Source organism: Heptranchias perlo, chromosome 21 (assembly GCF_035084215.1).
Source record: "Heptranchias perlo isolate sHepPer1 chromosome 21, sHepPer1.hap1, whole genome shotgun sequence".
NCBI classification, from domain to species: domain Eukaryota; kingdom Metazoa; phylum Chordata; class Chondrichthyes; order Hexanchiformes; family Hexanchidae; genus Heptranchias; species Heptranchias perlo.
In genome coordinates, this window is record NC_090345.1 from 8,662,501 (window position 1) to 8,950,858 (window position 288,358).

Below are 288,358 nucleotides of genomic sequence, written 5' to 3' on the forward strand. Positions count from 1 at the left end.
GTGACTACCCTTCAAAAAAGTATTTCATTGGCTGTAAAGCATTTGAGGCGTCCTGAGGTCTTGAAAGGCACTATATAAATGCAAGTTCTTTCTTGCTCTATGTGACATGTGTGTTGTATGAAGACCCACTTACAGATAACGGGGTCTTCAACTTCTTCTGAAGAAACTCCAGACACAATTGTATATGGAACAAAGTGTGTTTAATAATAAATAGTATGTTGTACAAGTCAGAACAAAACAGCACTTGCTCTTTCTCTCTTATCTCCCATTAGGTCTTTCTAGGCCTTGCCTTATATAAGATGAAGATGCTACCTAGAAGGAAGTCTCCATTTACCAGTTCTATTCTATTCATTGCAACACTCCATCAGAACCAATACCATGTCAATTTTGATTATGGGGGAGAAATTGGTCCACACGCGTCTGTTTTTTGGGCACGAAATGCACTTGGGGGAAACTAATTTCTGGGCGTGATCTCCCATGCCCAATCCCCCCGAAAGTGCTTCCAAGCCCCTGGAGCACCCACCTAAAACAGGCCTTAGGCGCCTTGACTATGCTGATCAGGGGTCTAATGCCTATTTCAGAACCCCAATGCCAAATGCTCCACTCAGTGTTTCCAGGTATATGGCAGCCTAACCAGCGGTCCTTAAAGGGATCGCTGGAGGCTGCTGAAGATAAGGTAAATTTTTGTTTTTTTCCACTTACCTTTATGTTTAGCCAGGAGGTGCTCCTCCTAGCTCCACAGCAATATTGCGGGCCTTTGTTGGTCCGCACTTACCCCCCATATCGTTCGCCTCCCCCCACCCCCTCCCAGGACTTACCTGTGGGCCGGCTTGGAAGGTCCTGACCGCCGAGCTACATTAGGCTCTCTGGTATTATGGAGACGAGGCCCGATGTCCAATTTGGAGCAAACCTCAAGCATCCATCTTCAGGTACACACTCCAGACGCACCATCCACTTTGCAGCTGTTCCTGGTGCAAAACCAATTTCTTCCTACTATATGTTCAAATCCCACAGTGGAGTATTGAATGCACAACCTTCTGAAATCAGAAGCAAGAGTCCTACTAATGGAGCCAAGCTGACAATGCAGACAAAATTACAGCTAATGCAGTGGGAGCAGTCTGAAAAAATGCATTAAAACAGTAGCAGTGGAAAATTTCTATTACTCATTCCAGCAGGAGTGGGGGAAGTAATAATTAAAGTACAGGAGCTGGAGGAATTTGTTTTTATAGTGCAGTAATGTTTAGAAATAACACTTAAACTTTGGGAGCGGTAGGCTTTTTTTAATAGCCCAGAACCAGTAGGAAAACCATTTTATATAAAAGGATTACATAAAGAAATCAAAACAGACGGAGCAGGAGTTTTACCATTACATCAGCAGAACAAGAGAGATCTTGCAGAGCTATGGACCTTGGGCAGGCAAGGGAAAGGCACAGGGAAAAGCTGGAATCATTAAAGATTTCTGAAGACGGTTAAAGAGGAAGAATTGGGGTGGGGGGGGGACATTAAAATGGGAGAACAGAGATCCTGAAATGTTATTCTTCAAACTGCAACCTTATTGTTTTGTCACATTACTATTTTCCTTCTTCATTTAACTTTTTAAAAACAATAACATGTATCCTTTTTGTTCCTCTTAATATTCCCTCTCGCTCCCCTGAAGGCACTAACTCCAGACAGGGTAAAGTTCCATGGGTACCTCTTGCTGTGTGGAACCTGTTACCTTGCAATGGCGTCTGGTGACCTTCTTGACAGGTGAGGCTCGCGCTATACAGGCCACCTCGTTGCCGTGGCAACGGGGCCTTGGCCCATGTGCAGCGCGTTGTCTTGTCGATAGCAATCTTTCATTCTAAGAAGAATGCGAGGGTCAAAGGAAAGTGGGGTGGGTGGGAAACCGACGAAACAAGATGGGAGGAGAGGGAGCCAATAATGACCTTGGCAACGCCGGCTCCTTTCTCTCGAACTCGCGCTTCCCGCTACGGCCCGAAAGAAAGGCCCAGGCCCGGGCCCGGCCGCCACAAACGCACCCAAAAGAGGAGCGTATCAATAACGTAACGCAACGGCGGATCTTCTGATGCCAACGCTCACTGGAATTCACCAGGTAAACGGAAAATAACTATTCCAACAAGCTTACCTTGGTCAAATCGGTAATAAACACGGACACAATCTCCACTCATAATTCTAAGGTGAGGCACTTGTCTCACCTGGTACCTCGTCCAAGGAGCCATTCCTCCTTTGTCTGGACAGTTAGAGGGGTGATGGACATACAGGGCAGGTCTGATTGTCTACTCACTCCACATACACACACACACACAAAGTAAGAGTTAATAGAGAGTGACCAGCAGTGAAAACCCAGACTAACCTTTTCACCTGACTGATTCACAAGAGTCACTGAAGCCACATTGCAGTGCTCCTTCTGTAACCTTGCCTGGAGATCAGCGAACTCAGCGTCGACCCAGATCGAACCTGGGACCTTCCTGATTTGCTATGCCTCAGTTTCACACTGGGCAGTTGAACCGAGCTGTTATTTACACATATATTACAGGGAATAAGTAACTCATGGGAAGTGATCGAGGGAAGAAAAGTTATTTTATTTTGTTTAGTTCGGAAAAGACAGATACTGCTTTTTATTTATGAACACTTGTTGATACTAAAATATCAAACTGTGTCAAACCAGCAGATGTCTTTACATGGAAAACAAAGGAGAAAACTAGATTGAGAGAAAGGGAATTTTGTTTATGTGTAGATCACCTTCAAAGCTTGAAAAAAACGTTTTTTCCTTGGGGATTCAGGACACTATATACTCTGCAGTATATCAATTTCCTGTTGCTACCCCCTACCCTCCCTCCCCCTTCTCCTGACTCTGTACTTACTCAAAAACTTTAACTCTTTTAACATCTTCCAGTTCTGACGAAAGGTCTTCGACCTGAAACGTTAACTCTGTTTCTTTCTCCACAGACGCTGCCTGACTTGCTGAGCTTCTCCAGCATTTTCTGTTTTTAATTCCTGCTGCTACAACTTCCACAGTCCCACAGGCATACAGCCACTGTAGGGCAGCACTGTGAAATTCAACTTAGGAAGCTGCAGGAGCATTACAATATCCAGCAAGTGGCGCTGCTCAAAACATTTTGACAAGGTTTGAGAAACAGAACAGACGCAAACAAAATAGGACAGACCCAAATAATACAGAACAGATCTCAATAACATGGAGCAGACCCCAATAACACAGGACAGACCCCAATAACATGGGGCAGACCTCAATAACACAGAACAGTCCACAATAACACAATTGTAAACAATTTTACAACACCAAGTTATAGTCCAACAAATGTTGGACTATAACTTGGTGTTGTAAAATTGTTTACAATTGTCAACCCCAGTCCATCACCGGCATCTCCACATCATGGCTCCCAATAACACAAGACAGACCTCAATAACATGGAGCAGATTCCAATAACACAGGGCAGACCCCAATAACACAGGGCAGACCTAAATAACACAGAACAGATCCAAATAACACAGAACAGATCCAATTAACACAGAACAGATCCAAATAACACAGGACAGAGCCAATTAACGGAGGCAGACTTTAATAGCACAGGACAGACCCAAATAACACAGAACAGACCCAAATAATACAGCAGACCCAAATGACACAGAACAGATCCAAATAACACAGAACAGACCCAAATAACACAGGGCAGACCCTATTAACACAGGACAGACCCAAATAACACAGGACAGACCTGAATAACACAGAACAGACCCAAATAATACAGGGCAAACCCTATTAACACAGGACAGACCCAAATAACACAGGAGACCTCCAATAACAAAGTACAGACTCAAATAATATATCTGCTAGGAAATTATTTTTCATTAATTTAAAAACTCGTCCTCTAGACCAGCTTTACTGGTTTAGTTTGAAATAATATTCAGGATTACCATATCTAAACCATTCATTTTTTAATACTTTGGTGAGGTTCCTTATTAACCTCCTTCATTCTAGTCAGGCTAACTTAAGCTTCTCCAATCCTTCCAGGTAGCTCATCCTCTTTACACTCAGAGTCAGTATTGTTGCTCTTCTCTGCACCCTTTTCATTGCTTGTACTTTTTTGGGGCTGTGACCAGTTTTGAACATGATAGTCCAAATGAAATCAAACCAATACACTTTTACTCGATTGTTCTGGTTATATATTCCCACATTCTGTTTGCTATTTAATTCCCTCACCACATTGTCAACTATCAGCCCCCAGGTCTCTTTCTATTTCCCTCTGACATTTCTGTCCCATTTATTGTGTACTTATAAAGCACATTCGTATGCCCAATATGCAATATTTTACATGTAAAATATACAATACTTTAGAAAACTGACCCAAGAATACAAGGCAGATTCACATAATCTAGAAAAGATCCATTAACACAGGACAGATCCACTAATACAGAATAGACCTAAATAACAGAAGGGAGTCCCAATAATCCATGATAAACAAAAAAAAACCACGTAGGCCATAGCCAAATAACAAACGGCAGAACAAAAGCACAGGACATACCCAAATAACAAGAGACACGCCCAAAACACGACAGATCCAAAAACACAGAGCAGACCCAAAGCGTTCAGTCATATCACTAGGCGCTACATAACAAGGTTCGTGAAACAAGGCTGAACTATTAATCTCTGGTTAAATAATGAGCATCAATTTAAAACCAACACAAGGCAAAATTATTTCATAGACAATTGCATCCTCTCAGTAATGCGGAAGTTTCACTTTGTTTTTGAAATAAACAAAGGGAAAATCTCAGTTATGAAAACTACGCGTTTTCTCTGTTCTCGCGCAGAACCTAAAGAGGTTTGAAGGTATCCAATCGGAATATGATAGGAGCTGCCCAGAAATTAAATAGCAACGCCCGAAAAGGAAAAGGAAATATAAAAAAACAACAAATCTCATTTAGACTATATTCATCATTTATTAACAATTTCTAACGACAAAATGCCCGGTTGTATCAGCGCTGCCTCGTTTCATAAAGTACCACCGTATTGATGCATTAACTTTGCTTTGGGTTGACGTTGCTTAAATTCGCTTGGTAAAATCGATCTATCACCGAAGTAAAAGGAGAATGCTGGAAGCGGGTCTGCCAGAAAGACAGGTTCAGGTTCGGAGTGGGACCATTCATCAGAAAAAAAGTGAACCTAGTTCTTTGATCGACCTGCTGTGCATCTGCCACATTTTCAGTTTCTGCCTTTGCTCTCCTCTAGAGGAGTCTGACTGTACAAGTAACGCACAAGGTGACTGTTAGACGGAGGGCGCGGGAAGAGGGGAAGAAATGTTGCTGATTTTTAAACGCAGTCTGGCTTTGCCGACAAGAATCGGACTGTGTCTCGGGGCTTTAATCAGCGTTACGGTCTGGTAGAGGCTTATCTTAAAGTGGGGGGGGGGGGTGGGGGGCGTGTGGGAACCGAAGCTGCTGGAGGAGGCTGGCGGAGAGGGGGCGTGGATCAGCAAACCACGCCATCAAAACATTGTAAACCACATACACACGGGCAAGATCAAGAAATAATTCACTCTCGCCACCGGGCTTGAAAGTTCCCATCTGCCGAGCATTGGGAGATTTTGATTCGATTTGATTTGGATTTTCTCTCTCTCTCTAAACGATGATGCCCCGCGCCTTAACTCTCAGCTTCCACTGCAGCCTCCCTGGGATCTTGCCGGCGTTGTATTTCTTCGCATCTCTCCCCATGCTCGCTCACCCCTCGGCCGGGGCTCACGTCGGAGAACGAAAATCGGCGGCCGGAGTTCTCAATCAAGCCAGGAGTCACCCGAGAGAAATGAAGACTCTCATCCTTCTGGACGTGAACATCAGGAGCTCGGTTCGGACCGTCAGCGAAAACTTTCTGTCAATCCAGCTGGACCCCGCCGTAATGCACAATGGCTGGATCGATTTCTTAAGGTAAAATCTTATTATTCTGGAAACCAGAAACGACAAAATATTTTTGCGTTAAAATATTTTTTTTTCCTGGGGTTAACATGAAATTCGCACGCTTTTTTTTCATTCGGTTTAATTTTTTTTGTTTACTTTTCAAAAGCGCGCGGCATCGAATAGCCTGAAACTTACTCGAAATAGACAAACACATTTAAGATCCCCTTTTAATCATTTCGCTTCTGTGCATTCGACGTGGCATATTTCCTATCTAATCCAGGCTGATCAAAGGGCCATTTTAGAGTTCGAATTATTCTGAGAACTCCAACTTCCAAGATGTTGCTCAGTTTGGACAACTAAAAAAAAAATCCGAATATTTTAACTTGTAAAGCGAGTTATAAATGCAACTTAATTCAAGAAACAAAAATGCCGTTGAATTCGATAAAGCGAAACCAGATTTTTGTTTTAAAATCAGGAAATCGTTTATAAAGCGGCGATTAGAACTCACTACAGTTACACCGAGATACATTTAGGGTAAAATTAACCGATTTGTGTAATATACACGGAATGTTCCAACATCGAAAAATAATTTAAACAGAGCGAAACGACGCTCTATTTTTAAATCGAGACTTTAAATTATTAAAATAAAACATAGCTCAAAGTTTGACAGAAAAACACTGCGGTAGAATGGTCAGCACCAATATTTCCCAAGTCTGTCGAACTGCTTCTCCCGTGTCCCTTCACAGATTTTCGTTTTTAAAAAAAAGATACTATAAAAAAAATCGATTTCACGGAATAATAGCGACCCATCTAAACTATCCAGTGGAACCTTTTCTGTTAATACTGATCGAGACTAGGCAAGATTTGAAAACATCGGTGATCAAACCTAGTTATAATATACAGTTAAACTAGGCTATTTGCGGAATTTCATTTGGTTCAGAATGTTGAGTGTGAAATAATTTAAAAAGGAGCCGAAATGTTTATTTCTTGATGTGAGACTCTTGTGTATCAGATTTTAAATTCCGTTTAACTTTGGATTTCTACTCCCAACTCGTCACCCTCAGTGTTGTAACCAATATTCCGTCTATAGTTACTGTGTGTGTATACGAGTCCAGTGTAACACTTCCAGCTGCTTAAACATCCCAAATAAAAAGCAGAGACTCCTTCCCTTCCTCATACATGATTTTCACTAAACTATATTTTCCACTCTGTAGCGAGTGGGGCGATTAAAATTATAGCGCCCCTTGAAAACAAAACTCTTTTAAACTTAAAAGTAATAAACCCGACAACTATCAATTTGCTGGAGTCTGACGACTGAGCATGACTTCCAATCTCAGTGGCCTCGGTATAAAGATTCGCATTTATCCAGCGCCGTACCATAAACTATCCGAAACGTCCCAAAGCGCTTTACATAGAATGGGTGCTCAAATTAACATTCTAAAAATAGTGCACCGATACATTTGAGAGAAAGCTGTTTACTTATAGACGCAAAACTGTTTAATGACTCCCCCACCCCGCCTTATTTTTAATATCCAGCTCGCGTAAACAACGTTTTGTGTGAGACTGTATTTTGCACACAAGCAGTGAAAGTTGAGGTTAAAAGATCTTTTAAAAAGGTCCCTAAAATGACGTGTGTGTTTTCCACAGTTCCAAAAGGCTGGTGACGCTGGCCCGGGGGGTGTCTCCTGCCTTTCTGTGGTTCGGTGGGAAGAGGACGGATTTTCTACAATTCCAAAATCATCGAAATCTGGCGAAACACAGGGGAGAACTGGGGCCAGATTACTACCTGAAAAACTACGAAGACGGTATCTGCATCTTTTTAACGCCTCTGCTCTATCAGCACTCCTCCCAGTGTAGCTGACGTCCTCTCTACCTGACACCCGCCACTTGCTAAAGCTAAATTCTGTTAAACACCGCTTGATGCAGAAAGTATATAGTCACGTTTTACAATTGCAACAATTACATATTAGACAAATAATGCATAAAATGTACGGAAGGATGTTTAACATTAATTATATTTGAAGCACTATATTTTTATGGTATTTTGTATCTATATATAACATATACACCTATATAATATGCATACATAATGAAACACATGCAAATTATATATATGTACTCCATACATAAATCTTTCTGTATGTGTTCTCTGTGTGCACGTTCTACCACGACATGCCACATTTTAAACTGTCTATGCTATGTATATATATCCGTTACATGTCAAGTTGTTTATAACATAATAAACATATGCAATACAGGAATTACATATATAACTCGCCACGGGTCACACTGTGACTATTATAGTTACATGTATGACCTGTTAGGTGTCACACTTTATGCATATATCGCAGTTCTATTATATTTTATTAAACAAAGTGTGTCATTTGAAAGGTGTCAGCTAGCTGTTTTGCACCGTGCCGGTTGGAGATGGTGTCAGAATAGACGGTAAAATATCCCGGATTGTTCACTTGATGGGATTTCCTTTGTAAACGAACTTTTAATTTGAAGATTAAAATTTCTCCAGTTAATTCTCTTTGTTGCGTGAACAGAGATTCGGGTTTTTTTTTTGGCTGGTGGGGGAAGGAAGGGGTGATAATCACCAGAGCATTAATGTTGGATTGATCGATCACAGGGAAGCACACGTTTCAGTATTTTGTTTCAAATTTCAGACATTGTCCGGAGTGACATCGCCCTGGATAAGCAGAAGGGCTGTAAAATCGCGCAGCACCCAGACATCATGCTGGAGTTACAGAGAGAGAAAGCATCGCAGATGCAGGTTGTCCTGACGAAGGAGCAATTCTCTAATACCTACAACAACATCACAGTAACAGGTAGGAAGAGCAGGCCAGGCCGTGCTGGGAGGGGGGAGTGGGCGTGGGGTCGAGGTGTTTTGACTGAATAAAGTACAGAGGTGTGTGTGTGGGGGGGGTGGGGGGGGGGTGAGGGTCTTCGGTTGAACGAGGCGGTTGAGCGAGGGAGAGACGGGCTTGAGGCATAGATTTTGGATAGTTCTCTCCGGAGCTTAGTAACTGCAGGATTCATTTTTTTTGGTTGTAATTTTGCGTCGAAGTCTTGATTTCCGTGCTGAATGTCATTTCCTAACCCAGGTGTTTTTGCATCATGCAAAAAACTTCTCATCGTGGGCTTCAGTTTGCAAAGGAACGGGTTGTAAAAGCGATTTTTTTAATTGAAAAAATTAACACATATGTTACAAATGAAATTAAGTTTAATGCTGTGGTTTGCCAATTTATGATTTGTTTTCGATATTTCATATATTACTTTTGAATAAATTCTGTGTAAAATGCAACGGATTAAACACGGAGTAACAAGAAGGAATGTTTTAAATTTAACAAAACAGCAAAATGTATGTGGTGCATCAGTTGTATGGACTGTATCTAGTGCGTATAGTATACCTGTTGCATGGGTTGTACCTCGTGCATGTAGTGTACCTATTGCATGCGTTACATCTAGTGCATGTCGTGTTCCAGTTGCATATATTGTACTAGTTGCATGTGGTGTACTGGTTGAATGTATTGTACCAGTTGCACGTGGTGTACCAGTTACATGTATTGTACTAATTGCATGTGGTGTACTATAGTTGCATTTGGTGTACTATAGTTGTATGTATTCTACTAGTTGCATGTGGTGTATCAGTTGGGTTCACTGAGCAGGAGAAACCAACAATGATTTTGTTCTGAACTGACCCATCAGCTGTTTTTCTTCTAATGATTTCACTTGTTGGCTGATTGCAGTTTGTCAAAGTGACTGGGAAGTCTGCTAAACATTTGTATTAAATGCACGCAAGTACTGGGATTTCAAATTTTCAGAATGCATGAAACACATTTAAATAATTATATGTAAGACCGTGAAAGAGAGTTGGTGTTATTGAATGCAGTTCCGTTCTGAAGCAAAGGCATTTGATGACACTGTAAGATGTTACTCTCATGTGTTGGTAAATATTCTTATAAAGTTGATCCACTATCATAGATCTGATCGTAATTAGTCTAGAAATGTTGCTTCAAATACATAATTATTCTTCAGCTACTGGTCTCAGACTAGTATTTATGAGCAATTTGTAATTGGCAAATTTGAGTTATACTGCTGACTGCGGTATGCACTGTGGTGGGTGATGATGGAGCAGTGCACAAGAATGCTTGGGGATATGCGCAGAGCTTTGCTATCCAGATGGCTAATTTGTAACATTTGAGAGAAAGCGGATGGGACGACAGCCCTATGCTGAGATTAAAAACTTTGAGCAGTAAGTTCATAAAGTTCCCAGGAGGCTTAGTGGAACTATTTGGGCAGTCTTAAAATGCGGCTTAGTGCTGGACTGGAACTATACTGCACCTGGTGTGAACTCAAACCAACGTGAATTGGAGGTCTCACACCATTTGGATTTGCATACTCGAGAACCAGATTGGCACTGAGTTTTTTTCCATTTGTCCACAAATGCACATTCTAAACCATTTGGCATCAGCATGAAAGCAGTAGTATAACAGTACTGTAATAGATAGATTGAAGTTTTATCATCTAGCTGTTATACAGATCTCTGTGGAAATCCTGGTCCTATATTGTGAAGCAGGTGCCAGACTTTTTTTTAAAAAACTGTATTTAAACCATTGGTGAGCAAATATTCTCACCTGTACTATAACATTTTGTTAGGCAAGGGTATTAAGGGTTACGGAACCAAGGCAGGTAAATGGAGTTAAGATACAGCTCAGCCAAGATCTAAATGAATGGCGGAACAGGCTCGAGAGGCTGAATGGCCTTACTCCTGTTCCTATGTTCCTAACATGTGCATAACTACTTCATTTATGAAGATCTGTGCCACAGACTTTTGTAATTAGGCCATTCATTGCATTTGAAAACCAATGCCTCCATATGTCCTTAAAGAGACCATGCACTAGATTACCCTCACATGATAACAGCATCTGAGCATTCGGACGTGATTCTGGGAATGGGAGCCTTGAGCAAATGTTTCATTTATACGGCAGGTACTGTTTTTTGAGAGTTATCAGTGTTTAGAATGGCGGCATGATGTTATACTGCTGGGTCCTCACCAATCTCAAACTGGGTGAAAGTAAAACAGTGTGTATGAAAGCTTAAACATACATACACAGCTTTGCTTGCTGGTGTCTGAAATTGGGAAAATTTCTGTTGTTGGATATTGGCTGATTATCCTGGACCAATTTTTTCCACTTTAATTTTAAACATTAGCTTCACTCCGTATATTGGAGCCAACGTGAACATCAAGTGGTTTGCGGCTACCTCTTTAAAGTGGTCTCAGAAGCTGAAGTCAAAGCTCAACTACAGTTAATACTGCACGTTCCACCTCAGGGAAACAGGAGCTGCTTCTCAGTGCATGAAACGTTCAGTATACTTGCGATGCTAAAATGCTGAGCTCTCACCTCACTTCAATCAGTCTTGACTCTGTATCCACATTATTGTATAACTTGTACAACTTGTTGCTCCTTAATTTTTTTCCCTTAGTTTTCTCCCCTCTTCTTTTGACCTTAACTCATGCTTGGGAATGGGTACCAACTGCCCCTCAAGTACCCATTGTTCATATGTGAGATCAGGTAGTGAGGCAGTCAACCAGAGTATTATTAATTTCAAGCAGTTAAAAGTAATTTCAACTAGGGAATATGTCGATGCAGTGGGTTTAGTGCATTGTTAGTTAAAAATGAGCAAAGTAGGTTTAAATTGAGCCCAGGTTGATGGGATGAAAATATACTCTGTCTGCCGGCTGTAAGGATCTCACTTATAATAAACTTGGGTGGTGACACTCCAGTTCCTAGTAGGCATGGTCCCACGGCACAAAACTGTGCTATTAGGCCCTTCATCTTAGCAAGCCCTAGCAATTTTACATTTGGCTTCTGGGAACCAACTGCACAAGCACGAGTCCCACACTGAGTCAAAACAGCTAATGTGATTTAGCTGATCTGGAACTGCTTGATGCTGAAATTCGGTGCTTGAAAGAGAAGTTAATTAATTCCCAACATTAACAATCTTAACCTTGATGAGCACAAAAAAAACTTAAGGAAAAGTAAATCAGGAAGTTAGGAGAAAGAATGGATAGTTAGATGGAACTTTTTTTTGCATGTGAATTTGTTACCAGGCAAAGTCATTTAAATATAAATAAGTTCAACAGACAATTAGATGCGTTTCCAGAGAGAGGGAGGACTGAGAGATGGGGTGCGGAGGTGGGTTTGAGATCTAACATAAAGGGACTGGCTTGTTGGGCCCAGCGGATTTTTTATGCTCCCAATAGTTCTTTATGTTCTTAATTAATAGCATATGATTATTACATTAAAATACAAGGAAAAAACATTTCATTCTTATTTGTCACTTGAAACCCCAAACTGCAATGGATGTCACTTATGAACATAAACAAGTCAAACAAAAAGAACGCACAACATCAAAGGATGGTTTGGATTGTAAAGCCAGCTCGTAATTAAGACAAGGTGTACGATGCTTCTTGTGGAGCACGCAAATGTCATCGAGTCTTTCAACATCAGAAACAGCATGGGACCCATGGAATAAAGTATTTGTTGCTCATTTCTTTACATTTGAATATAAGTTCTTTTTTAAAAAAAAGCACCAATGTCACAGATTTTGTTTATAGTGACTGATGAGTGACGGCAAACAGTTCCTCCCCCCAATAATTTTAAGTTGCATGCTGCCAATTTGTGTTTATTTGTGTTTCATGTGAGTATAAAAACATGTACCTGCATGTACACCTTGATGGCATAGGTCATACAGCTTTCAATTCACCTCTAGATAGTCAAAAACTTCAGTCCTGCCGGTTACTTCAATCTGCCTGCCAGAGTCTGTCTCTCCTCAGCGTAACAGATAGGTGGAGTGCTTCACTGGAGGAGGACAGAGAGACTTTAGCACCATTGCACATTAATACTATGATACCTTGGCAATGACCAGAAGGACAGCAAATTGCTCCCTGGCTCAGGTATAAAAAGCCGGCATGTCTGACTCCTTTATAGGTGGACTTAATATGATTGTACAAAGAAAAGCAGGGTAAAATCTAAGAAAATTTAATTGCTTTCTTAATCTTTTTTAATTAGAAAAATTAAGATTATTCAACAGATAGATTGTGTGTTGACTGATTAAATCTCCAATTCCAGAAGATGTCTGTTGAATGTTACAAATTGGATAGCCAGGTGGTGAAAGTTAGAATACTAGAGTCTGGTCTTCAGTTGCTTCCAAGTCTTTATTCACAGAGCTCCACATTACCCACACCACACCCTAGATGAGCTCTCTTATAAATGGATGCAAGAGAGTTCCCAATTGATACGCACCACCTGAATACAATTAACACTAATTGATATAAATCACATGGATACAATTAACATTGAAAAGGCTCACTACATCTTCAAATAATCTTAGTGTGTATGAAAGCTAGGCACTATTAATTAAAGCTGTCATATCAATGATATCCTGACCTGTGTCAGGTACTAGAGCTGTTTGCAGTGTGGAGATCTTCCATCTGTCTCCCCACAACTCAATGCTGTGCCCAGGTCTCTCTCTCTCACACAGCCTATACCATGTTTCCTTTACTGGGTTGCCTCCTTGGCACGTAATCTAAACATTGCAGTGGCAGTGCCGTTGCAATTGCCAAAACTCCTCCTTAGAGTGGGTTTCGCTGCCTGCCTCTAGAGGCACAGTACCAGTCGCTGGTAAGATCAAATAGCTACCGTTGGTGGTACTGGGCATCAGGTCTTCTGTGGGAGGGAAAACCATTGTCCTTCTCTTAGACTTGGGCCTCCTGCCAGCTGGTGACACCATGGCATCGCTGCTGGGGTCCACGCAGAAACTTCTCGTCCATCTGTTTCACCATGTCGTCCTGACTGACAGAGGAGGCCAGGCAGTCAGCAGCAGCACTGGGGGCATCTAAACAGGGAGAGAGGGTGGGGTGGGGGTGGAAATTGAAATATGATATAAATATGCCACTGCTTGAATTCACAGTCGACCCTTGTCACAGGTCCAGTGGAAAAGACATTAAAACTTTCAAACTCTTACTGCTTTTTATTTCATGACAGTACATTATATCCGGGCTTGAAGTTACTGTATTTCATACACATGGGGAGATTACCAGGAACAGCTGTCCAACCCAGTATGAACTAAATATACTACATTGCCAAAGAAAAGAAGTTTGGCACCTTTACAACTCAATCTGCATTGAGACAATCTGTAAAGGAACGGATGGCTTGAAATATGCACTTCATTGACATTGCTCTGGGAAGTTCTGTTGTACTGCCCCAAGAAACCTGCTATCTTAGCTCAGTCGGTTGCACACTTGCCTCTTAGTCAGAAGGTTGTGAGTTGAGGCCCCACTCCAGGTCTTAAGCACACAACTGAAGGCTGACACCTCACCTCAATAATGAAGGAGAGTTGAATTGCTGTTGCCTTTTGGATGAGATGTTAAACAAAGGCCCCCTCAGCCTGTTCTGGCAGTTCAACGGTTGTAAAAGATCCCATGGCGCTATTTAAGGAAGAGCAGGGAGTTCTTCCAGTGTCCTGGCCAACATTCCTCCCTCAACCAACACCACCAATAACAGATTAACTGGCTATTAATTTTTTTTTATTATTCGTTCATGGGATGTGGGGGTCGCTGGCAATTGCCCATCCCTAATTGCCCTTGAGAAGGTGGTGCTGAGCCGCCTTCTCATTAATGTCATATACTGTTTGTGGGACCTTGCTGTGGTAAGGTGAAATGTGCTCTTATATTGTTCTTTTAATTTAGACCCTGGAAGGCTGGGTACCTATGAACCAGCTCCTGGTGCTTATGCTGTTATGAGGGTCTATGCCACCTGCTTGCAGGAAATGGATTCAGCAGAACAATCATAGGAGGCAGCCTCGCTGTTAGGGTCTTGTCTCTAAGTCAGAAGGTTCTGGCCTTCAGCTCCACCTGAGGACTTGAGAACATTAAAAAAAACACTAAGCTGATACTTCACTATTAAGGAAGTGCTGCGTCATTGGAGGTGGTGTTGTTTGGTTGATGTGGCCTGTCTTGCTGACCAGCCCATTCGGGTTAAAAATCCCAGCGCACTATTTGAAGAGTTGGGGTACTCTTCTTCAAATAGTGTATTGGGCCCTTCAACCTCAACCACCTGAACAGATAGGCGGGGCCTCAGTCTAAAAGCTGACAGGGTACTTTGCCTCCAGAGGCAGGGAGTGAAACTCATAACCATTTGCTGTGACAATAGTGGCTGCACTTCAAAGTAGCTAATTGTATTTGAGGTGCTTTGACGCTTTGAGATGTTTCTGAGAGACGCTTTATAAATACAAGGCTTTAAAAATATTCCTTCTCATTGTCCCATAAGATCAATAGTATGACACATAGCCTACATTTAATGGACGAGAACACTGTTGAACAGTCAAAGTCATTACAGTAACCTAGAGAGTAATGTTGGGCAGCATTTATGAATAACTAGGTGCAGTTGGGATTTATCCCGCTCTATCTTTTAACTCCAGTCCTTTTGGGATTGGACCATCCATTTTTGCTGGACCAGCAAATTCAAAGTTGTAAACCAGATATCAAAAGTCTAATTTTTAAAATACAAGTCCAGTTTTTCCACATCTTATGATGTGAAGTCATTTGTCATTAAAGTTTTCAATTAAGTTTCATCAGGAGCATATAAAAAACTCAGAGCTCGCATAATGATCCCATCACGTACCTTGCCTCTATCCTGCTCTCTGATCAGCTTTGTTAAAAGGTAGGAACCCTGAGAGCAGTTCCAAATTCACACTGAAATACAAGTTAACGCAAACATCGTGACTGAACCAAGCCAAACCTAAACCTTTGCTAATTTAACTTGGAGTTGAATTTGCTTCCCGAGTTCCTGGCAGATCTGGAAATGTCTGTTTCTGGAGTGGAAAGTCCAGTTCCTTGAAGAGCTCTCTGTCTGATCTGGTAATCCTACTGGGATGCTTGGTCTTGATGCCTGATGTGGTAATGATGGCAGGATGCTGACCAGGATGGCGGGTTTGGTAATCGTGTCAGGATGCTGGGCAGGGTGCCTGGTTGGTAATCGTGTCAGGATGCTGACTGGGCTGCCTGGCCTGGTAATTGTGTCAGCATGCTGGGCAGGGTGCCTGGTCTGGTAATCGTGTCAGAATGCTGACTGGGCTTCCTGTCTAGTCTAGCGATCGTGTCTGGATGTTGACGCAGCTACTTGGTCTGGTAATCGTGTCAGGATGTTGACTGGGCTGCCTGGTCGATAATTGTGTCAGGATACTGACTGGGCTGCCTGGTCGATAATTGTGTCAGGATACTGACTGGGCTGCCTGGTCGATAATTGTGTCAGGATACTGACTGGGCTGCCTGGTGTAGTAATTGTGCATTGATGCTGGGCAGGGTGCGTGGTTTGGTATTTGTGCCAGGATGCCGGCAGGGTGCCTGGTCTGGTATTTGTGCCAGTGCTGGGCAGGGTGCCTGGTCTGGTATTTGTGCCAGGATGCTGGGCAGGGTGCGTGGTCTGGTATTTGTGCCAGGTGCTTGGCCAGCTGCCTGGTCTGGTAATCGTGCCGTCATCCTGGTTGATGATGTGGCAGCTGCGGGAATACGATTCTGATTTCCACAGCTGCAAGATCATACGAGCGGTATAAAAAAGGAATTTTGTTTTCCACGGTTTCTGGGTCCACATGGGTGTTATAAATTGTAACGATCACTCTTTGAACCCACATCCACAATCAATTTAGGGAATTTCTTCGTCTTCCAAAGGCAGTTATTTAAAAGGAAGTTTTTTTTATAAAGTAAAGAATTGACGTGGGCAAAGGGTTAAGAGAATCAAAAACATATGTCCGAAAGCATGAAGCTTTTATGCGCCATCATTTTCTTTCAACCATGTAATGAACTGGCATGTTGAAATCAAACAATAGAATTGTGATCCCGCAAAAGGGAAAGATTACATTTACCAACAAATCACTTCCTAAGCGTGCACAAGATCAATCGAGGCCTATCATGATCAAATGATAAGACATAAAGCTCCACTGGCGAGGCCAATCCAGTAATTCACAAATGACAGTGATGAGTGATGATGTAGCCATCCTCACCAGCAGACATTACCTGTCATTACACGTCAATTTTTTTTTTTGCGACTGCTTTTGCTCATCTAGGCGAGGGATGTTACTGCTGTGAATGGAACACTGTCCGTTTCTATGACCTGTTAGCATCAAGAATTTTCAGGTCAGGTGTAACACCTCCCTGTGCTCAGCCCCATCAACGTGCCTCAGCTCCAACCTCAGATGAGTAACTGCCTACTTCACCAGTGTGGCATTTTCCTGCTTGCTGCACCAGCTGCCATCTTGTGACCTCTTTGAGTAAGATCGCCAATTGGTACCAAATTAGGGTTACTTTTGTACTGTGGGAGCATGACTAGTAGGAACTGGTCATTTTATGTAGGATCCTTATAGCAAGCAGACAGGGGAAACTTTTCATCCCATCAGTGTGGGCTGGATTTGATCCTGAGTCCTAACAGTGAAAGGCCATTGTCCAGCTCAGCTCATAGAACTACCCAGTGCCCCTAAGTACCCAGTTTCCCTGTAATATGCAGTAACATAAAGATAAATTAAAAAATCTGCAAATGCTGTAAATCCAAAATAAAACAGGAAATGCAGGGCAGGTCAGTCACCTTCTGAAAGAGAAAGTTAGGATAGTGTTTCAGGTGCGGACCCTTCCTCAAGAGTTCTGATGAACTTCTTATAGACTCACGCATGATGAAAGTCCACTTGAGTGAGGTGTGAGAGGCCGGCTGGTGTTCATGAAACTATAGCCCAGCCTAAGTCACCGCTATTAATGGAAAAGGGAGAAAAATGAAAAAGAAAATGGTTTAATCCTTGATACAAGTTCTTCCTAACTGGTGTTCTTGAAAATTAAAATTTAAATTAAAGTCTTTATAAATTTATACCTTTTACATAACAAATAGGGGGATGAAACAGAAAATTAAATGTTATTAAAAAACAAAACAAAGCTACACCTCAAACTCTCCAGTGTATAAAACTATCACTACCTGTGACTCATTCTGCTAAACTGGGTGTAACACACTTATCAAAGAAGAGCAAGGGAGTTCTGCGGGTGTCCCGGCCAATATTTACTCTCAGCCAACATCACTAAAGAACAGATTCTCAGTTCATTAATCACATTGCTGTTTGTGGGACCTTGCTGGGCACAAATTGGCTGCCACGTTTCTCTACCTTACAACAGTGACTACACTTCAAAAGGTACTTCATTGGCTGTGAAGTGCTTTAGGATGTCCTGAGGTTATGAAAGCAGTATATAAATGTAAGGTCATTCTCTCTTATAGTTTCCCATCCCTGGTATTATCCTGGTGAAACTAAGCTGTATACTTTTTAGGGCTTGAATGTGCTTTCTTTTAATGGGGCACCCAAAACTTCACACAATGTTCCAACTGTGGTCTAACCATTGCCTTGTACATTTATCATTACCTACGAACTCTTGTGCTCTATGCCCCTATTTATAAAACCCATGTGACTGATTATATTACATAATTTCCTGATTTTTGCAGTTTAATATTTTATTTTAAATGAAATTGAACCCAGCTCCCAGCCATGGAAAGGCCAGTGTACCAAGCCATGGAACCAGCATTCCCAATTTTATTTTATATTCTTATTGTACAGACTAATATCCGTAACGCATACTGACCATATTATTTATAACATATACGCAGAGCTAATTGTATTTTGAACAAAAAGAAATAAAAGATACTTGTACTAATATAGTGCCTTATCATTTCAAAATGTCTAAACATTATTCACGATAAATTATTTGTGAACTGCGATGACTTGTGTCATGTAGGCAGATGCCAGAACCACCCTGTATCGACAACTTCCCTCAAACAGCAACGAGCTGAATGATCGGTTAATCTGTTTTATTTTTGGTGTTGTTGCTTGAGGAAGGAAATTCGACTGGGACACTGGGAGAACTCCCTGCTGTACTTTGAATAGTGCCATGGGATCTTTAACATCCACCTGAACGACAGGCAGAGGGGATCTCGGTTTGACTGTTATTTATAATGCCTGCTCTTACTTTCCAGTAATAAACTGTTAATTGTTATTACTCGATATAAATTGAAGGGATTATGTTAAATCTACCGAACCACTTTCACAAAGATTGAGTTAATGAGGTGAATGGCCTATTAACAGATTTTAAAATACTGGGGTGCCCAAACTACAGCCTGTGGACCACATGCAGTCCCCGAGCCCTAGCTATCTGGCCCTCAAAACCCAGGCAGCTCAGTCTTATTTGCTCTTATATCTTTTATTTGCTGGTTTTCCCTGTTTGAATTTGGTAGACCCAAAGGTTTGGAAAGGCTATGTTTTTTATATCCCTGTTGCCTCAAAATCTATTCGTATCGGCGACTTGAGATGTACGGGAATTAGGATTTAAACTTCATGGGCCGGATTCACGGGCCTCCTGTCTGGTGGAAACAGGGAGGCAGAGCCTGGAAAATGGTGGGCCTTGAACTACAGCCTTGTTCTCCCGGGCCTACCACTGGGTGGCTGGAGCAGCCCCTAAGTCAGGTTGTTAGGCCCATTTAAAATACTAATCGGGGTCCTGTGACGTACATAGGACCCCCCTCCCCCCCGATTGCCGTTTGTGGACTGAACTGGGCGAAGTGGCGCTGTGTAGGCTCGGGCCAGTATTAGCTGGTGCCTTGGCCATAGAGGATATCAAAGGTAAGTTCCTCTTTATCCTTGTGGGGCTAGGAGGAGCAGGAGTTTTCCTTCAGGAATCACTAGAGCAGCCTGGGCTGCCGCCACTTTGGCTCTCCCTCCCCATCCAGGTATAAGAACGTAAGAAATAGGAGCAGGAGTAGGCCATATGGCCCCTCGAGCTTGCTCTGCCATTTAATAAGATCATGGCTGATCTTCGACCTCAACTCCACTTTCTCGCCTGATCCCCATGTCCCTTGATTCCCTTAGTGTCCAAAAACCTATCTATCTCAGCGTTGAATATACTCAACGACTGAACATCTACAGTCCTCTGGGATAGAGAATTCCAAAGATTCATAACCCTCTGAGCAAAGAAATTTTTCCTCATCTCGGTCCTAAATGGCTGACGCCTTATCTTGAGACTATTACCCCTAGTTTTAGACTCCCCAACCAGGGGAAACAGTCTCTCAGCATCTACCCTGTCAAGCCTTCTAAGAATTTTATACGTTTCAATGAGAAAACCTCTCATTCTTCTAAACTTCAGAGAATATAGGCCCATTCTACTTAATCTCTCCTGATAGGACAACCCTTTCATCCCAGAAATCAATCTAAGTGAACCTTCGTTGCACCCTCTCTAAGGCAAGTATATCCTCCTTAGGTAAGGATACCAAAACTGTACACAGTACTGAAGATGTGGTCTCACCAGAGCCCTATATAATTGCAGCAAGACCTCCTTACTCTTAAACTCCAACCTCCTTGCAATAAAGGCTAGCATACCATTTGCCTTCCTAATTGCTTGCTGTGCCTGCATGTTAACTTTCTGTGATTCATGTACAGGGACACCAAATCCCTCTGAATACCAATATTTCTTAGTCTCTCACCTTTTAAAAAATATTCTGCTTTTCTATTCTTCTCCTCATCTAAGTCATTGATATAGATTGTAAATAGCTGAGGCCCAAGAACTGATCCTTGCGGCACCCCACTAGTCACAACCTGCCAATCCGAAAATGACCCGTTTATTCCTACTCTCTGTTTTCTGTCTGTTTAGCAATCCTCAATCCATGTTAATATATTACCCTAATCCCATGAGCCCTAATCTTGTGTAACAACCTCTTGTGTGGCATCTTATCGAATACCTTTTGAAAATCCAGATATACTACATCCACTGGTTCCCCCTTATCTACCCTGCTAGTTACACCCTCAAAAAACTCTAATAGATTTGTCAAACACAATTTCCCTTTCATAAAACCGTGTTCACTCTGCCTAATCATATTATAATTTTCTAAGTGCCCTGTTTCTACATCCTTAATAATAGATTCTAGCATTTTCCCTACTACTGATGTCAGGCTAACTGGCTTATCGTCCCCTGTTTCCTCTCTAGCCCCTTTCTTGAATAGCGGGGTAACATTTGCTACCTTCCAATCCACAGGGACCTTTCCAGAATCTAGGGAATTCTGGAAGATCAAAACCAATGCATCCACTATTCCGCAACCCCCCCACGGACCTACCCTTGCATCCTAGTGGTAGATCTACCCCAGAGCGCTCGAACTGCGGCCACAGCTAGCCGCCCTATTGCTACTGGCCCTCAAAATGGACCAGGCCTCACAACGAGCCTACCGGGCGATCTTCCTTGGAGGGAAAATCCAACTTGTGGTCCCTGAGGCTCGACGCAATGGCACATATGGACCTGGTGACATAAACCCCTATTACACACTGTGCAGAGATCATCTGTGTATAGGCGTTTGAAAAATAAAGGCACTGGCAAGACTGAAGAGTGAGTCAGACATAATGTATATGTGGGAGTGATTATGACACAGCAATTTTGCCTCGGGATTTTGATGAATACTGTAAGACTATAAACCTGTCAAGAGTTGCTCTCATTGTTTATGTCATCTTGCAATGCAGAAGTTCCTGTTTACAAAATGCCCATGAGCTTTTTGCTCTTAAGGAAATGCCCAGCTGGAGTTAATATTAGAGATAACAGCAGACACATTGAACCTGTAATGATTTTTATATGAGCCGGGTCTGAACAGTTTTAAAAGAAAGGTCATGTACAGATATTTTATGAAGATCCTGTTTTGATGATGCCAAAACTGTGCCTGATTTAATGGGCCCTTTACATTGCACAGCTGCTTCAGGCAGAAGTGGTTCTGCAAGCTGCTGGGAGACCTAAGAATCTACCCTGCTCTTAACGTGGGCACTGGTGCCAGTGGAGGAGCAAACTGTGCGTGTCTGTTGTTTAGGAGGATATGATTATGTTACAGGACTCCTCATCCAGAGCACGTGAGTTCAAATTCCACCACGAAATTTTGAATTCAGTTTAAAAATAAAATCTGGAATTAAAAAGCTGGTAAGTGACCATGAAGTTGTCGGATTGTTGTAAAGACTCAACTGGTTCATTAATGACTTTTAGGGAAGGAAACTTACCCAGTCTGGCTTATATGTGACGCTAGTCCCACACCAATGTGGTTGACTCTTAACTGCCCTCTGACATGTAACTGCCTAGTTAGCCATTCGATTGTATCAAACTGCACATAAACTGCACCGGTTCAAGGCCCATCACCACCTTCTCAGGGCAACTAGGGATGGGCAAAAAATGCCGGCTTTACCAACGAGGCCCACATCCCAAGAATTAATAATAAAAAATATATATTTGACAGTTGGTGATGTTGCTGCCTTCAGAGAGGCAAGCAAATGCAAAACTTTTGAGATTGATTTCCTTTCTTCCAAAGACAGTTCTCTGCCTCATTTTACATTACAGTGCAGTCAGGTTAAGATTTTAATAAAGCATTTTTGTCCATAGTGTATTATTCTATTGCTTTTCTTGGGTGCATGCAGGGTTAAAATTAAGGTTCCCTTAAAGAAAATAGCATAAGCTTTTTCATACACACTGGGGTAGATTTTCACCTTCACGGCATTGGCAGTAATCTGGCAGAGCAGATCTCCCACTCGTTATGGAATCTACCCGATTTTCATTCCATTGTAATCAAGTGGAATGAAAATGTGCGGGTTCTATAAAGGGCAGGTGATCTGCTCTGCCAGATTACTCCCCAGACGGTGAAGATGATGATCTACCCACTGTATCCGGAGTCAGACAGTTGTCTGATGTAAATGTCAGAGTCAACAATATGTAAATTGTAACTCTACATCTACATACCTGGTCCATTGTGTTCAAAATGTCATTACTTATAGGCATTAATTGGATTCTTCCAACAGCATTTTGGTGAGACAGGATAATTTCTTCCCCAGGTACTGGAGTTAAGTCATTCAATTCAAATACAAACATCTTTTGTATGTTTTAAGGTATATGTTTGATTGTCAGCTCTGGCTGAATTTAAGAGAAACATTTTTTAAATTCCTCTGTTGCAGTATACCCTCAAAGGATTTGAATGATTTATCTGAGGCTGACCTTCATCCGGTCATCAGTCATTCTGAAGCCATGATAGACAGAGATAGGCCAGAGCCTTTATGAGTTGGTCAGTATCATGTAAGTTTAGTTAAAGACTGTGCCTCTGGAATAGATTATAGGCAAAGCACTATGTTGTTTTTGGTATCCTGGGAAGGAATAGTAAATTCTGAATTTACTCTAAATGTACTGCTTGCATTTGACACAGTTCATTCATCTGTTTACCATTCAGTAAACCTATATAGTAGCTTATACTCTAAGCCATGCTCTGACACAGTGGTTATTCTTCTGCCTTCTGTAGTCAAGGAAATCATATGAGGATACATGGTACACCTAGTAAGCCAAAATACAGTGACAGTGTGTTTGATCCTTGGGTTCACTACAATAGCCTAGCAATTGAGAAAGTAAAGACACACTCCAGGTCATCGGGAGCAAGGGCTTGCTTACAGGAGTGGTCTGAGATGGGGAACTCAATATGTAGGGTAAAAACCCATAAACATAATAGCAGGCTATGGAGAAGAAATTGTGCATATGCAAAATCACAGCTGCTTAAAAGTCCTATGTGCAAGGTAACTTTCTTTGTTATATATTTGTTGTTGTGGTACATTTTTACTCATCAATGTGTATCATGTCAGTGCTTGGGGAATGGAACATTTTCCTGCTATTGGCTCCATGAATCAGGAAAAGCAACGGATGGATGCATAGTAAAGCTCTCTATGTGGCCTCGCTGAGTGAGATTGCCAGCTTAATGCCAATTATTGCCAAATTATAGACAGCTTTATGCTGTGAAAGTGCATCTACTGAAAACTGGGTTTGAGAGTGCCAGCTGAAAGAGTGCAATGTAATATTTCTGTAGGGCTAAGAGGGGAGACACAGAGTTATCCACATAATTATCTTTGATGTAAACTTCCACCGCTTGACAGAGGGCTTGACAGGGTAGATGCGGAGAGGCTGTTTCCCCTGGCTGGAGAGTCTAGAACTAGGGGGTATGGTCTCAGGATAAGGGGTGGGCGATATATGACAGAGATGAGGAGGAATTTCTTCATTCAGAAGATGGTGAATCTTTGGAATTCTCTACCCTAAAGGGCTGTGGATGCTTAATTGTTGAGTATATTCAAGACTAAGATCGATAGATTTTTGGACTCTAAGGGAATGAAGGGATATGGAGATTGGGTGGGAAAGTGGAGTTGAGGTAGAAGATCAGCCATAATCTTATTGAAGGGTGGAGCAGGCTCGAGGTATGGCCTACTCCTGCTCCCATTTCTTATGTTCTTATGCTTGTTGACATTCATTGAAGCCAAAGGTTTCCACCTGACACTCTGGCTGGAATTTTCCACATTGGTGGAATCCAGGCTCATCTCCAGCGGAGTGGGAGCTCCCCTCGCCCCAATGGCCTGCTCTCAACCATGACCAATTTTCCAGGGTCTGGGTCATATCCATATTTTTGGTGGCCTATCGATGGAATAGGGAAAGGGAAACAAATTGTTCATGGCAGGTCTCTGGCATCTGCTTCTGGGCTGGCTGGAGGCCTCCCTGGGGTAACTCAAATTTCTTTTAAAAACTTGTGTTACCACCCGGCCTTAGCCTGTGCAATCGGTCTCCCTGCGATAAATTGTACGGGCAAAGGCAGCCGTTTAATCCCCTTGCTGCTATAGCAACACCGGATATCAGGAAGGCACAAGCATTCCCAGCCCTTCACACAGCCAGAGTGCAATTGGCAGGAAATACCTCAGCCAGCATATGTCCTTTCACCTGCCTGTGTTTGAGTGGAGTTGTTCTGTCCGTTCGTCCTTCTGTTGTGTTCTGCCCCAGAGCAGGTCCTAACTCAAGTCTTGTGGATGAAATTCTGAAGCCATTTACTAGGGAAGAGTAGCTGACGTGGTTTCCCATTGCCTTACTCATGGATTTTATCTTCAGAGTACCTTCTCTTAAGTGGGTTGCAACCAAGCATACCCTTTATGATGGGGGCACCACCAGCATCCATTGGGCGCAAGTAACCCTGCTGGACGTCAATTCCAGTATTCAGAGCTGGCGCTTTGATCTCCACTCGCCGGGACTGTCTGGAGTGAGGCTCCAACCCAACCATTCTGACTCAGAGGTGGGAATACCACCATCGAGAAAGACCAGAGGTCACTCTGTCACATATTCTGTATCCCCTGTCAATTCTGGTGCAATGTCCCGCAAGCAGCAGGGGGGGGCTCCAGGGATCCAGCAGGACATCTCCCAGAGCAATTTCACGACCACATGTGGGGCTCAGACCAATAACCTAATGTCTTACCTAAATTTGTTAAGACATGTAATTTCACATCCACAAAGGAGTTTGGGATGGGGGGGGAGGGGCAGGGTTACCATTTTGACTGTATGCTACTTCATTCTGCTTAGGGAAGGTGAAACTATTGTATTACACCAGTGTTAAGATGTGCCTGTGGTACAACATTGAGAAATAGCTTAATTTCAGATATATCAGTTTTAGTTAAGAAGACCCACCATTTTGTCTTGCACACTTCCTTTTCCAAAGGACCAATCCAGATGACTACACTTCAAAAGTACTTAATTGATTGTGATGCTCTTTGGAACATCTGACGTTGTGAAAGGCACAGGTTCTTTCTTTCTCAATTCAGAGTGCGATTTACACCTGCCTAACGCCCTGTTTCTCATTGTGAATGTGGTGCTAAGCAGACGAAAATGAAAATATATTTTTACCGCTCACTCGCCACCCAAGGTTGCCTCAAAATAGGCGGCCAGCGTTCCAGCCCAAAACTGGCAGAAGCCTCATTAAAATATTTAAATTGGGGTCCTCCGCCCTATTTAAGACTCTGATGCAATTTTAGTCCACAGTACATGCTCCGCCCAGCGGAATTGACCATTCAGCGGCTGATACCAGTGGTCCTTAAAGGGCCGCTTACAAAATGTTGCTAAATACCTTTCTCCGATATATTTTGTGGGGTACCCATTTCCGGCATAGCTCCGCCGGATCCTCCCCCCTCCCCTGCCCCTGATTGTCAAGCTGACTATCAGCGCACGTTCAGACTGACATCAGAAAATTTGCCGGCGAGCTTCATCGGCCCGATAAATGGCGCAAATGAAAATTGGCTCGTCGTTGCTTGATATTTTTAGTGCTTGGGAACTCCAAAAGTATTCACAATTAAATGACACAGAGGGGCAGATTTCATCATGTAGAGCGTCCAGCACTGAGCTTCTCATGATGGGAGAGCTAATTGGAATATCGGGTGAGAAGGTTAGTGTGCCGGTTTCAACAGCCGCCCAATTTGGAGTGTTGTTCCAGCTGCACTGATCCAGGCGGGTGTTGAGTATTCCATCATGCTCCTGACCTGAGCCTTGTAGATAGCGGAGAGGCATTGAGGGGTCAGAAGACAAGTAGTTAATGGGCAGTAAATTTGCCAGACTGTGAAATGGGGCGTGCTCACCCTCCATGTGCGACATCCCGATTAATGCTCTTGGCATTGGATGCACTACATCGTAAAATCTGCTCCACAGAGACGATAGCACGCTTCACAAATCTAATTTCAGCCAATGTGGCAGCTGGAGTATCACAATTGAGTGCAGCGCCCCGAGGCTAGGAATGGGGGAAAAGAGTCCTGTGTCTGATCACCATCCACTGACCCCGGCTGGAAAGTGTAAAGCCGCTGCCTCTGTTCAGTGTTTTCTGATGAGATTAAATCGCTAGAATAAATGATTAAATGGACTGTGGTACAAAGGGAAGCAATTTTCCTGTGTTTGTCTGGAGCTCTGAGCAGCCTTGATCCAAGATCTTGATCGATACTTGACAAACTAGTTAAACGTTTATGAGGATTAAGCTGCAGTGATGTTTTGTCAGGCAAACTGAGATTAGATTTAAAAGATTTCACTGTATTACAGTCTACACAAGGATATGATCCTGGTTTGTGATACTTTTTTTAAACAAATTAATCTTTGGGAGAAGTAGCTCCCTTGATGCCTCGGTCGGTAAATGCACTGCCCAGTGTGAAACTGACTCACACAGACCAGGAGGAGCCCTGCTTCAGTTTCTGGTCTGTACTGAGTGAGCTCATCTTAGCCAGCACAGCATTAAGGACATTTTTATATTGGCACTCGTTTAGTTTAGACCGTGGGTGAATGGCATCCATATATTGGCTCCCTGCAGTTGAAAAGAAACAAGGAAAGAAGGAAAGTAATAAAGAAAAAAGGAGCATAGAAACAAAGAAGGAAGGAAAGAAGGAAGGAAAGGAACGAACAAACTTGCATTTATATAGCGCCTTTCACAATCTCAGGATGCCCTAAATTGCTTTACAACCAACAGAGCACTTTTGAAATGGAGTCACTGTTGTAATGGAGACAAATGCAGCAGCCAATTTGCATACAGCAAGGTCCCACAAACAGCAATGAGATAAATGACCAAATAATGGAGGATAAATTGGTCCCCATCGTGCCCATTTTTTTGGGTGACAAATTAGCATGGGGCGGGGGGTGGGGGGTGTGTGGCGACTAATTTTTGGGAGTGATCTCGTGCCCAAGCTTCCCCGGAAGTGCGCTGACTGCCAAATTGGAATCCAGTGATTTCGAAGTGACCAGGGCGCCCACTTGAAACCTAACCCCTTGAAAATGCTAATCAGGGTCCCAATGCCTACTTTAGGACCCTTCTCCCAAATTCAGCATAAACTGGGTGGAGCTATGCACCGCACATGCTCTGCCCAGTTTTTCTGGGTCTACAGCGGCCTAACTAGTGGTCTTTAAATTAACCGCTGTAGGCTGCTGACGGGAAAGTAAGTTAACAATTTTATTTTACTTACCTTAATGTGGAGCCAGAAGGCGCCACATCAGTACTGTGGGCTGCCACTGTTCCGGGCTCCCCTCTCTCCAGTTTGCAGAAACAGCGGCAGATTTAGGGGCAATATGGATATATCCCCCTCATTAACCTGTTAATTTCGCAGTCCTGACTGAATGAAATTTCTGATGCTAACCCAATTTGATTCCTCCTCAAGCCTTGACCCAATTTCCAGTGCAAATCTGGTGCAACTCTGAGCAAACCCCATTTATCTTCTGCTGACAGATCCAATATGACCCCTGCTGACCCAACCGAATGCCACTAGGAGTAGGATCAGGATGGCTCTGGCGCCAGCAAGAAGATCAAAGTAGCAACTGGGGCTGCCATCAGGAGTCGATTAATAAAAATGCATCCTCCCTAAATCCACCACAGACCATTGGGGGCTGTCCCCGGCAATCGGGAAAGATTGCAGGTTGAAGGGGAGGTCAGACCGGCAATCAAGAAGGACGGAGGGATCATGGGGCAAAAGGGGGCCGGGGGTCGGCAGATCACAATTCAGAAGGGGGCTGGGGGTCGGCAGATCGCATTTCAGAAGGGGGAGGGGTCGGCAGATCGTAGCCAGAAGTGGGGCGTCGGCAGATCGTGGGGCAGAAGGAGGGGTCGGCAGATCGTGGGCAGAAGGGAGGCTGGCAGATTGCAGTTCAGAAGGGGGGGTTGGCAGATCGTGGGGCAGAAGTGGGGGTTGGCAGATCGTGGGGCAGAAGGGGGATCGGCAGATCGTGGGGCAGAAGGGGAGGTCGGCAGATCGCGGGGCAGAAGGGGCGGTCGGCAGATTGTGGGGCAGAAGGGTGGGGTCGGCAGATCGTGGAGCAGAAGGCTTGTGATCGCAGGGTTGGAGGGGGGTGTGGTCGGCCTATCGCGGTAGCGAGGAGAGGTCGTGATTGGCAGAAGATTTGCTTGGGGGGCCAGAGGATGGAGCACTCATGCTCCTTCTGTCTCACAAGTAGTGCTTGATCCGGCTGCTCCCGTTTCCATTTCAACTGCCGGGTTTCCCAAGTTCTGGGAAACCCGGCCTGCCAGCGTTAAATTTAAATCAGGCTCCCAACTGCACTGTGAGAGCCTGATTTAAATATTATAATGAAGTGTCCCACCTCTCGAGAGCGAGACACAGACACGCCTAATGACCCGCCGACATAAAAACGGCAACATGTGATAGGTTGGGGTCGCATTTGCGATTTTTAATTTATAATCCCCCCCACCGTGCCTCTCCCACCCTTCATGGGGGGGGGGGTTAATATCAACCCCCAATAGTGAAATTACGCACAGCAGATTCCCAACAGCTCCTATGAGGCGCCTGCTGCCATTAGAAGAATGAGAGGTGACCTCATTGAAACATAAAAAATTCTTACACTGCTTGACAGACTAGTCACAAGGAGGATATTTCCCCTGGCTGGGGAGTCTAGAACCAAGGGTCACAGTCTCAGAATAAAGGGTAGGCCATTTAGGAGTGAGATGAGGAGAAATTTCTTCACTCAGAGGGTGGTGAATCTTTGGAATTCTCTACCCCAGAGGGCTGTGGAGGCTCAGTCATCGAGTACATTCAAAACAGAGATTGATATATTTCTAGATATTAAAGGCATCAAGGGATATGGTGATGGTGCAGGAAAATGGCATTGAAGTAGAAGATCAGCCATGATCTTGTTGAGTGGTGGAGCAGGCTCGAGGGGCTGGATGGCCTACTCCTGCTCCTATTTCTTATGTTCTTATATTGTGCTTATGATAGTTGATTGAGAATGTTGCCAGCAGTTCTGTGATGACATAATTAATGATTTAATATGCGCCTTATGTGCTGTTTAAGAGGCCTGTCGAATGAACACTCCACAAATCTCTAGTAGAACAAATGTAGAAGTCCCACAGTGAGGGCAGCTGGTGATTTTTGGCAAAGACAGTCCTGCATTAGATATAGTTTCTCTTATAACTCTCCCTCACAGCAGGTAAATATGCCTTGCTATTTCTGCCTATGCGATGAACTTTTGCTGAACTTTTTACTCAAGTTTAAAGAAAAATAGAATCCGAGCATGCTGTACAACAACAACTTGCATTTATATAGCGCCTACAAAGGAGTAAAACCTCCCAAGGCACTTTGCAGGAGCATTATCATAACAAACATTGACACCGAGCCAAAGAAGGAGACATTAGGACAGGGTCAAAGAGGTAGGTTTTAAGGAGCGTCTTAAAAGAGGAGAGAGAGGTGGAGAGGTTTAGGGGCTCACAGGGGGAGTTAAAAATTCCCCTCATCTCCTGGTGCATTATGAACTTTAGATACATATCTCACTTAAGGATTTTTTTTTCACGTTTAATTTTCTCTCTACCTTCTGAGCTGGCCTCCGAGTGAATAGTTCACACTTGCTTTGGATGTCGTTGGAAGCTGGCCGTTGTAATGGATTCTTATGTGGCATGGACTCTGGCTAAAGGATTACCTGGGAAGTGTTTAAAAAATACCAGATGGAGATACATCTGTCTGCAATCACTTGAAGTCAGGCAATATCTGTAGAGAAACAGGCCAAGCTGTCATGGCGGCTTTTGCAAAATGGTGCCGTGCTTGTCATGGAGATCAAACTGCCACTTCTAAGCCAATTGTCGCGTTAACTGTCATTGCTGCATGAGTCACACCCTGGGTGTGTGTAACAAAAAAAAACAGTTGTGTCATGCCCAGCAACACTCCTCCAGCAATGTGCCCATTTGACTGCCCTCAGTATTAGTTGCTAACAGCAGGTTGCAGCCATGTTCAATAATTTGATATTTTTCACCCTTTGTGAGAAATTAGAAGTTGTTTAAGCATAGACTGTAGATCAAAATCAAAGTAGACGTTCAGTGACACTAAGAATATAGCACAAAGCTGCTATCACATTTTATACTGTCTACCTGTTACCAGAATTACAGCTTTTTAAATAGGGCTAAAGATCTGTATACACAGCTTCAGTGCTGGAGTGATAATCGAGACCAGACAAAAGCAGCAGCAGGAATGGGAATACAAGAAAGCATGGAATGATGAACTGCTATTTGTCTCATCACACTTGCCCCTTCTGCATAAAATGTACGATCTGCTCTGTAATGGACCCTACCCGACCCATTTACTCTCCTGAAGAGATAATGGAGACGGAGCAAATTAAGACATTAAGGCAAGAAGTCCAATGGTGTACCGGGGACAGGGTGCTGACCGAGGCAGCAGATAAACAAATGGCAAGACGAGTCCAATAATGGAATGGGACTGAGAGCAGATTAAAGAATGAGGGGGTAAATCTAATAGTGGAATGAGACTGAGAGCAGACAAAAGAATGAGGGGGTAAATGTATTCTATTTGTTGGAAAATCTGTTGGATTTTAGTTGTCTAATAAAGTATCTATAACAGTGAACATACCTACTGTCCCCACCAATCCCACCAATATTGTTCCAAGTTAAGTTACTATGAGGCACAGTGACAGTGAGGATAATCTGCCCCATCTGATCCCCACAGCCCTACAAAATGCCTCTGCTCAGTGAGCATCAGGTGGCTTGGCTAAGTTTGCTACCTTGATACATGCCGGGAGACTGCCAGGTGAGACTGGGATAAAAACTCAGGTCTGTGTGCAGTGAATGTAACAGACATCCACCAAAAATGGGAACTTAATGTAGATCTATGTATTTTGCATGTAATTACCTCTACAGGTGTCCTGTAAAGCCAGATTTTAAACAAGACTGGCTGTTATCCTGTTTCATGGGCTCCAAGCATATGCTGCAGCAGGGTTTTCCTCATCACTTTCCCTGTGTTATGTATCATGTATCTAAGATATAAATTGTGCTTTTCAGTTCAGAGACAGGAGAAACATTCAGAGGTGGTGCAACGGAAAAGTCTTGAGACGGATTGCTAGCATCAGAGGACTGAACCAGGAGGAGTGATTGGAGAAACTTGGGCTATATAGCCTTGAAATGGTACTGAAATGGCACCTTATGGGGGTATGCAAGATAGTAAATAGTTGAGCAAAGGTAAATCTGGAACACTACTTCAAGATAAGTCAAGCCATTAGATCAAGAGGACACAGGCTAAAACTAGTGAAGAGTTTCTTCACACAAAGTGTAACCAATACTAAACAATGCTTTCCTACATTTTCATGCTAAATTATAACAGTAAACTATTAGGTACCACACAGCTAGCTATTAAGCACCAGCAACCTTTTGCAAATAAGACTATAAGAACATAAGAAATAGGTGCAGGAGTAGGCCATACGTCCCCTCAAGCCTGCTCCGCCATTCAATAAGATCATGGCTGGTTTTCTACCTCAACTCCCCTTTCCCGTCCTAACCCCATATCTCTTGATTCCCTTAGTGTCCAAAAATCTATCGATCCCAGTCTTGAATATACTCAACGACTGAGCATCCACAGCCCTCTTGGGTAGAGAATTCCAAAGATTCACAACCTTCTGAGTGAATAAATTTTTCCTCATCTCGGTCCTCATCTTTTGTGAAGGACTGTAATGTTTTCTGGAAGGGAAAGGGTTAAGATTCCAAACGTATCTCTGAACCTCACCTACTATCTTCTTTCAACTTGTAGTTATTCTTTGATCTCCTTTACTTTCTAATCAACAGACTACAATATAAACACAATATTAATTTCACCTTTGACAGTATGGTCCAATGCCAAGTTGGGATAAATCCTGTCAATGGATGGAGAAACACCCAAGAGGAAAGAAAAAGAACATCTACCCATTGTGGATTTAAAGCTGATCTCCTAAATCTTATCATTAGGCCCAGTGGTTAACGTACATTCAGACTGAGGCAGGTTGATTGTTTTTAGTGAATATACTGCAGCTTATCCACCATTGTCCCAGGATATTAGCTACAAGCACCTCATCGCCAATGGGCAATGATGTGTCAGACACGTTTCCCCTTTCTCACTTGCACATAGGTTGAGACAGTGACTGGCAGTGTGTTTTTGGTTATCAGAAAATGTCTGCTGAGGGAAGGAGGTTGAAAGGAAGAAACTATAAGGAGCTTTAGGAACTCACGCTGGGTTTTTGCTTGAGTTTACTAGATGTTAGAGGTAATGGGGGTAATTTTCAACTTCACTGCCTGGGTAGTAACCTGGCAGATCAGATTGCCCTCCCGTTATAAAACCCACCTGATTTACTGTCAGGTTACCGCCCAGGCATTGACGTTGAAAATTTTCCCCCAGTGAGTCATTATTAGTTTCACATTTCTACTGAAGAGAGCGGAGATGTTTAGCCTCAATTTAAAAATTTTCATCCTTGTTTTCAAATCTCTCCATGGCCTTGCCCCTCCCTATCTCTGTTACCTCCTCCAGCCCTACAGCCTTCCGAGATCTCTGTGCTTCTCCAATTCTGGCCTCTTGCCCATCCCCGTTTTCATCACTCCACTGTTGGCGGCCGTGCCTTCAGCTGCCTAGGCCCTAAGCTCCCTAAATTCCCTCCCTAAATCTCTCCACCGCTCTACCTCACTGTCCTCCTTTAAGATGTTCTAAAAAAACTTACCTTTTTGACCAATATCTCCTTATGTGGCTCGGTATCAAATTTTGTCTGATAACGCTCCAGTGAAGTGCCATGGGACGTTTTGCTACATTATAGGTGCTGTATAAATGCAAGTTGTTATTATTGTTGATACATGTTTCAAAAAGAAATGTTGATACTATAGACTCTTTAAATTTGAAAAACCCAGATGAAGGGCGAAGGACAATAGTGAAAGATACCACTAAGGTTGCAAAGAGTAGGAGAGAGGACATGATTAGTTAAGAAGTTACGATTAGGTGACACCAAGCTTGGATCCTAAAAGCTTGTAGCTTATGGCAGGAAAGGGAAGGCTGAGGGAGGTAAGAGTTTTGAGGTCCTCGGAAAGAATGAGTTAGAGTAGGAGATGTTGCAATGGGGAAAGCTGCAGAGAGGAGGGAGAATGACCATATATATTTTTTACCAATAGAAGCATCAGCACCTCTACTTCTAGGAACAAAGGAAACACTCAAGTAGTTGGTAATAACAGTTTGTAATAATAAGGTTCTACGTAAAAGAGAGCAGATTGCACGGTAATGTGCTTGCTTGCATCCTCTTTTTTGCCTCCCATTTGATCTCCTGTGCCATGTCTCGCCTGGCAGCTCATGTCTCCTGGGCACTGCTTGCCCTCAGTGGCCACCACATCTTATTCTGTCTGTGTTGTTACAGACCAAAAAGTTATTTATCAAAAACCTGGTGAGATGTCAATGATTGTAACATCTGAGAATGAAGTGGCATTAGAGACGGAGTTGGACCATCTTTGATTTCTTAATTTTCTAAATTGCATGTTGCAACAGTGATCACATGGTCAATGAGCTCATACTGTTGGGTATACAATGGCAGGCAGCAGGAACAATTCAATTACCCCAATTAAAAATCATATTTTATTTAGGATGTATTTATACTGTGACTTTAGCGTTGCTGGGTAGCAGTTTCCACTTTGTAATGAAACTAAAGTTGCAGTGTAATTCTGGAGTTGGAGTCCTGACCTCACTCTGGAGTGGGGAGTGAGGAGTGGAGTGAGATGCTCTGGAGGAGACAGTCTCACATGACTTGGGGCTTGATGCTCCATGGAGTATAGCTCCATTGCGGTGTCAAATCTGTTTTTAAAAATGCTCATGAACCTCCTGGACACCTTCGAAACCTACCTGGAGCTAATTTAAATGCATGGAGAGTGCAGATGCTTCGTCCATGATTTTCAAAACATCTAGGGGTCAAAATTCTTCGGCTGTTCTGGTGGACTCCCACTGTGGCTTCAGGAGGCACCTGATGCTTCTCCCCCCCACCACCCCCCCCACCTCCCACTCCCCCGGACTTGGCAGTGAGGCCAGATTTACCAGTAGCTTCGCGTAGGTACTGGGAAACGCATCCAAAACTGAGTCAAAATTAAGTGCCCTCCCTCTGACTCCACACACTCTGAGGGCACCGGTGTAAGTGCTGAGATTGTAGCCCATGGAAATTCAGACCCTTAACGTTTGTCAGCCGTGGTTCAGTTGGTAGCACTCTTGCCTCTGAGTCAGAAGGTTGTTGGTTCAAGTCCCACTCCAGAGACTGGAACACAATATCTAGGCTGTCACTCTAGTGCAGTATTGAGTGGGTGCTGCACTGTCGGAGGTGTCATCTTTTGGATGAGACGTTAAACCGGGGCCCCGTCTTCCCTCTCAGGTGGATGTAAACGATCCCATGGCACTATCTCGAAGATGAACAGGGGAGTTCTCCCTGGTGTCCTGGCCAATATTTATCCCTCAACCACCACCACTAAAAACAGATTATCTGGTCATTATCACATTGCTGTTTGTGGGACCTTGCAGTGTGCAAATTGGTTGCTGTGTATTCTACATTGCAACAGTGGCTATGCTTTAAAAGTACTTAATCGGCTGTAAATCGCTTTGGGACGTCCTGAGGTTGTGAAAGGTGCTGTATAAATACAAGTCTTTCTTTAGCTGCCAGGAGGGGAGCTCTTTAACCACAATTGCACATGACTATCTCCAGGGGGAAGGATTCAAATTGGAGCCAGGCAGTATGAATGAGGATGGTCTGGCTGGAACCAATACTGTGTAAATACATTCTCAGTCTACAAATTCCCCAGATCTTGATGACTAATTGCAAAACTTTTCAGGGATTATCTGCTATCTTGGAATCCATATTGGCAGGGAGCTTGCATTGAACGGACTTTATTTAAATAGAAGTGAGTTTCTTGCCAGAAAACGTGGTAAGTTACGGACTACACTTTCCCAGTCACGACACACAGAAGTGCACACTCTGTACAGCTCTGGTCTCCATACTACAAAAAGGATATTGAAACACTGGAAAAAGTGCAGAAAAGATTTACAAGGATGTTACCAGAATTCAGAGGAAGCAAATATCAGGAAAGATTGAGCAGGCTGGCACTCTTTTCTCTGGCAAACAGAAGATTAAGAGGAGATCTGATAGAGGTCTTAAAAATTATGAAGGGGTTTGATAGGGTGGATGTGGAGAAACTGTATCCACCCACTTGTGTGTGAGTCCAGAATATGGCGGCATAAATATAAGATAGCCACTAACAGATCAAATAAAGAATTTTTAGGAGGAATGTCTTTACACAGAGAGTGGTGAGAGTGTGGAACTCGCTGCCACATGGAGTAGTTGAAGAAGAGAGCATTGATGCATTTACGGGAAGCGTTGATACATGCATGAGGGATGCGAGGACAGGGTGCGAAGAGGTAATTAGAGTGGGAGGAGGCTTGTGTTGAGTATAAACATTGGCATGGACCAGTTGGGTCGAATGGCCTGCTTCTGTGCTGTAGATTCTATATAATTCTGTGTAACACTAGAAAGTAATAAAATTTACCCTGCTGTGATCATTATTTGCTACATGGAGAAATTCATATATTAGGTCATACTTCAAACCTCCTGACAACACAATTTATACCACACTATAGTCTGAGAACTGAAGATACATTGTTCAAAAGACTATTCATAAAATATATTGGAATTGTATTTAGATAGTATTAAACTATATCAGTTTATTTAAATGGCAATGTTTCAGTAACATGATAGTGTTTAGATCTTGGATGTAATGCTTGTGGATTGAATTCCAAATGTTAGGAGCTTACTGATTTATGGTATAGTGGTGATGATGGGGCCTGTTATAACCCAGTGTATTTGCTGTTCATTGGGAAGCAGCTGTTTCCCAGTCTTATTATTGCAGCCACATAAGTCAGGTCTGAGTGTAAATTACATCCTCTCTGGGAGTGCACAGAAACCCATGAGGATAACACAGCCCCGAACTCTTCACACAGCTCCTTGAAAACCACTTACAGATCCCTCACTGAACTATTAACAGAACTTTTCGCAAATTGATCACAGATCCCTTCCAAAGCCAATCGTAGATCTTTTCCTAATAGCTGATAGCTGAGCTCATCCAAAACTGATCACAGCTCATTTCTTTTTGTTTTTTTCTATGCTCATTAAGTGGAGTGATGTTTGTGCTGGGGAAATGGAACAGACCTATTTTCAGGCACTCAGTGCCAGCAACGAGCGCTCCCAGGTGAGGTTGCAGTTCATTTCGAAAAGCATTCACAGAGCGTTGCAGAACCACCACTGGTTCCTTTCAAAAACTGATCTCATAACCCTCTGTAACAGGGTTGTACCCTGTCTGAATGGGACTGGACAGTCTAGTTTTTAAGTGAAATACAAACAGAAAATGCTGGTCGGGCAGCACCAGCATCTGTGGAGAGAGAAACAGAGTCCACGTTTCAGGTCGATGACCATTCATCAGAAATTATTCATCGTTCCCAACTTGGACTTCATAAAAACTGCAAGATCAGCTCCATCTGCCTTTGAAGAAAAATGGACTTGTGCACTTCTAGGTAGACTACTACTATGTCCCAGTGCACCTGTTTTTGGTGGTGTTGGCTGAGGGAGGAATGTTGGCCAGGGCGCTAGGTGAACTTGATTTTCTTCCAATGTTGCCGTGGGATCCATAACATCCACCTGAACAGGCAGATAGAGCATTAGTTTACCACCTCATCCAAAAGACAATACCTCCAGTAATGTAGCACTCCCTCAACACTGCACAGGAGTGGAGCTTAAACCCTCAACTATCTGACACAGGAGCAAGAGTGCTACCAGCTGAGCCAAGCTGACCGTGTAATGCAAGTTACACTTTCTTGGGCAGCACAGATGTAAATCTAACTGTACAAATGAGGTATCCATTACTTAAAGGTCTAATGGTGACGTGGTGAATTGTCGTGGAAGATTTTACACAGAGAATGATGAAATGATATGATTGGTAGGATATGCGCATTACCTTGATGTTGCTGATCGTATCTGACGTTAACAATGATTTTTTTTTGCGCAGTAACTTTAAAAATGAAGAAACATTATTGGATAAGATGTTGGGTGTCACAATGGAGTTCAAGAACAGTGGGAGTTATTTTAACTTTTATCGTCGGGCGAAAATCGGGTGATAGCGAATCAACTCGATATTACACCTCGTCCGATTTTCTTTTCAACTGACCTCAATGGAAAGGAAAATCAGGCGAAGTATAAAACAGGCAGCTGATTCGCCAGCACCCGATTTTTCACCCGAAGATAAAAGTTATAATTACCCCAAGTGTCTCTGTTTCTTTCAAGACCAGTGCCTGTCCAATGCAACCTTTCCTGGGAACTTCTTTTCTGCTTTAATTTTTTAATGCAGAGGGATTGAATGGTGCAATTGGTTGGACACCAGCCTTTCACATCTAGGACTAGGCTTCAAATCAACCCAGACTGATGGGATGAAGGACCCCTCTGTCTCCCTAATGTGAAGAACCTACATGAAATGAGTCTGAGCCACTTGGAACCTGGCTCCCAGTTTCTATGAGCCCAAAACTGTCCCTAATTTGACACTAATTGGGAATCTGAGAGAGGTCACAGGATGGTTGATGTGGAAAATGCAAAGAAAATTACATACTGATGCTCTTCTGAGGGTAGAAGTTCCACTGTTCCCATTGACGGAAGGGTCAAGAACCAGAGGACATTGGTTTAAGGTGTTTGGCGAAAGAAACAAAGGTGACATGAGGAAAAACTTTTCTACACAGCGTGTGGTTATGATCTGGAATGCACTGCCCGAGGGGGTGGTGGAGGCAGATTCAATCATGGCTTTCAAAAGGGAACTGGATAAGTACTCGAAGGGAAAAAATTTGCAGGGCTACGGGGATAGGACAGGGGAGTGGGTCTAGCTGGATTGCTCTTGCAGAGAGCCGGCACGGACTCGATGGGTTGAATGGCCTTCTTCTGTGCTGTAACCATTCCATGATTCTAGGAGTGAGGCCCACTGTTAGAGCAGCTTGGAGGGAGCTTTAGTCTGCCACATACTGTGCCATAAAGAAAGACTTGCATTTATACCGTGCCTTTCACGATCTCAAGACTCCCAAAGCGCTTTACAGCCAATGAAGTACTTTTGAAGTGTAGTCACTGATGTTTTGTAGGAAACATCACCTGACAACTGACATGAGACTGCTTGACACTGACACTGAACATAAGAACACAAGAAAGAAGAAACAGGAGTAGGCCAAACGGCCCCTCGAGCCTGCTCCGCCATTCAGTAAGATCATGGCTGATCTTTGACCTCAAATCCACTTTCCCGCCCGATCCCCATATCCCTTCATTCCCCTAGAGTCCAAAAATCTTATCTATCTCAGCCTTGAATATACTCAACGACTCAGCATCCACAGTCCGCTGGGGTAGAGTATTCCAAAGATTCACAACCCTCTGAGTGAAGAAATTCCTCCTCATCTCAGTCTTAAATGGCCGACTCCTTATCCTGAGACTATGCCCCCTAGTTCTAGACTCTCCAGCCAGGGGAAACAATCACTCAGCATCTACCCTGTCAAGCCCCCTCAGAATCTTATATGTTTCAATGAGATCACCTCTTATTCTTCTAAACTCCAGAGAGTATAGGCCCTGGATATAGACATTGGATGTCCAATATAACTTGTGTTCTATTTCCCTGCACTAACATCTCTCACAAAATTCATCCTGAGAAAAGTTTTTTAAAAATCTTGTATTACTAGTTTAATTCAAAGAGATGACTGATTATAATAAAGACAAAAATGAATAGAACACTTTCCTAAACCAGGAAATGAAGTAAGTCAACTTCCTGGATACAGTTGAGGAAAAAAAAGCCAAAATGATGCCTTCATTAACTTTGTCAACATAAAGTTGACAATACTAGTTTTATAAATGGTTTATTAATGACTCAAATTATTAATCTAGCCATTTACTGGTAATTCATGCTCTAGTGAGCAGTTTTGAGTCAATGATGGGCTTGTTGACAAGTGTTGGAAGAATAATAACCAATTTGGAAATTTCTCAATATCTGGCGTGCATGCGAAGCCAACTCAGCCAGTAATGTCTGTTTCAAAACAAATTTGATGATTGATGATTAAATTCCAGGATTCTTAACACCATGTAAAAAACAGGCAGCCATTTTTCAGTGACAATTCTAATGACTAGATTTTCAGAATTTGTCACAAATATCAGTAATCTGCCAGATCTCAATGACTGAAAACTGTAAAGCTGCGACTGAAATTCTATCATGCCAAATAATCCAGTAATCCAGTCCTTAAACCATCAAACCCAACTCCTGGGTGGCTCAGTTTATAAATGCATTGCTTGGTGTGACCCTGAGCCCAACAGGCTAGGAAAAGTCCCAGTTTCCCCTTCCATGCTGAGCTCGCTGATTCAGCCATGGCGTCAGTAGGTTGGGGTTGGGCTTCAGTTGACCACAGCGCTCAGAGGGAAACCAGCCTCCCTCCTGATCGTTACCACATGCCGGAAAGTGTGCATGAGTGGATTTTGGATGACCAGGGGGTCAGGCTTGGCCTGCTGATACTCACTGTCTTGAGTCACAAGTCAGGAAGAGACACTTCAGTGAGGTACCCGAGCCCTGTCAGCATCCATGGAACTGTACCCTAGCATTTGTCACTACCCTCAGGAGAGGGTCGGAGAAATTTAATGAAATTTATATCAGAAAAAACAACAACATTCATCAGAAGCTGATCTCTGAGCCTGTCCCACAGTTATGTGCAGGGCCCTTTAAGAAACTAAAGTTCATCAACATGAAAGAATATTTTAAATTCTTACAGAGAAGTGGATAGAATTGCTGAACAGTTGGATTCCTGTAAGGAACTCAAAACGTTCTTTATTCTCTTAAGTGATCGCACCTTTCTTTCACCTCATAAATCTGTGGCCTGGCTTTCTTCTGAAAATATTTTTAGCCTCAGCATATAGTGCACAGATTGCTTCCAAATCTCAAGATAAGAGTCAAGAAACATGTGCTCTTTGAATTAATTGGTGAATTTAGGATTTTTTCAATCTATTTCCCTTCACCTTAAAGTTAAAAGTTGATGACAGGAAATTCTGCGCTGACATCCTGTACGGGATTTTCCATTGCAATGTCTTACATGTGGGGGTAAAGTGCTTTCACCTGTGAGGTAGTGTGTGGGAAGAATCACGTGAGAACTGTGTATAACTGTTGCAGATATAATTCCGGAATCTCCTCAGTTTTCCCATCCTCCCGACTAATCTTGTGCACACGTGGCACTGAAATCGAATTGGAAAGCTTCATTCAGGAAAAGAAAACAAATACATTTCTCCACAATCTTTGTATTAAAAAGAAAAGAAGGAACTCGCATTTATACAATGCTTTATCACATCTCTCAGAATCACCCCAAAATGCGGAATGAAAGACAGATAGAGGGAAAAAGGGAAAGAAAAAAGAAGGAAAGAAATAATGAAAGTAATAAAGGAGGAAAGAAATAAAGAAGGAAACAAAGAAGGATAGATGGAAAGAAGTAAGGAAAGAAAGAACGAACAAACTTGCATTTATATAGAGCCTTTCACGACCTCAGGACATTCCAAAGTGCTTCACAGCCAGTGAAGCACTTTTGAAATGTAGTCACTGTTGTAATGTAGGGAAACTTTCAAGTGCAATGGCTGTTATGATGCAAATGCAACAACAATTTTGCGCACACGTCTCACAAACAGCAATGAAATAAATGACCAACTAATCCAATTCTGATGGTGTTGGTTGAGGGAATTGTTCGCCAGGACACTGGGAGAACTCCCAGCTCTTCTTCAAATAGTGCCGTGGAATTTTAATGCCCACCTGAACAGGCAAATGGGAGTTTGATTTAATGTCCCACGTAAAAGACAGAACCTCTGGTAATGTAACACTTGCTCAGTACTGCACTAGAGTGTCAACTTACATTAGGTGCTCTATCCTGGAGCGGGGCTTGAACCCACAGCTTTCTGACTCCGCGACGAGCAAAGCTGATTTATATATTGGTTCCCATTACAGGATAATGAATAATAAGAAAGGCAGTACTGTGACAGCAGTGGAGTACATTTCTGGCCACTCTCTGTTACCTCACCCAAGTGTCTAGTCTTCATGTGTGAGCCTAGACAGCGAGTGTTGGCAGTCTATTCAACCACGAGGCAGGGTGGGAGGGTCTATCACAGCCAAACTCAACCCTATCCTCATTCAAAATCCATACACAAGTACTTTCCAGCAGGAGACATTTAATAGGATTGAGGAGCAGGCACCGTCACTCATTCCAATCTCGCTTGGCCAGAAATGCTGAGTCCAATTGTACTACCTCTACTGATATACTGACTGAAAGCATCTAATTCAGCACAAGTCAGATATCAAATCTGGGACCTTGTTGGTCTGTAGCATAATGCCACACTGGCTAGTGCACTTATCAATTGAGCCATCGGGGGAGCTTTTTAAAATTAAAATTGGATGGGATGAAATAGATGATGTCAATGCTTAGGAAGAAAAGATTACTTTCTCTATTTCTGAATCCAGTGTCAGTTATAACGTGGGTTAGAAACTTTCTTTGCTTTGCCCCAACAGCAGCAGATCAAGCACAGTATATCAGACTGGTTTCCCTCTTTCCTACACCAGCTGCCCTTGTCATCTCTTCATGTGAGACTGTGATCTATTTTTTAAAAAATGTGTTCCTGGGATGTGGGTGACACTGTCAAGGCAGTATATAATGCCTATCTGTAGTTTCCCTGAGGGTGTTAAGAGTCAACCACAGAGAGGGGGATTGGAATCATGTGAAGAACATTAGTGAACCAGTTGGGTTTCTACAACAATCCAACGGCTTTCCTGGTTATTTTCTGTCACCAGCCCACAAATTATTAGACTTATTGAATTCAATTTCACAACTTGTCATGGTATTTGCACTAACAACCTCTGGATTACTAGTCCAGTACCTTAACGACTGGGCTACTGTATGTCTGCCCGATGCAGGTTAAGGGCAGGTTTATGCCATAGACTTGTAACCACCAGAAATTTAGTTGATATGACCCAAAACCACTTAATTAAGATCCTTCCAGCTATAGGAACAAAGAGAATTTCAACAAAAACTTGGATTTATAATGCAGTTCTCACACAAAGAAAAATCTCTCAAAGTGTATAGCAAATTTTCTTTTGTTCATTCTCGGGATGTGGCTGGCAAGGCTGTCATTTATTGACATCCCTAGTTGCCCTGCGATGGTGGTGATACAACTTAATGGCTTGCTAGACCACTTCAGGACATAGGAACACGACTACACCATTCAGTCCCTCGAGCCTGTTCCGCCATCCTGTTAGATCATGGCTGATCAGTACCTCAACGCAATTTACCCTTTTTTGTTCCATATCCCTTGATTCCCTTACCTAACAAAAATCTATCGATCTCAGTTTTGAGATTTTCAATTGACCCCCAACCCTAACAGCTGTTGCTCTCATTCTTGAAAGCTCCAATTGACCCAGCATCCATAGCCTTTTGGGGCGAGAGAGTTCCAGATTTCTCCTACCCTTTGTGTGAAAAAATTCTTTCTGATTTCAGTCCCAAATGGACTAGCTCTAAATTTAAGATTATGTCCCCTTGTACTAGATTCCCCCACCAGAGGAAATAGTTTCTCTGTATCTATCTTATCGAATCCCTTTATCATTTCAAACGCCTCGATCAGATCACCCCTCGACCATCTAAACTTAAGGGAATACAAGCCCAGTTTATTCAACATGTTCTCATAATTTTAGCCTTTAAGCCCTTGCACATTCTGGTGAATCTGTGCTGTACCCCTTCCAGGGCCAGTATATCTTCCCGCGGTGCAGTGCCCAATTAATGGAACCAGGAATGGGCGGGGGGGGGATTATTTTACAATTTACCACTTGTGATGCAGAGTTCTTGTGGGAAGGGAGCAGGTATCGGGATTTCGGGAGGGGAGGTCAGGGCAGCAATTCACAGCTTGCGTGTCTTTTAATTTTAATGGGTGGAAATACTTGCAGGCAGCAATTCGGGTGACTGAACTGATGTTGGCAAAGCTCTGTGCTGAGACTGCCAAATTATAGAGTTTACTTACTCTGCGGAGAAAGAAAAACAGAAAGCCATTCCAAAATTAAATTATTTAGAAACCTGCTGTTTTATTTTTGCCACAACAATCATGAGGACAGTTTTAATGTACACAAAGGGAGCTAAGAAGTGTAACACTGGTACTATGCTACTTAAAGGAGTGAGCACTTGGGTAAATGCACTGCTTGTGGTGGTACCAAGCAGCACAGACCAGGAAACAGTCCAAGGTGCTGATTGCGGCCGTAGCAGCAAGAGGGATTGTGACAAGAATGGATACGGTAGCGTAAGAGTTATGTTACTCGATTAGTAACCCAGAGACCAGGATCTAGTAATTCGTGAAGTTCAAATCTAACCATAGCAGTTTGAGAATTTGAATTCAGTTTAAAAACAAAATCTAGCTGATGCCAGTAAAAGTGATCATGATGTTGTCGTAAGAACCTCATCTGGTTCACCAGTGTCCCTAAGAAAGGAAACCTGCTGTCCTTACCTAGTCTGGCTTATATGCGACTCCAGTCCCACACCAATGTGGTTGACTCTTAACTGCCCTCTGGTGGGTAATTGAATGCTGACCTCCCACATCCCGAGAATGATTTTTTAAAAAATTGCTTTCAGCTCCCCGGGGTGGGATAAGGAGGGGGAACATCAGTTAGGGTTCCACCCCTATTTGCTATGCAGTTACCCTGGAAACAGGCCCAGACCAAGATCTACCCCATTGACTTTGCAGGTGGGGATGGACAACAACTGAGCATCCAGTGCACTATGACCACATCCTGCGGCAGTGCCACAGTGGCGTATTTCCCAACGCGATCAATGCTTTCACAATGAAGCTAACGTTACCGTTCCATAGATGTCATTCCAAGGTTGTGCGTTTACAAATAGGGCTCCAAAATTCCAAACAGCTTTAAAAAGGGTCCAGGTGGTGAGGCTTTGAAAGGGGTCCTGATGGCGAAACCCCTCTCCTTATGTTGCATAAGTAACAGAGCAGGCTCCATTGAAATGAATGAGAAAAGGGAGAGATTGACTTTTAAATAGTATTGACATTAAGCAGACGTATATTTAAATGGAATGGACTGCATTACCTGACTTAGGAACAAGAACATCAGGTCTGCATTGTTCAATTTCAGACTGCAAGGAACTCAATAAGCTGGCTGCTCACCAGATCAGCTTGATTGTGACTCAGGAAGGCAAGAACTCAGGCTGTTTTAAATTTTCTCAGTGCATCTGACATCATTTCACTTTCATCATTGCAACTGCAGTTGAGGCAGGTAGATTGCAACTGGCACGTGTCCCAGGGACAGGTGTACAGTTGTATAAAGCCCTGGTTAGACCGCATCTGGAGTACTGCGTTCAGTTCTGGGCACTGCACCTCAGGAAGCATATATTGGCCTTTGAGGGGGTGCAGCGCAGATTTACCAGAATGATACTTGGGCTAAAAGGGTTAAATTATAAGAACAGGTTGCATAGACTAGGCTTGTGTTCCCTTGTGTACATAAGATTAAGGGGTGATCTAATTGAGGTGTTTAGTATGATTAAAGGATTTTGATAGGGTAGATAGAGAGAAACTATTTCCTCTGGTGGATGAGTCTAGAACAAGGGGGCATAACCTTAAAATTTGAGCTAGGCCATTCAGGGGTGATGTCAGGAAGCACTTCTTCACACAAAGGGTAGTGGAAATCTGGAACTCTCTTCCCCCAAAAAGCTGTTGAGGCTGGGGGTCATTTGAAAATTTCAAAACTGAGATTGATAGATTTTTGTTAGGCAAAGGTATTAAGAGCTACGGAACTAAGGTGGGCAAAAAGAGTTAAGATACAGATCAGCCATGATCTAATCATAGAATCATAGAAAGTTATGGCACAGAAGGAGGCCATTCGGCCCATCATGTCCGTGCCGGCCGAAAAAGAGCTGTCCAGCTTAATCAAATGGCGGAACTGGCTCGAGGAGCTGAATGGCCTTCTCCTGTTCCTATGTAAATTATTATCCTCCTTCTTCACTGAAATTGATGGACTACAAACATTAAGAAAATTGTTCCTGGGGATGTGGGCGACGCTGTCAAGGCTGGCATTTATCGCCCCATCCCAAGATGCCCTGAGAAAGTGGTGGTGGGCCTTCTCCTTGAGCTGCTGCAGTCCTTGTGGTGAAGGTGCTCCCGCGATGGTGTCGGATAGGGGACTCCAGGATTTTGACCCACTGCCAATTTTGACTGCATGCTGCACCTCCCATTGAAAGGATCCCACCTTCCAAAAATCCACTGAGGGAAGAGGAGGCAAAAGGTTTCCAGTAAAAACATTCTGCTGGGGAAGAAGGCAGCTGTGAAGAGATTCTGCAAAAAAAGGGGGGCATTTCTGGTAAAGCATGTTGTACAAGATTATTCTTTAGTTGCCACTTTTCTTTGACGTCTCTGATTCACAGTTTGATGAGCCCTGCCAAGCCAACAAAGTGGACCTTCTTCACGTATGAGCCCAAAACAGTAAGTGCTGGTCGACTGTTCAATCATGGGGGGCAGCACGACATCATCTCAGATTTTAATTGCTGAAAATTATCCTGGAGGGCCAAAATTGTCAAACTTCATCCAGTCTTCACTTGACATCCAAGGCAGATGTGTTTTCCGGCATGGGTCACTGGATAGCAATCAGGGGCAGGAACTGTGGCTGGTTAATAAATCTGTTAACTAGCGGCCCTGCAGCTGTCCCAAGCTGAGATCAACTAACGTAGGGGTCTGCACTATTAATTAATTCTTGAGTTGCACTCAGGTATCGGGAGCCTAACAACGTGTTGCTTTAGCAACGTGTTAAGTTCAGTCACAGCACAAGCCAAGGCTGAGGGACGTCAGTGTTGGGAACGCTTTTGGTCGGTGCCCAGTTCAAGTTTGGCACACATGGGTCAGATGCAGGGTAAACATTCCTCTACTTAGTTCCCAATGTGCCTTAACCTCCAAGGAGCACCTCGGACATTTCTCTTTCATACAGCAGCCACCTTAGTGGGCACTGAAATGATTTCCCCACCATGCTGCCTGTTACTGTGGAGATATGAGGTGTTAGAATTCCTGCCTCATATGGCTTGAGGGACACAGTTAATAAGGAGTTGCTTGGAGTGTTGCACAATAATCTGACTAATGGAGTAGAATCCCCAAAGTTGCTGGTTGCTTAACAAACTATTTATTTGTGTGGATGAAACATCGAAGTGAGATGTCTGAGGCTGAACCAGACCATTTGCAACCTTGGCATCCTATTTGACCCTGAGATGAGCTTCCGACCACATATCCGCTGCGTCACCAAGACCGCCTACTTTCACCTCCTTAACATCGCCCGTCTCCACCCCTGCCTCAGCTCATCTGCTGCGGAAACCTTTCATCTATGCCTTTGTTACCTCTAGACTGGACTATTCCAATGCTCTCCTGGCTGGCCTCCCCATCTTCCACCCTGCAAAAACTTGAGCTCATCCAAAACTCTGCTGCCTGTATCCTAACAAGCACCAAGTCCCGTTCACTGATCACCCCTGTGCTCACTGACCTACATTATGTCCCGGTCTGGGAACGCCTCGATTTTAAAATTCTCATCCTCGTTTTCAAATCCTTCCATTGCCTCGGCCCTCCCTATCTCTGTGACCTCCTCCAGCCCTACAACCCTCTGAGATCTCTGCACTCCTCCAATTCTGGTCTCTTGCGCACCCCCGATTTTCATCGCTCCACCGTTGGCAGCTGTGCCTTCAACTGTCTAGGCCCTAAGCTTTGGAATTCCCTCCCTAAACCTCTCCGCCTCTCTATCACTCTCTTTCTCCTTTAAAACCTACCGTGTTGACCAAGCTTTTGGTCACCTGTCTAACATCTCCTTATGTGGCTCGGTGTCAAATTTTGTTTGATAACGGTCCTATGAAGCGCTTTGGGACAGTTTGCTACGTTAAAGGCTCTATATAAATGCAAGTTGTTGTTGTTGTTGAGATGCTGGAAGAGAATGATGTTTATTACAATAGATTTTAATGACTTTGGCCCTGTTTTTATGCCACTGATCTTATTCCAACTCGAGGGATTTTGTCCAAACATCATAACATTTCTGGCAGTCTGGCATATAAATAACTTATAGCAATTAAAATCTGAGAAAATGTAATGATAAATTCCTTGCTGATAAATCCCAATGCAGCAAACCAGCTTGCAGAAGATGTTAACAAGTTTGCAATGGAGCAACCATCTATTATCACCTTGGAGAATTCAAAGAATCTATGCCAAAAAGCCATGAAGGAAGCTCAACATCTTTACTGATCGTTAGTCTGCCAAACATTATATGGCCGACTCCCAGTGGGAGCCTTACCCACTTGGCCACACATGCTATGTAATCACAAGCACGCTATCCACGAGTTTCCATCCATTTAACTCCATGCATATAGAGCCCTTTGAGTATTGGTTTACATTGCCTTTGGGTGGTTGTGTAGAGGACACATGTCGGGGACCAATGTTTTGAACGATAGAAACCACTGGTTGGCATTAGCCACACAAATCTTTATCATTAAATAGGCAAATAAGTATAGACTTAAGAGTTTGCTTTGGGTAAACCTGACATGGTTTCTGTTTATGCAAGATTTAGAGTGGGATTCATTTCTCATTCCATTCTTATTCATTTCTTATATATGAGCATTAAAAAAAATGTCACTTTGTTTCCGTTGTTCTGGACGAAACATAACTAACGTGCGTGAATTTAGAGGCTGTGACGTAATGCACAGAGTGATGTCTCATTGTGCGGTGTTAAGCATTTCGACCATTTTGCATGTTGCCAGTTGGAGGCTGGGTTGAGGTTGTACTGAAAGTTTCGAGAGACTTGGCCAGCAGTGGTATTTTCTTTCCTGTTTTTTGTGGACAGTCAGGTATTTAAAACAAATGTCAATCAAATAACAGAATAGATGATAATTGATATTGATCAAAATAAAGAATCAGCACTGGTGGCATGTTTTAATTAATTTGCAAGTGTGAAGTCACAATGCTTTGGAAAAAGTGGTTGGACAATAAATTGATGGAGGCCACTATTTACCCATCGTCCTGTCATCACTATTCATGGATTCTTACCTAAACAGATCTTCCTATTGCACCACTGGCCAGTGCTTACCCAAAGATTTCTCCGTACTATCACCAATAAGGTGCTTACACAGAGTTCCCTGTATCATCATTGATACTTGTTTACCCTAATAGTTCCCCATACCATCAATAATAGGTGATTATTCAAAAAGCTCCCCCTGTGCCATCACTGATGGATGCTTAGCCAAAGAGTTCCCCCCGTATTGTTGCTGATGGGTGCTTAGCCAAAGGGTACCCCTGTACCATCTCTGATGGGTGCTTAGCCGAAGAGTTCTCCCTGTATCATCACTGATGGATGCTTAGTCAAAGAGTTCCCCCCGTATTATCACAGATGGGTGCCCAGCCAAAGAGAACACCATACCATCACTGATGGATGCTTAGTCAAAGAGTTCCCCTGCACCATCACTGATGGGTGCTTAGCCGAAGAGTTCCCCCTGTACCATCACTGATGGATGCTTAGTCAAAGAGTTCCCCTGCACCATCACTGATGGGTGCTTAGCCGAAGAGTTCCCCCTGTACCATCACTGATGGATGCTTAGTCAAAGAGTTCCGCTGCACCATCACTGATGGGTGCTTAGCCGAAGAGTTCGCCCTGCACCATCACTGATGGATGCTTAGTCAAAGAGTTCCCCTGCACCATCACTGATGGGTGCTTAGCCGAAGAGTTCCCCCTGCACCATCACTGATGGGTGCTTAGTCGAAGAGTTCCCCCTGCACCATCACTGATGGATGCTTAGTCAAAGAGTTCCCCTGCACCATCACTGATGGGTGCTTAGTCGAAGTGTTCCCCCTGTACCATCACTGATGGATGCTTAGTCAAAGAGTTCCCCCCGTATTATCACCGATGGGTGCCTAGCTAAAGAGTACCCCTGTACCATCAGTGATGGATGCTTAGTCAAAGAGTTCCCCTGTTCCATCACTGATGGGTGCTTAGCCAAAAGGTTCCCCCTATATTATCACTGATGGGCGTTTAGCCAAAGAGTTCCCACATACCATCACAGACCAGTGCCTACCCAAAGAGTCCCTCTCTAACCTCAAATCATTTTTACTCTGTTGTTTTAGTCTAGTATTCACTGCAGGGCTGCTTTCTGACCTCCGGGATAATGAGTTTTAAGAGGCTGTGTGAAGTGGATGGCCTACACTGATTTCTAAAATTAGATGATCCTCTCCATTGCGTCCATTCTGTAGAACATAACATTTGTTACATAACAAAAGCACTTCAAAAAAATAATTCAGTCCATGAAGCGCTTTGAGACAATTGATGTCATAATGAGGCGCTATATAAATCCGAAGTTTTAACAGTGCCCCCTGTGCCCTCTCTGTGGAAAAGGTATCCCCTCAGTCCCATTCCCCTGCCCTTTCCCCATTTGGCCCATCGCCCCATGCCCTCTCTCTGAAAGAGCTCTCCCTCGGTCCCGTTCGTCTGCCCTTTCCCCATTCACCACTCGCCCCTGTGCCCTCTCTCTGAAAGTGCTCTCCCCTCAGTCCCTTGCCCTTTCCGGTGTCAGCCATGGCTCAGTGGGTAGCACTCTCACCTCTGAGTCAGAAGATTGCGTGTTCAAGTCCCACTCCAGAGACTTGAGCACAAAATTTAGGCTGACACTCCAGTGCAGTACTGAGGGAGTGCTGCACTGTCCGAGGTGCCGTGTTTCGGATGAGACGTAAAGAGACATCAAGTAGATGTAAAAGATTCCATGGCACTATTTCGAAGAAGAGCAGGGAAGTTGTCCTGGCCAATATTTATTCCCCAGCCAACATCAAAAACATGATCTGGTCATTATCACATTGCTGTTTGCTGTGCACAAATTGGCTGCGACGTTTCCTACATTACAACAGTGATTACACTTCAAAGGTACTTCATTGACTGTGAAGTGCTTTGGGATGTCCTGAGGTCTTGAAAGGCGCTAAATAAATGCAAGTCTTTCTTTCTTTCTATCTGCCCGGCCTGGCAAATTATTAACTATACTCTATAGATAAGTGCACACCTGGTGTGTGCCTTAAAGTTACTTTCTCCTTTCCCTTATTCACAAAACGCCCACATCTCAGCTAAGAATGCTGGCTATTCCAGTCTTTCAAAACTTTTTCACATTGCATCTCCAGAGGCTGCCGTTTTACATTAAAAAAAGGAACAAAATTAAAAAATACTTGGCCCTACGCCTGGTCGAGATGAAAGCAGTCAGGATAATTCGCTCCATCGGAACACACTCGGCAGATCTTCATTTTATGTTTATTACAAATGGCATGGAACAAAAAAAAGGAGGGTGCAGTGGACTTGAAGTTTTCCATTGGGAGTCTTGTAAACCAACCGCTCTCTCTCAGCCTCATATTGAAATTTGAAGTGGTGCATTTCTTTCTCTGCTTCCAGGGTGCAGCAAATTAAGTTATAACAATAATAGAACTCACATGGAGATGTTATCAGGAGACTTGTACTGAAGTGATTTTCCTTCTAACGGCTGGTGTTTACCATTAAAAAAACATGAGGTATTACTTCACTGCATGAAAACACGGGATTAGCAACTGGCAGCAACTCAGTCCCAGAGGCTGCCACGTTGGTCAATGGGAAGGCAGAAAACAGAGCTAGAATCATGGCTCATGCCTGGCTACCTGCTACTCGTAAGCCATTTAGTTGGATTTTACCGTGTCATGCTTCTCTTTAATACTCAAATGTAAATATGGATCAGCTTACACAGTCACTTCGAAATGATTGACTCACGGGCGGTACACACCACACAGTGTGGAAGGAAGGCTAGGAGTAGAGGTAGGAAACTGTTTTTTTTTAAGATTTGACTTCAATGGTCCGTCCTCACACAAAAGAACTGATCTCGATCCCTGGGAGCTAAGATGCATCCCTTCTCTCCCCCATCCCCAACGATTCCACCTTCAAACCTTAGCTAAGGTCAGACCACCACAGGGTAAACAGACACATTAGACTGAAAGTTACCAATGGCAACATGGCAGAGGAATGCTTAACATTAGTACGGCATTCCCCTGTCTGTTATTTTTCAGACTTTAGCCTATTTATTTTAAAAGGATTAATGCCTCTGTTAAAATATCAAACAGAGGTCTGTTGTATGCTCCTAAATTATCACGAATGATCATTTATAACCTAAAGAATGAACCTGCGTTAATGCAGTGCCTTATCATGTCTTCATGATGTCTCAATGTGCTTTAGATCCAGTGAATTACTTTGAAGTGCAGTCACTGTCGTTATGCAGGCAAACATCGCAGCCAATTGTACACAGCAAGATCCCACAAACAGCAAATCAGAAAAATTACCAGTTAGCCTTTTTATTGTTGGCTTTGGTGAGTGAGGTTGGTGCTTAACTCCTGGAGTGGGGCTTGAACCCATTAGCCTTCTGAATCAGAGGTAAGAGTGTTAACATCCAAGCCAAACTAACATTATAGACACTAATGGACAGGCAGGGATAAGAACATAAGAACATAAGAACATAAGAAATAGGAGCAGGAGTAGGCCAATCGGCCCCTCGAGCCTGCTCCGCCATTCAATAAGATCATGGCTGATCTGATCCCAACCACAAATCTAAAGAACACCAGAAAAAATGGAGTGTTTTGAGCACTAGATCGCCAAGGATCAGCCTATCCTGAGGGTTGCAGACGCACAGGTGGAAGATTTTCTCACTTCTCTGTAATGAAATTGTTAACATGCGTATAAATACATATCACTTTCAAATGGTGCAGGTAGTACCCACCACACATTGTGAAAGAAAGGATGGAAGTAGGGGCAGAAATTTGCTTTTATGATTTTATGACAAATATCAAAGGAAATCTCCCACCGGAGTGAACTAGTAGGTTCGCAGGGACAGATGCATAATTTCGATAGATGGGCAGGGACGAGTGCCTATTATCCATAGATTGGCAGGGATGGTGCAGATTATCAATAGATTGGCTGGGACTGTACATATTATCAATAGATTGGCAGGGACTGGTGCATATTATCAATAGATTGGCTGGGACTGTACATATTATCAATAGATTGGCAGGGACTGGTGTATATTACCTATGGATTAGCAGGGATGGTGCATATTATCAATAGATTGGCTGGGAGGTGCATATTATCAATAGATTGGCTGGGAGGGTGAATATTATTAATAGATTGGCTGGGAGGGTGCATATTATTAATAGATTGGCAAGGACGGTGCAGATTATCAATAGATTGGCAGGGACGGTGCAGATTATCAATAGATTGGCAGGGACTGTGCATATTATCAATAGATTGGCTGGGATGGGTGCATATTACCTGTTGATTGGCAGAGACGGTGCATATTATCAATAGATTGGCAGAGACGGTGCATATTATCAATAGATTGGCAGGGATGGTGCAGATTATCAATAGATTGGCTGGGATGGGTGCATATTGCTTATTGATTGGCAGAGACGGTGCATATTACCTATAGATTGGCAGGGACGATGCATATTATCAATAGATTGGCAGGGATGGTGCAGATTATCAATAGATTGGCTGGGATCTTCATATCCCATCCTCCCCTTCCCACCCCACCAGCAAACAAAGACGCATGTTATCAGAAGACTAGCAGAAGTCAGACTCTTTTCCCCCACCCCCACCCCCTCTAAACTACCAAGGAAAACAGGCGCATTGTCCCTACAAGATTGGAAGAATTGACGCGCACACATACACACACACTTTAAAACAGTAGAACAGCAGGGATGAAGTCCTGAGTCCTTCACGAGACCACCAGGGAAACTGGGTACTTAATCACTAATATATAGCCATGGGTAAGATATTAGATCCCTATGAATCAAACCCCTTTCCCCACCACAACTTGACAGTTAGGCAGTGTTTCAAAGGGCAGCTTTCTTTGGCTGCAGTTACACTCCATTATTGGCCTGCCTGATACTGGTAGCTGGAGACTGCAAAGCATAACTGACAACAGCTGAGTTATATTGTGGGCCTCACCTTCTGTGAATCGCACTGTGCTGGCTCAGTGTTTGTGAGCTTATACACACTGGCTCAGCTCAACTCCCCCAGCAGCTTTTATTTTGATGTTAGGAGAGTGCGGGCAGGAGAATCCACTGTCTCTTTAACATATATAAGTGAATACAGGCCAAGTCGACCCATTCTCTCCTCATATGACAGTCCTGCCATCCCAGGAATCAGTCTGGTGAACCTTCGCTGCACTCCCTCTATGGCAAGTATATCCTTTCTTAGGTAAGGAGACCAAAACTGCACACAATACTCCAGGTGTGGTTTCATCAAGGCCCTGTATAACTGCAGTAAGACATCCTTGCTCCTGTACTCAAATCCTCTTGCAATGAAGGCCAACATACCATTTGCCTTCCTAACTGCTTGCTGCACCTGCATGTTTGCTTTCAGTGACTGGTGTACAAGGACACCCAGATCCCTTTGTACATCAACATTTCCCAATCTATCACCATTTAAATAATACTCTGCTTTTCTGTTTTTCCTTCCGAAGTGGATAACTTCACATTTATCCACATTATATTGCATCTACCATGTATTTGCCCACTCACTCAACTTGTCTAAATCGCCTTGAAGCCGCTTTGCATCCTCCTCACAACTCACAATCCCACCTAGTTTTGTGTCGTCAGCAAAGTTGGAAATATTACATTTGGTTCCCTCATCCAAATCATTGATATATATTGTGAATAGCTGGGGCCCAAGCACTGATCCCTGCGGTACCCCACTAGTCACTGCCTGCCACCCTGAAAAAGACCCATTGATTCCTACTCTGTTTTCTGTCTGTTAACCAATTCTCAATCCATGCCAGTATATTACCCCCAATCCCATGTGCTTTAATTTTGCACACTATCCTCTTATGTGGGACTTTATCAAAGGCCTTCTGAAAATCCAAATAAACCACATCCACTGGTTCTCCCTTATCTATTCTACCAGTTACATCCTCAAAAAACTCCAGTAGGTTGTCAAACATGATTTCCTCCTTCAATCCCCTTTGTTGCCATCCATTTACCCCTTCCCAAATTGTCCTTTTATCTGATTCTAGCCATTAATGGACTTGACCAGGCCCCTTTACCAATCAGTGCTGTTCCTAAATGAATGCTTAAAATAGATAACAACGGGGTTAAAAAAAGTGCTTGCAGTAATTTAGTACGAGCTTGTTAAGAGTTCATGGGGGAACAGCACTGAAAATATACGCTAATATTTCTAGAAGAGATTGACAACCCTTCTGTATTAACTTTGAAAGAGAACTTCAAAAAAAAATCAGGATGAAATGTATATTTATTCCAGTAATTAATTCACTGTGGTGACAATCAGTCTCTGTCTTGTTTAGCTCTTCTATCAGTAAAAAAAGAATGTAAACTAACCCGCAGTTAAATCCTGGACACTTCCAGTAAAGTTCAAGATGTCATGGGATGAAGTCCCATTTTTGAAAACAAAGGCCATTTTGATATAGACTGTATAAAACTGTTCAGACTTCAACACTCATTTACAAGAATTCTTGACTGAACTGGGGCAGGGCAAAGAGTGGGGGGAAGTAAGAGTTGAAGCAGGGAGAGAGTACAAGAGAAGTACCAGCTTTAATTAGATTGGAGGGGTAAAAGGACTGCCAGGTTGAATTGATGAGGGAGAGTTAAAAATTGGCTAAATGTTGATAAAGAGGAGGTACTAGTCAGGCTGGCTGTACTTAAAGTGGATAGGTTACCCAGTCCAGACGGGATGCATCCTAGGTTGCTGAGGGAAGTAAGGGTGGAAATCGCAGAGGTACTGGCCATAATCTTCCATCCTCCTTAGATATGGGGGTGGTGCCAGAGGACAGGAGAATTGCAAATATTACACCCTTGTTCAAAAAAGGGTGTAAGGATAAACCCGGCAACTACAGGCCGGTCAGTTTAACTTCAGAGGTGGGGAAGCTTTTAGAAACGATAATCCAGAACAAAATTAATAGTCACTTGGACAAGAGTGGATTAATAAAGGAAAGCCAACACGGATTTGTTAAAGGCAAATCGTGTTTAACTTGATTGAGTTTTTTGATGAGGTAACAGAGAGGTTTGATGAGGGCAATGCGGTTGACGTTGTGTATATGAATTTTCAAAAGGCGTTTGTTAAAGTGCCTTATAATAGGCTTGTCAGCAAAATTGAAGACCGTGGAATAAAAGGGGCAGTGGCAGCATGGATACGAAATTGGCTAAGTGACAGGAAACAGAGAGTAGTGGTGAACGGTTGAGTTTCGGACTGGAGGAAGGTATACAGTGCTGTTCCCCAGGGGTCGGTATTGGACCACTGCTTTTTTTGATATATACTAATGACTTGGACTTGAGTGTGCAGAGCACAATTTCAAAATTTGCAGATGACACAAAACTTGGAAGTGTAGTAATCAGTGAGGAGGTTAGTAATAGACTTCAAGAGGACATAAACAGGTTGGTGGAGTGGGCGGACACATGGCAGATTAAATTTAACGCAGAGAAGTGCAAGGTGATACATTTTGGCAGGAAGAACGAGGAGAGTCAATATAAACTAAATGGTACAATTCTAAAAGGGGGTGTAGGAACAGAGAGACCTGGGGGTATATGTGCACATATCTTTGAAGGTGGCAGAACAGGTTGAGAAAGCGGTTAAATAAGTATACAGAATCTCACCATTTTAAAAATATTTGCTCAAAAGATGTTCTCCTTAGAGCATAGACGGTTAAGAGGATATTTGATGGAAGTGTTCAAAATCATGAAAGGTTTAGATAAAATAAATAAAGAGAAACTGTTCCCATTGGCGGAAAGGTCGAGAATAGAGGACAGAGATTTAAGGCAATTGGCAAAAGAACAAAAGGCAACATGAGGAACAACTTTTTTACGCAGCGAGTGGTTATGATCTGGAATGCCCTTCCTGAATTGTTCCCCCAGCACGAATCACTGCCTATAGGAAAGAAAGCTGGGATAAAAGTATTCTGACATAGAAATTACAGCAGAGAATCAGGCCATTCGGCCCAACTGGTCTGTGCCAGTGCTTATGCTCCACACGAGCCTCCTCCCACCTTACTTCATCTAACCCTATCAGCATAACTAGATGTAGGTGTTGGGAGTGGGATGTGAAAGGTTGGTGGAAGCAAATTTAATTGTGGCTTTCAAAAAGGAATTGGATAAATACTTGAAGGGCTATGGGGAATGAGCAGGGGAATGGGACTAACTGAATTGCTCTTACAAAGAGCCGCACGGGCTCGATGGGCCCAATGGCCTCCTTCTGTGCTGTAACCATTCTATGATTCTAAGATTCTATGATTCTGTAAGTTCCCCTCCAAGTCACAAACACCGTCCTTAACTATAATCATAACATGAGTTATTTTATGTTTTAAAACTTCTTGATCCCAATAGCAGGAGATAATTCATTATTCGGAGAAAAAAGTTGCTGGGCGTGCATCAGTAATTGCATGGGCTCACTGGGGATGTGTCAATATTTGCAGCAGGTCCCCATTTGAAAACCACCACCGTACATCTCTCACCTTTTGTGAGGACTGGATTGAGCATAGCAGTGATGCCCCCAGCAACTGACAAACCTATTAACACTAAACTGTGTGAGCTTACAGTGAGCTCAACTGTGTGGTCACGTGGTAACCTCTGGAATTGTTCCCCCAGCACGAATCACTGCCTATAGGAAAGAAAGCTGGGACAAAAATGCTCCGAGATAGAAATTACAGCAGAGAATCAGGCCGTTCGGCCCAACTGGTCTGTGCCAGTACTTATGCTCCACACGAGCCTCATCCCACCCTACTTCATCTGACCCTAACAGCATATCTAGATGTAGGTGTTGGGGGTACGATCTGCAAATTTGCAGATGATGCCAAGAACTGTCAGGACTGTAGACAGTGCTCAGCTGCTTCAGGCGGATCTTGATGTGTTGAGGGACTGGGCTCGTGACTGGCAAATTATATTTAATTTTGGAAAGTACAATGTTATGCATGTGGTCAGGACAAATGCTCAACATACATACACCCTTCAGGGAAAAGCATTAAAGCAGTTGGAGAAATTGTAAACAATTTTACAACACCAAGTTATAGTCCAGCAATTTTATTTTAAATTCACAAGCTTTCGGAGATTTTCTCCTTCCTCAGGCAAATGTTTCAAGATGTTTCAAGTTGGAGAAAGAAAGAGATCTGTGCGTTCTAGTGCATAGGTCTCTAAAGGTTCATGAGTAATGCCATGAAGTGATAGCTAGAGCAAATAGGGTGTTGGGGTGCATTCATAGGACTATTGACTATAAGACAAAGCATATTATTTTGTCCTTGTACAATACCTTGATCAGGCCTCCTTTGGAATACTGTGTCCAGTTTTGGTCTCCTAACATGGTGGGTGATATTGAGACTTTGGAAAGGGTACAGAGGAGGGCCACTAGATTAATTCCCAGCTTAAAGCATCTTAGCTATGAAGATAGGCTGTGACTCTATACTTTAGAGAAACGTAGACTTAGGGGTGATCTGATCGAAGTTTCTAAGACGATGAAAGGAATAGATTGTGTTCCAGTTGACAGATTGTTCCAATTAAATTCGTTAGGGAGGATCTGGGGTCACAATTTTAAGCTGTACATGATCAGATCTAGGTTAGATGATAGGAATTGGTTCTTTTCCCAGAGAATAGTGGACCTCCGGAACAGGCTGCTGGCTCATGCAGTGGACGCCGATTCGCTTCTCCTGGGAGATCACATGGCGTGGGGTGGGGAGTGTATATATTGTGATACACAAGATATCACGATTGTGTGGGACAGGCTGGATGGACCAGAGGGTCTTTTCCTGTCTGTCGTTGTTCGTATGTTCCTACCCTTCTATTCCTTTCTCCCTCATGTACTTATCTAGTTTCCCGTTAAATGCATCTATGCCATTCGCCTCAACTACTCCATGTGGTAGCAAGTTCCACATTCAAACCACTCTCTGGGTAAAGAAGTATCTCCTGAATTCCTTATTGGAGTTATTAGTGACTATCTTATATTTAAGACCCCTAGTTTTGAACTCCCCACAAGTGGAAACATCTCCTCTACATCGACTCTATCAAACCTCTTCAGAATTTTAAAGACCTCTATTAGGTCACCCCTCAGCCTTCTCTTTTTAGAGAAAAGAGCCCCAGCCTGTTCAGTCTTTCCTGATAGTTATAACCTCTCAGTTCTGTTATCATGCTTGTAAATCTTTATTGCACCTTCCCCAGTGCCTATATATCCTTTTTAATAGCTTAAAAAAAAACGTGTAGTACTAAATATATAACGCAGTGCAGGATCAAGATTGCAACAAGGTGGGGGAGAGGACAGATTGTTACCTCCTCCAGCTTTATATATGGCACAGCAACAAGGCCTAGACTTGAAGGGTTATGGGAATTGGCTAGATGTTGTATTTATGATTAGATTTTCCCCTCATTATAACGAGCTGCACAGCTGTAATTGTTTTGGCACTCACTCGGATGTGTGAATTGTCGGCACTATTTATACGATGTTGCTCCAACACATACACTGCATGACTTGGGAGGTGGGGGGGGCATGACACCAAGCCACTTAAGGAGATATTAGGACAGGTGACCAAAAGCTTGGTCAAAGAAGTAGGTTTAAAGGAGTGTCTTAAAGGAGGAGTGAGAAATAGAGAGGTGGAGAGATTTACAGAGGAAATTCCAGAGCTTAGGGCCTAGGCAGCTGAAGGCACGACCACCAATAGTGGAGCAATTAAAATTGGGGATGTGCAAGAGGCCAGAATTGGAGGAACACAGTGATCTAGGTGGGTTGCATGGCTGGAGGAGGTTACAGAGATAGGGAGGGGCGAGGCCATGGAGGGATTTGAAAACAAGGATGAGAATTTTAAAATCAAAACCGGGAGTCAATGTAGGTCAGCGAACAGAGGGATGATGGGTGAACGGGACTTGGTGCAAGTTAGGATACAGGCAGCAGCTATAAAAATAGCAGGGATCGCTGATTTCTTCAGCAGTGTGTCACATATTAAAGAAGATGCAGAAGGTTTATGTTAATGGTGCGTAACATACATCATGAGCACAATGTTTTTGGCATGCAGTGACCTTGAATGAGTTAATGCCATGATGGCAAGGTATAATTTCCTGCCAGCAACAGTGCTTTTGCCAGTGGGAACTGGGTGAACGAGAACTGGAGCATCATGAGTGAGAGAGTTTGGTGGCTTCTCATTTGCTTTGAGTTGCATGCATGATTCTCAGCCCAGTTGTTCACTGATGATGCAGTCTCACACAGCCCCACCTCTATTCGGTATCCAAAATTTATTCAGATCAGGGCATAATAAGGTAGTCCACAATTGACTTGTGTTCCCAACCAGTACCTAAACTTGCTCATTTAGAATGAGCGTTAAAGACCAGTAAAGTTATCATCAGTCAGTCAATTGCTTTCCCTATTGTAAGATTTCATGTAAGAGGACAAGGAAGAACAAAGTAGAAATGACAAGGAGATCAGGTGCCACCAGAGCTGGACTATCCATACCCGCCAAGCAGCATCTTTATTTACAGGCTCCCACACACTGGTACTTGGCAGTGACGGAGGAGAACTGCCTCCACAAGCTAAGGTTCAGCAGGAAGGCAGCTGCATTTGCATTTTAATGGCTTTTGCCACCTTCAAAGATCCATAGGGCTAATTTTAACTTTCAGTGATGGCAGAAAAAGGACAGGAGCGAATCAGCCTTCTGATTTTCCTTTCCATTGACACCAGCCTACTCATTAAATTCATTAATCACGACTTGCCCTTTAAAAATTCACGCCTACTGTCCCTTATTAACCCATACTGAGATAGCAATCAAAATTGCAAACTTTCATTGAGGGAGGTTGATTTGAGAGGTAGAGTCTGCCAATAGGGACAATTTGAATGAATCAGGCAAAAGTGACAGAAGATTGAGCTCAAATGGTTGACTGACCTCTTCCTAATTCCAACTCCAATGGAGTTATAAACACTAGATGCTCAAGTGAGACCAGCCCTCTCATTAAAGCCAACAGAGAGAGGAAATTTTCATCCATCAGTTTTGTCTGGATTCAAACCCAAGTCCTAATACCAAGAGGACATCATTGTAATCCACTGGACCACACAATCCTTCAGCTTGTGAGGTTTATGATCTGACCGTTTGGAGGGATGGTTCTCCCTTGTGCTGCCTTAATGTTTCCAAATAACAGTTTTTGGTATGCTTGCGTTTCTTGGGCTTCCTCCTGTTGCAATATAATATAAAAGGAGCCATCATAACTTCAACAGTCTCATGAAAAAACAATAAATGATTAATAACAAAAAGCTTCAAAAATACTCAACCCCATTTATAGGCTTTAATGTCAGATTTCATTGGCTTCTATTGAGAGTCTAATTTTACAATAGCTAGACACACACCAGACTGAACATGTGTTTCGGAACCTTTACTTTGCAAGAGGAGAACATAGCCTCATACTGTGAGGTAAGAAGGGTACCAGGAGTATTACACAAATACGTCTGGAATACATTTTGACTGGCTGGAGTGGAGCCAAACCAATATGGACAGAACTATTTTGTAGTAAACCTACTCTGTAATTATTACATTATATTCTCAAATTAGGTACCCATTTCTGCTCTTTGTGCAAACCATATTTCACATATTTAACAGGCTCTTTCTGTCTTATATGGGATTTTGCAAGATAGTTCTTCCTGTTACAGGTGAAAGAAGCAGGATGTGTATTCGTTGTGGTGTACCAGGCTGGATTTAAACTCTATTATAAATCAAAGCTAGTCACTATCCCTTCCTTCCTCTTCTCCACCTCCCTCGTCTTCATTTTCCATTTACTTTTCTCTCTCATGCTCCTTTAGACCTCACACCACAAACCATTGTGCGTGAGCCAGTGAGGGTATTGTCTTTGTTGGACAGGGTTATATATTGGTGATGGATGTATGCCCTGGACTTATGCACAATCGATTCAAGCCTCGAGAAAGGCTGGAGATTTAGAAGTAAAACATTTTCCTCACATGATAGTGGACATATGACGGGAGTTGATTTGGGCTCAATTGATACCTTTAAAATTCGTGGAGAAGAGGACCAAGGATTATAGAGATAGTAATAGCGCACTGCTTGATATTATTTAGGAGAGGTAGCAGCAGGACCTCAGTGACCTAGAAATTGGTTTGCGCCAACCTGCTGGCACAAACTGGGCGCGGGGAACGATCCCTGCGCCGGAACGAATAAGCCCGAAGCACACCCGATATTGCGCTTCATTTAGATAAGACTGGTGAGCTGCAGATGTCCTCAGGCAGCTCACTGATGAATTGACATTGGATTTCGGGCTGCTGCGTCGCCGCCAGCGGCCCTCAGATAGGTCCTGGGAGGGGATGGGAGGCAATCGGGAGTGGGGGAAGCGATCGGAATGGAGGGAGGTGATCGAGAGAGGGAAGGAGGGGTGCGATTGGAAGAGGGGGAACTGATCGGGAGGAGGGCGGAGGGGATCAGGAGGGTGGCGGCGATCGGAAGAGGGGGGAGGCGATCAGGAGGTAAGGCGGCGATCGAGAGAGAGGAGGAGCGATCAGGAGGAGGGGGGAAGCGATCAGGAGGTAAGGCGGCGATCGAGAGAGAGGAGGAGCGATCAGGAGGAGGGGGGAAGCGATCAGGAGGGAGGCGGCGATCGGAAGAGGGGGAAGCAATCTGGAGGGAGGGGAAGCGATCAAACGGGAAGGAGGCGATCGGGAGGGGGGAGGGAAGCGATCAGAAGGGATACGTTGAGGGGGAGCCAGCGATTGCAACTCCTGTTCCTCCAGCTTCACATTCAGGAGCCAGAAGTATTTTTTAGCAAACTTACGTTATTGGTGGTGGCCTCTAGCAGATGCTTTACGAGTGGCTGGTTAGGCCGCATGTAGACCACATTTTCCCGAATGCAGCCTGCCCAGCCACGCTGTGTTCATGGCAGCTCAAGTTTGCAGAAGGGGCCTCAAAGAGGCATTAGGCACCCTATTTGCAAATGCAAAGGGCCTAACGCCTGTTTCAGACGTGGGCCTTGGACGCCTCTCTTTTTTTGCCTTTGCCAATATGGTGGGCTCTGAATGCGCGCATGCATGATGTGCCATAATGAATGCTTTGGATCACGTTTTACAACCCATTTCTAGGCCAAAGTCGTGAGTTTTTCCTGAAATTGGCAATAGTTTTTTTCTCTATTTAATCGCCTCCTCAGTATTACTAGCGGTTAGGGAGGACGGTGAATGAATTGCAGTGTCTAATGGATAGGGTGAGTGTTGGTGATTCTGATGGTCTTTTCTCACCTTTTAAATGGAGATCAACAGGTGATGGTGGTGGGAGGGAACCTGTGCTAAAATAACCATGCATGGATCCTGGGAATGGAGTGGAAATGATGGGCTGAGTGGTCTTTCCTTGTTTTAGTCTCTTTTATGGTCTTGTTAGCAAGCTGTTCTTTTGTTTTTACCTTGGGAGACGTAGTGTAATTATGTGGAACTTGCTCTCAGGAGATTAAATCGATTAGGTAGATTAAGGATTGGGTGGCTTGTACATGGTCTGTGGAAGGAGTGGGCTTGATACATGATTAAGAAGTTTGCAGATGATACAAAAATTGACCGTGTGGTTGATAGTGAGGAAGAAAGCTGTAGGCTGCAGGAAGATATCAATGGATTGGTCAGGTGGGCAGAAAAGTGGCAAATGGAATCCAATCCGGAGAAGTGTGAGGTAATGCTTTTGGGGAGGGCAAACAAGGCAAGGGAATACACAATAAATGGGAGGATACTGAGAGGTGTAGAGGAACAGAGGGACCTTGGAGTGCATGTCCACAGATCCCTGAAGGTAGCAGGACAGGTAGATAAGGTGCTTAAGGCGGTATACGGGATACTTTCCTTTATTAGTCGAAGCATAAAACATAAGAGTGGGGAGGTTATGCTAGAACTGAATAAAACACTAGTTAGGCCATAGCTTGAGTACTGCACACAGTTCTGGTCACCACATTACAGGAAAGGTGTGATTGCACTAGAGAGGGTACAGAGGAGATTTCTGAGGATGTTGCCAGGACTGGAGAATTTTAGCTATGAGGAAAGATTAGATAAACTGGGTTTTTTTCCTTTGGAACAGAGGAGGCTGAGGGCAGATTTAATTGAGGTTTATAAAATTATGAGGGGCCTAGATAGAGTGGATAGGAAGGACCTATTTCTCTTAGCAGAAAGGTCAATAACCAGGGGGTTTAGATTTAAAGTAATTGGTAGAAGGATTAGAGGGGAGCGGAAAACGTTTCTCTCTTGTAATAAATGGATAACCAGGTGGTGAAGGATGGAATACTAGAGCCTGGTCGTCAGTTGCTTCCAAGCCTTTATTCACAGAGATCCACATTACCCCCTTCACACCCTAGTTAAGCTCTCATGTAAATGGACACAAGAGAGTCCCCATTTGATACGCACCACCTGAATACAATTAACACTAATTGATAGAAATCATATGGATACAATTAACATCTCTATCTACTCTATCAATTCCATTCAAAATCCTAAAAACAATTAGATCACCCCTTAACCTTCAATATTCCAGGGTGTACAAGCCTAGTTTATGTAATTGCTCCTCATAATTTAACCCTTGGAGCTCTGGTAACATTCTGGTGAATCTGCGCTGCACTCCTTCCAAGGCCAATAATACCTTTCCAAGGTGCAGTGCCCAGAACTGTACACAGTACTCTAGATGTGGTCCAACCAGGGCTTTGTATAGCTGTAGCAAAACTTCCTCCCCTTTATATGTGCCTTTTTGATTATTTTTTGTACCTGACCACTACATTTTAGTGATCTATTTAAATGGACCCCTAAATCTCTTTAGACCTTCACTGTTCCTAGACTTTCACCATTTAAAAAGCACTCAGATCTATCCATTTTTGGTCCAAAATGGATGACCTGACACTGACCTGCGTTGAAATCCATCTGCCACAGTTTTGCCCACTCACTTTATCAATGTCTCTTTGTAATTTTATGCTCATGTCTACACTACTTACTATGCTACCAATCTTTGTGTCGATGAGGGGAGGGGGGGGGAGAGGGAGGGGGTGGTGGCGAGTCACCCACACCCACCGGACGCGAGTATCCTACTGAATGCCAACCCAGAATTCAGAGTCGTTTGAATGCTGCGCCTTGTGACTCAGAGATGGGAATGATACCACTGGTCCAAAGGCTTGCACTGTATGAGAAGTGAGTCCCAAGTTTAACACAAGGGTCAGGCTTGTCTCCCATTGCATAGTCTTGCGTTGACTTCTGCTCCAGTCACACAGCTCCATCCATTGGTGTACTCTGTACAACAACAACTTGCATTTATGTAGCGTCTTTAAAGTAGTAAAACATCCCAAGCTGCTTCACAAGTGTGGTATCAGACAAAATTTGACACCGATCCACATAAGGAGATATTAGAACAGGTGACCATAAGCTTGGTCACATAGGTAGGTTTTAAGGAGCGTCTTAAAGGAGGAGAGAGAGGTAGAGAGGCAGAGAGGTTTAGGGAGGGAATTTGAGAGTTTAGGGCCTAGGCAGCTGAAGGCACGGCCACCAATGGCAGGGCGAAGGAAGTGGGGGACACTTAAGAGGCCAGAATTGGAGGAACAAAGAGATCTCAGATGGTTGTAGGACTGGAGGAGGTTATAGAGATAGGGAGAGGCGGGGCCACGGAGGAATTTGAACACAAGCATCATCTTCGATCCCCAGTATCTTAAGAGTTGAGTGTACCTAGTTTCGAGCTCCAACACCAAGCTACTTTGTCGTGTTAGAATAATAATAATAATAATAAATTCATCCAAGCCAGCACAGTTGCATAGCTCGGAAACTGAACGTGTGAAATTCGCTGATCAGCTTCACATAGCACTCCCTTCACCCTTTCAGTCCAGTGAAGTTGGTTTTGGTAGGTGTCAAATGTGGGGCTTGAAACTCCTGGGCTTGGGGCTGCACACTGGTAGTGTAATTGGGATGGGTGGGCTGGATTTTGGGGCGGGATCTGATTTTGCTGCAACCATCTTTTTTACATGCTGCCAAATTTCACCGGAACTGGGGGCAGCTGCTTCTTGCATCCATTTTGCCTCTATGTGATATCACCAGAAGAGGCAGGACTGGCGAGACGACATCATCCATTGGAAATCCCACCAGTTGCGCCCAGTTGCCCCCTGATGTAGGCGTACTAGCGGGCTAGGACCAGATCGTGGCAGAAGTAGGGCTCATAACTGTTTCCAGTGCTGATTTCCCAACAGCAATCAATTGTAGACTAACAATTTTGAATCTCTCAGTCCTGTGACTTCAACCACTGAGAAGGACAAGGGAAGAAAAGTTATGGGAACAACTTCCAAGTCACACATCATCCGAATTTAGACATACATTGCTGTTTCTTCACTGTCACTGGTTCAAAATCTTGGAATTTCTTACTTAGTGCTACTGTGGGAGCAACATCACCACAAGGACTGCAGCGGTTGGAGGAGAAGGCCCACCACCACCTTCTCAGCTGTGGCCCAATGGTAGCACTGTAGCCTCTGAGTCAGAAGGTTGTGGGTTCAAGCCCCACTCCAGAGGCTTGAGCTCAAAATCTAGGCTGATGTTCCAGTGCAGTGCTGAAGGCGTGCTGCACTGTCGGAGATGCCGTCTTTCGGATAAACTGAAGCCCTATCTGCCCTCTCGGGTGGAAGTGAGAGATCCCATGGCACTATTTCGAAGAAAAACAGGGGAATTCTACCCGGTATCCTGGCCAGCACCTATCCCTCAACCAACATCATTTAAAAGCAGATAATCTGGTCATTATCACATTGCTGATTCTGGGAGCTTTCTGTGCACAAATTGGTTGCCACGTTTCCTCCATAACAACAGTGACTACAATTCAAAAGTAATTCATTGGCTGTAAAGAGCTTTGGGATGTCATGAGTGTAATAAATTGGATAGCCAGGTGGTGAAGGATAGAATACTAGAGCCTGGTCTTCAGTTGCTTCCAAGCCTTTATTCACAGAGATCAACGTTACCCACTCCACACCCGCGATAAGCTCTCATATAAAAGGATACAAGACAGTCCCCAGTTGATATGCACCACCTGAATACAATTAACACTAATTGATATAAATCATATGGATACAATTAAAACTGAGGTCATGAAAGGCACTATGTAAATGCATGTTCTTTCTTTCTCAGGGCAACTAAAGTTATGCAATACGTTGCCTACATCTTGTGCATAATTTAAAAAAAAAGTTGTTTAGTTGATCTCAGCTGAGGTGACAATAGGGCCAGCGCAATTGGTCCTTGGTTACACAGAAGGGGCAAAAACAAAACTGATGAGGTTCCTGCACCTGAGTGGTGTCCAATGACTTGTGTTGGAAAGTGTGCATGTGTGGATCTTGGGATCAGCTGTGTTGCTTCCCTCCTCCTCATGGTACAATAGTCTGCTGACACCAGGCATTAAGAATGGCCGCTTGGGTAAGATACATGGGGCTGCAGGGTTTGTAGGTACTTTATCACTTTTAAATTCATGGATTATGCATTTGACATCAGACATTTATTGTGACATCCGACATTCACCACACGGACTGCAGCGGTTTAAGAATAAGGCCCAAAACCTTCTCAAGGGCAACAAGGAATAGACATTAAATGCCGGCCTTGTCAGCGAAGCCCACATCCCAAGAATGAAATTTTTAAATTTGCTTGATAGTCTTTGGGGACCAGGGAGGTTTTATACAGAACTTTATCTCAGGAGAATAAGTGATCCATGATAGGATAGATTGTGTATGGTCCCTAAGGAGCGGGCATAATGAGCCAAATGGCCTTTTCTCATTCTATGTTTCCTCATATATATGACATCAAGACTTTCCACTCCAATGCCTCATGAGGCAATGTGAGCAGCACATGTGAAGCAGAACTTCATACCATCCTAAACAAAATGTCAGCTCTAGACTACTTCTAACCAGCATTTAATACAATAATGAGGAGGTGACTGAAAGACACCAATACATCTTTTGTATTATGAAGGGATTATGGGACAATTTGGTAGATTACGGTACAAGTCACCTTTAAGAACAGGTACCATGGGAATGAAACACTCCTAGTTTACAGTGTACTATGCGTGTGACTCCCCAGGGTAGAGGGTGTCTTCTAAGAGCTAGAAAGAAGATTCATTGGAAAAAAAGACCAGCGAGCATCCATATCCTGAAAAACCACAAGTGATATTGGACTATACCATAAAGGGACTGTACGCTTGCCGGACTTACAGCAACCAGAAAACAATCTGCTCAAAGCAATTCCTTCATTGCATGGATGTAGTCCCTCCCTGTATTCAACATTGGGAGGAGCATGGGAGCTGGCAACGGTGTGACTGGGCTGCTGTATAGGAAACCTCTTCTTCCGTCTGTGTTTACACTGACTCTCAATGTTGATCAAAATGGATTTACTGCAACCGTTTCAAAGGCATTCTTTCTCAGGCAATCTGAGGAAAATCATGAGGATGTGGCCTTTGAAGTTGGAAGCAGTAAATTTCTGCCCTGTAAGTACTGGGGTTCAGTTTGAACAGTTCGTAATGTGTGATCCTTAAAACTGTGCACTAGTTAGATCAACGAGGCTAACAGCAGGAAGTGTAAGTCAAACCAATTTAGCCTGGAAATGACTGGTTGCAATATTAGTGGGCAAACATTTAACCAGTATGTATGACATTCCTCTGTCTAATTTATAATGTAAGTGTTAACCCGTTTATTTTAAATGGAGTAACACCTCCACTAAAATATTGGACACTGGAATGCATACAAAGGCATTAAGCAATTGTCATAAACACTTGTTTCTATGCTCTCATTTCCTGTTAGAATTATTATTAATTTTATTGCATTAATTTCTTTACATAAGAACATAGGAACAGGAGTAGGCCATTCAGCCCCTGAGCCTGTTCCACCATTCAGTTAGACCATAGCTCATCTGTACCTCAACTCCATTTACCTGCCTTTTCTCTAAATCCCTTGATATCCTTACCTAACAAAAATCTATTGATCTCAGCCTGGAACATTTCAATTGACCCAGCATCCACAGCCTTTTGGGGAAGGGGTGGGGGGGTGTTCCAGATTTCCACTTTTTTTTTTGCAAAAAAAACTGCTTCCTGATTTCACTCCAAAATGGCCTAGCTCTAATTTTAAGATTAGGTCCTTTGTTCTGGATGCCCCCACCAGAGAAAATAGTTTCTCTGTCTCTATCCTATTAAATCCATTTATCATTTTAAACACCTCAATTAGATCACCCCCAGACCTTCTAAATTCAAGGGAATACAAACCAAATTTATACAACCTGTCCTCAAAATTTAATTCTTTAAATCCCAGTATCATTTCTGTTGAAAAGTTTTTGCCATGTGTTGTACTTGACAACCAAAGATCCTTTACTGACCCTTCTGACTGGCATTTCTTGGTTTCCAAACTCACTTTCCTTTCATCTTACTTCTCCTGTACGCACAGATATTCTGATTCCTCCAGTACCTCACCAAAATGGCCATTCTTCATGTGTGAGGGAGTGAGTGTCTAGACAGTGAGTGTTAATGGGATACTCAACCATTGCAGCCACTCGACGTTCATACACACTAACCATCAGGGTTCACTGGCAAGTGATCAGGAGCAGCAACCCTGGCTGATTTTTCCCCTTCCCAGCCCAAGGGCACTGATACATATTGCAGTGTCCCTATTGTTGCCTCATCTTAGACCAAGTTATAGTCCAGCAATTTTATTTTAAATTCACAAGCTTTCGGAGGCTTCCCCCTTCGTCATCATTCACCTGACGAAGGGGGAAGCCTCCAAAAGCTTGTGAATTTAAAATAAAATTGCTGGATTATAACTTGGTGTTGTAAAATTGTTTACAATTGTCAACCCCAGTCCATCACCGGCATCTCCACATCATCTTAGACTAGCTAACTTAGCAGAGACCCAGCATCAAATCTGGGACCTTCTAGTCTATGCGGCTCAGCACCACACTGCGCATCTTTACCAACTAAGCTACCAGGGGAGCTGTGACTGAAATTTAATTGAGAAGTGATTGAAAAAGGAACAGGCAAAGGGGACCAAATACAAATAAGAGCTAACTATGCCTGAGTACAGGTCTGTAGTCTAATGAAGGCAGTTCAGGTAAACCAATAGGGTGGAACTGTGCTTACGACAGTAATGTACAAATGCTCAATGGGCATATTTTAAATGTTAAAACAGCAGACAAATGCTTTAGGTGTTCATATGCTAATATTAGTGTGATTTTACCCTGTTCATTTATCACAAGTTGGTCATGAAGAAGGTCATTCAGCCCACCTTAGGCTGCATTCAGACTCGAATGTTAGTGTCAGTGTGGAGCCCTTTGGGTTCACACCAACACTCCAGTTATAGTGTAAATGCAGCCTGAGTCCAGAGTCAGGATCTGACTTGATACCGGATCGAAGCTGAGTGAGGTTACCTGGAGGAGGCAGTCACGCTGCACTTTGAATTCTCTCCCTAAAGCTCACGGCCTCTCTATGCTCCTTTAAGACGCTCCTTAAAACCTACCTTCTTTGACCAAACTTGGTCACCTGTCCTAATGTCTCCTTCATTGGCTCGGTATCAATTTTTGTCTGATTAGGCTCTTCTGAAGTGCCTTGGGACATTTTACTACGCTAAAGCCGCAATATAAATACAAGTTGTTGTTACTTAGAGTCAGTTTGAGGCCCTTGTCACCTGATTTACGCTCCAAGTTTAATGTAGGTGCAAAGTAGTTTCCGCTTTACAAAGATGCTAAAATTGTGGAGTATGAATGAATGTGCTCTAAGATCATCCATTCCCCCAACACAGCATCCAACTCTTTCTTAAATGAATCAAGAACGTTACCTCCACTACTCTACCCACAAATCCATTCCACAATGTTTGCTCTTTAACACAATCCAAGCAACCTCCCCGTGCCTCCAACTTTAATAAAAGGCATTAATCTGTTTATTTTAACTGGACAGTTATCTCTGCTAATAGAGCAGACAAAGGAATTTTATACAGATGCATCCGTGCACTGATATCACACAGCGTGACCACCCCACAACAGAACTTGGCTAAAGTGATTTATAATTGTTGTCAGAAAAGAATCTGAAAATAGGCTATTTAGAAAATCTTTGAACAATATAAAAATATACATTATTTCCCTCAATATTAAATTTGCTTTTACAATTGTAGTCCAGCCAGGGCTTCTTTCAAGTTAGTTGAATTGTATTAAACTGTCCTGTTTGCAGTGCTGAATACTGCCAGTGAACTCTTCTAAACATACATCCAGGGTAAGTGCTGAATAATTGGGACACAAGGTCGATGCACTCAATAGAAGCGCACAAGGATCCGTGTTTGGCAAGTTACAAAACTATAATTTAATCAAATCAGGGGGAATAAACGCCCGGGAACTGGCATCACAGCAAGCTTTCATTTTTGATTGAGGAAATGCAAAAAATTGTTTTTTCCGCACTTGTGAAGAACTGTTGTGAGATTATCATCATCTCACTTGGTGTGCAGCAAAAAAGAGGAAAGCAAAAAAAATTTCATCCAACTTTCGTAAGTGTTTCACTCAGGGAACCTCAAGAAGTCAGAAGACCCAATGTGCAGCAAAGGAGAAGCTGTTTTCATACCATACCTGCCCTAATTATGTGGTATTAAGTTGTCAGCCAACTAAACTCCTTTGGGCTGCTGCCATCTCCTTTGTTTTTGTCCTGTGTAGCTGCCCACAGCTCGCTCCAAGCTATCGCTGTGAGGCAGTCTTTATAATCACTGAGGCAGAGGCTCAGAAAGCCTGTAATCTCCACAATTACCAGGTATGTAAGGCCAATTTATTTTATGCGTGTCGTGTTTGGGGAGGGGGAGGGATGTGTGTTGGAGAAAGATTTCCTCAGCCTATGCTAGGTTTTACAGAAGTTGAAAGCAAGACCAGTTAAGTGCCGATAAAACAATTAACCCAAAAACCTGATTTCAGTCTTAATTTTATATTCTCAAAATATCATTTCCAAAGGAAAAAAAATGATTTTATGGATTCTTCATAGCCATAAATTTTCTTTCCCCCTAGCTTATATCTAAAGTTTTTACATTTTGTATCACATCTAATGCACAAACACCTGGTTAAAGCCTCAGGCCTTGAGAAAAATTGTTCAAAGTCTATAATTAAGGCAGAAGCAATAATGGAAAAAGTCAAACTTGCATTATTCTGAGGGGCCGAGGAGTGGATCAGTGTAAGTGCCAAGTGCTTTGACATATGAATTAGTACTTTTTGAATCCGAATTAGTAAAAAATGTTAGACGATAATGAGCTTGCATAGTTCCTTCCTGGCATTCTCCTTTGAGCACTCAGGTAGGTCAGACTTAAAGGGCCAATGTCACTTTTATAAAGTACTTTGCGAGTGACTTTACAAGGTTTACTGACAAAGGAATGTGCAATGATGTCTTTACTGCATGGCATTGTCTTTGGAAATTGTTTCATTTTACTGAAAGATTAAATTAAAAATAGTTAATTAAAAATGAAGAAAACAACGCATTCAAGATTCACATTATAGGAGATGTGCCATTATTACAACACAAACTTTCCCCAACGACCAACTTTTTTTTCACGTACTGAGGATTTAGATGATAATCCATTGTCCAGCATACCACCCAAGGATGAAAATATTACATTACATAGAATTACTAACACAGAAACAGGCCATTTGGCCCAACTGATCTATGCTGGTGTTTATGCTCCACACGAGCCTCCTTCCACCCTACTTCAACTAACCCTATCTGCATAATCCCTCTATTCCTTTCTCCCTCATTTACTTTCTAGCTCCCCCTTAAAGGCATCTATTCACCCTAATCAGTCCACATGATAGCGAGTTCCACATTCTAACCATTCTCTGTGTAAAGAAGTTTCTCCTGAATTCCTTATCGGATTTATTAGTCACTATCTTATATATTTGTGTCCTCTAGTTTTGGACTCCCCCACAAGTGGAAACATCTTGTCTACGTCTCTATGTCTACCCTATCAAACCACTTCATAATTTTAAAGACCTTTACATATAGGAGAGAAGATGAGTTAACTCAAGAAGTGGTGGTCTGGTGACAATGACTATGGCAACCGTTGAATGGAGTTTTGTTTTGCTGGTCCTGAGCCCACTTCTTCCACCGCTTCCCGTTGATCGTGCATTTTCTATTCACTTACTTGTTCACTCTTAAAAGTAGCTTGCGCCAGGATGGCAAAATATGTTGATGCCCCATCCCTCTGTGCCCACAGAGGGGCAGGAGTCGAATTTGGGGCTACTCTGCCCTCTTGCACTTCCTAGTAGCTTGCTCCAAAATAACACTACTGGATACTTGGGAACAGCTCACATCCTTGTAGAAGCAGGAAAGGCCATTTCACCCAATGAGCCAATCACTCATTGATTGATCAAGATCCCATCCACCCACCTTCTCACGTTATCCCTCAAACTTTTCTGTCTCCAGAAACACATCTTGTTGCCTTTTGAATCCATTTATATATCTGATTTCATTGGCTCTCCCTGATAACTTATTCCCCGACTCCTTTATTCTTTGTCTAAAACTTTACAGCTGTCTTTTTACTTCTAACCTATTCACATTTAACTTGCATCTTCAATATTTGAACCCCTTATCCTAGTGAACAATTTGTCAAGATCAACTTTTTAATCTATTCATAATCATAATTTTGAAAACTTCAATGAGGACTCCTTAAAGAAACTTTCTTTAACTTTTCCTCACAAGTCAGATTCCTGATACTTGGAATCGTCTTGCTCGCTCACCTCTGTGTTACGTCAATAACATCTTTAGTGCCTCTTGTGAAGGATTGGTGCATGGTGCACATTTACACAACAGAATGGGGTGAAATCTTACAAAGCTGGGAAGTCAAAAAAATGGTTGAAATTCGCCTCCCTCCACGAAGTAATATTCTATTTTCCAGACTCAATTATCAAGGACTATCGCACTTTTCCAGATAACTATTGTTCCATACCATATTGCTATTTTCTCAACCTCATATTCAGAATTTGTTTTCTAGAAATTGTTCATTTTCCTCCAAAATTATACAGTCAAGCTTTGTTTGAACTAAGATGATGTTGGACAGGGCTACATTTGATCCCCTTATTGGCATTGGACAAGACTACACATGAGCAGATTATTAACACTAGCCAGTCTATGCTTGTTCCCATCATTGATCTTGGATAAGGCTACACATGATCCCCTCATGTATTGGGCAGGGCTACACATGATCCCCTCATGTATTGGGCAGGGCCATACATGATGCCTTCATGGTTTGGGCAGGGCTATATGTGATCCCCTCATGTATTGGACAGAGCTATACGTAATCCCCTCATCTATTGGGCAGGGCTACACATGATCCCCATGTATTGGGCAGGGCTACATGTGATCCTCTCATGTATTGGGCAGGGCTACTTGTGATCCCCTCATGTATTGGGCAGGGCTACACGTGATCCCTTCATGTATTGGGCAGGGCTACATGTGATCCCCTCATGTATTGGGCAGGGCTACACATGATCCCTTCGAATTGGGCAGAGCTACACGTGATCCCCTCATGTATTGGGCAAACCTACGTGTGATCCCTTCATGTATTGGGCAGGGCTACACATGATCCCCTCATGTATTGGGCAGGGCTACACATGATCCCCTCATCTATTGAGCAAGGCTTACATTAGGGATCACTCTCACGGGTAGTGATCATCTGTCATGTCTGACAATGATTGCCAAGTGGAGATATCATTACTTCGTTAATTTTATTGATTCTGTTTTCAACTATCATCTAGAGAGTGGACATCGTTTCAGACATGAATTATTTAAGATGGGGAGGACGTTACACTGAACAATCTACCGCACTCATTCAACCCTCCATCAACTCTGGGGCTTGGTAACACCAGGACAACTAGAAACAAGTTGGGTTGGAGTTCGTAACTGGAACCCCTTCTGTGCCCTTATCCCACCCTACGCACTCCACAAAATGTCAACACCATCTTTTATGCCATTGGATAAATCTAGCCATCTCCTACGCAACATCTGCAGATGCTTTTTCTATACATGCCACATTGGGCATCTTCTTGGAATTGTGCCCATGCTGTCAATTCCCCACAGCCAATTTTTTTCTTTTATTCGTTCATAGGATGTTGGCGTTGCTGGCAAGGCCAGCATTTATTGCCCATCCCTAATTGCCTTTGAGAAGGTGTTGGTAAGCCGCCTTCTTGAACCACTGCAGTCCGTGTGGTGAAGGTTCTCCCACAGTGCTGTTAGGAAGGGAGTTCCAGGATTTTGACCAAGCAACGATGAAGGAACGGCGATATATTTCCAAGTCGGGATGGTGTGTGACTTGGAGGGGAATTTGCAGGTGGTGTTGTTCCCATGTGCCTGCTGCTCTTGTCCTTCTACGTGGTAGAGGTTGCGGGTTTGGGAGGTGCTGTCGAAGAAGCCTTGGCGAGTTGTTGCAGTGCATCCTGTGGATGGTACACACTGCAGCCACAGTGCGCCAGTGGTGAAGAGAGTTAATGTTTAGGATGGTGGATGGGGTGCCAATCAAGCGGGCTGCTTTGTCCTGGATGGTGTCGAGCTTCTTGAGTGTTATTGGAGCTGCATTCATCCAGGCAAGTGGAGAGTATTCCATCACACTCCTGACTTGTGCCTTGTAGATGGTGGAAAGGCTTTGGGGAGTCAGGAGGTGAGTCACTCGCCGCAGAATACCCAGCCTCTTGTAGCCATAGTATTTATATGGCTGGTCCAGTTAAGTTTCTGGTCAATGGTGACCCCCAGGATGTTGATGGTGGGGGATTCAACGATGGTAATGCCATTGAATGTCAAGGGGAGGTGGTTAGATTCTCTCTTATTGGAGATGGTCACTGCCTGGCACTTATCTGGCGCGAATGTTACTTGCCACTTATCAGCCCAAGCCTGGATGTTGTCCAGGTTTTACTGCATGTGGGCATGGACTGCTTCATTATCTGAGGGGTTGCGAATGGAACTGAACACTGTGCAGTCATCAGCGAACATCCCCATTTCTGACCTTATGTTGGAGGGAAGGTCATTGATGAAGCAGCTGAAGATGGTTGGGCCTAGGACACTGCCCTGAAGAACTCCTGCAGCAATGTCCTGGGGCTGAGATGATTGGCCTCCAACAACCACTACCATCTTCATTTGTGCTAGGTATGATTCCAGCCACTGGAGAGTTTTCCCCCTAATTCCCATTGACTTCAATTTTACTAAGGCTCCTTAGTGGCACACTCGGTCAAATGCTGCCAGATTGTCAAGGGCAGTCACTCTCACCTCACCTCTGGAATTCAGCTCTTTTGTCCATGTTTGGACCAAGGCTGTAATGAGGTTTGGAGCCGAATGGTCCTGGCGGAACCTAAACTGAGCATCGGTGAGCAGGTTATTGGTGAGTAAGTGCCGCTTGATAGCACTGTCGACGACACCTTGCATCACTTTGCTGATGATTGAGAGTAGACTGATGGGGCGGTAATTGGCTGGATTGGATTTGTCCTGCTTTTTGTGGACAGGACATACCTGGGCAATTTTCCACATTGTCGGGTAGATGCCAGTATTAGCTGTACTGGAACAGTTTGGCTAGAGGCGCAGCTAGTTCTGGAGCATAAGTCTTCAGCACTACAGCCAGGATGTTGTCGGGGCCCATAGCCTTAGTTGTATCCAGTGCACTCAGCCGTTTCTCGATATCACGTGGAGTGAATCGAATTGGCTGAAGACTGGCTTCTGTGATGGTGAGGATGTCGGGAGGAGGCCGAGATGGATCATCCACTCGGCACTTCTGGTTGAAGATGGTTGCAAACGCTTCAGCCTTGTCTTTTGCACTCACGTGCTGGACTCCGCCATCATTGAGGATGAGGATGTTTACAGAGCCTCTTCCTCCCTTGGCTGTTGATGGAGGCCCAGAGGCACATAGGGTAGCATGTCTGCTGAGGACTATAGGTGGGCCGCAAATGAACCTCAGCCCATACTAACGTTCGAAAATGCTGGCAAGAAAAGACCAGCTGGTCCACCAAGCCTGTCCCACGCTGATGGTGGCTGGAGCATCATGATGAGACACTTCATCCCCTCCCATCCCGCAGCCGTGTAATCTCACAAGAGAGTCAAAACGCCAGAGGAAAACCCAGGGCTAACGAGGGAAAAATAACATTGTAAAATTCCTCTCTGACCCCTCAGGTGATCGAAACCAGTCCAGGAGATCGTATGGATCATGTATTCGTAATTGGTTACCCACTTGCCTTCTATATGATGCACTCTCTGCCCCAGCTCCCTTTTGAAGTCATGCAGAGAGTCAGCACACAATGCACCAGTCGGCAACGCATTCCATAGGCTCACTATTCTCTGGTAAAAGATGAACCATCTATCATCTAGCCTATTCCTACTTTTGCATAGTTTAAACGCAGGTCCTCTGGTCATTCCCAATCTGTCAAACTGGATTAATCTATCAATAGGTACGCAGTCTAGCCCTTTCATTATTTTGTAAACCTTTATTAGGTCGCCCCTAAGTCTACGCTGCTCTGGAGTAAATAGTCCCAGCTCTTTAAGTCTATCTGAGTAACTAAGGTTCTTTGAGCTTGGAATTATTCTCACTCCTCTGAACCTTTTCCAAGGCCATTATATCACCCACCATGTGAGGGGACCAGAACTGGGCACAGTACTCCAGATGTGATTGTGAATGCCGTTGGTTTAAAATTTTCAGTGTTTGATCTCTATTTAGATGAAGACTATTATATCAATTGCTCATTTATACTTAACAGAGCAGCAGGCCACACTGCTGCAAATTACTTACGGAGCGGTAATTGTTTCAGTGCTTGCAGGAAGCAACTAATAGAGTTGAGTCATTTAGCCAAGGGTCAGATATCCATTTGGATTCAAATTGGCCCAAACACATCAAACCTGAAGCAAGAAGTAGGCCCAATACTATCCTTTTATTACTTATAAGGGCTGGAAATGTGATTGTGTTGTGTTCATCATTTCCAATTGAGCTACCCATTTAGTCTCAGATTACACATTTCTGTAGCCAGATCACAAGTTAGCTCATTGAGTCCTATTTAAACCCCAACATACAATATGGTAATACCAAGCAGCATTTTGGCATGTTTTCACCAAACAGAGCATTAGGTGTGACAGGATGACAGCGGCCTGTTGCCTATACAGATAAGGAAATGGAAATGGTTTCAGGCTCTGTTAGACCCTCCCATTTCCCAAATGGTTGCCTCACATGGCCAGAATCTAAATGAAAGTTTTCTATGTATGTTATATGTGATGGTAAATGTGTTGATTAGGTAATTAGGACATTTTTAAGAACATAAGAATGTTTATAAATAGGTAAAGGCCATTAGGTCCAGCAAGTCTGTTACTTTTTGATGGAAAACACTACCTGCCTTCTCACCATGTTCTTCAATACCCTCTCCCATCCAGAAACACGACAAACTATGAGGCTGTAAATGATCGACTGCACGCAGCACAGAGGAAGATCAGGTGGGAGGGAGATTACGTGCCTCTTTTAGAGCTCACTCGATTTTCTGTCCATTAATTTGAATGGATGGAGAATGGGGCGGGGTCCATTACAGCAGCAGTCCTCTTCACCTGACATTCCACTCTGTGCTCTGCTCCAGTGATTATTTGCAACCAAGAACAAAAGAGTAAAATGTTTCTTTACTGTTGAATGAATTATCTTCACTGTAACTTCACTACGTTCAATATTTCTTGGCGTCTTTTCGCGAAAACCTGTATACACAAATAAAGTCACATACTTATAGTGCAGAGAAAACTGCATACAACAAGGAAAAACCTAATCATGGCCTGGGGTAACTGGAGTAAACCATCTATATAAAAGTAAATCCCCTTATAAAATTTGAAATGTGGCAGTCTGAGTACAGTGCTGTTGTAAATGTGAATCCCTAACTGTAGATAACTATAACCCTCAACTATGTAATTGAGAAACTTAATGAAGCATATTAATAGCCCAAACCTGCAGACACTAACACCAATTTCAAACAAGGAAAACAGGCTCATCTTCAGCCAAAAATCATCCTGGTCCTGACATCACTCATCAGTTTTGTACTCTGATCAACAGTCTTCATTGAATCCCAACTACTTCCTCTAGTGGACAAAACCAACTAATGTCCTTTAAGTAAAGGGGAACCTGCCACCCTAACTAGTCTGGCCTACATGTTACTCTAGCCTAACACTGTAACACTATACGGTTGACTTTTAATGCTCTTCTAGCACTGACTCCTAGCTCCACGGGGCTGGGCACCCTCTATTAGGGCACCCTCTATTATCTTGTCCCAGGAGCCATTATTCACAAGTACCCTGACAGTGAGTGCCGGCAGGCTATTTATCCAAGGGAGAAATCATAGCCAATCCCGATCCTGTTCTCACCCTATTTCCACACAGGCACACTTGCTGCCTTCCCTCCTGAGGATTGCAAGCTCGTGTCGGCCCTATTCCCGTTAATCCTGGCTTCGTGGTTCTGGTTTGCTTTCTGTTACTGAGGATCAAAAGAAACAGTATGGAGCTGGCATCACCATAAATAGATCATCTGGTCATTCATTTCATTTGTTGTTTTGGGGCAAAATGATTGCTGTATTTACTCACATAACTACAGTCATTGCCCTTCAAATTATGTCACTGGATGTAAAGCAATTTGGGATGCCCTGAGAGAAGTGCTAAGGTGCTATATAAATGCTATATAAATAGTTCTTTTCTTGTTGATGCAATCCCAGTGCTTAGTGGTGGTGAAGGTATGTACTAAAACTGTTGTTTTAATATAGAAAACAGGAGAAAAAAAAGTAAAGGATAATAGAGAAGGAGATGGAAATCTATTGTCATGTCTATAGTGGAGGCAGTAGTGGTTGTAATTTCACAGCAAAGCAAGTGGGAGCCATGTTTTCTCTGCTTGCATTGCTGTGAAATTGGGAGAGGGAGGGCTCCATGCATGGTGCTCATACTCAAGGAATGATGCTCACACAGAACGCTGCTCACAAGGAGCACCACTCACAAGGAGCTCTGATCACAAGGAACCCTGCTCACAAGGAGCCCTGCTTACAAGAAGCACCACTCACCAGGAGCCCCGCTCACAAGGAGCCCTGCTCACTGGACGGTTGCTCACAAGGAGCCCTGCTCACAAGGAGCGCCACTCACAAGGAGCCCTGCTCACCAGGAGCCCTGCTTACAGGGCGGATGCTCACAAGGAGTGCCGCTCACAAGGAGTGCCGCTCACAAGGAACCCTGTTCACAAGGTGTGCCGCTCACAAGGAACCTTGCTCAATAAGAGCACTCCTCACACGAGTCCTGCTTATATGAAGCGTAGCACTGCTCACAAGGGCACTGCTCACAAGGAGCGCTGCTCACTTACCTCTCTCCATGATTGTGATTTGAGAAACAACGGAGAAGAAAGCCAGTTCTTTCCAATCAATTAAATAGTAGTAGTGCTGGTACAGCAGGGCTGTGCATTTTGTTTTAACATCAAAAGCTTGTTTGCTGGGGATTTTATAGCACAGTCAATGCCAGTCCTTCCTGATGTATGATCACTTCCCCCAGGTAACTTCCAGCTGACAAATGCAGCTTGCCACTTTTACCATGCTTATACTTTTGGTGTGAGGCGATACTTTGGGTACACGGCTGATTCGTAACCGAAAATCTCAGACCCACGATCTGCCGACATTGATTGATTTGGCTAATTGTAGGCCATGAGTTCTGACAGTCCAAGTGAAAAACCTAGGACTTTCTCTGTAACTTGTATTTTATTATTGAGAAATCTGGGTAAAGGGCTAAAGACAATAGTGCAGGCCATATCTGAAAAGGGTTTAGGGTTTAAAATGTAAGAGGAAGAGAAGACTGAGGGAAGTAAGGAGTTTATTAGTTTTGAGGTCCTAAGAAAGAATGGGGTAATTTTAACTTTGGGCGATAATGTAAAACGGGCGATATCAATTCACCCGCCCATTATACATCTTTCCAGATTTTCATTTCCATTGACTTCAAATCAGGAGAGATGTATAACGCATGGCTGAATCGTTTGTCGCCCATTTCACACTATCATCCAAAGTCAAAATTACCCCCAAATGAGTTAAAGTAGGACAGAGTGCAATGAATCTTAATTTGAATATAGTGAGGACAAGGAAGAGGAAAGGCATGTAGTACGTCTTTGGAACTTAGTGAGAGGAATGTTCCGAGGACATCAGATGCATCAATTAGTACACATCTTCAATAGTCTTCAATAGTCCTAGCCCTGGAAAGAGTATATTTGAGTTTATGTTGTGTGCTGCTGTGGCTTCATGTTCGAAACTCCTTTTCTGTAGACAGAGTAAATTACATTTTTAATCTTTCAAGACAATAGTAAGTAATTGTGGGTCTGTTGCTGAAACCCTAGATGTCAGTGTTTCACAGTTTAAGGGTAACAAAGGAAATAATTAGATTTACCAACTTAACCACATCTGAAAGGGTTAACAGATGTGAGGGCCAAGTTCAAAAGCTGGCTATAGATCTTCATATGGGAAAACTTAAGCAAAGGTGGAATTTCATACCTTAACTCTTAAGATGTGTTTAGGATCCTGTTACTTACCTGAAATCACTTTCGGCCCTCACAGACGGCCGAGCATAATCTCATGTGAGGAGTAGAGGATGTGCTCAATGGGAACCAATACTAATGTTTTTTCTCCTGCAATTTTCTCCCATTCTTTCCTGAAACCTCAGTATGTCACTGTGGGCCCTATGGCACCTCACCCAGGTGCACATTCTTCAAGTATAAGCCTTGATATTGAGTCATTCGATTGTATCAAACCTCACCTGACATGCACCTTCCAGCAGGAGTCACTGGATAGGGATCAGTAAGAAGAACTCTGGATAATTTTGATCTTCTCTCCTCTCATAGACGCCCTGGCAAGTTGCAGCGCCCTCACTGAGATTTGTCGACTGTGAATGTACTTAAAATCAATAAAATGTAAAGCTCTCGATATTGGGAGAATACTTGGAATACGAACTGAGGTCAAAAAGAGTGAGACAGATTGCAAATTCATTTAAAAATGAGGCATATTGGAATAAGATAAAACAAAGCAAAGAACTTGCATTTATATAGCCCCTTATCACATCTCTCAGAATATCCCAAAGCTTTTCGGATCCAATGAATTACTTTGGAGTGTAGTGACTGTTGTTATATAGGCCATTTTACAAACTCCAGTATCCACAAACAGCGATGAGGTGATTGACCAGTTAATCTGTTTTTGGTGGTGCCATTTGAGGGCAGAATTTTGGCCAGGACACCAGGAGAATTCCCTGCTCTTCTTAGAGTAGTGCCATGCGATCTTTAATATCCACCTGAACTACCAGAATAGGCATAAGGGGCCTTGGTTGAAGATTTTGTCCAAAGGGCAGCACTCCAACAATTCAGCAACTCCCTCAGTACTGCACTGCCTAGGTTATTTGCTCAAGTCCTGCAGCATGGCTTGAAACCAAACCCCTCCAGAGCAGGATCAATGTTCCATGGCACCACTCATTGACTGTAAGGAATACAAATACATCGGTGGACAGTTTGTAACGAGTCCTGTTGGCAAGCTGGTGATGCCACCAGGATCTCTAATGATGTTGCAAATGGATAATTTCATGAACGGAGTCATAGGTGTGAGGGAGGAAACCTGAGTAAGTCAGCCATAAAACCTAATGTAGATTAATTTAACCAGATTGAATTGAACTGAAATTGGAAATTTGCTCTCATTTAATCTAACATGTCACTGGGATGGGTGAAATAATGTAAGTTCAGTACCAGGCCCTGACATAAACAGAGAAATTTTATGTGATGATTTCAGTGAGTAAAATGTGAAAACTTTTAATATGCATTGAGGTATTAGTGAATTTTGTTTTTCAAAAAGAATCCTGATACGTGGGTGGATGATTTACCATTATACCAATAAACACCGATATCTACAGGATGTGCCCCTGACAAAAGGTGGTCTCCACAGCTCAGTACTGCACCAGGCAGTGACATTGCAGGGGATTTATGTCAAATCACACTTTAACCTGAAATGCTGATTTTTTAAATTATACATTCAGCTTTTAATTATTTATACAATTCTTTCTAATTTTATTTCCCCCCTCCTCTTTTTGAAGTCATCCCCACACTATGGTTGCACCTTTCCACAGACACACAGGGTAGACAGGTATCCAACCTGCTCTAAGTCCTCTGTCATTGCCAGCATATAATCAAGCACTGAGGGATTGGCCCTGTCTGTTTTTCCTCCCTCACCAATGGATAGCACTTGGCCTCCACTTAGAAGTATCATCTCTCCACCACCACCCCGGCCCCCCCCCCCCGACCTTTGACAGTTGGAGCTGGGATTGGGAACTCACCATGGTATTGAGTGCGCAAGAGTTGAGGGGGAAATTCATAGCAATGTGTCACACCATTGAAACACAGGAACAGGAGTAGGCCATTCAGCCCCTTGAGCCTGTTGCACCATTCAGTTAGATCTGCATCTCAACCCCATTTACCCCTCTTGGTTCCATAACCCTTGATACGTTTACCTAACAAAAACCTATCAATCTCAGTTTTGAAATTTTCAATTGACACCCAGCCTCAACAGCTTTTTGGGGGAAAGAGTTCCAGATTTCCCCTACCCTTTGTGTGAAGAAGTGCTTCCTGGCATCACCCCTGAATGGCCTAGCTCTAATTTTAAGGTTATGCCCCCTTGTTCTGGACTCCCCCACCAGAGGAAATAGTTTCTATCTTTTCACAATCCTTTTCTTTAACAGAACAGAGGAAATAAGTAGAATCAAGGACATCTCTTCTAGCAATGTAGCAGGACTGCAAAAATACGTAGGCCTTCTCCACCAGTCTCCCTAACGATTGTGTATTCAGGGAGGGATGGAACCCTGGTTTGCCTGGGATGATAGCAGCCAGCTGGCAATTAAACAGGCTGGATGAGTGCCACCTTGTAGTGAGGCACGAGGGTGTTGCGCAAGCTTTTTGTACTGTGGGCTGAGACTTCACCTGCACTTCAGTAGTCTGAGATGAAAAGTTCTTCTTATTTCCACCCCTCACCCGCCACGTCCCAATGCCAAAAGTCAATTCAATATTTGATACTACAGCCTGTCTCATCCTGAGAGTCCGACTCTGCATATGGATTAATTCGAAGTTCAGAATTTGAATGTATAAAATTTTGGATGGTGAGACTATCTGTTCAATCTCCCACGAGGCATGATTCCCACTGCCAAACAGAAGGATAACATTGGAACAGTGGGGCAAGTACTGCACAATCCCTGCAAGGTCCTGTTTTATCCTTACATCATCTAGACAAGAACAGCTTGCGTTTATACTGAGCCTTTAACATAGTAAAACGTCCAAAGGTGCTTCAGAGGAACGTTACCAAACAAAATTTGGCACTGAGCCACATAGGCTATATTAGGACAGGTGACCAAAAACTTTGTCAAAGGGGTAGGTTCTAAGGAGCGTCTTAAAGGAGGAGAGAGAGGCAAAGAGGATTAGGGAGAGAATTCCAGAGCTGAAGGGCTAAACAACTGAAGGTACAGCCGCCAATGGAGGAGCGATGAAAATTGGGGATGTGCAAAAGGCCAGAATTGGAGGAGCGTAGAGATCTCGGAGGGCTGTAAGGCTGGAGGAGGTTACAGAGAAAGGGAGGGGCGAGACCATGGAGGGATTTGAAAACAAGGGATTTTAAAATCGAGGTGTTGATGGACCGGGAGCCAATGTAGGTCAGCGAGCAAAGGGGTGATAGATTGGGTCGACTCCGCCTGTATACACTCGAGTTTAGAAGAATGAGAGGGGATCTTATTGAAATGTATAAAATTCTGACAGGGCTAGACAGACTGGATGCAGGGAGGATGTTTCCCCTGGCTGGGGGGGTCCAGAACAAGGGGTCACAGTCTCAGGATACGAGGCAGGACATTTAGGACTGAGATGAGGAAAAATTTCTTCACTCAGAGGGTGGTGAACCTGTGAAATTCTCTACCACAGAAGGCTGTGGCGGCCAAGTCACTGAATATATTTAAAAAGGAGCTAGATAGATTTCTAGGCACAAAAGGCATCAAGGGGTATGGAGAGAGAGTGGGAATATAGTATTGAAATGGAGGATCAGCCATGATCATATTGAATACATTTCAATAAGATCCCCTCTCATTCTTCTAAACTCGAGTGTATACAGGCCGAGTCGACCCAATCTTTCCTCATACCACAGTCCTGCCATCCCAGGAATCAGTCTGGTGAACCTACGCTGCACTCCCTCTATGGCAAGTATATCCTTTCTTAGGTAAGGAGACCAAAACTGCTTACAATACTCCAGGTGTGGTCTCACCAAGGCCCTGTATAACTGCAGTAAGACATCCTTGCTCCTGTACTCAAATCCTCTTGCAATGAAGGCCAACATACCATTTGCCTTCCTAACTGCTTGCTGCACCTGCATGTTTGCTTTCAGTGACTGGTGTACAAGGACACCCAGGTCCCTTTGTACATCAACATTTCCCAATTTATCACCATTTTAATAATACTCTGCCTTTCTGTTTTTCCTTCTGAAGTGGAAAACTTCACATTTATCCACATTGTACTGCTTCTGCCATGTATTTGTCCACTCACTCAACTTGTCTAAATTGCCTTGAAGCCTCTTTGCATCCTCCTCACAATTCACAATCCCACCTAATTTTGTGTTGTCAGCAAACTTGGAAATATTACATTTGGTTCCCTCATCCAAATCATTGATATATATTGTGAATAGCTGGGGCCCAAGAACTGATCTCTGCGGTACACCACTTCCAGGTTCCACTCTAAGTCACACACCTTCCAGAGTTGGACATATATCACTGTTCCTTCATCGTTGCTGGGTCAAAATCCTGGAACTCCCTACCTAACAGCACTGTGGGAGAACCTTCACCACAAAGACTGCAGCGGTTCAAGAAGAAGGCTCACCACCACCTTCTCAAAGCAACTAGAGTTGGGCAATAAATGCCGGCCCTGCTAGCGATGCCCATATCCCACGAATGAATTTTAAAATAGTAAACCAAAAGATTGGGTACAACCTCCGCTCACTAGATTGGCAACGATAAGATGGATTTTATTTGTCAAACAGCCTGCCAGAAAAACAGGGCATTCTCCCCTGTCCTACCCCTCCCCCTGTTATACGAACAGGGATTGGTTGTATGCCCACCATTAGCCTGGCAGGGATTGGATGTTTTCTCAGTAGACTGCCAGGCATTGGGCAGATATTAGGTCACTAGGCAGAACAAATGCAAAAAACACAAACCTTCACAAATAAATGGACAAAAAAGAGTGGCACCAATGAAAAAAAGAAAGACGTTAGCTACCTTTCGGGATTTCACTGATACCTGTTACACTCGAACAGGACCATTGGTGGAGCAACAAAACTAGATTTTTTTGAAGAGGCAATCATATTTGGTCTGTAATTGTGCATAATTTTTTTCCTGAATATTCAGATTTGGTTAGAGATTATAGGTATGTTGCTGATCCCTAGTCACTTGTGCTGATTTAGCCTGTAATCTTTGCAGGAGGCCTGTGAAAGACAAAACAAATCTATGCCCTTCAATAAATATTCTTTTGATGTTGAATAAGTTTAAATGTTTGTGTTCATTAAGGTAAAAGATGTCAGTCCTGGAACATTTGCTGCTTTTTCCCTTCCGGTATCAGCATGAAACACTCCTCAAGCATCTGGGATCAGATTAGGAGCAAGTGTCTCTACACTTAGATGCAGAGTAAAGCTCTCCCTACAGTGCCTCACCAAACACTCCCAGATCAGTACAGCCAGTAGATCCAGAGCAAAGCTTCCTTTAACACTAATCCCAGAGAATGACTTGCAGTGGGTAGCAGCAATGTTTAACACAGACCTGTGCCCTATCATGAAGAAAGTGCATGCCAGTCCAGCCATTATGATCAGATTTTTCCTGTGATAAACCCTACTCCTGCATGAAATTTTCTCCACTTTTTCTTACAGAGTGCTGGTAAAAATAAATACAAAAATGATGTATTTAGAGAATTTATTCCGTTATAGCTATGTTTGGATGGAAAATCCTGTAAAATATAGGGCAATCATTATAGGTGGGAACACTGCATTCTTTACTTTCATGGCTATTGTGTTAGATTACATTAGACTCTTTAATTGGTTTCTCTCTGCCGATATATGATATTCTGTCTTTAAAGATAGAATCTATAAAGTACCAGATACCCATTATCAGACAGCACTCTGGCTTTATTGGAGATCAGTTCTGTAGACTAAGCTCTCCATCAAATTAGTTCAAGGGTCATCTTCAGCCATGGGGAGTGCTTTCCAATGGGCAAGATCAACAGTGTTTGTTCTTTTCTACAGCTTTGCTCTTCTCCTCCCCCTCGTTTCTCCTTTTCTCCCTCTTCACCACCCACTAGTCTAGCTTGTGCCGAATTGACTGTTGGATTAAACACACAGGGGTGTGAGGTGAGCACCCGATTGGCTCTGCCACTGACCTACTGGCCAGGGTCCAGGAATTAGTTTTGCTCAAACGTGAGAGCAGAATTCTCACTTGAACCTCTCCATGTGCAAATATGCTCACAATGATTTTGCATTTTTCACCATCCCAGCGGTTGGTGCTATCATTTTACAATCGGGGGCTTTGTTTTATATTTGCCTTGACTCTCCTATCTATTACATAAAAACAGAGGCTGTACATATTTCCAGTCATATGAGAATCACACTTTCTGTGTCACTCTTTCTGTGACACACTTTGCATAGGCTAATTACATGCAAATTATTTTCAGTCAATCGCTTGGCACTTGGTTGAGGGAATATTGGTCAGGGCACTAGTAGAGCTCCCCTGCTCTTCTTCAAATAGTGCCACAGGATCTTTTACCTGAAAAGTTGGATAGGGCAGTACTGACGAAGTGCTGCATTGTTGGAAGTTTTGTCCTTTGGAAGAGACATTCAACCAAGACCTTATTTCCTGTTCTGGTGGTTCAGGTGGATATTAAAGATCCTATGACATCTCTGACAATTCAGCACTGCCTCAGTGCTGCACTGAAGCATCGGCCTAGATTATGTGCTCAACGCTGTAGTGGGATTTGAACCCACAACCTTCTGCCGCAGGACATTCACAGGAGAGACAGACACAAGGTACATTGTACCAGATTAGAATTAATTACTCTCTTTTATCCACCTGTATACATTCACAGAGGCAGGCACTGAGACAAACACAAACTAAACTGTACCATTTTTAGGTTAAGCTGGTGTCAGCTTTCGCTCAGTGGTAGCACTCGAGGTTCAGAGGTTTTGCGCTAGGAAGGTTGTGGGTTCAAGGCCCACTCCAGAGACTTCAGCAAATAATCTACACTGATACTCCAGTGCAGTACTGAGGGAGTGCTGCACTGTCAGAGGAGTCGTCTTCCGGATGAGATGTTAAACCAAGATGTCTGCCCCCTCAGATGGATGTAGGGAGGAAATTGCGGGTCCCCTAGCAGAGATATTTGAATCATCGACAGCTACAGGTGAGGTGCCTGAAGATTGGAGGGTAGCAAATGTTGTGCCTTTGTTTAAGAAGGGTGGCAGGGAAAAGCCTGGGAACTACAGACCGGTGAGCCTGACATCTGTAGTGGGTAAGTTGTTAGACGGTATTCTGAGAAACAGGATCTACGGGCATTTGGAGAGGCAGGGACTGATTAGGAACCGTCAGCATAGTTTTGTGAGAGGAAAATCATGTCTCACAAATTTGATTGAGTTTTTTGAAGGGGTAACCAAGAAGATAGATGAGGGCTGTGCAGTAGACGTGGTCTACATGGACTTTAGCAAAGCCTTTGACAAGGTACCGCATGGTAGGTTGTTACATAAGGTTAGATCTCACGGAATCCAAGGTGAGGTAGCCAATTGGATACAAAATTGGATTGACGGCAGAAGACAGAGGGTGGTTGTAGAGGGTTGTTTTTCAAACTGGAGGCCTGTGACCAGCGGTGTGCCTCAGGGATCGGTGCTGGGTCCGCTCATTTGGATGAGAATTTAGGAGGCATGGTTAGTAAGTTTGCAGATGACACCAAGATTGGTGGCATTGTGGACAGTGAAGAAGGTTATCTAGGATTGCAACGGGATCTTGATAAATTGGGCCAGTGGGCCGATGAATGGCAGATGGAGTTTAATTTAGATAAATGTGAGGTGATGCATTTTGGTAGATCGAATCGGGCCAGGACCTACTCCGTTAATGGTAGGGCGTTGGGGAGAGTTATAGAACAAAGAGATCTAGGAGTACAGGTTCATAGCTCCTTGAAAGTGGAGTCACAGGTGGATAGGGTGGTGAAGAAGGCATTCAGCATGCTTGGTTTCATTGGTCAGAACATTGAATGCAGGAGTTGGGATATCTTGTTGAAGTTGTACAAGACATTAGTTAGGCCACACTTGGAATACTGTGTACCCTATTATAGAAAGGATATTATTAAACTAGAAAGAGTGCAGAAAAGATTTACTAGGATGCTACCGGGACTTGATGGTTTGACTTATAGGGAGAGGTTGGATAGACTGAGATTTTTTTCCCTGGAGAGTAGGAGGTTTAGGGGTGATCTTATAGAAGTCTATAAAATAATGAGGGGCATAGATAAGGTAGATAGTCAAAATCCTTTCCCAAAGGTAGGGGAGTCTATAACGAGGGGGCATAGATTTAAGGTGAGAGGGGAGAGATACAAAAGGGTCCAGAGGGGCAATTTTTTCACTCAAAGGGTGGTGAGTGTCTGGAACGAGCTGCCAGAGGCAGTAGTAGAGACAGGTACAATTTTGTCTTTTAAAAAGCATTTGGACAGTTACATGGGTAAGATGGGTATAGAGGGATATGGGCCAAGTGCAGGCAACTGGGACTAGCGTAGTGGTATAAACTGGGCGACATGGACATGTTGGGCCGAAGGGCCTGTTTCCATGTTGTAAACTTCTATGATTCTATGATTCTAAAAGATCCCGTGGCACTTTTTGAAGAAGGGCAGGGGAGTTTTCCACGTGTCCTAGCCAATATTTCTCCCTCAACCAACATTACTAAAACAGATTATCTGTTCATTTATTTTATTGCTGTTTGTGGGACCTTGCTGTGTGTAAAGACCATAAGACCGTAAGAGATAGGAGCAGGACTAGGCCATTCGGCCCCTCGAGACTGCTCCGCCATTCAATGAGATCATGGCTGATCTGATTTTTACCTCAACTCCACTTTCCCATTTCCTTTGACTCCCTTGCTGATCAAAAATGTGTCTAACTCAGCCTTGAATGTATTCAATGACTCAGCCTCCACAGCTTTTTGGGGTGAAGAATTCCAAAGATTCACGAACCTCTGGGAGAAGAAATTCCTCCTAATTTCCGTCTTAAACGGGCGACCCCTTATTCTGAGACTATGCCCCCTAGTTTTAGATTCCCCCATGAGGGGTAACATCCTCTCAGCATCTACCCTATCGAGTCCCCTCAGAACCTTGTATGTTTCAATAAGATCTCCTCTCATTCTTCTAAACTCCAATGAGTATAGACCCAACCTGTTCAATCTTTTCTCATAAGACAACCCTTCCATACCCAGAATCAACCTAGTGAACCTTCTCTGAACTGCCTCCAATGCAAGTATGTCCTTCCTTAAATAAGGGCACCAGAATTGTACGCAGTACTCCAGGTGTGGTTTCACCTGCACCCTGTACAGTTGTAGCATGACTTCCCTGCTTTTATACTCCATCCCCCTAGAAATAAAGGCCAATATTCCATTTGCCTTCCGGATTACCTGCTGCACCTGTATGTTGACTTTTTGTGTTTCATGTATGAGGACACCCAGATCACTCTGTACTGCAGCATTTTGTCGTATTTCTCCATTCACGTAATATTTTGCTTTTTTATTTTTCCTCCCAAAGTGGATGACTTCACATTTTCCCACATTATATTCCATCTGCCAAATTTTTGCCCATTCGCTTAACCTGTCAATATCCCTTTGCAGACACTTTGTGTCCTCATCGCAACTTGCTTTTCCACCTATCTTTGTATCATCAGCAAATTTGGCCACAAGACATTCTGTTCCTTCATCCAAATCATTGATATATATTGTAAATAGTTGAGGCCCCAGCACTGAGCCCTGCGGCACCCCTATAGTTACAGATTGCCATTTTGAAAATGACCCTTTTATCCCAACTCTTTGTTTTCTGTTAGTTAGCCAATCCTCTATCCATGCCAGTATATTACCCCCAACACCACAAGCTCTTATCTTGTGCAGTAATCTTTTATGTGGCATCTTATCGAATGCCTTTTGGAAATTCAAATATACTGCATCCATTGGTTCCCCTTTATCCACCCTGCCCGTTACTTCCTCAAAGAACTCTTAATAAATTTGTCAGACACGATTTCCCCTTCATAAAACCATGTTGACTCTCCTTGATTGTATAATGAGTCTTCAAATGTCCTGCTACTACTTCCTTAATAATGGATTCTAGCATTTTCCCAATGACAGATGTTAGGCTAAAATTGCTGCTGCGTTTCCCTACGTTACAGCAGTGACTTCAAAAATATGTCATTGGCTGTAAAGCACTTTGGTCAGGAGATCAGGAAGGGCACAATAGAAACGCGAGTTCATTCTTGCTTTGTGCTGTACAGGACTCTGCACTGAGAGTGACACATGTACTGCACCAGTTGGGAATGGAGCTGTTACCTTTTGCCCAGTGCATGTGTCTGCACCAGTTCTGAAAGCTCTTGTGCAATAGTTACCTCGATAATCCTAAAATCGTCTACAATTAAATTCTGTAATTTGACTAATCACGCAGTAGCAGCTGTGCTCAGGTCCTCTGCAGCACCCGGTGAGCATAGCCCGCAGCTTTGATCTGTACAGCTGCACTTGGGTTTAACTCCTTCAGCATAAAATGCCTTTCACAGACCATCCTGACTTAGAAATATATCGCCGTTCCTTCATTGTCGCTGGGTCAAAATCCTGGATCTCTCTACCTAACAGCACTGTCGGAGTACCTTCACCATATGGATTGCAGCGGTTCAAGAAGGTGGCTCACCACCACCTTCTCAAGGGCAATTAGGAATGGGCAATAAATGCTGGCCTTGCAAGCGACACCCACATATGAATGAATTTTTAAAAATATTTCCACAATGTGCCTAGCTTCTACTTTACTTCCAGTAAAGTCCATTTCTATGAGTCTCAAACAGTGGATCCTTAACGATTAAAATGTAGAGCTGAATGAGGACTAGGAGGTGTGAAGTGGGTTAAGCATATTATCCTTTTACATGTGGGACCAGAGATCAAAACTAGCCTACACTGATGGGATGACGATATTATTTTCTGCTGGTCTGTTACGTGAAATGTCGGTTTGGCTCAATTAGTAGCACTCTAGTGTCTGAGTTGGAAGGCTGTGCGTTCAAGTGCAGGACTGCACACTATAGTCCACCATGTAAACCACATTGATTTCATTTTTACAATAGTGGGCATCTTGTTTGTGAGATACGCACAGTGGCAGCTTCTTGTAACAAATGTTACAGTAGAAACTGCTTGCTGTGGTCACTAATTAGTGGAATCATTGGTCATTGTACTCATTGATTAGTGAACCATTAGTCAATATGGTCACTGGTTAGTTGAACCATTAGTCAATATGGTCACTGGTTAGTGGAGTCATTGTTCAGTGTGGTCATTGATTAGTAGAATCAACTGGTCAGTGTGATCACTGATTAGTAGAATCATTAGTTAGTGTAGTCACTGGCTACTGGAATCGTTGATCAGTATGGTCACTAGCTAATGAAATCATCAATCAGTGTAAACTGTTTAGTGAGACTATCTGATAGTGTGGCCGTTAGTTAGTAGAATCATCATTCAGTGTGGTCACTGGTTAGTGGAATCAACTATCAATGGGACTTTTTTAAAGGAACAACTCTTTCCTTATATAAAGCCTATGTTTCTAGTGATCGCATCTTTCCTCATTAGTCTAGGGCAGGATGATGAACAACCACCAGAAAATACGTGTATTTTAGTGTAAAATTTCGCTAGATTTTCATGTGGCTGGTAGATTTGCTGCTGATTTCACAATGGTTTTACCTCATGCCCACATTATCAGGGATGCTTTGCCTCTTGTGTGGGTACAAGAGAGGGATTTGGTGCAATTAACATCCTGTGGCAGATTTTTGACATTTTAAGGAATGAGCCTCAGCAAGCAACCACTGTGTTTTTGAAATGCCAACTCCTTGTGGAAGCGGCTGGAGTTTTGTCCTCCGCAGGCCAGGATTCCAGCTGTATGTTTACACTATTGTGGTTTTAGTAATTGACGATGACATTTACATGGTATTTTTTTCATCTGTATTGCTGGGACCGGGGCCTTCTCACAAACAAGGGGATTAACCCCAAGGAGCTGCCCAGATAAATATTCTTAAGTAAATAAGCATGTTTCATATCACACAGAACCTTGGCTCATAAACCAAAATCATTCATCTGTGTCGGTAACAATCCAGTCTTTTCCTGATATGACTACACGATAGCACAGGAGCAGCACCAAACCAACGGCATTGCCAGTTCAGAGCCAAACCAGCTGCAAAACCAAGAACAAGGCCAAGCCAGCCACATTGCCAGAGCAGCGCCAAACCAGCTGTAGCACCAGAGCAGGGCCAAGTCAGCCACAGTGACATCATGGCAGTGCCAGACCAACCTCAAGCCAAACATAGAAGTTTATAGCGTGGAAGGGAGCCATTTAGCCAGTCATATCTGAACCAGCTCTTTGCTACAACACTCTAAAACAAATTGAACTTCCCTGCTCTCCCCATAGCCATGTATCTTCCTCTGTTCCATAGACTCATAGTGACATCATCACAGTGCCAGAGCATTGCCAAGCCAACTACAGTGAAATCACAGGGCCTCAACAGTATCTAGCCAACCAGAGTGACATCATGATAGTGTCATGTCATCCACAGTGACATCATGGCAGTGTCATGTCACCACAGTGACATCATGGCAGTATCATGTCATCCATACTGACATCATGGAAGTGTTATGTCATCCACAATGACATCATGACAGTGCAATGACATCCACAGTGACATCATGGCAGTGTCATGTCATCCACAGTGACGTCATATCAGTGTCATGTCATCCACAGTGACATCATGGCAGTGTCATGTCATCCACAGTGACATCATGGCAGTGTCATGTCATCCACAGTGACATCATGGCAGTGTCATGTCATCCACAGTGACATCATGGCAGTGTCATGTCATCCACAGTGACATCATGGCAGTGTCATGTCATCCACAGTGACATCATGGCAGTGTCATGTCATCCACAGTGACGTCATATCAGTGTCATGTCATCCACAGTGACATCATGGCAGTGTCATGTCATCCACGGTGACATCATGGCAGTGCCATGTCATGCACAGTGACATCATGGCAGTGCCATGTCATCCATGGTCATCCACGGTGACCTCATGGTAGAGCCATGTCATCCATGGTGACATCATGGCAGTGCCATGTCATCCATGGTCATCCACGGTGACCTCATGGTAGAGCCATGTCATCCATGGTCATCCACGGTGACCTCATGGTAGAGCCATGTCATCCATGGTGACATCATGGCAGTGCCATGTCATCCATGGTCATCCACGGTGACCTCATGGTAGAGCCATGTCATCCATGGTCATCCACGGTGACCTCATGGTAGAGCCATGTCATCCATGGTCATCCACGGTGACCTCATGGTAGAGCCACGTCATCCATGGTGACATCATGGCAGTGCCATGTCATCCATGGCATCCACGGTGACATCATGGCAGTGCCAGAGCAGTGTCAAATCAGCCATAGTGATATCATTGTTCCAAGGGATGGGGGAGTGATGGTGTTCTGCCCCCATCTCACATCCCAGTGATGATAAAATGATAAAATCAGCTGCACCTCTCCACTCAACGGGCACTTTATCCCACAAACAAGCCACTGATATTCATCAATTTTTGGAAACAGGGTAAGAGCAGGATCTCCATGCTAAAAATACTGAAAAAAAATTGACCCGTTCCATGTTCCACTTTCTACTTGCTCTTGGGCTCTTTCAGCCCTGGTCTTTTTTACTGCCCGATGATGCATGAGAACATACAGGTGCACAGAATAAGAGCTGTGTAAGCTCCACGATCACAGCCGAACACCAGGGAAAGTGCTGCGAGCTCAGGTCTGGAACCATTCAGCCTGGCCATATCTGGCTTTTTTGTTAGCAGTTAACAGCTATTGTCACCGAAGAGCTGCGCAGTGAACTCTCCACAAACTGGTTCTCATCAATTCGTCGTTTGATGTTTCCCATGCTGACATTGTTGGAGCCAAAATTTAAAAACGGAATGGGGACAGATTCCATCTGAAGAGAATTAGAGCCGTCCTGGGTCAGCATGTCACAATCCCACAGCTAATGAGAGTGGCCAGCGTCTCTCTGATCGTTGCACTCCACTGTTTTCCAGGACGGGCTTTGAAACCCAGCAAACTGGAAGATAAACAAGACGGCATTTTAAATAAAACTTCCAGCAAATCCCAAACCCCCTCACCTCACGCCCCCCCCCCCTCCATTTGTTGGGATTAACAAGTTCCCAGACAGCTGTGTTGGGATTCGACAATCCTAAACACAACGGAATTGAAATGTTCTCTATCCCTAAACTAAATATCACATATTGGGGCAGTTGTGAACTTTCTGAAGATGATTCTTTCTCCATATGAAAGCAGCGTGTGCAATTTCATTGCCCTCACAGTGCTAGCTGTAAATTTCAGAGCAGCAGCAGCCAGTCGCACTTCTTGAAAGAAACAAGAGGGCGTTATATTGCCGAATTGCTTCTATAATGTGCTGGGGGCAGACACCACATCGCTGGAAGCAAGACTCCAAAGCAGGACTGTGCATACGCAAGCAGTTTATCCGAAAGCCGCAGACCATGACCTTTACTTCTGGGTGCTAGAGAGCTCATCTTCTGAATTCCCCACTCCCAAACGGAGGGGAACATACTCGTAATTTCATTGCATGCGCTCCAGGCAGGCAATGAAATTACCAGGAGCACACGTTTGGAAAATCATCCCCTTAGCCCTTCTGTAATGGCTGGAGAAGTTGCACACAGGCCTTCCAATGAGAAAACCCCATATTGCTGACCTATATGGGTCTGCATCAAACCAGAAAGTCCATTTTCGACATTTAAAAAATTCCACGATTAAAGGCAGGGAGAATGTCTTCGCAAGAAAAGTGCTCTGTATAGATATGGCCCTGTGCGTATTTTCTGCATAAGTTTAAATTTATTCACCGAATGGGTCTGCACAGATACTACAGAGTGTGTATCCTCCGAGCACAGGCATGGCCTCAATGACAGCAACTGCTTCCCTCAGTGTTAATATCGGGAGTGCAACAGACCACTAATCTGAGGCGTAGAGTTACTGGACCAGTAATAAAGAGGCCCGGTCCGATGATCCAGAGTGCATGAGTTTAAATCCCACCATGGTCGTTTAAGAATTTGAATAGAATTTTTAAAAATCTAGCAATAAAAAGTTGGTATCGGTAAAAGTGACCATGAAGCTGTCCGATTGTCGGAAAAAATCCAGCTGGTGCGTTAGGGAAGGAAACCTGTTGTCCTTACCCGGTCTGGCCTATATGTGACTCCAGACCCACAGCAATGTGGTTGACTCTTAACTGCCCTCTGAAATGGCCTAGCAAGCCACTCAGTTCAGGGCAACTAAGGATGGGCAATAAATGCCGGCCATGCCCACATTTAAAAAAAAATTCATTCACAGGATGTGGGCGTCGCTGGTGAGGCCAGCATTTATTGCCCATCCCTAATTGCCCTTGAAAAGGTGGTGGTGAGCCACCTTCTTGAACCGCTGCAGTGACGGTTCTCCCACAGTGCTGTTAGGAAGGCCAATGCCGGGTGGTCCGTCCGGTTTTATTCTTATTATGACTTTTCGTAGCGAGATTTTACAACTGAGTGGCTTGCTAGGCCATTTCAGAGGGCAATTAAGAATCAACCACATTGCTGTGGGTCTGGAGTCACATATAGGCCAGACCAGGTAAGGACAGCAGGTTTCCTTCCCTAAAGGACATTAGTGAACCAGATGGGTTTTTACAACAATCTGGTAGTTTCATGGCCATCATTACTGATACTAGTATTTTAATTCCAGATTTTTATTTAATTAATTGAATTGAATTTAAATTTGCCAGCTGCCATGGCAGGATTTGAACTCATGACTCTGGATTTTAGTCCAGGCCTCTGGATTACTAGCCCAGTAACATAACCACTATGCTACCATACCTGAGAATGAGTGTTAAAAAAAAGTGTTAGTGGGGGCCTGCTGGTAGAAGCAGCATCGCAGGAGCAGGTTTGTTGGTGGAATTGATTATCAGTGGTAGTGTGCAAACATTAGAATCAGCAGATTCAAATTTCCCAAAATCTGGGGCGTTGTCCCATCAGCCACCATGCTTCCCTGAAGCATGGGACATTGAATCTGCTGATTTTAATGCACACACAAGACGCTGCCGTTCAAAACCAAAGGGGGTGGGGGGGCGGGGTGAATTTTCTCTGGGTTTCTCCTGCTTCGCTGCTGTAACCTCATTGGAAGTTCAGCAGAAACCCCATTTTCACGCGTAAATGCCCTGAGGAAATGAAGGAGTCCTGTTGAACGGGATTCAACAGTCTTTGCAGGTGACGAAATTTCAATGAAAGATTGGCTGGGACTTGCTCACCAGGGACTCATGGAACTGACAATGACTGAGAGCCAGACCCAGCGCTCTGTGTGTACAGACCCATAGCTCAAAGCAACTGGAACTCTTTGGGATGTTTAATAATCCCTTAAAATACACAATAAGACTTACCTTTTACCTAGACCTCTTGAGGGGATCTTGTGCTGAATGAATGTGTGTATGGACTGTTAGCCATTTGGTGCATGATACCAGGAACGAAAGGACTTGCATTTATATAGTACATTATCACATCCTCAGGATGTCCCAAAGCATCTCACACCCGTGAATTACTTTTGAAGTGTTATGTAGGCAATTTGCACACAGCAAAGTCCCACAAACAGCAATGAGATAATTGATCAATTAATCTGTTTGAATATGTGACAGATTCTGAAATATGATATTGTTCTGGCAAAAGAAAAATGATTAAAGGCGGTTTTTAAAGGGAAAGGATCATCAAGGTAAAAGAACTTTTCTCTTTACCAGACCACACATTTTGCTCCAGTCATTAATGTGGGTGTAAAAGGAGGAAACAGGCCAAAGGAGTAATGCACAAAAATAATTCTGACAGCATGATGAAGTTGCCAATTATGTTTGAGCTAAAAGTATAGAATGATTTATTAAAAACTGGTTTTAACACAAACAAGTGCTGGCAACAGCTCACACTGCAGCAGATATCGCTGAGCTTACTTAGCAGGCTGAACAAAGATTGGCATGTGCCTCTTTAGAGGGGAGTTTTTCAGGTATTGAAAGTCAGATATAAATGTGGTTTAAGGAGCAGGAGACAGTCAATGGGACCAACAAGCCTTATCATTTTCAGTGGATCTTATCTCCACCTACCCACCTTTTCACCACTTCTCTCCCAGAAAGGCAGTTTGAGCTGTGACCGTACACCTATGAAGAACTGGATTGAGGTTTCCCCAAACCCATTGTATGTGGGACCCTTGCAAAGTGAGACTTCCACCCTGTCGGCCGGGGCTGGATTTAACCCCAGGTCCCAGAAGTGTAAGGACATTTTCTGATATGAACAAAAAAAAACAGTGCTGGATTGGAGCAGTGAATGTAACGCTGGCTGATGTACAATGGGGCCGATCTAAGGGGATTTTTCATGATCGGCTGTAATCAAGCTGCTGGCCCACTTAGGGCTTGCACCAGGAACTCACCAAAATGGGTGTGATGGGGCAGGGTGGAAAATTGTGCAAGTCAGCAGCCCTCAAAAAGCTGCTAGAAAAAAAATGAAAGGACTGAAGCCACTTAAAGGTGCATAAGGAGTCAAAAAATTCTTTCAGCCTTTCCTAGGGCTGTGGGAGGAAAAAGAAATGATCGGCAAAAGCCACGAGAAGGCAAGATCAATGTGGAGTCAGGAAATGGAGCCTGTGGGCAAGGGATGCAACGGAACAAAACCCTGCACCCTCCCTAGAGGGCAGCAGTGCAGCATGCCTGAAAGGAGGTGATGGCCAGAGTCAGCGCTGTATACTCTAGTCATAGTACCTGGGAACAGATGCAGAAGACGATGACATACTTTAAGGAAGCTGCCAACGTAAGACTACTCTGCTGTACCGTTTACTAGGTAGATGGTCCAGGTATGAGTACCACAGAGTGTTGCCTGCCAACTTGCTCCACATTTACTGCCGGCCCATGCCAAGCCCTCACCCAACACTACAGCTGCTCCATTGCCTGTCGTATATACCCATACTCCAGCAGAGCACACGTTCAAACTACACCTTGAAACTGGAAGGATTGGCACAATCAAAGGCTTCCCACGTATAAAATCATTTTATCATGGCTAGCTGAATGATATGTTGTGTTCAGTTAGTGACACCCAGGATGGGCTGCAGTGTCCTCGCAGCAGATGGGCATGGATCTACAGCTGGCTCTGTGCTGACCCAAAACCTGTGGAGCCAGTTTCTCATGGTCATAGCCAGATGGGTGTACCAGAGCCTGCAGATATGGTTGATGGAGTAAGAGTGGTTGCGGGTAGTCCAGCTCTGTGCCTGCTGATCTCTCTGCCATCACCTCTTTTATCTTGTACCACTTCAACCATGAAATACTATGTTTGTGGTACTTCAAAACCAATGACCCATCATTAATTTCAACTTGACTTGCTGACTGCCAAAGGACTCTTCACTTAGTTGCCTTATCTAATCCCTAAGCTTCTGGGAAAGTTCGTACTGTAAAAAGTCCCTTTATCTAAGGACCCCTTTTCCTGTTCTGCTCAGGTCTAGTTATTACTTCCATTACAGTCGTCCTTCTGGTGAACTAGTAGCCAATATATCAGCTGTGGCGGAAGTTATGGGTTCAAGTCCCATTTTTAGAGATTTGAGCAAAGAAGTCTAGGCTGACACTTCAGTGCAATACTGAGGAAACACTGCACTATTGGAGGTGTCGTCTATTCAGATGAGACATTAAACTGAGGCCCTGTCTGCCCTCTCAGGTGGATGTAAAAGATCCCATGGCACTTCTTGAAGAAGAGCAGGGGAGTTCTCCCTGGTGTCCCGGCCAATATTGATCCCTCAACCAACATCACTAAAACAGATTATCTGGTCATTATTACAGTGCTGTTTGTGGGACCTTGCTGTGCGCAAATTGAGTGCCTCGTTTCCTACATTACAACAGTGACTATGCTTCAAAATACTTAATTGGCTGTAAAGGGCTTTGCTTTGGTTTGGTTTGGTTTATGTGTTAAGAGACAGGAAAATGAAAAAAATCATTAAAAAGTTAACAAAAACTAATGACAAATCCCAGTGCTAAAAATGTAGTCAAAACTGGATATTTTTTTAAAAAGGGATAAAAGGACTCAGAGCCTTTAATAGCTCCACCTTTCATGGGGCTTCCCTTGGGCCCATCGAGATGGCCAACGGGAGCACTCAGTCCAATCCTAGCCTAAGTACATGGAAAATTATGCTTGGCTTCCTTTAAATGTATTCAAATGAAGCTGTGACTCTTTGTCGTCATGACCACTTTAGGCCGGTCCAAAACGCTGGAAAATCAGGCTCGGCTCTGAGTATCGCAGATGTGATCATATATAGAAGGCATTTGATAAGGTCCCACATAAGAGACTGTTAGCTAAGATAGAAGCCCATGGAATCGAGGGAAAAGTACGGACTTAGTTAGGAAGTTGGCTGAGCAAAAGGCGACAGAGTGTAGGGATAATGGGTAGGTACTCACATTGGCAGGATATGACTAGTGGAGTCCCGCAGGGATCTGTCTTGGGGCCTCAATTATTCACAATATTTATTAACGACTTAGATGAAGGCATAGAAAGTCTCAAATCTAAGTTTGCCGATGACACAAAAATTGGTGGCATTGTAAGCAGTGTAGATGAAAACATAAAATTACAAAGCGATATTGATAGATTAGGTGAATGGTCAAAACTATGGCAAATGGAATTCAATGTAGACAAATGTGAGTTCATCCACTTTGGACCAAAAAAGGATAGAACAGGGTACTTTCTAAATGGTAAAAAGTTAAAAACTGTGGATGTCCAAAGGGACCTAGGGGTTCAGGTACATAGATCATTTAAGTGTCATGAAAAGGTGCAGAAAATAATCAATAAGGCTAATGGAATGCTGGCCTTTATATCTAGAGGACTAGAGTACAAGGGGGCAGAAGTTTTGCTGCAGCTATACAAAACCCTGGTTAGACCACACCTGGAGTACTGTGAGCAGTTCTGGGCACTGCACCTTCGGAAGGACATATTGGCCTTGGAGGGAGTGCAGCGTAGGTTTACTAGAATGATACCCAGACTTCAAGGGTTAAGTTACGAGGAGATTTTACACAAATCGGGGTTGTATTCTCTGGAGTTTTGAAGGTTAAGGGGTGATCTGATCGAAGTTTATAAGATATTAAGGGGATTGGATAGGGTGGATAGAGAGAAACTATTTCCGCTGGTTGGGGATTCTAGGAGTAGGGGGCACAGTCTAAAAATTAGAGCCAGACCTTTCAGGAGCGAGATTAGAAAACATTTCTACACACAAAGGGTTGTAGAAGTTTGGAACTCTCTTCTGCAAACGGCAATTGATACGAGCTCAATTGCTAAATTTAAATGTGAGATAGATAGCTTTTTGGCAACAAAGGTATTAAGGGATATGGGCCAAAGGCGGGTATATGGAGTTAGATCACAGATCAGCCATGATCTTATCAAATGGCGGAGCAGGCACGAGGGGCTGAATGGTCTACTCCTGTTCCTATGTTCCTATCTGAACCTTGGCTAGATTTCCAGTCTCCGAGTACATTTTGCAGTCTTGCACTACTGACCTAATAGGCCAGAGAATTTACCCTGGTGTACTAAACCAATGCATCCCTTTTTGAATTTTACTCCTCTAAATTAAATTAAAATGTTGGTGGGATTGGTATTCCATGCACTATTTTCATCACTGTTAGCTGTTATTTAACCAGTAGAGTCCAGTCTACATAAGTGCTAGAGGAGCTTTATTTTTGCAGAGCGAGTATTGACACCACTGTGTCAGCCAATGAGTTGTAGGCGTGGCAGGTAAACTTAGTCTATTTAAACAAGAGTCTCTACACCCTACAGCAAACAGAACTCATGACTGAAACTACAGCAGAGTCCCAATAAAAGCAAGATTATTTCTCCAGCAAAATGCAGTGAATGGAGGATAGTTACATAATACAAATTATGTGCATAAAATCAAACCCAGTCACATGCGGTCTCCAGGCACGATTGACCCGGAAATTACCCAATCATCTCCATTCTGTCCGGGACTTGCGGTGTCACTATATGCAGCCTTTTTTGTGTGGGGCCGGGGGGGGCGGAGCTATTGTATTATTGTGAACACATTTTTCCAAATGAACTAGTTTTGTCCTACTGTGTACTTTATATGTAGGGGTTGAATTTCCACAGTGCTCTCCCAATCATCCATCGTAACTTTTGGCAGAGGATCCGTGGAAACCCCTGAAGAAAAGGTGTAAATGCCGTTCAGGCTATTTCTTCAGGGTTCCTGCGGGATCTTCCGCTGGAGTCACGGTGGAACGATTGGTACAATCCCCCACCTCCTGGAAATTTGCACTGCCAGTCGGGTATTATCTCTGAGAATTATGGCCAGATTTCAACTGTAGCTCGTTTTTACCCAGCCAGGTCTCTAGACAAACTCTACAACTTTGCCGAGTGCTCCGGCTTGCACCTGATTTTTGGCCTGAACGCCCTGCTGCGGAATCCTGACAACTCCTGGAATGGTTCCAGCGGCCTGAGTCTCCTCAAGTACTGTGCCGGCAAGAAGTATAATATATCCTGGGAGCTTGGAAATGGTAAGTGACCTTCACCATCCAGACAACGAGATCTTTTTTATCCCCCCCTCGCTTTCCATGAACCTGCTTGAGTTATGTCAGTAGAGACTAGTGTCACTAGCAGCATATGATGCTAAATGTGACGGTTAGCCACGTATTATAAAAAAGGATATGGAGGCACTGGAGAAGGTGTAAAAAAGATTTACAGGGATGATACCAGAACTGAGAGGGTACAACTATCAGGAAAGACTGAACCGGCTGGGGCTCTTTTCTCTGGAAAAGAGAAGGCTAAGGGGTGACCTAATAGAGGTCTTTAAAATTATGAAGGGGTTTGATAGGGTAGACATAGAGAAAATGTTTCCACTTGTTGGGGAGACCAAAACCAAGGGTCATAAATATAAGATAGTCACTAATAAATCCAGTAGGGGATTCAGGAGAAACATCTTTACCCAGAATGGTTAGAATGTGGAATTTGCTACCACATGGAGTAGTTGAGGTGACTAGCAGAGATGCATTTAAAGGGAAGCTAGATAAGTACGTGAGGGAGAAAGGGTTAGAAGGATAAGTTGATAGGGTTAAATGAAGTAGTGTGGGAGGAGGCTTGTGTGGAGCATAGCCACCGGCATAGACCAGTTGGGCCAAATGGCCTGTTTCTGTGCAGTAAGTTCTATGTAATTCTATGTAATATTAGCGGCTTTGTGTCGATATGAAGGTCTTTCACTCCCACAGCGACTCAAACCACGTAGTATAATTCGGGTGTGAAGTCGCCCAAAGCACACATAGGCGTCAGGGAGTAGCCTCAAACTATTTGAGCTTCACACTCACTGCAGTATAACTGCATCTGGTGCAAAGTTAAATGTAAAAAAAAGTTCCCAGTCGACCCATTGGAAATGCCGGGGAAATTTTCACCTGTTAATAGATGGAACAGCCAGCCAAAGTGGTCAAGAAGCTAAAATGTAGGTAGCAAGCTTAGATAGGCATTCTGGAGTCTTGCTTACTTTAGCCTGGCCCAGGGCGAGGGGGCAGGGGGAACTTTGCAGAATCTTTGCTTAGAATTAAGTGGATTGGGTAGAGTCTATGATAGAGTGGGTAGTATATGGCCTGTGGAAAGAATGGACGTATCAGGTCACATGGCGTTGTCTCATTCCATTCTTCCTAATGTACAGGGTCGAACTGGCTCCCACGAGAGGGCATAGGATTCTCATGGAGAAAAGGAGGGTGCTGATAATAAAGCGCTGTGGAACCATTCACAGGGGGTCTCGGGAAATATCCCAATTTCCCATATGGCCAGTCCACACTGGCCTGTATATTCTATAGTAGAGCGGTTTTAGCTACTGTAGAAAATCGAGACAAGCTGTAGTATCTGGTGGATGTATTCCTGGAGGTTTCATTGCATGATGTCCCGCCTCCCATTGCCCCGCCCCACACTCCCGCCATTGGTCTGCCCAACATGTCCATCCTCATGGCGCACACCGTTTTCCCACACCAATTGGGAAGCGAACAGACTCTTCATGACTCAATTGGATAATTCTTGACTGTCAAACAGCCATTTTCCCCCCAACTCCTATATTTTTATAATGAATAAACAAAAGGGTTCAAAGAAAATGAGAAAAAAACACATTTTTTTTTAATGCTTTTTCCCGGGTTTGCTCGTAGCAGTGTCCTGGAGATTAATCTTCAATTCCTGGACACTCCAGGACAATCCTGGAAGGTTGGCAACCCTAGCTGTAGCTGGTAAAGTCACTGGCTGGAGAATCTACAGTCTCACTGTGATAGTGCAGTACATGCAGGGCTCAAATATGAAATCACCAGATTGGGGCCCATGATTCACCATCACAGTTAAGAAAAGCTTCAAGAGAATATAGGAGAAAATATAAAAATATAGTAAAGCAAATGAATGCCGATAGGCTGGATTAACAGACCTAAGTGACAGCAGCACAGTGCTGCCTTGGCCTGGTTGCTACAAGCCTGTGCATGCTTGATACTCATAGTGTTCAGTTCACCCACACAGGCAAACACTAATATTTTATCAAAGCAGAGAAATCTGTTATTTTAATTTTGTGCCCCTGATGTTAGAGTGACATCAAGTTTAATGGCAAGCTCGTGATTGTGCTGATTTAATGCTCCACCAGTTCGCTGACATTGGTGAGACATCACATCTGTTCTCAGTCTCAGTGAGACTCGATGCAGTGACACACCAGACTAGACTGATAGAGACATCGGATCGTGAACCCTTTCAGGCCTCTCTAAAAGGTCATAGCTGAAAGGGGATAAAAACACACACACTGGGTTAACAATGACTAATGCTCAAGATGAAGCAAAGCATCTTGAAGAGGGATTATTTTATTTACGCTCCGATTGTGAGGCAATGGAAATTGGAAGGTTCCTGGGAGTTTGAGTTGCGTCAGCTCCTGGAAAACCACAAACTTCCTTCAGTGTAACCCATTCCCTCTAACGTACTGAGCTTTGCTGTAGAAAAGAGTCTAAATAAATAAAGACCTTTAGACTGTACTCGAGATGCTCTTTCTGCTGCTGGATAAAAACGGTTGTGTGAACACTGAAGCTGTCCACAACTCTTAAGGAGGCACTGCCTTGGTACCTAAGCACTATCATAAGAACAGGAGTAGGCCATTCAGCCCCTCGAGCCTGTTCCGCCATTCAGTTAGATCATGGCTGATCTGTACCTTAACTCCATCTACCCGCCTATCAGAGCAGACATACATCGTTTTGCTACATGCACACACATTTTCGTCAATCAACAATATGTTTGATAATCTTTGGAATATATTTGCTTTCAATAGTGAGTGCAGATAACTGTCATCTAGAAGAAATGATTCAGATGAAGTACGGAGCTCAGCAACATGACCTGAATTAATATCACTGAGGTAGTCAACACAGAATACCCGAGGGATGATAGGCTACCTCCCCAAACTAAGACACAGTCCGTACATGTACAGAGGGACTGGTGCTGTCTTCTACAGACCCCCACTTTACTTTCCACCTTCCAGTTTTCTTCCTTTCCCACCTGAGGGCACTGAAGGTTTCTTGGGTGCCAACAGGCCTCAGGACCCCACCCGGGTGCTCTTTTCTCCACATGTGAGCCTTGACAGTCAGTGTCAGTAGGTTATAGGTGTGGGAACATCATAGTCAAGCCCCGATCCAGTTTTCATTCAACATACGGATATCTGAACTGCAGAAGCAGGGATCATTGAATAATGATCGTGAGCGGGAGCTGTGGCTGATTTTTCAGCTCCCTAGCCCAGGCCAATTGTGTTGCCCTGTAGGGCTGACATCCTGGCTGAGATTGTCTAACTCAGCAGAGACCAGGCACCAAAGCACATCACCATGTTTTCTAAGAGCTTGAAGTGTCGGAACTAGGCTAAATTTTAGTCATTCAGACCAATTAACCTGAACTGGTTCAATTCTGGTCACTTCACATTCATTCAGCCTGTCTCCCTCCTGATGACCTTTACAGTCTTGGCACAAAGGCATGCTTTGGTACTTCCCGAACATTTTGCTTTTTCTCTCAGCATCCAACATTGACAACCCTAATCCCTTTAGGTTATGGCAAAGACGTTTTGGCTGCCAGTCACATTTTAAAATGCAATATGTGAAATTCAGCATCAGGTATATTCCTGGTACGCACAATACCACTGGTGCCATGCAAGATCACCATGGCGTTCTACAAATAGAGTTAGAAACTGAGAAAAGGGGGTCTCATTGCTCCTGTGCTCTGATCGACATCAGATTAAATCCATTTCAAACATCAAATCAGTTTTATTCTACCGCAGCAGGCTTTATATCCAAATATAATTCACGGACAGTGAAGAGAGGGAGAGGGATTGTCCTGTGTAACACTAGTACTTTTATCTTGGCAGATTTTGGGGTATATTTTTCTGCTTTTCCACCCGGTTTATTGGACCACATTGGCGCAGCACGTAGAGGAAAATTGGGTGGAAATGATTGCAGGCCCATAAGGGAGCCCGGCTGATTTTCTATCCACTAATTGAAGAGAAAATCGTGTCCACTCTTGTTCCCAACATGCGACCCTTCCTGTCTGGTTTTCCGTGCTGCACTGCGCATAGGTGATCTAATCCACCTAGAGTCAACAACAGGAAAACCGGCCCCTCTTTCTCTTTGTTCTGACCTTGCTCTGCATCCCACATTGTTGCCCCTCCTCCTCACCCCCAGTCTCACCTCCCCACCCCCCCCCCATTCTCGCCCCTCCTCCTCGCCCCCATTCTCATATTCTCGCCCCCATCCTCCCCCTCCACAGTGCTGTTTCGGACCTTTATCAGTTTGTTTTTGGACAGGATTTCTTACTGATTGATGTGAGATTCCTGGGAAACACTGTGACAGTTATATATAAAGCATAAAATTTATAAAATTTAACCGCAATTTTCATGAGTTTCTGATAAGCTTAAAGGTCAGGTTGAGTAATTTCTCTATTGTTAAAAAATAGTTCTGAAAACCCTTCCTTCATTACAATAAAATTCTCATTAACTTGTCCTGCAGTGTTAAGGGTCTGCACTTATAGACAGTTACCCATGCAGGTATAACCTGTTGCATATAGACTGAGATGATCAAACACTCCATGAGACACAATAGGGGTGAAATTGATTGTTGGCAGTAGCCCCAAATGGGCGATAGTGAATCGGCAGTCTGTTTTAAACCCTGTTCAATTTTATTTCCCATTGATTTCAACGGTGTAAAATGGGCTGGCGATTCGTTATCACCCATTTTGGGCTACTACTGAAGACCAATTTCACCCCCAGTGGTTCTTGTGCTAGTGGCAGAGTAGGGATTGCTGACTGGAAGACTTTAGGCCAGGGTTGAATAGTGTAACTGTGGATCCCCACATTCTGGAGTTTTACTTGGTAAAATTTGGTGGTTGGGGAGTTCTTATGCAGAACTTTCCCTCAGGAGATTAAATGAATGTCCAAGTTAGGATAGATTGTCATCATTCTATAGAAGGGGATGAGCTTGATGGGCCAAATGGCCTTTTCCTGTTCTCGGCTTCTTTTCACACCGTTCCTCTGGAGTCAGGCCTCCGTTTTCTTCTACAGAAAACATTTATTTTTAATATTCAGGCTACATTTACACTACAACTGTAGCATTGTTGGGAAGCGGTTTTGCTGAATCCAGAGACAGGGCCTGACCTCCTTTAGGCAGTCTCACTCCACTTTAGTTTGGAGTGTTTCGACCCCCAATTTACACATCAAGTTTAGTGTCGGTCTAAAGCGGTTTTGGCTTCACACAGACATTAAACTTGTGGAGTGCGAGTCATTGAATTATTGCAAATTAAACAAATAGAACTTGAGGAATGTGCAAAATAAACAGAATAGCAACACTAAATAAACTGAAAACACACTCAGACAAATAGCAATCAAGAAAAATACTACCAACAATTGAAGGTACATGCATCAAATTCCCAATACATGCTCCCTGCATCCAATTAAAGTATAAAATCACCCAAGTTCAGGAATCCCTTTCTTACCTGGAACTTCCTATAATTTCTCAATAACACTATCTTTCCATTATACTCCAGCTTTTCAAAATCTCAGATCTGTAGCATTTCCAAAACTCACCTATTCCCTGTAGTGATCCCAAGACTTGAGGGTGCATTTAATGGCTATTAAAACGAGGGACCACTAATTCTATCTAAATTAGGTAATGAAATCTAATTTTGCAATAAGATATTCCACCAAAACAGAGACTTCTTTTTAGTGACTGGGCCCGAACAGCACAGAGTGATCATCCTGTACTCTTAAGGGAGACAAAATCTCCGAACACAGGACCCTAACGTAAGGAATGATGGGGAAGGAATTGCACTGGTCCTTTGTGTAGCAACATTGTTGTCACAGACTGGCTTGTGATTTTTGGAATGTGTTTATAACTCCACTACAAATTCCGAACACATGCATTTACAATGTTCGTTGACTATACTTACCCCAACGTTCCCCCCTCTATGATTCTTCACCAGCAGTTATTACTTGGAGGCAAAATTAGAAGCCTCGTCGAAGTAAAACTGATTTATGTTTGAAACTTAAGGCCCTAAAAGAACCTGTCTGCTCTTGTGGTCAAGGCTGCTGGAGAATTCCGGATGCCACAATACACACAAGACAGGATATGAATATGAATCACCTTGCCCAGGAATTGGAGGAGTTCTTTCCACAAGGGCAGTATTTCTTTTAATGGAAAGCTGCAGTTTAAAGAAAGAATCTTGAGCCTCTGGCCGCTTTAGAGCCTTGTGATTGCAGTCTTCCTACAAGGGTAGTGGTAGTAGCTCCTCCGCCAGGTACTGCATTATGTCACTTCCTGAAGGAGTTATGTAATAGTGCCTGAGGGTCCTGGACTTGGAAAATCTGCCCTTATTTGTAAACTGAAGCAGTAGGTATTGGCCGGCTAGTTGAGCATAGCAGGCCCGGCAACTGAGCCCAGCTCAGTCGTCCACACTGAACAGCGAAAAGCAAGTACTACCTTTGCCTGATTTATCACGCCCTGCCCCAGCCCAGGGGCTTTGACCTGGGTAAAGTGCCCCTACTTCTAAAAACACTCTCCGAAATTAGCAACTATTACACACTTTTACCCAAGTAAAGAAAGAAGAACGAAAGAAAAACTTGCATTTATATAGCGCCTTTCACAACCTCAGGATGTCCCAAAGTGCTTTACAGCCAATGAAGTATTTTTCAAGTGTAGTCGCTGTTGTAGTGTAGGAAACGCGGCAGCCAATTTGCGCACAGCAAGGTCCCACAAACAGCATTCAGAAAATGACCAGATAATCTGTTTTTAGTGATGTTGGTTGAGGGATAAATATTGGCCATGATACCGGGGAGAACTCCCCCGCTCTTCTTCGAAATAGTGCCATGGGATCTTTTACATCCACCTGAGAGGGCAGACGGTTTAGCGTCTCATCTGAAAGGCGACACCTCCAACAGTGCAGCGCTCACTCAAAATCAACATTACAATCTGCAAACCAAAGTGATAGAGATCATGTTTAATGAAGAGATCATGGTGGTTTAATCTTAAGCAAAGTAAGCAGTTGTAGAATTTCAGTCCGCAAATCATTGCTCCCCTAAGTGTTTACACAGTGTAGTGATATATTTATACTGTTACCATTTACCATGCCCAACTGTGACAGCAGAATGAAAAATGCCCGGGCCTGTTATTTTAAGCAGCGTTCCACAGAAAAATGTTCCCGCTCAGCAGAAAGCTCTCAGCAGCTCCTTTCGGATGAACTTTTTGCTTTTAAATAGTTTACGCTCGTAGTATACCTCTGACACGCAGGGAATTAATGCGCAGGGTGTTTTATGCTCCGCTGTATCTCAGCTCCATACATGTCAAGTTTTTCAAAATATTTTTATTATCTTTATTACTCTAAATACTACTTTCTGTTCATATCTGTTTCGCTTTGAAAGTGAATGATTTCAAAGTTAAAAAAGAAAGCTGTCGAATTAGTACTTTACAGGACCGCTCACCTTTGCTTGCTCCCGCCCCTGTTCCCTACCTCTTCCCCCCCCCCCAAAACCCAGCACCATCTCAACACTGACTTCTCAGCGTTCTCTTTCAGCTGTGAAGGGGAGCAATTAGGTCGTGTTAATAGCTGCTATTCTTGATGCCAAGGTACCACCCCAAACCTTGACCAGTATGAAGCATTCGTGTTGACTGACTGAGTGGCAGTTTTCTTTCTCCCCCGCCCCCCCCCATGGTGCTTCAGAAGCCACGTTTAAAGTTTACATTTGAATATACCTCCAATTGCTGATTCTAACAGATCTTGAGATCCTGATTTAGGATTTATCCACCGATGAGGCCCTTTCCGAAACCTCCAGCCTCACAAAATTCAAACAGGACCAATCACAAATACGGAATCTAAGCACAAATGGGACTGAGTTGCCTGGACTTCGAGTGCCGCACTGCCAGCTCTGGGGGGACAATGTGAGGCTAACTGGCTGCAGTTTGGACACCAATGCCTTCGGGGGAATTTCCCATTCACCAGGTTACGGGGTTTGTCACTTAGCAGACGAATTGGTAAATTCAATGTGCTCCTTCCACCACCACCCCCCCCACCCCAATTGTTCATCTGATAAAGAGACTGCCCAGTGTACAACTGAACTACACAGACCAAGAGGGCCCCAGTTTCAATCCCGCTGAATGAACTGAATTCAAGTGGGGCAATGATACGGACACTACAGTTTACCTCAGCACCCCTAGGGTCGGCAGGAGGTAAACAATGAACTAATGGTCCTGCTCCTGATCACTATCTGACCCTTGCTGCAAAGTGGGTATGTGTGGATGGCAGCTAAGCCCACGATTAGGCTTGGTGGTAATGCAATCTCCAACACTCATTGCCTCTGCTCACACAAGAAGCACTAAAGAATCCCCAGCACCCATGCACCTCATCCCCAAATACAAGCCATGTGCATTGAGAAAGGAGCAGAAGAAATGGAAAACTAAGTGAAAATTCAACACCAACCACATCATGTTCTTCTAAATTAACAACTGGTTGTCCAAAATGTCTAGATCTTTATCTGGCGAGCTCACTTAATGGGAGGTGTATGTAAAGTGCGCTGTCATATAAAAAAATAATTTAGAAAAATGCAGTTTTATATTTACAGTACTAAGATAGTTTAGGATTGTTTAAAGAGCTCACAAGTGTAATGTTTACATTGGCCAGACTGTAGAATTTAATGAATAATGAGGTGTTAGATCAGTATCAAATTACCCTTAGTGATTGATGATGAGGAACATTGATGGAAAGCAAGAGATTATTAGCCATTTACTTAAAGGGGTAGCGTACCCCACTAAGTTGTACTTTTCAAACTGAATTTCGTGTTCATTGAGGTGAAGGGTGTTTGTGCTGGAGAAAGGAACACTTTCAGTGTTAGTGTCAGGCAAACCCAGAGCAGGTATAGCACAGATTAGATGAAGAGTACTGCTCTGTACTCTACCCTGGTAATGTGTCTCAGTTCCAACCTCAGAAGAACACCTCCTGCTCCAGATTCTCACACCAACCTTTCAGTGACTTCTCCGTATGTCATTGCCAATTTAATGCCAACTAATACTGAATTAAGGGCAGTGCCCACTAAGAGCTGGGTTGACTCCCAAATTCACTTTGGATTGGAACCCACAGTCAGCATGCAGAGGAGACTATTATTCCATCAGTTTGCCTGGATTTGAACCAAGGTCTGCTAATTTATTAACTAATCCTATATGTTAGTAGAAAGAGAAAGCTATAAATTTATAAGTGTCTCCCAATCATCACTTGTTGCCTTGTTTCATGCTTGAGGCAATGTTGAAGGGGACATTTTGTATAGAACGCCCCTTTCTGTGATACTATGGATGTCACAGGCCACCGTTGCCATTCATGATATCGCTGGGATATAACTTCATGATATCATTTCAGGTCCTCCCTAAACCTCTCCGCCTTTCTCTTCTCCTTTAAGACGCTCCTTAGAACCTACCTCTTTGACCAAGCTTTTGGTCACCTGTCCTAATATCTCCTTATGTGGCTCGGTGTCAAATGTTGTCTGAAAACGCTCCTGTGAAGCGCCTCGGGACATTTTACTACGTTAAAGGTGCTATATAAATGTAAGTTGTTCTTTCAAAGTACTCAAGCTGTGTCTAACAGGCCCTTCTCTGTGTATGAATGTGTGACAACTAGGGACTTACACTGAGTGTGGAACACTGTCCTTTCACTTCTTGACCAGTCAGACTGAGGGGATAAATACCACCTATTTGGTGGGTGATTGGGAGGTGCAGTCAGTTCGAACAAACCCCTTCATTTCCCTTTTTGCCGCCTGACGCTGAGTTTGAGTCTATCCCTGACTAGCGGTTGTTACATCTCTCTCATGTGGGAATCCTGAGTGGGATGAGTTTGGCCAGTCTCAACCCAGGCTCCACTGTCCATAATTGGGCAATCTCAGCGAGAGAAACTGGTGAGATCTACAGCGTGGTGGATGGGAATGTGACACTGGTGCAGTGCAGGTCCTCTTCTGAGAGTGGGTTAAAGTACTTGTTGGGGCAGTACATTAAAGGCTAGAAATGACCATTGGCAATGTTACCATACGAACACTGAGCAGACTTGTATCAAATTCCTCTCTCCGCTGTTTTAGCAGAGATATTAACCTATTTAAAACATTGCAGACAGTACTTTTCAGGTTAATATTTATAACTTATACTACACCTGATCAGGGAGTCCTTACTATTGAGTTTCAGTGAGTAAAGGTTCTGTTCCTCAGCATTGACATTCCTCATCCAAATGCATGTACAGATGGCCAAAACAAAAAAGAGTAGACTTTTTTTTTTGCCAGTTGAGGAATATATCTGTCAAGCAATAAGGAAATATTTTATCCCTCACCACATCTGCAATATGCATTAAACAGGTGTTTTTACTGAGCCATAATTTAGCATTTGGAGTAATTCTGCAGCCTAGTATGGAATTCATCTCACAGTATAACGGCAGTGTGAGCGGAACTCGCTTGCTCTCTCTGGATGGTTCCTGCCGTAAATCATCTATCTTCAGGTGATTTGGGGAGGTCGTCCTTAAAATACTTGCACTCAGGTGTTCAGGACTGAAGTAACGAGTGCAGCATTTCTTCTCTACGGGAAGCCTGTTGACATTTCATAGTTTTTGAGTCTTTCCACAGATTCATGGAACTAAATGTCAATGTTATTTGCCAATGTGACTCAGTCCTGACTGTCTCGAGTTACAACAGCCTGGTGAGTTTAATGCTTCACCCCCAGTTAAGGCATGGCGACCGATGGCACGTGGGGAGAGGCGAAAGGTAACTCGAGTGGTACAGCATGGAGCAGATCAGACTGAAATCTCTTTAGCAGTTAGAAAAGGAGAAACAAGAAAAAAAGTCACTTAGTTGGTAAATATGAACTAGAATCTTACAAAAGTAAGGAATCTTACAACACCAGGTTATAGTCCAACAGTTTTATTTGAAAATCACAAGCTTTCGGAGATTATCTCCTTCGTCAGGTGAGTGAGTGAATGAGAGGTTCTCAAATCGCATATCTTATATTAGGCTGGGAATCAAAGGTGTCGTTGGTGTTCAGACAGGTTAGCCACGGAAAACAGTATGTCCCAGCATACTGAATACACAAGGGTCAAATTACACAGACAAGGAGAGAAAGAGACCCGAAAGGCAGAGAGAGAGAGAATGTCCAGTTGTATTAAAAATAGATAACTTTTTTTTTCCCCGCTGGTGGGGTTACGTGTAGCGTGACATGAACCCAAGATCCCGGTTGAGGCCGTCCTCATGGGTGCGGAACTTGGCTATCAATTTCTGCTCGACGATTTTGCGTTGTCGTGTGTCTCGAAGGCCGCCTTCGAGAATGCTTACCCGAAGATCGGTGGCTGAATGTCCTTGACTGCTAAAGTGTTCCCCGACTGGGAGGGAACCCTCCTGTCTGGCGATTGTTGCGCGGTGTCCGTTCATCCGTTGTCGCAGTGTCTGCATGGTCTCACCAATGTACCATGCTCCGGGGCATCCTTTCCTGCAACGTATGAGCTGGACAACGTTGGCCGAGTCACAGGAGTATGAACCATGTACCTGGTGGGTGGTGTCCTCTCGTGTGATGGTGGTATCTGTGTCGATGATCTGGCATGTCTTGCAGAGGTTGCCGTGGCAGGGTTGTGTGGTGTCGTGGACGCTGTTCTCCTGAAAGCTGGGTAATTTGCTGGGAACAATGGTCTATTTGAGGTTGGGTGGCTGTTTGAAGGCGAGTAGTGGAGGCGTGGGGATGGCCTTAGCGAGGTGTTCGTCGTCATCGATGACATGTTGAAGGCTGCGGAGAACATGGCGAAGTTTCTCTGCTCCGGGGAAGTACTGGACGACGAAGGTTACTCTGTTGGTTGCATCCCGTGTTTGTCTTCTGAGGAGGTCTATGCGATTCTTTGCTGTGGCCCGTCGGAACTGTCGATCGACAAGTCGAGCGTCATATCCCGTTCTTAGAGGGCGTCTTTCAGCGTCTGTAGCTGTCCATCGCGTTCCTCCTCGTCTGAGCAGATCCTGTGTATTCGCAGGGCCTGTCCAGAGGGGATGGCCTCTTTGACGTGGTTAGGGTGGAAGCTGGAAAAGTGGAGCACGTGAGGTTGTCCGTGGGCTTGCGGTAGAGTGAGGTGCTGAGGTGCCCGTCTTTGATGGAGATTTGTGTGTCCAAGAAAGAAACCGATTCTGAGGAGTAGTCCATGGTGAGTTTGATGGTGGGATGGAACTTGTTGATGTTATCGTGTAGTCTCTTCAGTGATTCTTCGCCATGGGTCCATAGGAAGAAAATGTCGACGATGTATCTGGTGTATAGCGTTGGTTGGAGGTCCTATGCAGTGAAGAAGTCGTGCTCGAACTTGTGCATGAAAATGTTGGCGTATTGGGGTGCGAATTTGGTCCCCATGGCTGTTCCGTGTGTTTGGGTAAAGAACTGGTTATCGAAGGTGAAGACATTATGATCCAGGATGAAGCGGATGAGTTGTAGGATGGCGTCTGGAGATTGGCTGTTGTTGGTGTTGAGTACTGAGGCTGTTGCAGCGATGCCGTCATCGTGGGGGATACTGGTATGGAGTGCCGAGACGTCCATCGTGGTGAGAAGTGTTCCTGGTTCAACTGGTCCGTGGGTGCTGAGTTTTTGAGCAAGTCTGTAGTGTCGCGACAGAAGCTGGGGGGTTCCCTGTACGATGGGTTTCAGGATGCCCTCGATGTATCCAGAAAGATTCTCTGGTGGGTGTGTTCTTTGGTCGGATCTGCGGGTAACCGTCTGTAGTGTTCCTGGTTGTCCAGCTGTCAGTATGCTTCTTTGCAATAGTCCGTTCTGTTCTGTATGACGATGGCTCCTCATTTGTCCGCTGGTTTGATGACGATGTTGCGGTTGGTCTTGAGAGCGTCGATGGCGTTGCGTTGTGCTCGAGTGACATTCTCGACTGTCTTGTGAGTGCGGCTGATGAATCTGGCGTTGACGCATCTCCTGACAGCTTGAGCATACATGTCAAGCTTAGGGCAGCGACCCTCCGGAGGAGTCCAGTTTGACTCTTTCTTCTTCGGTTGCTGTACCGCGGATCCCTCTGTCTGCTGTTCCGGATCGTTGATTGTCTCATTGGGTTCGCTGCTGAAATCTTGGGATTTGTGGAAGAATTTCTGCAATCAGGCAACGGAACCCTGTGTGAGAATCTCTCTGGATACGTCGAGGGCATCCTGAAACCCATCGTACAGGGAACCCCCAGCTTCTGTCGCGACACTACAGACTTCCTACAAAAACTCAGCACCCACGGACCAGTTGAATCAGGGACACTTCTCACCACGATGGACGTCTCGGCACTCTACACCAGTATCCCCCACGATGACGGCATCGCTGCAACAGCCTCAGTACTCAACACCAACAACAGCCAATCTCCAGACGCCATCCTACAACTCATCCGCTTCATCCTGGATCACAATGTCTTCACCTTCGATAACCAGTTCTTTACCCAAACACACGGAACAGCCATGGGGACCAAATTCGCACCCCAATACGCCAACATTTTCATGCACAAGTTCGAGCACGACTTCTTCACTGCACAGGACCTCCAACCAACGCTATACACTAGATACATCGACGACATTTTCTTCCTATGGACCCACGGCGAAGAATCACTGAAGAGACTACACGATAACATCAACAAGTTCCATCCCACCATCAAACTCACCATGGACTACTCCTCAGAATCGGTTTCTTTCTTGGACACACAAATCTCCATCAAAGACGGGCACCTCAGCACCTCACTCTACCGCAAGCCCACGGGCAACCACACGATGCTCCACTTTTCCAGCTTCCACCCTAACCACGTCAAAGAGGCCATCCCCTATGGACAGGCCCTGCGAATACACAGGATCTGCTCAGATGAGGAGGAACGCGATGGACACTTACAGACGCTGAAAAAAGCCCTCGTAATAATGGGATATGACGCTCGACTTATCGATCGACAGTTCCGACGGGCCACAGCGAAGAATCGCATAGACCTCCTCAGAAGACAAACACGGGACGCAACCAACAGAGTAACCTTTGTCATCCAGTACTTCCCCGGAGCAGAGAAACTTCGCCATGTTCTCCGCAGCCTTCAACATGTCATCGATGACGACGAACACCTCGCTAAGGCCATCCCCATGCCTCCACTACTCGCCTTCAAACAGCCACCCAACCTCAAACAGACCATCGTTCGCAGCAAATTACCCAGCTTTCAGGAGAACAGCGTCCACGACACCACACAACCCTGCCACGGTAACCTCTGCAAGACACGCCAGATCATTGACACAGATACCACCATCACACGAGAGGACAGCACCCACCAGGTACATGGTTCATACTCCTGTGACTCGGCCAACGTTGTCTACCTCATACGTTGCAGGAAAGGATGCCCCGGAGCATGGTACATTGGCGAGATCATGCAGACACTGCGACAACGGATGAACGGACACCGCGCAACAATCGCCAGACAGGAGGGTTCCCTCCCAGTCGGGGAACACTTTAGCAGTCAAGGACATTCAGCCACCGATCTTCGGGTAAGCATTCTCGAAGGCGGCCTTCGAGACACACGACAACGCAAAATCGTCGAGCAGAAATTGATAGCCAAGTTCCGCACCCATGAGGACGGCCTCAACCGGGATCTTGGGTTCATGTCACGCTACACGTAACCCCACCAGCGGGAAATAAAAGTTATCTGTTTTTAATACAACTGGACATTCTCTCTCACTCTCTCTCTTTCTCTCTGCCTTTCGGGTCTCTTTCTCTCCTTGTTTGTGTAATTTGACCCTTGTGTATTCAGTATACTGGGACATACTGTTTTCCGTGGCTAACCTGTCTGAACACCAACGACACCTTTGATTCCCAGCCTAATATAAGATATGCGATTTGAGAACCTCTCATTCACTCACTCACCTGCATCACCGGCATCTCCACATCATTGAATCTTACAAGTTTACAGCAAAGAAGGTGCAATTTGGCCAATCGCGTCTGTGCTGGTTGTTTGCTAGAGCAACCATAGGTCAATCCAACTGCCCAGCTCTTTCGCCATATCCCCCATATCTTCTGATACACGTATTTATCAGTTTTCCCTTAGAAGGTGCAGTGGTCTCTGCCTCAGACCCTGTAGCAAAGCATCCCATGCTCCAGCAACCTTCTGCATAAAGACTTTTCTCCACGTTTCTCGTCTCTAAGGCAATTTTAAATCGACAATCCTGTATCAATGACTCCGTAAGCAGAGAAAATTGTCCTTGCCTATCCACTCTAACCAAACTCTTGATAATTTTAAAAGCCTTCTTTGAATCTCCTTTTAGCTTTCTCTGCTCCAGTGTATTTAGCCCCAGTTTCTCAAGTTTCTCCCCATTACTATAGTTTCCCATCCCAAACATCATCCTGGTGAATCCATGCTGGACATTCTCTATGGCTTTAATGTCTTTTCTATAATTAGACACCCAAAATTGCGCACAGTACTCTAACTGCGACCTAACCAATGTTTTTGTATCACTACTTCCTTACACTTGTACTCTATGCCCCTACTTATTAAACTCAAAATGTCATTGGTCTTTTTATATGGCTTTAACTACCTGCACTCATACTTTCAGACAATTATGTATATGAACCCCCCGAGTTCACCTTGTTCATTCACACACTTTAGCTTCTTTTCATTGACTGTACACCCTTGTTCCTTGTTGTTCCTCCCAAAGCATACTACCTCACACTTATCCACACTTGTATCAAACTGAGGGCAACTAGGGATGGGCGATAAATGGTGACCTTTCTAGTGACACCCATATCCTGAGAATGAATTCAAAAAGGATGGATGTAAAGGATCCCACAGCACTATTTGAAGGGGAGTTCTCCCGGTGTCTGGATCAACATTCATCCCTCAAACATTGCCACCAAGAGCAGATTAAATGGTCATTTATCTCATTTACTGTTTATGGGACTTTACTGTGTGCAAATTGCCTCCATAACAGTGACTGCACTTCATTAGGAATTGACTGGCTGGGTTGTGCTTCGGGACGCCCTGAGGATGTGAAAGGCGAGTTCTTTCTTTCTCAGAGGATCCTTCATGCTATGTTACAGTATAAATGATGTAGAAGCTGGATATAGAAACATATTGATATAGAAACAGTACAGAAAAATAGAGGGTACCTCATGCTGTGCTAATGAAGATGATAAAGGAGCTGTCACAAACAGTGTGGATTTATTCTGGAGAGTGCAGTTCAGATATGCAGAACAATGTGTGCTCTTTGATGTAGCTATGGAGAGTATACCTCCTGGTATTTTAAAAGATTTTATTAATAATTGAACTACATATAAATGTCTTCTGCAATCATTCCAACCATTTTTCCCAATTTGTTACAATTTTGAACATATTTTTTGCTCAAACTGTGCCAGATTTCAGCCATATGAATGGCAAACTAGACATAACTTCAGAAGCTAACCTCCCCGAGAGCAAGTACACCAGATCCATGTTGTAAGTAAGAAAGGGGGGGGGGGGAAAGAGTCTGAGGAGAGGTTTACAGTTTATTGAACGGTTACTTAATTTGATCATCGGTTATGACGCGTGGCCGAACGGCAGCAGATTTTTCTTAAATACATATTTCGCAATATTTCCGCAGAGCCCAACAGCTACCGAACAATGGTGGGAAGGACGATTAATGGGAGCCAGCTGGGGAAGGACTACATCCAGCTCAAGAAGTTGCTCCAGTCTGTCCGATTCTACACAAAAGCCAGCCTATACGGGCCGAACATTGGCAGGCCACGGAGGAATGCTGCAGCACTTCTGGACGGGTAAGTTATCAGCAGCCCAGTGTGAGTGCCAGCCACAGCTGTGGACAATTTACTCCGCCGCGTAATGACTCAGAAGTTGCTCCAAATGACTGGCTTATTCTGCAAATAAGTGGAGGGCTAACTATAAACCAAAAGTTACGTGATTTTAGCTAATTTTTCAACAAGGACCAGACGGTCTATGGCTCCGACTCCTCAGCACAGACAGTTTACCTCAAGCCCAAGCCCCTGCCCCCACATCAACAATCCAATAAAACAGAAACTTCTGCTTAATCAAAATGATTCCCCCACCCATCTTAAATGGGCACTGCCTTCATGAAATATGACTTGACCTCTACAAGCAGAAGATGTAATGATGTAAATCAGACGGAGTCTCGTCACTGTCTTACCACCAGGTGATGCCATCCTGATGAGAACGTGACATGGCTCTTCCCGCTTTTCCCCACGCTGCAACCAATAAAGCTGCCCCTTTAACATCTTTACTCTTCCAAGTATAAGATGAGGCATATCAAGGCGATTTATCTCAAATTCAATTGATGAGATTAGTATAAAGTAGGTCTAAATCTTCAGACTGTAACCTGTTAGCACATTCACCACATGGACTTAAGGCTGCAGCCAGCTGTTAAACATAAACAAACGCCCAGTGACTGAAATTCTTTTTCTCATGATGTGTCGCCGGCAGAATTAGAATATTAAGGAAACAAAATTAACATCCAGCATTTATGTTCAGGTTAAAGACTAGTTCTCCCCACCATCCAGTTCTTACCCCCTGAATCTAGTTTTCCACCCCCCATCCAGCTCCCCCCCCCATCCAGTTCTCCCTCCCACCACCCCCCCCCAACGCCTGCAAAGGTGCTGACTTATTCTGTCTTGTGATTGCGTTGACCATCCTAAGGTACCTTTCCCAAGCAGCCATTCTTCATCCTTAATCCAGACCTGCTATTTGACTACAGAGGGCATCACAGCCGAGTCCAATTGTGTCCTCGCCCAGTATCTACCTGTGTGAAACTTCCAGTACCGATCGCTGGATGAGAACCCTCAAATCCACTCATCCCCAGTCCAGGGGTGATGAGGCTGATCATAGCACCTCAACTGTTGTCCCAGAGATTAACTCATTCACTGCAGACTGGATCTTGAACCCAGAGCTTTCCTGGTTTGTATGGCTCGGTTCCATACTATCCACCACTCGTAACAACAAAGCAGGAGGGAGAGGGATTCTAAACAGACCTCTTTTGATGTGTGACTAGGTGGGATTGTCAAAATGTAGTGAGAATGGAGATAGAAAACATTTATTCTACTTTGCTTGCCTCAGCTCTAACATAGTACAATCCCATTTATTGTCCTCAGTAGTTGGTGTGGGAGGGGTTGAGTATCAATCAAATAGTTGCACCATGAGTGCAAAAATGTTAAAAAAAAAGGTTAAGCAAACATTTTAAACAAATTTAATTTCAAAATAATCTTATCGTGAAATTCAGGAGATGAAATTTGGTTTAAGGAAATGGTGGAATGCAGGAGGGGAGGATTTAAAGGGATACTACCTTCACGGGAGGGGGATTTACACAGATACTACCTTCATGGGAGGGGGATTTTACATGGATAATATCTTCATGGGGGTTTTTAAAGGGGTACAAATTCAAGGGTTATTTTAGAGGATACATTTACATGGGAGGATTTTAAAGGGTTATATATTCACAGGGGATTTTAATAGGGTACATCTTCATGGGGTGATTTTAAAGGAGTATTTTCTTCATGGAGGGATTTTAAAGGGGTACATCTTCATAGGGGATTTTAAAGGGGTACATCTTCATAGGGGGATTTTAATGGGGTACATCTTCATAGGGGATTTTAAAGGGGTATTATCTTCATGGGGGAGTTAAAGGGGTACATCTTCATAGGGGGATTTTAAAGGGGTACATCTTCATAGGGGGATTTTAATGGGGTACATCTTCATAGGGGGATATTAAAGAGGTACATCCTTATGGGGGATTTTAAAGAGGTACATTTTCATGCGGGGATTCTAAAGTGGTACCTTTTCATGGGGGGAGTTTAACAGGGTACATCTTCATAGGGGATTTTAAAGGAGTATTATCTTCATTGGGGATTTTAAAGGAGTATTATCTTCATAGGGATTTTAATGGAGTACATCTTCGTAGGAGGATTTTAAAGGGGTACATCCTTATGGGGGATTTTAATGGGATAAATCTTCATAGGGGGATTTTAAAGGTTTCCTTTTTATGGGGATTTTAAGGGGGTATTATCTTCATAGGGAAATTTGAAAGGGGTACATTTTCATAGGGGATTTTAAAGGAATATTATCTTCATGGGATGATTTTAAAGTGGTACCTTTTCATGGGCTGATTTTAAAGGGGCACATCTTCATGCACAGTCTTTGACAACCGTTTCTTCATTTCTTTACAAACTTGTGATGCAAAGGTGTAAACCACATTGAAACATATCATTATCTGTGAGGGTAGATTTCCCGAGTTGCCACCCTTGATAAGGTAACTCACTGGCTGCCAGCCCACATCAGAACATGGCACGATTTTCTAATACACATTGGCAGAAGGCGAGACCTCAGAAAATCTGCCCTCTGATGGCATCACGATGAAGATGGTGACTCTTCTCTCTCCTCTATCAACAGGGTTTGCCGAACACTTTCTCCTGAGGAAAGTGGCCCTTTAACTGCGCAGCGATTTAAACTTCAAAGAAGAAGTTTCCAGTCTCTTTAAGGACTGTTGTTCAACAGGAAATGTTTGACAATTACCAGTAACTGGTAAATATCACCTTTGAAAGTCTGTGTGTGCTGAGGGATTTCTCGTTTACGACCATGAAATTCCTGTTTGTAGCTAGCCACCAAAGTTGGAATATTGACGATGGCCTCACAAACACAGATCCATTGGAATTTTTGTATGCAAGATGTTTGGGAGAAGCGATAACCTTCAGCTCAAACGTTTTCCTAGTAAAATTGTTCTTTTCAAAGCATCGAAATCATACCCAGCATTTCGAGTGCTGTACTTGATTGTACTGATTTCTGGGAAACAGGGAGAACAAGTGACTATGTTGAGCTATGTTCCAATTCCAGAGTCCTCCTGACTTTCCAAGATGGTGGTCCGTAGTCTGCCATCCCTGGCCACCAGCGCCAGCTGCCACCCAGATAGATATCCCATTCTCGTTCTGCATGGAAACCCTAGCAGTCTCCACCTTGCGTTACTCAAACACAGCAGTAACTGAGTAGAGGGTATACCTACTCTTTGGCACTAGTCGCCAGCGTTGAACACTGCCATGCCCTGATTTCCATCTCTTGTACTCCCATACCTGCGAATGTTTCCATCTTCCCACACCTACAAACCTTTGTTCTGTTTGCCCGCACCTTCACACAGACTCCAGCACTTCGAAGCATCACAAACCAAACGATATGGGGCAGATTTCCCTCTGGAGTCACAATAGCTCTCCGCATAATGTCACTGGGTACGGGCACAACATCAGGTGGGGTGCTGCTGGGTCGGCTCCCCAACACCCACCTCTACTTTTAAAAAAAATCATTTTTGCGATATGGGCGTCGCTGGCAAGGCTGGTATTTATTGCCCATCCCTAGTTTCCCTTGAGAAGGCGGTGATGAGCCACCTTCTTGAACCGCTGCAGTCCGTGTGGTGAAAGTACTCCCATCGTGCTGTTAGGTAGGAAGTTCCAGGATTGTGAACGATGAAGGAACGGCCGATATATGTCTATGTCGGGATAGTGTGTGACTTGGAGGTGGTGTTGTTCCCATGCACCTGCAGCCCTTGTCCTTCTAGGTGGTAGAGGCCACGGGTTTGGGAGGTGCTGTCAAAGAAGCCCGAGGCAACCTCTGGGATTTCCTGCCGGAATTGGCATTGGGCTATTTGATGCATCCACCCAAATATGGGAGCGTATATTGAAATGACAGGCACATGACAGGAATATGTCACACAATGTATGCCCTGTAATTTGAGCCATAGCAATGCTTTACATCAGGACCACTGGGGGTAATTTTGACGGGTAAAACGGGTGATGTCAGATCAGCCGAACGGTATACACCTCTCCGGATTTGAAATCAATGGAAATGAAAATCGGGAAAGATGTATCATGAGCGGCTGCATCGCCCAAAGTCAAAATTACCCCCAATGCGTTGCAGTGACATGCAGAGGAGGATTTAAAATTGTGGGATGATTGATTACACTCTCACTGGGAATTATTTTGAATTATTATAAAGAATTTACATATTCATCAGCTGCCCTGGATACCGCGGACCAGTCTACCGAGGCCTGCAACCGTGATTTCCTTTCCTTCCCCCGAGGCAGGATCCCCCCAACGCAGCCAGGATTCCCACCCAAATTAGGGAAATGTACCTGACCTCAGGAAATCAGGTTTACGGGCATGAGGAAGGTACAAATCCTGCCCACTTAAGATACGCCGTTGGAGGGGCTGGGATGGAAAATCAGTCCCTGCTATCTGTCATCATGTTTAGTGGATTAGGAGACATCTTATTTATGCAGTGGGTGTGTTTTTACATGGAATTACATGGAATTTACAGCGCAAAAACAGGCCATTCGGCCCAATCTACGTTGGTGTTTATGCTCCACACGAGCCTCTTCCCACCCTACTTCATCTAACTCTATCACCATATCCTTCTATTCCTTTCTCCCTCAGGTATTTATCCAGCTTACCCTTAAATGCATCCATGAATTAGCATGTTTAGCACATGGATTGCCCGACCAGAAGCAGAGGTGGAAGCAGAATCTATAATTAAGGGAAGTGGATGAATAATTGGAAAAGAAAAATCTAAAAGGGTGCAGGGAAAGAGCGAGAGAATGGGACTACAACAACAACAACTTGCATTTATATAACGCCTTTACGTAGTAAAATGTCCCAAGGCACTTTACAGGAGTATTATCAAACAAAATCTGACACAGAGCCACATAAGGAGATATTAGAACAGGTGACCAAAAGCTTGGTCAAAGAGGTAGATTTTAAGGAAGGTCTTAAAGGAGGAGAGAGAGGGAGAGAAGCGAGGGAATTCCTTAGGACGTAGACGGCTGAAGGTACGGCCGCCAATGGTGGAGCGATGAAAATCGGGGATGCACAAGAGGCCGGAATTGGAGGAGCGCAGAGATCTCGGAAGGTTGTAGGGCTGGAGGAGGGTACAGAGGTAGGGAGGGGCGAGGCCATGGAGGGATTTGAAAACAAGGATGAGAATTTTAAAATCGAGGCGTTGCCAGACTGAGAGCCAATGTAGGTCAGCGAGCACAGTGTTGATGGGTGAACGGAACTTGTTGCATGTTAGGATACGGGCAGCAGAGTTTTGGATGAGCTTAAGTTTACGGAGGGTAAATGGATAACTCTTTCATAGAGCCGGCCCCAGGCATGAGACGACCAATATCTTTCCTCTGTTGCGTAAAACCCTACAGTTCTACCAGCTCATTAATGGACGCCACTATGACTGTTACATTGTGAACCTCACGAAACTGCAACATGACATCCTCCCGGTGGAACAGCAGAGAGCACTCTGCTGCTACTGCCCCACAGCTTACAACCTTGGTGCCCATGGGGTATTGCAAACCCATTATAGGCTTTTACTGGGACTCGTAGCAAAAATAAATCGCAACTATTATTAGTGTTGAGCAAAATGCTCACAGAATGGTATAAAGCTTTATTTTGGCTCGCTCCGCTATCACCCTCTTCGGTGCACTCATTTTTCTCCCCGCAAGACGGTACAAATGGTAAATGCACGGGGACAGATGCAGCTCGGCAAGATCTCTCTCGGAATCCTGGATCTCTTACTTTAAAGCCACCACACAACCCGAGATCACCTCAGACACATTAAGCCCAAAGTCATTGCTCGGTCAAAACTCCTCAGCCAGTGCACAGAGCTGGTGAAGGAGTTAAACATAACACCGAACATCGAGCCGTTGCTGGGCTGGCAACTTGACATAGCCACAGGCTTATATAAATTTACTATAAATTAATGGGGTTTTGGGGAAACCAAGCCCTTGATCATTGCTTTAATGAAAACCATTAACACAACAAACTTTTACATCAGCCCTCTCTTCAAGTCTTTATTTAAAACAAAATACTTCCTTGGTTTTTTTTGGCTTACATTTTTGCAAACCAAAATTAAAATATAGCAAGGGCGTTTCGTCCCTTCACCTCCCATTTAATTATTGGACTTGTCTAATGAGGAAAACTTGCATAATGCCATTGAATTTCTCCAGTAGCTTATATGAGAGATAGTCTGTGAGTAACTGTTAAGTCAGTTCTGATTATGTCCTGCAGTATTCTATTTATACTACAAGATTTTATAGAAAAGAATCATTCAAATTGCCCAGCGCCGTATTTAAGCAAATACACCATCTGGTGTGGTACTGAGCCATACAGACCAGGAAGATCACAGGTATGATCGCTTGTCTGTGCTGAGTTAGCTGGTCTCATCTTGGGCATGACTGCCCTCAGCAGCCCTTGGACTGGGGATGGAGAAATAGTTATCAGCCCCTTGGTTGCACTCCATTGATCTTTGCTGGCAAAGGTGTTAGGTGAGGAGAGGATTGGACTCAACTGTGATGCTCACCACAGCTGAATAGCCTACTGACATTCACCGGCTAGGTGGACGCTTGAAGAATGGCATCCTAGGTGAGGTACTGCAGAGGTGTGGCATCTGCGGAACTGTACCCAAGCATAAATCAGTACCTTCGAGAGAGAAAAGGGAAGTAAATTGGAGGGGGGAGGTAATATTGTCAGGATGTAGGATGAGAATCCTCATAGTCCTATGAGGTAGTTTTCTCCTCTATTCAGGAGTGTATAGCCACCATTTCGCAACTCCCATTGCCAACAATTTTAGATTTGGCTGTTCCTGCCCCAGCTGCAATTTAGTTATGCGGTTAGTTGACGAGCTGTTAGATTCTTATTGTGGTTGAGTAGCACTGTGGGTATACAAGAAAGTAGTTTTGCATCACAGAACACAGTGCAGACACTGTAAACATGGGCACTTAAAGCAATGCAGCGGATTTACAAATCCTCCACCGGGCTCTGCAATTTCAAAACTCAGTTTAAGCGGAAAGCTTTTTTATAAAAACTTTTGGAGCTCTATTCAGTCAAGCAGCTGTGGTCTTTCCATGAGTTTAGGTGATAGGGGTAATTTTGCAATCCCACTTGGAGCATGGGTTGGAGAATTGAGGTCACAATGTTATAGACCTATCTCTGGTCCACACTCTGGATTCTATGTATAAAAAACATAGATATTACCCTGAGTCAGAAACTAGATTGTTGACCCCATAATAACCATGGTGTAATATTGACGACAGAAGTGATTGGAAAACAGTAAATATAAAAGAATTAGGAAGCCAAGCTCTATAGAGTTGGGATCAGACTTGTATCACACAAGCCAATGTTTAGGAGGGCTTCTATCTACAATACTGCCCATCCCTCCCCCACTATCACCACCAGTCTACGTTCATGGAGGGAAGCAAAGAACATAAATTCACACACCAGAGTTCTTACAATGGGTCAGGCCCCACCCATCTTAACAGAGGCAAGAGTGTTGGTGCAAATGCTGGATATGCTATTTTTACTTTGGAGGATTGCAGTATTTCAGAATATGGAAGGCTGATTGACTGATATTCATCACATACCAGACACCTGCTTGATTAAAATATAGTCCGTTACATGGTCACCAGAAAACAATCCTCTGAGACACATGATTAGGCAACATAGGGATGTGTTGCAAGCTGCTCTGACTGAGACTGCATGAGATATGAGACCAACTTGCTTGAGATTGTCATTGGTAGGGGAAGCAATTCAGATTGCTTTCAGTATCTGAAAATAGCAGAGCTCGGGAGATCTTGGCTGAGTAGTGGAAGAAAATTGGCAGAACAGTGGGAAGATCAAAGGCAGGGCAGTGGGGAGATTATTGGCAGAGCAGTGGGGAGATTATTGGCAGGGCAGTGGGGAGATTATTGGCAGAGCAGTGGGGAGATTATTGGCAGGGCAGTGGGGAGATTATTGGCAGAGCAGTGGGGAGATTATTGGCAGGACAGTGGGAGATTATTGGTAGGGCAGTGGGGAGATCAAAGGCAGGGCAGTGGGGAGATTATTGGCAGAGCAGTGGGGAGATCAAAGGCAGGGCAGTGGGAAGATTATTGGCAGAGCAGTGGGGAGATTATTGGCAGGACAGTGGGAGATTATTGGTAGGGCAGTGGGGAGATCAAAGGCAGGGCAGTGGGGAGATTATTGGTCGGGCAGTGTGGAGATTATTGGCAGGACAGTGGGAGATTATTGGTAGGGCAGTGGGGAGATCAAAGGCAGGGCAGTGGGGAGATTATTGGTCGGGCAGTGTGGAGATTATTGGCAGGGCAGTGGGGAGATTATTGGCAGGGCAGTGGGGAGATTATTGGTAGGGCAGTGGGGAGATTATTGGTAGGGCAGTGGGGAGATTATTGGTAGGGCAGTGGGGAGATCAAAGGCAGGGCAGTGGGGAGATTATTGGCAGGGTGGTGGGGAGATCATAGGCAGGAGATGCTCTGGCTGCAATAAGAAAGGTAAGAGTGGAATCAAGCAAGGGCAATCCAAATGAGCTGGGCAACAGAGGAAAGGCATTGGTGGAGAATAGTGTGGGCAACTGTGACAAAGGCTGCAGATAGATTGAGGAAGATGAGAAGGAATAATGCACCACAATCACAGTCACAGAAGATGTCAATTGTGACTTTGGTTAGGGCTTATAGTGAGCATTGCCATGGGAGATGTGCTAATAGATCAACTGAAAGAAGAGTTAATGTGTTGGGCAAAAGGAAATAGTTTAAAAATCCATAAAACAATTGATGCAATAACTCAAACTATGTTGGGGGTTTGCTCCCAACAATCCCCGTCCCCATTCTTGTCTCTCCCATTCATCCTGCTGTTTCTCGAGTAATCATTGCTGCTGTTGTAAGCAACCGCACTGTGCAAATGGTTTCCAATGCTGCCTGCACTCCTCCATAAAACCTGGTGGTATTGGGCTTTTAGTGCTGGAAACATGAAGGGTCTCCAACACTGGCAGACCAATTTACATTAGTGCAATCTACTCCTAATAAATTGAAGTTTTTAAACTCATAAATGATAATTGTTTACCGCTGTGTTAAACCCTCATTGGGAAATGCAGACTTGCAGTGATAATACTACGGTTGGAATTATACTACAGATGCAGTTCTCGAACTGATATCAGAGGAGCTTGATACTTAGACAGCAGACCAGAGTTATACCGCTGGTTGCGCCTCGCACTGAGCTCAGTGACAAACAGAGTTCTGCCTGTATGTACTTAGAAATGTGTGCTTTTGAATGCTTTTAAAATATGGGTTGGCTCTGGACTGTAGTTATACTACAGCCGCTGTGAAGTCCGAGTAGTTAGCACTCTCACCTCTGAGTCAGAAGATTGTGGGTTCAAGTCCCACTCCAGAGACTTGAGCACAAAATGTAGGCTGACATTCCAGTGCAGTACTGAGGGAGTGCTGGACTGTCGGAGGTGCCATCTTTTGGATGAGAAGTTAAACCGAGGCTTCATCTGCCCTCTCAGGAGGATGTAAAAGATCCTATGACACTATTTTGAAGAAAAGCAGGGGAGTTCTCCCTGGTGTCCTGGCCAGTATTTATCACTCAACCAACATCGCTAAAACAGATTATCTGGTCATTATCTCATTGCTGTTTGTGGGATCTTGCTGTGCGCAAATTGGCTGCTGTGTTTTCTACATTACAACAGTGACTACACTTCAAAAAGTACTTCATTGGCTGTAAAGCGCTTTGTGATGTCCTGAGGTTGTGAAAGGCACTGTGTAAATGCAAGTTATTTATTATATAGAGGTGGTCTAATAACACTTTCTTTAGTGTGCTCGGGAGTCAGGTGCTGACCCGAATCCGAGTCATGACACGACTTTTACATCAATGCACATCCAGACTGCTTTGCACTGGTGCAAAAGTGGTAGCGTAGCTGCAGCCTAAAACCTCTCCGACTGCCTAAAGGGGCCATTTTCTGACAGGCGCTAAGTAATACCAAGGCCAGGAATTTCCTCAGAGCTGTAACTTCAGCGGAAGTGGGGCGGAGATTCCACTTACATGTGTAAATGGGGCTTCTAGCAAAGTTCCGGCAGCAGGAGCGGCTCTGAGGAAATTCTCAGCCCGAGTGTCTAAAAATTCTGTCCTAAATGATTTCAACAGCTCTGTGATCAACCAGCAAACCATTTTATATCTGGCACTGAAATCATTCCCCCCCTCCCCCCCATTTAATATCTAAATCCCCAAGAAGAGATGAATCACGCCAGACAATTCGGGTCGCCAAGGTAGAGGCAGAAACCTTCAACTCATTTAAAAGTACATGGATGTGCACTTGAAGTACTGTAACCTTCAGGGCTACAGACCAAGTGCTGGAAAGTGGGATTAAGCTGGATAGCTCTTTTCGACTGGCACGGTCACGATGGGCCGAATGGCCTCCTTCTGTGCAGTAACTTTCTATGATTCTAATTTTCCAGGATTGTCCTGGTGTTTCCAGGAATTAAAGGTTAATCTCCTTGACATAGCTGCGAGGACCAATCAATCTTAGGGGCATAAAAAAAAATGTTGCGTTTTTTTCATTTTCTTTGAACACTTCCGTTTATCAGTTATAAAAATGTTGGAGATGGAGGGGGGAGGAGGCTGTTTGAGTGGGCGGGGCGTTTGGAGGCAGGAGGTCATGTGATGAAACCTCCAGGAATACGATCTACATACAGTGCACTTTTGTACTGATGTGACAGGATGTGATTCGGGGGATCAGGGTAGATGAAAAGTGACCTGGCACCAGCATTTTAGCCAGCCCTACCATCTTACCTTAATTATACATTAATCTGAGGATGTGTAAACCCTCAGATCTCTTATGTTGATTTTCCGAAATGTTACAGTGGGGTGATCAATGTGATGCAGATGTATCCTGGCAAACACACGACTTATTTGCCAAGAAATACTTGCCTTTAATCATGATTGCACTTTGATATTAAATACAGAAATATCTGAGTGAGCATTGAGTTTCTGTTCTGGATCCTGCTCCCCACCCCCTCCCCCACCCAATTTTCTCCCACTTTGTCCTGCAGGTACTGACGCGTGCTGGGGCTCAGTTCCAGGGACACTAGGGTGGCCTTTAGTACCCTGTGCAAGTATCAGTTCTTCACACAAGTGTGGTAGGGTTGCCAACCCTCCAGGATTGCCCTGGAGTCTCCAGGACTTGAAGACTAATCTCCAGGACATTGCTGCGAGCAAACCCGGGAGAAAAATCATAGGGGCGTTAAAAAATTGTGCATTTTTTTCATTTTCTTTGAACACTCTTGTTTATTAGTTATAAAAATATTGGAGATGGGAAAGAAAGGCTGTTTGACTGACAAGTCAAGAATCATCCAATTGGGTAATGAAGAGTCTTTTTGCTTTCCAATTGGCCGTGGGAAGGCGGTGCGCCGTGAGAATGGACGTGTTAGACGACCAATGGTGGGAGCGTGAGGGCGGGGCAGTTGGAGGCAGCAGGTCATGTGATGAAACCTCCAGGAATATGTCCAACCAGAGTTGGCAACCCTAGAGTACGGCCAAGTGTGTGTGTGGTGTCGGTGGGGGGGAGTGTCACAGCCAAACCCAATCCTGTCACCAACCCAACATCCACATGCATGTATTTTCCAGCAGGGTCACTGAAAAGCGATCAGGAGTGGGAACCTTGACTAATTTTCCCTTCCCTATCCTGGGAAAGCAGAAGACAATTGTGGTGTGTGGATTGAGTTTTTAAAATATGGGAAAAGGGCCATCTTTGATCATTTTAGACCCAACATAAAGACAGTGATGGTAGGGAGTATATGAGCTCCATGGAGATTCTCATGCCTGAGGTGCAAGGAATGCGTCTGTTTCATAATTGGGTAACCCTTTGGGGATCTACAGATAATGCCTTGAAATACAGTTATTAAGAGAAATAGCTTTCCAAAAAATAGGTGGAAGATTCCTTAATATTCAAAGTATTTCCCCAACAGTACCCTTCTCCTTTGACAAACCGATAATAGTCTCCTCTATAAGAATAATACAGGAAGGTAAAACTGATAAAAGGCCATCCAGTCTTGTTCTCCTCACCATTTAGATCCACATACAGGACCTGCTCAGATGAGACTCAGCTTTCTCTTGCCTTGGCATCTATCCCGTATTTATTTATTGTCCATTGAATCGGGAACATGTCTATTCCGTGGGATCCTCCAACCAGTACATTCACTGTGCTGGATGTGGTCTATTCCAGATCACAAAATCACATGGGATTTATGGATGAAGACCATTCAGCCCATCTTCACTCTTCCAGCCAGGACAACCCTGCTCCACTGCTGCATCGAGGTGTTTCTTAAATAAATGTTTTTTTGCCTCCACTAATCTATCTGGAGGTTTATTCCATGCATTGATCACTCTTTGTGTGAAGAAAAATTTCCTGATATCAGTCCCAAAGTTACCATTTACTAGTTTGAACCTGTGTCCCCTTGTCCTACTCTCACTGCTTAATACAAAGTTAAATTCCAGATTTACCTTTCCCACATCACTCACTATCTTATATAAAATCACCTCTCAGGCGCCTCTTTTCCAGCAGAGAAGCCTGAGTCTCTCCAGTCTTTCCTCATAACTCAGACCCTCTAACCCTAGGGGTCAGCCTCGTGTCTCTCCTCCAAACTGCTTCATTCTCAGTGTAAAAAGTGATTGCTCCTTAACATGCATTTAACTTTGACTGGAATTGAGGCAAAGTGTTGGGGCAGAGCAGAGGGAGCTTTACATTTTATCTAACTGTGCTGTGTTTAATCCAGGAATGCTTAATGCTGATGTCTGGCTGGATTCCCCAGCACTGTACTGTGTACCTTGATGAGCGCAAGAAAAATCATTAAAAAAAATTACATTCAGCTTAAGGGTGCCTTGCCATATAATCACATCTGTTAGCTTTCGCTACCCAGTTCAACATAAAGACGGGCCCTGAAATTAATTCTAACTCTTATAATAGTTTGACTTATAAAAGGGCTAGTTAATGGCTAACCTTGCTCTTTAAGATGATTACTTTTCCTGTGTTTAAGCAGCCGGGTAGTCACAGCTAACTGGAATTTAACTATATAAAAACTTTTTCCAACCCCATCCCAGGTGTTCGTTGCCCTATGACTGTTCATTTGTGACCAACACTGGCTGGCCATTGAGTTAATCCCCTCACACATGTTTTGTGATGTTGCAGAAACTGTATCTGGCTTCTGCCTTTCAGGGCCTTTATATTAGAAAAGTGCCGCCAACAGCAAATGAGCAAGTCTCCTGTTATCAACGGCACTTTGTAACCTAGAATGGTCGACTTGCCTTGTTCTGGTAGCAGCAGAGAACCCACTTTTCGTGGGTCTGGTGAACTACCACCAGATTTGCCGCCGGAGCTTCTGGATGGCTTTGGGCGTGAGGTAGAAAATTATGTGGTTATGAGGCAGGCAGTAGGGGGAAGCACGGGCGGGGGTGGGGTGAAACAGAACAACAGTATCCTCCTGAAACTGAATATAGGTGCCTTTTAACTCTACAGTAGAATATCTGCATTTCCTCATTTTTTCTTCAGTTTTTTTTAATTCATTCTCGGGATGTGAACATTGCTGGCAAGGCTGGCATTTATTGCCCATCCCTATTAAAACTGAATGGCTTGTTAGGTCACTTCAGAGGGGAGTTAAGAGTCAACCACGGTGGTGTGGGACTGGAGTCTTATATAGGCCAAACGGGTAAGGACGACAGGTTTCCTTCCCTAAAGGACATTAGTGAACCAGTAGGGTTTTTACGACAGCTTCATGGTCACTTTTACTGATACCAGCTTTTTTATTTCCAGATTTTTAAAACTGAACTCAAATTCTCAAACTGCCATGGTAGGATTTGAACTCACATTATCTGGATTATTTGTCTAAATCTGTGGATTATTGGTCCTGCAATATAACCACTACACTACCATAGCGGTTCAGTTCTTCCCTTCTGCCCCCTGATTTGTTTGAGTTTATTTTTATCTTATAGTCTGCTGGATATAATAAGTCTGACTGGCAAATTACTCTATAATCACAAAAGACTGGCACCAGAGTAGAGATTATTTTTTAAATCTATAATAAGGGTAAGGCCTTGTTATGTTGTCCACAGTTGGTCTCTTGCTCTCTACAAGGCCATGCACCAACTGTGACTCTCGGGGCATGTGGGTGGTGTGTTGCTTGGCCTCTGTCAGTGCCTGTCGGTGTCAAGAGGCCCACAGATGGGTCCCGTTGAATTTCCCTGCGAGGAAGCTTCTGGACCCTGCTCCACATCTTCCCACACTGGGCAGACCATGCGAGGGAGGGGCGAGGAATCAAACCCTTAATGATCAGTGCTTGGGCCTCAACTATTTACAATCTATATCAATGACTTGGATGAAGGGACCGAATGTATGGCTGCTAAATTTGCTGATGATACAAAGGTAGGTAGAAAAGTAAGTGAGTGGGCAAAAATTTGGCAGATGGAGTATAATGTGGGAAAATGTGAACTTGTCCACCTTGGCAGGAGGAATAGAAAAGCAGTATATTATTTAAATGGAGAGAGATTGCAGAACTCTGAGGTTCAGAGGGATCTGGGCATCCTAGTACACGAATCACAAAAATGTATGCCAGGTACAGGAAGTGATTAGGAAGGCAAATGGAATGTTTTCATTTATTGCAAGGGGAATGGAATATAAAAGTAGAGATGTTTTGCTACAGTTGTACAGGGCATTGGTGAGACCACATCTAGAGTACTGTGTGCAGTTTTGGTCTCCTTATTTAAGAAAGGACATAATTGCTTTGAAGGCAGTTCAGAGAAGGTTCACTCGACTGGTTCCTGGGATGAGGGGGTTATCTTATGAGGAAAGGTTGGACATGTTGGGCCTGTATACAGTGGAGTTTAGAAGAATGAGAGGTGATCTTACTGAAACATATAAGATCCTGAGGGGACTTGAAGAGGTAGATGCTGAGAGGATGTTTCCCCTTGTGGGAGAGATTAGGACTAGGCGTCACAGTTTAAAAATAAGGGATCTCCCATTTAAGACAGAGATGAGGAGAAATTTTTTCTCTCAGAGGGTCGTGAGTCTGTGGAACTCCCTTCCCCAGAGAGCGGTGGAGGCAGGGTCATTGAATATTTTTAAAGCTGAGTTAGATAGATTCCTGATTAACAAGGGAGTCAAAGGTTATAGTAGGTAGATGGGAAAGTAGGTTGAGGTCACAAGCAGATCAGCCATGATCTTATCAAATGGCAGAGCAGGCTTGAGGGGCCGAATGGCCTACTTCTGCTCTTAATTCGTATGTTACCGTGGGGGAGAGTTTATTCGACTTCTGCACCAAATGGACGCAAAGTCGGCAGAGTGACCGCGAGTCAGGAGGTCTGAACCATGTTCAAGTGTGATACTCATTTGGAGGCCTCCAGTGAGCTGCAAGCGCCAGCTGCTCGGTGCACCTCGCCAGTGGGAAGGCAGCAAATCGGCCTGCTCTCACGCTGAGCCGGCCAGCTGGTTGGGCCTGGTGGGGGGTGGGAGTGCCAATCCTGGAGGGCCATGGTATTTTTGTGGCGGCAGGAGGAGCGCACCTGTTCACCCTGGCCCCACAAAAATCCTGAGCCTTTATTTGAGCAGCCACCAACGATCCCTTTAAGGATCACTGGTTAGGCGAGCTCCCGATGCCTGTCACGCTTCCAGAGGCAGCTTGCCCGTTGTCGGCGTTGCAATTTGGGATCGCCTGCCTTGCCGGCTGCAGCCATCAGGTAAGTCCCGGGAGGGGGGAGGAAGGAGAACGGAAGGGGACAATCTTAGGCCGGCAATGGCTCTCAGGAGTTTGCTCCTGGCTCCACATCAGGCTTGAAGAAAAAATGTACTGACCTTTTTAGTGGCATGCGCTTGCTAGGCCGCATCCACGCCAGGGAAACCATGAGCAGAGCAGGCCCAATTTCCCAGAGGGGTCCTGAAACAGACGTTAGGCCCCACATCAACACATGCGAGGGGTTAATGCCAGTTTTAGGCGGCTGCCAGAGACGCCTGAAAAATCGCCCAACCCAACATGGGGTCGGACCTATTTCAGGCGCCCTTGGAGACAGCACCATGAAATAGGTGCTTTTGGCCCCGTTCTGTGTCTGACAAACAGGCGCGGGGGTGGGGTGGGTGTGGTCCAATTTCTCCCCCATAGTCTTCTGTTTTCCAGACAAAAGAACCCCAGCCTGCTCAATCTTTCCTGATAGTTGCATCTTGTAACATCTTTGTAAATCTTTTCCCCAGTGCTTCAATATCATTTTGTGGTATGCAGACCAGAACTCCACACAGTACTCGAAATGTGGTCTAACCAAGGTTCTATATAAATGTAACATTACCTCCCTGCTTTGTATTCTTTTCCTCTAGAAATGAACCCCAGTACAGTGTGCTCTTTATGGCCTTATCAACTTGTGATCCTACTTTTAACGATTTCTGTATCTGTATTCCCAGATCTCTTTGTTCCCCTACCCAGTTTAGTTTCTTATCTTCCAAGCTATAAGTGGCCTCCTTATTCCCCCTACCAGAATGAACCACCTCACACTTCACTATATTGAATTTCATTTGCCATTTATCTGCCCACTCTGCAAGCCTGATTACGTCTTCCTGTATTTTGTTGCAGTCCTCCACGTTATTAGCTACACCCCCGATTTGATATCACCTGCAAATTTTTACACCATACCTCCAATTCTTGAGTCCAAATCACCTGAAAATTGCAATCAGGGGTCGTACACCTGGTGCAGGACCTCGATTTGCATGGTTAAGCAGCCTTACACCTGAAACAGGCAGGCACGCTGTTTGCCCATTTACAAGCCCACATGGGGCGGCTGAGGTGCCCCCTCCCCCCAATTTTCAACTGAGGCCGCCTGTTTTTCAGGCTGGAAACAGACAGCCAGTAGCTGAAAACCGCCCCCTCAATGTCTCTCCACCACATGCATTGGTGAACATTTTTAGACCCACATTGGGCTTACCATAAATTGAATTGAGTATAATCTACTCCTGATAATTCAAAGTCAATTTTTGCACTAAAAATTTTGAATTACACAATAATTTGAATTCAGCAATGTAAATAGTATAGGAAAGTGAGAATTTGGTGCTAAATTTTTTTTCAACTGTCATGTAATTTGAATTAGGCGATTTTGAATTGCGGAGAATTGTTACAAGGTGAGAACAGGAGCGTACCTTACTGTCCAAAGGTATCTCTGTGCTTAAAAAACAACTTACGCTTGATTTAGCTGCCCAGTTTTGGTAGCCAACAGCAACCACGAGTTTTCGTGCTTTTCTCCTCTGTATTTTAGTGTTAGTAGCATTCCATTGATCAAAAGGGGTACGGTGATATCGTGGTTATGTTGCTGGACTAGTATTCCAGGTGAACGTGAATTCAAATCTCACCGTGGCAGTTTGAGATTTGAATTCCATTTACAAAATATGGAAATAAAAAAAACTGGTATCAGTAAAAGTGACCATGTTGGATTGTTGTAAAAACCCAATTGGTTCACTAATATCCCTTAGGAAAGGAAAACTGCCGTCCTTACCCAGTCTGACCTATATGTGACTCCAGTCCCATGTCAGTGTGATTGACTTTTAGCTGCCCTCTGATATGGCCGAGCAAGCTCAGTTGTAGAAGACCCACCACCGCCTTCTGAGGGCAATTAGGGATAGGCAATAAATGCCAGCCTTGCCAGTGATGCCCACATCCCGAGAATGAATAAGACTTGCTTTTTAATATGCGCAGATATATAGTCTACTGCTGATAACTCGATGTCATTTTATTGCACTAAAAAATGTAATTCTCCAATAATTTGAATGAGACAATGTAAATAAAGTAAGAGTTTAGTGCTTCATAACCTGTTACCAAATAATTTGAATTCAGCAACTTTGAATTGCTCGAGTAACTGCTAGAACATAAAACAAAAATGCTAAAGTGGGCATCACAGAGAGATCTCTAATCAGAGGCTTGTTCATCATTCAACAATGGCTGAAGGGAAACACACAGATAGATCCTCATCCGGCTTATCTGCCTTGTATCAATTGAACTTCCAATGCCTTTAAGAACAGCTCTAGTTAACCTGTCTGGCTTTGTAATCCTTTACTGACAGACCCAGCTGTTACGTGGAAAGTCCAAATCATTCATCATATTAGCGAGTCTGTAATTAGTGAAACGAATGTGGTGGTATGTTATCCCTGCCTGATAGCTGGTCAGGGCTATAGATCATGCTGTTGACACTGAGTATGCTGCCTGGAGGGAACACAGGAGTATCAAAGCGCTGGCATTGCTGATAGCTTTATTAGGTTGAAGTGTGCAGGTCTGTCACACATTCCTCCTTGTTGGCTGCATTCTGCAACAATGCTGAAAAGAAAGCAACATGGGCCAAGCAATATGAAATGGCTCCTGGTACATTTTCACAGCCTTTGGGTGTTGGGGCTGGAGACGACACATTTATTGCAGTGTTCATACCATTCACGTTCTTACCAGACGTCCATAGATATTGCATTGCAATTAAAGTCACAGCGTACAACAGTCAGCTCGTTTGGCATTTACACAACTCAGCTACAATAACATTTAATTGGGGCAACTTGCATCCCCTGCTGAATCCCAAGGTGGGTGTAACTGGACCCAACTCATAGGGTGACCAATTAACAAAACTCAAGGGCAACGCGAGTAGATGCAAAAAAAGATCCTAAAGCATTTAATCTGTGGAAGGAAAGTTCTGCGGCCCTATATCCTAGCTCACACGCTCTGTAACCTACTGAGTGTCCCCCTCCCTCCGCTCTATCGTCAATGACTGAGCCTGCAGCCATCACGCCCCCTGCACTCTGAAATTCCTTTCCTTTCCCTGTCCACCGTGCTATAGTTGTCTTGTGCTTCAAATGCTTCCTCATAACCTGACTCCTTAATCACACCTTCACTGACCTGCCTTAAGTTTTCTCCTAGCCCTTGCTCAGTGTCTTTTACCGTTTCCCCTCCCCTTGTTAAGTGCTTTTGATCATGTTGCTATAGTAAAGATGCTATATAGGTATAAGTTGTTGATGATCCCCTAAGGTAATTGAGCAAAACAGCAGAATATTAATCCGGCACCATGTCTTCACTGTTCAATGTGTCTCTGTAGACAACATTACCATCCCCAGCCCCAGTAGAGTTGCTTCCTTGCACCCTCCAATTCTCATCCAGATAGTTATAACAAGGTGTGCCTGAGAGACTGTAGCACGTGTTTTATGTTAGGTTACACTCAATTGAATGCAGCTCTCTTCTAAATATCTGTTAAAATATTAAAAGCAGTACACCTAGCACGCATAGATATCAAACTCCAGGCATTACACTTTGTTACAGATGTAAAACAATCTTAAAAACTTCTGAACTGCAGCCTGAAACTTACAAGCACCTTCCACTTTCAAAGTTCCCTCACCAAAGAACAATTAAACTCCAACTGACCTGTGCTCATTTAACAATCGGGCTTTGCGGCTTTTGAAGGGACACAGCTCCACCCTGACAGAATTTTTTTTTCAAAAAATATACTTTATTCATAAAATTTGCAGCAATACATACAATACAGTTCTCATATCACATTCCAAACGATTTTACAATTTGCAGGTTACATCAAGTACAGTTCAATGAACACATTGGATATAATTACAGTTCATGACACTCTAGGGTGCCTCATTGCAATACGCTCAATACACATTTTTGATAACAGGTACGTTACAGATTCTTTACAGGTTCATTACAGATTCATTACAGTTACATTACATCAGTTAGAATTTTACATTCTGCCCGAGGGGGTTTTTCCCTGATTGCAGCCCCTCGGTATACAATGGCGGGAAGGCTCTAAACGGTTGCCTTTCCCCACAGAGCCTTTGCGGCGGCCGCACCCATCCTCAGTGCGTCCCTCAGCACGTAGTCCTGGACCTTGGAATGTGCCAGTCTGCAACACTCGGTCGAGGACAGCTCCTTGTGCTGGAAGACCAGCAAGTTTCGGGCAGACCAAAGGGCGTCTTTCACCGAGTTGATGGTCTTCCAGCAGCAGCTGATGTCCGTCTCAGTGTGCGTCCCCGGGAACAGCTCGTAGAGCACAGAATCCTGTGTAATCCAGTGCATTAGGGTACGACAGTTCCCTCCTCCTGAAACAGCACATGCTCTGACATACTGTAAACAAGGCCACAAGGGATCCACTAGTAATGTGTGCAGGGTTTGCAACGTGCTGTATAATAACTGAAGCCTCTCATTTTCCAATCTATTTTACAGGTTCATGAAAACAGCAGGGACGCTGGTCAATGCAGTAACATGGCAACAGTAGGTATTTAACCTTTGTTAACACTTCAGTTTATTGTGATTAGCACCTTACTGGGACCTGACTTTTCAGACCCTATGCATAAATTCGCTTCTGTTGTGAAATAAACAATTAGCATGTAAACAGTAAACGGGTAGTAAGAGGAGGGGTGGGGCCGATTAGGGACTTAAAAGGAGATCTACTCATGGAAGCAGAGGGCATGGCCGAGGTACAAAATGAATACTTTGCATCTGTCTTTACCAAGGAAGAAGATGCTGCCAGAGTCTCAGTAAAGAAAGATGTAGTTGAGATACTGGATGGGCTAAAAATTGATAAAGAGGAGGTACTGGAAAGGCTAGCTGTACTTAAAGTAGATAAGTCACCTGGTCCAGATGGGATGCATCCTAGGTTGCTGAGGGAAGTAAGGGTGGAAATTGCAGAGGTACTGGCCATAATCTTCCAAACGTCCTTAGATACGGGGGTGGCGCCAGAGGACTGGAGAATTGCAAATGTTACACCCGTGTTCAGAAAAGGGTGTAAAGATAAACCCAGCAACTACAGGCCAGTCAGTTTAACCTCAGTGGTGGGGAAACTTTTAAAAACGGTAATCCGCGACAGAAATTAGCAGTCACTTGGACAAGTGTGGATTGATTAGGGAAAGCCAGCACAGATTTGTTAAAGACAAAACGTGATTAACTAACTTGTTAGAGTTTTTCGATGAGGTAACAGAGGGAAGATGAATGCAATGCAGTTGATGTGGTGTATATGGACTTTCAAAAGGCGTTTGATAAAGTGCCGCATAATAGGCTTGTCATCAAGATTGAAGCCCATGGAATAAAAGGGGCAGTAGCAGCATGGATACAGAATTAGCTAAGTAACAGGAAACAGAGAGTAGTTGTGAACGGTTGTTTTTCAGACTGGAGGGAGGTGTACAGTGGTGTTCCCCAGGGGTCGTTACTAGGCCCACTGCTTTTCTTGATACATATTAATGACTTGGACTTGGGTGTACAGGGCACAATTTCCAAATTTGCAGATGACACAAAACTTGGAAGTGTAGTGAACAGTGAGGAGGATAGTGATAGACTTCAAGAAGATATAGACAGGCTGGTGGCATGGGCGGACACGTGGCAGATGAAATTTAACGCAGAAAAGTGTGAGGTGATACATTTCTAAAGGGCACAATTCTGAAAGGGGTACAGCAACAGAGAGATCTGGGGATATATGTACACAAATCGTTGAAGGTGGCAGGGCAGGTTGAGAAAGCGATTAAAAAAGCATACAGGATCCTGGACTTTATAAATAGAGGCATAGAGTACAAAAGCAAGGAAGTCATAATGAACCTTTATAAAATACAGGTTCGGCCATAACTGGAGTATTGTGTCCAATTCTGGGCACTGCACTTTAGGAAAGATGGGACAGTCTTAGAGAGGGTGTAGAAGAGATTTACTAGAATGATTCCAGGGATGAGGGACTTTAGTTACATGGATAGACTGGAGAAGCTGGGGTTGTTCTCTTTGGAACAGGGAAGGTTGAGAGGAGATTTGATAGAGGTATTCAAAATCATAGATAGAGAGAAACTGTTCCCATTGGTGGAAGGGTCTAAAACCAGAGGACATAGATTTCAGGTGATTGGCAAAAGAACCAAAGGTGATATGAGGAAAAACTTATTTAAACAGCGAGTGGTTGGGATCTGGAATGCACTGCCCGAGTGGGTGGTGGAGGCAGATTCAATCATGGCTTTCAAAAGGGAACTGGATAAGTACTTGAAAGGAAAAAATTTGCAGGGTTACGGGGATAGGGCGGGTGAGTGGGATTGCTGTTGAATAGAGCCAGCACGGACTCAATGGGCCGAATAGCCACCTTCCGTGCTGTAACCTTTCTATGATTCTATAATGTAAAGTCTCTCACAGTAACAAAATAGTAGTAGATTCAGTCGGAGAAGCTTCTCCCAGTTATTCTGTCCTCTGTTTAATATTTTTCTACTGCTTGTGCCTGGGATTTGTGGGGTGGGGGGTGATTTTTTTGTGCTTGTCGAGGTGGAGTGATGTCAGTGCGGTGGAATGGAGTACGATCGGGTACCTAGAGCTAGCAACAAGTACTCCTGGGTTGGGTATAAATGAGCTGCAGAATACATCTCCCACTTCTCTACTTCAGTGCAGCATTGAGGGAGTGCTGTGCTGGAGGTGCCGTGCTGCAGATGAGATGTTAAATGCATGTCCAAACCTTCTGTTTCAATGGTACAAGTGGATATTAAAGGCTCCACGGCATTATTTGAAGAAGAGTTTGGCAGTTTTTCATCTACAAAAATCATGCCTCAATCAACAGATTAACTGGTCATTCAACTCACTGTTGTTTGTGGGACGTAACTGTGTGCAAAATGGCTGCCATGTTTGCCTACATATCATGAGTATTGCACTTCAAAAGCAATCCATAATATGTGAGATCGTAATGTGCCTAAACCACAATCTCAAAAGACCACTGCCCACTGACATTTCCATTCCCCACACCAGCTATCCTTGTGAAGAGCAGGCAGTTGCCTCGATATCCTGGCCGATATTTATCCTTGAGCCAACACCAGCAATAAGACACGATATGATTATTCTTTCATTTGTTGTTTGTGGGACCTTGTTGAATGCAGAATTGGCTGACACGTTTGCCTACATAACATCAGTGACTGCATTGGTGACATCCTACAGATATGATCAGGGGCTACAGAAATGGAAGTCCTTTCTTTCCATATATGGCTCAGTACCACAACACATTGTGCATTTACCCCACTGAGTCACTAGAGAAAGCCCCGTCACTTTTTGGGATTCTTAACATAATATGACGGGGATGGTGGGGGTCTCTTGTGCCTGCTAAAGGTCTCCTTCATTTCTTCTTTAACACTACACGGTCCTGGATAGTGTGGAGGTGAGTCATGCTTCCTGGAGTATCTCAGCATCTATAGGAACATTTGTGCTTTCACATACCTTGGCCAGCTTGGTGAGTTCTTTAAAATGTTTCCAGCATTGAATACAAGTTGTAGAGTTGGTGCCACCTTCTTCCAGACTACCCTCACATCCTTTTTCTGGGGTATAATCTCCTGGGTGCCAAAGAGGCTTTGCCTTCTGGCCCTTATTTCTGCCAGCATTATCTCCACTGCAGCGTCTGAGAGTCTTGGGCCTTGGTTATTGCCTGATGGTGATCCTTCTTCTACCATCATATTCCAACATTCAAGTGCAGCTCCAGCACTCGTGCTCTCGCTCTCACTTTCTGTCTGTCTGTCTGTCTCTCTCCCTCTCCCTCTCCTCCCTTTCCCCCAACCTCAACCCGCTCCTCCTTCTGAGTCAAGTGCTGTACTTCTGACCAGCTCAGCTGCAGCGGCCTACTCACCGCAGCCTGCTGCAAATTCCCTCCCTTCCGGTGGCTGAGACCCAGTCAGGAGCTGAAATCCTGCCCCCGCCTAGTAAATAAAAGCCTCCGCAAGGAACATGTGGTCACGTGGGCCGCCGGAGACCCTGCCCTTCCATTTTACCAACAATATCCGGGAAATCCAGGCTAAGGTGCTGAAGCTCCAGAGTGCGGCTCATACCCACAGCCCTCCTGACACAGAGTCGAGAGTGAGCAGAGAGGAGCTGGAAAGTTATGAGAGCAAAAGATGGGAAGAAGAAAGTGATACTGCGTATGTTCTTGGCACAGAGTCAGCACGGTGGCTCAGTGGGTAGCACCTTTGCTTTCTGAGTCAGAAGGTCATGAGTTCAAAGTCCCACTTCAGGGGCTTGAGCACAAAATCTAGGCTGGTGCTCCAGTGCAGTACTGAGGGAGTGCTACACTGTTGGAGGTGATGTCTTTCAGATGAGATGTTAAACTGAGGCCCTGTCTGCCCTCTCAGGTGGATGTAGAAGATCCCATGGCACTATTTCAAAGATGAGCAGGGGAGTGCTCCCTGGTGTGCTGGTTAATATTTATCACTAAAAAAACATTGTCTAGTCATTATCACTTTGCTGTGTTTCCTATGTTATAACTGTGCTTACACTTCTAAAGTATTTAATTGGCTGTAAAATGCTTTGGGATGTCCTGAGGTCATGTAAGGCACTATATAATTGCAAGTCTTTCTTAATGTGTATCAGATATCATGGTCAATAGATTATTGATGTCTAACTAATTCAGTTTTAATTACATGATGGACTGAATAGTGAGCCAAGTGTTTCTTTTATGATTTGTTTTGCATACCTCAAAACTGACAAAATTCATATTGGCACTGACCATGGTTAGAGTGCTGTTTTCACACTGAAGAAATCAAAATTATTTTCTTTTGCAGCATCAAGCAATGTGACTTCCTGTGGGACAGTCACAATATTTGTTTTAAACCTCACCCAAAGTTAATATTTGTTTAATGTTATAAGGGACAGAAAAAACATGCTAACACTGGCTGGTGCCAAAAGAGAAATGTCAATCTAACTTGTTTTTCCTTTGAGTTTAATATGTTTCAGTGATTACTATGGGGCAAAGTCATTCATCACATTCCAAAGGAATCTTATTTGCATTTACATTTAAAATAAAAACCATTACTAATGTGATATTTACATGCAGCACTACATTGTATGAATACACATTTCACCATGTGGTTATACAGTTGCAGATCAATATAAATCCAATTGCAGTGAATGCTACCACGTGCCAGTCCAGATACTTTCACCTGGGATGAATTAGATAGTGTCAGTGAAGATGTGGTACTGGGAGCCACGTGATGAGTGGGTGAGGTTGTGCCACCTTCCCAGCGGAGGCTGAGGAGAAAGTTACCCTTCGCTGTGGAGTCATGAAACCCAGAACTTGGATATTCTTCTGAAAAGGATGAACGTCACATCTCTGTGCAGGCTCTGAGGCTGATCTCCGAGGATGGGACTCTTAAGTCTACAGCTCTCATTCGTGGCAACATTAGGGATGCTTTTTCTTCATTGCAGACATCAATGGAGCATGTGGCAGCTATACTGGAATGTGCAATAGACCACCCCACCTAAGGATTGGCCAGGACCCACTTGGTGCTTCCAGTCCCACAGAAGCACAGATTCAGCCCTGGTGCTAGTTGGGGACAGATTAGGCAGTACCCTGAGTATCGACTTCCTGTTCCTGGAAGCCAAGGCACAGGTCACTGAGGGCTTCCAGGATCTAATAGCTGCCTTTAGACCATCCAGTCTGCTGATCAGTGGGGCCACAGATCCATGGCCCATTACAATGGGTACAACTGAAAATGACCAGCCTGAGTCTGCAGTGTCTCAGAACAGCAGTACATGTGAGGCTTCTGCCGCCCCCCCCCCCACTCCCCTCCCCTCAGAGCTCCACGCTTGTGGCACATAACAAGTGACATCAGGCTGTCCAGGAACAAGGTCCAGAGATGCAGCCTGCAGTGGCTCTCTCCCAGGATCAAGCCATCAGAGGAGGGCCACCCCAATCCCATGAGCCTTTTGTAGAACATGAGCGGCCAACCATCTCTCAAGACACTGCCCCTCAAGTTGGATCTAAGAGAAGCACCAGAATAGGAGAAAGAAAGGCACGTTTAGCCACCCAGAGAAAGCACAGTGTTAGGAAAAAGTAGGTTGCCTTGTGAACTTTATTGTATTAAAATAGAATATTCACTTATGTCATCCTTCATTGTTCATGAAGTTTACTGTCATACAGGAAAGGGTGCACTTATTTCATGCTGACTTATTCACTCAGGTGATCATTATTGGCACGGTCATGTTGGGGCAAAGGGGGTTGATGTGTTGTCATGTTCTAGGATGGGTACAGGATTGAAGGATTGGTCCTTTACTTGAAGGTGGGGGAGAAGGAGTTAAGGCAATAGTGACAAAGGTAGCCTGTGTTAAACAGAAGAGGAGTCCTCGGAGATTAGTTACGCTGCGATGTCCCTTGCAGCATCACTCTGAGTGACAGTCATGCAGATGGTCTTCTCCATGTAGCTCTACCTCCAAAGCATTTAGGTCCACTTGCCCAGGAATGTGCAAGTCCAGGCCTTTTTGTATGGCAACGTTTTGCCGGGCACAACAGGCTACAACTATGTGGGACTCACGAGCTGGAGAGGCAGAGCCCTTTCTGACTTTTCAAGGCAGCGAAAGAACCTTTTTAAAACCTGTACTGTAGCCTGGCTGATGTCACAGAGATTCCCTGTGGCTGCCTGAAATGAGCCCATGCCATAAAGGTTGAGTGTGGTCACCATTTTCACAGCCACAGACAGAGCAATGTCGGCAGATAAACATGGTTGCGGGTCATCATGCAGTTGGTGGCACAGCTGCCTTCTTGCGTCTTTTACTATTGATCTCCTCACTAAGGTCCCATGGTCCCGCCGATGACCACTTTGGTAGAGGTGTGTTCCTCGTTGTGGCGCTACTCTGCTGCTGTTCGGACAACTCTTGTTGGGGGGGTCGTTATCCATGGTAGCAGAGGTGGGCCTCATCACCCACAAGATATCCATTGACTGACCTTCTTCCTTGGAGAGATCAGGGAGGGCCGAATTTCGAAGGATGAATGCATCGTGACAATGTCCAGCATAGCTCGCATTGCCTTGTTGTCACGCACAATCAGTACATTCAGGGAGTGGAAGCCCTTCCAGTTCGGGAAGGTGAGAGGGATTGTCTGTAGAAGCTTGCAAAGCAATGTGGGTGGCATCTATGGCGCCCAAACCTTGATAAAGCGAACAATCCTGTAAAGATGAATGTTCCTATCTCGCTGCTGCCTTGCTGTGATGCCAAAGGCAATGAATACCCGAGCTCTCCCATAAAAGGTCGTCAGTGATCTGAGAAATGCATGTCTGCACTGCAGCCTGGCTGTTTTACACAGATCCCCATATCACTGCCTGACATAAGCATAAGCCATAAATGTTGAGTATGGTTGTCACCTTCATAGCTACAGACAGAGCCATGCAGGAAGATCAGCATGGCTGCAGGTCTTTATGCACTAAGTGGCAGGCTTCCCCTATTCCTTCTTTGGTGAAGTGCACTCTTCTATGCCAATCTCCTCACTAAAGTCCTCGTTGAACCTATGTTGCCTGTATATTCTTTGGGGAGAATAAAATCTGGTAGAGTACATCCTTCTTAAATGCAGCTCACCTTCCTTTCCTCCATCCTCTGCTGCACTTCCTCCTCCTCCTCCATGACAATGACTGACAAAAGAATGCCCAGAACTGCTCTTGAGAAGCCCCTCACTGAAGGTGGGGGCATCAAACTCTCCCAGTGGTATCGCACGGCCAGAAGCAAGTCCAAGGCTGTATAGGCAGAATGTCCAAAAAACAAATAACCGCTGCTAAAAGTTGATTCCAGCTGCAGAAATGGCTGCTCAACTTCCCAAAACTTTTCAGGCTCAGAAACTCCTCACTTGCCCAAGTCTCAGCCGATCCTGGCAGCAGCGGTACCTTCCTTCACTCCTTCTAAACTTACTCCTAGTGTACTGTGAGTGCAAAAACCAGGAGAGTCGGGGCTTCCATGCCACTGGCCCTCACTACCATATATTATAATGATCTGGCCGGGGAGTCGGTGGGCAGATCGCAGAAAGGACCAAGTTGATTTTGGAACCGAATGGTGGGGGGCGGGGTTTGAGTTTGTGATGAAAAACTGGAGGAAACAACTTCTGTCTCAATTTGCTGCCCAGTCTGTTGGGTGGTTGACAAAATGTTGACATCACTACTTCTTTTCAGGTGGCTTGGGGCTTGTTGTGAAACTTGGCAATGCTGCCCCGGTTTGGAGGCACTTACATTGGTGTCTCTCAATTTGCACATTCTCAATTTTAGAGCTAACCGATTAATTTGTTCTTGTGGCTGGTTCTCATTGAAGTTACTTTTGATTTCTGGAGTTCTGGAGCATTTCCCAGTGTTATATCCAGCCTCATACTTCTTAGTCAGTCACTTATTGCTGAATGATTTGCTTTGGTTAAGCAGTTCCTCCTGCGGCACATGTAAAGGCTTCCTTTACTTGTCTTTCAAGATTCATATAAACAAGCCATCAACAGACATGTCAGCACCATGTCTACTAGCCAGTAGATGGAAAAAGTCACATTAAGTTATAGGAATGCGGTACATGCTGGGGGGCATAGGAATTCATACTTAAAGTGGCTACTGCAAAATTGACAGGCCTGATGAAAATCTAAGATAGTGGAGTGAAAATACCCAAGTCCAGTTGCCAACTGTCCAATTTAAGTATGTGTTTTTGACAACTTGTCAGCACAAGTCTTTTTAAAAATTTATGTAGAATTCTGGCATTTGCATCCTAGTGCCAACTTGATGTTGTCATCAACCATGAGACAATGAAGCTCTGGCCAATCTCTTGACAGTCTGTGTGGTACTGACTACTACAGATTGAAATTACATAGAATTACAAAGAATGCACAACACAGAAACAGGCCATTTGACCCAACTGGTCCAGGCCGGTGTTTATGCTCCATACGAGCCTCTTCCCAACCCAGGCTTGCTGCATCTTACACCGTTCCTTTGTTGAACAACTCAACCATTGAAATCACCAAAGACAAGAAAGGAAGGAATAAATTCTGTTTATATAGCACCTAATCATGCCTCTCAGAAATGTCCCAAGGCACTTCATTTACAGTGAATTCGTTTAAGATAGTCATTGTTACGAGGTGGTCATTTTACGCACAGAAATAAACTCCATCAACCTATATATACAACTTTGTAATCTCCTGAGGTACTAATCTATTGCCCACAGTCCTTTGTGGGACCATTTCCAAAAGCATTCAAACAATGAAAGATTTTTGACAGGTGAATGCCTGGCATATTTGAAAGCAAAGATCTAGAACTCTGATTGCATGAAGGTTCCAATGTTCAGTCTTCAGGACTCACAAAGTATTGGATTCACCAAACCAACAAGTTGCTGCAGTAATCACATGCAGTTACTAGGTGTCTTTAACAAGTTCTGTTAATATATTAGGTAAATTCACATGTTCACCCCAATACTCCGACCCACGCTCCCTTTGAGCTCAACTCCATATGCGGATGCTGAATTTACACTGTAATTCAATTATCAAAGAAGAAGCTTGCATTTGTAGAGTGCCTTTCACATCCTGAGTACATCCCAAAGTTCTTCTTAGTCAATGAATTGTTTTTGAAGTGTTGTTATGTAGGCAAACACAACAACCAATTTGCACTTAGGAAGGCCCTACAAACAGAAAATGAGATAAATGACCAGTTAGTCTGGATGTTGGTTGAGGGATAAATGCTGGCCAGGACACTGGGAGAACTTCTTGCTCCTTTTTGAATAGTGCCATGAGATCTTTTACCTCCAGCTGAACAGGCAGATGAAGTAACATCTCATCCAAATATTAATAAAAATATTAAATCATTCATTTAATACTTATTAAATGTGCTGACAACATCTCGTGGCTAAGCATCAATACTAGATCAATTTTTACAGATTTATTTCATAGAATTAGACTGCTGACAGATTCAGCAAATCCCTATTACTCAGGACTGATCAGTTTTGTTTCTTTTCCACTCTTTTAGTCAACATTAATATCACAGCAATGAAGCCACTCATACATAAGGAGCAACTTTAGTGTCACATCAGGTGTCAGTTTGGCTCAGTTGGTAGCAGTCTTGACTTTGAATCAGAAGGTTGTGCGATCAAGCCCCACTATGTAGCTGAAAATGTAATCTAAGTCGACACTTCAGTGCAGTACTGTGGGAGTGCTGCACTGTCGGAGGTGCCGTTAAACCGAGGCTGCATCATGTCTGTTCAGATGGACATAAAAGATCCCCATGGCACGATTCAAAGATACTTAAGGAAGCTCTCCTGATGTGCTGGTCAACATTGCTCCCTTAGCCAATACAACCTAAACCAGATTATCCGGTCATTTATCGCATTGCTGTTTGTAGGACCTTGCTGTGTGCAAATTGGCTGCTGTGTTTTCCTATATAACTACGTTAACCACAAATAATTCATTGGCTGTGAAGCGCTTTGGAACATCCTGAAGATGTGAAAGGTGCTATATAAATGCATGTTCTTTCTTTTAGAATTTTCATATTAACCATACAGAACCAAAATATACACTTAAAACATAATTTAAAAAGATGTAAACATTTAATTTTGCTCACCATGTTGCCTCTGTACTTTTCTATTCTCCAGCTGCACCATTGTTATTTTTTAACTTTAATTTTACTTTTCTCCCCCTACCCAATCGAACCAATTGTATCTTTCCTAACCTAACGTTTACTTACGTTTTTGTTTTTAGCTCCAAACGTTCATTTTCCGGGAACAAACTCAGCAAAAACAGGTTTTCCAAGTCTGAAAACTGGTATCAAATATTTGTTATAAAGCTCCTGGATCCTAAGCACATTTGCCACTAAACATCAACAGTCTATTGGTAGCATGGTTTGATCCAGTATTGCATAGGTTTGGTCTTATCGAGGTATGGATCGCATGTGTTAGAAGCAGTACTTAGTCAAAGTAAGAAAGGAAACAATACAAATTTCTTAATTCTCCCCATGTCTTCTTCTCTATACCGTATAGCTAATAGAAAATGGTCACTAATGTAAAGAATTGCACAAAAGGAAACAAATTTGGTTTAGAATTCAACAAGAGGGTTTATTCCAGTAGTTTTTAGAGTAACCACTGATGGATTCACTTCCTTAAGAAAGACAGACTTGCATTTATATAGCGTCTTTCACAACCTCAGGATGTCCCAAAGCACTTTACAACCAATGAAGTACTTTTGAAGTGTTGTAATGTAGGAAACACGGCAACCAATTTGTGCACATCAGGCATTCACAAGCAGCAATGAAATAAATAACCAGATCCTCTGTTTTTTAGGTGTTGGTTGAGGTATAAATGTTGGCCAGGATACCAGGAGAACTCCCCTGCTCTTCTTTGAATGGTGCCATTTTATTTCTACCTGAGAGGGGATATGGGGCCTCGGATTATCGTCTCATCCGAAAGTTGGCACCTCTGACAATGCAGCACTCCCTCAGTACCGCACTGATGTGTCAGCCTAGATTATGCGCTCAAGTCTCTGGAGTGGGGCTTGAACCAATGACCTTTCTAACTCAGAGGCGAGAGTGCTACCCGCTGAAGCACAAGAAATTGTTCAATTGATACACCTCAATTCCTGTCAAAAGAATTGTTAACAGAGCTGAAATACAAAACTAAACATGGCAGCGATGCAGCATGACCGTTGATATACCTTCAATGGTCTACGGCTCCTTCATTATTTGGGAAACATTGCAAAGAGCATTGTCTATAGCACACCTTTAATTATGATCATCTTTATACGTGGCTCCCAAGACAGAAGTAAAGGTCATCAAAAATGTGACTAGATTTAGACAAGCATTTAACTAATACAAAGGGCAAGGTATATGGTGTAGCACATAAATTCTACACTTAGCTCTTGTAGAATGATTTAATGCCCAACTAGCACAGTTTTACTTTAAAAAGTCCTGGAGGCAGTGAAAATGTCAAGTTTCTGAGCAGATTTGAACAATGACCAGTCACTTGCCCTACTAATGCGTTATGCTGTGTGTCTGTTACAGTTACTACATTGATGATCAAATGGCGAAGGTGGCTGACTTTATGAAAACCCGCCTGCTGGACACTCTCTCAGATCAGATTGCCAAGGTACACAGGGTGAGTCGCTCCGTTTCTGCTGGTTAACTTAGACATCGAGCGGCAGCACAAAGAAAAATAAATCCGACATTGCAACCAGACAGACTCCTGAGTTGAAGGTGGGTGTGGCGGGGGGAGTGGGAGGGAGCAAGAGGTCACCTGAATTTCTGACACTGCTTGTCAAAACTTCACATCCAAGCCATGTTGCAGATTCTTGCCCAGACTTAATACAACTAGGAGAGTTAGCAAAGTGTTGTGTCTTTTATATTTTTCTATCCATGGGGACGCCAGTCAAAAGTTCTATAATCAAATGAAATTTGCTGTATTGACTCTTCTGCTACTGTTCTAACTTTTAATAAACCTGATTTGTAGTTTGTAGCCAAAGTCACACAACCTGGGAGTTTTTATTGATGCATTATCCAAAAGCTAGGAGAACGCAAGAGGTCTCATGTCATTCATTGAGTTGATTACAGCAGTAAGGCTTTCGATTTGACCCCTGGGCAATGTCACCAGCTATTGGGTATATCAATCACACCTCAGTTCAGAGGGAGCAAGGACTTAATTGGGTTTTTCAATAAAGAATGCTACCATTTTTTTCTCTGGTAAAAATTTGATGCTGAGCATGAGAGAACTAATTGGTGGAGCCTTAAGATGTAACTGCGAAGAACAATAATTGATAACTCCATCCCCTGACACTAGGGATCAGCCTGAAGCTTTGCTCCTTTCCCTTGTGATGTCGTTACTCCTCAGCTGTAACGTAGCCAAGTAATTCACACCCAGCTGTGATCCCGTATTATTGCAGTGTTTTTGTTTGTAGGATGTGGAGCTGTTTGTAATAACGGAAGGAAAGCTTCAGGAGAGCGATGGTCTCCCCCCACACCCTGTATACAGCTCTGTGTTATGCAGGGTAAAATATTTTTGTATTTCGAATCACCCACCGTAATGTTATGGTGAATGGAAACAGTTTTACAGGCGATTGTCCAAGTGCCAGTGGCTACAATTGCTGAGAAACTGACTGCAGCGCCCTCTATTGGCCAGTGACGCTGGCATTTTCTTGTAACTCATTCATGCTATGGTACGCATGAGGGCGTTAAATCTCCCACTAATTCCCCCAACCTTCCTGTTGGGAAGCAGCATGCTTCTGCTTGGCATCTATCCCTAATAGCAAGGTCCATGACTGCATGCGGCTGCAGTTTATTTTGACTTGGCTTTTTTCTTCCCTTTGCCCTTTTTACGTAAATATCTCAGTGCAATCAAATTACACGGTGCCGACGTGACAAGGATAGAGTAAGGAGGGATCTTCTGAGGTTGCAGCTGAGCACACATTGTCGGAACAGTTGTGGAATCTTTAATCTGTTACCTAGCCTTGCTATATCTGACCTGAAAGTAATCCCGGCCATCTGCAAAGGGAAAGTGATTCATTCCCCAACACTGATAGCTCTCACCTTGATGAGTACAAAGATGTCCAATGCACTAAGTGACCCTTAGAGCATTTTTCCACCGTTGGTTTGAAGTTCTAATGCAGCCTGGCATTACTTGTGCGTTACGTGCTCGTGTTGCTGATTGTTCCAGTGCGCTGCATGCACTATTTACAATGGTCAGATACAACAATGGAACACAGCTGCAATCCTGAACAGGAGGAAAAGTTAAAAGAGAATCGGCTTAATGAAAAGTGCACAGCCAAGTTAAGCTCCCTCTACTCAGTCCCAACGATGTACAAAGGGGAAACAAGTTGCTTTTCACAACAATCACACTGAAGAGCTTCAAATTTTTATCAAAGGGAAAAAAACGGCAGCGTTCTTCACTGAAAAACCCAAGTGAAGATCTAAGGCCCGTAGTGCAGGACACCATTAAGGCTGAAAACAATAGGAGGGGAGAAAAGGTAAAGCAAGAGACAGGGGTTAGATGACTCCAAGCTTAGATTTTGAAAGCCTGTAGATTGTAGCAAAAAGAAGGGAAGTGAGGAGATCCACTGTTTTGAGGTACTGGAAAGGAATGAACAGGAAATGCTGCAGTGAATCTTGATACAGTGAGGAAACAGGGAGGAGGAAGGGTGGGTAGAACAGTGCGTTAGGAGCTTAGAAGGAGCGAGACAGGAATAGTCAGGCACTGATAATATTGGGTAACGTACTCATGTTCAAGGGGGGCAGCCCAGCCTTGTCCCGAGAGCGCTATATAAACCCACGGCTTTCTTCATGGGAAAAAAAACAAGGTTTCATATTAATTGGGGAGGTTTAACACTGCCTAAGAATTTAGTGGAATGGCTTCGATGGAAATTTTTAAAAAAGAATCTCTTCAACTGTTACCACTGGACATTTTTTTTTATTCGTTCACGGGATGTGGGCGTCGCTGGCGAGGCCAGCATTTATTGCCCATCCCTAATTGCCCTCGAGAAGGTGGTGGTGAGCCGCCTTCTTGAACCGCTGCAGTCCGTGTGGTGACGGTTCTCCCACAGTGCTGTTAGGGAGGGAGTTTACATCTGATGTAATAGAAGTGTCCTGCTGTGGGTAAGAATGTAGTGTTAAGAGAAACAGTCAAAACAAATTGATCTGTGGCTGGCTCAAGACGGTTAGTGTTTAAAAGCTGAACAGTCTGTACTGGCTGCCCACTGGCTCAAGTGACTTAGCACTTGACTCCCAGTAAAAACAAAACAAATAGTGCCACAGTTCCCAAGCATCAAGCTGCCTGTCACTCGCCTCTGATTTTTGTGGGTTTCTTGTGTTCTCAGCTGGACTACTAAACGCAGCCGCCAAAACAGTAACTCCACAGGTGGGTGCTGGTGAATTGGAGCTTTGTTTTTTTGTTGAGAAACCTAGATTAAGGGCCAATGGCCACAGTTTCAGAATGCCAAACAAGGGGAGAAGATGAGGTAAATCAGGAGGCAGTGGTTTGGCGATGCCAAGCTTGGGTTTTAAGAAGTTTAGGCAGAAGGGGAGGTACTGAGGGAGGGAAGGAGTTTTTGAAGTCCTAGGAATGAATGGGAGGGAAAGGAAAATGGATATGGCTTCAGCTGCTTTGCTGAAAATGGTGGCTTCTCTTGGGTGATGATGGAGCCCGGTACAGGAATTTAGCTTGATGCTGGGTCTGAGAAGGGATTAAAATCGGCCAACTATCTCCTGATCACTATTCAGTGACCCCTGTTGAAAGTGGACCCATCAGGTGAGGACAGCATCGGGCTGAGCTGTGATGCCCCTGCAGTCAAATAGACAACCAACACTCACGCCCAGGCCAACAGATGAAGAATGGCCACTTGGGTGAGATTCTGCAGGGGGTAATGGTGCCCATAAAACCATGTCGTGGCAGGAGTCAAAGCATTCAGGACACGGAAGGGAAGGGGGATAAATGTTGGCAGGAAAAAAAAGGGTCCATTTTATAGTTCATGAATGTTCATGGTTGCACCATAGGCTCTGGTGGATTGAGTTCCCCAGGGGCTATGTTCTGGGTCTCCTGCTGTTTACACTAATGATATGGAGCAAGGAACTTCTGATCCCATAAAAGCAGTGACCTGTGGGCTCCCTTTAGGCACCTCCTGGCGGCTGATTGTCTGACGCCTGGCAGCAAGCACATGCTCACTTGCCCACACTCTGGAAAATATTCTGGAGCCAAATTACCAATCTGACTGGCTCCAAAGTGGCTGCCTAGTCACTAGTACTCACCTGCTTGGTTCGGGCTCCATTCATTCAGATCCTGGCTGATCTGTTCCTCATCTGATTTACCCGCCTTTGATCCATATCCCTTGATACCCTTACCTAACAAAAATCTATCAATCTCAGTCTTAAAACCTCCAATTGTCTCCCACCCCATCCCCATCCACAGCCTTTTGGGAGTGGGGGAGCAAGTTCCAGATTTCTACCACCCTTTGAGTGAAAAAATGCTTCCTGATTTCAATCCTGAATGGCCTAGCTCTAATTTTAAGAATATGCCCAATCATTCTGGATTCCCCCACCAGAGGAAATAGATTCTCTGTCTCTACCCTATTGAATCCCTTTATCATTTTAAACACCTTGATTAGATCACCCGTCAACCTTCGAAACTCAAGGGGACACAAGCCAAGTTTATGCAATCGGTCCTCATAATTTAACCCTTTGGGCCCTGGTTAACACTCATTATAAATAGATATACATGAAAGGAACTGCTACACTATATGATCAAAATATATGTTGAATATGTTACAGAAGTAAAATTGCTGAAAATGTTTAGAGAGGGTATTTGGCATCACCTCCCCCCCAGCAGAAATACAGTTTTTGATTCATTATTACTGAACCAATGCCTTCAATCACTGACACACACACACAGACTCACACAGATCACCCACGTACACACATACAGATCCACCCCCATACCCACATACAGACTCACCTGTGTACACGCACACAGACCCACCCATGTATACACGCATAGACCCACCCGCGTACACATACATACACGGATCCTGTGGATACACACAGACCAACCCGCGTAGGTATACACACATACACGCACACACACACACACTTGTGCATAAATACAGACCCAATTTATTTAAAGGAGCTTAAGAAATTGGAGAAGGTTCAGGGAAGAGTAATAAGTGGAATTCAAAACGCAAATTTCAGGAACAAGTTCTCATTAGAAAAAGAAGATTGAGAGGTGACATGTTCCAGGTTTTCCTAAATGCTAACAGCCATGGTTATTGTGGATGTAAGCAGTTTTGCTTTGACTTCATTATTGCAGGACTAGAGGGCACAGGTACAAAATTGGCAAGCTTTAAGCAGAGCTAAAGATGGGATAAAATGTCTTTACAGAATAGCAAAGATATAGAATACACCATCATGAAAACCAGCGAACCAGCATCTGGTTATCAGAGGGGTTAAGAGCTGGAGGGATGAGAATAGATGGAGATGATGAAACAGTTGGTGATACTCTGACTCTCATCCTGCTCAAAATACAGCAATGTCACTGCGTGGAATGCAACATGTCGGGGTTAGAAAGTGTTAGGCTGACGTACTGCAGCTTTTCACATGGTTGCCTTAAAGTTGCAGCACAACATTGCAGTTCGCTTTTTGGAACATTTACCCGTGTGCATTTGGTTCCCCCGGGAGACTAGCAACTAGAGAGAATCCGAGTGCAAATTTTAAATGGCCTACTGGAAGCAGGTAGCTCAATGGGCCAAATACTCACTTCTCTTTCCACATGTTTGTTGTTGTACCACTGCATTCACACACCAACACACTAATGAACAGCGATATACAAGAGTACACGCACACACCATTACAACGATGTAATGAAACATTGAAGCAGCAAGGATATGTGGAATAAAGGAGAGTTTCCATACGGTGTGTTATCAAGAATAGATCACAGACAATGAGTTCAAAGACTGGGTACTATATAAAGTCACTCCTCCCTAAGATTTGTAGTTTTGTAAAATAAATCAACCACAATTCTAACTTATGTTTGAATATTATATTTTTAAAAAACATATCACCTAGAAGAACTGAGTTACAGTGGAACCCCAGGACAACAAAGGCATTGGAGGACCCTTAATGATGTAAAACAATGTGACAGGGGTTTTTTCAAATCACCCGACTTTTACGAAAAAATAGGCTCTTTTAATGAGTGAAAACACTCTAAATATTTATTAACCAAGTAGAATGACAGAGTGAAGATATGACAGCGATCTAATCGAGCGGTTCCCATGACATTCTGAAGTGCAAGGTCAAAGATTGAGCTGTTTAGAACTTCAAGATTGAACTAGGGCCTTCAAACCACTTCAGGATAATCCTCATTTTACAGTGCTGGCAGACCTCCCCTGCTGTTGCTCATGGTGAGTCAGAGGATTCGCTCTTTTGTAACAGTCGGGGGTTATCACCAAATGTGATGGGGAAAGTGTTGCAGGAAGTAAGCGTGATGCTGACAGGAAGTGTGTACTTTAAATATGTTCCTGAGGTGCTATCAATGTGCTAAGTGTACTTTGACTGCCAGCGCTGTCAATAACACTGAAGCATTACAGTGTTCTAACTGAAGGATTAATGATTGTGAGATTGTTACAAGTTTATGGAGAAACGATTTGCAGTGGACTGCAAGGAAAATCGATGGCCAGCACTATGACAGCATGGTGCATGACATGCTCAATGAAAGAGCGACAGAACATGGCAACACTGCTGCTTCAGAATGCAGTTTATTTATCTCCATTAGAACTCCATTATTTGATCAGTATACCACATTTCAATCCTACACCTTTTGTTTTCTTGTATTACATCAAGATTATCGCCAGTGTTTCACTCTAACAGGTTGTGAACTCACATGCACCAGGGAAAAAGGTGTGGCTCGGAGGGGTAGGTCCAGCATGGGCTGGAGGGACTACCAACCTTTCAGATACCTACGCAGCGGGATTCCTGTAAGTATCCTGTTGGTGCGTTTAAATGCTCTGGCCAGTGACTGTTGATTGCCGGCACTGATTACACAAATATCATAAAATAGTTCGCCAAATACAAGAGTGTTGCCTGTAATAGACAGTAGGCATGTAAAAAATATAATAATCTGATTGTGTCGACAAATCCAAACGACAGTTCTGCCCCACCTAAAGAAAAATCCAACTACTTTACGATCTACATAGAATTACATAGAATTTACAGCACAGGAACAGGCCATTTGGCCCAATAGGTCTGTGCCGTTCTTTATGCTCCAGACGAGCCTCCTCCCGTCCTACTTCATTTCAGCCTATCAACATATCCTTCTATTCCTTTCCCCGGTACCAGTTTGGTTTTCATGGTCATTTTGTTATGGCAACAGACCAGATTATTGAACTTAACATGGTCTGATTTGAACTCACAACCTCTAGGATTACTAAGTGCCGTTCATTAAGCACTACACCACTGTATCCAGTTTACTCTTCCATTCTTGTTATCCATTTTCCCACATATCAGAGGAAATAACGGCAGAAGAATCAAGCACTTACTCTATTATGCAATTAAATGGGCTCTGAGTTCAAGTGGATAAATGTTGTGTAGATATTTCTGCAGATTACTATGCTATTTAATCCAAACAGGGTTATTTTCTGAAGCTGTTTATTTGTAGTGGCTGCTGGACCTCTAAAGTGAGACTCTTTCTCACAGTGCACTGCACAGCCACAGACAGACAGAGGCTGATTTTCTCTGCTTCTATACCTACAGGTGGTTAAATACGCTGGGAATGTCAGCCAAGCAGGGGATAGACGTCGTGATCCGGAATTCGTTCTTTGACCACGGATATAATCACCTTGTGGATCAGAACTTTAACCCGCTACCAGTAAGCTCAAAGAAATCCTCAATTCTTACAGCTTCAGTCATTAAACAAGCAACTGTTTACATTGGAACTGAACAAATGAGGAGTAGGATTACCAGCGAGACGAGCGGGTTTCACGGCCGAGCTGGATCCTGTCCTTGCCTGACGTATCCCTCCTCCCCCCCCCCCCACTGTCCTCCCCAAATCCTGAGGGCAGTTGTAGCATCCCAACCCCCAAACTGGTCTAGATGAACTAACTCAGCAAGCACCAGGAATCAATCCTGCTCTACAAGGCTTAGTGCCATGCTGAGCAGTGCACTTCCCTACTGAGGTATCACAGCCCCTCTGTCCAAAATTCCCCAGCACTGACAGCTCTCAGCTGGTGAGCATGAGGGTGATGAATATAACTTGCGGATCATACCAAAGAAGAGGGCCATTCAATAGTTGCTGGGGTAGCACGCTTGGCTACCAAATCTTCTGTGCTAGAGAGTGCCCAGGCAAAGCTCACATCCTTGATTTCCTACGTAGTGAATTGCAACACGGGAACCAGGTACTTTGCAACTGGGAGGGGAAGAGATACATACCTCAATCAAATTTGAATCCAGCCCAGTGTCATGCAATAAGATTCGTCCCTCATACACAAAGCAGAGTTCCACCTGAAGTGTATTAGAAAGAAAGAATCGCATTTATATAGCACCTTTCACGATGACCCAAAGTGCTTTACAGCCAATGAAATACTTTTGAAGTTAGTCACTGTTGTAATATAGGAAATATGGCAGCCAATTTGTGCACAGCAAGGTCCCACAAACAGCAATGCGATAATGACCAGTTAATCTGTTTTAGTGATTTTGGTTGAGGGATAAATGTTGGCCAGGACACCGGGGAGAACTCCCCTGCTCTTCTTCAAAATAGTGCCGAGTCCACCTGAGAGGGCAGACTTGGTCTCAGTTTAGCGTCTCATCTGAAAGGCGGCACCTCCGACAGTGCAGCGCTCCCTCAGTACTGCACTGGAGTGTCGGCCTAGATTTTGCGCTCAATCTCTGGAATGAGATTTGAAACAACCTTCAGACCCAGATGCGAGAGTGCTAGCCACTGAGCCACAGCAGACACAGTAGTCTCAACTTGCTAGCCGGTTGGCATTCACTGCACAAATTTGGCAGTAAATTGGCAATCTCACTCCGAATGTCCACATGGCTCGTTGGTATAGGAGACGGAAATGTTGCCTTGATGTACTTCTCTGAGGATGGGGGTTAAGGCGCCCTGTTGTGGCAGTGCAGAAGGAGCTTTACCAACTACTTGTGCTACACCTAACCTGGTCTACCTGATTGAGATTTTTGTGCTCAAGTCTCTGGAGTGGGAAGGCCACGACCTTTTGACTCAAGAAGAGTTTGCAGGTCTGCGTCATAAACACAGCGTCCATGTGTTTATATTTTGTTGCCATGGTGATGTGAAATATTATAGGGTTTTTTTCTCCAGAATATAGTTTTAGGGAAAAAATGTAAACTAATTGTGTGTCCAAAAGTTCTGACTGCTCTCACTTAATGAGCACATAAAATGAAAAGCAAAAATTGCCAATTATATATTAAATGGAAAGGCACCTATGAAACCTAAAACTATTTAGTATTATTAATTTAAAAGCCGAGCACTTAAAAAAAACCCCAGCAGGATTTGAATTCTTCAATCTTCCAAACTTGCTAAGAGTGACGGAAACTAAGTGGAAGTCTCTTAATTCTCCTCATAAAGGTCAATTCTAAACTCCAAATGGAAAACTATTAACCAAATATCAAGTAGAGGGGCATCTGGTCATAATAATTGTAAAGATGGAGGTTTCCTTTCCCTGGAATGCCACAGATAGCTCCATACCAAGTGAAATTTAGGATTACATTTGCTGCATTGGGGTGGGAGAGTTGGAGGGTTGGGGTGAGGGAGAGAAGGAGAGGAGCAAGAATTATCATCAATTAAGCTATTCCACAAAGAGGCAACCTATCTGCAAATCACACGGCATTTTTGATAAGACAGAGAAGTCCAAAATTTGGACAATCTAATTTTCCCTACCCAAAGGCTGGATAGTGAGGCAAACAGAAAAGTGACCGCAAGATCTGTACGACAGGTTAAGTTTAAAAAAGAAAGACTTGCGCCTTTCATGATCTCAGGACATCCCAAAGTCTTTTACAGCCAATTAAATAATTTTTAAATGTAGTCGCTGTTGTAATGTAGGAAATGCGGCAGCCAATTTGCACACAGCAAGGTCCCACAAACAGCAATGAGATAATGACCAGATAATCTGTTATTTTTTTAGTGATGTTGGTTGAGGGATAAGTATTGGCCAGGACAGCGGGACGAACTCTCCTGTTCTTCTTTGAAATAGTGCCATGAGATCTTTTACATCCACCAGAGAGGGCAGATAGGGCCTCGGTTCAACCTCTCTTCCGAAAGATGGCACCTCCAACAGTGCAGCGCTTCCTCAGTACTGCACTGGAGTGTCAGCGTAGATTTTTGTGCTCAAGTCTCTGGAGTGGGAAGGCCACGACCTTTTGACTCAAGAAGAGTTTGCAGGTCTGCGTCATAAACACAGCGTCCATGTGTTTATATTTTGTTGCCATGGTGATGTGAAATATTATAGGGTTTTTTTCTCCAGAATATAGTTTTAGGGAAAAAATGTAAACTAATTTTGAACTTAAAACTTTTTTTGCTACTTTTATTAGAGTCTCATGCCTGCTAATAGAGTCTCCTTACGTGAAGTTCAGAGTTTACTGTATTGATATGTTTTATGGTTCGTCCTGTCTTTAGAAGTCGGTCCCTGTAGTATAGTCAACAGCTCTTTCATGTTTATTGGCTCCTAAAGTTTCACCTGGAAATTTAGTAGGGTATCTTGGCAGAGCTGCCCATCTCACACAGAGAAGCACACTCTTTTCATTTCTTAATATTCATCTCGGAACAAGAAGACGCCATTCAGTCCATCCAGGTCACTTCATCGCCCGAGAGCTGCCTCACTCATAATAGGGTTTATTCAGTGACCCCGCGCTCCCATGTGGGGAGCCTTGCTCAACGGGAGCACGAGACAGAAAATCAGCAGCACAGCGTTCAGCTTATCCTCATTTTCCTTCTTCTCATGCCAAAGCCACGTCGCTCTGTTCTTGCTGATCCAATCCCCCTTTGGGTGCTTCAACTGAGTCAATATTTACTGTGCTCAGTGCCAGTCTATTCCATAAGTCAATAAGTCTGTTATTCCTTAACTTGTGACTTCTCCAGTTTATGATCCGGGATAGGGAGAGGGGAGGGAATTCCTCAAATAACAAAAATTCGTAGTAACCTGCTAACAAAATTACAGGAATATGAAGCTTTTCAAACATGCAGTTTCATTCATTCCTGTTTTTGCTAAAAGTGAATTTTGACCCCTCCCCCTCTCTTTGGTTCTCTCATCCTTCTCCACAGAGTATTGCCGTATCACATTATCGATTCCCTTCATTATTTTTTTGAAAAGGATTATATTCCACCAATTAACCTTTTTTTTCCTATGAGATTAGATTTGCAATAGATCTATGATGTTGAAACTCCCCCACTACCTATCCAGAAGTGCAGCAGCCCCTCACTGGAACATTCTGTTTTCTCTGAACTTTTGACTCTCCGTTTAACTTAAAAAATACCCCAAAACGTCCTCTTGCTTCGCTACATAGGGGACAGGCTTCACTATATGTGTTCTAATATAACCTCTGATATAAAATACATTATGTGGAGATGCCGGTGATGGACTGGGGTTGACAATTGTAAACAATTTTACAACACCAAGTTATAGTCCAGCAATTTTATTTTAAATTCACAAGCTTTCGGAGGCTTCCTCCTTCCTTTTACCTGAGGAAGGAGGAAGCCTCCGAAAGCTTGTGAATTTAAAATAAAATTGCTGGACTATAACTTGGTGTTGTAAAATTGTTTACAAATAAAATACATTCTACAATGGCTCCCTACGTTTAATGGAGAAATTGTATGAGTCACATCTTTTGTTACAGAACAATTCTTCTTATCACCGGCAAAGATAAGGGGCACACTTGCACCAGTAATCCAGTAACTACATCTAAAGTAGGGACCGTCTTTGTTTCAAGACTCATTAGCTAGTTTGCATGGTTCCTGATCAGCTAAAACCCAAGATAAAAGGACATATTTTTATTTAACATTGACTTATGTAACCTATAATCTATCCTTCTCCTCCCCAAACCAGCATCCATTCCCTAAAAAAGGGAAAAATGTTGAAATATTGTAGGGCTATGGGGAAAGAATGGGGAAGTGGATAAAATTGGATAGCTCTTTCAAAAAGCCGGCACAGGCACAATGGGCCAAATGGCCTCCTACTGTGCCATTAGATTCTATGATTTTTAAATTCAGAAATTTATTTTAGGACAAAGGAAAATGGAGGTAATTCTGAAGGCACTGGTTAAAAAGATTTTGTGTGCGTATGTGTGAGTGTGTGTATGTGTGCATGTCTGTGTGTGAGTGTGTGTACGTTTGTGCATATATGTGTATGTGCATTTGTATGTGTACGTTTGTGCGTATGTGTGAGTGTATGTGTGTGTGCGTGTGTGTGCGCGCGTGTGTGTGTGTGTTCCCACTGATGTGCAATGCTTGCTCTATTTTGGCTTGATCTCTTAGAGCTCGGGGCTCTCTTACTATTTTTCCCGTGGGAGCTATCAGGAAGATGAAAGAGGTGCTATTTTATGATTAGGAATGTAAAACTGTATCACAGAGCTGCAATCTGAAACATTATCTTCATGTCACTCGGCCCGGCAGACTTTGTTGCCAGCATAGCACATGTGGGCTTTGCTTTGTGAGCACATACAGCTCCTGAAAGACATGGAAATTGAGAGCTAGACACGAGCCGGAGCTTTAGCCCTTCTTTACTCTGTGAGTGCTTTTGTATAAACTATTGACTGGGGTTAATATGCTACCTCATTTTTAATTTTGCTGGGACTGAAAGCCAATATTGCTATGCTACGTATATAAAAATAAAATACCTAACGAGTCTTCCTGTAATTAATTATGATAAAAATGTAAAATAATCTGTTAATACTGCAGAGCCTGTATTGTAAATCCAATATACCGGCTGATGTGAGTTAGAACACGGCCCTTTCACATCCGGAATAAGTGTCGGAATCCAACCCAGATAGAAAGAAAGAAAAATCTCCTCGCTCTGCCGACTATGAGGGTCCTGAAAGAGGGGAGTTTGGTTCGTCTCAGCCCTGTTCCCAGTGGTCCGATTAGTTCTATACCGAGAGCCTCAGGATGAGTGGGGTGAGAAATTAAACGCTCTCAGCGGTGAAGAAAGGGATGCTGTTCAGAAGTTCAACTTAAACCAAATTGTTAGGGCAGAGTCGAGGAGGTTTTACTCTGTATCTGACCCTGCTTTCCCTGATCAGGCCTGAAAATGCCTGTTGCTGACAGAGGGTGCCCAAAGCAGAGAGCAGTTTTGTTCCCTGTCACTCTCACATCCTTCGCCTGGAACACAATTTTCACCAACAAATATAAGAAATTTGTATAAATCTGTACTTTATATACTTAAGGTCATACACATGAATTTCTAATATTCCTTGCCCATTACTATTTTCACATTCAAATGGCATCAGTAATGCAGCACCACAAGGGTAAGAGGCAATGATTTCTGAAGTGGATTGTTATTATGGGAGGAGGCAAAAAGTACTTTCAGTGTGAAGGACTCCTTTGGAGGAACAGCAACTCATGCAGGGGGTATATCTCCATAGGCAGCATCCATCCCATTGCTTACCCAGGTAACCATCTTCATGTGTACCCTGGTTGAATACCATCAGCAGGTTCATCAACTATGGGGGGCATCATAGCCCATCTTGTCCTCTCCTGATGTCTGCACCTATGCTCTTCGAAAGAGGCGGGGTCATTGCATGGTATTTCATTTAGCGGATGTGAATATAACATTATCTAGTTTAAAACAATATCAGAAATGAACATAATTCCTCCCCCCCTCCTACCCATACAGATGCAGACATGCAGATGCACAAGGATACAGTGTAGTGCATATGTAAAAAGGTCTCCTGACAAAAGTAGTTCATTCTGTGTTAATTAATGACCTTTTTTGTGTTCATTAATGTCCCTTTCTGTGTTAATTAATGTTCCTTTAAAAAAAAAGGAGCTGGATAACTTTCTGGCTATGACAGAAACTGAAACAGAAACGCAGACATAGGGCCCGATATTACCAGGGCTGCGGGTTCGCGGCGGTGGTGGGGGGAGCAAAATCAGTCTGCCCCGAACGCAATTGCAGGCTGATTGGATCCACTTACCTGTTGTTCCGGGTTCCCCGCTGCTGAGCTGCACGGCGGGCAGACTGCGCATGCGCAGTAAGGTCTGTCAGCTGGAGGAGCTCTATTTAAAGGGGCAGTCCTCCACTGACTGATGCTGCAAGAAATAGGAAAAATTACAGCATGGAGCAGCCCAGGGGGAAGGCTGCTCCGAGGTTTAATGATGCCTCACTCCAGGTATCATTGGATGTGGTGAGGAGGAGGGGGAGGACAGAGATCTTCCCCCCGGCAGGCGGGAGGAAGCGGCCTGCCTCTGCCACCAAGAAGGCCTGGCTCAAGGTGGCAGAGGAGGTCGCCTGCACCACCAACATATCGCCCACCTGCATACAGTGCAGGAGGCACTGCAATGACCTAAGTAGGTCAGCCAAAGTAAGTACGCTTACTCATTCCCCTACACTCCGTCTGCCACATCACCGCCCCCACCCCACTTCTCCTTCTGCACTGCCAATACTACTCTGTCACATCAACCCTCACACCCACTCAAACCTCATCCTCATCTTACCTGCACTTACTCACCTCGCCAGTACTCATCCCGCCACTACCACTCAACCCAATCCTCATACAATCTCATGGCTCTATCTCATACTCACCCTCTCATGCATCTCTTTCACGGCCAGCCTCACTCAACCTGCCACTACCTGTGCTGCAGCCACAGGGCATGCATCACATATGTGCAGTAGGCAGCGTAAGGCAAACGTGTCGTGAGCATGAAGGGGATGCACAAGGGTGTTTGAGGGTTTGTCATGGTTTTTACTTATATTTAATTTCTGAGCAACTCACATCACATATTGTATTGGCACCACTACTGTCACGTCTTTGCGAATCTTGTCTGGTTTGTGCAATAATGCCCTTTCCTGAGGATCACAATGAAGACCCACAACTGACGCCACCCATTGTGTCACTGCAGAGTGGGAGTAGGTGTATTTGCAGGGCTCTTTTGTGCAGACGACTGAGAGACGTCGGCGATGTCCCCGGTGGCACCCTAGCAGGATGCGGAGGAGATGTTGTTGAGGGCAGTGGTGACTTTGACAGCGACAGGTAAGAAGATGGTGCTCGGGCCAGCTGGGAGCAGCTCGGCATGAAGGAGGCTGCAGATGTCCACGACTACATGTTGAGTGACTCTGAGCCTCCGTGTGCACTGCTGCTCAGAGAGGTCCAGGAAGCTGAGCCTCGGTCTGTGGACCCTGTGGCGAGGGTAGTGCCCTCTGCGACGCATCTCTCTCTGCGGTAGCCCTCCCTCCTGCTGTGCAGGTGGATGTGTCACAGCACTGTGTTGTGGAGCTCCACGTGTCAGAGGTGGACGGCATTGCCGGCGAGGCTGGTGATGCTGTTCGCCCTCCGAGGAGGTCATGACTGCAACTACGGCAGCCCCCATCCGGAAGATGTACATCTGAGGGGGTCCGCAAGGTAGGTACATGTGTCTGGACACCGGGGTAAGTGTGCAAGTTGGTGAGTTTTGTTGTTAGGAGGAGGGCGGTGGAGGCCAAACTTTGTCCAAAGTGACAGAGTGGCCTCCTGCAATGAGTGAGGGTCTCCCCCCACCCCCCCCACCTGTCAAATGGACCTTTGCAGCTGCCACAGGCTGATGGCTGCAACACGTCCATTTGAACTGGGAGTGTTTCCCCCAGTACGGGAAACAGTCCCAGTTGTTTGTAAAATCCCAACCCTCCTGAAATATCACGTTAATCAGGTCTGTAAACGACCTGAAATACCTAAATAAATACTTTAAGTGGCACCCCGCCGGCTTTAATTGCCGGCGGGAGTCCCACATGCGGGGGCTGCGCACGCATGTCAGCGCGTCTGTGGGAAACCCGGAAGTGGGCGGGTTGGAGCCAGGCTCCCGCCCCGCCCCGGGAATCCCCAATTTTCGAAGCCCCCCCCCCGCCAGGACAGCACCCGATCGCGGGTGCTAAAATCATGCCCATAATGTCTTAATACTCACTGGGTGACTGTGGGGGTATAATTTAACTTCAACGGGGCTCAGAAACAGCTGGTAGCAGCTTAACTAAAGCTGACGGCAATGGAAAGGAAAATTAGGCGGCACGTGGAAGAACGGCCAATCCACTATCACCCATTTTGCGCCCCCGCCAAAGTGGCGTTTGCCCTAAATGGTTCCATTGGGACTGCCGGGACTGCAAGAATGGTGTCCACGAAATGCAGCTGGTCAGGGTCAAAGAACACGCACTCTGATGTTAGGTTGAAATTCTGGAATTTTCACTCAATTACCTTTGACGTCAAGGAGAAATTTTGTGGAATTCTTGGAAGTTTAACTGCTCAACATAGATTAATTATGGAAAGTATAAAGGAGTGCGGATTTGGTCTTTTTGGAAGGAATAAGCTTGATCACAGATGCAGGAAACTAGGATCCACTCTTCCTCACTTCTGACATACCACAAACTAAACTGTTAATTCTATGAAACAAGATTTTGATATTTGGACCATATTAAAGTATTTAAAGAGTTACTTAATTATACAGAAAAAACACATACACTGAAGGGAATTTGGCTTCCTTAGATTATTGATTCATAGAGATCATGTTGACAGATAGTACAGGCTTCAATCCAGAGTAAAGGAGCCCAGTCCTAGAACAATGTCACAGCTCAGTAGTGTGTCACAACCTACTTACCAATGGGCCTAATAAGTATTGCAGTGTATTCTGAGCTGAAATGAGGTCCTGGGAGCCAACTAAAACACACAGTTCAATCACCAATTCGAGGGCCCCGACCTGCGTTGCAATCTTTTTTTCTCTCTGTTTAATCCATTTTTCATATGCACTTATGTTGAAAGCTTGTGTTGGATTGCCTCTACTGGGAAGTCTAGAGTAGTGGTGCGCGGCTGTTAATGAGGAGTTGAGTAGAAGCCACACGGGAAGCCCAAGCCCAAACAAGCAACTTATGTGAGGTCTACCCCACTGGACACATCCCCATTCAAAAAGAGCTGATTTCCTCCCCCCCCCCCCCCCCCCCCCCACCCTCACCTTTCCTATTATTATTTAATGCAAAAAGATTGAGCTAAGTTTTGTTATTAGATTAGAAAAATGTAGATGAAGGACCGGGGCCCATAATGCAGGACACCACCAAGTCTGAAAAGAATTGGGGCCGAAGTTTCGTTAAATCAAGAAGAAGGAAGTTTGAGATTTGGTTTTACAAGCCTGAAGACTTTAGTGGGAAAAGAAAGTCTGAGGGAGACAAGGAGTTCCACAGGCATGAGATCCTGAGAAAGAATGAGTTGGAGTAACAATTTCGAATGCATTGTTAAGACACTGAGGCACAGCTGGTGTGCCTAAGCCTGCACTAGGAGGTAGATTATTGATTCATAGAGATCATGTTGACAGATAGTACAGGCTTCAATCCAGAGTAAAGGAGCCCAGTCCTAGAACAATGTCACAGCTCAGTAGTGTGTCACAACCTACTTACCAATGGGCCTAATAAGTATTGCAGTGTATTCTGAGCTGAAATGAGGTCCTGGGAGCCAACTAAAACACACAGTTCAATCACCAATTCGAGGGCCCCGACCTGCGTTGCAATCTTTTTTTCTCTCTGTTTTATCAATGCCGCTTTGGTCATCTCTTATTCCTTTTAAGCTCCAAATACTCCAACTTACATAAAATCACAGAATCTTACAGCACTGAAGGAAGCCGTTCAGCCCATCATGCCTGTGCCAGCTCTTTGAAAGAGCCATCCAATCAGTCCCACTCCCCCGCTCTTTCCCCATTGCCCTGCAAATTCTTTGCTTTTCAAGTATACATCCAATTCCCTTTTGAAAGTTACTATTGAATCTGCTTCCATCACCCTTTCAGGCAGTGCATTCCAAATCATAACAACTCACTACGTAAAAAGAAATTCTCCTCATCTCCCCTTTTCTTTTACTTTTCCTCCACTATGCGTCCTCCCAGTGTGAAATCAAGACTAAATGCACCACCTCCTCCTGTAACTCATCCCCAGCACTTCAAAACTGTGGAACCTCTTGCTTCACCTCAGTCTTACTTTCCTCCTAGGCTCAAGGTTGGCATCACCTGACCACCTGATTTATCTCCTTCTACTCTTCAACTTTAGTATAGTTCTACGTTATGGACCTTGGGTGTTCGCTTAAATTCCTTTACAAATCCAGCTTAAAACATGTTGGAGAATTCATTTTAACTATAGCAAACATGAATTTAAATCCACTGCTAGTGGATTATGGGTTTTTTAAAAATATTAAAAAAAGAGGAAGGCTGAGACAATCTGCTGCTGATGGTATAAGTTACATGATCTTAAAACTCAGTAACCAGAGTCTGATGATGGGTTTGGGACATAATTGGTGTGGGGGAGGGGAAGTGAAGCTGAGACAGAGGAAAAAATACACATGATTCCTATAGTATTATAACAAGGCAAAAACCATATATCTTTAAACCTGATTCATGATAAATGTCACATTAGTTCCCCAGTGGAATCCCAGCCAGGAAGAGGAATATTTGACATTCTTCTGATGTGGTTAATTAGGCCAGATCACTTGCCACAGAACAGTTAAAACTACTTTACGTGTCCTCTTTGTGCTGAATTTTACATTAATCCTTTTAATTTAGTTTTCAAAAACAAATGATAAAAAAGAACTATAATTATTTTTATATTTTGTCGGTGGATCTCCCCTGCCATTGCCAACAGAAAGTCAGAGGGTGTGCTGCTTTATAGTGGCAGGCATGTCAGACCATGTCACTCACAACGTATTATTACACACTAAGAGGGAACTGATAGCCCTTTTCTAACCGATGTAAAGCGACTGCCCTGAGGAAAGCTATATGCTCGTAAGATAGAGCTGTGTTTAACTTTGCCTGCCCCTTTAAGGCCATAAAGTCTAAGTGTTGTAAATAGGCACTTCCTCGGGTCAATTAGAGACTAATTGTTGTTGCCGATGGAAGTTTGTAGATTGGCAACTGCTTGTAAATCTCCAACTCCTCCCTTAGATGAGGCCAGATTATCAAGGTCAGAAAAAACCAGCAGGACATGACTGGTTTTCTTTCTTTTTAAAAAAAAATGTTACTTGTTCACTCAATGGTTCTGTATCTGTTCATCTGTGACCTATTGGTGTTGTATGATTATATTTGAGACAATCGGGTACAAGTGTGACACAGACTTTGTATGTGTCATATTTTCAAGTGTGACACTTTGAGGTGTGACAGACGCAGTACATGCAAAACGTAGGATCATGGCTGATCTGTACCTCAACTCCATTTACTTGTCTCATCTCCCTATCCCTTGATACCCCTACCTAACTAAATTATACGCTTACCTAACAAAGATTTTTGCATCCAAGTCTCTTCCCGGGTATAAAAGAAGGAGCCAGGAGTGGGGTGGAGACTGAATCAAGGGCTTCAGGTCAGAGGGAACAGGGTGGCCGGGGTTTGAGGTTGGACAGTAGAGTCAGTATTGGAGTCTTAGTAATATATTAACTGATTAACTGGGACAAATCAGTTCTGTGGGACAAGATAGACAATAACAATGCAAGAAAGATCTCCCATAGCATTGCTCACAATGATTCAGAGGTTACACTATTGCAGGGGAATGGTGGGTGTGGGAGAGGTGCATATCTCCATTGAAAGGATTTGGATAATAAGTTTGTAAGAGATCTCCTCAGAGACAGCTCTTTTGATTGGTTCCTGAAAAATAAATAGGAGTATATTTTCTGACTTATAGGGAGAAATACTTATTGTGCTCATACTCCAATTATCTGTATGCTATTTTAGCCATAAAAATAGAACATCCAGTAATCTGGTTGTCTCTTGATTCTATTTATACTGTCTAATTCAGTGGCCTTTTCCTGCCTATTTATTCCACAAGCCTTTTCATTAAAAAAGTTTCAGCTGACTTCCCTGCGCACTCCTTACCCTCTGCACCCTTGTATTTGAACCCATCACCATAGTGTACAATTTGCCTGGATCGACTGTCTCAATCTCCTTCATAATCAGGGCACCTCCACGTCTCCACTTTGCTAAAGAAAACTGGCCAACTTATTTATGTTTCCTTGTAACTTAAATCTGCATTACCTGTTTTATCCTGATTCTTGATCATAATCTGATTACATAATTCTTAAGGTCAATTTCAGAAAATGGGTGAAAATCTTAATTCACTTCCTTAATGATGGAATTGCTCTCCCATGTATACTGTACGTAAGCTTTGTGCTCTGGCTCATCTCAGTTCCTTTATTACTGTATTGGATATCTGAGATTGTGAGTAGAGGACACAGATTTAAGGTGACTGGCAAAAGAACCGAAGGCAACATGAGGAAACACTGTCTTATGCAGCGAGTTTTTATGATCTGGAATGTGCTGCCTGAAAGGGTGGTGGAAACAGATTCAATCATGGCTTTCAAAAAGGAATTGGATAAATACTTGAAGGGAAAAAAATTGCAAGGCCACGGGGAAAGAGTGGGGAAATGGGACTAACTGGATTGCTTTTGCAAAGAGCTGGCATGGGTTTGATGGGCTGAATGGCCTCCTTTTGTGCTGTAACCGTTCTATGAGTCTTATGATTCTATGAGATGAGGATATGTAGAGTTGTTGTAGCTCTTATGGCTTCCTTTGAAGAACAGCACCTCATCCTGGGTGGGGTGGGTAATGACAATTCATCCATTATGGTAAAGGCAGGGAATGACAATTTATCCATCTTGGGGGGCAGGGAATGACAATTCATCCATCTTGGGTGGGGCAGGGAATGACAACTGATCCATCTTGGGTGGGGCAGGGAATGACAATTCATCCATCTTGGGTGGGGTAAGGAATGACAATTCATCCATCTTGGGTGGGGCAGGGAATGACAACTGATCCATCTTGGGTGGGGCAGGGAATGACAATTCATCCATCTTGGGTGGGGTAAGGAATGACAATTCATCCATCTTGGGTGGGGCAGGGAATGACAATTCATCTATTTTGGGTGGGGCAGGGAATGACAATTCATCTATTTTGGGTGGGGCACGGAATAACAATTAATCTATCTTGCTACTGAGCAAAAAGGGATGTCCGAAATCATAGTGAAGGGCTGTGCCCCCTCTCCTAACCCAAAGTAAGTGCTTGACTGACCAAAGTACATGCCAAAGACAGCATAGAGAAGCAGGTGGCGGACAATAACTCAAGTGAAAGAGGCTATACTGAGCGCAGTAGTGATGAGAGAGAGAAGAAAACTGTTGAGAGGGAAAGAAACAATTAAAGAAGCAACATATATTATTATCAAAAGCATGTCCAACGGTCAACATTGAGTTGGCAGAATATCCTTCAGAGTCAGAGATGCACAATTCAAACAGTCACTAGAAATAACGGAACAATCCCTTTAATGTGGAAGTGACACTCTTATCCAGAGAATTAGCAGGAAGGTTAAAGGGTTAAATTCTTCCAGGGATAGAAAGACCTGCTGCACAGTTTGAGAAATGTAGTTAAATAGAAGCGGAAATAGGATAGTCAGCAGTGTAACCTACTGCAAAGCAGATCTACTCACAAGAAGAAAGGGCTTCAGTTCTACCTTTGAAGGGCACATTAGAAAAATAACTAATTGTTAAATTATTTTCAATGTAATCCAAAACACTTCCAGATGGGAAAGGTCAGATCTGATAGAGTAATGTGTTTAAAGTGGTGATCTCAACTCTGACCACAACGAAATGGCTTAACTCTCATCCCGATGAGCAAACAGAACTCATTGTGGTTTAAGTAAAGGTGATTTTATGATTTTAAGCTCCTGGCGTGGAGCTTCACCTACTGGAGCACACATGGGAATTCAGTCTATAATTATTGGCCCATTCATTTTGGGGATCATTTTATGAATTGGCTTCTTGGGTGAAGCTGTGCTCCAGGGGTGTGAATTCATAACATTCACACCTCAAGCATGGCCTCCGTAAACCTGATATTCTTCATTCTTTATTTTTCAGTACTCCATCTTGGGCTCATGTTAGTGCTAAGCTTATTGCCTGTAACCCCTTTCTGCTATACAGTCCTTTGATAGCCATTGAATTATATCACATTAAAGAGCACCTGTCAAGACAGTGAACAGCTTGTTTTCCCCTCTTTACATTCTGTACTGAGAAGCATGCATTGTAGGGCTTCCTGTGCCAACTCGACAGAGATCAGCAAACTTGGAATAGAAAAGGATTTGTAACTGGGATTTCCTGGTCTATATGATGCAGTAGATTCAGTACAGTGCCACTAAAGGAGCCTGACTATTTAAATATTAAAATAATGGGTGGACACTCAGCATCCATTCCTAATGAGTAGGCCGGCACATCTGCATGAGGTACCAACCAGCTATGTGAAGAACCAGCCAGCTGTGAGTGGTACCAGCCAGCTGTGTGAGGTACCAGCCAGCTGTGTGCGGTACCAACCGTCTACCAGCAGCTGTGCAATCGTAAGCCAGCATCTTCAGGAGGGGAGGAAACAGGGTAAAGGAAATTTTAACCTGCTGGAGTTCGGCTGTTTTACTTGCTGAAATGTTGGATATCGCTAGAACAAAGGGGAATGCGGGCCCTCCAGCCCCGCAGTGAAGCGTGGAGCAGCACAGCAAACTAAATATGTATTGGCACCCTCCCCTCCTCCTGATTGCCAAACAAGCACGTGGCCAACTTCAGCTATATCCACCATGCAAAAATGGTTTGAAAAAGGTTATAACGCAACAGGAGGAAGTGGAAATAAAAGCAGCAGTCCTGTCGAAGAATGTTTGTAATGGGAAAGTGATCAGGAGCTGATGGCCATTCCGCTGACTGATGCTCGATTAGCAGGTTCCACTCACACAGGAAGTTAGGGCATAAGAACTACGGAAACTCCAGGAAAACAGTGTAAGCACCGTTTATGCTATCTCTCCAGAGTTTCCGCAACTCTTCCAAAGTCACGGTTGGTGAGCAGGAGAGAACCCCTCATGGCAAGTCACCCCGACATGTTGCTCTCTGTATGGCTGCACAGTGCGAAATGCCCTTTGCTGGATGCAAAAATCAGACAGCTACGTCACCTCCCAGTGAAAAATCAATAACAGCACCTCCCAGTGAAAAATCAATAACATCACCTCCCAGTGAAAAATCAACTTCATCTCCCAGTGAAAAATCAATAACATCACCTCCCAGTGAAAAATTAATAACATCACCTCCCAGTGAAAAATCAATAACATCACCTCCCAGTGAAAAATCAATAACATCACCTCCCAGTGAAAGATCAATAACATCATTTCCCAGTGAAAAATCAATAACATCACCTCCCAGTGAAAAATCAATAACAGCACCTCCCAGTGAAAAATCAACTTCATCTCCCAGTGCAAAATCAATAACAGCACCTCCCAGTGAAAAATCAATAACATCACCTCCCAGTGAAAAATCAACTTCACCTCCCAGTGAAAAACCAATAACGTCACTTCCCAGTAAAAAATCAATAACATCACCTCCCAGTAAAAAATCAATAACATCACCTCCCAGTAAAAAATCAATAACATCATTTCCCAGTGAAAAACCAACTTTATCTCCCAGTGAAAAATCAATAACAACACTTCCCAGTGAAAAATCAATAACATCATCTCCCAGTGAAAAATCAATAACATCATCTCCCAGTGAAAAATCAATAACATCACTTCCCAGTGAAAAATCAATAACATCATCTCCCAGTGAAAAATCAATAACATCACTTCGCAGTGAAAAATCAATAACATCACCTCCCAGTGAAAAATCAACTTCATCTCCCAGTGAAAAATCAATAACATCATCTCACAGTGAAAAATCAATAACATCACCTCCCAGTGAAAAATCAACTTCATCTCCCAGTAAAAAATCAATAACATCACCTCCCAGTAAAAAATCAGATAGAACTAGAGAGAGAATGTACGGCACAGTTATAGACCATTTGGCCCAACTGGTCCATGCTGGTGTTTATGCTCCACACGAGCCTCCTCCCACCCCTCTCCATCTAACCCTATCAGTATAACCTTGTATTCCTTTCTCTCTCATTTGTTTATCTAGGTTCCTCTTAATGCATCTATGCTATTTGCCTCAACTACTCCATGTGGTAACGAGTTCCAGATTCTTACCACTCTCTAGGTAAGAAGTTTCTCCTGAATTCCCTATTGGGTTTATTGGTGACTATCTTATATTTATGGCCCCTAGTTTTGGACTCCTCACAGGTGAAAGCATCTTCTGTACATCTACCCTATCAAACCCTTTCATAATCTTAAAGACCTCTATCAGGTCATCCCTCAGACTTCTCCTTTCTAGAGAAATGAGCCCCAGCCTGCTCATTCTTTCCTCATAAGTATAATCTCTTAGTTCTGATGTCATCCTTGTAAATCTTTTTTGCATCTTCTCCAGTGCCTCTATATCCTTTTTACAACATGGAGACCAGAATTTGCACAGTATTCCAAGTGTGGTCTAACCAAATCAATAACATCACCTCCCAGTGAAAAATCAATAACATTCTATTATGTCCCTCCCTGTCCCGAAGGTTCTGAATCTTATTGAGTCTATTTAATAAGAGCCCTGTAGGATGTTGACAATGGGGTGTATCACAGCTGAGACCAATTCTGGCCTTGTCAAGATCTGTACATACACAATCTTCCAGCAGGCACCACTGGACAGTGATCAGGAGCAGGAACCCCAGTGTTTTTGGTGCTCCCTAGCCCAGCGTACCGAAGCCTCTTGGAGGCCTGAAAGAGGCCAGCCTCTCAACCAAGACCCTGGGGAGAAAATAGATTTGCTGGTGGGAGAACATTCCTGCTCCTCCTGGCCCACAAGGAGCCTCGGCCGACTTGAAAGTTGGTGAAGATGAAATGACAAAGGGCGGGAACAGAGCGACCTCAGGCTGGTAAGTGGACTCAGTCTAATCTTAACCCCCTCCCACGCTCTATTCTCACTGGATGAGGGGGGGTTAAAATCAAGTCCATTGTCTCTATTAATGGGACAAAATTACATGCTAACAAGCTGGTTATTTGTATTCTTTGCTAAACTGTATAAAATGTACAGCACACGTCGTTAAAACGCAGTGAATGGCAGTCTCTATCTCCCAGTATCTGCAAACACTTCAAGACCGAGACTTGTTTCGATGAAGGGATTTTAAAAGTCCGAGTTAAGTGCTGCCACATGCGAAATTCCATGGGAATCTCCGCCTGAGAGTAAACCTTGAGAGAACAGACTCAATTAGGTCTTTCTCTCATTACTGAACGAGCAACTCTCGTTTTCTCTGCGGTCGGTAATCGTAAGTTCAAAGAAAACCAAAAAAAAAATAGATCCGATAAGGAAACTTAGCTGTGCTTCAGTGAAGGGTTTAAATCAAGAGAGTGTTTGAAAATCAGTGGGTCGCGAGAGTAAATAACTGCTTATTTGCAATTACATTTTCCGAGATCATCTAATGGATTGGAGTGACCACCACACAACAAACGGCGCCAGTAATTGGTTGGCGTGTTGGCTTATTTGGCACTGCCGGGATCCAGGTTTGGTAGGGGACAGACCACGAGGCACAGTTTCTGCACCAGTTTTCTTTTTCTTTTAGCTGAATGGAAATTTCATGCTTATTTTAGAAAGCGTGACCGGAGTGAAATGTCTCCATTCATCCTGCTACACTGCAGGGTACACTGAAGATGGTTTTACATTGTAGCTTTGAAGTGAAGACCTTATTTAGATGACTTAATTTGTTTTGTGGACCTGGGGGACTAGTTTGAATGTTATCCTCATCAAGATAAGGATGGTTAGTGCTGGGAAATGTTCCATTTTTTTTCTCCTTTCAGTGTCAGCATCACGCACTTCCAGGTCAGGTGTAACATGTATAAGTGCAAAGTAAAGCTTGTCTTTTCTCTAACCCAACAACATGCCTTGGCCCTAAGCTCAGTAGAGCACCCCCAAATACCCAGTGTGACATTTCTGTTTCAAACACCAGCTGTCCTCGGGACCTCTTGCCTTCGGACTGTCAATTTACTGCCAATCCATGGGCAGTTTTGCGCTGCAGCCCACACCCAGTGTTTGGTTGGGATTGTTTCAACTTATTTCATTTACAACCTTTACAGGTAACTGAGGGAGGAGCCTTTCATCCCATCAAATTTCCACATCCCTGCAATGGCCTCCCTCACCTTGAGGGGCACAAAGTTCAACAAAAAATTTGTAAAAGTTTTATTATATTTATGTTAATATAGGGTGAATCATTCCAGCTGACAGTTTATTACCAGGATCACTCAACGTGTGTGGGATGATGCATCCCAGTGCAATGAAACCACTGCACTGGAGCCTCTTAGTTCCACAGGGGCAGCAATACAAATTGAAAATGCCCCTGCTCTACACTCCTGCCAAACACTGAGAGGGGTCATAGAATCGTAGAATCATACAGCACAGAAGGAGGACATTCGGCCCATCGTGCCTGTGCCGTCTCTTTGAAAGAGCTATCCAATTAGTCTGCTCTTTCCCCATAGCATTGCAAATCTTTCCCTTTCAAGTATTTATCCAACATGATCCACTGTTTTAAAGATATTTAAAATACTAAGATGTACGTAGACTGTGATTGCAGGTTGACAACACTCGCACGTCCTGTGATTTACAGAAGTTTCATTAGTGCTCGTGATTCACATGGAAAATTTAAACATATAGAAAGCTGTGTTTAGATTTCCTACACAAGTCACAGGCATTAAATAAACTTATGCAAATTGCAGGTCTCACAGGTGAATTTCAAATTTTGGCAGTGCTGCAGATGCTGCAAGCTGGTTCATTTCATTGAACCTAAACACAGAAATAGGGATAGAAGTATAAAATTAACAACTTGCATTTATATATCACCGTAACATATTTCACAGACAAGGAAAAGAATGGGTGTCAAGCCTTTATGGGTGAGTTAGCAGGGATGACTGACAGCTTGGCTGAAAACCTGGGTTTTGACAAGGCTTTTAAAGCCTGGAAGGGGGGTAGAAAAGTGGTGGGATTTAAGGAGAGAGTTCCAGAATAGGGCCAAGACAGCTGCAGCTTTGTCTCAGTAGTGAAGTGAAGAGAGGAGGGAATGCAAAGAAGGCCAGAGTCAGAGAACTGGAGGGCAAGAGAAAGTACCTAAGGCTGAAGGAGATTGCAGAGATAGGGTGGGGTGATAGCCATGGAGGGATTTATAGATAAAGGCAAGGATTTTAAATTCAATACGCTGAGGGATAGGGAGCCGGTGTAAGTCAATGAGGAGGGGGTGACTGGTGAGCAGGGCTGAATGTTGGACAGGATACAGGTTTTGGACAGTTTTGGTTTATGGAGCATCATGGTAAGGAAGCAGTTACAGATTAAAAGAAATTGTTTTCCTTCCCCTAGTGTAGTTGTATGTAACATAGAAACATAGAAAATAGGAGCAAGAGTAGGCCATTTGGCCCTTCAGGCCTGCTCCGCCATTCAAAATGATCATGGCTGATCGTCTAACTCCCAGTACCCTGTTCCTGCTTTTTCCCCATATCCCATGATCCCTTTAGCATTAAGAAATATGTGGAATAGACTTCCATTAAAAGCTGCAATAACTCCTTTAAAGAAAGCTGGATAAATGTTTGATTGAAGGTAATAGACATAGTTGATCAAATACCCTACAGTTCTTGTGCTGCCGAGAGAGGTGAAAGTGTCATCTGTGGAATGCGACTGGTCAGGTTGTGTACATAGCATGTATTACATTGGATATCCTCAAAGGTGAGTGTAAGGTCATGTTATTACATTGGAAATTCTTGAGTTTCATTAGATCATCTTTGGGATTGGAGACATTTGAGATTCTTATCTTTTTGGAAGTTCTAGCTATTTGCACTCCCTCAGGAGATCAAATTGGAGAGAATTCAGTACAGTGCATTGTGGTCTTAATCAGTAAAATAGCCTTTATTCATTCCATCTTATTTTCTAATGGTGTACCTCCATGTCTCATAGGTATAGGCTCAAGCAACTGCACCTACCTTTCCCTGAACTGTTTCCTGTAAATGCAGTATAAAGAGATAAATTATTTGGCCTGAGGTCAACTTCACTTCACTGAATCAGTGTCGAGAATCGGGAAGTTCCAATCAATGCTGTGTGATTTGGCTCAATTCATTTCTTTTCAAATTTCCACGGCAATTAAAAAGCAGAAAGGATTGGCGCAGCAGAAAATTATTGCCGTGGTTTTACTCCTGACGAGTAAATAAAGTGTGAAAACACTGAACAGGGACGGGCCGTCACGGGGACAGTTTAGAGGAATGTACCTACACCCAATGGAACGTTTTTTTTAAGTTTTAATTTTAGATCATGTGGAAAGACAACATTATATCCTGTCTAGCCGTAGTGACCTTAGTTAGTCAACTAAAGGTTGTATCACAACTTGTCCCAGTTATTCCATGTCAATCATTAGACTTCTGGCTGAAGAAGTCACTTGTGGAGGAGTCTGTTTCTGGTTATTTTTTTCCAGCGTGGATACCAATTCCAAAACGGGCAGTGGAACTGAAAAGGCAGAGGCGTTCTCATCTTTATAAGGGTTACAAACAGGTTATAGGATAGGGCATGTAATCTGGAAACAAACCATGTGATCTCCTGGGAGAGGTGAAAAAAGATAAAAACCGAGTCCAATTAGGGAAAAAATAAAATCTGCAAAATTCCTCTCCAACCCCCTTGGCGATCGAAACTAATCCATAAGACCACTCTGGCCCTGATTAATGTTATATGGTACCTACCTTTTATACGAGATGATCTCCGCCCCATCCAGAAGCAAGGAATTCAGCGAATCAGCGTTCACCGCATGAACGGCATCCTTTTCAACAGGACCAGGATTCTCTGGGAAAAGAACCACCTCCTAACATCTAAGCTGGTTCCAGCCTTACATAACGTGAGATTGTGACCCCCCCGATCCTCCCTAACCTATTTAGTTGAAGCAAACTGTATACACAAACACAATCTATTCCGTTCATCATTTTAAAAACCTCCATCAAATCTACACTTCTAGTGTAGAGTCCCAGCTCTTTGGCAACTAAGAAGTTTCAAACTGGGAATTAATCTAGTGGCCCTCCTCTGCACCCTTTCCAAAGCCTCAACATGCAAAGAGACTATAACTTGTACTGGATGCAAAGAGATATAAGTTCCAAGCACTTTCTGTCTCCCCCAACCCCTATCCCTCTCCTGTATTTTATTTCTTCCCGTCTTTAGGTCTCCCCACACAACTTCCCAATGGATAGGGCGGACAGGTGATCTGCTCCCGGACCTAGGCCAAAGCCAATCTTGAGCCGGCCGCTAGGAGATGAGCAAGAGCAGCCTGGGTGACTCGCCCTCTTTTCTTCCCTGTTAAAAATGACGATGCTGTATTTACACAGAATAGGCACAAAAGTCTGTTTATAAAGAACTCCTGCCCAAGAGTGGCTCAGTGAAAATCAGACACAACACAAATCAAGGTGTTGGCATCCACTGGTCATTCACATTCCTTAGGTCAATGTTCCTATCATTTCGTAACAAATTCTAATATTTATTTCGGTCATTCTGAGGTCACTGACTGACTGACCGTGCATCCAATGTGCGCAGATTGTCTTAAGGTGATTTCTTTACACGTGAATTAATCCTCGCCATAGTTTATTCCTGTTTTAAGAACGTGGGGCAGGGATTCCTCTGGTGCCCAAGTGCAGTGACATTGCAATTGAGTCTATGAAGAATTCCTCTGCTCGCTGTTTCTGGCAAAATGGTGAATGCATTTTTAAAATGGAAGAGGTGAAAGGTGATGTAGAAAGTCCAGGTGTTTCACTAAATTTGTGCAATTGTCTAACTGGTGATAACAAAAAACAATTTTTTTTATTCGTTCATGGGATGTGGGCGTCGTTGACAAGGCCAGCATTTATTGCCCATCCCTAATTGCCCTTGAGAAGGTGGTGGTGAGCCGCCTTCTTGAACCGCTGCAGTCCGTGTGGTGAAGGTTCTCCCACAGTGCTGTTCGGTAGGGAGTTCCAGGATTTTGACCCAGCGACGATGAAGAAACGGCGATATATTTCTAAGTCGGGATGGTGTGTGACTTGGAGGGGAGCATGCAGGCGGTGTTGTTCCCATGTGCCTGCTGCTCTTGTCCTTCTAAGTGGTAGAGGTCACAGGTTTGGGAGGTGCTGTCGAAGAAGCCTTGGCGAGTTGCTGCAGTGCATCCTGTGGATGGTACACACTGTAGCCACTGTGCGCCGGTGGTGAAGGGAGTGAATATTTAGGGTGGTGGATGGGGTGCCAATCAAGCGGGCTGCTTTATCTTGGATGGTGTCAAGCTTCTTGAGTGTTGTTGGAGCTGCACTCATCCAGGCAAGTTCCATCACACTCCTGACCTGTGCCTTGTAGATGGTGGAGAGGCTTTGGGGAGTCAGGAGGTGAGTCACTCGCCGCAGAATACCCAGCCTCTTGTAACCACAGTATTTATGTGGCTAGTCCAGTTAAGTTTTTGGTCAATGGTGACCCCCAGGATGTTGACGGTGGGGAATTCAGCAATGGTGATGCTGTTGAATGTCAAGGGGAGGTGGTTAAACTCTCTCTTGTTGGAGATGGTCATTGCCTGGCACTTATCTGGCGCGAATGTTACTTGCCACTTATCAGCCCAACCCTGGATTTTGACCAGGTCTTGCTGTATGTGGGCACGGACTGCTTCATTATCTGAGGGGTTGCGAATGGAACTGAACACTGTGCAGTCATCAGCGAACATCCCCATTTCTGACCTTATGATGGAGGGAAGGTCATTAATGAAGCAGCTGAAGATGGTTGGGCCAAGGACACTGCCCTAAGGAACTCCTGCAGCAATGCCCTGGGGCTGAGATGATTGGCCTCCAACAACCACTACCATCTTCCTTTGTGCTAGGTATGACTCCAGCCACTGGAGAGTTTTCCCCTTGATTCCCATTGACTTCAATTTTACCAGGGCTCCTTGGTGCCACACTCGGTCAAATGCTGCCTTGATGTCAAGGGCAGTCACTCTCACCTCACCTCTGGAATTCAGCTCTTTTGTCCATCTTTGGCCCAAAGCTGTAATGAGGTCTGGAGCCGAGTGGTCCTGGCAGAACCCAAACTGAGCATCGGTGAGCAGGTTATTGGTGAGTAAGTGCCGTTTGATAGCACTGTCGACGACACCGTCCATCATTTTGCTGATGATTGAGAGTCGGTTGACGGGGCGGTAATTGGATTTGTCCTGCTTTTTGTGGACAGGACATACCTGGGCAATTTTCCACATTGTCAGGTAGATGCCAGGGTTGTAGCTGTACTGGAACAATTGCAAGTTCCAGGGGGGTGCAGTACCTCTCTAACAATGTATGGACGAACTGATCTTGTGCCATGGCAGCTCTTGGGAATTCTGTCCTCCTTGTGATAACCATTTTAAAAAAATAAAGAATTCAACTCAGAAACAAATTCTAGTATTAAAGTGATACTCAGATGTCAAGAGTAGCTTTATTGCCATAATATTAACCTCATGCTAATAAAGTATTTTTTTTCAACAATCTTTAGAAAACTTTACTTCTAATCTGTTTCCATTCTCCCGTTTTACGCTGTAGGTATGCTTAAATCAATTTCTGATTGGCAAAAAACAAGCTCCAAAGGCTGTATGTTGGATCAACCAGGAGACTGGACATTGTGGTTTGACATGGCTGTGTCACTGAAGTGACCTCATCAAACCATGACCTTAAAATGAGACCAAATTTTAGAGGGCCAAATGAGTCCATAAGATTACTCAGTGGCACCTGCTGAGATCTGAGTGTCACCAGAACAATTTTACTCACTGGTAGTGCTCAAAGGGTTAAAGAATTTCAATGGATGGGTGGAATGAAAGCAAAAAGTAAGGATAGATCCTTGAGGGATTGCGGAGGTAATTGTGCGGGGGTGGGAAGCGAAGCCATTGCTGGAGTTGCTCTGGCTATGATCAGATAGGTAAGAGTGGAACCAAGCGAGGGCAATTCCACTGAGCTGGACAACAGGGGATCCAACATGTCAAAGGCTGCAGAGAGATCAAGGAGGATGCACCACGGTCACAGTGGATGTCACTTGTGACTTTGGTTAGGGCCGTTTCAGTTTGGTAGCACGGACGGAAACCTTTTTGGAGAGATTCAAACATGGAGTAGCAGGAAAGTTGGGCACGAATTAGGGAGGTGACAACATGATGAAGAACTTTGGAGAGGAAAGGGAGTTTGGCAATGGGATGGTAGTTTCCAAAGACAGCGGGGTCGAGGTTGGATTTTTGAGGAGTAAGATGATGACAGTAGTTTTGAAAGCGAAAGGGACAGTACCTGAGGAGGGGCAACCGTTTACAATGTCACCTAGCATGGGGACCAGGAAGGGAAGTTGAGTGGTAAGCAGTTTAGTGAGAATAAGGTCAAGGAAGCAAGAGGTGAGTCTCATGGACAAGATAAGCTTGGAGAGGGCAAATGGAGAGATAGAAGGGAAACCAGAAAAAAGATGTGGGTTCAGGGCTTGGGAGAAGGGCTTGAACCATGGCCTTCTGACCCAGAGGCAAGAGTGCAACCAAACGAGCCTTGACTCAAGTTTCTGTTATGTTAAAAGGCACAACTTAGTGACCAAATTTGTTGCTAGTAGCAGGTTTTTTTCTTAATTTCCCAATAAAAAGTCAAAATGTGAGAATGTGAAGTTGAGTTTTGAATGCAACTCAGTGGCTAATTCCGTCCTCGGGCAAATTTAACACAGTAAGTTCAGTTATAGTACTAATCAGCTACCAGTTTTGAGGTACATGCTAAAGAAATCACTAGACTCCACTGTTTGAATAAACTTATTGATCAGATTCTCATAGCATGACATGGTTGGAGAATAAAAGCCATCTTGTGCTTACACTTGAATCATTGCCTGGATCAGCTCCATAAGATAATATTGGCTAAAGAACCAACACGATGAATAGTTCTCTCCTTTACATTAAATAAATGCATGGCCTTATGCTTGGGCCTTTGCCCTGCACATGAGTTCAGTTTGGATTTCCTTACTTATGACTGCAAGGTATGCACCTAAGTCATAGACCATGAACATACATCAACTATCAGACAGAAGGAGATTAAATATAAGACATTTGTCATTCATTTTGCCAAAAATGTGTTGATACTAAGCCAATATTATGAATTCCTCAGCATCTTAGTTCATAATGACCTATTTTCCTTCTTGAAGCGCTGCAGTCCTTGTGATGGTTATCCCACAGTGGTGTTAGGTAGAGAATTCCAGGATTTTGACCAGTGACAATGAACCTCTGGCAATATAGGTCCAATTTTTTCCCCCGTTGCCAGGAGGATTCAAGCAGATGGACATGTATCAATGAAAAGGTTTAAAGGTCTCAGTTCAATTTGTAAAATTTAAAATAAGTTTGGAATTTTCAACACTCTTTCCCATGCTTCTTTCTAATTCAAAATCCAGAGGGAAGATCTGGAAAATCCTTGCCATTGAGTTACTGAACAAGGAAAGGAAAAGTTTACTATTTATAGAAAAAGCACAAACAGGTGTATAAATAACGGCCCAAAAATTGCTCCAAGTGGCGAACCAACGGAGCTCGCCGCTCCATAGATTTATACTAACCCACTAACTTACCGCGCGCGGTCTTTACCGGGTGCACTTCCTGTAATAGAAAGCGGAGAAGAGCCCAGTGTTAGCTCCAGCGAAGCCAGGACCCGTGGGAGAAGCAAGAGAATCACTCCCACACCTCGAACAATCAGATCGCTGCATTTTTGACACGCTGCAAATGGTTTCTGCAAGCTGCAACGTAAAACCCAGGAAGTGGAAGGTACAACACTAAAATCATTTGTAAAAACAGTTATAGACAGCGAAAAAAAGAGGGTAAGAAATAATCAAATTGATTAAAAGAGACAGAAGGAAAAAGGTAAAAAATGTTTTTAATTTAAAAAAAAAATTTTAATGACCAAACACGATTAAAATAAGGAGTAATGAGACCCCACATTTTTAAAAGTTAATTCTTAGTTGTTTGGCAGTCATTAAGACTTACCGCGTGTAAGTGTACACTTAGTGTAGACCTGTTTTGTGGCGATATTACTTACTTTCCAGCTGGGCAGATGAGCAAGTTGGCGATGGAACGTTGGGCTAGAAATTGGGCCACCTAACGCCCAATGCTTCGGTGCTACGTGGCCTCCCGAACATCCACGATGGTGTGCGCTGGACTTGGTAAAGGGTTTAGCCCATGTGCAAATAACGAATGCCGGCAACATGTAAAGTAAGGAGGAAATGCATACAATCGGTGTACAATGCTGATTTAAAGTAATAGACACCATTTTGGACTTAACGCTCCACTCAACGGACTGCCTTAACCACGACCATCTGAACGTGTCTTAGAGTGCCCGTCGGTACCTCCCACCAGCGCTATTTAAAGGGACCATGCAGGATTTACAGGTTAGTTGCTGGATTATTGCTTCTGACTGCTGATGTATTTGTACCTGTGTTTGGAGGTCTCTTATACTTGAATACTAGGACTAGAGGACATAACCTAACATTTAGAGCCAGGACATGCAGGAGTGAAGTTGAGAAACGCTTCTACACGCAAAGGGCGGTAGAAGTTTGGAACACTCTTCTGCAAACGGCAGTTGATGCTAGCTCACTTGTGAATTTTAAATCTGAGATTGATAGATTTTTGTGAACCAGGGTATTAAGGGGTATGGGGCTAAGGTGGGTATATGGAGTTAGGTCACAGGTCAACCATGATCTCATTGAATGGTGGAATAGGCTCGAGGGGTTAAATGCCACTGCCGCTTTCTGCCTCCTGTTATGTGCCACCTTCTCCTGCGAGTAAGCGGGATGTGTGTCTGGGCAATGTGCCTGTCATGGTTGAATAGCTGCCAGTGTGCGGGGCCTGTGAGTTATGGGTGGGCGGCTTGCAACAGTGGTAATGTGTAAGGGTGAGAGGAAGCATCTGATTGGAAGAGTTGCGTACTGATGGAAAGAGTTGGTATGTGGGTGATGGGGGGTGTAGTGCGTGGAGCAGTGGATGTGGCTAGTGGTGCAATTGGTAGGAGGCGCCACTTGACAGTTGACTTCACTCATTTTGACCACTTGTATCAAAGCATTGAACTTCTTCCTGCACTGCATCTATCTTCATGGTGCTATGCGCCTGGCATTGACTGCATCCCCTGCTACCTCCCACTGCCTTTTGGGCATGTGTCTGGAGGGCCTCTTGGCACCCCCCCCCACCACTCCGTGGATATAGGATGTCCCTCCTCCTGTCCACCTCTTGCACCAAGGCCTCCAGTGCATCAGCAGAGAACCTTGGTGCATGCACTCTCGCAGGCCTGGTACAAACTCAGATCGGCAGATTGGTGAGGTCTGGCATGCAGATTGGAGGATGTGGGATTTAGTAGTGCGCAACCTTTATTCAATGTTTTAGCATAACTCATCAGTTTGTAAACATAGGGACGGGACCTGCATTTGTATTCTACATGTGCGATGTCTGATCTCCATTCAGATTCCGTGTAGACAGCAGACTGTTATTTTTAGCAAATAACAGGTACCGGCTACCTTTAAGAGATTTTGGCAGGCTGTCAGAGAGACAGCCTGCCTTTAAGAGATTTGGGCTCCCTCTGCTGGGGGAAAGTGCAAATGTCGTGGAATCGTAGTGACAAGACCTGGATTTTTCGCATGCATGAGTTAAGTTCTGTGATAGCACGAATACCTGAGATGGGTCGACCAGGCGCGGGTTAATCGCACAATGCGATGCTCGCGCCCATTTTTGGAGGTTAATCAATTTAACAATGTTTCCACTAATTGCAGCCGTCGATATCCCTTTAATTCGATCATAGTGGATGGCCTGTCCCTCCGACTTCTTCCCCAATCATGGGTTCACCAGCCTATCAATAAAAATGGCTACCTTCTGCTCACAAGAGTGGATTCTTGACAGACAGCTCAAACAGTAATAGGTGTGGATGTTGATAGAGAGCCTGAAATGAAATAGTGGCTTAACTATTGCCCCCAGTTGTTGTGCAAACACATCGTCAATGTCTGGCTCATTGACATATAAGCTTCTCTGTCTCAGTGTCTGCAACATATGGCTGTAAGAAGAATTTGAAACCTGTGTGGACCCACTTTAATTTAAAACGCCTCACTTAAATATAACTCATTTTGAAATCCCGTGGAAAAATGGTCCAAAATTCCCAAAATATAATAATGACCAATCATTTCACACTAAATTTGATGTTAATATTTAAAGTAATTATAAAAAGACAGGAAATTGCATGACAACGGATGCAGTTTTTACAAATGTCATGTCACGGGACAGACACTAAAATTACATTAATAAGGTCACTCGAATGTCAGTAGTCATAATTACTGTAATACTGCTCCTAAACTAAAGCAACAACCACCTAAAAGCACTTTAATTATAAATGAAAATGTCATCATGTCTGAATCCCACCACGGCAAGTTGTGAATTCGGTAGATCTGTTAATTTGTGATTCGCATCAGAAAAAATGACCACAAAACATTGTTATAAAAACCCAACTGGTTCACTAATGACCTTCAGGGGAACGTGATCCCACTACTCTGTCTGGTCGAAACGTGACTGCGGTTCTACTTTACATGGTTGACGTTTAATGCCTTTTGAAGTGGCCTAGAAAACCACTTAGTTGTAAAAATAATCGCTGCCCAAAAAGAAGGCCCATTGCCACCTTCTCAGGGCAACTTGGGATTGGGCAATAAATGCTGCCTTGCCAGCGTCACCCAAATTCCAAAGAACAAATAAGGAACTTTAATTGTGCTCACCCTGTTGTCCTTTGCTCATCCTTTGTTTCTCTTCCCTGTTTTTCTTTTTCTTAATATCGATCTTTTGTATCTAAAATAATTTGAATCTACTTTTAAATTCTTTCCTGACCACCTTTCTTCTTCCTGGCTCCATTTTTGGCAGTGGGACTACTTTAAGTAAAGTGCTTTTGGTTGGCTTAAACCTGTTTCCAAAGAAAGTTTTATTAGCTAATCAAAAGCCAGAAAAGTGACGATTAACATGGTTGCACCATGGTTACGGCCAAGTCAATTCCTGTGCATTTTTGTTCATCAAAACGGAAAAGGGCTGCTGACAATCTAGCATCCATGGAGGAAAAGAGCACATCTGGACAAGTAAACTAAGCCACCGTATCTCAAGGGTTAACGATAAGCAATACAGTAGATCCTTAAAATGGGTCAAAGTAAGAGAAGTCCTGCAGAGCAAACTATTCCATAATTCAGTAGCCAGACTTGATGAAAGAGGAGTGCATACCCGCCCAAGGATTTTGCATAGTGAAAAATGTGCCACAAAAACATGTCCAACATCATAAGTGTTTAATTAAGACCCCACTTTTACACATACCCAGTTGAGTTATGATGCTAATTAGACACAACCACTGAAAGTATTTTATAGTTTCAATGGTGTAATGAGGCTGTATGTGTGTACAACATACCTGTGGATTGCGAGAGCTTCAAAATAATGAATAGTTGGCAAATGACCAAGTTTATAAGGCCATTGAATTGATCATTTTTAACTTTCCCATGCTAGTGTATCTCTTTTGAAAGAGCACATTATATCAAGATGGTGATTTACTTTGTGTATTTTATATTTTATTTGAATTGGGCCTGGGGAAAGATTTTCTGTCAAGTGACACAACTTCAAATCAACCAACGACCTGTCACGAGGGTGAAAGATGCCACTCCAGAACTCCCTCCTAGATCCCTCCAGCTTGCCACCTTCCTCTCTCCTTTCAAAAGCCCGTTACATTTTTAGAATTCATTCAGATTTTTCTTTGAGGTGCAGCACTAAAGACCACCCTTGTAACAGAACACAGTGGTACTGTAGTATTGTCCAGGGGTCAAACAGAAATTCTTGTTACTTACAATAGATTATTGAATAGACACGAATCAGTTCTTCTCCTAGTCTTTGGATGGTGGAAGAATAAACATTCTATCAGCCCCTACACCTTAGTCTCTAAATGACAAATTAGGTTCATTACAAATAAAGGTTAAATAATAGCATAAAGTTAATACAGTAGATTTCACTTGGTTACAGATTTCTATCTTTAAGCCTCCTCAAATGCAAAAATAACAAAAGATGTGACACTTCCCTAACTCTCTTAATAATACGAAACCAGGGACCAGAATCCATAACATAAAATATGTATGTGATGTCTCACCTAACCACTGAGTCCTTAATTATTCACCTCTACCTCAATGAATTCAGAAAAACTGATGAACTGGCCAATTTATCCCTCGGAATCGGTGCTTCTGACTACCGAGCGGTCCGTCAAATATCAGTGCCCTGCTGCTCAGAAAGCTGTCTCCAGCCAATCAGCCAGATTCAACTGTGCAGATACTAATTATGAAGTGCTACTTATGAAGTGAGATCAGCACCAATGGCTTTGCAGTGAAACAGTATTAACAATGATGGCAGGTTGATCAGCACTGAGTGCAGGTGGGCTGTCGCATCGATGAGATGGGGGAGGGAAGAAATCAAAATACAGAATGTTCTGCTTTGGCATTCTCTAATGGTTGACCGTATGTCGCTGTCTGCAGGCAGTGGGCCTGGATCACTCACTTTCTACCACACCAACAGGATGTGGATTCTACCTCATCTCAGAGGCACAAAGCCATGGTAACAACAATTTAAAGTGACTGGTCTCATCTCAAAGATAGATATTAAAAATAAAGGGAGTTATGATTTGAACTGCTAGTCATCAAGGCCATCTTGAAAATTTTCTTATTTACTTTGCCTTCACCCTCCTCCCCTTCATTTCTGTTTTCCTTCCCATTGGTTCAGCCTCAAGGGACATCACCCATGTGTTCACTAGGTAAAAACTAACAAATCAACCACGTCTGGTCCTGATTGGCTTCTGTGTGTCTCGGTATCAGGATAGGTAAGATGTACAGCCCCTACAGCAGGAGAGCCAGTGATTGAGAAGAGAGGGCAAGCTTTTAAAATGATGGAAGAACTGGTGCTAGTTCATTACCTGTAAAGATGTAAGTGCTCCGTGGCAACCTTATAAAAATATGGCTATCTCACTAGGCTATATTTGTTTTTGTGAATGAACTGTGGGTGAGATGCTCAGCTTCTATATATTGTTGATTTGCTTGGCTGAAAGAAACTCATTTAAAGCAGCATACAGGCACAGGAGGGCTAATGGGTGTTAAAAATAGTTCCTCAAGTCACATTGGGCTGTCACTGCAGGGATAACCACTGGAAATAGTACATCTACCAATGTGCACACCCAACAGTCGTACAGGCTTTGATTGTCCATTCATTCCCACTTTGAGGTCAGTCGTTTCTGTCAGAACGTTGTTTATAATCATTTACAGCAGGCTCTTTGATGGGTTGCCTCACTCTTTCGTCTGTATTCCATTTTCTAATGGCATTTTACCTGTTACACTGTGTGCACTTGGTTGCATTCTCATGGAGCCCAATTCAATGGATCCATCAAACAACCTGACTATTTGAACTGACGGAATCAAAGTGTCTGCAGTGGGTCAGGATGGCACAATGTGTTAGGGCATCTTTTCCCTGGTAAGTATGTATCCCAGAGGGACGGGTTGAAGTTTTATTTGACTGTCCCACGTTAAGTTATTCTGCATCTAATTGCCAGTAGACAAAGTTCAATCTCTCCCCACCTTCAGCACTACTTGAAATGATTTCATGGCCTAGATTTGAGCGACTGAACTTCACGACCAGTGGCAGGTATATCAGCATTGAGTGCAGGTGAGGTGACTTGGTGATGAGATGGGAGAAGGAAGAAGTCAAAATACAGATTGTTCTCCCTTGGAATTCTCTAATGGTCAGTCAAAGTTCCAGAAACCTTGGAGATGTCAGCAATCAACTGCCTTTTCTCTCAGCCAGAAGAATAAAACGGAATAAAACAGAGTACAATTAAAAACTCGGGGCTTTACAACCACAAGAATTACATAGAATGTACAGCACAGAAACAGGCCATTCAGCCCAACAGGTCCATGCTGGTGTTTATGTTCCACACGAGCCTCCTCCCTCCCTACTTCATCTAACCCTATCAGCAAATCCTTCTATCCCTTTCTCCCTCATGTGTTTATTTAAGTTCTCCTTAAATGCATCGACGCTATTCGCCTCAACTACTCCTTGACTAAGTAAGGTTTGTGTATACGTGGTGTGAGTAGACACATTGAGCATGTTACCTTGTCTTATAACGATCCTTTCTCCATCTTCTTCATGCCCACCCACCCCCCCCCCCCCCCTCTACCAATGGGCATTTGACTTCAGTTTAAAAATCTAAGGAAGCTTTTTCTCTTGACTTCCATGCAGGACTATTGGCTTTCACTCCTTTACAAACGGTTGGTGGGAAACAAAGTTCTCACGGTCCAAGTGGCAGGCCTGCAGCGGAAACCTAGGCCCGGGCGAGTCATACGGGACAAGCTGCGGATCTACGCCCATTGCACACACATCCGCAAGTAAGTCTCCTTTGTAGTGTCTTTGCTCGTCATTTAGATAAAAAAAACACACACACATCCAAACTCGATGCCTTTCAACTGCCAAGTAATAATATTATCAAAGGAATAGAGGGCACGCCAAAGACCAGGACAAAAGACTGCTGCCCTGGGATGGAGTGCTGGATTACACTGAAGACTAAGTAAGTCTATGCCGCTGCTGACATCTGGGGATCTCCGTTTTACCTCACCCCCAGTTAAATGAGCACTGCCATCAAAGGGCATCATAGTATTTTTTTATCTTGTCAAAGGGACAGAAGTCACTATTGTTCCAGCTTTGCTGAAGGTAATTTTCCGACAGATAAGTGTCCCAGAACTTTCATCAGTGCCAATGACATGAATGAGCACGTCAGATGATAAGTGATGCGCATTAAAGCTAATGGCTGTTCCTTCTGATGATGTACTTGGCTTGTCTCTCCACCATAGTTGATAGTGTCCTTTTCCCTAAGTATTGTGTATCTGTATTAATTCACCCCCGTCTGAAAGATTAGAATTTACGGGTCAAGAGAGAAAAAAAGCGCTCCCTCTTCTGAACTGCAATCTAGTTAATCGAAAATTAAGAATGTATAACAAGACTAAACATTTATTTAGGATCCTTAGTCCTCGTAAATAGTTCATTTTTTGAGGGGGAGAGAGTGTGGTCTAGAGATTGCCTAGTTGGTTCTGAGTTCAAGGCTGGGTATGCAACAATTATGATTGAGGCCAGGATAGCTGGCATGTTGGCATGGGACCCAAACGTTCTATAGGGTTTAATTAAGAAACAGCTGGATAAAAGGAATGGATTGCTACCCCACAGGGCTGTTTTAATTAAGAAATTTCTCTTGGGGCTAGTACAGTGCTACAAGATGTTGGTGTATTTACAAGCTGTAGCCTTGCTGTGGTAAGGGCATGGTAAGGGCATGGGTTCTTGCCTAGAGTTACATATCCCCCACATAATGGAGGTCCCAATCTGAGTCATACCTTCAGGGGGAGAACCTTCACCACACGGACTGCAGCGGTTCAAGAAGGCGGCTCACCACCACCTTCTCAAGGGCAATTAGGGATGGGCAATAAATGCCGGCCTCGCCAGCGACGCCCACATCCCATGAACGAATAAAAAAAAAAGAGAACATAGCCAGAGAGGAAAGGAGAGAGGAGGAGAATAACATCAGAGGAAGTCACCACAAGTTGCTCCCATCCCCTGTAATCAGTTCAACAACAGCTTTAGGAGACACTTGAGAATTAGTCATTTTCCTACCCTTGCAAGTAAGGAACAGATACATGGGAACAGCGGGGTAAGGGAAGAGGCTTTGTTTGTATATAAACCTAAATTCTTTAAAAATTTTGGATGTGGTTTCTTTTTAAAAAAACAATTTGTTGCGTAAGAACTACAAACACTTATTAGAATTGAATGTGTGAGTTTAAATTTCTGGACCAGAGGCTGGGCATTAGTGAGATGTTTATTACAGATTGGGATTGTAAAACATCAACATTTCATGACTAATCTCAAGACATATTCTTCATATTAGTCACAAGGATTAAGCGAGTCAATGAGAGATGGTCATTCACCTCTGCCACTTTCAAACGCTGAATTGGTTGTCTCAACCAGACACTGTGAGGAGCTCCCAAAGCACAGGATAAAAAGACCCACTCTTAGATAGCACTGTATCACTGTCAGCAATGTCTCAAGGCATTTCACGTATAACAATTTACTTTGAAGTGCAGTGACTGTTGTGATGTAGGCCAATGTGGCAGCCATTTTACTACCAGCAAGACCGACTAAACAGCAACGAGATGAATGTCCAGTTAATCCGCTTTTGGTGATATTAGTTAAGGGAGGAATATAGGCCTGGACACCTGGAAGAACTCCCAAATATTCTTCAAGGGAAGGGGGGTGGGGTTGGGCTGTAAAGCAATGGAGCAATCGCCCAGACAGCTTCCACATAACTAATTTCAGAGCAGCATTGGGAGAGACCATGGCAGCAGTATATCTGGCTCCCTGCACTTTCAGCTAGGGAGAGTGTATAATGTGCGAAAATTCGGACGGTATTGGGGAGTGGGGGGTGAATGCCACAGTAAAAGGATCGAATCACACCTCAGCAAAAAAAGATTGGAAACAGGCTGAACAGTTATGAAAACACATATCAAACAGAAAACAAAAAGGTTTGCTTGTGCTGCAATAGAATGCAGTACATTACACCATGAAAGCCCTGGCATCCATCGCATGTTATGGAGGGCCTGAGGCCTCTTGAAGTCTGGCAATGTTCAGTAGTAATTGTCTAAATTCAGCTGTACCACTCAACACCTTGTTGGAAATGGCTACTGTTAAAAAAATACATATGGGACTATATCCTCTCCGCATAAAAAAGATCAGGCAACGGGAGTTTTAAAAAAAGCACCTTGTTTAGAAAAATCAGTGTTCAAATTTGGATCACATGCTGGTTATTGAGTATTATTTATATCCTCTATGTGCACTGGAGTTAAGAACATACAGACAGACAAGGAAAAGAAGAAGTCAATCAACTCATCCCTCTACTAGAAAAGTATGAACTTGCCGTTATATAGCACCTTTCACATCCTCAAGAGGTCCCAAAGCGTTTCACAGCCAATGAAGTATTTTTGAATTGTGGGCAAATGCAACGGCCAATTTTCACAAAACAAGGTCCCATAAACAGCAGTGAGATGTGGTTACATAGAATCTACAGCACAGAAACAGGCCACTTGGCCCAACTGGTCTATGCCGATGTTTATACTCCACACGAGCTTCTTCCCACTCTAGTTACCTCTTCCCACCCTGAGCCCACATCCCCACTATTCCCTTCTCCCTCTGTATGCATTAAGCCTCCCCATAAATGCAACAAATTTCTTATCTTCCAAGGAATAAGTGGCCTCCTTATACCTCGTACCAAAATGAACGACCTCATATTGAATTTCATTTGCCATTTATCTGCCCACCCTGTTTGTATCTTCCTGTATTTTGGTGCAGTCCTCCGCATTATTAGCTGTACCTCTGAATTTGGTATCATCTGCAAATGATGACCCCATACCTCTAATTTCTGAGTCCAGGTCATTTATGTATATGGTAAACAACGGTGGTCCCAGCATGGAACCCTGCGGGGCACCACTTCCTACTATCTGCCAGCCGAGAAACGTCCCTTAATTCTGTTTTCTGTTTTGTGGCTGTCTTTCAATCCATTCTGCTACCTGGCCCCTAATTCCACACGCCCTGACCATTGTCACATATCTCTTATGTGGTACCTTATCGAAGGCCTTTGGAAAGTCCATGTACATCACATCTGTCACATCTACTCTTTCCGTTACTTCTTCTAAGGTTGGTTTCAGTATCCAGGCCATTGAAATAAATTAATTCAAGGGTCTTCTTCAAGCAGAATAAATCCAAGAACCCCACTTAGCTTTAACAAAGACGGTTTTTGTTACAGTGTTAAATTTGTAACTAGTTTGCCAGAAAATGTGCTGCTTTGGTGAGGATCAGTAATGGCCTGCACGGAAAGTTTTCCAATCTCCCATCCAAAGGCATTTCAATCATTCATGCCACAACCAGTCGCAAATTGAAAAAACACACACTGCTACATATCATTAAGAGCGAGGTGTTACTGTGTGAAATATTATACAATCCCAGCATGTGCGTGCATCCTTAGGCAACGGATTGACAATGTCTGAGAGAGGAGGTCGTTAAATGAGAAACATGAATAACTGGAGCAAGTGTTCCGCTTGGATCTGGAATTTTAGATGCATAAAGGGTTTCTTTGTTTGGGAATTGTGGAGATGATTTAGTTCTTCAATCCCATGCCATTTCAAAACTTTATAGTACAAAGGATCAATGCCCTCCAAGGTGTATCCAAGTAATCTGTGCTGTTGGCATAAGTCAAAACGGATAATTAAGATCAAATGTATGTTTATAAGCATATATAAAATGCTCAAGTGCCTCCCTCCAGAACTTCTGACCAGCTCTGCCAAGACCTCAGTGAAACCCACTTCAAAACAAGATTCTCATTTTAATCAAATGTGCTACTCCCGCTGACTATCCCAAAGAGAGGCACAAAGCAGTTTCACAATTCCTGTTTCAAACGAAAGACTCAACACTCAGTCACATCGATAACCACGCAGTTACGTTCTGCCGACTCCCCCATCTACCATTCCACTAAAACCAGTTATCATATGCACTCTCCCAGAAATAAATTACATCATGTACACACACCTGGGGTATGGTAGCGTAGTGGTTAATTTACTGGACTACTAATCCAGGCAACGTAAGTCCAACTCCCACGATCGCAGTTTGAGAATTTGAATTCAATTTTTAAAAGCTGGTATCAGTAAAAAGTGACCATGAAACTGTCGAATTGTCATAGAAAACCCAACTCGTTTACTTTGGGGAAGGAAACCTGCCGTCCTTACCCGGTCTGACCTATATGTGACCCCTGTCCCACATCAACATGGTTGAGGGGGCTTAACAAGGTAGATGCTGAGAGGTTGTTTCCCCTGACTGGAGAGTCTAGAACTAGGGCGCATATTCTCAGGATAAGGGGTCGGCCATTCAAGACTGAGATGAGGAGGAATTTCTTCTTTCAGAGGTTGTCATTTTGAGTCGTTGAGTATATTCAAGGCTGAGATCGATAGATTTTAGGACCCTAAGGGAATCAAGGGATATGGGGATCGGGCGGGAAAGTGGAGACGAGGTCAAAGATCAGCCTTGATCTTATTGAATGGCGGAGCAGGTTCCAGGGGCGGTATGGCCTACTCCTGCTCCTATTTCTTGTGACTCTTAACTGCCCTCTGAAGTGGCCTAGCAAGCCACTCAGTATCACCAGCTTCTCAGGGCAACTAGGGATGGGCAATAAATGCCGGCCTTGCCAGCGACTCCCACATCCTGAGAATATTTTTAAAAAATGTCTAAATACAATCGTTCTAAAAACTGCACAACTTTGGTGTGACAAGTCCAATTAGATTACCTGCATGTAACGGGAGCTATACATGGCCACCAGTCAGTGAAACAGCACCACTATCACCCACAAGTCTGTAGAATGTAGAACATTAAAAAGCTCAAGAGCACTCACTGCAGGTAGAAGAGGATTTACTTTTTTAAAACGTGACCATAATTACTCTGATAGCTCAATCGTAAATTTGTTGCCTTGCTTTAAACTGGGACACTCAAACCATGAAGGTCCCAGAGTCAATTCCCAGTCCCTGCTAAGTCAGGCGTTAGGCTCCTTCAGTAGGACCCTGAATGCGAAATTCAGGTACAAATGGGCAGAGCCTGCAACGCAACAAGCTCTGCCTGGTTGTACCAGGTCTTGAGCGGCCGAACCAGCAGTCCTTAAAGGGACCACTCACAAAAAAGGCCCAAGAAATTTTCAGCTTTAATTCTTATGGGCCCAGGAGAAGGAGTGCTCCACCCGGCCCCACAAATGTACTGCGGCCCACCGCAGGCGCTTTCAAGGCCTCCCCGGGTTTGCCTCCCCCACCCCCCACCCCAGACCCGACTTGCCAGCCAGATCTGCATGCGAGCTGGCATATTTCCTGCTTTCCCCTGACCGGTCAGTTGTTTGGCGCCCTAGCTCGCCGGCGGCATTTAACTGAGGCCCGAAGCCGCATTTGGCTCGGGCCCAAGCCAGCGTGCTGAGCGGCCGCTCCACTATCTTTGCGCCCGTTTTGGGCACAAGTCTAATTTCTCCCCTAGTGAGTGCCAATGACCATCAGGGAACAGGCTTGGAAGAGATACTGAGCTTGGCAGTGGACAGTGACCCGAATGGTTCCTTCTGATAGAGACACATCTGGAAGACAAGGTGCTTCTGTGCTGTATATCGGACAAGTGACATCCGGCGCCACCAAGTGGTCAGAACTGGTTCCACACCCATAATCGTCCACACTGTTGAGTTGCCAGTTACAGGTGTACTGCTCCAAAGTTGCACAGGAACTCCTGGGTGCGTAACGCTACTTAAAAATTTTCTGTGCACAAGCACAAAGCCTAAAAGTCCCCCCCAAAAATATTATGACATGGGTTATGTTCCTCTGTTTTCCCTCCCACTCCAAATCTCCTAACTCCCCTGGTGTCTCCCCAACTCTTTATACTATGGTTGCACCTCTTCAGTATTGAAAGTGACAAAGGAACGGGGGGTCTTATGGGGTTTTTAAGATATAAAGTGGAATAGAAAAGGTTAACCCTGAACACTATTTTAAGATAGACCATGACTACAGGACAAGAGCACACAGGTACAAAGGCAAGTTCAGGAGTGATGTTGGGAGGCACAAAGAGTAATGAATACTTCTAATAGGTTTTCCACGTAGGGTAGTAGAGGCAGAAACTCCGAAGTCATTCAGGAGGTAGTTACATGCTGTAATGGGGAGAAAATAGGGTTTGACAGAAGGATGAAATAGATGGGCCAAATGGCTTCCTTGCCTGTGATTTCCGCTGATGAGATTTTTTTTCTGTTGTAAACAAAAATACCTTCAGTGCAACTCGAGCCATATAAGAGGAAGCATTTTGCAACAACTAATTCTTCTGTCTCGCTCCTTTTCAGTCACAATTACCTGCGAGGATCCATTACCATTTACATCATCAATCTCCATAGATCAAGAAAGAAAATAAAACTGGCTGGAACGCTGAGGGACAAGACAGTTCACCAGTACCTGTTCCAACCTTACGGAGTTCAGGGGTTGCAAGCAAAGTAGGTACAAGCACATTACCAACAACTGAACACAGGCCGGGCTCTGAACCATGTTGATTAGTGAATTAGTCTTTCCTACAAGCCTTGGTTCTTGTCCAACAAACAACTTGCATTTGTATAACGCCTTTAATGTAGAAAACATTCGAAGGTGCTTTGCAGAGAGGAGAGAAAAGAAAGGTAAAAGGAGTTAAAGAATAAACAAGCACATGGTGCGAGAGTTAGGAGAGGTGAACGAAATTTTTATAAGATATTAAGGGGAACAGATAGGGTGGATAGAGAGAAACTATTTCTGCTGGTTGGGGATTTTAGGAGTAGGGGGCACAGTCTAAAAATTAGAGCCAGACCTTTCAGGAGCGAGATTAGAGAACATTTCTACACACAAAGGGTGGTAGAAGTTTGGAACTCTCTTCCGCAAACGGCAATTGATACTAGCTCAATTGCTAAATTTAAATGTGAAATAGATAGCTTTTTGGCAACCAAAGGTATTAAGGGATATGGGCCAAAGGCAGGTATATGGAGCAAGATCACAGATCAGCCATGATCTTATCAAATGGCGGAGCAGGCACGAGGGGCTGAATGGCCTACTCCTGTTCCTATGTTCCCATGCTTCATCAAAAAGATGAGGTCATTGGGAGAAGTGGAGCGATTTAAGAAGGGAGTTCCATGGAGTAAGGTCAAGGAGCCTGGAGGCTCTGTCACCAATGCTGGACAAAGGGAAGTAAATTTGACTTTGTGCGATAATGTAAAACGGTTGATAGCAAATCAGCATGACTTCAATGTAAATAAAAGTCAGGAGAGATGTAAAACAGGCTGCCAATTCACTATCACCCGTTAAAATTGTCCCCAATCCGACTTAGGCATGGGGAGGGGATTAAAGGGCTCATATTCACCCCCCCCCCAAAAAAAATATATTTTGACAAGGATTATGTTTCTCTCTCTACTGCTTCCCACTTCAAATCTCATAACTCCCCTGATGTCTCCCCAACTCTTTATTCTATGGTTACAGCTCTGAAACCAACCACCAATATATGTATTTAAAAAAACACTGACACAGTATTAATTCGATAGATTTTATCAAATGCAAACAATATGATCTCCTCCTGATAATTCAAAGTTATTTTTTAAGCTGAATTTTTTTGAATTATCCAATAATTCAAATTAAACATCATAAATAACATAGGAGTGTAAGAATTTAGTGCTAAAATAATTCAAATTAAGCAACTTTGATTTTTTAAAAATTTGTTCTTGAGATGTGGGCGACACTGGCATTTACTGCCCATCCCTAGTAACCCTGAGAGAGTGGTGGTGGTGGGCCTTCTCCATGAACCGCTGCAGTCCATGTGGTGATGGTGCTCCCACTATGGGGTTAGCTTGGGAATTCTAGGATGTTGACCCAGCGACAGTGAAGAAATGGCAATATATGTTCAAGTCCGGATGGGGTGTGACTTGGGAACTTGCTGATGATGGCGCTCTCATGATGTTGCTGCTCTCGTCCTTCTCAGTAGCGGAAGTCTTGGGCTGGGAAGTGCTGGCTGAGTAAGCTTGGTGGGTTGCTGCAGTGCATCCCGTAAATCATACATACAGAAGCCAAAGTGCGCCAGTGGTGTAGGAGGTGGATGTTGAGCACAGTGGAAGGGGCCCTGATCAAGCAGACTGATTTGTCCTGAATGAGCAAGTTGAAACCCCTTGCTGCATGTAAGAAACAATTGGCTGCTGCATTGATGAGGGGACTGTAGGTTGCTTCTGGATGGATGGACTAAGATGGGCCGAATGGTTGTCACCATCCATGTATATCTTGTGATCACACGTGCCAGCTCCCAGTTCATAACGTTTCAGGCAAACCTCCTGACTGCAATGTTCTGATGCCCTGACTAAGGGAGTCGGGAGCTGGTACAGATAATTAGAGATCCTCTTGGATAACTTGCAAGGTGAAAGACAGGGAGTGGGTTTAAGGATGGAATCATATCTTGAGTTCTGAGGTTCACCTGGTGCTGATTGATAAAACTTAGTAGGTTTTGGTGTTTAGCACCTGCACATCATGAGATACAGAAAAAAACATTAAAAAATAAAAACACAGGTTTTTGGTGTGCAAGATGTGCAAAATGTAAACTGGACAGCCCATTCAATCCACCGGAACAGGAAGCAGCTTCCTTGGCCTTTCTACAGCTCTCGGTCCACAGTCCTCCTGTGGGCCAAGCCAGTAACTACAACATCAGGTGCTTTGAAGCTGTAGTGTTCGTGGAAAAAGGTGTCAAGATATAATTTCGGGTGGTTGACTGTTTCCAGGAAAACAGAGACGTGGCCTCTAATTCTCGAAGGGACGGGGGAGGGAGCGAGGGGAGGGGGGCGCGCGGTGGGAAGTAACAAGTTTAATTGTTTCCTCTTGGCTCAGGCCAGACAAAAACTAGTCTTCGCTTTCCTGCCAGGAGACATTGACAACAGCAAACATAAAACAGAAACGCAGAATCACACGTGCAGACGAGGTTACAAGTTGTGGTAAAACCTTGTTAACTTTACTGAGGCCGAGCCACTACAGACCTGTTTCGACATCATTTTGCCCAGATTCTGAAAGTATTGTTTTGTAGTGAAGGGATATACAAGGGCACAGTTCGAAATATATCTCCCTCCCTCTCTCCTACACAAGCCATTTAAGAACAGAGCTATACTCCCACTATCTCAGAGATATCCAAACAATAAAAAATTTTACAAGAATGTCATCATGCTTCACAAATGCAAGGGCCGCCAAATAATAGGACAACTAATTTTGTTGCAGTTATTCGAATTGAATTTCAATGGGCAGACTTAGAAAGAAAAGAAAAACTTTCACGACCTCAGGATGTCCCAAAGTTCTTTACAGCCGATTAAGTATTTTTGAAGTGTAGTCACAGTTGTAATGTAGAGAGCGCGGCAGCTGATCTGCGCACAGCAAGGTCCCACAAACAGCAGTGAGGTAAATCAAAGAATCATAGAACCATAGAACCATGGAATGGTTACAGCATAGAAGGAGGCCATTCGGCCCATTGAGCACCTGCCGGCTCTTTGTAAGAGCAATCCAGTTAGTCCCATTCCCCTGCTCTTTCCCCGTAGCCCTGCAAATTTTTTCCCTTCAAGTGTTTATCCAATTCTTTTTTGAAAGCCACGATTGAATCTGCTTTCATCACCCTTTCAGGCAGCACTTTCCAGATCATATAACTACTCACTGCATAAAAAAGTTTTTCCTCGTTTTGCCTTTGGTTATTTTGCCATTCACCTTAAATCTGTGTCCTCTGGTTCTCGACCCTTTCGCCAGTGGGGACAGTTTCTCTTTATTTACTTTATCTAAACCCTTCATGATTTTGAACACTTCTATCAAATCTCCTCTCAATCTTCTCTGCTCCAAGGAGAACAACCCCAGCTTCTCCAGTCTATCGAAGTAATTGAAGTCCCTCATCCCTGAAACCATTCTCCATTCTAATAAATTTTTTCTGCACCCTCTCTAAGATCTTCACATCCTTCCTAAAGTGCAGTGCCCAGAATTGGACACAATACTTTAGCTGAGGCCAAACCAGTGTTTTATAAATGTTCAACATAACTTCCTCTATGCCTCTATTTATAAAGCCCAGGATCTTGTATGCTTTTTTAACCGCTTTCTCAACCTATTCTGCCACCTTCAAAGATTTGTGCACATATACCCCCAGGTCTGTCTGTTCCTGCACCAGATAATCTATTTTCCGTGGTATTGGTTGAAGGATAAATATTGGCCAGGACACCAGGGAGAACTCCCCTGCTTGTCTTCGAAATAGTACCATGAGATCTTTTACACCCACCTCCGAAGGCAGACGGGGCCCTTGGTTTAATGTTTCCTCTGAAAGACAGCACCTCTGACAGTGCAGCACTCCCTCGGTACCTCACTAAAGTATCAGCCGAGATTATGTGCTCAAGTCTCTGGAGTGGGACTTGAAGCCACGACCTTCTGACTCAGAGGCGCGAAGGACCTGACAGTAATATGAGATACTGTGTACCTTCAATGTACAGACAATGTGGTGAAGCAATTAGCAAAGCTAATATAACGCTGAGATATTTAGTTAGAACAGTAGAGTACAAGTTCACAGAAGTTATGCTAAGGCTTTAAAGTGCACTGGTCAGACCACACTTGGGATTTATTGGGTTCAGGTTTGGTCACTGTGCCACAAAAGAGATATACCTGCATTGGAAAGGGTACAAAAAAAGAGGAGGGCGACTGTACACAATTTAAGAGAGGGAATTGATGGAAATAAGAGGGAAAAGAACTGCATCAAGCGTGTTTTATTACAGTGATGTGTAGACTGTGTAGCAGCTGGAATAATTGAGATGTAGGCCGGATGAGTTTCGTAGCTTTGGGTGGTGAATTGAAGCCTTAGGGGCCTTGTGCTGCTCGCTGCCAACATCTCAACAGGCCAAGGCAGCTCAAAACTTGACAGATTTAATAAAAGTATTTTTTTCCACGCTTACCAGATAATTCACTACCACAAATCCGAAACCCTTTGAAGAAGCACGCCTGGATTTCAGAGAGGGCCATAAGTGCAGCCTCCAAATTTCAGATGCATACTTTCATGTAAATTGTTAACTTTGAAAAATTTCCCCATTTGACTTTCCCACCACACATCTTCCTTGACCAATAGAATGGGCTGGTGACCTAGTCCTTCGCCTCTGCCGATTCCACCCTATTAATCCTCATTAGCAGTAGGCCAAAATGACTAGATCTCTGTCATACCTCTATCTGTGGGGATGCAGGCGAGCCAAGGTTCTCAGCTGCTATCTATGAACCTTACTGAGAGAGAGAGAGAGAGAGAGAAGAAGATAGAAAGACAGAGAGAGACCATGCAAGGAACAGAGTGGGAGAGACACACAGGAAGAGAGACAGAGAGAGAGCATGTGTGTGAGGGAGAGGCAGACATGCAGGAGTAGAGAGAGTGCGCATTAGGGAGAGACACACAGAAAGAGAGAAACAGAAAAAGAGATAGAGAGACAGAAATATTTGTAAAATTTTGGAGAACTTCACACTTTAGACAGTCAAAAGTATTTTAAGAGGGCAGTTTCTTCATTCTGAAGTTAATACAGGTTCAGTACTGTCAGTGGGAGAAGTTTGCACATTGTCCTGCTGTCAGAATTTAGAAGCACCTAGCAATCTGCAATAATCCTCTTGCCAGCAGGCATTAAACTCTTAGACTTGTATTTATTTACAGCAAGTACATTTTGTGGCCTCAAAGGATGTCATAAACACAGCTCAATTTTAACAGCAGATAATACATTGTGCATTACCCGGTATAACCCTTCAGTCCTGATAAAATAGCATGTCGTTCCGAATTGAGCAAGGCCATGGGAGATCTTGCTATTTGTATAAAATTTAAAAAAAAACAGGAATGTTCATGATGCAAACAATCAAAAACAAATCTTATTTTATTACATTTCCCACTGAACAGACAGCACTTTGTGTTTTGAACTGTCTGACTGGAGTGAGATAATCCTTTCCTTCTCTCACACCAGTGTGCACTGATAATTGGTTCACTGTCCTGCTGATTTCAACGTTACAAATAAAAATCGCACATCCTGTAACCAACGGGAAAAAAATATGTAAACGACTTTGGAATCGAATTTCTGCGGGGTGGGTGGTGGGGGGGGGGGGATTCTCCTGATTGTCTGCCATTTTTGACGTTTCTCCAGGGTCTCCACAAATCTTCCACTGTCGATCGGGAGAATCCTGGCGGGAATGCCCATTGTCGTTCTATGCCACACACACGTGGTGTGGATAGCCAGACTTTAATGTTTTCATTGCCTCATTACCAGTCATCCACTTCGACAGTCCAGCATTAATCGCCCAGACCCTCCAAGCGTTTCGCTCGAGTGCTCATCCTTACCTCGGGGGAGGGGGGGGCATAGATTCTCCCCTCACTGATTAAGAGTGGGTGGGAAATCTATCCCCAGCTGACCTCTCAGTATCTTCTCTCTCAAAACGCTCCCCGTTTATCCACTTTTGCCAGTCTCTGAACTTCTCTTATTGTTCACCTCTTTCGGTGTTTTCATCACTTTGCCCATTTCCTGTCTTCCTCCAAAAATTCCCTGGCCAGAATCCTGCACTTTTTGGCATCAAACTGTACCTCCTGCTCTCCGGGATATTATTTTGAATTTGTCTTACAACTGATTTGCTCAATGGTTTACATTTTTTCCCTCTTCCCGCTCTGTTCATTTTTGTGCTCCGACACTCACCTGTGCTGTCGCTAATCTTACCGCTGAAAACATTGACTGTACTGTGACTTGAGTTGGAATTTGTACATCTTAAGCACTCTTGGAACACAGGGTCTCAGTTTAACTGGTTTACTGAAATGTGAGGGAGTAATCAATAGGAACGCAGGATCAGGAGTAGGCCATTCAGCCCCTCAGGCCTGTTCCGCCATTCTAGATTCTTCTCAATGGAGAGACAATTAAGATAATAACCGTCACTAACACTCAAATAAATAAGCTTTCCAGCAGTCTGCTGCCATCTGATGGTTTGTTTCCTTTTGACACCTGACCATAACAGAAATTCCATCTTGTCCAGTTCTCATATACTTATCAATGCTTTTAAACATTGGACAACCTGAAGGTTTAGCCATTAGATATAATGATTTAGATTTCATCTATATTTCCGAGTTTGGAAATATTGACATTTCAAAGGCATAAGGGAGCAGCCAACAAAGAAACTTGATCTAGTTAGTTTTGGATTTTTGACATTTGCAACAAAGGTCAGTTACCTATCATTGATACTGTGGATGTCCATAGGCAGCTTACTGTATTGACTGACCTTGAGTGCTCCCACTCTACTTCTCCTTCTCTGTCTTTCCAGCCCACCTCAAGTGGCCCAGATCCAGCTCCGTTCCTTCCCTTTCACCAAGACCCACCCAGCTACTCGGATTTCACTTCCTCCCTTCCACTGAGGCCCACCACAAGTACTCCAACCACAGCTTCACTTTCCCCCCTCCACCTGTTTGACCCAGCGCTTAGGGTAACAGATACCTGCCCATCCTGACCCTGACTGCAGCAGCCAGTTCCTCGTCTACAACAAGAGCTTGCATTTATATAGCGCCTTTAACGTAGTAAAACATCCCAAGGCGCTTCACAGGAGCGTAATCAGACAGAAATTGACACCTAGCCAAAGAAGGAAACATTAGGACACGAGGTAGGTTTTAAGGAGCATCTTAAAGGAGGAGAGAGAAATGGAGAGGAAGAGTGGTTCAGGGAGGAAATTCCAGAGCTTAGGGCCTAGGCAGCTGAACGCACGGCCACCAATGAAGGATGTGGAGGACGCGCAAGAGGCCAAAATTGGAAGAACGCAGAGTTCTCGGAGGGTTGTAGGGCTGGAGGAGGTTACAGAGAAATGGAGGGGGAGGCCATGGAGGGATTTGAACACAGGGATGAGAATTCTAAAATCGAGACGTTGCCGGACCGGGCGCCAGTGTAGGTCAGCGAGCACAGGGGGTGATGGGTGAACAGGACTGGGTGCACCAAACTCAAGTACAGTACGCTGCTCCACAGCAGCCCCTTCACATGCAGAGGTTAGTCAGGAGCAGATATGAAAGCAAAGACCATACACTTTTCAAGCCCAGCGAGCACTCAGAATGTGTGCAGGCGGGCTGCAGACAGGAGTCTGTGTAAATATCCTGTGAACTTAAAACAACTGCTGGAGCCTTGATGGCAGGGATTAACCACAAGGTTAATGGGATTTTCTAACAAAACAATAGTTGCAATAACAAAAATAACATCCAGACCTCAAAAAAGAATAAGTGTCTCGAGTTTCATTTGAGCTGGTGCCAGTTATTAAAAAAAAAATTACGACTGGGGAGAAAGATAAAGAACTGTACCAATTGCTGGAGTTTAAAAATTGCCATCAGTGAAAGTGTACAGAACTTATTCCCTTTTCACCCCTGTTTTCTCCCCTGCTTTCCTGTAGGCATTGACTAATTCCGAGGAACGGTTCTTACAGGCCTCTGGCACATTGGCCACGTGAGCCTGGGTGTTATAAATTTGGGGTCTGCACTAGATATTCTCTCGGGTTCAGCGTCACCAGACACTCTTGTAAATGGAACCTGTGTCCCTTACAGTCAGGAGTTTACCTAAACTGCCCAATATCTAGTCACATGGTAATATGACCCCGGGTTGGGGGAGCGGGGGTAGTAACAATGAAAACTCTTTGTTATGTGAACTGTAATCTCACAAGAACCATCGCGTCCGTCTCTGCGATCTACTGAAAGGTGAGACAAGCTGAAATATAAACCAACAAATTCATTTATTTTTTCATATGTGAATGAACAGAGTGAAAATTTACAGTAAAATACTACTTATTTCATAACAATCCTTGTAACATAGAAAATAAAGCATGCCACACTGTCTCCGTTAGCAGGTTAAATACAAGTTTTCTGAATAACGCTCTCACTAAATCTGGTCGGCCCTGTACCGAAGGAGAGAGCTTTCTCACTTGAAGTCTGGCTTCTTAATCCAGATCTTGCAGACTGACTAAGATCATGTGCTTCTTTATTCCTTTCTTAGCTGGACAGGAAGTCCAAAAGCTTGACCTCTGACCCCAGCCAAGCGCTCTGTGCCCAGGGATTGGCCAGTTGAGCTGACAATCAAACCAATTACCACTCTCCTTGGAGTGGGTTTCGGTCAGACAGGCCAAAGCTGAGTATGCACATGTACAGCCACTTTCAACATACCACATATGCATGCTTACTGGAAGTACAGGCATGTGATAATGGTTCACCCATTGTCCCAAACTGTTAAGGATAACAGTTTCCATGGCCGGTCCATTAAGTCACCCAATCCTCTTATTGTTTCAGTGGTTCCAGTTTTTTTTCACCACCAAGTTAAAAAAAAAAGGTGTTGGACCTTTGGGAATTAAACCTCAGAATTGTGAATCTGACTCCATATGAAAATCATATTATCGATTTAACCAAAAATCCCTTCTAAGCCAAATAGTCAAAAGTCCCAAAGCGCAACACTAGGCAATGGAGGTTGGTATTCGACCTCAGAGTGCATCACATGCTGTTTGCACCCAACATCTGCAAAGGCGTACTTTCAGCAGGTGTCATTGTAAGCAGTATAGATGAAAACATAAAATTACAAAGGGATATTGATGGATTAGATGAATGGGCAAAACTGTGGCAAATGGAATTCAATGTAGACAAATGTGAGGTCATTCACTTTGGATCAAAAAAGGATAGAACAGGGTACTTTCTAAATGGTAAAAAGTTAAAAACAGTGGATGTCCAAAGGGACTTAGGGGTTCAGGTACATAGATCATTGAAGTGTCATGAACAGGTGCAGAAAATAATCAAGAAGGCTAATGGAATGCTGGCCTTTATATCGAGAGGACTAGAGTACAAGGGGGCAGAAGTTATGCTGCAGCTATACAAAATCCTGGTTAGACCGCACCTGGAGTACTGTGAGCAGTTCTGGGCACCGCACCTTCGGAAGGACATATTGGCCTTGGAGGGAGTGCAGCGTAGGTTTACTAGAATGATACCCGGACTTCAAGGATTAAGTTACGAGGAGAGATTACACAAATTGGGGTTGTATTCTCCAGAGTTTCGAAGGTTAAGGGGTGATCTGATCGAAGTTTATAAGATATTAAGGGGAACGGATAGGGTGGATAGAAAGAAACTATTTCCGCTGGTTGGGGATTCTAGGAGTAGGGGGCACAGTCTAAAAATTAGAGCCAGACCTTTCAGGAGTGAGATTAGAAAACATTTCTACACACATAGGGTGGTAGAAGTTTGGAACTCTCTTCCGCAAACAGCAATTGATACTAGCTCAATTGCTAAATTTAAATGTGAGACAGATAGCTTTTTGGCAACCAAAGGTATTAAGGGATATGGGCCAAAGGCAGGTATATGGAGCTAGATCACAGATCAGCCATGATCTTATCAAATGGCAGAGCAGGCACGAGGGGTTGAATAGCCTACTCCTGTTCCTATGTTCCTATGTCGTCGGATAGTAATCAGGAGCAGGAGCCATGAATGATGCTTCACCTCCTTTCACAAGGGATACTGCTGCCAAATAGAGCGTGCCCTTACTCCTGCCCTAGTAAGATCAGCGAACTTAAGTGCAGCCCAAGATTAAAGCTGAGCCCTTCCTGGTCTCTATAATTCGGTACCATACTTACCCACTAAACCATTTTATTCCACATTAGTGAGAAACTTACAGCTGCTGAATCTGAAATCAGAAATGTCTAACTGCAGATGATGCTTCCCTCAATGGTTGCACCACACAGCACAGGTTCTCGAATGCAAAGACTTCTAAAATCTGGTGCCCATCATGGCCTGACAGCAGAAGAACAATCCCAGCAACATGTCAACTTCACTCCAGCTGAATGCACAAAGCTTTCGTGGCAAAACCGAAACCCACCAGACACTGGCTCAGTGGAGGAGCAAACCACCACCAAAGCCGATCCGGCACTATTTCCTCTGGTGGGGGGGAGTCCAGAACAAGGGGGCATGACCTTAAAATTAGAGCCAGGCCGTTCAGGTGTGATGTCAGGAAGCACTTCTTCACACAAAGGCCAGTGGGAATCTGGAACTCTCTCCCCCAAAAAGCTGTTGAGGCTGGGGGTCAATTGAAAATGTCAAAACTGAGATCGATAGATTTTTGTTAGGCAAAGGGTATTAAGGGTTATGGAACTAAAGCGGGTAGATGGAGTTCAGATACAGATTAGCCATGATCTAATTGAATGGTGGAACAGGCTCGGGGAGCTGAATGGCCTACTCTTGTTCCTATATTCCTTTGCTCTCCAACATTAATATTTATCCCCAAAATCAGAACCCAGGGCTGTTCACAAGCTAATCTGCAGTGCTCACTTACTGTTAAGATTGTACTTTCTACATTGTGCGTTAGGAATGCAATATGACAGTAAGTTGCAATCAAAGAATAAATGGCACTAAAAATAAGGGTCCCCAATCACTTAGTGGATAATTGAATCAGTAGAGTGGTACTAAACTAGACAGGTCGGAATTTCTAAATTCAATCCCTGGAATGTGTCACCTTCAATAGGTGTGCTACAGTTGGCCCGAGTGACCTTGGGTTAAGGGACTGGGGGAAAATCAGCTAAGCCGCCCATTCCTGATCACTAACCAGTCACCCCTCCTGCATGTGTAGGCGTCAGGCGAGAGCAGGATTAGTCGACTAGTCCGCCAGTGCTCAACACCTTAGCTCATATTTCAAGAATGGCTGCTTGGGTGAAAGTCTGGCAACTAGCAAGGGCCTGGACGTTCAGGGTAGGAGGAGAGAGCATTGGGACAAATAACAGGAGCCCACGAGTCCCAGCATTGATGGTGTGTCAGCAAAGGTCTCGTGTCAGACTGGCACAGTTATATTGAAGTCATTTCTCCTAAACTCTGTCCCGCTAAAGAAAGAGGCAGGGAGAAGTGGAGGAAAGAGATAGACAAATATGTTAAATGCCATTTTGCCATTCCTGTGATCCATATGATCAACATATCTTGCCACTTTTAACGGTATTTTTTTGACGTGAAGCACTATACCACGGATTGGGCCCTGAAGTCTCAGAGCTACATAGAATTACATAGAATTTACAGCACAGAAACAGGCCATTTGGCCCAACGGGTCTATGCCAGTGTTTATGCTCCACATGAGCCTCCTCTCAACCCTACTTCATCTCATCCCATCAGCATATCCATCTATTCCTTTCTCCCTTGTGTGCTTATCTAGCTTCCCCTTAAATGCATCTATGCTATTTGCCTCAGCTACTCCATGTGGTAGCGAGTTCCATATTCTAACCACTCTCTGGGTGAAGAAGTTTCTCCTAGCCCGCGAGTCTTTATCTGCCCTCACGACTTGGGGTAACAACCTGACCCATCGTTTCTCCCATGGATTTCCTTTGGACCTCAAGATCCAAAGCTGATCAATAATTTTAATTCCCTTCGATCACCGTGACAGACCTCCCTGAAACACGAACGACGAGATCATTTAGCCTAGGTTTCTGCTGGACTCGGTCTCTAGCAGCCTTGGATATTTCTTTCTTTAAAAAAAGACACATCAGTACAAATGGTTTCACATTGTCTTGAGAAGCTTAAACAAATCTCAGTTCCAACTGTGAATGAGATTGTGAGTTTAAACAATTCACCAGATTGTTATTCATGGCAAATAACAAAGAATAATGTTATCTTTCAAACAGCTGCTTTCACTTATCTTCTTCAAGTATTAAGAGTTTTGTGTGTAAATCCAGGGCATTAGTTATAGGCTTACTAGCTGTATGCCAATCCTTAGAGAGCTTCATCAGAGCAAGCTCTACTCTATCTCTGCCTCCTTTATCCCCTCTATTCACTCCAAGTCACACTGGGGTCATTTTCACCTTCCCCGCTTGGAGGTAGCGATAGCGTAAAGTGGGTGATATCGGGATCGTTCTCGATTTTCGCTTCCAGGTGTTAACAGGCGGCCGATCCGATATCGCCCGCTTTACGCTATCGGCAAAAGTCAAGAATTCCCGCCCAGTTGAGGAGTAAAGTGGCAGAGAGGACCACCGCCTGTCAGAGACCCGCCGAATTTCCATTTCCAACGAATTCAATGGAAGATTCAATGGTGAAAATGACCCCCACCAGGGTCGATGTTGACTTTTGGGCGGCCGATCGGTGGAGGCATCTGGCCAGCCCCCCCCCCAACCCCCGTTCGGGCAGCTAAGAGAGCCCCGCGACTTTGAAGACTTTGAATTTGGCAGGCGAGCTGCGGACGGCAATCAGGCGCCTCGGTGCAGCTCGCTGCTCTGCGGCTTCAGGACGGTCGGCAGGTTGGGATGCCGGCAGAGGTCCCACAGGTAGGTGCTCGGAGGGGGAGGGGGCCGTGATGCCGAGGCAGGGAAGGCGAGACCAGGCCGACAGGGAGCCGCAGTATCTGCGGAGCCGGGAGGAGCAGTCCGACTCCTTCCAGCTCCACACATAAATCACCAGCGCTGGTGGAAAAAAAAACACCATCGGATAATCAGACAGACCCTCCCGTCCCCTGCATGGGACCTGGTAAAAGCCACAGCAGACCTGGTGACCACAGTGTGCCAGCAGTTAGCCTGTCGGAAGATTTCCGCCCCCCTCTCCATGAATTCCATGCAGCTGTAAATGATTTTGACTGCAATAAAAGTCTAATTGCTTGACTTACTTGTGGAGAGCGTAGGAAAAGCAATTACTGTGATAGTAAGGGAGCTGCAGACTTCCTGCCGCGCTCTGACCTTGTATCTAACATCTCCTCTCAGCTCGCCCAGAAAAACCGCACAGCTTGTTGGAAGAATTGATCTCCGGTGCCACTGTGTCTTTGTTTGTACCTCTTGGTGGCCTGGACTCTTTTTCCCACTCTCCGATCCTGAAGACCTCACTCTTCTACCATGGAGATCATCATAATCAAATGCCACCATACCCTCAGCCAGCACATTGTATATAAATATATATATATATATATATATATACACACACATATATAACATATATACATATATTCGGCCCCATCATCGCTGCTGAGCTAACGGACAGGAATTTTGTAGTAGTAGCAATATATATATGTATATATATATGTACACATACACACGTACCCACATATATATATAGATATATATCACTTTGGGATATCCTGAAGATGTGAAAGGTGCTATAAAAATGCAAAATTCTTCCTTCCTGGTCTGTATTGCTCAGTTCCACACCGGGCAAGGTATTTTCTGACCAAGCTATCGGGGGGAGCTTGAGAACAATAATAGAAAGCACAGCACATGTCAGACTGGCACACATTGGGCTGAATCTCGCTGGAAAACTAACGGCGTGTTAACGACGGCCAGGGGTTTAAGAGATACGTCGTGAGTTGCGAATCTCCAGAACCTGCTGGTCGATTTACGCCGCTCTTTGCTTTGCATAAACGGCTTCTCGCCCTTAGCCTCCCTGTTACTTTTAAGGACTTTCTGGATTTGCACATTGATTGCCCATTAAACTCGCTGCAGATATTACAAATGGTGTCCGGAGTAACCCATTATCCTCCACCAATCATTTTGCCAACCAGTAACGACACTGGGGCTGATCTTAGGCTGCTGGTGTCATGGACATTTTTTCAAACTATGTTCATTAATCATTTTTAAATTGTTGATTTGTGATGTACAGAAATAACTGGATTGGGGAGCAGTTCATAGTATCATAGTAAATACAGCATAGGATACAGCATCGTGCCTGTGCTGGCTCTTTGAAAGAGCTATCCAATTAATTCCATTCTCCTGCTCTTTCCCCATAGCCTTGTAAATTTTTACTTTCAAGTATTTATCCAATTCCCTTTTGCAAGTTACTATTGAACCTGCTTCCACCACCCTTTCTGGCACTGCATTCCAGATCATAACAACTCGCTGCATAAAAAAAACATTTCCTGATGTTGCCTCTGGCTCTTTTGCGAATCACCTTAAATCTGTATCCTCTGGTTACCGACCCATCTGCCACTGGAAACATTTTTTCCTTATTTACTCTGTCATGATTTTGAACACCTCTGTCAAATCTCCCCTTAACCTTCTCTGTTCTAAGGAGAACAACCCCAGCTTCTCCAGGCTCTCCACATAACTGAAGTCCTTTATCCCTGACACCATTCTAGTAAATCTCTTCTGCACGCTCTCTAAGACCTTGACATCCTTCCTAAAGTGTGGTGCCCAGAAGTGAGCACAATACTCCAGCTGAGGCCTAACCAGTGTTTTATAAAGGTTTAGCTTAACTCCCTTGCTTTTGTAAAGCCCAGGATCCCATATGCTTTTTTAACAGCCTTCTCAACTTGTCCTGCCACCTTCAAAGATTTGTGTATGTGCACCCCCATGTCTCTCTATTCATGCACCTCCTTTAAAATTGTACCATTTATTTATATTGCCTCTCCTCATTCTTCGTACCAAAATGCATCACTTCACACTTCTCTGCATTAAATTTCATCTGCCATGTGTCTGCCTATTTCACCAGTCTGTCTATGTCCTCCTGAAGTCTGTTACTATCCTCCACATTGTTTAGTACATTTCTGAGTTTCGTGTCATCTACAAACTTTTAAATTATATCCTCTATACCCAAGTCCAGGTCATTAATATATATCAAAAAGGGCAGTGATCCTAATACTGACCCCTGGGCAACACCACTGTATACTTCCCTCCAGTCTGAAAAACAACAGTTCACCACTACTCTCGGCTTTCTGTCCCCTAGCCAATTTTGTATCCACACTGCCACTGTCCCTTTAATCCCATAGGATTTAATTTTGCTACAAGTCTATTATGTGGTACTTTATCAAATGCCTTTTGATTGTCCATATACACATCAACCGCACTACCATCATTAACCCTCTCCGTTACTTCATCAAAGACCTCAATCAAGTTAGTCAAACATGATTTTCCTTTAACAAATCGGTGCTGACTTTCATTTATTAGCCCATACTTTTCCAAGTGCCAATTTATCTTGTCCCGGATTATTGTCTCTAAAAGTTTCCCCACCAACAAAGTTAGGCTGACTGGCGTGTAATTGCCAGGTTTGTCCCTCTCCCCTTTTTTAAACAGGGATGTAACATTTGCAATCTTCCAGTCCTCCGACACCATCACTAAGGAGGATTGGAAGATTGTGGCCAGAGCCTCCGCAATTTCCACCCTTACTTCCCTCAGTAACCTATGATGCATCCCTTCTGGACTGGGTGACTTTTGTACCTTGAGTACTGCCAATCTCTTAATTACCTCCTCTTTATCTATTTTTATCCTATTCAATATCGCTACTACCTCCTCCTTTACTGCTACAGTGGCAGCATCCTTGTCCCTAGTGAAGACGGATGCGAAGTTTTCATTTAGTACCTCAGCCATGCTCCCTGCCTCCACGAGAAGACCTCATTTTTGTCCCTAATCGGACCCACACTTCCTTTGACTACCCTTTTACTATTTATATGTTTATAAAAGACTTTTGGGTTCCTTTTTATGTTAGTCACTGATCTATCCTCATACTTTCCCTTTGCCCCTCTTGTTCCCTTTTTAGATCTCCTCTGTACTTTCTGTATTCAGCCTGATTCTCTACTGCATAATGAACCTTACATTCATCATAAGCCTCCTTTTTCATTTTCATTTTAATCTCTATATCTTTAGTCATCCAGAGAGCTCTAGCTTTGGATGCCTTTCCTTTCCCCCTCGTAGGGATGTGTCTATTCTGTACCTGAACCAACTCCTCCTTGAAGGCCTCCCATTGTTCAATTACTGTTTTGCCGACCAATTTTTGATTCCAATCCACTTGGGCAAGATCCCTTTTTAACCCACTGAAATTTGCCCTCCTCCAGTTAAGCATTTTCACATTTGTTTGTTCCTTGTCCTCTTCCATAACTATTCTAAACCTAGTGATATTATGATCACTGTTCCTCAAATGCTCCCCCACTGAAACATGCTCCACTTGCCCCACTTCATTCCCCATAACTAGATCCAGCACAGTTCCCTTCCTGGTTAGGCTGGAAACACACTGTTCCAAAAAGTTCTCTTGAACACATTTCAGAAATTCCTTCCCCTCTTTGCCCATTACACTGTTACTGTCCCAATCTATAATGGGATAATTGAAGTCCCCCATTATCACTACTCTATAGTTCTTGCATCTTTCTGTAATTTGCCTTCAAATTTGCTCCTCTATCTCCTTCCCACTATTTGGTGGCCTATAGTATACACCCAGTAGCATAATAGCTCCTCTATTGTTCCTTAATTCTAACCAATAGATTCTGTCTTTGACCCTTCAACTGCATCATCCCTTTCCAGTGCTATAATAGTTACTTTGATCAATACTGCCCCCCGCCTTTCTTTCCTTCCCTATCTTGCCTGAATAACTTGGAGGCAGGAATATTAAGTACCTAATCCTCCCCTAATCCTCCCCTCTGTTATTGCCCCTATATCATAGTCCCATGTAGCGACTTGAGCCTGCAGCTCACCAACCTTATTTACCACGCTACGTGCGTTTACGCGCATGCACTCCAAACTCATCTTGGATTGCCTCGCATTTGCCCCCTGTCTGATCCCTCCTATTTCTGAACTATTATTTACTCTAGTGCTACGTGTCCCTCCCAGTCTCCCCTGGTGCTGTGGATTTGCTCCTGACTGCACTCCCCTGAGGTGCCAACACCCTCACTGGTATTCAACACTGAATACCGGTTTGTGAGTGCCACACTCCCTGGGGACTCCTGCACCGCCTGCCTGTTCCTCCTAGTCCATCTGGTGGTCACCCACTCCCTCTCCGCCTCAACTCTCTGTAGCTGGGGGGTGACCACCTCCTGAAACGTGCTATCCATGAAACTCTCAGCTTCCCATATGCACTGTGGTGACGCCAGCCGCTCCTCAATCTCAGAAACTCTGACCTCGAGCTCGAGCAGTTGGCGGCACTTCCTGCACATGTGGTTTTCCAGGACACAGAAGTGTTCTGGAGTTCCCACATGGCACAGGATATGTATGCGATGGGCCCCAGCTGTCCTGCCATGTTAGTTAACAGTCATTTAAACTGTTTGTTTAGCTATAAGGCAAAGTACTGTTTATCTGACACTAAGACACTAATCACTAAAAAACACTAACCAATGAGCTAAATACTTACTGACTTACCCTCGGCTCTCCTCCTTGCCTTGTTTTGATTCCTCGCGTGGCTCCCTTTATGCTCCGCTCAGTCTTTGGTTTAAATCACTTAGCACCTCCTTCCCCCTCCGCACCTAATTCCCACACTCACCAAATTCCCAGCTGAATGTCCTCACTCTGTTAGCACTTCACTCAGTGGTTCACTCTCTGTCTTTCCCAACATCTGTGCTCAAGCTCCACAATTGATGTAGAGACATATTTAACCTCCCTCATCTTTCAGATGTCGCCCTGGGAACCCAACCTGTTCTGCTGGTCATTAATGCATCAGAAACATTGCTTTTTTAACATACTAGTCAATCTCCCAAGGCATGACTGATGGAGAGTCAAAACCAAATGTGGTCTTCAGCAGAACCAGAGTTAAAGCCTAGGCAATAATTGGGTAAGGTTTGCACAGACGTAATTCAATCCCCATTTTAAAATCATAGTCTGTCCTTATTTTTATATTTTCATTATAAATTCCTGTGTTGACATTTATAACATTAACTGCCTATGTAAACTTGACACAATGTAATTACACCCTCCCGTCAGTGCTGGAATTGCAGTGTCTTCACTGGTGGAAGAGTGTAATATCATGCTTACATGGGCAACTTCATCCTCCATAAACTTAAGCTCATCCAAAACTCTGCTGCCCGTATCCCAACTCGCACCAAGTCCCCTTCACCCATTGCCCCTGTGTTCGCTGACCTTCATTGTCGCCCGGTCCGGCAACGCCTTGAGAGCCCTCTGAGAACTGTGTGCTCCTCCAATTCTGGCCTCTTGCGCATCCCCGACTTCCTTTGCCCCACCATTGGTGGCCGTGCCTTCAGCTGCCTAGGCCCTAAGCTCTGGAATTCCCTCCCTAAACCTCTCTGCCTCTCTCTCCTCCTTTAAGACCCTCCTTAAAACCTATCTCTTTGACCAAGCTTTTAGGCACCTGTCCTAATGTCTCCTTCTTTGAATTGGTGTCAATTTTTGTCTGATTACACACCTTAGGACGTTTTACTATGTTAAAGGTGCTGTATAAATGTAAGTTGTTGTTTACATTATAACCGTGGATACAGGAACGTATAATGGAAACAGTGTGTGCAGATGCTCTTTCCTACCTTTCCAGCGTGTTTTAGTTTAAAGCTAGAAACAATTAAGGGGAAAAAAAGTCGAATTAAGGGAGTGTCTCAGTCATTGAGAGGTGCTGGCAGCTTTCAAAGCTCTTTTAGATTCTTCAAGATTAAAATTAGTTTTTTTTTGCAGAAACCTCGAGGTTCCTTGCATGTTTAAACCAATAACAAAAAAAAAATCAATCTGTTGTCAGGGCCAAGAGTAAACAGGATGTGTTGTGAGTCAGAAGAAAATGTCAAGTATGAGTAAAGGCCAATTAGCAGCACAAAAGATCATTCGGCCCATTGTGCCGGTTCAATCCGATTTCCCCTGCCCTTTCTCCATATCCTTTTCAAATACTCATCCAATTCCCTTTTAAATGTTAGAGGCCAGGAAGTTCCTCGGAACAGCTCCCGTTACTTTGCCGGAACTGCAGAGGAAAACCCAGTTTACATACACTACACTTACGGTGAAGTAATGTCGGTGGAGCGGGAGCAACTCCAAGGAATTCCCCGGCCATAGTCTCTGCCTCAATTGTTACTGGTGAAAAAATATTCCATCTTCCAATAACTCTCGGTGTGAAAAAAAAATTCTTCTAACTTTCCCCTTTTGTTCTAATATTGTTCCTCTAGTGACAATCCTGAGTTTATGGATCAATTTGTCACCAATTTGCCAACCAGCAGAAACAGTCTTACAATCTTTACCCTCTCTCCATCCATGGGCATTTAGGCCCCTCTCGGACTTTCTCTGTTCCAGTGAACAGATCCTCAGTTTCTCAAGCCTTTCAAACAGGAGTGAAAAACATGGCCAATTTTTATCATTTCTATAACTCAGGGATGTTGAAGCTGACCATTGCTCCCTTAACCGAGCAAAGGTCAGGGGTCAAACATGAGGCATTTAAGGGCACAGTGACACACCATCTTGGTTGTGTGCAAACAGAATCAATGGGCCCGATATTACCATGGCGGTGGGTTCATGGCGGGGGGTCGATTGGGCGCGTGGGTAACGCGCCCGGTGAAATCAGTCTGCCCCGGGCGCATTCGCAGGCTGATTGGATCCACTTACCTGTTGTTCCGGGTTCCCCGCTGCTGAGCTGCGCGGCGGGCGGACTGCGCATGCGCGGTAAGGTCTGTCAGCTGGAGGAGCTCTATTTAAAGGGGCAGTCCTCCACTGACTGATGCTGCAAGAAATAGGAAAAATTACAGCATGGAGCAGCCCAGGGGGAAGGCTGCTACCAGGTTTAATGATGCCTCACTCCAGCTCTTATTGGATGGGGTGAGGAGGAGGGGGAGGACAGAGATCTTCCCCCCCGGCGGGCAGGAGGAAGCGGCCTGGCTCGAGGTGGCAGAGGAGGTCACCTGCACCACCAATATATCGCGCACCTGCATACAGTGCAGGAGGCGGTCCAATGACCTCAGTTGGTCAGCCAAAGTCAGCCACTTACTCATTCCCCTACACTCCGTCTGCCACATCACCGCCCCCACCCCACATCTCCTTCTGCACTGCCAACACTACTCTGTCACATCACCCCTAACACCAACTCAAACCTCATCCTCATCTTACCTGCACTTACTCACCTCGCCAGTACTCATCCCGCCACTACCACTCAACCCAATCCTCATACAATCTCATGGCTCTATCTCATACTCACCCTCTCTTGCATCTCTTTCACAGTCAGCCTCACTCAACCTGCCACTACCTGTGCTGCAGCCACAGGGCATGCATCACATATGTGCAGTAGGCAGCGTAAGGCAAACGTGTCGTGAGCATGAAGGGGATGCACAAGGGTGTTTGAGGGTTTGTCATGGTTTTTACTTATATTTAATTTCTGAGCAACTCACATCACATATTATATTGGCACCACTACTGTCACGTCTTTGCGAATCTTGTCTGGTTTGTGCAATAATGCCCTTTCCTGAGGATCACAATGAAGACCCACAACTGATGCCACCCATTGTGTTACTGCAAAGTGGGTGTAGGTGTATTTGCAGGGCTCTTTTGTGCAGACGACTGAGAGACGTCGGCGATGTCCCCAATGGCACCCTGGAAGGATGCGGAGGAGAAGTTGTTGAGGGCAGTGGTGACTTTGACAGCGACAGGTAAGAAGATGGTGCTCGGGCCAGCCGGGAGCAGCTCAGCATGAAGGAGGCTGCAGATGTCCACGACTACATGTCGAGTGACTCTGAGCCTCCGTGTGCACTGCTGCTTAGAGAGGGCAGGAAGCTGAGCCTCGGTCTGTGGACCCTGTGGCGAGGGTAGTGCCCTCTGCGACGTATCTCTCTCTGCGGTTGCCCTCCCTCCTGCTGTGCAGGTGGATGTGTCATAGCACTGTGTTGTGGAGCTCCATGTGTCAGAGGTGAACGGCGTGGCCGGCGAGGCTGGTGATGCTGTTCGCCCTCCGAGGAGGTCATGACTGCAGCGACGGCGGCCCCCATCCGCAAGGTGTACATCTGAGGGGGTCCGCAAGGTAGGTACATGTGTCTGGACCCCGGGGTAAGTGTGCAAGTTGGTGAATTTTCTTGTTAGGAGGAGGGTGGTGGAGGCCAAACTTTGTCCAAAGTGACAGAGTGGCCTCCTGCAATGAGTGAGGGTCTCCTCCCCCACCTGCCAAATGGACCTTTGCAGCTGCCACAGGCTGATGGCTGCAACACGTCCATTTGAACTGGGAGTGTTTCCCCGAGTACGGGAAACAGTCCCAGTTCTTTGCAAAATCCCAACCCTTCTAAAATATCACATTAATCGGGTCTCTAAACGACCTGAAATACCTAAATAAATACCTTAAGTGGCACCCCGCCGGCTTTAATTGCCGGCGGGAGTCCCACATGCGGGGGCTGCGCGCGCATGTCAGCGCGTCTGTGGGGAACCCGGAAATGGGGCAGGTTGGAGCCGGGCTCCCGCCCCGCCCCGGGAATCCCCAATTTTCGTAGCCCCCCCCCCCCCCCCGCCAGGAACGCACCCGATCGCGGGTGCTAAAATCGAGCCCAATGTCACATTGAATCCATCTGCACACCCACATGTTGAATTTCGCCCCCCCCACCCCCACATCGGCACCTGACGGTGTGAGATCCAATCTGCAGACTGCAGCGTAAATATAATCTTCTGCTGTTCGGGTCCCATAGAGGCAGAGTGGAGCATGTGAAGGAGAGGGAAAAATAATTGAAATTTGTTGTCCCTCCTGGGAATAATAGTAGAAATCTTATTGATCACTCCTTAATTTACCAAACTGTTTTGTCCCTGTAAAGGAAAGAACGATCTGCGTTTCTATAGCACCATTCATGACCTCAGGACATCCCAAAGTGCTTTGCAGCCAGTGAAATACAGTCACTGTTGTAATGTAGGAAATGCGGCAGCCAATCTGCACACAGCAAGGTCCCACAAACAGCAATGTGATAACGACCAGATAATCTTTTAGTGATGTTGGTTGAGGGATAAATATTGGCCAGGATATCGGGGAGAATTCCGCTGCTCTTCTTCTAAACAGTGCCGTGGGATCTTTTATGTCCACCTAAGAGGTCAGTTGGGGCCTCGGTTTAACATCGCATCCAAAATAAGGCACCTCCGACAGTGCTGCACTCCCTCACTACTGCCACTGGGAGTGTCAGTCTCGATTTTGTGCTCAAGTCTCTGGAGTGGGACTGTGAACACACAACTTTCTGACTCAGAAGTGAAAGTGCTGCCCACTGAGCCTTGGCTGACTATGTGTTGTGATATCATCATGCAGATGTTGTGAACTGCCCTCTTGTCCATTCAAACCCCCAGAAGTGGATTCGGAATTGCCAGCATGAATCAGCTCTCCAAACCTGAAGCGAACTCAGGAGCCTTTCACCCACAGTTCACTTGGTGGTGTGAATGCGCTGGCACAACCCTGGCTTATAAAACCGAGACCTTTCGTGCAAAGTGAAGTGGTTAACTTAATGTTTTCCAAGCCCTTCACATCTCCTAACAACTGGTGAACTGATTTTTTAGTAGCTTTCCCTTAGTCCTAAGTAAATAACAGTGACACGAATCATTCTTAAATTACAACATATGGCCTTGTGTGCCCCTTCAAAACTCAGCATGTTACACAACACTCGAGACTAATAAAAAATGTAATTCTTCCACTGCCGGTAAATAAATTGGACAAACACGTACCAACTCTCATGCAATGATTGCCAAGTAATACTGGGTCTATCTCTGCACCATGCCAACTTAACCCCTTTTTATAATAAGTAATGCCAAAGTATGCTTGCGCCCACTGATTAGAGAAGCAGCATTGTTGACTTAAAAGCTCCATCACCTTGCCACTGATTCATCCCCTCCCCAGCCACTGTCTCAGGCCGAACCAGACTATTCACAACCTTGGTGTCCTATTTGACTCCAAGCTGAGTTTCTGACCACATATCGTCTCCCTCACAATGACCGCCTATTCCTGCCTGTGCCTACCTCAGCCCATCTGCTGCTGAAACTTTCATCCATGTCATTGTCAAATCCAGGCTCGACTATTCCAATGCTCTCCTGGCCGGCTTCCTGTCCTCCACCCTCCATAAACTCCTATCTGGCACCATGTCCTGCTCACCCACCACCCCTGTCCTCACTGACCTACATTGAATCCTGGTCTCCCAACGCCTCCAAAATTAAAAAATTTTCATCCTCGTGTTCAAATCCCTTCATGGTCTCGCTCCTCACTATCTCTGTAACTTCCTCAAGCATTACAAGTCCCTCTCCCCTGAACTCTCCATTCCTCTGACTCTGTTCTATTGTGCACCCCGATCTCCCTTCACCCCACCATTGGTAGCTGTGCCTTCAGCCACCTAGGCACCACTCTCTGGATTTCCCTTCCTAAACCCCTCTGCCTTTCCACCTCCCTCTCTTCCTTTAAAACCCTCCATAAAACCCACCTCTTTAATCAAGCTTTTGGTCACCCCTCCTAATATTTCCTCCTTTGGCTTGGCGTCCATTTTTTCCTTATGCCATTCAGCCCATCAAGCCTGCTCCGCCATTCGATCAGATCATGGCTGATCTGTACCTCAAATCCATTTACCCGCCTTTGATCCATATCGCTTGATACCCTTACTTAACAAAAATCTATCAATCCATGTCTTGAAAATTTCAATTGACCCTCCCTGCACATGACTGGGACAGAGTCGAGCTTTACACTGCATCTAGCTCTATTATGCCTTACCTGGGAGTGCTTGATGCTGATACCAGGTGCCTGAAATGGAAACTGTTCCATTCTTACACATCTTGATGGGCACAAGAAGAAAAAAATAGATTTTGACTTAACTTCTTTTAAAACTCAATGATCTAAACTTAGAATCACCACCATCATCATCATTATTCAACTCTGAATACTCGTCTCTTCCTCTGCATCTATTTGTGAATGTGGTTTACTGAATGTGGACACAGTACTTCATCGTCATTTTATAGAAGATTGCAATGGAAAAAGGTAGGCGCAAGTGGTTGCTAGACCACATGTATGACGGAGAGGGGAATAGAAGGAAAATTCCCTTCCTGTTTCTCTTCCCTGATGGAAGTGTGTGGACCCTGCCACCCACTTAGCCCAGATTTAACTGAAACTCAGGCTGGGTGATCAGTGGATGAACCATTTTGTCTCAGTATGCATTGGAATCCCATTGCACAGGTCTAGGAAGAAGCCTGTTTCAATTTATAGATGATTAATTCTTGTGTACTAACACACATTTACATTTTGAATCTTTTTTAACAAGATGGAATAAAGACGATTCACTATGTGTGCTATTTTGAAAAAAAAATGTTTCCCAGTGGTGGAATCCAATGGGGACCTGTAGTTTCTAAGAGTTGCCAAGGCAACAACATTCCATGTGCCTAAAAGTGTACGTTTCTTGGCCCACCTGACTTTGGAGAATAGTCCTCTCAATTTGGATAGGAGTTTTGTTTTTGTCTTTAATTCGTTCTCAGGATGTGGATATCCTTGGCAAGGCTGGCATTTATTGCCCTTCTGTAGTTGCCTTGAGAAGGTGGTGGTAGGCCGCCCTCTTGAACCGCTGGGTGGCTTGCGAAGTCACTTCAGAGTCAACGACAGTAGTGTGGGACTGGGATCAGTCTGGCTCAGGATAGTCGTGAACCAGTTGTGTTTTTACGACAATCTGACAGCTTCATGGTCACTTTTACTGATACCAGTTTCTTATTTCCAATTTTTAAAAACTGAATTCAAATTCTCAAACTGCCATGATGGGAACTCACAACATTCTCCGGATTATTAGTCTAAGCCTCCGAATTACCAGTCTAGTAACACTGCCACTACATTACCGTACTGCAACAGCTTGTGATCCATAGTGAATCAGAATCAACTTTGAGATTAATATAGCTCTACTATAAAAGTCTTTTACAGAAAATAAATAGCTGAGGTATTCCCTGAACAGTGTGTGGAGGCTTTTGAGGTGTTATGACTACATTTGCTCTCTGTATATTTATCTATCTTCTCTTTTTCTCTTATTTATTTTCTCTCCTGGAACTGGCCATCAATGTTTTGACTCTCCCAGCTGACTCCCTTTTTTGTTTTTATATGCCACTGGCTTAGTTTCTCTGTAGTTTTCTCATACCCTGATCCTTTGTGTGTTTCTTTGCCGCCTTGTCTGCTTTTTAAAATCTTTTATTTATTTTTCAACGGAGCATGCGGCCACACAACGTCCCATTCAACAGACAGGCCAATGATCACCAAAACCCAGGAGTAAAGTCCGTTGAGTGACAGTTGAGTCCAAGGGGAAATAATTCAAGGTGAGACTCCCGGCATGGAGTTTTGCTAAACTGGATCAATCGCCTATTGTTTTATCTGCTATCTCCAAACTGCGCTCCCGAATTGGAGAAGGTCCATGCCAGGAGTCTTGCCTCGTATGGCCCTAACGGATAGTGCTTGTGCTAATATCCTGTTAGTAGGGTTGTGTTTATGGCTGTATTGACATGTTTGTAAGTGTGCCTTTGCTCTGATAGCAAGTTACACGCAAATGAGTTCCAGTGTCCCATTGGCAGACTATGTGCATGCTAGTGCATGTGCCCTAGATCACAAGATAGGTTCATATGGAGAAGGTCCATTCTAGCTCATCCTTCAAGAATGCACAACCCTATCATCTTCTCATTACAGCATCTGGCTGCCTCTTAAATTGGTCCAATCTTCTGATTTTAACCATTCTTCCTGCCAACCCGTTCCAGCTAATTATCATTCTCTATTGCAGCTACATATGTGTGGCCTACTGGCACTGCGTACATGTATCCAAATGCCCTATCCAAGTGACCGCAAAGTGTTAGCCATGGCTCAATCTGTCGCACTATCGCCTCTTGAGTCAGCGGGTTATGGGTTCAAATCCCACCCCAGAGACTTGAGCACAAAATCTGGGCTGACACTCCAGTGCAGCACTGAGGGAGAGCTGCACTGTTGGAGGTGTAGACTTTCGGATAAGATGTTAAACCACGGCCCTGCCTGCCCTCTCAGGTGAATGTGAAAGATCAGACGGCACTAATTCGAGGAAGAGTGGCGAGTTGTCCCCAGTGTCCTGGCCAATATTTAGCCCTCAACCAATACCACTAAAAAAACAGATTATCTGGTAATTGTCACATTGCTGTTTGTGGGACCTTGCTATGTGCAAATTGGCTGCTGCCTTTCCTACATTACAACAGCGACTACACTTCAAAAAGTACTTCATTGGCTGTAAAGCACTTTGGGGCATCCTGAGGTTGTGAACAGATGCTATATAAACAACAACAACTTGCATTTATATAGCATTTTAACATAGCAAAACATCCCAAGGTGCATCACAGGAGCGATTATCAAACAAAATTTGACACCAAGCCACATGAGGAGATACTAGGACAAGTGACCAAAAGCTTGATCAAAGAGGTAGATTTTAAGGAGTGTCTTAAGGAGGAGAGAGGTAGAGAGCTGTAGAGGTTTATGGAGGGAATTCCAGAGTTCAGGGCCTAGGCAGCTGAAGGCACTGCCGCCAATAGTGAGCGATTAAAATTGGGGATGTCAAGACGCAAGAATTGGAGGAGCGCAGAGATCTTGGAGGGTTGTGGAGCCGGAGGAGGGTACAGAGATAGGGAGGGGGGAGGCCATGGAGGGATTTGAAAACAAGGATGAGAATTTGAAAACAAGGATGAGAAATTTAAAATCGAGGTGTTTAAATAAATGCAAGTCTTTCTTTCTATCTACAAGGTAGGTGCAGCTATTTCCTATAAGCAGAATCTAATCCATACGTTACTCAAATTCAACCAGATGTTGCATACCCGTTAAAGATCTGCCTTTTCCTCAATGAGGCAGTCTAACTATCGACCAGCAGGTGCAGTGCATGTGTCTTCTATATGAAACAGGATCCTCCTAACCATGGTCTTGCTTTGTCCTAGGTCAGTGCAGTTGAATGGTCGTCCGCTAGTAATGGTAGACGATGAAACATTTCCCGAGCTAAAACCAAGAACTCTACGAGCCGGGAGAATTGTGGTAGTTCCACCTCTTTCCATCGGATTCTATGTGGTGAAGAATGCCAACGCCCCCTCTTGCAAGTTCCGGTAGCCACGCTGCCCAGCGGCTGAAAACCTGCCACCTTGTCCTAAGCAATAGTAAAAAAAAAAATTAACAGCTGACTATTTCCATTCCTGAACCTCTTCTGAAACCATGGCCTGAAAAATCCCTGAAGTGTCAAAATGTGATAGCCCTCTCTTTCCTCCCAATCTTCCCTCAGATATTAAGAATTTGTTCTGCAGGTTGTTGTCTGGTTCACTGATTGACTAACCAGCTCACACATTACAGCAATTCCTTTGTCTTAATGGTCTTCAATGAATGACTTTTTTTAAAAGCAAAATCATCCAAGGAGCAGTCTTCATAACCACAGCAAGTCTACTGTTCAGACAGCGTGTTAGACTCTGGATTATACACTGACAATGCCTCAGGCACCTTCTGTACAAAAGAGTTATTTTTCTAGTCAGATACTGTAAATCAGACCCAAATCTCCATAGCAACCTCTTCAAGACATCCAATTAGTCGGTTTTATATTGTCAGTCTGGTCTGTGTAAGTGGAATAAATGTGTTTTCCATGGTTGTTAACCAGCCTCCACCAGCTTTCCTGATGTCTTAATGGGTCAGAGCACCACCTCTGTGTGTAACTGAGCCATCCAGGCCAGGGAGGCCCCAAGTTCAATTGATGGTTTGCGCTGAGTTAGCTGATCTCCACTGGATTGCTGGTAGGGGGTTGCTACGGTACCCCTAGCCTCAGTAGCCCTTGGTTAGGAAGAGGGGGCAGAGGTGGGGGTGCGGGGGGGGAAATCAGCCAGAGTTCTCATATCCATTGACCGCTGCTGGAAAGTGTGTGTGTATTAATCATGGGTGATGACTGATGCAGACATGGCTGTGATGCCATTCATGGTTGAATAACTTGCGAACACTTGCCGTCTGGGCTCACACAAGTATGGAAATTCGGGTGAGCAACCAGAGGGTTGTCACCTCGCTGGGTAGTCAGCACCATTCGAAAAAGTGGGGAGAAAACTGGAGGAACTGAGAATCTCCATTAAACAGTGAGCTTCTCTCATTCATAAACTCCATTTTGTACTGAAGGCAATTCATGATACAGGATTTCTAATTGTTACATTAAGCACGGGCACAAATTCTATCCAATTATCCAATAGTTTTTTTTTGTCTTTTAAGTGTCAAGTAGAACAATTATGGAGTATGTCACCCTCATCCTCCCCCTGTATCACTCAATCCTTTCAATTCAAATAGAAATAAGCTTCACGTATGGTAGCAGAATGTTACACATTGAAACATCCCACCAGTAAGGCAAAATTGCAATAAGTTGCTTGTGAATTTGTCAATCATCAGTTATCCAGCCAGCATCAGTTCTGGGGGAAGAAATCACTTTCATCAAGTTTTTACCTCCTATTTGGAATAAATTCCATAATCCCACGTACGTGAGATATTTATCGCAGGGCGTAAGGTGAATTGAGAAGCTGTATATAAAATTAATTCATAAAATTAGTGGACGCTAACCACAAGGGTCTGTGGACAGTGCCTCTGGAAAAGGCAGGGCGGATATGTAAATGGTCCAGGAGGGTCCCAAATGTAGACCAAAACAACAGGAAGAGCTGTAAGGGCTGGATGTCCTTTCTAATGTTAATAACTTATTTGCCATTCTTCAATCCTTACCTGAACTTAAGGACCATTTAATCTAAACTCCTAGTATTATGGGACAGTTCCAAACAAAGAGCAGATCAGTATGGACGCTGAAGAGTCAATTGGAAACCCCAGTAGCTCTTTGGGAAGGAAACCTGATTGACTGAAAAAAATAAGTGATGTATATAACTAATAATGCACTTGGGGATCAGGACAAAACTTGTCTCGTCCCAATCCTTATGAATCCACACTTCTTTCCTCAGTTACCATCCCAGTTGCATCATTTCCCAGATACCTGCAAGTGCTTACCAGCTACTCAGAAGTCTCACCACTTTGCCGTGTCCTATTTTAATTCCTTTGCATTTTAACATTATGCAGTAGTGACAGACAGCTAATCACTTAAAATAATGTCACGTTAAAATGTCCTACTATGTAATTAGCAGTATCAGAAACAGAAAATATTAACAACACTTAATATATTTGATGTCTTGCTTATAAAAGTATTTACTAAGATGTTCATATCTCTTTGAAAGATGAAGAAGCGTTTCAAGTTTATAACTCATATACTCGCCTTACCCAGGAGTTTATTTTAGCACTACACCATATAGCATGTCCTCCAGCGACTGAATACTTTTCTGGCAATTTTACTTTGTCTTAAAGGTGCTGAAGTTCTATTAAATTATGCAAATAATTTTTTTAATAAAGACTAAATATTAAGCCTTTGAGTGTTCAATTATCCTTGCATATTGCAGTGTGCGTTGGAGAGGCGGTCTCACCACCAAAAGCTTCTGATCAGAGTCAAACAATCAGAATTTGCTTTCGTAGCCTCTTTCACAAGCTCACTGGATGAGGAAAGGCCATTTGGCCCCTCCTGTCTTAGCCGCCTAGAAAAACCCTACAGTCCTCCCATCACAACATCCAAACCATTTCTTAGTTGGCTCCAAGGTTTTGGCCGCTACCACCCCAACCGGAAGTCCATCCTACTTGTGAAGAAGAGCTTCCCGAGATCAGTCCCACATTTTCTTTTTGTCAGTTTGACCCTGTGTTCCTTATTGTACTATTTTTCTTTTGGGCATATATATTGTACAGCTGGAATTCCAATTGGGGCAGATCACCTGACACAGGACCGGAGAATAGGGTGGAACCAGGTTGCATCTGGATTCTGCCCCATGTTTTTGCTCTAGCCATTTTCTGATGGTTGAGTCGTGGGTGGATCTTCTGCTCACCCAACTAACCCCCCCCCTCCCCCACGTTAAGGGGGCACATCTGGAGGATTTACCTGGTTACCCCATGCTTTATGCCCTTAAAAGTCCTCAGCAGAACTCAAGCCAGCTGAGACCTGGTGCGGACCCAGGAAAGGCCCCAGGCCTTATCAGAAGTAAAGTAATGGATGCCGGAGGAGATCGATTGCCCTTATGCTACCAGAGTTATAGCTCCTATGGCAACTAAAGTTCTTTGTGCCTGTTTCTCTTCAGCCCGGGAAAGGGTTTAGAGCACCATGATGGAGCGGCTGAGTGCTGGTGCTCCTTCTGGCATGAAGGATCCGCGTGGACACCTCTGATGGCACTCTTACAGCCACCAGCTGCCTGTCCTGAGGTGCTAATGACCTAGTTCCTGCAGTTTGGGATGGGGTTGGCGTCCTCCTTTGATTTGGGCAGCAGTGGGTCACTTGCGCCAGCGGAATGGGCCCATCGGAATTTCAGCTCTTGTATATTCATCCCCGGGCTGACATCATTTTATTGTACACACAACAGGTCCAACCTGACAACTATTTCTAATCCAAAAACCCAAAGCACTAGCTTAGCCAGAGAGAGAAAACAAGTGGTTTATTATCTACTTGTACTTATGCAAATAGCCTTGGGATTTTGTCCAGTGGTTAGGATTGTGTAAATGCTCCAAAATTTGAAATGCCAACAAGCACTTGACAGGAAATTCATATCCTTGCAATTCCGTATCTAATGACACAACTTCTATGGTTCTGAAAATCACCCTCTACTCCTCTGCACCATAGCCGAAGGGGGGAGCTTCTTCAAGCACCCATCTTGGTCTCTGGGATACGGCTCAGCTGAATTTTTCAGTCTCGTTCCTTCTAAGCTCCAAATGCACCATCTGAAATGCTTTTCCCCCGCTGTGCTCTGAAATCCAGACTCTGCACCGTCTTCAACTCATTTTTCACAGGCGTTGATGGGGGTCTGGAACTCACTGCCTGAAAGGGTGGTAGAGGCAGAAACCCTCATCGCATTTAAGGAGTACTTGGATACCCACTTGAAGTGCCGTAACTTACAAGGCTACGGACCAAGAGGTGGAAAGCAGGATTAGGCGGGATAGCTCTTTTTCGGCCAGCACAGACACAATGGGCCGAATGGCCTCCTTCTGTGCCGTAAATTTCTATGATTCTAGGACACTCTGGCTTAATATTCAAATCCAAACTATAGCTCTCCCAGACTCAAGTTAAGATGTCAGGGTACAACTAACTGCAAGTCCCACCACCCCATGCATTGCCGAGCGAGACACAAACAGGAGCAAACATATTATATTACAGGAGGACTTTGGGCCTCACAATGCCTGCTCGTTCCTGATTGAATATTCACAGCAGAAGAGAGCTCAGCCCTTTGTTTTTAATGGACAAACCAAACTTGTTAACAGAAACATGCCCAGCCAGGAACAGCTAGGATCATCAAAGGACATCCAACAGGACCAAACAGGGGCCTGGCACGAATTAGGTTCAGTGACCTTTCTGTTCACCCACAGTGTTCATAGAGCTGACTTAGTCTTAACTTGTTCTTTTTGTAGGTCCCAAGGGCTATTGTGGATCTGTTTTGTTGGGAGAACCTCTCTTTTTAATCTTCCTTTAGGCTGTGAGCAATCGGCTGGCAGCCAGAAGGAAGATAAACGATAGCCTGTCCTAAAACACCTGGCCAGGAAAGAAGCAGAAGGACCTGGGGCCCACACATCAAACAAGAGATCACCAGGGAGACTGGCTGGGCGGATAGTCACAGCCCTTTGCACCTGGCCTGCGCTGGACGATCTATTAGTCGAAGGCTGCAAGTCGAGGTTTAAAGGCTAATAACTATTTTTACTCATGCTCTTTGCACCAGTGGCAACGTCAAAATAAGGATTACGTAAGAAGGGGAGTTAAGTTCATGGTCTCTTGAGCCCCTGGTGTTTCCACTGAAATAACTGCTACTCTTCCAGGGCCTATTTCCTTTCAGTTGAATTGAAGAGCTGCTGTTACTGACAATGCAAAGCAAACTTGCATTTCTATAGCGCCGTTCACATCCTCAGGATATCCCAAAGTGCTTCACATCCCAACAATTTACTTTAGAAGTGTTGTTGTTGTTGTTGTTGTTGTTGTTGGTTTAGATGTGGCAGGCAGATTGTACACAGCAAGATCCCACAAGCTGCAAATGAGATAAATGACCAGTTGATCTGTTTTTGGTGGTGTTGATTGAGGGATAAATGTTGGCCAGGACACCGGGAGAACTCCCTGCTCTTCTTCAAAAAGAAGCGCTGAGGGTTCTTTTACGTCCGACCGAACAGGCAGACGGGGCTTCGGTTTAAGATCTCATCTGAAAGACAACACCTCCAAAAATGCAACCCTCCCACAAGAGTGTGTTGGAGTGTCAGCCCAGATTGCTTGTTCCAAGTCCTGGAGTGGGGCTTGAACCCAAAACCTACCGACTCAGAGGTGAAAGCACTAGCAACTGAGCCCAGCTGGAGAAATGATCACTTTACAGTGATGAAAAGCAAATTTAGCAAAAAGCAATCCCACTTCTCCACCTTGTCTACCGTGTGGGGGAAACATTACGGAGGTGGGTTCTGCTGGATTTTCACCATCCACACCGTTGGCCGCCCTCGGTCAATGAACCTTGGTAGCATCTGCTCTTGGAGTTGGACCTCTGAGAATGCCCGATCCTGTTCTCACCCGACATCTCTACACACCAGGGTTGCCAACCCTCCAGGATTGGCCTGGAGTCTTGAGGAATTGAAGATTAATCACCAGCATGGGGGATGGGGGGTGGTGGGGGGGGGAGTTGGAGGCAGGAGGTCATGTGATGAAACCTCCAGGAATACATTCAACCAGAGTTGGCAACTTTAATACATGTGCATTTTCCCACGAGGCCAAAGGTTTGAAATGAAAACAGGAAATGCTGGTTAAGACACAGTAATCAGTCAGCATCTGAAGGAGGAAAGGCAGGGTAATGTTTCAAATGAAACCCTTCATCAGAACCTCGTGAAGCTATCCCTCACCTTTCAGATACTGACCGACTGTTAGGCATGTCCAGCGTTTTCTATTTTCTGTCCCAATAGGAGTTAGCAGATACTAACCATGAGGAGGAGCCGGAAGACTGGTTGATTTTTCCCATCCCTAGCTCAGGAATTCTGGGGCCAATTGTAGTCTTTCACCGCCACAGCGGAGGTGAGGGACTGAAACTGGGACCTTTCTGCTTTGTCAGTACCCTAGCAGCTCACTTATCGCTGAGCCATGGGGGACCCCCTCAGCTGGCTCTAACGCCTGTCTGAAACCTCGTACGTAGCCCCCAACATACTGAAAGCCTGGCTGATTCTAAAAGCGTTGCAAAGATCGCTGCTTGGGGTAAACTCATCGATTTTGAGAATAGCGGGATGTTTCTAAAGTCTGAACAAAGTGTTTGTGTTTCTGTTCAGGGCCTGAAGAGATGAACGTTTCAATCGTTACTGAAGCTTAAAACTAATCTGCAGCCCCCCTTGCTCACACTTCAAAAGTGCTGGACTGAAGGAGCCACAGTCTAGATGCAGTTATTACTGAACTGGAAAGTCTTGCCATCCTCCGGTTAATGGGTCTGTAAAAATACTTTCACTGGTTCACAGTAGAAACTTTAAAAGACGACTCAGAACTTTTTCTGGCAAGAGTCATTGACATGGAACAACTTTAAAAGGTTTGGCTACAGCTATCTCATTTATGATCGGTCTGAATAACAAAAGTATGAAAAAAATGGTTGGAGACAGCAAACTTAAATGGGCACCGAAACATCTTGGTTCCTTGCTGCTTTTATGTGCTCGTTTATTTTGGACACTGATGGTCAGCATCACACATTCCCAGTTCAGGTTCGGCACAGTTAGGTGCAGAGTCAAGCTCCCTCTGCTCCGTCCCAACAACATGCCTCAACCTCAACCTCAGAAGAAACGCCCCCTACCGCAACAGTGAGATATTATTCTATTTTCCACACAAGCCATCTTGTGACCAATGTATTACATAGAATGTACAGCACAGAAACAGGCCATTCCATGCCGGTGTTTATGCTCCACATGAGCCTCCTCCCACCCTACTTCATCTAACCCTATCAGCATATCTTTCCATTCCTTTCTCCCTCATGTGTTTATCCAGCTTCCCCTTAAATGTATCTATGCTAGTCGCCTTAACTACTCCTTGTGGTAGCAAGTTCCACCTTCTGACTACTCTTTGGGTAAAGAAGATTTAACAGAATTCCCTATTGGATTTGTCAGTGACTATCTTATATTTATGGCCCCTAGTTCTGGTCTCCCCCGCAAGTGGAAACATCTTGTCTATGTCTATCCTATCAAACCCTTTCATAATCTTAAAGACCTCGATCAGGTCACCCCTCAGTTCTCTTTTCTAGAGCTTGATGACGGTAGTGCGGTTGATATTGTGTATATGGACTTTCAAAAGGCATTTGATAAAGTACCACATAATAGACTTGTTAGCAAAATTAAAGCCCATGGGATTAAAGGGACAGTGGCAGCGTGGATATAAAATTGGCTAGGGGAAAGAAAACAGAGAGTAGTGGTGAACGGTTGTTTTTCAGACTGGAGGGAAGTATACAGTGGTGTTCCCCAGGGGTCAGTATTGGGACCACTGCTCTTTTTGATATATATTAATGATCTGGACTTGGGTATAGAGGGTATAATTTCAAAGTTTACAGATGACATGAAACTTGGAAATGTAGTAAACAATGTGGAGGATAATAACAGACTTCAGGAGGACATAGACAGACTGGGCAAACACATGGCAGATGAAATTTAATGCAGATAAGTGTGAAGTGATGTATTTTGGTAGGAAGAACGAGGAGAGGCAATATAAACTAAACAGCACAATTTTAAAGGGGTGCAGGAACAGAGAGACCTGGGGATGTATGTTCACAAAACTTTGAAGGTGGCAGGACAAGTTGAGAAGGTTGTTAAAAAAGCATATGGGATCCTGGGCTTTATTAATAGAGGCACAGAGTACAAAAGCAAGAAAGTTATGCTAAACCTTTATAAAACACTGGTTAGGCCTCAGCTGGAGTATTGTGTTCAATTCTGGGCACCACACTTTGGGAAGGATGTCAAGGCCTTAGGGAGGGTGCAGAAGAGATTTACTAGAATTGTGCCAGGAATGAAGGACTTCAGTCATGTGGAGAGACTGGAGAAGCTGGGGTTGTTCTCCTTAGAACAGAGAAGGTTAAGGGGAGATTTGATAGAGGTGTTCAAAATCATGAACAGTTTTGATAAATAAGGAGAAACTGTTTCCAGTGGCAGAAGGGTTGGTAACCAGGGGACACGGATTTAAGGTGATCGGCAAAAGAGCCAGAGGCAACATGAGGAAACATTTTCTTATGCTTCAGATTGTAACGATCTGGAATTCATTGCCTGAAAGGGCGGTGGAAGCAGATTCAATAGTAACTTTCAAAAGGGAATTGGATAAATACTTGAAGGGAAAAAAATTACAGGGCTATGGGGAAAAAGCAAGGGAATGGGACTAACTGGATAACTCTTTCAAAGAGCCGGCACAGGCACGATGGGCCGAATGGCCTCCTCCTGTGCTCTACCTACCAAGATACTACGAAAAGAGCCCCAGCCTGTTCAATCTTTACTGATAGGTATAACCTCTCCGTTCTGGTATCATCCCAGTAAATCTTTTTTGTACCTTCTCCGGTGCTTCTATATCCTTTTTATAATATGGAGACCAGAACTGTTCGCAGTGCTCCAAGTGTGGTCTAACCAAGTTTAACATAACTTGTAGTGCCAAACTGGGTTATTGTATGTTGTGCTGGTGGATTAAGACTCATTTCATACAAGCCTCTATCAGACAGCAGACAGGGCAGGCTTTGATCCCACCAGTGTTAGGGTTTGCAACCCCAGATGCCTATTGTAATGCTGGGATTTCCCAGGTAGGGATTGACATTGCTTTTTGCCATTACTTTCAGACTACTATCAGGGTCCACTGTCTCTCTCTTTGGTTTGCAAGCTTCTTCTTTCATGGCCGAGGCACCACAGCTCCCACAATATCAAGTCAGTCCACTTTGACAGGAACTTAAACCAGTTGCTCCAATAAGCTGACTTTTGTGCTCCTGCTCTCACTCACCAGTTGATATCAGGCTGGCAAACTCCGGCTCATCCTACCGTCTCTCCCTCACTGCCTGGCGATTGTCTCTATGGATACCTTTAGATTGCGCTCCTCCCCCCAGACACTCTATATTCTCCTCTCTCCACTCTCACAATCTCTCTCTCTCTGGCTCCTCTCCTTCTCTCTTTTGCCCCGGTTTTTCTCTCACCTCGTGGCCTCTAGTTGTGATACGTTCACCGGCCCCTCTCACTCTCTAGCTCCTCTTCACCCGATCACTAGGATCGGTGCTGGCAGCTGTCCCGAGTAATTGGGTAAATTTCGATCTCACCACCTCTGCGATCCCTGAATTTATAAGCTGAAAATCCCAAGGATTTCAGCGATCATTAAACCGAGGATTGCAAAATCCTAATCAGTCTGGGCTAGTCTTGCCACCAGGCTGAAGAGAAGTCACTGCCTGACCCACTGTGCCAGCCAGTCCCCATAATGTTTTGATTTCAAAGCAGGACTTTATTGACAACAATATTCCTTTACTCAGCTTGCCATCAAGATTGTTCTTTCCAACAATAAAATAAAAACAGAGCCTGCTTTAGAATCATAGAATCTTATGGCACAGAAGGAGGCCATTCGGCCCATCGTGCCCGTGCTTGCTTTAATCCTGATTAAGTAAAGATGCAAGAAAAGCAGGGAGCAACCCTTGTAACAGTTGAGTTATAAAAAAGCATGGAACAAGACATTCCTTCAGCAGACTCTATACGATCCACTCTATCGTGGACTCTGAACAAGATTCTTGGTCAATGCCGTGGCTACTAGAGCAGGTCAGAGGCTGGGTATTCTGCGGCAAGTGGCTCACCTCGCGACTCCCCAGAACCTTTCCACCATCCACACGGCACAAGTCAGGGGTGTGATGGAATACTCTCCACTTGCCTGGATGAGTGCAGCTCCAACAACACTCAAGAAGCTCGACACCACCCAGGATAAAGCAGTTTGCTTGATCGACAGCCCATCCACCACCCTAAACATTCACCACTGGAGTACAGTGGCTACAGTGTATACTATCTATAGGATGCACTGCAGCAATTCGCCAAGGCTTCTTCGACAGTATGTCCCAAACCCGGGACCTCCACCATCTAAAAGGACAAAGGCAGAAAGTGCATGGGAACATCATCACCTCCAAGCTCCCCTTCAAGTTGCACACCATCCCAACTTGGACGTATATCGGTCGTTCCTTCACCGTCACTGGATCAAAATCCTGGAATTCCCTACTTAAAAACATTGTGGGAGAACCTTCACCACACGGACTGCAGCAGTTCAAGAAGAAGACCCACCACCACCTTCTCAAGGGCAACTAGGGATGGGCAATAAATGCCGGCCTTGCCAGCGACGCCCACATCTCGAGAATCAATTTTTAAAAATCCCACATAAATCCCATTCCCAACCAGGCATTCTCCCGGGTTTTAATGGAAGCCATTAATCACTTGAGCTGAGATTCTATTACACAGTTCCATGAATGAGGGGGAAAATCTTATGGATTTACTGAAGCTTGAACGATGAATGTGGAAACTCAATTGGTAAATTGTAGGCCGCTTTACAGAAACATTGAGCATACCCTGATTATATCAACAGAGTTAAAACACATATAACCATAGGGATAAATAAAGGACAATTTTCTGAATGCAGGCACTCAGCATGGGGTCTCAGGGAAATCCTGGGCATGGTCCCGATGATGTTCCATCCCTCTTTGAGTGGAGTATGTGTGTGATTTGCCAACTTCTGCTTCCAGCAGGCAAGGTGCTGTCCAAGGGCAAGTGGTCGTACAACATACAAACATACGGACATACAAACATATGGACATACAAGCATATGGACATACAAACATATGGACATACAAACATATGAATGTAGGAACATATGAATATATAAATATATGAACATACAAACAATGACAGACAGGAAAAGACCCTCTTGTCCATCCAGTCTGTCCCACACAATTGTGATACCTTGTGCATCACAGCATGTACATTCCCTACTGCACCGGAAATCATGTGATCTCCTGGGAGTGGCGATAAACCAGACAAAAATCCAAAAACCTCCCAAAAATCTGGGAAATTTCTCTCCGACCCCCTTAGGTGGTCGAAGCTAGTCCAGGAGATCACTCCAGCCCTGATTAATGTTATACATCACCTACCTCTTGTACGAGGTGATCTTCGCCCCAACCAGAAACAGGCCCAGCTCTCGCTTGAAGGAATTCACACAGCGAACATTCTGTTTCAACTGAACATGGAACATAAGGGTGAAAATTCCCTTGCGCAAAGTTACCCCCCTCCCTCCCGGCCTACGTTTGCCCATCCATTAACTGTGAGGAGTTTTACCCCCTTGGATTACAAAAGCAGGTCAGGTAGTAGCCTGGTGCCCACATCACCTGTCTGCAGCCAGAGCTTCTTAAACTGCTGCCGTTAATGAAAGAGTTAGAAGCATGGAGAGAGCTGAAGCTGCGGGCCAGATGTGTGAGAAAATCGAAAGTAGCTGTTTGAACATTCATGATACGGGGTCACTCTCTATTAGACAGGTTATTTTGATAATAATGTAACACTTTGCCAGGTTTATGTTTCTGTTTGTAAGTTTGTTTTCATTTAACATCTGCCAAAGCACTGATTTAAGAGCATCTTAACAGCGATTAATGTGGCACATTGCCAACAAGGCCCTTTGGTGCGCTGGGAGAGGTGTGTTACCTGGCAAATGCTTGCAGAATAAAACCTGCTGTTACAATGCCACAAGCAAACAATTTTGGATTCTATATTTTTACCTGAGATTACAACCGGCAAAGCTCACAGATGGACACTTAGCACACTCATACTGCATTCCTGTGTAGCCAATGGCATAGCCAGGAATGGAGATTTGGGTGGGCGCCTACTTATGACAGATGGGCAATGACCAAAGGTCTGACATCACAGAAAATCATTTATATATCACACGAATAATCCAAGTCGGAGCTTTGTTTTAAATGCTGCTCCCTCCCAATCACCCCAATGGACGCCATCTTGAAACACGGTATAGTATAGAAAGAAAGAAAGTTCTTGCATTTCTACAGCGCCTTTCAGAATCTCAGGACGTCCCAAAAGTGCTTTATAGCCAACAAAGTATTTTTGAGGTGTAGTCACTGTTATAATGTAAGAAACGCGGCAGCCAATTTGGGCACAGCTGTTTAATGGCAGTTTAATGACATCACGAGGTCAGCAAAGGTAAGAGTTATTTTAGATGAATAATAGGGCAGATAGCCAAATCACAAAGAAGCACAGCTCTTTGAAATATCATTTGACACCATGCTCCTAGTCACAAAAGCAAAGTCTCTAGTTAGGGCTGATGTTAAATGTTCCTGTAATGTATGTGAATGCACTGAAGTTTCACATCCTAGGTCTTCGCTCACTTACATCCAAATCCAATCCACAAATCCCGACTGCACAGTGCAGCAACCAGTTAACACTATGCGTTCCTCTTGCAGGAGAAGATAGCGCACAATGCCAGGGAATGCCAGGATACTGGGGGACGGATGTGCCAACATCCAATATTGAACAGCACACTAAGAGGAAGCAATAGCAATCATTGGCCTCAGCTCTGGCCTGGTAGTTGGGGATGGAGATGTGGGAGTCTCTGGCCTTCAGCAGGTATCTGAGAACGTACTTTCCTCATAAGAGATCCACAAAGTAGGATAATCCACAGATTACGATAGAACGCTCTCAAGCAAATCAAAGTTAACCGTACCGTTTATTTCCTCCAGGGGTTGCAAGTTAGGACACAACGGAGAGGATTAATGAAGAGCAAGACTTTGCAGTGCCCTCTACCTGTGGCAACACTGGCGACCCAACCCATCGTTCACCCTCTCTCGTGCGCTCAGTGGCCCAGAGACACCCACTCGGGGTTGGGGGGGGAGGGGTGTGTGGATAGTGTAGGTGAGGAATTGACCTGCAGAGAGGCACAGAGCACAAGGATGTGGAGGTGAAAGTGGAGCCTGATGTAGTTGAGCGGAGGCGTAAAATGTGTCAGCTCCTGGCTGTAGAGCAAGTGGATCTCAGGGGCCCTGCCATGAAAAGAAGGGTCAGACACATACCAAGGGTATGCATGGCCTCTCCCGAGGCGGGTGGCTAATGGCTGGGATAGCAATGGAGTCCGATGCCCTGCCATGTGCCAACATCCGCCAGTGTGTTTAAATGTACTACGGTGTGTGTTTGTGGGCAAGTGTGAGTAAAGGTGCTGGGGATTTGCGTGAGTGTGTTAAAAGTACTAAGAGTGTGTGCGAGTGCGTGCGTGTGAGAGCATGTGTTTTTTGTCATCTTTGAAATCACAAGGTGAGCATATAATTAATAACAGAAGGAATATTCATTAGGTTTCACCCCGACACTGTATCAGCAAAGCTGGAGACGAAATTGAATAGAATGACCAGCAACATTCACCAGTCCTGAGACAGATGGTGCCGGCTTCTCATACTCCCACCGTAGCAAAGCAAAGAATCATTGTCTTGTCAAAGCAATAACATAAGGATTTCCTGATGCAAAACATTGGTGAGCTGTTGGATTGCTAAACTATGCAGAACGTTTCACTGTATCCGATTTGATCAAACACCATCGAATGACTACAAGATGTTCCCTTTTATAATGGATTCAGCAGAACCAAAAAGCAAGACTTGCATTTCTATAGCACCTTTCACAACATCCCAAAGTGCTTTACAGCCAATGAAGTACTTTTGAAGTGTAGTCACTGTTGCAACGTAGCAAAACGCAGCAGCCAATTTGCACACAGCAAGATCCCACAAACAGCAATGTGATAATGACCAGATCATCTGATTTTTAGTGATATTGGTTGAGGGATAAATTTTGGACACCAGGCCCATGCTCTTTGTTGAAATAATGCTATGGGATCTTTTACGTCCGCCTCAAAGGGCAGACAGGGCCTCAATTTAACGTCTCATCTGAAATACAGCACCTCTGACAGTGCAGCACTCCCTCAGTACTGCACCAGCCTGTCAGCCTAGATTATGTGTTCAAGTCTCTGGAGTGGGAATTGAACCCATGACCTTCTGAGCTACCCACTGAGCCACGGCTGAGCATGTGAAGGGTGCTGTAGTGATCATAAGTCCTTTCCTTCTTTAACTTTGCACAGATACATCTCCAGGGTCCCAACAAGCCAGCGGCCATGCAGTTCCATGGAATATTCGATTATGGGTCCTTGTACTGTGATCCCACTCCTCAGCAAGCATTTAGCTACCTCTTTTGAAGAAGTTAATCAACACAGTGCTTAGCTGCTTTTTGCTGTTAATCTGTTCCATATATCCACTAATCAGTGAAATGGCTGGTTAATTTTCAACCTGTTCTAGTTCTGCGCCCGAGTCCAAGTTAAACAGTCGGCTCACATCTCTGCCTCTCGGCATTTGAAACACCTGGATCACGGCTCCCCACGATTTCCTTTTTCCCCAGTGAAAATAAATTCAGCTCTGTCGGTCAATTAAAAAAGAAATAAACTATTTTGTCTGTGGGGCGAAGCGGTTGGAGTGGTGAGGGTCTCGTGTTACTCTGTGTACCTCTTGTGGAAACTAGGAACGCTCGTGTGAAGTTCTTTCTTACCCGGGGGCACAACGCATGTTTCCTGCCCTGGCTCTCGCTCGATGTTTGTTAACATGCAGATTGTACTGGTGTCGTATATCCATTTATTATCAATCAGACAGATGGAAAATCTCTTGACACAAAGCAGTCAGCTTTCTGTCAGGTTACGGTTAATGGGACCCACTCGTTAGCAGGAGCTTAAAGACCAGCAATAAAAGTAGGTTTTGAAAGAATGCGGGAATGGGGCAGGACGGTCTTCAACCCTGTCCTCTCGCTTCTGGGAGCTGCGTTTGAACCCTGTCGACCATGGTGGGGTCAAAGGGATTGAAATTGTATTGTGTGATATTACTGCTCAAACAATATGAAAACAATAAGAAATTGCTTTACCTGTTTTTTTAAAATTTTAAACGGGTTTATGATTTCATTACGACAGTGACTGCACTTCAAAAATACTTCATTGTCCGTGAAGCGCTTTGGGATGTCCTGAGGTTGGGAAAGGCGCTGTAGAAATGCAAGTTCTTTCGTTAAAACAGAGGACAGGAATTCCATACCAATCTATCAACATGTTCATTCCTATTGCCTGTCGAGCCCCAGGTTTCCTCTGTCACCAATGGCTGTTGTGCTTGTAAGGGGAAACAGTTTGGTCAGTGGCGTACTAGTCACACAAAAGCAAAATACTGCAGATGCTGGAAATCTGAACAACAAACATAAAATGCTGGAAATACTCAACAAGTCAGGCGGCATCTGTGGAGAGAGAAACAGAGTTAACGTTTCAGGTCGATGACCCTTCGTCAGAACTGGAAGAAGTTGAAGATTAAACAGTTTTTAAGCAAGTACAGAGCCAGGGAAAGGTGGGGGAAGGAAAGAACAAAAGGGAGGGTCTCTCTTAGGGTAGAGGGCACACGTGATTAAATGACAAAAGGGATGATGGTGCAAGGCAAGGAGGGTGGTAATGGGACAAGTTAAGAAACTAAAGATGGGTCTAGAGGAGCTGTAAATGGCAACATCAGAACCATTACCAGCACCCGCTGTCCGAAAAAATGGGAGCAGTGATTATGATCTGAAGTTATTGAAATCAATGTTGAGTCCGGAAGGTTGTAAAGTGCCTAATCGAAAGATGAGGAGCTGTTCCTCGAGCTTCAGTTGAGCTTCATTGGAACAGTGTAAGAGGCCGAGGACAGAGAGGTCAGAGTGGGAGTGGGAAGGGGAATTAAAATGGCAAACGACTGGCAGGTCAGGGTCACGTTTGCGGACAGAGCTGAGGTGTTCAGCAAAGTGATCACCCAGTCTGCATTTGGTCTCCCCAATGTAGAAGAGACCGCATCGTGAGCAGCAAACACGGTATACTAAGTTGAAAGAAGTACAAGTAAATCGCTGTTTCACCTGGAAGGAGTGTTTGGGGCCCTGGACGGTGGGGAGGGAGGAGGTGAAGGGGCAGTTGTAGCATCTCCTGCGCTTGCAGGGGAAGGTGCTGTGAGAAGGAGAGCGGGTTTTGGGGCTGATGGAAGAGTGGACCAGGGTGTCGTGGAGGGAACGGTCCCTTCGGAATGCTGGGAGGGGAGGGGAGGGGAAGATATGCTTGGTGGTGGGATTGCACTGGAGGTGGCAGAAATGACAGAAGATGATACATTGAATGTGGAGGCTGGTGGGGTGGAAGGTGAGGACAAGGGGGACCTTATCGTGGTTCTGAGAGGGAGGGAAAGAGGTGAGGGCAGAAGTGCGGGAAATAGGACAGACACGGCCGACGGCCCTGTCAATTATAGTGGAGAGGAATCCTCGGTTGAGGAAAAAGGAAGACATATCAGAAGCACTGGTGTGGAAGGTGGCATCGTCTGAACAGAAGTGATGGAGGCGGAGAAACTGGGAGAATGGAATAGAGTCCTTACAGGAAGCGAGTGGGAGGAAGTGTAATCAAGGTAGCTGAGGGCTTTTAGTAGGTATTAGTTGACCGCCTATCCCCAGCAATGGAGGTAGAGAAGTTGAAGAAGGGAAGAGTCGGAGATGGACCATGTGAAGGCGAAGGAAGGGTGGAAATTAGAAGCAAAGTTGATGAAATTTTCCAGTTCGGGGCACGAACAGGAAGAGGTACCGATATAGTAATCAATGTACCGAAGAAAGAAGTGGGGGAGGGGACCTGAGTCGGACTAGAACAAAGAATGTTCCACATATCCCCCAAAAAGGCAGGCATAGCTAGGACCCATACGGGTTCCCCTAGCGACCATTTTTTATTTGGAGGAAGTGAGTGGCGTCAAAGGAGAAGTTGTTCAATGTGAGAACAAGTTCGACCAGGTGGAGGAGGGTGGCGGTCGATGGGGACTGGTTGGGCCCACGTTCAAGGAAGAAGCGGAGGGCCCGCAGGCCGTCCTGGTGGGGGATGGAGGTGGAGAGGGACTGGACGTCCGTGGTGAAAAGGAAATGGTTCGGGCGCAAACAACAACAGCTTCGCCCTAGTCAGTAGGTATAATGACAATCTCAGGGTTGGACATGAGAGAACAGATTGCTGAAAGTTCAGAGGGAGGTAGGTTGGAGTGTGTGAGGGGAGTAGAGAAATTGAGACAGCCGATGTCACACCGGCAGTTCCCAATGAAAAGATCGAGAGGGAAAGAGGTCAGGTGGAAGGAGAATTCTGAAGACGGGAGAAAGGCGGGGAGACTCCTGGCCAAAGAAGTGGACGCGGAGGCGAAGGCGACGGAAGAAGAGTTCAGCATCACGTCAAGCTTGAAATTCATTGAGGTGGGGACATAAGGGGATGAAGCTGACTCCTTTGAGGACTGATCGTTCGGGGTCAGAGAGGGAAAGGTCAGAGGTGATAGTGAAAACACAACAAAGGGTGAGATTGGAGGGAGGGATGGGGTCAGAGGAAAGTGAAGGAGAAGGATCAGGAGTGGCGTTGGTATTTAAGCTTGTGGTCCTTGACATCTGAAAGGAAGAAAAAAAAGTTTTTTGTTAAAGTGCCGGATAAGGCAAAGGATGAAATGGGACTGGGACCAGGACAACTCTGAAATCGAGTGTGTCGGTGCTGCTGAAGAGGGAGATGGAGAGCGAGCATGTGGCGACACATGGCGTTGAGTGTGGATCTCAGGAAGCGGCGAGAGCAGTGGTTCGAGGAATGCTGAATATCATGGAGATATTTGTAATCATGGGTGGATCCGAAACGTGGAAGGCGGAATTTAAGTTGGAATCCACGGGGAATAAGTCGGAGCCGGAGACAGTTGCTGAGGAAAGAGATGTGGCTGTGAAAGCGAGTTTTGGAAGAAACCCGATCAAACACGAGAAGGGAGACAGAAAGCAATGAAGGTGAACGAGGTAAAAGAGACAAACGGAAATCCCGTCGGAGAGAAGAGCAGAACTTCTTCAAGGTGGGGCATTCCTGGAGGAGAGGAGGCCGTGAATTAAACACTAAATCGAAAGCAAAATACTACGGATGCTGGAAATCTGAAATAAAAGCAGAAAATCCTGGAAATACTCAGCAATTCAGGCAGCATCTGTGGAGAAAGAGGGTTAACGTTTCAGGTCGATGACCCTGCGTCACAGCTGTACTTGTTACTGTTGGGTCACAAAATTGGCCACAGTTCGTCACAGACTGGGCTGCCTCACTGGTACTCATGCAATGGGTTAGCTTTTATTTTTGGGCTATTTTTCTTGACTCCGCTGCTAAAGGCGGTGACTCACTTTGAGTTACAGTTAGTGGATGTTTCTAAGGTGTAAAGCTGGACAGTGAGTGCAAACAGACTGTTCAACCATAAGGGTATTACATCCAAGCCTGCACACACGTACACATGTTCACAGGTTCACACGTACACGCACACACAAGCGCAAACACACACATGCACACACTCTTTCCAGCAAAAGTCATTAGATGAAAATCAGAAGTAGGGAATCCTGACTATGGTTTGCTCTCCATTGTTTGGTGCTGGTGCCAATTTCATTATTACATTTATTTTCACGAATATGGAGACCGGATCTGAAATGAACGCACCTATTTCAGGCAGCCGCCAGGGCCAGCTAAAAATCAACCCTAAGTCCCGTGCAGATCAGGTGTGAGTCTCTGACCTGCTAAATTGGTTATTGTTGCGCCCGTTTTAGGCCCATAAATGGACGAAAGATGTTAAATTTAGACCCCACTGTCTTTTGAATGTGACATTAAACCGAAGCCCTGTCTACCTATTCTGGTGGACGCAAAAGATCCCAAGACACAGTTCGAAGAAGAGAAGGGAGTTCCCCCAGTATCTTGGCATCTCCAAAAAACAGATTATCTACATATTAATCTCATTTGCTATTTGTGGGACCTTGCTGTGTGTAAATTGGCTGTCGTGTTTGCCTACAAGAGAATAGTGACAACACTTCAAAAGTACCTCATTGGCAGTTATGTGCTTTGGGACATCCTGAGGCTGTAAAAAGTGCTCTATAAATGCAAGTTTGTTCTTTTCTTTCTGATTTAGGATTTGTCCGCCAATGAGGCAACGGCATTAAAAAAAAGTCCTTCCCAAACCTCTAAACCCACAAAGTTCAAACAGAGCAAATCAGCAAAGCTGGTACAGATCAGCTCTGATCTAATTGAATGGAGGAACAGGCTCGAGGGGGCTGAATGGCCTACTCTTGTTCCTATGTAAAGCAGAAATATCAGGATAAATTTCCAAATTTGTTAAATTACCTTTGATAGGCGCAAATAGAACTGGGGTTTTTGAGTGCCTGAGTTGTCATGACTCAGGGGCTGCAGTTTGGACACCCCGGGCTGATGCATTATGGGCAGGTTATATACCATGTGATTGACTATGAATATAAACCAATCCTGTGCTCTTTTTAAAATAAAGGATTCGAGGTTTCTGTTTTCTCCAAGGGTGGAGTTTCAAAAGTGAGAGGCTCTTAAAGCAGCGTTTCACATGAAGACATGTTGTTTTGGGGGCATCGCTCTCACCAGCTACACAAACGCTGCATTTACATTGCGGAACCGTCACCCATAGCAAGGCCCATTTCAGCAGCTGCGCTTTCAGGGAAAGGTAGTGATGGTGTCGCCCGGTGCGGAGTGAGGTAAATGAGGCAGGACTCACCCAGCCTGGCCACATGGGGGTGACATCTCGTGAGCTGTCAGTGTCCTAAGCTGCCAGAGACGGCAGAACCAGTGCAGCAAGGTAAATTACCACCAGTACTTTGTCTTGGCCGTACATGGGCTGAATGCCCAGCTCGCCGATACAGGGCACCAATGTGGTTTTCCTAATGCTAGCTGGTGTAGGTCTCCCTGTGTTCATGGAGGGCTGGGTTATGCTTAATCGATTTACATAGAACTTACAGCACAGAAACAGGCCATTCAGCCCAACAGGTCCATGCCGGTGTTTATGCTCCACATGAGCCTCCTCCCACTCTACTTCATCTAACCCTATCAGCATTTCCTTCTATTCCTTTCTTCCTAATGTGCTTATCCAGCTTCCCCTTAAATGCATCTATGCTATTTGCCTCAACTACTCCCTGTGGTAGCAAGTTCCATATTCTCACCACTCTCTGGGTAAGGAAGTTTCTCCTGAATTGCCTATTGGATTTATTAGTGACTATCTTATATTTATGACCCCCTAGTTTTGGACTCCCCAACAAGTGGAAACATCTTCTCCATGTCTACCCTATCAAACCCCTTTATAATTTTATCAGGTCACCACTCAGCCTTTTCTTTTCTAGAGAAAAGGTCCCCAGCCTGTTCAGTCTTTCCTGATAGTTATACCCTCTCAGTTCTGGTATCATCCTTGTAAAAGATGGTTGGGGCTTCCGCAATGGCTCACTTTGGTAATTTTGCACCACGTAGGGGATTGAGCAGTGCAGACTCCGAGTGTGCCAAGTTTGAAACCAAGTCAATGCTGGGTTAGCTGATTAAATTTGCCTCGGTCGCTCCAGGCTTATATGCAAAAGGCATCACCCTTTACAAATCACTGGTTCGGCCTCAGCTGGAGTATTGTGTCCAATTCTGAGCACCACACTTTAGGAAGGATGTCAAGGCCTTGGAGAGGAACATAAGAACATAGGAACAGGAGTCGGCCATTTAGCCCCTCGAGCCTGTTCTGCCATTCAATGTGATCATGGCTGATCTGTGACCTAACTCCATATACTCGCCTTAGCCCCATATCCCTTAATACCTTTGGTTAACAAAAATCTATCAATTTCAGATTTAAAATTAACAATTGAGTTAGCATCAACTGCCTTTGTGGAAGAGAGTTCCAAACTTCTCCCACCCTTTGCGTGTAGAAGTGTTTCCTAACTTCACTCCTGAAAGTCCTGGCTCTAATTTTTAGGCTATGTCCCCTGGTCCTAGAATCCCCAACCAGCGGAAATAGTTTCCCTCTATCTTTCCTATCAGTTCCCTTTAATATCTTGAAAATTTCAAACAAATCAACCCTTAATCTTCTGAATTCCAGGGAATACAACCCTAGTTTATGTAATCTTGCCTCGTAATTTAACCCTTGGAGTTCAGGTATCATTCTAGTAAATCTACGCTGCACTCCCTCCAAAGTCAATAAATCCTTCCTAAGATGCGGTGCCCAGAACTGAACACAGTTCTCCAGGTGCGGTCTAACCAGAGCTTTGTAAAACAGTAGCATAACTTCTACCCCCCCTTGTATTCTAGTCCTCTAGATATAAAGGCCAGCATCCCATTAGATTTTTGATTATTTTCTGTACCTGTCCATGACATTTTAATGATCTATGTACATGGACCCCAGGTCTCTTTGGACCTCCACTGTTTCGAGCTTTTCACCATTTAGAAAGTACTCTGATCTATCCTTCTTAGGTCAAAAGTGGATGATCTGTGGAGGTTCCAGAGGAGATTTACTAGAATGGTACCGGGGATGAGGGACTTCAGTTATGTGCAGAGATTAGAGTAGCTGGGATTGTTCTCCTTGGAGCAGAGAAGGTTAATGGGAGGTTTAATAGAGGTGTTTAAAATTATGAGGGGTTTTGATAGGATAGATAAGGAGAAACTGTTTCCAATGGCAGGAGGGTCGGTAACCAGAGGACACAGATTTAAGATAATTGGCTAAAGAAGCAAAGGGGAGGTGAGGAGAATTTTTTTTACGCAGCAAGTTGTTAAGATTTGGAATGCACTGCCTGAAAGGGTGGTGGAAGCAGATTCAATAATAACTTTCAAAAGGGAATTGGATAAATACTTGAAATGGAAAGATTTGCAGGGCTATGGGGAAAGAGCAGGGGGAGTGGGACTAATTGGATAGCTCTTTCAAAGAGCTAGCCTGGGCACGATGGACCAAATGGCCTCTTTCTGTGCTGTAAGATTCTATGATTCGATGAATTCCTGCTCCTGATCACTGATCACTACCCAGTGAATCCTGCTGGAAAGCATGTAAAGGATGCTGGATGATGAGGGCAGAATTGGTGGTCAGCCATCATGCCCCCTCACACTCACACATGAAGAATGGCCATTTAGCTGAGGTTGACCTGCACCCAGCAGGAGCCAGCACCTTCAGGAGAGGAGGGGAGAATTAGGGAGAGAAGTACATTACATTGGTTACATAGAATTGCATGATGCCGGTGTTTATGCTCCACACGAGTCTCCCCCCACCCCTCTTCATCTCACCCTATCAGCATATTCTATTCCTTTCTCCCTCATGTGTTTATCTAGCTTCCCCTTAAATGCGTCCATGCTAGTCGCCTCAACTGCTCCTTGTGGTAGCGAGTTCCACATTCTTTACCCTCTGAGTAAAGAAGTTTCTCCTGAATTCCTTATTGGGGTTGATTAGTGACCCCTATATATTTATGGTCACTAGTTTTGGACTCCCCCGCAAGTGGAAACATCAGAGGTTAAATTGTATAACCCCTGAAAACAGGTGCTGGGATCGCGGTGCGCGATTAACCCACGCCTGGTCGTTGCGATGCAGGCAGGACGTAACATTCGTGCTGCCTGATGATTTGAGTGATTGCTGCGAGCAGTCAGCGCTACTTGCACTGTTGATTGTCTGCACGCATCAGCAGGGGGCCCCGATATTGCAGGTGGCTAGCACTACTTCAAGGCAGCCTGCACCTCTTAAAGGGGAAGTGCATGGTGGCTGCAAGAAGTGGTGGAAGTCAATTGTGAAGTGATTCCTGGGCTGTGATACTTTGAAGAATGGCTGCGCCTGCGAGAGAGCGTGCACCAAGGTTCTCTGATGATGCACTGGAAGCCTTGGTGCAAGAGGTGGAGAGAAGGAGGGGCATCCTATATCCGCAGGGTGGGAAAGAGGCCCTCCAGACATATGCTCCTGAGGAAGTGGGAGGATGTAGTGGAGGATGTAAATGCCAGAAGCATAGCTCCAAGAACATGGATGCAATGCAGGAAGAAGTTCAATGATTTAACACGAGTTGTCAAGGTGCGTGAGTTCAAGTTTCCAATGGCATATCGTACCAACTGCACCACCAGCCTCTTCCATTGCTCAATTCACTACACCCCCATCACCCACCTTCCAACAATCTCTTTCAGTCAGTACTCAACCGTTCAAATCATACACTTTACCTCACCCTCACACACTTAGCACTGTTGCAAGCCTCACACCCACAACTCACGGTTCACACACACTGGTAGCTATTCAACCATGACAGTCACATCTCCCGAATATCTTGCAGGACACTCACTGACACACTTCCCTCTTTCTTGCAGGAGAAGGTGGTGCATAACAGAAGGCAGCAAGTGGCAGTAACTCCCTGGAACATGAACCTGCTGTCCTCTCTCAGGATGACAGGATTCCTGCTCCCACTCCTGCCACTCCGCCAGTGCCCTTGCTGTTGCCTGTCAGTCAGCCAGCCCACTCCCTGTAGAGTATTTAACTTTATCCAAGTATAGGAAACCTCCAAAAACACATACAAATGCACCAGCAGTCAGAAGAAATAATCCACCAACTAACCTGTAACTCCTGCATGATCCCTTTAAATAGCACTGCTGGTGGGGAGTGGGGGGGGGGGGGGGTCCTTCATGCCCTTTAAGGCCTGTTCAGCTGTGCGAGGTTAAGACCATGTGTTGGATGGAGTGTGGAGTCCCAAAATAGCAGCGGCCCCTTTAAATCAGAGTTGCACACTGATTCGTGTCGTAATCGCCCTACTCTCATGCTGCCAGCATTCGTTAGTTGCGCAAACGCCTTTAGCAAGATGGCGTTCCACACACTTCCCGTTGAAAGTGTGCGCGCATCTCGAACGCCATTTTCAGGACTTAGGTGTCCACGTAGCGCCTACATAATGGGCGTGAAACGGCCCAATTTCACCTCCGTCTTCTCTACGTCTACCCTATCGAACCCCTTCATAATTCTTAAAGACTTCTATCAGGCCACCCCTCAGCCTTCTCTTTTCTAGAGGAAAGAGTTCCACATTGTTCAATCTTTCCTGATAGGTATAACTTCTCAGTTCTGGTATAGTCCTTGTAAAACTCATTTGCACCTTCTCCAGTGCCTCTATGTCCTTTTTGTAACATGGAGACCAGGACTGTGCACAGTGCTCCAAGTGCGGTCTAACCAAGTAACTTCAAAACCTGGTTTTCTGGGCACAGGATTGACGACCGTTCCCTACACTACAGGGAAATAGAAGTCTCAAAGGAGGAATTGTGGCAACAAGCTCGATCATGAGGAGAAAACATCAAAACGGGCACAAACCCATTTTATTGTCTTTCTATACCGTGCGTAGAGGGAATGTTGTCTCCTTGACCTCATTCTCCCGTACAAAATGCTAATGAGACGAAGGGACCATAAAGTGTCTTTAAAAGCACTGGCGCCATTCAATGGCGCCAGTGCACAAATACAGAAATATTTAGTAACATGATCAGCTTAAGTCCTTTGAAGTCAGTTACAGCCTTTCGATGGCGTGGTACAAAAGTTCTCGGAAGCGAGATTCACTGTCTGCTTGTTATTTGCAAACCTGTGGCATGCGGCACGATTCCATATAAACCACATGAAGCTGGCAATACATTTAAACATGCTCAAGAAGCATTTCTCCATCAGTTAACTGCCGTGCAATCATTTCTAATGGCTTGTTTTTAAAGTTCCATTCCTGTGTTTTTAACTATATTCATTAGAGTACAGAGTGCCCAGTTTATTTCCTAATCTGCTGCCAAAACGGCTTTTAAAGGCCTTTAAGGAGCTGGATTTTCCACCAATCATCTATGAATGACTAGGAAATCTAGCCCCCCCCCCCACCATACTATCACACCAATCATGATGTCAATATGTGTCATTGTTGGGCTACCATCGTCCATTTTTTGGCTCGGCAGTTCAGGCTTTTTACTCTTCATGTAAATTGGACAGTGTGGCCTCAACTTTAACCCGTCCACACCCCCCCCTCCCCCACCCCGACTGGCAGGAAAGGGCCGGGCCAGGGGTTCAAATCATGGAAACAGAGATCCAACCCCCAACCCGCCGTGTTCCCAGGCCACCGGGGTATTCACTGTTTGCTTTGGGTCGTGCTTTTGATACTCTTTGTTTAAAAAAAACCAAGAATTTGATTGTGGGAGCTGCCCGAGCTGCATTCTGTTGGAGTGAAGAAGAGGAGGAGGAATCTACCCCATCAAATCCTTTTAACGTTTTGAACACCTCGAACAGATCACCCTCAATCTTCTATATTCGAGGGAATACAAGCCAAGTTTATGGAACCTGTCCTCATAATTTAAACCTCTAAACCCCAGTACCATTCTGGTGAATCTGTGCTGCACCCCATCGAAGGCCAATATATCCTTCCTGAGGTGTGGGGTCTGATCAATGTTCTGTACAACCGAACCATAACTTCCTCCCCTTTGTATTCCAGCTTCCTTGAGATGAAGGCCAACATTCCATTAGCCTTTTTGTACCTCTCCATTGGCTTTTAATGATACTTGGACTTGCAAATCCCTTTGCTCCTCTACAGTCACTAGTTTCTCACCATTTAGACAATGCTCGGATTTACCTTTCTTGGGTCCAAAGTGTGAGGATGACCTTACACATTGAACTCCATTTGCCATAGTTTTGCCCACTCACTTAATCTGATTATGTCCCTTTGCAACATCTTGCTTCCATCTGCACTATGTACTGTCCCTCCTAACTTAGTGTCGTCTGCAAACTTGGACATGCAACTCTCTATTCTTTCATCCAAGTCATTAATAATTATGGCGAAAAGTTGAGGCCCCAGAACAGATCCCTGGTGAACACCACTTGTCAAATCCCACCAAGTTAAAATCGGGGTTTACACTGAAGAGATTTAGGACAGAGAGCAGGAGAAACTTTTTTACACCGAGGGTTGTGGGGCTGTGCAATGTACGTCCAGAGTTAGTGAATGAAGGAGAGGCCATGGCAACATTTAAGTGTAGGTTCGATAGGCGGTTGCAGGAAAAGGGAATAAAGGGTTATGGGAACAGAATGGGCACATAGGATTAGGACTACTGCTCGTATGGAGGACAAACACCAACACGGTGGGGCCGAATGGTCTGTTTCCATGATGTAATTTCTATAATTCTATGTTAGAATGTTTTTTTCAGCCTTTCAGGCAATCCAAACCCAATTGGGGCTAACTTGCTGTACCAGCCTCTCCACCTCTGCATCGGAAAAACTCAGTCTGTGTTGGAACTCAGCCTGCTTGCTGCTCCCCTCTGTTCCCCGCAGAAAATGAACCTCCCCTTTAAACTGCTGCTGCAGGCCCTCAAGAAAATACTGCAGCACCCGATTTCCCACCTCCTAATCGACGCGCTGCCTACGGAGAGCACGTATCACTAACAAGGGGTGACCAGGAGACTCGAACAGGTCCCCCGTCAACTCCTCCCTCAGGTGTCCGTCGCTCCCACACCACCCCCCCACCTCCCCATTCCACACCACCCACCCCCCCACCTCCCCATTCCACACCACTCACCTCCCCCCACCTCCCCATCCCACACCACCCACCCCCCCACCTCCACATTCCACACCACTCACCTCCCTCCACCTCCCCATTCCACACCACCCACCCCCCCACCTCCACATTCCACACCACTCACCTCCCCCCACCTCCCCATTCCACACCACTCACCCCCCCACCTCCCCATTCCACACCACCCACCCCCCCCCACCTCCCCATCCCACACCACTCACCCCCCCCACCTCCCCATTCCACACCACCCACCCCCCCCCACCTCCCCATTCCACACCACTCACCCCCCCCACCTCCCCATTCCACACCACCCACCCCCCCCCACCTCCCCATTCCACACCACCCACCCCCCACACACCTCCCCATCCCACACCACCCACTCTCACACCCCCACCCCCCACAACACTCACCCCCCCACCTCCCCATCCCACACCACCCACCCCCCCCCACCTCCCCATCCCACACCACTCACCCCCCCACCCCACACCACCCACCCCCCCCCCCACCTCCCCATCCCACACCACTCACCCCCCACCCACCTCCCCATTCCACACCACCCACCCCCCCACCTCCCCATCCCACCTCCTCACCCCTCACACCGCCCACACCCCACCCCGACACCGCCCACCTCCCCACACCACCCATACCCCCGCCCCCCCACAACACCCACACCAGCACCCACCCACACCACCCACCTCCCCACCCCTCATACGCCCACCCCCATACTGCCCACCACCCCACACCACCCACCCCCACCCTCCACACCACCCACAACCCCAAACCACCCACCTCCCCACCCCTCAATAGCCCACCCCCCCACCCCTATACCGCCCATCTCCCCACACCACCTACCTCCCCAAACCACCCACCCCCACCTCCCCACACCACCCCCCACACCACCCACACCCCCCACAGTCCCAAACCACCCAGCCCCCACCTTCCCACACTACCCACCCCCCCACACGACCCACCCGTTTACTTCTCAAAACCTAAATCGTCCGCCATGTTCTATCCAACGTGTCATGGATTGTACACAACCATCTAACCTCGGGAGGGAAGGTTCAGCAAAGGTTGTCCCTTGTCCAGAGGAGAAGTTCAGGGAGCTCTCCTGATGTCCTGGCCAATCTCCCTCATAAGCGATACAGCGGGGGGAGTAATTTTAACTTTGGGAGATGGTGTAAACTTGGCGAATTCACTGCCCATTTTCACTCGATTTTCCCTTCCATTGACTTCAATATTGGAAAGGACAATCGGGTGGAGTGTATAACATGGCTAGTTCGACATCGCACAGTTTATACCATCGCCCAAAGTTCAAATTACCCCCAGGAGGTGCGAGGGTGTGTAGGACAGTGTACTTGGAGTTTAGAAGCACCAAGAGAGGAAACTACGATGGTCCAGTGTGGTATGGTCGTGGAAACAGTCTACAAAGAGACCAAATTTCAATCATTTTGCTCATAAACTTATTTTTCAAAACATTCAACATCCATAAAGGATGCTGTGTGTTTGTGTGCGGTGACACAGCCGACTGTGTGGTCTGGGGAATGCCAAGTTCCTGCATTCACTTCAAGTCAAATGCTTCCAAATGGCCAACCTTGATGTCCAACCCTGATAGGAGCTGCACCATGTCAAAGACTTCCTCTGCTCTGTGCAATCTAATAATGAAAGGAGAAATGACTGGGCCTCAAGATTTATATAAATCTGGTAAATGCTGTTCGCTACCTTCCAACAGACAGACAGAACACATAGCTGCCTTATTCAATTCAATCACGTTGCACAGTTTTAAAGCAGAAGCAATCTCGTTATAAGAGGGTGATTTTATTTTTGTGTGCAATTTGGATACATAATACACTATGAGCAATGCAGTAGCCAGCTATGATAACCTTGCAGTAAGTAATGTTGAAAATAGTTTATTGTAAATTCATACAAATTCAGTTTAAGTCCTTTTAGTGATACCCCAGCCCCAACTAGTTGGTACAATGCCGTGCAACCCAGGAAGGTGCCAGTTTCATCCTTGGTTTGTACCGAGCTAACTGATCTCAGCCTGGACGGTAGTTGGAGCAACAATTGACTTCAGCAGCCCCAGCCTAACAAGTTACTGTCAAGTGACTCCTGAGGGCAGGATCAGGCGTGGCTTTGATGCCCTTCACACGACACGCACTGTTTGAGCTCACCTTTGAAGGACAGCCAGTCAGCGCGCTATCAGATTGCAGCCGGCTCTGTGGAACCATTGCTCCAGCTTAAGTCAACATCTTCAGAAGAGGACAGGAGAAAAATGGGGCAAAAGAGAAAGCAAATTTACTTGTGAGCCAGCTGGTTACACGGTGGAGCCAATACATTTACTGAAGAAATGACTGACCTTGCAGGAGAGATACTGCCATGGTTCTGGTCTCCCGGTACAGCAGGTCAGAATATTTATTGTCAAACATCAACTATTTCATGCCATCTCTCAAGTCCCTCCTCACCGTGCACCTTCCCATACTTTGATCAACTCTCCGAAGTTGGGCATTATGGTAAAATTACGCTGGTAATGTAGCAGCATGGAACGAGATTGCAGCAAATAGTGTCAGCCGTGGCTCTGTGGGTAGCACACTTGACACTGATGCCAGAAAGTTGTGGGTTCAAGCCCCAATCCAGAGACTTGAGCACACAATCTATGCTGACACTTCAGTGCAGTACTGACAGAGTGCTGCACTGTCAGAGGTGCCAGATGAGGTGTTTGACTGAGGTCCCTTCTGTCCTCCCAGATGGATATAAAAAATCCTACAGCACTATCCAAAGAAGAGGAGGGGACATGGCCTAGTCAACATTTAATCCTCAACCAAAACAGATTAGCTGGTCATTTATCACACTGCTGTTTATGGGAGTCTTGCTGTGTGAAAATTAGCTGCTACATTTCTTTATATTGTAACAGTGACTACACTTCAAAAGTACTTTATAGGCAGTGAAGTGCTTTGGAATATTCTGAAAGTTGCTATACAAATGCAAGTTCTTCCCTTCTTGTTGGGCAAGGCTTTCAAGGGCTATGGAGGGAAGGTGGATAAATGGAGTTGTGGTACAGATCAGCCATGATCTAAACAGGCTCGAGGGACTAAATGGCCTACTTTTGTTCCTATGTTCTAAAATCTTTTAAAAAGTTTAAATTTTAAAATAAATCTCATTAGCTCTTCATTTCAATGATTAAACTAATGTTTATCAAGAAGTAATCGTGATTGCTATAAACCTACAGTCATGTTACATTTTATAGAAAGAAAGAACTTGCATTTATATAGAACCTTTCTCAACCTCAGGATATTCCAAAGCGCTTCACAGCCAATGAAGTACTTTTGAAGTGTCGTCACTGTTGTAATATAGGGAAACGTAGCAGCCAATTTACACACAGTAAAGTCCCACAAACAGCAATGAGATAAATGATCAGATAATCTATTTTAGTGGTGTTGGTTGAGGGGCAAATATTGGCCAGGACACTGGGGAGAACTCCCCTGCTTGTCTACACCAGCAGGGTCAACAACACATCCAAAACAGTTCAACTGATAATACATTAAAAAGTAATGTGTCAGCCTGGCAGCATTTTCGGCACTGGGTCAGAGGGCTGTGGGCCTTGAGCCCTATATCAGGGTTTTGAGTTCATAATCCAGTGTGATACTCAGGGAGTGCTGCATTGTTGGAGGTGCTGTCCCTCGGATGAGATTTTAAATTGAAAACCCATCTGCAGGTTCCCATGATCCAGATAGATATTAAAGATGTCAGAAAGGTAACAAATTTCTTGGGTGTGTTCAGGACAGCTTTCTGCACCAATATGTCCTAGAACCAACAAGGGGGCAGGCCATATTAGATTTAATAATGAGTAATGAACCAGATTTCGTTAACAGCCTAACAGTGCGTGAACATTTATCTAATAGCGATCATAATATGATCGAGTTCAACGTGTGTTTGAAAGGGAGAAACTCGCAACAGCTACGAAGATTCTAAATTTAGGTAAGGCCGACTTCAACGAGATGAGGCGGAGGCTGTCCGCTGTCAATGGGTAAAATGACAGAAGATCAGTGAGGGGTGTTCAAAAAAGAATTTAACGTGATACAGAACCAGTTTAAACCCCTAAGGGGCAAGAGCTCTACTTGGCAAAAAAAAAGCAGCCATGGTCGACAAAGGAGGTAAGAGACAACATAAAACAAAAAGAAAAAGCATGCAAAAAATAGCACAGATCCTGGCGACCAGGCGAGATATAAAGAACAGCAAAGGGTGACAAAACAGATAATAAGAGCTACAAAAAGGGAGCATGAAAAGAAACTTGGAAGGGATATCGATATCTACACACAAAACTTTTACAATTATATTAGGAGAAAGAGGGTGGTCAAGAGCAATGTGGGCCCCTTAAGAACGGATAATGGTGATATTGTAAATGAAAATAAGGAAATGGCGGACATGTTAAATAATTACTTTACGTCAGTATTTACAGTGGAGGAAGAGGACAGCATGCTGGACACCCCAAGGAAACTAATTTTGAATCAGGAACGGGGACTCACCATAATTAACGTAAGCAAATTAACTTAATGAAGAAAATAATGGCACTAAAGAGTGACAAATCCCCAGGACCAGATGGATCCCATCCCAGGGTTTTAAAGGAAGTAGGTGAGAACATTGCAGAAGCCCTAACTATAATCTTTCAAAGTTCTCTTGATTCAGGAACCGTTCCTTTAGATTGGAAAATTGCACATGTCACTCTGCTATTTAAGAAAGGTGAGAGAGAGAAACCAGGGAATTATAGACCAGTTAGTCTAACATCTGTTGTAGGGAGATTATTAGAGTCTATAATTAAGGATAGAATGACTGAACACCTTGAAAATTTTCAGCTGATTAGGGAGAGCCAGCACGAATTTGTAAAGGGCAGGTCATGCCTGACGAACCTGATTGAATTTTTTGAAGAGGTGACTAAAGTAGTGGGCTGGGGAATGTCTATAGATGTTGTTTATATGGACTTCCAGAAGGCATTCGATAAAGTTCCTCATAAAAGGCTGTTGCTAAAGTTGAAGCTCATGGAATTGAGGGCAAATTATTGATCTGGTTAGGAAATTGGCTGAGCAGCAGGAGACAGAGAGTAGGGATAAAGGGCAGGTACTCAAATTGGCAGGATGTGACTAGTGGTGTCCCACAGGGATCTGTGTTGGGGCCTCAACTATTCACTGTATTTATTAACGACTTAGAGGACAGGATAGAGAGCCACATATCCAAGTTCGCAGATGACACAAGGATAGGCAACATCGTAAGCAGTGTAGATGGAAGCATAAAATTACAGAGAGATATGAATAGATTAAGTGAATGGGCGAAACTGTGGCAAATGGATTTCAATCTAGGCAAGTGTGAGGTCATCCACTTTGAACCCAAAAAGGATAGATCCAGAGTGCTTTCTAAATGGTGAAAAGCTTGAGACAGTGGAGGTCCAAAGAGAGTTACATAACTCATTAAAATATCATGGACAGATACAGAAAATAATCAAAAAGGCTAATGGAATGCAGGCCTTTATATCTAGAGGACTGGAATACAAGGGGGCTAGAGGTTATGCTACAGTTAGACCATACCCGGAGTACTGTGTTCAGTTCTGGGCACCGCAGTTTAGGAAGGATATATTGGCCTTGGAGGGAGTGCAGTGTAGATTTACCAGAATGATACCTGAACTTCAAGGGTTAAATTATGAGGCGAGATTACACAAACTAGGTTTGTATTCCCTGGAATTTAGAAGATTAAGAGGTGATTTGATTGAAGTTTTCAAGATATTAAGGGGAACTGATAGGGTAGATAGAGGGAAACTATTTCCGCTGGTTGGGGAGTTTAGGACCAGGGGACATCGCCTAAAAATTAGAGCCAGGACTTTCAGGAGTGAAGTTAGGAAACACTTCTACACGCAAAGGGTGGGAGAAGTTTGGAACTCTCTTCCGCAAAGGCAGTTGATGCTAACTCAATTGGTAATTTTAAATCTGAGATTGATAGATTTTTATTAACCAAAGGTATTATGGGATATGGGGCCATGGCGGGTATATGGAGTTAGGTCACAGGTCAGCCATGATCTCACTGAATGGCGGAACAGGCTCGAAGGGCTAAATGGCCTCCTCCTGTTCCTATGTTCCTAAGATCCCATAGCACTATTTGAAGAAGAGCAGGCAGCTCTCCTGGTGTCCTGGTTAATGTTTCGCCCCCAGGCAAAAAAAACCCCACCTTAAACAAAGTCAACTGATCATTTGTTTTATTGCTGTTTGTGAGATCTTGCTGTCTGAAAAATATTTGCTTCCTCAGCAACAGTCCCTGCACTTCACTGTATGTGAAATGCTTTGAGATATTTCCGAGAGGGGTATGAATTGGATATATACTTCAAACGGAAAAATCTTCAGGGATACGGGGAAAGAGCAGGGATGAGACTAATTGGACAGCTCTTTCAAAGAGCCAGCACAGGCACGACGGGACGAGTGGCCTCCTTCTGCGCTGTAAGATTCTATGAAGTCCTTCTTTTGCAAAGAAGAGGTACAAAGTAAAACAATGTTAAAATTAATCATAATCCTTTGCAACAGTCTGACCTTAAAAAGGGATCCCAGTGGTGAAATAACAATTCTAACATCTCGACCTGTTTTAAGTCAGTGCTCTGGGAGGGAATCAATCTGTCAGTTCTTTCCTACAAATCTTTGTTTTCCCAGGAGTTCCCTGTACGAATTACACATGGTCCCTACGTCCTCCGATGCAGCTGTCGCTGATTTCCCATCCCAATTATTCTCCATTGCTGGCACATTTGCTGTAATGGGATCTCTGATTCACAACACACTCAGTAGGTTCTTTACTGTCCCGTAGCTCTTTATTTTACAGCAAGTGCATTAGAATTACATAGAATTTACAGCACAGAAATAGGCCATTCGGCCCAACTGGTCTATGCTGGTGTTTATACTCCACATGAGAAGTAAAAGGATAGTCAAAAAAAAGAGGGGTGGAATCACTTGGAGATTAAGGCAGCCACCTTGTATCAGTGAGTGAGAGAACTCCACAGTACTTTGCCCCTGTTTTTACGGACGGGGGTGATAGTGGGACTGTGGAAAAACCAAAGGAAAATGTGGGAGAGCCTCAACTAGAGGTAAGTATTGCAATGACCACTGTATTAAAAATGTTAATAAGATTCAAAATGGCAAAGTTACCAGTCCAGTCCCAGATAGTATGCATCCCAGAACACTGAAGGAATTTGGGGTGGAGACAATAGATTTGCGAAGCATTGGGAAGATTCTTTTACTACTTATCCTGTCAAAACCTTTCAGAATTTTGAAAGCTTCTATTAGGGACTTTTCAAGAATCTTTGCCAACAAGATTGTGCCAAAGGGCCGGAGGGGGCAGTCGTTACACCCCGATCAAGAAAGGGGGAAGCGATAAGCCAACAAGATTATAGGTCAGTTAGTTTTACCTCAGGATGCACTGTAGCAACTCGCCAAGGCTTCTTCAACAGCACCTCCCAAACCCACGACCTCCACCACCTAGAAGGACGAGGGCAGCAGGCGCATGGGAACACCACCACCTCCAGGTTCCCCTCCGAGTCACACCCCATCCTAACTTGGACATATATTGGTCGTTTCTTCATCGTCGCTGAGTCAAAATCCTGGAACTCCCGACCTAAGCACTGTGGGAGTACCTTTACCACACGGACTGCAGCAGTAGCCACTTCCAGCAGTACTTAAAGGGATCCTTACCTGCTCTCATCTAAAACGCTGGAAGGTGCTTGTAGCAATAGTGTTTTTGTTTTGCTGCTTAGGCTATGTTAAAGTGCTTGTGGTTGCTTTACAATGCTCTGAACTCTTAGGGGACTTCTGGCAATCCACTTTATTCTTCATGGGGGTTCTTCTGGCAATTCCACTCTGGCTAGGAGACGGGGGCGGGGTGGGGGGAGGAGGGGGAGCAGCAACAGGAGGAAGGAGCGGAGCTGCAGGGAGATCAAATAGAAGGAGGTGGGCTTTCAGGGATCCTCACCCTCCCAACAGAGCGTGTAGCCCCAGAACAATGTACCTGCAGCTCCCTGAGGCACGGTGCATGAGGAGCCTGTCACAGAGTTGTGCCACCTTCTGCAACAAGACCTGCTACCTAGGCCACATCCAGCACAACACTGCCCGTTGCAGTCAAGGCCACTGTAGCCCTGGACTTCTCTGACTCCAGCTCTTTCCAGGCTGTCACAGGAGATACCAGCAACACTTTGCAGTTCACACTTGCATTGAGCAAGTGACTGATGTCCTATTTGCTGTAGCAAATACTTTCGTCACTTTCTCCATGGACAAGCGGAAGCAGCAGGATAGAGTTCTGGGGTTCGCACAGATTGCAGGCTTCTCCCACCTCCAGGGCCTCATTGACTGCACCTTCACACAACCCCACTGTTTTGAGGAATTCCGAAGGCTTCCACTCCATTAATGTGCAACTGGTGTGTGATCATCAGCAGTGCATCATACAGGTTTATGCCCGTTATCCTGGCAGCTGCCATGATGTCAATTCTCTACCACCACCCACATCCCCCACCCACCCACCCACTCTTTGCCCCTGCACAGAGGCTGGCTTCTTGGGGACAAGGGCTATCCCTTGCACACTTGGCTCCCGACTCCTCTCAGGCACCAATGCTCAGCGGCTGAACTGTGCTTCCATCGGATCCATGGGTCAACCAGAGCCCTCGTCAAACAGACCACCGGAGTCCTCGAGCAACGAGTCTGCTGTCTGGGCAGGTCTGGTGGCTTCCTGCAGTACAGCCCACAAAGAGAGTCCCGTATCATTGAGGTTTGCTATATGCTGCCTAACTTTGCTCTGCAACAGGGACAACACAAGGAGCTAGCCCTGGACCAGGACCTCCAGCCTGATGAGGGAGATGATACTGATGACATAGAGGATGCAGCCAGAGCTGTTCGGCAGCAGCTCACTGAAGAGTACTTTGGCTAAGCGGTCCTCACTACCCTGTATTAAGAGCTAGCTCCAACATCTGTCCCAATCCTTCTACCCTCAAATAAATTACACGCGCCCAAAGACCAACATTGACATTCATGTTAACTAACATTGTGAGTCACCAGCTACAACAGGAACATAGGAACATAGGAACAGGAGTAGGCCATTTAGCCCCTCAAGCCTGTTCCACCATTCAATAGGATCACGGCTGATCTGTGACCTAACTCCATATACCCGGCTTAGCTCCATATCCCTTAATACCTTTGGTTAACAAAAATCTATCAATCTCAGATTTAAAATTAACAATTGAACTAGCATCAACTGCCGTTTGCGGAAGAGAGTTCCAAACTTCTACCACCCTTTGCATGTAGAAGTGTTTCCTAACTTCACTCCTGAAAGTCCTGGCTCTAATTTTTAGGCTATGTCCCCTAGTCCTAGCCTCCCCAACCAAATATGGGCAGCAGAATTTTGGATGAGCTTGAGTTTACAGAGGGTGCAAGGTGGGATGCCAGCCAGGAGAGCTTTGAAATAGTCAAGTCTAGAGGTAACAAAGGCATGGGTGAGGGTTTCAGCAGCAGATGAGCTGAGGCAGGGATGGAGACGGGCGATGTTATGGAGGTGGAAATAGACGGTCTTGGTGATGGAGAGGATATGGGGTAGGAAGCTCAGCCCAGGGTCAAATAAGACACCAAGGTTGCGAACAGAGTGATTATCGCACAAATTCTAATTTAATATTTTCAAAAATCTTTGCGAAAAAAATACACAGACAATAATTATAAGCTTTATTGCAATTTTGGGAGCTTTTTTCCCCCCATTGGTTTATTTTCCCTCTCCCTATCCTGCAGCTCTAGGCAATTGCTGGGCTTTGGCTCCCCCAGGCCCCTCAGGTCCCCCAAGCACCCCAGGTTCCCCAGGCTCCCTCAGGTCCCCCAAGCACCCCAGGTTCCCCAGGCTCCCTCAGGTTCCCCAGGCTCCCCCAGGTATACCAGGTCCCCCCAGGCTCCCTCAGGTACCCCAGGTTCCCCAGGTCCCCCAAGCACCCCAGGTCCCCCAGGTCCCCCCAGGCTCCCTCAGGTCCCCCAAGCACCCCAGGTCCCCCAAGCACCCCAGGTCCCCCCAGGCTCCCTCAGGTACCCCAGGTCCCCCAGGCTCCCTCCAGTGCTTCAGTCAATTCGGTTCTTTATATCTGAGCCTAAAACAGTGAGCATCAGCAGACCATTCGACAACGAGAGACGTTACAGCTGAACCTGGCCCTGACCTCAGTCAACGTCTGCATATACGCACTCTCCAGTGGGAATCACCAGGCATGTTTGCCTCCCGCTTTAGCCCAGGGGTACTGAGGCCAATGTGCAAAAAGAAAGAACTTATATAAAACACATTTATATAACACCTTTCACAACCTCTGGACGTCCCAAAGCACTTTACAGCCAATGTTGTAATGTAGGAAATGCAGCAGCCAATCTGCACACATCAATGTCCCATAACAGTCATGTGATAATGACCAGATAACCTATTTCAGTGATGTTAGTTGAGGGATAAATGTTGACCAGAGCATTGGGGAGAACTCCCCTGCTCTTCTTCAAAATAGTGCTATAGGATCTTTCACATCCACCCACGAGGGCAGTTGAACATCTCATCCAAAAGACAGCACCTCTCCCTCAATACTGCACTGGGAACATCAGCCTAGATTATGTGCTCAAGTCTCTGGAGTGGGACTTGAACCCACAACCTTCTAAACTCCGAGACGAGAGTGTTACCCACTGAGCCACAGCTGGCACCATGCAGAGCAGATGCCGTCAGCCCAGCATGGATCAGGGATCGAGAGTGGGACCTTCCGGTGCAAAAAGACCCACCGCAGGTGTCCAAGACCAGAAGCCTTCAGATCATCGATGTTTGTTGTGAAGCGAGTGCCACAGTAAAGGTCCTTTCAGTGACACCACTATTGTTTAGGCTCGAGCAGGGTGCCCCCCACTCCAGGCGAGACCCAACCTGCGATTGGGGATCTGCAGACACGGGCCGACAAGGCAAGTCCGTCACATCTGCATTGCATTCAGTAAAAATGTTAATACAATTATTTTTTTGTTTTAAAATCAAAAAAAAATGAAGTGATTTTAATCAGTAGTGCCACATCAACCAAAATAACAGAGGCTCAGCTACAGTGGATGCGATACCTTTCTATGCGGAAACTATATCGGATGACAGGCTATTTCTCTTCCCAACCCCCACCACCCTCACATGCTTCTCAAAGCACCATGTAGAGTCTTATTTCATCAGATGAGACATGTAAAGAAAGTGTTACATCAAAAAAAACGGACGTGAGGGGCATACAAATCAGAGAAGCAAAAACAAACAAGTATAAGGGATCAACTTCATACTGATGAGAATTTCAAGCCCCTTCCTGAAAATGTATTTTATCTGGTGAATGAGGCTAATGGTTCATTTCAGCTGCTACTTAGGATTTGTTTTCACAGCACGCTAAAATTCCAAGACCTATCACAATATTCTCTGAGTAAACCTAACCAATTCTGACTTTGTCATGCCTTTTTGGACATAGTGCAAAAATATCACAAACTCTGGATGGTTAATGTACACGTATCAAATTCTCTAATGCAAAAACCCAATGTTTCCTTAAACAAAACCAGGCAAATCAATTATATCGCACCGTCTGCTTAACTCTTTAAGGGCCATGGCAGTGTTTTTTTGCACTGGGGTGAGCTTCCCCAGAGGGTAAAATCTCTGAAACCTCCTCCAGCCCTACAACCCTCCGAAATCTCCGCGCTCCTCCGATTCTGGCTTCTTGTCCCTCCCCGATTTTCATCGCTCCACCATTGGCGGCCGTGCCTTCAGCTGTCTAGGCCCTAAGCTCTGGAATTCCCTCCCTAAAACTCTCTGCCTCTCTACCTCCCTCTCCTCCTTTAAGGCTCTCCTTAAAACCTACCTCCTTGGGACTGTGGTCTTTTTAACGTGGGCTGGCTCAATGCCTGGTGCCAATGGGCCGGGCCCAGTCGAGCATGCATTGGTACTTTGAAATTGTACCGGGGGTCCTAAGCACCTCATAGAACCCTGATTAGCATATTACAAATCGGCTCCCATCTGAAACAGGCAGGTGCCTAGTCTGCCCATGTGGAGGCCCCAACCAAAATGGCAGCTGGCAGGAACATGGCAGGAACGGGGCAGGAAGTGTATCGCCATCGTTATCGGAGCACTACCGCCCCGTTCCTGCTGGGCAGAGGCCTTCAAAATCGGTCTCATTGTCTGCTGGTGATGGCCATCTGTATATGAACAAACCATAAACTCCCAGCCCGATCTACTGGGTAGCGTCCAGGTCCTTGGCTTCTCTTTTGATTACAAAATCAATCTGCAGAAGAATGGCGACTGGCCAGTCCCGCAAAATGCGCCATTGAACATTACACACGGTGGAAACAAAAGCAGAAATCTCAGCCGGTCAGCCAGCATCTGTGGAGAGAGCAGACAAGTCGACATTTGAGGTGTGGACCCTTCATCAGAACTTGTCTGACCAGCTGAGTGTTTCCAGCATTTCTTCGTTTTCGTTTCAGATTTCAACCATCTGCAGTTTATTGCTCTTTGATTATATATCATCTTCTCCCACTGGACCAATAAGAATCTCCGGCCTAGAAATCACTGCAGACAAACATTTATCAGCTGCATGTGACGTTCCTTTAGCATTAAACAATAGATAGAGGAATATTATACAAATGCAATAAGCATTTAATTTCTAAGCTTCTATGTGTTACTGAACCTCCATCGCACTACTGTCTCAATCAAGCAACTTATCCTCAATGACTATGACTGATGCTTCCTAACAGCACAAACACCTAATGCTCTGGATTGGCCAAATTGAGGCTGCTAAAACGAATGCCCAAAATGTTGACAGTAACTGGCAATATTTGGGATAGAGGAGTAACTGACAATATTTGGGATAGAGGAGTAACTGACAATATTTGGGACAGAGGAGTAACTGACAATATTTGGGATAGAGGTGTAACTGACAATATTTGGGACAGAGGTGTAACTGGCAATATTTGGGACAGAGGAGTAACTGACAATATTTGGGATAGAGGAGTAACTGGCAATATTTGGGATAGAGGAGTAACTGGCAATATTTGGGATAGAGGAGTAACTGACAATATTTGAGATAGAGGAGTAACTGACAATATTTGAGATAGAGGAGTAACTGACAATATTTGGGACAGAGGAGTAACTGACAATATTTGGGACAGAGGAGTAACTGACAATATTTGGGACAGAGGAGTAACTGACAATATTTGAGATAGAGGAGTAACTGACAATATTTGGGACAGAGGAGTAACTGACAATATTTGAGATAGAGGAGTAACTGACAATATTTGGGATAGACGAGTAACTGACAATATTTGGGATAGACGAGTAACTGACAATATTTGGGACAGAGGAGTAACTGACAATATTTGGGATAGAGGAGTAACTGACAATATTTGGGATAGAGGAGTAACTGACAATATTTGGGGCAGAGGAGTAACTGACAATATTTGGGATAGAGGAGTAACTGACAATATTTGGGACAGAGGAGTAACTGACAATATTTGGGACAGAGGAGTAACTGACAATATTTGGGATAGAGGAGTAACTGACAATATTTGAGATAGAGGAGTAACTGACAATATTTGGGACAGAGGAGTAACTGACAATATTTGAGATAGAGGAGTAACTGACAATATTTGGGATAGAGGAGTAACTGACAATATTTGAGATAGAGGAGTAACTGACAATATTTGAGATAGAGGAGTAACTGACAATATTTGGGATAGACGAGTAACTGACAATATTTGGGACAGAGGAGTAACTGACAATATTTGGGACAGAGGAGTAACTGACAATATTTGGGATAGAGGAGTAACTGACAATATTTGAGATAGAGGAGTAACTGACAATATTTGGGATAGAGGAGTAACTGACAATATTTGAGATACAGGAGTAACTGACAATATTTGGGATAGAGGAGTAACTGACAATATTTGAGATAGAGGAGTAACTGACAATATTTGGGACAGAGGAGTAACTGACAATATTTGGGATAGAGGAGTAACTGACAATATTTGGGATAGAGGAGTAACTGACAATATTTGGGACAGAGGAGTAACTGACAATATTTGGGACAGAGGAGTAACTGACAATATTTGGGACAGAGGAGTAACTGACAATATTTGAGATAGAGGAGTAACTGACAATATTTGGGATAGAGGAGTAACTGACAATATTTGGGATAGAGGAGTAACTGACAATATTTGGGACAGAGGAGTAACTGACAATATTTGGGGCAGAGGAGTAACTGACAATATTTGGGATAGAGGAGTAACCGACAATATTTGGGACAGAGGAGTAACTGACAATATTTGGGATAGAGGAGTAACTGACAATATTTGAGATAGAGGAGTAACTGACAATATTTGAGATAGAGGAGTAACTGACAATATTTGAGATAGAGGAGTAACTGACAATATTTGGGATAGAGGAGTAACTGACAATATTTGGGACAGAGGAGTAACTGACAATATTTGGGATAGAGGAGTAACTGACAATATTTGGGATAGAGGAGTAACTGACAATATTTGGGACAGAGGAGTAACTGATAATATTTGGGACAGAGGAGTAACTGACAATATTTGGGATAGAGGAGTAACTGACAATATTTGGGATAGAGGAGTAACTGACAATATTTGAGATAGAGGAGTAACTGACAATATTTGGGATAGAGGAGTAACTGACAATATTTGGGACAGAGGAGTAACTGACAATATTTGGGACAGAGGAGTAACTGACAATATTTGGGACAGAGGAGTAACTGACAATATTTGGGACAGAGGAGTAACTGACAATATTTGGGATAGAGGAGTAACTGACAATATTTGGGACAGAGGAGTAACTGACAATATTTGGGATAGAGGAGTAACTGATAATATTTGGGACAGAGGAGTAACTGACAATATTTGGGATAGAGGAGTAACTGACAATATTTGGGATAGAGGAGTAACTGACAATATTTGAGATAGAGGAGTAACTGACAATATTTGGGACAGAGGAGTAACTGACAATATTTGGGATAGAGGAGTAACTGACAATATTTGGGATAGAGGAGTAACTGACAATATTTGGGATAGAGGAGTACATAAGAACATAAGAACATAAGAAATTGGAGCAGGAGTAGGCCAATCGGCCCCTCGAGCCTGCTCCGCCATTCAATAAGATCATGGCTGATCTGATCCCAACCACAAATCTAAAGAACACAAGAAGTCGGAGCAGGACCCGGCCACATAGCCCCTGGGCCCTCTCCGCCACCCACAGGGCATTGACCGATCCGAACTCAGCTTCATGTCCAATTTCCTGCCCGCTCCCCATAACCCCTAATTCCCTTTACTTCTAGGAAACTGTCTATTTCTGTTTTAAATTTATCTAATGATGTAGCTTCCACAGCTTCCTGGGGCAGCAAATTCCACAGACCTACCACCCTCTGAGTGAAGAAGTTTCTCCTCATCTCAGTTTTGAAAGAGCAGCCCCTTATTCTAAGATTATGCCCCCTAGTTCTAGTTTCACCCATCTTTGGGAACATCCTTACTGCATCCACCCGATCAAGACCCTTCACAATCTTATATGTTTCAATAAGATCGCCTCTCATTCTTCTGAACTCCAATGAGTAGAGTCCCAATCTACTCAACCTCTCCTCATATGTCCGCCCCCTCATCCCCGGGATTAACCGAGTGAACCTTCTTTGTACTGCCTCGAGAGCAAGTATGTCTTTTCTTAAGTATGGAGACCAAAACTGTATGCAGTATTCCAGGTGCGGTCTCACCAATACCTTATATAACTGCAGCAATACCTCCTTGTTTTTATATTCTATCCCCCTAGCAATAAAAGCCAACATTCCGTTGGCTTTCTTGATCACCTGCTGCACCTGCATACCAACTTTTTGATTTTCTTGCACTAGGACCCCCAGATCCCTTTGTACTGCAGTACTTTCCAGTCTCTCGCCATTAAGAAAATAAGTTGCTCTCTGATTTTTCCTGCCAAAGTGCATAACCTCACATTTTCCAATATTATATTGCATCTGCCAAATCTCCGCCCACTCACCCAGCCTGTCTATATCCCCTTGCAGGTTTTTTATGTCCTCCTCACTCTCTACTTTCCCTCCCATCTTTGTATCATCTGCAAATTTTGATATGTTGCACTCGGTCCCCTCCTCCAAATCGTTAATATAGATTGTAAAGAGTTGGGGACCCAGCACCGACCCCTGTGGAACACCACTGGTTACTGGTTGCCAGTCCGAAAATGAACCATTTATCCCAACTCTCTGCTTCCTGTTCGATAACCAATCCTCCACCCATGCCAGAATATTACCCCCAATCCCGTGATTTTTTATCTTAAGTAATAATCTTTTATGTGGCACCTTGTCGAATGCCTTCTGGAAGTCTAAATACACTATGTCCACTGGTTCCCCTTTATCCACCCTATACGTTATATCCTCGAAGAACTCAAGCAAATTTGTCAGACATGACTTCCCCTTCATAAAGCCATGCTGACTTTGTCCTATTAAATTATGCTTATCTAAATGTTCCGTTACTGTCTCCTTAATAATAGACTCCAAAATTTTACCCACCACAGATGTTAAGCTAACTGGCCTATAATTTCCAGCCTTCTGCCTACTACCCTTTTTAAATAACGGTGTTACATTAGCAGTTTTCCAATCTGCCGGGACCTCTCCTGAGTCCAGGGAATTTTGGAAAACTATCACCAAAGCATCCACAATCCCTACTGCCACTTCCCTCAAGACCCTAGGATGGAAGCCATCAGGTCCAGGGGATTTATCCGCCTTGAGTCCCATTATTTTACTGAGTACCATCTCCTGAGTGATTTTAATCGTATTTAGCTCCTCCCCCCCGAGAGTCCCCTGTTTGTCCAGTGTTGGGATATTCTTAGTGTCCTCTACTGTAAAGACTGAAACAAAATATTTGTTCAGCATTTTTGCCATCTCCATGTTTCCCACCATTAATTTCCCGGTCTCATCCTCTAAGGGACCTATGTTTGCCTTAGCCACCCTTTTTCTTTTTATATAACTATAGAAACTCTTGCTATCTGTTTTTATATTTTTTGCTAATTTCTTTTCATAATCTAACTTCCCTTTCTTAATCAATCCTTTAGTTACTTTTTGCTGTCTTTTGAAGAATTCCCAATCTTCTATCCTCCCACTAAGTTTGGCTACCTTATATGTCCTTGTTTTTAGTCGGATACTATCCTTGATTTCTTTACTTAGCCACGGATGGCTGTCATTTCTTTTACACCCTTTTTTCCTCAGTGGAATATATTTATTTTGAAAGTTGTAAAATAACTCCCTAAATGAACACCACTGCTCATGTACCGTCTTACCCTTTAATCTATTTTCCCAGTCCACTTTAATCAATTCCGCTCTCATACCATCATAGTCTCCTTTATTCAAGCTCAGTACGCTTGTTTGAGAATCAACCTTCTCACCCTCTAATTGGATATGGAATTCAACCATGTTGTGGTCGCTCGTTCCAAGGGGATCCTTAACTAGGACATTATTAATTAATCCTGACTCATTACACAGGACCAGGTCCAAGGTTGCCTGCCCCCTTGTAGGATCAGTTACATACTGCTCAAGAAATCCATCCCTGATGCACTCAATGAACTCGTCCTCAAGGCTGCTCTGCCCAATTTGATTTGTCCAGTTAATATGATAATTAAAATCCCCCATAATTATGGCTGTTCCCTTATTACATGCCCCGACTATCTCCTGATTAATACTTCTTCCAGCAGAGTTGCAACTATTAGGAGGCCTATATACTACGCCCACTAATGTTTTTTTTCCCTTATTATTCCTTATCTCCACCCAAACTGTTTCATTATCTTGATGCTTTGTCCCAATATCATTTCTCTGTATTACAGTGATTCCTTCCTTTATTAACATAGCCACCCCACCTCCCCTTCCTTCCTGCCTGTCCTTCCTGATTGTTAAATACCCTGGCATATTTAATTCCCAGTCGTTGTCACCCTGCAGCCATGTTTCTGTAATGGCCACAAGATCATACCCATACGTAGTTATTTGTGCCGTTAACTCGTCCATTTTATTACGAATGCTACGTGCATTCAGATAAAGAACTTTCAAATCTGTTTTGTGACGCTTAGTTCCTGCTTTTTCCTTTTTTAACACTTTACCTATTATTCCATACCTTCTGTCCCTTCCTGTTACGCTTTCCTCTCTCTCCCTGCTCAGGTTCCCAACCCCCTGCCACTTTAGTTTAAACCCTCCCCAACAGCACTAGCAAACACTCCTCCTAGGACAGCGGTCCCGGCCCTGCCCAGGTGCAGACCGTCCGGTTTGTACTGGTCCCACCTCCCCCAGAACCGTTTCCAGTGTCCCAGGAATTTGAATCCCTCCCCCTTGCACCATTCCTCTAGCCACGTATTCATTTGAAATATCCTCCTATTTCTACTCTGACTAGCACGTGGCACTGGCAGCAATCCTGAGATTACTACCTTTGAGGTCCTATTTTTTAATTTACCTCCTAACTCCCTATATTCTGCTTTTAGGACCTCATCCCCTTTTTTACCTATATCGTTGGTGCCTATGTGCACCACGACAGCTGGCTGTTCGCCCTCCCCCTCCAAAATGTTCTGTAGCCGCTCCGAGACATCCTTGATCCTTGCACCAGGGAGGCAACACACCATCCTGGAGTCTCGGTTGCGGCCGCAGAAACGCCTGTCTATTCCCCTTACAATTGAGTCCCCTATCACTATAGCTCTGCCACTCTTATTCCTCCCAGCCTGTGCAGCAGAGCTACCCGTGGTGCCAGGAAGTTGGCTGCTGCTGCCTTCCCCTGATAAGTCATCCCCCCCCAACAGCATCCAAAGTGGCATATCTGTTTGAGAGGGGGATGGCCACAGGGGACCCCTGCACTACCTGCCTGCATCTCTTACTCTTCCTGGTGGTCACCCATTCACTTCCTGCCTGTATACCCTTTACCTGCGGTGTGACCAACTCGCTAAACGTGCTATCCACGAGTTTCTCTGCATCGCGGATGCTCCACAGTGAGTCCACCCGCAGCTCCAGCTCCGAGATACGATCGGTCAGTAGCTGCAGGTGGACACACTTCCCGCACACATGGTCGGCAGGGACACTGGTAGTGTCCATGACTTCCCACATCTTGCAGGAGGAGCATATCACGGGTGCGAGGTCTGCTGCCATGACTTGCCTTAGCTTAGTTACCCCTTTTAAATTACGTTGAAATTAGAAAATGTTAACTATACTAGGGACCTAGGTTCACTAAAAAAAAAACACTATCTGCTATAAAACCTGCAGATCTTCCCTTTCTTATTACTTTACTTACAGTAAAATGGTAGAAATACTCACCTGAACCTACTCACCAATCAGCTGCCTCCCCTGTGCCGCGTCACTTTCTGACTGGTGACGTCACCCCGAACTCTGCCGCTGGTCTCAGAGTCTCGCTCTCAGAGTAAGCTCTGGTCTCGCTCTCTCCGCGCTGTTTATACCTCCGCTCTGGTCTCGCTCTTTAACGCCGCTCACCGACCGGACTCTCGCTCTCTCCGCGCTGTTTTTATCCCCGCTCTGGTCTCGCTCTCTCCCGCCGCTCACCGCTCTCAGGTCCACTACCGCTCTGCAGGAAAAGCAAGGCAAAGCAGCACCTCCTTCCCCCACTTTACCAAACTCCCACACGTACCGAACTCTCAGCACACTGTGTTGTCCTCACACCGTGCTGTCCGCACTGACAGGCCCCTGTATTTCTACAGTTGAGACTCAGATGAGTCAGGCCTGCCCCACCTTCAGGTACCAATTGAATCTAGCTAACCAATTAACTTGCTACAGCAGCTCTCTGCTGAAGCCAGACAGAAACTTAGAAATTTAAACTTTTAAATTGACCTTAAACAGTTGAAGCAATATGCACTAGATTTAAAGAGATTAACCCTTAAAGAGATTAACCCTTCAACTCCCACACGTACCGAACTCTCAGCACACTATGTTGTCCTCACACCGTCTGACAATATTTGGGACAGAGGAGTAACTGATAATATTTGGGACAGAGGAGTAACTGACAATATTTGGGATAGAGGAGTAACTGACAATATTTGGGATAGAGGAGTAACTGACAATATTTGAGATAGAGGAGTAACTGACAATATTTGGGATAGAGGAGTAACTGACAATATTTGAGATAGAGGAGTAACTGACAATATTTGGGACAGAGGAGTAACTGACAATATTTGGGACAGAGGAGTAACTGACAATATTTGGGACAGAGGAGTAACTGATAATATTTGGGACAGAGGAGTAACTGACAATATTTGGGACAGAGGAGTAACTGACAATATTTGGGATAGAGGAGTAACTGACAATATTTGGGATAGAGGAGTAACTGACAATATTTGGGACAGAGGAGTAACTGACAATATTTGGGACAGAGGAGTAACTGATAATATTTGGGACAGAGGAGTAACTGACAATATTTGAGATAGAGGAGTAACTGACAATATTTGGGATAGAGGAGTAACTGACAATATTTGGGATAGAGGAGTAACTGACAATATTTGAGATAGAGGAGTAACTGACAATATTTGAGATAGAGGAGTAACTGACAATATTTGGGATAGAGGAGTAACTGACAATATTTGGGATAGAGGAGTAACTGACAATATTTGAGATAGAGGAGTAACTGACAATATTTGGGATAGAGGAGTAACTGACAATATTTGAGATAGAGGAGTAACTGACAATATTTGGGATAGAGGAGTAACTGACAATATTTGGGATAGAGGAGTAACTGACAATATTTGGGACAGAGGAGTAACTGATAATATTTGGGACAGAGGAGTAACTGACAATATTTGGGACAGAGGAGTAACTGACAATATTTGGGACAGAGGAGCAATATGAGGAAAACAATTCCCTTTCGTGGCATCAATATGGCCAAAGCAGAACATGAATTTTTTTTCACTATTAGAAGTTAAAACCTAATAGAATTTAAGAATAACTTGGCAAAATAAAAGGCCATGGGAAAGGATCCAGCTGTTACATCCATCTAAGGACAAGAATTGCATTAAAGGTCCCACCTGAAATCTTATTACATATTCCATTTGTTGTCTAGCGTTAACAAGCTGGAAATGGTCACCAATGGAATGACTTCTGTTAAGGGAAACTATCACAACCATTGGCTTTTGTCTCAAGCAAGAATTATTTCTCAAGATCCGACTTACCCTTAAGGAATTCCACCAGAACAGAAGCCATTCTTGGCTCTTAGAAATACCCTGACTCAAGGCAACATCACACTCAGACCAGCTATGGGTTGCGATTAGGCTTCTCATTTTTTCAGATCAGTTTGTATATTAGTTTGCCCCAACAGTATAACACTGCACAACTCTGTGATTCAGGACACAAGATTTCATATAATCTGACTCCGCTCTTCCAACTGGCTTCCAATTCATATATGAAATAATTAACTATAATAGAGGCGATGACATTGTGTTAAACAAGTGAAAGTTTATACATAAAGTCATATATTGATAAGTGGCAAGTAACATTCGCGCCAGACAAGTGCCAGGCAATGACCATCTCCAACAAGAGCCTAACCACTGCCCTTTGACATTCAACGGCATTACCATCACCGAATCCCCCAACATCAACATCCTGGGGGTCACCATTGACCAGAAACTTAACTGGATCAGCCATATAAATACTGTGGCTACAAGAGCAGGTCAGAGGCTGGGTATTCTGCGGCAAGTGACTCACTTCCTGACTCCCCAAAGCCATTCCACCATCTACATGGCACAAGTCAGGAGTGTGATGGAATCCTCTCCACTTGCCTGGATGAGTGCAGCTCCAACAACACTCAAGAAGCTCAACACCATACAGGACAAAGCAGCCCACCACCCTAAACATTCACTCCCTTCACCACCGGTGCACAGTGGCTGCAGTGGGTACCATCCACAGGATGAAATGCAGCAACTCGCCAAGGCTTCTTCGACAGCACCTCCCAAACCAGCGACCTCTACCACTTAGAAGGACAAGGGCAGCAGGCACATGGGAACAACACCACCTGCACGTTCCCCTCCAAGTAACACACCATCCCGACTTGGAAATATATCGTCGTTCCTTCATCGTCACTGGGTCAAAATCCTGGAACTCCCTTCCTAACAGCACTGTGGGAGAACCTTCACCACACGGACTGCAGCGGTTCAAGAAGGCGGCTCACCACCACCTTCTCGAGGGCAATTAGGGATGGGCAATAAATGCTGGCCTCGCCAGTGACGCCCACATCCCATGAACGAATAAAAAAAATATTCTTACAGTGCAGAAGGATGCCATTTGGCCTATTGCACCTATACCAGTTCACTAAAAGAGCCATATTAGCCCCATCTCCTGCCCTTTCCCCAAAACTTTTTATTTTTTTCTTTTTCAAATATTTATTCACTTCCCTTTTGAAAGCTATTATGGATTCTACTTCCACCACTGTTTCTGGTAGGGCAATCCATGTGCTAACAACCCTCTGCATAAAGTAACTTTTAATCTCTCCCTCGGTTATTTGGTGATATTCTTAAATTTATGCCCTCTAATTACGATAGAAGATTGAAGGGAACATAGGAACATAGTATCATAGGAACAGGAATAGGTCATTCAGCCCCTCGAGCCTCCATTCAGTGAGATCATGGCTGATCTGTATCCTAACTCCATCCGCCCGCCTTGGGTCCCTATCCCTTAATACTCTCAACTGGCAAAAATCAGTCAATCTCAGATTTAAAATTATTAATTGAGCGAGCATCTACTGCTTTTTATGGGAGAGAGTTCCGTACTTCTTTCACCTTTTGTGTGAAGAAGTGTTTCCTAACTTCTCTCCTGAATGGCCAAGTTCTGACCTTAAGATTATGCCCCCTTGTCCTAGACTTCCCCACCAGCTGAAAAAAATTCTCTCTATCCACCCTATCAATTTCTTTCAAATCACCCCTTAACCTTCTATATTCCAGGTAATCTCTCCTCATAATCTAACCATTGGAGCCCTGGTGACATTCTGGTGAACCAATGCTGCACTCCTTCCAAGGCCAATATATCCTTTCTAAGGCCCAGAACTGTACTCGGTACTCCAGGTGTGATCCAGCTTTGTATAGCTGTAGCAAAACTTTCCCCTCTTTACGTTCTAGTTATAAAGGCTAACATTCTATGTACCTGACTATGTACCTGACCACTACATTTTAGTGATCTGTGTACATGAACCCCTAAATCTCTTTGGACCTTCACCGTCCTTAGCTTTTCACCATTTAAAACATGCTCGGATCTATCCTTTTTTGGTCCAAAATGGGTGACCTCACATTTACCTGCGTTGAAATCCATCTGCCGCAGTTTTGCCCACTCACTTAATCTATCAATATCTCTTTGTAATTTTATGCTCCCGTCTACTTACTGTGCCACCAATCTTTGTGTCATCAGCAAACTTATATATGGCTCTCTATTGTGTTATCTAAGTCATTAATAATTATGGTGAATAGTTGAGGACCCAGCACAGATCCTTGTGGGACACCACCAGTCACTTCCTTCCAATTCAAGTACATACCCATTATCCCTACTCCCTGTCTTCTACTGCCTAACCAATCTCCTAACTAGGTCAATAATTTGCTTTCAATTCCATGAGCTTTCATTTTAGCTAACAATCTCTTATGTGGAAACTTGTGGTTTTCATCTAGAATTCCCCACAAACTGGGTTCCCAATCTCATCCATACCATTGTGTGTGTGTGTGTGTGTGTGTGTGGGGGGGTGATGAGGTGGGGGGATACCCCATTTGCCTTTAGGAAGGGGGGGAAATCAGAGGACAAGCTGTGTACAGTACTCTTTCACACCCCCAACAACTGGCTCAAGACTGACAATGGAAAAGGCTTGGGAGCAGATTGCATCAGTCCAGAAATTGGATGCAATGTAGGAGAAGGAGTAATCCAGAAATTAAAGCATGGAAATTAACCAGGTCTAATAACTGGGCTAACACTGTACAATCATATATCATAATATTCTGTTCAAAGATGGGATGCGATGTGCATATATAGGCATAGGGATTAAATCTCTTTAATAAATAATCTGTACAAAGGTATGGGTGTGTCAGATGCCGCATGTTTAAAACTATTAGATACTTTGGTGCACAGGTTTTTAGGGATTGCAGTAGATTGTACACTTCTATAATGTTGTTAATAGTTCTTCTGAGCCTTGAAATTACTGCTGGTGATGTTAGCAACTGAACATTTAATGCATTCATGACATTGCTTTTTTCAATACTTTAGCTGAGGTATTAGCTATTTAAAATAAATAAATTAAGGACAGCAATAAGATTACACACAATTATATAGAATGTACAGCACAAAAACAGGCCATTCAGCCCAACTGGTCTATGCCGGTGTTTATGCTCCATACGAGCCTCCTCCCACTCCACTTCATCTAACCCTATCAGCATAACCTTCTATTCCTTTCTCCCTCATGTGTTTATCTAGATTCCCCTTGAATGCATCTCTGCTAGTCGCCTCAACTACTCCTTATGGTAGCAAGTTCCACATTCTAACCACCCTCTGGGTAAAGAAGTTTCTTCTGAATTCCTTATTGGATTTATTAGTGACTATCTTATATTTATGGCCCCTAGTTTTGGTCTAATGGTGGACAATGGAATGTCATTCAACTGTGCTAATTTCTAGGCTTTAGCCTTATAGATCCTGGAGTTCTCTATCTCTGCTCTGATGCAACCTACTGGGAACTAGGATTGAATGTGTTACTGGGACAAAATACTGAACTCTGTTGAATTTGAATGGTTTGACTAAGCTAGGCCTTGACAAATTGGCTTTGAGTTCAGCTTGGATTTCTCGTCAATTTGTAGATTCCTTTAGACTTCAATAGACCTGAACCTGAACCGACAAAAAAAGGAAAAACACCCAACAGAGCCAAGTTTACACACATTTGTCAGATTTGAAGTTCAGTGATTGAAGGTTAGTTCACCCGAAGCCAGAGAATCCAAGATGAGGTCCTCCTCCTCAGCATCAGTGTTAACATTTGCTTCGGATCCCACGAGTGGCTCTGGGCTCTCTACTAACCATACACTACTCGATAATCTTACATGCGGCCAGGCGACCTGCCTCTCATCTTTCTCAGCAGGATAATAGGAAGGACGTGGGTTGATTGATGAGCTAGAGGCTTTAATGTTCAGGCTGAGATGGCAGGTGCCTCCTGAGAGTAGCAGGTGCCTTTGTGAAACAGGCTCATAGCGGGTCAACCAAAGATAGAAAGAAATTATATTTATTTAACACCCCTCATGGCCTCAGGATGTTCCAAAGTGCTTTACAGCCAATGAAGCTCTTTTTGAAGTGTAGACACTGTTGTAATGTAGGAAATGCAACAGCTAATTTGCACACAGCAAGATCCCACAAACAGCAATGTGATAATCTGTTTTATTTTAGTGACGCTGGTTGAGGGATAAATGTTGGCCAGTGGAGAACTCCTCTGCTCTTCTTTGAAATAAGGCTATGGGATCTTTTACATCCACCTGAGAGGGTAGAAGGGGTTTAATGTCTCATCCGAAAGACGGCACCTCTGACAATGCAACATTCCCACAGTACTGCACTGAAGTGTTAGCATGGATCGTGTGCTCAAGTCTCGGGAGTGGGACTTGAAACCACAATCTTCTGACTCAGAGGTGAGCGTGCTGCCCGCTGAGCCACGGCCGACACCAGCAGTAAATGAAATTTCTATTTATTTCAATGGGTAAGGAAATTGGGGGCGGTGTCAAAACAGATTGACGATTCGTTCTGAGCCTGTTTCGCGCTATTGGCGCAGACCAATTTCACCCCGTCTATTGTAATGATGGCATTGGTAACCTAGCAGTTATAGATATCCAATCTGGCAAGGTTGAATGGCACAGTAATTGAGAGATCTTTCTGTCCCACCCTTGTTTGCTTTGACGGAATCATCCTGCGCGATGGTTTGAATGAGATCAGGAACTCACGACGTAGGGGGACCACGCAGGACGAGAAGTTGAATCCTTCCAATCTGTGGGCACAGTTGCTTGGTACACCAACACGTAGTCAGAATGTAATGAACTTCAAACCTGGCTCCAGGTAATTCCTCCAGAGCTGAAGAAGGGTGGGAGGAGGCTCGTGTGGAGCATAAACGCCGGCACAGACCAGTTGGGCCGAATGGCCTATTTCTGTGCTGTTGACTTGATGTAACTCGATGTAAATCAAGACTTAACGCAACATTTCCCATTTTAATTCATTCTTCCCCAGGACCTCAAAACTATGGAATTTCTTCCTTCCCTTCTTCCTTCAAGATTCGGATTTTAAACTCCAAGAATTTGTGGGCAATTTTGACTTTGTGCGCTATTGTAAAACAGGCGAGAGCGATGCTTTACATCTCTCCCGATTTTTTATTTCCATTGTCATCAATGGAGGGATGTAAAACGGGCTCCTTATTCACTACGACCCGTTTTACACTATGACCCATTTTACACTATGGCCGGTTTTACACTATGGTCCGTTTTACACTATGACACGTTTTACACTATGGCCCATTTTACACTATGGCCGGTTTTACACTATGACCCATTTTACACTATGGCCGGTTTTACACTATGGCCCATTTTACACTATGACACGTTTTACACTATCGCACAAAGTCAAAATGACCCACACTATCTCCTGATTTATCCAATTTTCTATCCTCTTCTTTTCAACCTTAGGTTGTGTCCTGCACTTTCGGTCTTGACTGTTCACCTTGTTTTTTTCAATTCTTTATTTTTGTCATGTGCCTAAGTGGGCTTACAGTGGGGGAAATAACTTCGAATATCCGACTGATTATTGATCAACAACTTTCTGCAAAGGTTTTGTCACAACCCGTGCGACTCGAAATATCTGTAACCTAATCCGATGGCATCTTAAAATAGGCATGTGACGTTTGATTGGTTTATGTGACTAGTAGAACATCAACAAGGGGCAACCAATAACTCAGTTGCAGTGGATACAAATTTAAGAAAAGTATCCAGAAACTACCATTGCACCAATGAGACGTTAAATCGAGGCCCCGTCTGCCCTCTCAGGTGGACGTAAAAGATCCCATGGCACTATTTTGAAGAGGAGCAGGGGAGTTCTCCCAAGTGTCCTGGCCAACATTTATCCCTCAATCAACATCACTAAAAACAAATGATCTGGTCATCATCACATTGCTGTTTGTGGGATCTTGCTGTGTGCAAATTAGCTGCCGCGTTTCCTACATTACAACAGTGACTACACTTCAAAAAGGTATTTCATTGGCTGTAAAGTGCTTTGGGATGTCCTGAGCTTGTGTAAGGCGCTATATAAATGCAAGTTTTTCTTTAATACTTTTATTATCATGTGACTGCAGTGGAGTTCAGCGTGAAAGTCTTGAGCAGTATCACGTCACATACAGATGGGATAGCGAACCAGGAAATATTTTCTCAGAATGTAACAATTTATCTCAGAAAAAAATATTTAAATTCTTTTAGTATTCTTGTCTTAAAATTAAAGAATCATAGAATCATAGGCACGAAAGGAGGCCATTCAGCCCATTGAGTCCTTGCCGGCTCTATGCAAGAGCAATCCAGCTAGTCCAATTTCCCCGCCCTATCCCCGTGGCCCTGCAAGCTTTTTCCTTTCAAGTACTTATCTAATTCCCTTTTGAAGGCCATGATTGAATCTGCCTCCACCAACCCCTCGGGCAGTGCATTCCAGATCCTAAACACTCGCAATGTAAAAAGGATTTTCCTCATGTCAACCTTTGGTTCTTTTGCCAATCACCTTAAATCTATGTCCTCTGGTTCTTGACCCTTCTGCCAATGGGAACAGTTTCTCTCTATCTACCCTGTCTAGACCCTTCATGATTTTGAATACCTCTATCAAATCTCCTCTCAACCTTCTCTGTTCCAAGGAAAACAACCCCAGCTCCTCCAGTCTATCCACATAACTAAAGTCCCTCATCCCTGGAATCATTCTAGTAAATCTCTTCTGCACTCTCCCTAAGGCCTTCACATCTTTCCTAAAGTGAGGTGCCCAGAACTGGACACAATACTCCAGTTGCGGCCGAACCAGTGTTTTATAAAGGTTCATCATGACTTCCTTGCTTTTGTACTCTATGCCTCTATTTATAAAGCCCAGGATCCCGTACGCTTTTTCAACCGCTTTCTCAACCTGCCCTGCCACCTTCAACGATTTGTGTACATATATCCCCAGATCTCTCTGTTCCTGTACCCCTTTTAGAAATGTGCCCTTTAGTTTATATTGCCTCTCCTCATTCTTCCCACCGAAATATATCACCTTGCATTTTTCTGGGTTAAATTTTATCTGCCACGTGTCCGCCCATGTCACCAGCCTGTCTGTATCCTCTTGAAGTCTATCTCTATCCTCCTCACTTTTCACTAGACTTCCAAGTTTTGTGTCATCTGCAAATTTGGAAATTATGCCCTGTACACCCAAGTCCAAGTCATTAATATATATCCAGAAAAGCAGTGGTCCTCGTACCAATCCCTGGGGAACACCCCTGTACACCTCCCTCCAGTTCGAAAAACAACCGTTCATCACTACTTTCTACTTCCTGTTCCTTAGCCAATTCTGTATCCATGCTGCAACTGTCTCCTTTATTTATTGGGCTTCAATCTTGATGACAAGCCTATTGTGCGGCACTTTATCAAATGCCTTTTGAAAGTCCATATACACCACATCGACTGCATTGCCCTCATCTACCCTCTCTGTTACCTCATCAAAAAACCCTTTCAAATTAGTTAAACACAATTTGCCTTTAACAAATCCGTGCTGGCTTTCCCTAATCAATCCACACTTGTCCAAGTGACTGCTAATTTCTGTTCCAGATTATCGTCTCTAAAAGTTTCCCCACCACCGAGGTTAAACTGACTGGCCTGTAGTTGCTGGGTTTATCCTTACACCCTTTTTTGAATAAGGATGTATCATTTGCAATTCTCCAGTCCTCTGGCACCACCCCTGTATCTAAGGAGTATCTAAACTTCTAAATTAGATGTACTTTAGAATGTATTTAATATTGAAATAATTTACCTCAGAATCTTCACCTCGCCCAAATTTATGCAGTAATAACAGAGCAGGCTGGGAATTGTGGCCCTTTTGTAAGCCTAAGAGTGGAGACCCATATTGGGACTATACAAGGAACACATGTTGTAGGAAAACTAACCAATTGGAGGAAGAAAGAAACGGGTTTCTCAGACAATAATCATCAATTCTAGCTGGCTGAAACTCCGCATTGACATCAGGAAAAAAAACCACTAAAATCATTTTGTTTTCAAGAAAAATAACACTTTTTTAAAAAAAAGCATCAGAATTTTCATGCCACCTGTCTATGGATGGATGGTGGGGGGTCACAGTCAGATTAGAAGTCTAGAGACCTACAAAAATAAATAAAGTACGCAAGACGAGAGCAAGGCGAGATCTGATCATTTTCCATTGCTCTGGCAGCACTCGGCCAATGGAAGGATGGGGTTACCAAAAGACAGCGCACACATTGATAATGAGTTTGTTGAGGTCAGCCCGGGTTCAGTGGAAACACTAACAGTTAGGATCAGCGGGTCAGGAGTTGGGGTCGGAGGTCGGAGAACAGCAGCCCGCTTTCTCACTCGTGGTTGTTACCCAGTGGCTCGGGCTGAAAAGTTGCACACACATTGGACCGTCAGGTGAAGACATCACTGGGCTCGGCTGTGAACCAATTAACCAATCAGCATCACTGTCTAGGGTTCACACAGGAGGGACGGTCACTTTGGGCAAGAGGCCAGGGGCCCGGACCCCCGGCACGGAAACCCAACAAGAGATCGCCCCTTTCACACTAGATGGGGTACAATTGGAAGGCTGACCAAAAAAAAAATCAAAAATCAAAGTAAGTAGGACACAGTAAAAACTGTTAAATAATACCGCTGTTTTGAACTGGGTCCTTTTTTTTGTGTGTGGAAAAATGAATTATCCCAATCTCCTTTTATGCTACATTCTGGCTTCAACTTCAAGGAAAACTGAGGCAGGCAATGATGACAGAACCTGTCATGTGAACACTCCACCCATGACAGTCATTCCTACAAACACACACACACAACACACCAACACCAACACACACACACACACACACAATGACACCAACACACACACAAAACACACTGACACCAACACACACACAAAACACACTGACACCAACACACACACACACACACACACACACACAATGACATCAACACACACACACACTCCGACACCAACACACACACACCACGACACCAACATGTACACATATCATGACACCGACACACACACACACCACGACACCAATATATAAACACACCACAACACCAACACACGCACACACACTGACACCAACATATACACACATCACAATACCAACACACACACACAACACGACACACACACACCACAACACACACATTCCCCGACACACACACACATTCTGACACCAACACACACGCCCTAACATACAAACACACCCTGACACCAACACACCATAAACACATTCTTATACATACAAACACACACATACACATACACACACCAGGGTCCATGTGCTGGGAATATTCAAACGTTGCACACTGGCCCAAATCCACCAACTCAGCAGCCCGTGTGATCTTGTTCCAGTAGGTTGGCTCCACATGACATTGAGAAGGACCTGGCTCTGGATCTGCTCTCCGTCACTCTACTGCTGTCAAGAATCCAAAACACGGCTGAAAAAAAATAAAGGGGGCGGGGGTGGGGGGGAAAAGAGGAGGAATGAAAAAAAAAGAATATTAGTTGAATTAACTCACATACCCCGACTGGTAAATTGCTGTGCCTATGGGGAAAACAACATTTAACTTATTAAGTCTTCCCCATGTGGTTTGTCTCAAAGGACATGGCAGCAGGTTTGTGTTTAGCCAAGGAAACATGCCATGAATATTTTGGCAAGGTGTAATTCCTCACAAATATAGTGCACAGCTTGCGAAGGCCCAAATTACCACAGCTTTAATGGGGGTTTTTTCATAACAATGTGATCTTTGCATGAGCAACAATAAATGGGCGGAAAAAAAGTGTAGTACAGTGGTGCCTTTACAGACTAACAAGAACAAAGGACGAGAGAAGTCAATGTACCTCTAATGGGCCTGAAACCTGCTAAAATCCCCACCTGCTGGCCTCATTAGGATAATTTGGGACCACAACGCTCGTCTCAATTAAATCATAAATAGGATCGACCAGGTAACTCAAGCACTAGGCTACTTGGAGCACAGTTGTTTTGCACAGTTGGGCCTCAGGGTCACCTCTCACTCCGTCCTTTACTTGGTCACATTATGTCCAATCTCGGCCAGGCCCCATTAAATGGATTGTAATTTTTGGAGAGGCAAAGAAGGAGATTGCTATCCGTCTCTCCCACCCAAATTGTATCTTCAGCCTTGTCGTGAAACAGCATTGCTCTAAGTCCTCAAATCAATAAACAGGGCCATTCCCCAGATGGATGAGGTGGTGATTTAATAGGTGGGCCGAAACAAGGGATCGATATACGTCATTATAAAAAAAACAGCACCTACTGAAACTAGCCTGAGCAATGGGTGTTGCAACCAATAAGATGTTTTCCCCAGATCACTAGAATTGTAGATTCAAGACCTAACACACTTTGAATTGGATAACTGCCCCGGGTACATAACCCACTGGCAAATACTAGCAACAGGAGCAGAAGAAATGGATCTGAGTTTAAAAAACGAAGGTGGCATTTATTATAAAAACAGCCTCGCTGCTTAATTAGCATCACATAAAACTGTAAAGGTTCTTATTCTCTGTTAGATATTTGCTGTATCAGTTTGTAAATCGCAGACCATTGCGGAACCTCACTGGGCAGGTGGGTGTGATGTGATGCTGAGCAGCGCACACAAGTCAGGTTAGCTGAGCTCAGCCTGGGGAGGCGATGGGAGCTGTATAACCAGCCTCAGCACTGCAAAGGCTGGGACCGGCAAAGAGAAAATCATCCAGGGGTTCCTGCTTCTGATCATCCAGGGGTTCCTGCTTCTGATCATCCAGAGGTTCCTGCCTCTGATCATCCAGGGGTTCCTGCTTCTGATCATCCAGAGGTTCCTGCCTCTGATCATCCGGGGGTTCCTGCTTCTGATCATCCAGAGGTTCCTGCCTCTGATCATCCGGGGGTTCCTGCCTCTGATTATCCGGGGGTTCCTGCCTCTGATCATCCGGGGGTTCCTGCCTCTGATCATCCAGGGGTTCCTGTTTCTGATCATCCAGAGGTTCCTGCTTCTGATCATCTAGGGGTTCCTGCCTCTGATCACCCGGGGGTTCCTGCCTCTGATCATCCAGGGGTTCCTGCTTCTGATCATCCAGAGGTTCCTGCCTCTGATCATCCAGGGGTTCCTGCTTCTGATCATCCAGGGGTTCCTGCTTCTGATCATCCAGGGGTTCCTGCCTCTGATTATCCGGGGGTTCCTGCCTCTGATCATCCAGGGGTTCCTGCTTCTGATCATCTAGGGGTTCCTGCCTCTGATCACCCGGGGGTTCCTGCCTCTGATCATCCAGGGGTTCCTGCTTCTGATCATCCAGAGGTTCCTGCCTCTGATCATCCAGGGGTTCCTGCTTCTGATCATCCAGGGGTTCCTGCTTCTGATCATCCAGGGGTTCCTGCCTCTGATTATCCGGGGGTTCCTGCCTCTGATCATCCAGGGGTTCCTGCCTCTGATCATCCAGGTGTTCCTGCTTCTGATCATCCAGAGGTTCCTGCCTCTGATCATCCAGGGGTTCCTGCTTCTGATCATCCAGGGGTTCCTGCCTCTGATCATCCAGAGGTTCCTGCCTCTGATCATCCAGGGGTTCCTGCTTCTGATCATCCAGGGGTTCCTGCCTCTGATTATCCAGGGGTTCCTGCCTCTGATCATCCAGGGGTTCTTGCCTCTGATCATCCAGGGGTTCCTGCCTCTGATCATCCAGGGGTTCTTGCCTCTGATCATCCAGAGGTTCCTGCTGCTGACCGCTACCTAGTGACTCCTGCTTGAAGTCAGGTGAGGTCAGGACTGTGACTCTCTGTGATACCCTGTACAGTTGAAAAGTACGCTGACACTCAGTGCCTGGGCTTACTAGTGAAGAATGGTCAAGGGTATTTGGGGAATCCATATCCTGGTCAAGAGTCAACATTTTCAGGAGAGCAGGGGCGAAAATTATATATATGAGAAAAAGAAAAGGAATGTCCCGATGGGTGATAGTTAGCAGAACCGTTAGTAAAATAACGAGCTGGGCTGGTTACAGGGCACAGTGCTGTGTGTAAAGTGCTGTGTGGGCTCTGACAGCCTGAACATTCAGACTGCGTGTGTAGACTCAGTCAGTCTGCCTGCATAAACTCCGTTCACAGCACGGAAAACTGGTGTCATTCAACAGCACAACTTTTATTTTCCCACTGAACCAGATGTCGATGTGGCCTCAGGGTCAATAATAAATTTATTTTTGGAGGTGAGATATTATGACTGTATGCAGACACACACACGGAAAGATATACACATGCATGTGCAGATCCGCACATGCACATACTTACCCAGACTCACATACACAGATACACATACACTTCCTGATACATATGTGTATACACACACACATGCATATATACTCACAGATACACATACATGCACAGAAACACATGTATATGCATGTCAATACATGCACACTCAGATACACATACATATATGTACACACATATACAAGCACACACATACACACTCAAACACAGAGATACAAACACACACACTCAGAACACATACAAACACAGATACACATACATATACACATACACACTCAAACACAGAGATACAAAACACACACTCAGATACACATACAAACACAGATACACATACATATACATATACACACTCAAACACATAGAGATACAAACACACACACTCAGATACACATACAAACACAGATACACATACACATACACACACTCAAACACACAGAGATACAAACACACACACTCAGATACACATACAAACAAAGATACACATACATATACACATACATGCACACACTCATACACAGAGATACAAACATGCACATGAAGATCCACATACATGTACACAAACATACATACACATGTGCACCCAGATACATGCGCATACAGACATGCACAGATACACATATATGCGCACATAAATATATAGACAGATATATATACACAAACTCTTACACACATATACAGATAGATATACACACATACTGGGGATAGTTGGAAAGAAAACCATGGAATGGATTACATGGCATGTAGTTAATTCAGGGTGAAATGTGATCATGTAAACCCTGCACGTCAGAGTAACCCCCGTGCACAATTCTCACTCTCCGGCCGTGAGACCAGATGAACCCCGTGATGGGGTGACACAGGATCCTGCATTTGTTCTGCTTGACTGCCTCCAGAGAGCAGAGGTCACCAGAGCAATCAGGTGACATTATTCCTGTACCATTCACTCCACTAACCAGTGCAGCTGGATTCTAAGGTCTGGAATCTGGAATAGTATAAATGTTGCATTCAAGTTCTTAATCATTTATTTTTCATTGCTGTCTGTGGGATCTTGCTGTGCGCAAATTGGCTGCCGCGTATCCTACACTACAACAGTGACTTCACAAGTACTTCATTGGCTGTGAAGTGTCTTGGGACGTCCTGAGTTAGTGAAAGGCGCTATATAAATGTAAGCTCTTTCTTTTCTTTCTTTAATGATCCTGGTAAATTTGTGAGCTCAGCTGGATGGGGTGTGTTGGTGGAGATGGGAGCTGAAGGCATGGACCTGTTACCGAGGGCAGGGATTCTTCCTGCTTGGCTCCAAATAACCCTGCAAGACAATCGCCTAATAGGCAGGTCCTGGCTGAACAAGCAACCGGAAGCTCACCAGTGCCCTGTGCTTGCGCGGTTTTGGCTGGTTAAATTCCAGCAGTACCCTTGCACACATTTAAGGGTGTTCCCTAAGCCATGGTTCATGCCAAAGAGCACCAAATTTCCATGGGCTTAGATAAGTGTAATGTGGCCCTACAGGGAGAAAGTGTGCACAACAAATCAGGTAATAGGAGGTTCTACTGGTATGGACTCCTCAGCCTTGGTTTACCTGAGGAAGGAGGAAGTCTCCGAAAGCTTGTGAATTTAAAATAAAATTGCTGGACTATAACTTGGTGTTGTAAAATTGTTTACAATTGGTTTGTAAACTTTAGCGTACTGACTGGTTTCCACACATGTCAGATATCTCGTTAATCAAAAAAAAGGGTCTATAATACAAGATGCACCAGTTTAAAAAACTCCTGGTCAGCTCGATTATCCAGAAAGCCCCTGGCCATCAGCAAACCTCTTCCATTTTATGAAAGGGAAAGTATTTGATGAAGAATTTTGGCTAATAGTGGAAAAGTATTTTGAGAAGAAAGTTGGATTAAATGAGAGAAAGAAAAATGTTTTAGACACCCTGCCTTTTGAAAACTCCAGCAAAAAGTGACTCAGTTGTTTAGCTAAATTTAACGTGCCTGTGTAATTCTGATGGCAGTCCTGTCCATTATCACTAATTAGAATTTGAAAATTAAATTATCTTTATAATTCGGTAGATGGGTCGCATAAAGTTACAGCCTATGGGCACTGGGGACTTTTACACAGAACGCACCAAATGGTGCCCACTGCCCCCTTCCCTGTTCCTCTCTCCCTTTCCAGGTGCAGTATCTTCGTCACATGACAGCGCATGGCTGAGAGCATCTGGCAGAGTGTTTTGCTAGTGATTAAATGGCTTGAAAAGTACCAGTCATTAAATGGGATCGAGCTCTCTATCGATTGCAATCTTCATTGAATTAACTGAAAATAGGATAATAGATGCCTGGCGGTGATTCAAACAAGGGCTCGAATTCATAATCATAAACCCAAAAGCAAAACTGAAGGGATTAACAAATAACAGCTGAATCCCAAGAGGTGTCAAGAGCTAATTATTATTTGCAATGATTTTTTTTCTTCTCAGTCAGGTGCATGATATGTACAGAAAACAATCACCACCTGTAAGAGTTTACAAACCAAACCACTGAGAAATCTACCTGTTGGGTTTCTATTTGCCCGGTATAGAGTGCACTGTCTCCCCATAGGGATATGCCCCAATTACCCAGGTCCAGGGAGCTTAGGCGCAGGTTGGCAGTGTCCAGACTTAGGGATTCCCCCACCCCCCCCCCCACCCCCCAAAAACGTGCGTGAGGCTGGAAGGGGGGAAAGCAGACGGACAGGGGTGTCACCGCTGAATTTACCAGTACAGGGCTCTGATTAGCTCTCTGCTGCTTATCCAGAGATGTGTGGAGCAGAGCAGGGCAGGTTTACACCTCCAGGTACTGGTCGTGAAGCGGGCTGGCTGGTCGGTCCCAGAGGACCTAGCTGGCTCTGGTATCAGGGGACCAAGTCTACCGCAGGGTGTTGGCAGTTCCAAATTTCCATCACCTTGAAGCTATCTCAATCCCACTTCCCCCTGCCCCAGCGGAAATAATAGCCTCTAAGGTGATAACTTGTTGGGGGCTACACTGGTGGAGGGGGTGGGGGCAGTGTCAAAAGGGTTAAATTATGTGGCCAGGTTGCCTAGACGAGGCTTGTATTCCTTTGAGTACAGAAGGTTAAGGGGTGATCTAATTGAGGTGTTTAAGATAATTGAAGGATTTGATAGGGTAGATAGAGAGAAACTATTTCTTCTGGTGGGGGAATCAAGAACAAGGGGGCATAACCTTAAAATTAAAGCTAGGCCGTTCAGGGTGATGTCAGGAAGCACTTCTTCACACAAAGGGTAGGGGAAATCTGGAACTCTCCTCCCCCAAAAAGCTGTCGAGGCTGGGGGTCAATTAAAAATTGAGATTGATAGATTTTTGTTAGGTAAGGGTACCAAGGGATGTAGGGGGAAAAATTGGATATGGGTCCGCTCTGGGCGATGGTAGCGCGATGCGCTAACACCCT

At 44.3% G+C, this 288,358-nt stretch overlaps 2 protein-coding genes across 2 annotated transcripts; one reads left to right on the forward strand and one right to left on the reverse strand.

Moving 5' to 3' along the window:
• The first annotated feature begins 5,548 nt into the window (after positions 1–5,548).
• On the forward strand, positions 5,549–225,560 carry hpse2 (heparanase 2). Its single transcript, XM_068002697.1, has 12 exons — positions 5,549–5,943; positions 7,561–7,718; positions 8,583–8,744; positions 102,397–102,570; positions 119,172–119,343; positions 139,620–139,667; positions 151,154–151,247; positions 157,493–157,599; positions 158,375–158,489; positions 190,959–191,104; positions 197,659–197,805; positions 224,864–225,560. The coding sequence occupies exons 1-12, from the start codon at positions 5,648–5,650 to the stop codon at positions 225,027–225,029; spliced, it is 1,785 nt and encodes a 594-aa protein (XP_067858798.1). The 5' UTR covers positions 5,549–5,647; the 3' UTR covers positions 225,030–225,560.
• A 57,751-nt stretch (positions 225,561–283,311) lies between these two features.
• On the reverse strand, positions 283,312–284,556 carry LOC137340377 (involucrin-like). The gene has a single exon (XM_068002797.1). It carries the CDS (start codon positions 284,554–284,556, stop codon positions 283,312–283,314), a length of 1,245 nt encoding a protein of 414 aa, XP_067858898.1.
• Between the last annotated feature and the right edge of the window lie 3,802 nt (positions 284,557–288,358).

What these genes read in the sequence shown, in the direction of transcription:
- hpse2 (XM_068002697.1), top strand. Translation starts at nt 5,648, where the DNA reads ATGATGCCCCGCGCCTTAACTCTCAGCTTCCACTGCAGCCTCCCTGGG. An exon ending in CAACAACATCACAGTAACAG is followed by an intron (nt 8,745 to 102,396) that starts GTAGGAAGAGCA and finishes GTTTTTACCCAG; the next exon opens with CCAGGTCTCTAGACAAACTC. An exon ending in ATCCTGGGAGCTTGGAAATG is followed by an intron (nt 102,571 to 119,171) that starts GTAAGTGACCTT and finishes ATATTTCCGCAG; the next exon opens with AGCCCAACAGCTACCGAACA.
- LOC137340377 (XM_068002797.1), bottom strand. Translation starts at nt 284,556, where the DNA reads ATGTTGACTCTTGACCAGGATATGGATTCCCCAAATACCCTTGACCAT.